This window comes from Trichomycterus rosablanca, chromosome 5, assembly GCF_030014385.1.
Source record: "Trichomycterus rosablanca isolate fTriRos1 chromosome 5, fTriRos1.hap1, whole genome shotgun sequence".
NCBI classification, from domain to species: domain Eukaryota; kingdom Metazoa; phylum Chordata; class Actinopteri; order Siluriformes; family Trichomycteridae; genus Trichomycterus; species Trichomycterus rosablanca.
In genome coordinates this window covers 20,836,658-21,117,321 of record NC_085992.1, presented here as the reverse complement: position 1 = coordinate 21,117,321, position 280,664 = coordinate 20,836,658, and the positions used below count along the sequence as shown (strand labels likewise).

Below are 280,664 nucleotides of genomic sequence, written 5' to 3'. Positions count from 1 at the left end.
GTCTATGATTATTTTAGTTCAAATATAATTTCATTTACACTTTTGTGTAGCCTACTGTATATTTTAAGTCTTATAATTTTCAGTTCAAGGCTTAGTATTCCAGTCTATATCGCTCATAGAAATAGCACCTAATATCTACTCATTTTACAATTTTATATTAATTTGTTTATTAATTTAATACATTTATTACAATTATTATTAAAAAGGCTGTTCAAGCTCCCACTGCTACTAACGAGTTAGGGACAGAATAAACACAAGAACATTTATTGAAGATTTAAAAGTTTATTGTACAGAGAAACAAATATGTATAGAAAAACAAATAATTGCACTATACAATGCAAATCGTACTCCACACTACCACTCGCGCTACGAAAGAGAGAGAAAAATACACATATATACAGTGCATTTAAGCAGCTAAATAAATCTATTACCAATTATAAAAACATAGATTTAATAGATTAGATTTAATAGACTAAATGCACTATGAATGTTGATAGATTTTAAGCTTTGATGTAATCCTTTTCTCTTGGTTTTTCTGCTGAGCTCGGTGTCCTTGCTGAGCTTATGAGAAGAAAAATGGCACAGAGACATACCAAAATCTTCTAAGTTTATTTGAGAACTAACAAGAATAAATAGTTAAGGGAAAGGGGGTGTTGACAGACAATGAAAGCTGGCAGCTGTTGTACAAAGGTGTGATTACTTTCAGGATGTGGAAGTAACAGAATGATTAAAGGGACAATATGAAGTTTGAGGGTAGGGTGAAAAGTGTGGCAACCAGGTTATGACTGACATTGAGTGAGGTGTCGAGCTCCAGCCAATGAGAATACAAGATATAGAATGAGGGGAAACCCAAGGGAGGAGTTGTATAAACAACAAGAAGTATGGCCACAGCAAAATATAGTTTCTAGCTACAAGCTTTACAAAATTTTATCATCCTCACCAAACCATAATACCTACGTTTTAATTGCCAAAACATTTATTTACCTTCAACTCTCTCTGCAGAACAGAACAGACACTGCTGGTCACATATCCAAATGCACCTCTTTACCCATATCCTTTTTTTCTTCCTTTCTTTAAATGTATTTTTATTTTAATTTTCATCTATTTTTTGCTGCATATCAGCACACAAACAACAGTGGGAGAGTTACGGACATGTTTAACTAAAATTTCTGCTTTAAATGTGGAACAGCTGAAAGCAGAAGGTCAATGGCTAGAGATTTGTAACTTTGAAGATTAGGCAGTTAAAGTTAATTTCTTGGTTTGTGATCTTAGCCAGGCAGCCATTTGTATGTGGATTTACAAAATGGAGTTAGATTTGCCACAAGATAGGTGTAAGCTAATGGGCAAAAGAAGTTTTCCCTTCATGTGTGAAACAGATGGGATAGGGATATGTGTAATAATTTAGAATTATATCACTATATTGCCTCAGAGAGAGCTTTTAGTTTTGGAAGTTGGATTTTTAGAAGTTGGATTTGGCTGGAGGTTACTGACGAGTACTAATTGATCCAAAACTAATTGCGTATCCAAGATGGCGGCGCGTTAACACGCAGCGGCCGCTCTGGGGTCGAAAAACTGTGTTTTTTTGTTGTTTTCAGGAAAAGTTTGTAAGTTTGTTTAGGACAGTTTTGTTTATAAACGTATGGAAACCACTTTTGACTTAGTTTACAACCGCCAGACACTGCTACAATTGAGAAAACAGTCAGAAACCAACCTGCAAGATGATCTGCTGCGAACTCTGCATGAACTCTGCCTACTTCGCGAACCAGGCCTGCAGTCCTCGGTGTTACCTGAAGCAGGTGACCGGGGGAGGGGGCGCCGCAAGCGGTGCTCGAGGAAGCAGAAGCGTGGAAAGCGAGCCGGGGTCCGTGCTAGGCTAAAAGCTAACCCAAGCCGGCCGGCTCTACCATCGTTATTCCTCGCAAATGCATGCTCTCTGGAGAATAAACTGGACTGTATCAGACTTCAGCGAACTACCCAATGTGAGTACAGGGACTGTTGTGTTTTAATTTTCACTGAAACATGGCTTAGCGACAACATTCCAGACAGTGCCATTCAGCTAGACGGGCTAGCATCGTATCGCGCCGATAGAAATGCAGCTCAGTCCGGTAAAACACGAGGAGGAGGCGTTTGTGTTTACATTAACACCGAATGGTGCAAGGACTCTGTGCTTGTTGTGGCGTACTGTTCTCCGATGGTGGAATTTGCTATTGTTAGATGCAGACCTTTTTATTTACCACGGGAATTCACCAGCGTGCTTATTGTCGCGGTGTATCTTCCGCCCAGCTCGAACGCAAAGGAAACATTGAGCGAACTTTACAGAGCCATCAGCGAACTGCAGAACATTCATCCAGACGGACTGTTTATTATCGCTGGGGATTTCAATCATGCAAATCTCAAGTCTGTTCTCCCTAAATTCCATCAGCATGTGGACTTTGCTACGAGAGGAGCGAACACGCTGGATAATGTTTACACGAACATTGCCGGGGCGTACCGGGCAAAGCCCAGCCCCCACCTCGGATACTCAGACCACATCTCTGTAATGCTAATCCCAGCATACAGAGCACTCGTCAGGCGCTCCAGACCTGTACAGAAACAGGTGAAAACCTGGCCAGAAGGATCCATCTCTGCTCTTCAGGACTGTTTTGAGTGCACTGACTGGGACATGTTTAGGGAGGCTGCAACATACGGCGATTACACTGATCTAGAGGAGTACACGACTTCAGTGACCTGCTACATCAGCAAATGCATTGAGGACGTCACTACCACTAGAACCATCACTTCCAGACCCAACCAGAAGCCGTGGATGACTCCAGAGGTGCGTGCACTGCTGAGGGCCCGAGACTCCGCTTTTAAAGCAGGTGACCAGCCGGCTCTGAGAACAGCGAGAGCCAGACTGTCCCGGGCAATCCGAGAAGCAAAGCGCGCACACGGCCAGAACATCCACAGCCACTTCCAGAACAGCGGTGACACACGGCGCTTGTGGCAGGGCATCCAGGCCATCACCAACTACAGGACGACTCCACCCATCTGTGACAGTGATGCCTCCCTTCCAGATGCGCTGAATGACTTCTACGCTCGATTCGAGGCGCAGAACAACATGTTGGCGAGGAAGATGATCCCACCTTGTGACGACCAGGTGCTTCGTCTCACCACAGCGGACGTGAGGAGAACTCTGCACAGAGTCAACCCACGGAAGGCTTCTGGACCAGACAACATTCCTGGCCGAGTGCTCAAAGGATGTGCAGACCAGCTGGCAGATGTATTCACTGACATCTTCAACATCTCCCTGAGCAGCGCCATCGTTCCAACATGCCTCAAGACGACCACCATCGTACCCGTGCCAAAGAAGTCATCTGTGTCATGCTTCAATGACTATCGTCCCGTAGCACTCACGCCTATCATCATGAAGTGCTTCGAGAAACTAGTCATGAGGCATATTAAGACCCTACTGCCTCCCACCATGGACCCACTGCAGTTTGCGTACCGTCCTAACCGCTCAACGGACGACGCCATATCCACTACACTTCACCTGGCTTCTACACACCTGGACAGAAAGAACACTTACATCAGGATGCTGTTCATAGACTTTAGCTCAGCATTCAACACCATCATTCCTCAGCATCTAATTGGAAAGCTGAGCACGCTGGGCCTGAACACCTCTCTCTGCAACTGGATCCTGGATTTCTTGACTGAGAGACTCAGTCCGTCCGGATCGGTAAGAACACCTCCACTGAGCACCGGCGCTCCCCAAGGCTGTGTGCTCAGTCCACTGCTGTTCACTCTGCTTACGCACGACTGTACAGCAATGCACAGCTCGAATTCCATCGTTAAGTTTGCAGACGACACAACTGTGGTGGGACTCATCAGCAACAACGATGAGTCAGCGTACAGAGAGGAGATACAACATCTAACGGACTGGTGCCAAGTCAACAACCTGTCTCTGAACGTGGATTAAACCAAAGAGATGGTCATTGACTTTAGAAAGACACTAAGGGACCACTCCCCACTGCACATCGACGGCTCATCTGTTGAGATCGTCAAGAGCACCAAATTTCTCGGTGTTCATCTGGAGGAGAATCTCACCTGGACCCTCAACACCAGTTCTATCACCAAGAAAGCCCAGCAGCGTCTCTACTTTTTAAGAAGACTGAGGAAAGCTCATCTGCCACCCCCCATTCTCACCACGTTCTACAGAGGAACAATCGAGAGCATCCTGAGCGGCTGCATCACTGTCTGGTTCGGAAATTGTACTGCGTCGGACCGCAGGACTCTCCAGCGAGTAGTGAGGACAGCTGAAAAGATCATCGGGGTCGCTCTTCCATCTCTCACGGACATTTTTAACACCCGCTGCATCTGCAAAGCTCTCAGCATTGTGGACGATCCAACCCATCCATCACATGGACTTTTTACTCTGCTCCCGTCTGGGAGACGATACCGCAGCATCCGGACTAACACAACCAGACTGTGTAACAGTTTTATCCCACAAGCAATCAGACTCCTCAACTCAGTACTATAACAATTTCCTCCGGAAATTTTCTGCTGCCACACACTGAACTGTATTGACTATGTTACTTGCATTTTTTGCACACCTCCTGGAACTGCACAAGTTTTTTTAATTTCTGCACCTTACTTGTATTTTTGCACCTTATTTACTTTTTAGGCACCTTATCTGCATTGCCAATTTTACGCTGCTAATGTACAACATGTCACTACCTCATGAACTATTGTACCATCTATTCACCATCATGTACTAACACTTGTCTTTAGTCCTGTCTTCTAATTACTTGTTTAGATTAGGGATAATTAGGAATATCTTTTTCCCACTGGGTCCGATTCGACCCAGTGGCGAAACCTACAGCAGGTTGTTGTCGCTGAACCGCTGGATGTCTAAATGGTGCTCAGAAAACTGCATTGATTTTGTAGATAACTGGTCCACCTTTGAGGGAAGGCCTGGTCTTTTGAAGCGGGATGGTGTCCACCCCACGTGGGAGGGTGCTGCTCGCATTTCTTGCAGCATAGGTGACAGGCTTTACCACCGCGTTAGTGTAGCGGCAGATAGTGTTAAATGACTATCCAGAGCCAAGACCAGGCAGCAGACTAACAGGCCTAACCGACTGTCTGCGAGTCGCCATCGGACGTCACCTGGAATCCTTAGGTCACAAACCATTGAGACTGTGTCTGTTTACCGTGGCAGGTGTAAGCCAAAACAAAATCAAAAAGTATGTCATAATAACTTAATTAAAATTAATCTAAATGAGCATCATGAAAACCCTAGTAAAGTTAAACTAAAGTTAGGACTTCTAAACATCAGGTCACTTGCATGCAAAACAGTAATTGTAAATGAAATAATTACAGATAATTGTCTTAGTGCCCTGTGTTTAACCGAGACCTGGGCTAGACCTGATGAGTATCTAGGTTTAAATGAAGCATCTCCTCCGGGTTACAGTTATGAACATAAGCCACGTCTTAGCGGTCGTGGTGGAGGAATAGCCGCAATTTATGATAAAGACATAGGTCTTACTGTAAAATCATCTCCCATAACAAACTCGTTTGAAGTTCTTATCTCTGACATAACCAATAAATGTTCATCTGATAAAAATAGTATGTTTAAACTGGTTACTGTTTATCGACCCCCTGGTCCTTACTCAGAATTTCTTAACGAATTTGCCGATTTTCTTTCTAAATTAGTTTTATCAACTAAGAAAGCTTTAATTGTTGGTGACTTTAATATTCATTATGAGGATAAGTGTAATCCACTCAAAATTGCGTTTGACTCTATTTTAGAATCCTTAGGCATCACCCAAAATGTAACAGGACCCACTCACCGCTGTAAACATACCTTAGATTTAATACTTACTTATGGTATAAACATAGACAACCTGGAAATTATACCACAGAATGACTTAATCTCTGATCACTCTCTACTAATTTATGAAGTGTCCCTGTCCAATAATATACAGCAACCAAATCGTTTTAAATATAAGCGCACTATTACATCTGCAACTGCAGCAGCGTTCATAAACTGCCTACCAGAATTACCAAATATATCAGCATCAGAACCTAAAGAACTAGATCAGGCAACTCAAAACCTAGAGACCGTACTGCGCACAACCTTAGATAACGTAGCCCCACTCAAAACTAAACTGATTAGGGAGAAAAAACTTGCTCCTTGGTACAATGACCACACATGCGCACTTAAACAAGCAGCACGAAAATTAGAACGCAAGTGGCGTCACACTACACTAGAAGTGTATAAGATTGCTTGGAAAGATGCTCTAACTGAGTATAAACATGCCCTTATAAAAGCTAAATCTTTATATTATTCATCCCTAATAGAGAAAAATAAAAACAATCCCAGATTCCTTTTTGAGACAGTGTCCAAATTAACTAAAAACGTTAATGAAACTGAATCTAATATACCGCCTGACTGTACCAGCGATGATTTTTTAAAATTCTTTAATGACAAGATAGAAAAAATACGACTTCAGAGTCAGAGTGTGTCACTTGCCAATGTTAAGTATGGACTCACTCCGAGCAGCATTGGTGATAACAGTGGTGATAATAGTAACGAGTTAATCCAACTAAATTCCTTTAATCCAATCTCCCAAAATGAACTAACTGTGTTGATTAAATCATCGAAGTCATCATCGTGTATACTCGATCCTGTTCCAACTCGTTTACTTAAAGATTTACTCCCAGCTATTGTAGAGCCCCTGCTTACATTAATCAATGCATCCCTTAGCCTTGGATATGTACCTAAATTGTTTAAAAGTGCTGTTATTAAACCCCTGATTAAAAAACCTAATCTTGATCCACATGTACTAGCTAATTATAGGCCAATTTCAAACCTTCCTTTTGTCTCAAAGATATTAGAAAAAGTCGTTTCCAAACAGTTATGTTCTTATTTGAATGAAAATTGTATTCATGAAAAATTTCAATCAGGATTTAGACCCAACCATAGTACCGAAACCGCATTAATTAGAGTAGTTAACGAGTTGTTAATGTCTTCTGATAATGGATGTGTCTCTTTTCTTGTTCTATTAGATCTTAGTGCAGCGTTTGATACGGTCGATCATAACATTTTACTGGAGAGGCTAGAAAATACAGTAGGTGTTAAAGGACTCGCACTCTCTTGGTTTAAATCATATCTGACTGACCGCTCTCAATTCGTTTATGTAAATAATAAATGCTCGGAAACTACAAAAGTAAAGTATGGTGTTCCACAGGGGTCGGTACTGGGACCGCTATTATTTACACTCTATATGCTTCCACTAGGTGAAATTATTCATAAACATGGCATAAACTTTCACTGCTATGCAGATGACACACAGCTGTATATATCAGCCAAACCAAATGATACTGACACAATCAGTAAGATAGAAGATTGTGTAAACGACATAAAAAACTGGATGTCGTGTAACTTTCTTTTACTTAATTCAGATAAAACAGAGGTTTTACTTGTTGGCTCTAAAGCTGCAAGAGACAAATTGTCTAACCTGGTGCTAAACTTAAACACGTTCTCTGTTACTCCCAGCCCAGATGTAAAAAACTTAGGTGTCACAATAGATTCAGATCTCTCATTTGATACACACGTTAATAATATTACTAGAGTTGCTTTCTATCATTTGCGTAACATTTCTAAAATAAGAAATATACTATCTGTTAATGACGCCGAAAAACTGATCCATGCGTTTATAACTTCTCGGTTAGATTATTGTAATGCTCTTCTAACTGGATGCTCTGGTAGATCCTTAAACAAACTCCAGTTAGTTCAAAATGCAGCAGCTCGAGTGCTAACTAGAACTAAAAAATTTGACCATATTACTCCTGTTCTATCATCTCTACACTGGCTGCCAGTTAAATTTCGCATTGATTACAAAATACTTTTACTAACTTATAAAGCGCTACATGGTCTGGCTCCACAGTATCTGAGTGAACTTATTAATCACTACAGCCCAGCGCGTCCACTTCGTTCACAAGATGCAGGGTTACTTATAGTTCCTAAAATTAAAAAGATCACGGCTGGTGGAAGAGCGTTTTCCTACAAAGCTCCACAACTCTGGAATAATCTTCCTGCCTCTATTCGGGATTCGGACACAGTCTCAATGTTTAAGTCTAGACTGAAAACATATTTATTTTCTCAGGCTTTTGATTAGTATAGACAAAGGCGCAGAGCTTGGGGGTTCTTGGTCATAGAAACTTGTGGTGATCAGGGATGTTGGGTTGCTGTCGTTCTGCCTCTCTTGTCCGATCACTCAGGTTTGGTGACGGTGGGGAGATGGGTGCTGATGTCCTGTGAAAACCTTCATGACCTTGTTACCTGCTTGCTCTCCCTTTTAGTTATGCTGTAATAATTAGGGCTGCCGGAGTCTAAAACTCTCTGTAAAACTGTTTGTCAACTAGCATTGTACATTATTAACTACATTCTCTGTTGTTTTACCCCGAGGGCATTCTGATGGAAACCTGTTTACCCGCCGAGGTTAAGGATTGAAGTCGAGACTGCCGGGACAACGATGCTGCTCCTGTCAGATGTGACGGGTCTGGAGTAATTGCAACGACAAGAAATCACTACAGACTTTATTGAAGACTAGAGTGGATAACAACTCTATTATTATTTAATTGTTTATTTATCTATTTATTACCAGTTATGACTTTTAGATCATTTAATTCTGTGTTTGTATGATTTGTGTAAATCGTGTATTTATTTAAAGTATCCTCCAGGCCACCCATGAAGGATGGGCCCTGCTGAGTCTGGTTCCTCTCAAGGTTTCTTCCTGTAATTTTCAGGGAGTTTTTCCTTGCCACAGTCGCCCTCGGCTTGCTCAACAGGGGTTTTTGTATCTGTTGGTCCTGGATTTTGTAAAGTTGCTTTGAGACAATGTCTATTGTAAAAAGCGCTATATAAATAAAGTTGACTTGACTTGACTTGACTTTTGTAGTTATTTATTATAGGATTTTTTGTATTTATTGTTGTACCTACACTGTTTTGTATTTACACTGTTTTTGTCTCGCACTTTTTGTACCGTGTTACACCGTGATCCTAGAGGAACGCTGTTTCGTTTCAATATGTACTTGTATGTAGCTGAAATGACAATAAAACCTCTCTGACTCTGACTGACTCTTTGCAAGTATTTTCCAATGTTTGATGGAATTAGTCTTAGCAGATTTTGTTTTTGGTTATTGTTTGATTATTGATTATTGTTTTTGATAAACACCTGGTCTAACTAGGGAGAGTGTTGAAGAAACTGTGCAAAGCTAATTGTTTGTCAATTGTTTGCAGACCAAGTGCAGTACCCAGGACATGTCATCACTGTGTACATGTGAGACCAAATGCTCAAGCTACTTAGGGTATTTAATTAAAATAATTTTGTTTGTTTTGTCCAAAAATGCCACCTAGGGAATTTCACCCCAGGAAATGTAATGCAAGTAAATTGCCACAAGATAGGTGTAAGCTAATGGGCAAAAAAGTTTTCCCTTCATGTGTGTTTCTTAAGATGGGATATGGATATGTGTAATAATTTAGTATTATATCACTATATTGCCTCAGAGAGAGTTTTTAGTTTTGGAAGTTGGATTCTTGGAAGTTGGATTTGGCTGGCGGTTACTGACAAGTACTATCTGATCCAAAACTAATTGATCCAAAATATGTTACATGCCAGAGGTTATTTCATTTTAATGTTCTCCTGTATGGACTCGGCAACTTACCAAGTACTTTCCAATGATTGATGGAATTAGTCTTAGCAGATTTTGTTTTTGATTATTGTTTGATTATTGTTGAAAGAACGGTGCCAAGCTAATTGTCAGTTGTTTGCAGACCAAGTGCAGTACCCAGGACATGTCATCAATGTGTACATGTGTGACCAAATGCTCAAGCTACTTAGGGTATTTAATTAAAATAATTTTGTTTGTTTTGTCAGAAAATGCCTAGGGAATTTCACACCGTGAAATGTAATGCAAGTAAACCCACAAATGTGGCCATCTTGCTTAGCTTAGGTAAGGTATTTAAATTAATTTGATTTGTTGACCAGACTATGCCACTTCAGGAAATTTAACCCTTTGATGCACAATCTGGGTCAAAAGTGACCCGACTGAGTTTTTATTTTCTATATTTTTGCAATAAATTAATTTAGCCATTCAAGCTTCCATGAATTCCTCAATTAACTTGTTTTTGATCATCACAAATCCTTATTTCAGTTTTATATTGTTTACTTTTTTAATAAAAATCATTTTTGTATCACTACCCTTCTAATGCACAACATGGGTCAAAATTGACCCGTATGTATTTACTATGGAATTTGGTAGGAACTACTGACATTTTTAGTGTTTGTAGTCAGAAACATATTTACTGATCTTTTGAAAGATAACCAAGGATTAGGCTCTTGAACTTCACTAGTTAGAGAAATATGTCCAATACTATTAGCTTGCTAGCTGTTAGCATATTCTATTGTAGATAGCTTTTATTAGCTATAAAAAGGACAGTAAATATATGAATAACTGACTAATGTGCATATGAAAATATTCTTTGCTTTTTAATAGCCTTTTTCAAAGTGTTAGGACAGCTGGTCTCTGATGCTGGTGACCTAGACTATGTGCCACAGGGCAAAGATGCAATTGAGGGTGTGTCTGTGAATCCATCTCGCCTAGATGAAGAAGACTTCTTTGATGACACAGAAGACTCATTTGAGTCCTCTGAAGAGGAAACTCAGACTCAGTCTAAAAAATTGAGTAAAATGTGTCTTACTGGAGCTAGCATCCCCCACTCAGGGCAAAACAAGAAGCTAAAACATCTTGAGGAAATGCCCAGGACCTGCATTTGGTTCAACAACGGTTTCACCAAAAGATATATTAATCAGTAACAACGTCATTTTGGATGTTATGAAGAGCAACAGCAGCAAAAGGAAATGAGTAAAGAAGTATTGTCAAAGAAGGATGTGTGGCTTTTATTGTCTTGACCCTGCTTGAATGGGTAGACAAGAGCTGGGATGTGAGTTTACAGAAACTCTTTCTGGATCCACTGCAAAATCCAATGTGCAAGGCCACCATGACAATATGATCATGGAGAGCTATGTGCGAAAGAAGGGAAAAGCTGTTGTCCTCTTGAGCACCCATCATGATGACACATCAGTGGATGTCAATAGTGTAAAGAAGAAACCAGAGGTCATCCAGTACCATACCTTCTGTGTTTTCCACTTCCAACATGCGAACCATCTGATTCATCCAGTACTATAACAAAACAAAAGGTGGACAGAATGGATCAGATGGTTCGCACCTTGTAAGCGGAGAACACGGAGGTGGCCCATGGGGCTCTGGTACAATATGTTGGATGCTGCCTCCCACAATGCCTTCATTATCTTCACTAACACTAACTAACACCCTGATTGCATGAGATCACTAGCTTGTGTTCCCAGTGCACCAATTTGTGCTGTATCTATTAGAGATGGAACGATCGATCGGCTATGAATCGGTATCGGCCGATTTTTAATCAAAATATGCGATCGGCCGATATTTCCTAAATGTAGCCGATCCGATCGTGTGATATATAAAAGATCACGTTAAGTTAACAGCTCAGTGGATTGATCCAGACTTAGAGCTACAAAGCACCAACCATCGCATCAAAATTCGTCAACAATCGTAGAGAAACCATCGTGAAAGCTCTTCATGACCTAAAATAACATCATTAACGTTGTGCATCATACATACGATGTAATTTTGCTGATTGAAATATTTACTTTAAAAAGATAATTCAACCCGGTCACATCTGAGTCGATTCTATCAGCACGTTATATAAACTCCTGGTTCACTTTGGTAAATCGTAAGTGGTTCTTGCTTGTGATGTACTGTAGATGAGAACAGAAAACGTTACAGAGCCAATCGGAGGCAAAAGTTTATTCATTACCAAATTCGTTAGTTCAGGATCATCTGCTGAACTTTTAGGATCATCAGAAAACTTTTAGCTCCTTAGACGGAACGAGTCTGACTCTGTGCCTAATAAAATTTGTGGTAAATATCTCGTGGTACAGAACAACCCCATATGAAGGGGTGTGAGAGCGTTAAATTCCTCAGCCTTAGGCACATCCTACTCTCCGTAACTGCTGCCCCCAGCTGTGCAGCTGCGCCCAGCTGCGCACACACACCCACCCCTAAAAATTTGGTAAAACCATAAACCAGCTAAAAGCCAGAAGAAAAAAAACCAGTTAGGACCGGTTAGTGACTAGGGGTACGTGTCACTTTGCGAGCAGAAGGTTTTGGCAAGGGGTATAAAAACTTTTTGCATGCACAGTACGGGGTCTGTGCTTCAACTTCCCACGAGGGGTGAAGACTCTGCAGCCTGAGGGCCTGGGGAGAGCTGATTTCTTGCAACTTTTTAATAAACCGCTTAATTTTAAAATGAGTGTGTTGACCTGATCAATGATCTAGAAAAGATTCATTAAATATGACAATTGGTAGCAGAGGATGGTTAGATATTGATCAGCAATCAACGAATTGGTATTTTTGATTTTTTCCTTTATTTGTTATTTTTCCGGATTTTTCACCCGTATTGAAGAGGAGTCAACAAAAGACTATGCCTGGTGAATAGAGAACCTTCTACACTCGCTTGGGTACATATCTGAAAGGTAAGGGCGCTTAGTCCTTTAATTAGCTGTTTTATTATTTAGTAGCGAGTGTGATTGGTCCGATATTCACCGTAAGTGCTCTTAAATTGATTATAGTAGAAATTCATTTGATGAATCAGCTCTCCTTTACTCTCATTTACTGTATATATTTTAAATGGTGTTTTGGTTGAATCTCACTTAGGGAAAGTTGGCCAACGACAGAGTGTATAATAGCCACCGGCGTGTGGTAAAGCGGAGCGGTATCTCCAGCTTGTGTGATTTTTGTAAGGACACACTCTGACCACCGGCGTGTGGTGAGTGGAGCGGTATCTCCACCTTGTTTAGTTAGTTTAGATTTATAAATCTGGTCCAACAAGGACGTGTGTTATGTTCAGGGTGGAAAATCCACGCCTGTAGAGACGAAAAGGTCTCTTTTGTGATCCTTGTTGTTGAATTCGCATAGGGCAGGATTGGCAAACGGGGAATGAGAAGAGAACGTGTCGGAACTTAGAGCAGTCGGTCCCGAAATCCTCCATAGTTCATATATGTAAAGCCAACTTCACGCTGGTACTGGAGGTAGCAGATCGCGCACCCTGTATAAATCCTCGTCCGGGTGAATAGTGAGGGTAATATAGTGATTCTTTGGTTGAAAAGTACGGTCAGTGATGCCTGAGAACTGCATTGTATTTTCTCGAACCCCGTAGGAACGATAGTTTGTGTGATAACATCGTTGCCTGCTATTGTGGAGTCCTTACCACGATTAGTACAGTACATCAAATTCCAAACTAAATAGGTTAGGAGTAAGATTCTGGGGAATATACTTTTTTGTGAAATCTATAGTGGTGTTACGTTAGAATAGTTGATTTTGCAATCTATGTATATACGTACTATTTACTTTGCTATTTCGTATTGTGCTGAATTTTGAGTTATATTAAGAAGTACTGTAAAAATCAATCAAAATGAGTAAACTAAATTCTGGCCCGTTGAAAAAAAAGATCCTTGATAGACTAGAAGAAACTACTCTGAAATCCAATCGGGCACAACATTTAAAACGCGCTGGTAAATTGTTTGATGAGTGGACAAAGTGTGGCTTATACCCAACCGATGGTGAATCCAGCCCAGATACCAGTGCACGTTTGAAATTGGTGAAAATTGCTAAACAAAACATGGAAAAGGTACAGATGGAATTTGATGCCGCCAATAAAATTAAAAGATTAACCCTAAAAGGTGCGCTGGAGAAATCTAATGATAAATTGTCTCTGACTAAATTGATTGTGCAACACATGACAAAGCTTTGTACCACGAGCGATTCTAACTCTCCTGATAGTACAACACACACTGAGCTGCAACACCGCCACCATATGCCCCTCCTCTCACAGGAAAAAAGGACAGCCCAAAAGGGAACAAGCTCTGCCCATCACACAATCTCCTCTCAACTGAACCAAGTGCGCCACCTTCTGCCCAAACAATACCAGTGCATCCAAAACCAAAACAAGAAGAAAGCAAAATATTGGTGGTAGAAAATGAGCCACACCCTTCATCAACACCCAACCCTGGCATAAATACCGAAATACAAATCCACGGTGGGACCTTAGTAGGGTTTTCCCCAGCTCAAGAATATTTAGAACAACAAATAACAATTTAAAATGACAAAGTACATAACCTCATCGACATACAAGCCCTGAGAGAAGAACAAGGATGTGCAAGTCAAAAGGAAGGTAGACAGACTACAGAACGTGAGGAAGAAAGAGACGCAAGTGAACAAGAAAGTCAAGATGAAGAGCAAAGACAAGCAGACTGGGAAATAGTGAGTGGAGCGAGAAAGAAGCTTGTCTTGAGAAGAAACAAAAAGACAGGAAAAGAGGGACGACGCCATCCTCCAGAAGATAGTAACAGAGAAAGAATACTGATTACTGGAGAAGACTTGGACTGGGAATGGCTCGACTCCAATGGAAGGAAAAAGGATATGGCACAAGAAAGAAAAGGAAAGGAGAAGAAGAGAGGAAAATACATGAGCAGCGTGGGCGGCCAATACACGCCTCAGTATCAATTCCTGAAGCAGCAGATAAGAGAGGTGGAAAGTCAAATTGATACCACATTGGACAGAGTGGCAGATGCAATGTCATTTGTAACATCCACAAGAAAACAAAACGTCCAAGAGACAGAAAGGGAACTGGTAAGTGAACATGAAGAGCAATTAGATGATGAAGAATATGACAGACAGGGGCATTCAGACACAGAAGAATGTGTAGCCAACAGAACAAGACAGAAGACCAGGACAACTGGACTCGGACTGGGACAGTTTCCCATCATCACCACTGCTACTAAACAAGACTATGTCCCTTGGTCACACCGGGATATGCAAGCCCTAGTTGATGCACTGCCACCACTATCAAAAGGTGCATCACCCTGGATTTCTGAATTTGAAAGACTAACTGCAGGAGACAAACTTGCCATGGGAGATTTGAGAGCAATAATGCACAGAAGCAATAGACACCTGGAAAAATGTCGAACAAATGGAAGACACTATTAGACTGCATGACTCGCATGCTTTTAATGCAGTGAGGAATTCCCTGTGGGTAAGGCTGAGAGAGAGATTTCCCACTCAAACCAACTTCCAGGCCTTGAAAGGACTGTCCAGAAGAGAGGATGAAGATCCCAGAGAGTACATTGAAAGAGCCAAATTAAAGTGGAGATCTTCTACTGGAATTAGACCAGACAACAATCCTGCAACTATTCAGACAAGGGGTGATAGAGAATCTACATGAATCAATACAACAGAAACTGGAAGACATAGTTGGGTTAGAGAGAATGATAGATGAAGACTGGGAGGATAACCTGGTCCACTTCATGACCAAGGCTGACAAAAAGAAAAAGGACAGCGACACCGCAGATAGAGCAGTGCGTCAAAAACTGAATAAACTGCAGCTACAGGATAGTATAAAGCCAAAGAAACAGATGGTTACTAATGAGCAATTTGAGACCACTGGTCAAGTAACACAACCAATGATGCGACCATCTGTTCCAATAACTCAACCTCCAAATCAACCTTCACCTGCATCCCAGCCACCTGTTATTATCTACCAACAAGCTCCGCACCAGGAGGCAGAGGACAGACCCATTGGACGAAGAACAAAAGACAAGGAGGTTCCCAACCCAGAAGTTTTCAGAACAACATGGGAAGAGGAAGGGGCCAAAACCCCAGGACTTTTGGAGGTCCAGGATTCGCTGGATGTTATAACTGTGGCCAACCAGGCCACTGGTTGAGACAATGTCCCTATCTGGCCGGCCAATCCTATCAGCCTGCTCCAATGCCAGCCCAACAACAAAACCCCCAACATGGATCACAAGCCCCAGCTGTGAATACTCCCCAAATCAACATCCCTGCACAATCGCACATCCCAACTCAATATCTGCCCAACCCTAATACTAACTCCTATCATTATCAGTGATGGTGCCCAGTTTCCAGTTCCTCTCCTGGTTGCACAGCTGAACCTATCTTGTCATTACAGGTTAAGGGAGAGGATACAGAATTTTTGGTAGATACAGGGGCCACCACCTCAGTTTTGACAAGTAACAGATGGTCCTCTTTTCTTACTGATCAAACTGTAATAACAACTGGATTCTCGGGAATTAAACAAGTGCAACCATACACAAGACCTTTACCTGTAAGGATTGGAGCTGAAACAGTCTATCACTCTTTCTTATTTTCCCCAAATTGCCCCATCAATTTACTTGGACGTGATCTATTATGCCACACCTCCTGCTCTCTATTTTGTACCACTGAAGGAAAAATCCAAGTCTACTTGCCTGACAAAAGCAATGAATTGGGACATAGAATATTGCTGTCACAAGTTCACCCCGAAATCCTGCCTAGACCTTGTGACATCTATTGGGCTAGGCTTACAGACCCCACCCAAAAGCAAGACCAGACTAACCATGGTTCTTATCCCTAGCTGCCTTAACTCCACCCGGGGACCCATTACACTGCACAATGTATTATACCAGAGAACAGAACGATACTTATGAGGATAACTGGTACTTGAATGCGGATGGACGAAAGACGACGATTCGAAGCAACTACATCTATATGGGCCCGGAAGGCGTGGCTGCAAGTGTACAATTGACCAAAGACCAAGAACTATTGTGGATTTCCTCCTCAGAAGACCCAGGAGCACCACATGTGTCGCTATTGCTGGCAGGAGGTCATGAAGCCAGACAATTGGGTCCAATGACCAAGACTGCTAAAAAGAAAATCTATCACCAAACCCAAATTCCAGGTCTCTGTAGATCTAATTGTGGTAAATATTGGAGGATCACATGCCAGTGTACAGATGATGCAATATATGAACATCAACTGCTATCAAGACATCATGGCAGGGAACTAACAAACCATTCAAGCACTGACGACATGCTTGCCACCATTCCTGAATGCTTATGGACAAAACACAAAGTGGATGTGGGACTGGTGAGCCATCACTTGGCTCCGATACGTCTGAAACAAAATGTGCTGCCTGTGAGCAAACCGCAATACCCATTGAAACAGGAATCAATAGATGGTATAACTTCTATGATACAAGACCTGCTAAATGTGGGGGTTCTTACACCCACTATCTCAAACTGGAACACACCCATTATGCCAGTGAAAAAGCCTGGTAGAGATGAATATAGATTGGTTCATGACCTTCGCCTGATTAACCAAACCACAGAAACTGAAAACATTCCTGTCCCTGACCCGTACAGAACTCTTCAGAATTTAACGCCTGAACACCAATTCTTCACAGTAATTGACCTAGCAAACGCTTTCTTCAGCATCCCAATCCCTAAAGAAATACAACCCATTTTTGCCTTCACATTCAAGGGACAGCAATACACCTACACCAGACTTCCACAAGGCTACAAAGATAGCCCAGGCATCTTTAATCAATGCCTGTTGGCAGATTTATCGGCTTTGAATGACAACAATCTGCTTTCTGACCAAACATTATTAATTCAGTATGTGGACGACCTATTGATTGCCTGCACCACGGCAGAAGTATGTCTGCAAGACACCCAGACCATTCTAATACATTTGGCCAATCTGGGTTACAAAGTAAACAAAACAAAGCTGCAGGTATGCAGACCAGTAGTTACTTTCTTCGGAAGAATTATATCTAACAAAGGACACACTTTGACAGCTAACACAAGATCCTCAATCTTGGCCTTCCCAAAACCAATCACCGTGAGCCACTTGCTGTCTTTCCTTGGGCTGACAGGTTATTCCAGAAACTACATACCAAATTACTCCGGACTTATTGCACCACTGAGAGCTGAAGTCACACGGCTGGGCCAAAGAAACCTAACAGGACAGATCCAATGGAACACCAACTTGAAACAAGCTTTCATTGCACTTAAGCAAGCCCTAGCCTCAGCTGCCGACCTGAGCACACCTGACTACACAAAGCCATTTTATTTGGATGTTTCTGAAAAAGACAGCATTGTTAATGCAGTCCTCTTTCAGAAAAGGGGGACAGAAGAGCTAGAAGAGATAAAATAAGCAGTATCCTTACACAGCCTCACATCACCTATGTTACCTCAGATAAGATTAACAACATGACAGAGAATTTGACTCAGCCCAATGATGCAGAACCTCATTGCTGTGAAAGAATAACCCAAAAACTCATGAAATGTAGGGAGGATCTGGAAGATGCACCCCTAGAAGATCCAGACATGAATTTGTTCTGTGACGGATGTTGTTACAAATCGGATGAGGGACTGAAAGCTTCCTATGCTGTGGTACAGGCAACTGATGAAGGATTTAAAGTGGTAGACGCAGGGGTAGTACCACAACCGGCTTCAGCACAACTACCTGAATTGGTTGCTCTCACCAAAGCACTAGAACTGGCTACCAATCAAACTGTGAACATATACACTGACTCAGCATATGCTCATTCAGCTGTCCATGTAGACGGACCACAGTGGCTGAGAAGGGGATTGACCACAGCACAAGGAACCCCAATCAAACACAGCAATCAAATACACCAATTACTGGAGGCTGTTCAACGGCCAAACAAAGTGGCTATTATCAAGTGTAAGGGACACTCTAAAGGACAAGATTTCATTACAATGGGAAATGAAAACGCAGATGAAGCTGCAAAGAAAGCTGGAGGATACACAGTGAATCAACTAGTGGTGCTAGGTAACCCAAAACTACCAGAACTGACGCAAGAACATGTAAAAGAGATGCAAAATCAAGCTGGAGCATATGAAAAGAATGCATGGATAGCAAAAGAAGCCACGAAGAGAGAAGATGACATATGGAGGAGTCCTGAAGGACTTGTAGTAGTGCCCAATCATTTATTGTCTTTGCTAATGAAAGAGGCCCATGGTCCTACACGTGGGAGAAGCAGTCATGTTGCATGATATAAAACTTAACTGGTGGCACCCCCATCTAAAAGAGACAATAAAACAATATGTAACAGAGTGCGATACCTGTCAAAGTTATAACTCAAAACCAGGATTCAGAATTAAAAGTGGCCAATTTCCCTTACCAGACGGACCATTCAAAGAAATCTGTATAGATTTCACTGATATGGGCATGGAAAACGGAGTCAACGGATACCGTTACTTACTGGTAATGGTTGACAGATTCACTCGGTGGGTGGAAGCCATACCTACTAAAAAAGAAGACGCAAAAACAGTGATCAAATGGTTGAAAACCGAATTGATTCCCAGATATGGAGTACCAACAACTATAAAATCAGATAATGGGGCACACTTTAACAATGAAAAATTGGCAGAAGTGGAACAAGCATTGGGGATTACCCACAAATTTGGTTCAGTGTACCATCCACAGTCCCAAGGACTGGTGGAAAGGATGAACCAAACCATCAAAACTAAATTGGCCAAGACCTGTCATAACTCAAAATTGAATTGGGTTGAAGCACTACCATTGGTGCTTATGTCAATAAGAGCATCCTCTAGGGGGGATTCCCATTATTCACCACACCAATTGTTGACTGGAAGACCAATGCCTGGACCACCTAGAGATAGGGCTGTAGGTCCACAAGAGAAAGTGGAATGAACCCAGGTGGACTGGTCCGTGGGAAGTGACAGAGGCTACTTCACATGCGATAAAGGTGAAAGGTAAGAAAGGCAATCCTTGGCACCACATTACACATTGTATTCCAGCAGATCCACCCACTAGAACTGGAGGAGAGACCAGAGAAGACCTAAAGAACCTGCTGCAACTTCGTAAGAAGGAACCCACGTGGTGGAAGGAGAGAGTGGGAGACGTTATTACTGAAGGAGGTAAGTGTATTGCCCATTGTATTGCAGCAGATCTCACCCTAGATGCAGGAGTGGCACAGCAGATCAGGGAACAGCTTGGAATCGAAGGACTGACAACAGCACCTGTGGGTAAATGCACAATACACCAGGGGAAAGGGGTGACTGTCTTTAATTTAGTGACAAAAGCAAAATCAAGTGGCAACCCAAGACTCAGCGATTTTATTAGTGCAGCACAACACTTGAATGACCTACTGACTGCACTTAGAATACCAACGTTGGGCATTTCATTATTGGGTTGTGGACTGGACGGACTGGACTGGAAAGTAGTAAAACCAATTCTAAAGACCTATTTAGCTAACACTGGAACAGTAGTTACTGTATTTCATAAGCCACACGACTAGTGAATAGACCTTGACTGATGATTGACAACAAGTTGAGAAAAAATTACATGTACAATCCCCATGAGGAACACCCAGCAGGGAAAACAGGAACTGTGATGGTACTTGCAGTGGGAATATTCAGTGGAATGTTGTTGATTGGAGTAATATGGGGATTTACTATGGGAATCCAATGTATAGCAAAGGAACTGGGCCCTAAAAGTATAGAGGTAAATGCAAAGGACATCCCATATGTGACAGGAAAGACTGAGGACATCACTTTGACCAGAACCAAACGTGCCTGGCAAACACCACTAATAAAGCAGGTGGGGGACAATAAGGTTGTATTGATTTCATATGAGAACTCTAGCACAGTAATTATCCCTGTGGTCGAGATCTTTGGTAAAAGGGGGATGGGGTATACAGGGTATCAATTTTATGCGTGTGCCCAATGGTACTTGGGAAAGGGCAAAATCTACCCTAACAATGTGCAACCACAATGTGATGATTGGTCACGGGTCTTTTCGCACACTCAACAAGGATATTGGGATTGCCAAACTTCATTTTATTCACCATGGGAGGGGAAGGAATTGTGTTAAGTGGAATTGAGTGTCTTAAAGGACAAAGTGGTTTGGCGATTCGACAATATGACTGCAGTAGGTTGGGACAAGTCCAGACAATATTGTTATACAGTGGGGATTGATGTGACCGGAAAGGATCCTATGGCGGTGTTATGTTTTGAAAATAAAGAAATGACAGGGACAGGGAGATTGTCTGAAGATAAGGAAAAGGTGATGGTAATAGTCAAATCAGAGTTAAACAAAGGACTCGATGTTTCAATCCCAAGTAGTTACAGTTGAGACCTTGCTAGGACCACCCAGTGATGTTACCCTACACGACACATCATCAGTTGTGTACCCCAGTATCTTTAGGTGTTTCGGCCATTAATCACAAGACACCCTCCTCTGTGGCAGGCCCACCACAGGCTGATCAGACCTGGGTGTGTGTCGCATAGGAACTGGGTGGTCACTTTGCCCCCCATGCCATTTCCTTTCTTCGCACCCACAGCCAGTGACTACTTCTCTCAGCTGTGGTGGCAAGCTCTTTGATGGTTCTCCTCTGAGCTTGCCCTCGGACACCCACCTCTTTCAGGAGCCTTATGGTGGAGTTAGCCACAAACCCCCTACAGCCCACCTCCACTGGACACACCAACACTGTCCATCCCCGTTCTTCTACCTGGGCTGCAAGGTCAGAATATCGCAACCTTTTCCTTTCATAAGCCTCATCAATGGCTTCCTCCCAGGGCACCGTGAGCTCGATGATATAAACACGGCGACAGGAGTTGGACCACAACACCAGGTCTGGGCGCAAGCTTGACACAGCAATGTTCGGTGGAAACACTAGGCTCTTGTCAAGGTCAGCCCGCAGTTGCCAGTCCCTGGCAGTACCTATAAGGCTTGAAATTATGGGAGGGGCTCTGGTTGGCTGTCTTTCACCCTCCCGAATAAAGGCTATTGACGTTTGGGCCTCTTGATACGCATTAAGTGGAGCAGCATTTGTGGCGGTTCTTTTCTCTTCTATGGCTGAGGCCAGACAACGCAGCACTTGATTGTGGCGCCAGGTGTATCTGCCTTGAGACAGGGAGGTCTTACAGCCCACAAGGATATGCTTGAGGCCTGCTGGGGCTGAGCACAAGGAACACGCCGGGTCCTCGCCAAACCACAGGTGTAAGTTTGTTGGCGTAGGCAGAATGTCATAAGTGGCCTTTATGATAAAGCTTAGCCTGTTAGACTCCATATTCCATAGCTCGCTCCAGGAGATTTTCTTTTTGGCAATTCCATCCCATCTCATCCACCGACCTTGCTGCGGCTGACTGACTGCTCTGACGCACCTAGATGCTTCCTCTTGCCTTCGAATCTCCTCCACCACCATTCGACGGCGCTCTGCTGGAGAAGCTTCCCCCCAGGTAGGAGCCGTTACTCCAAGGCCAAACCCCCCCCTGCCCTGTTGCACATGGCCAACTATGTCTCGCTGTCTGAGAGCCGCCCTTGCATCTGCCACTACTGTCTTTGTTGTCCACTTCTTGCCAGTTCTCAAGACCGGGGCAGCACAGCGTACCAAAGGGTCCCGAGACTCAGACAGGGTCATTTCCAGTCGTGCCTTAGCACACCTGTACTCTTCCATCAAGCTTGATATTGGCAAGGAAAGTGGCCCATCGACATACAGTCCTACGCTGCTCATGCATCTTGGTAGCCCAAGCCACCTCCTTACTTGAGCATTCACTAAACTTTCCAGTCGGCTGATATGAGAGATGACATGGAGGGACCAATTGGCTATAGAAACAGGTTATGATGACACAAACACCTGGCTGGAATGGGTCAGGTACTCAGTATTTTCAGTGAAGATAGATAACTGCTTTGTTTGCGCAGCAGCCAAACCAAATTTAGCCACTCATCCAGTGCAAGCTAATGACAATCAGAATTGGACATGCCTAATCAATCTATTCAATGATCCAAAAGGCAATTGTAGTGGAATGTCAAATGCACATTCAGTAACCTCACAACCCACACCTACTAATATTAGAGTATACAAGAGCAAATACACCTGTTTATCATCAAACTCTAGTGGTGGCATAGACAGAGGAACCTTTCCTGAGGGTTGGTGTCAGGAAACGTTAACCATAAATAATATTGAATTTAATAAGGATGACTTCATAAACCAATCGTATGCTAGAGCGGATTTATTATGGTTATGTGGAGATATGAAAATTAGGAGAATGCTAAAAGGGGGTGATTGGACAGGACAATGTACCTTGGTATATTTGATAATGCCTTTTCTACAAGCAAAGAGGTGTGAACAATCCTGCTGAAGTGATGGCAAACCATCGAATGACTAGAGAAGTGAAGCCTGGCGGTTCTTTTGATAAAAAAGTCTGGATTGATGGTATTGGCGTTCCTAGAGGAGTTCCAGACGAGTTTAAGGCCAGAAATCAAATTGCAGCAGGGTTTGAAAGTGTATTCTTTTGGTGGGCAACTATCAATAAGAATGTAGATTGGATAAATTATCTTTACTATAACCAACAACGTTTTGTAAACTTCACTGTTCAAGCAGTGGAAGGACTTAGGGATCAATTGGACAAAACCTCATTAATGACTATCCAAAATAGAATGGCATTGGATATGCTACTAGCAGACAAAGGAGGTGTCTGCCACATGATTGGGGCCACCTGTTGTACCTTTATACCTAACAACACTGCACCAGACGGAACTGTGTCCAGAGCCTTGGAGGGGTTAAAGGCCTTATCCAAGGAATGGAAGGAGAACTCTGGAATAGATAACCCATTCACAAAATGGATAGAACAATTCTTTGGGTCCTGGAAGGGTGCAATTACTCAATTGTCCATGGCAGTGTGTGTAGGATTGGCATTACTAGTAGTTTGTGGGTGTTGTGGTGTGCCATGTATCAAGGCACTGATGGTAAAATTCATAAATGCTGTGATTCAAAAAGGTGCAGGTGGGAAGGGAATGCTAAGGAAACCATCCTGTTTGTTCAGTCTGACAAAATTGGACCAAACAGTCCAGACGACAAGGAAGAAGATGAGAAGTACTGGGCGTAAATGTTGTATGTCTGTGTGTATCGTGTGTGTACTGTACTGTGTTATGATTGCAGGTGTAAGGAGGATTGATACCATCTAAAGGGGGACAAGGAACCATCAAATCCAAGAATGACTGAAATGATTGAATGTCTGAGCCAAACAATTTGTTGTGTATTATTTCCATACATTTAGCTTGCATAACAACGATACATATACATATAGGTCCACTTGATAGAATTATGATAAAATACAAATAATTACATACACATAGGCACATGTAGCATAGTTTAGTATGGTTTGGTTTAAGTTACACTGGAATGAATTTTATATTTATACTGCTGCAACAATGCTTCAAATAATGATTACAGGCCAGTAAAACTACCAGCAATATGATGCAGGGGTATCAGCAATATCCTTCATCCATCAATTTCCAGCTAGAGAGGACTGGTTAGCCAAAGACGGGTAAGATCCTGACAGAATCCAGGACAACCTAAGGCAGGCACAGTCGCATAAGCTGATGAAATTACTTCCAGGTGTTGCATCAATGGGGACCTAAGCCCAGGGTTGGAGAATCCTGGGAAGATGAAACCAGGATGGGCAGCCTGAAGAACATAACAACTAAAAAGAAGGACTGATTATCATAAACCTGCATCAGAGATATATAAAAAAAAAAATAATAATAAAAAAAAAAAAAATTAAAAAAAAAAGGAGGAAAACCGGAAACTGTGGCTTGTTTAATGATGAGGGGGATTGATATTTCACTATGAAGTCTCTCGCTATAATGTCTATTAAGAAAATGTTACCAACTCCATTCGAATTTAGGGATTTAGGGATATATTATTACATATAGGCCTATGATTGTGACTCGAACCTTGGCCTCAGGTGTTGCTTAGTGATTGTATAACATTTTGAGTTTTGGCTCTTCACCTAAAGCAATTGGTGTGGATGCAATAGATTGAATCCAAAGGGGGAATTGTGCCTAATAAAATTTGTGGTAAATAACTCGTGGTACAGAACAACCCCATATAAAGGGGTGTGAGAGCGTTAAATTCCTCAGCCTTAGGCACATCCTGCTCTCCGTAACTGCTGCCCCCAGCTGTGCAGCTGCGCCCAGCTGCGCACACACACCCACCCCTAAAAATTTGGTAAAACCATAAACCAGCTAAAAGCCAGAAAAAACCAGTTAGGACCGGTTGGTGACTAGGGGTACGTGTCACTTTGCGAGCAGAAGGTTTTGGCAAGGGGTATAAAAACTTTTTGCATGCACAGTACGGGGTCTGTGCTTCAACTTCCCACGAGGGGTGAAGACTCAGAACGCTGCAGCCCGAGAGCCTGGGGAGAGCTGATTTCTTTGCAACTTTTTAATAAACCGCTTAATTTTAAAATGAGTGTGTTGACCTGATCAATGATCTAGAAAAGATTCATTAAATATGACAACTCGGTTACAGATCTGTGGTAATAGCAGTTTAATTAAGCTTTTTAATTAAGCTTTTTAATGTAAGAGAGTCACACAAAATGTTCTGTATCAGTTGGTGTTTATTTAAAACCACGACATTAATTAATAACAGTAAACACGGAGAGATGACTGAGAAGAGAAACTTACGCTTCGCGGAAAATGAATCGACTCGTGAATCAGTTTAAGCGATACAGTGAACAGAACATTTCTCTTAAAGGCACAAACACACACACACGCACACGCACACGCGCTGCTCCGGTTTATCTTCACTGTAAGGCTCTTTTTAAGGTTTTTTCAGACTGAACTGGATAACATTAAACCTGCGTGTGTGTGTGTGGTCAGTTAGACTAATGAAATACAGTATGTCTCCTGTGGGTAAAAAAAATAATTGTTTGATGTACTTTATTTACTGCAAAATTTGCAACACAGCCCCCCCCAACCCCCACCCCAGCGTACATCTCTAGTATCTATATGATCTCATCAGTTTTATGTTCAGTCACATTCACCAATCTTCACTACAGTTCAATATCAGTGTTAATTTGAATAAATATATTATTACAGTGTGTTTTCATTTTATTTAATCACACTTGCAGACATGGGTAATTTTCGACCCATGTGTGTAAAGCTGATGTAATACAAAAACAATTTTTTGTTCATGAAGTAAATTAATAAAAATTAAAATAATGATTGAAGATAATCAAAAACAAGATGTGTGATAAACACTTGGAACAATAAATGGTGAAATAAATAGATTTCAAAATATATACCAAAAAGATACTCAGCAATACATGAAATAACATAGGAAATGAATATGGGTCATTTTCGACCCATGTTGTGCATTAGAAGGGGTTTGCTTAGCTTGTGCATCAAATTAAGGCAGGTAAAACCCACAAGCGGAAGACAATGGAGGACAATACATGTCAGTAACCGATAAAATTAATACACCAATTTAAAATCTATATGTATATTAAACACACGAATCAGGGCCTCATCCTCCAGATACTACTGAACAATAAAAAAGGAAAACAACAGACAGACAGTCAGGTATAATGGAACGCCACCTAGGCCAGCCATCTGACGACGCTCCAATGCAGGACCTTTAAGCTGAAGTTACCCTTAACAGCCAGAGTGAACATACTCTATAATCACATAGCCATCACTGTCTGGGGTAGTAGGTGACCATGCTCCATGCCAGAACCTTCCGACGCAGATTTCCAAACCCACTCATTACCAGGCAGGCCAACATACACCTTATTGCCAGTACTGCCCACAACAATACAGAATAGCACAGCACAGCGTACTAGGTACATGCTGGAGCTAATACCTAATAGTGTGGCGAACCGGATAAGGGAAGAAGAAACACCTGTATTCAGCAAATACCCCTTCAGACAACATGTCCCCAGCAACAAAGCCCTGGAGAACAAGCCCAGTAACAGTGGGAACACTAGCTCCAACACAGAGCGTGCTACCATACTTACTGTATATACACTGGTGCTAATGGCTAACACCTGGCATGCAGGGGAGAGGGGAGGGGCTGCTCCTCAGAACTATGGTGGCTGCCCAAGTCCCTAAATGATTAATGACAAAAGCAACAGGCATGCCTGTTACACATGGCCGGAGCCAGTCAATGTACAAGAGGTATGGAGTTTTGTTTGACTGGGCTCCTATTATCGCCACTTTGATTCGCTGCATAAGCTGACAAAGAAAGGTGTCATCTTATGAAGATTGACTTACAAAGATGGATTTCGAAATGTCAAACTGAAGGACAAGTTGCTAAGTGCACCTAAAAAATGTGGAAAGTGGATGAACAATTGACTTTTGAAGTTGTTGCTTATGCAAGTAGAGTCTTTTACAAGACAAGAGAGGACTTATGCAACAACAAAGAAGGAACTGTTGGCAGTTGTTCATTTTACTTTTTAGCACAACGTTGTCATTGACAAGTGTCGGGCGTGGTCCCTCATAATGCTGAACAGATTGAGAGATACAGATTCTAAAGAACAGAACAGACAAGTGTGGGCATCTGTCATAGCCCCAACAAGCTCCAAATTTCCAACTTCTCCACACAGGGTTACAAAACAATGTTTCAAAACAGTATCTAGTGTTAAGCTACCATGCAGTTCTCTTTAAAGGAGAAACTATTAGAATCTCCATTTGTTTTAGCACAACACTGCACCACATCTTATACCTGAATAATCAACTGTAGCTGTCATCAGCAGCACTTATTTACCTCCTGGACAACTTCCCATCATTTTACGATCCCAGGGCACATTCATAAAGGGGTGGTTTCCCAGACAGAGATTAAGCCTAGTTCTAGACTAAAACGGCCTTTTAACCTAGATTAACAGAAATCTGCTTTCTCAGTCGTGGCCTAAAATAGGCCTAGATTTTGCCTAATTCTGAGTTATCTAATTTGATTTCTTGAAGGAAGATTAGAGATATTGCAGGACTAAATTGAGGCTTAATTTAAACCTCACAGGAGGCAGGTTTAACTTCAGATTAATGTTGTTTGTCAAAGAAAACAAATGGATTACTTGCACTATGTCAATGAAGATCAGCGCGTACCACCAGCTAGACATGTTCTTGCTGACAAAAGTGACCCATTACTTAATTTTGATGACATTAGTTTTTGAGATCGTTTTAGAATGTACAACCCCAAATCAGAAAAGCTGGGACAGTATGGAAAATGCAAATAATAAAAACACAGAGTTTCTTACATTTACTTTGGTTTTATGTCAGACAGTATAAACCTGAGATATTTCATGTTTTGTCTGCTCAGCTTCATTTCATTTATTAATAAACATCCAGCATATGTTGCTCTAAGATCTCAATGTACATTTCTGCAATAATGCTGCCATCACAGAAGTGTAAATTATCTTTGCCAAGGGCACTGACACACCCCCATACCATGACAGACCCTGGCTTTCGGACTTGTAGCTGATAACAGTCTGGATGGTTCTTTTCCTTTTTGGTCCGGAGCACACGGCGTAAATTTTTTTCCAAAAAAAAGACCTGGAATGCTGATTCATCTCACCACAATACATGTTTTCACTGTGTGATGGTCCATCCTAGATGCCTCTGAGCCCAGAGAAGTTGACGCCACTTCTGGACATGGTTAACATAAGGCTTCTTTTTTGCACAGTAAAGTGGCATTTGTGCATGTAACTCTGTACTGTAGAGCTTGATAAAAGTTTGATAAAGTAATCCCTCACCCATGTGGTTATATCAGCTATTGTTGAGTGGTGGTTCTTGATGCAGTGTTGTCTGAGGGATGGAAGATCACAGGCGTTCAGCTTAAGCTTGCACCCTTGGCCTTTACGCACTGAAATTCCTTTCAGATTCCTTAAATTGTTTAATGATATTATGCACTGTAGAGGGAGAAATATGCAAATCCCTTCCAATCTTTCTTTGAGGTACATCAAAGACTCAGCCTTTCCTGGATGCTGCAAAAATCTGTTTACATCACCTCATTACTAGGCCTAAAGGGTGGCACGGTGGCTAAGTGGGTAGCACTGTCGCCTCACAGCAAGAAGGTCCTGGGTTCAATCGCAGTCCGGGTCCTTTCTGTGTGGAGTTTGCATGTTCTCCCCATGTCTGCGTGGGTTCTTTCTGAGTGCTCCGGTTTCCTTCCACAGTCCAAAGACATGTAAGTGAGGTGAATTGGAGACACTAAATTGTCCGTGACTGTGTTTGATATGACCTTGTAAACTGATGAACCTTGTGTAATGAGTACCTACAGTTCCTGTCATGAATGTAACCAAAGTGTAAAACATGACGTTAAAATCCTAATAAACAAACAAAATACTAGCCATAAATTGCCCCCATCCCTACTTTTTTGGAATGTGTTGCAGGCCTGAAATGCAGGAATGGAGGTATATTAAGAAATAAAATGAAGTTGAGCAGACAAAACATGAACTCAAAGTAAATGTAAGAAACTCTGTGTCTTTATTTTTGCATTTTCCATACTGTCCCAACTTTTTCTGAAGATTTTTGATCGCAGTCTCTTTTCTGCTGCCATGGTCATATTTGTATTTGCCTCTCCAGTTCAATCAATTTTAAGCGTTTTGTAGGCAGCTTTGCTTCACCTAATTCAGACTAGCACAGGTGGTTTTAAATTAAGGTAGTTTGGGACTCCATAGTCCAGGTGTTAGTAATCAGTAGTTAATCTGTGTTTCAGAAAGTCCTTTTTAAAGACATGATTTACTATTCCAGACTAAGGCCTACTCCTGGCTTAAGTTAAACCCTGTCTGGGAAACCACCCCAAAGAGTCTAAAATAAACACACTACAACAAAGAGAAATATGGATAACTCACTAAATAAGAATAAAATTAGGAGGCTAGTCATTACCACCCCTTTATTAAAAATAAAAACAATAGTCCCCATTAAATAAAGGTTTTCACTTTTAACAATATGATTTTTTATTTAAGAAACTTGACTAAAAGTAACATTGTGTATTATATAAAACTCACTTACTAAGCTTTGCCTTTTTTTGTGAATAATAACCAACCAGGGTTAAATGAAAAAGGAACAGGTTATCCAATGCCTTCAACTCCCAAAAGCTGAATCAGCTGCATCAACAGCAGCATTACTGATTAAAGAAACTGCAAACTTAACAAGATGAAGTTTCCCTTTACTTCCAAGCAGGCAGAACAGAAACAACTAGGGCTGTCGAAGTTAACGCGATAATAACGCATTAACGCGACCTCAATTATGCGATTAAAAAAATTAGTGCCATTAACGCAAATTCTAGTTCATGTTGACACTTGACTGGTAGAACAAACGTTTTAATGTCGGACTTGCCACCGTTTTTCATTTGCGGTTTGTTAACATAATGTAACCGATCGTGGTAGTGATGCACTTGCATAATAAAGAAATAAATACACGCTATATTCACAAGTTGTCGGGAGCAGAACACTTTATTACACTTAATTAACTTCTTCTTCTGTACCGAATACCGGAAAGCTGAGTCGAGCACGTTAGTTCATAAACTATGGAAGCCCCAAAGGGTCAAAACACACTCACTTCGTGTAGAAACGTCCATCAAACCATCGTCACGATACAACCACAGACAAGTCTGATACAATAACTACGCCTTATCCCACCTAAAGCACCGCTGATCTACAATGTTTGCTGATGGAGAAATTCTAACCTACAATCTGACATTTACTGCCTAGTATGTGAGTAAATAAAACTCCCTTACAGTTTTCTCTTGTCCCAGCAGTTTTTAACATCAGTACATTTAGCATAATATGTGTTCACCATTTTAATTGTAACATTTCACTTAAAAATCCTTGTTTTCTATAACATTTACACAGATTTTTTTTAATGCGATTAATCGCGATTAACTATATGAAATTCTGAGATTAATCGCGATTAAAAATTTTAATCGTTTGACAGCCCTAGAAACAACAAAAGGAGATTTAAAACAAATGCAGCAATCAGTTTCCACTTTAAGAAGGCTGCATGTATATATATATATATATATATATGTGTGTGTGTGTGTGTGTGTGTGTGTGTGTGTGTGTGAGCACAATTGTGTTAGTGTGTGTGTATGTACTGTATGTATGTATGTGTGTGTGTGTGTGTGTGTGTGTGTGTGTGTGTGTGTGTGTGTGTCCGAGTCCATCAGTTTAGACTTGAGTTCAGGAGTCTGATGGCTGACGTCCATGCATTTTTCAACAAGACAATGCAAAACCACATGTTACACACATTACAAAGGTATGGCTGAGGAAGTAGAGGGTATGGGTACTGGACTGGCCTGCCTGCAGTTCTGACCTGTCCCCAATAGAGAATGTGTGGACAATTTTTAAATGAAAAATGCGACAACGACGACCCCCATCTTAAGACGTGTTTGCAGGAAGAATGGGACATTATTATTTGCATTTTCCATGCTGTCCCAGGTTTTTGATTTGGGGTTGTAAAATCAATTATCGCTACCGTTTTTGTGTATTTAGCTCCAGACTGTAAGCTCCACACTATGTCACCAGTATGTGGACTGGTATCGTTGTTTGAGATAAACCGACCAGGATAGTGTCATCTGCAAAGTTAACAGAGATGCTGTTAGAACTGCAGTCACTGGTATACTGGAAGTAGAGCAGGGGAGAGAGCACATGGTTAAGCTTTGGGAGTTAACAGAATGTGAAAACTTGGATTCCCACAGAATATTTTGGGGAGAATAATCAAAAAGGTTTGGAGAGCAAGGGTACTCTGACCAGTTTTGGATGTTCTGTTGGCTGATTTATTAATTGCAGAGCTAAAAGAGTGGCCTGGAGAGGACAGTAGAGTACAAGAACAGTGAAAAGCAGATACCGAAGGGTCAAACAGGTTTGTGGAGGACTTAAAGCTAATATTAAAGTCACAAAAAGAAGGGTAGTAAATGAGAGAGGACTAGTAACATCAACCTTAATAGATAAAATTAATGTCTTCAGCTTTTTTCCCTAATAATTTCACATTTTAATCATTTGAACTGTACTAACCATTTGAACCATTGTACTAATTGTTGCAGTTTTGCAAGTGGAACAAACTATTCCTGCTTGATAAAAAACTGCTCAACAGTTCATGGTTGGCATTGTCTAAGTGTCCTTACATTTTCAATAGAAGACAAATCTGAACTGCAGGCAGGTCAGTCAAGTACTTGCACTCTGTGTCTACAATGCAACTCACACATAGAATAAGGCCTGGAATTATCTTGCTGAAATAACCATAAACTTCGGCCTTCGGCATGAAGAACTCTGTTGTCTATTTTTTTCCCTCAAAAACAAACTTAAACGTGGGATCATCTGATCTCAGTTGTGGACAATATACAATTGGATTGGGCCCAGCCCTCCTTATATAAAATAAAATCATTTATATTTAATGGTTAACTAGGGCAGCACAGTGGCTCATGGGTAGCACTGTTGCCTTGCAGCAAGAAAGTGCTGGGTTTGCTGGAGGCTATCCCAGCTTTTCAATGGGCGCAAGGCACACAATAACACCCTGAATGGGGCGCCAGTCCAATGCTGGGCAGACACACATACACACATACACACCCCTATTCACCTATAAGGCAATTCAGTGGGTGTGTTCAAAAACCTAGTGAGCTCTCTACATAGACAGCTAGGTCATCGTACGCATGATCCCGAGAAGTAGGCTGTTCGAATTCTTATGCCTAGATCACACTACAAGATTTTTGCCCTGATTTTCGCTCGGCGACTGGTTGGCGCTAGATTTGCTGGCTTGGGAGCAACTCGGCGTTTGCTCGGCATCAAAACTCTCAATCACAATGTGTGAACTACCCAACAACTCCATCCAAGACCGAACGAGAGTTCTAGCACGTCAGATAAACCTTATCGTTCTCTACGAAAAATAACACCAATGTTGCATTGCAAAAATATTTAACTCACTATAGAACAATCCATGCTGCTCGAGTAGCCAGATCCACTCATTCATTCATTTCATTTATTTTTTCTCCTTGATTTTACGCTGCACATCAGCGCACAAACTTTGATTGCTTGCTACTTGCTGATGTGCATTTTTGGACGTGGTATCATTAAACCCCTCGTCACTTCTCTCGTGTGTTTTTGTGACAAAACGTAGTTTGGGAGACCAGAGAAGCTCACCTGCAATTCCAGTTGGTGATAGATCGTGTAGTGTGAAACCCCCTATTGGTGAACTACACAACGACTTGAAAGACTCCCAAATACAAGCGATTTAGTTGTGTAGTGTAAACTGTACAGCGACCTGACGACTTGGAAAGTCAACAAGTAGCGAGCAATCATATTTGTGTGATGATGTGCAGTGTAAAATCAAGGAGAAAAAAGAATTGAATCTGATTGGATTTGCCTACGCGAACAGCATGGATTTTTCTATAGTGAGTTGGAGGTTAATAAATAATTTTTGCAATGCAACGTTGGTGTTATGTTTAGTAGAGAACGATAAGGTCAGAAATACTGTAAAACTTGTGTGTGTGCTGATGTATTCTGATTTAAACTATATTATGCCCCTGTCCCACCTTTTTACAACTCTTCCCCTGCGTTTTCCCTCACACCGTATCTTGCGTTCTTGTTGGCTGTTCGACATAGCACTCACTGCCAGTCGGGCAACTCAGATCCAGATATTTGACATGCTAGATAAATTCCTTCAGTCGCCTTGTTTCACATAGCGATTGAAAGCCGAGTTTTGATTGCCGAGCAAACACAGAGTTGCTCCCGAGCCGGCAAATCTAGCGCCGGCCAGTCGCTGAGTGAAAATCAGGGCAAAAATCGTGTAGTGTGAACTAGGCATTAGGCAGCTGCCTATGTAGGCAGTAAGACAGCAAGGCAGCTCACTAGATTTTCGAACACACCCAGGGTGTCAAATTAACGTAACTGGATGTTTCCCCTGCCTGGGGATCGAACCCAGGACCTTCTTGCTGTGAGGCGACAGTGCTACCCACCAAACCGCCCTATATACAAACATACAACCAAAAATATGATTTAACATCAAGACAAAAATAAACAATTTATAAACAACAAAAAAGGAAAAACAAAGCCAGAAGAATTGTAAATTGGTAAAGAATTCCAAGTAGCATAACATATAAAATAAAAAAGGAAAAAACATGAAACCTCTTTAGTAGAACCTCTTTTGTTCTCTTTATATAAAACTTTTTAAAATAGGTAATAATTGCTTGCTCAAAAAGGGAATTTGCCATCTGCAAATATATTTTGATGTCTAAAGAGCGTTTAGCTTTATGAATATATACCATTTAGCTAATATTACAGCTAGGTTAACAATAAAAAAAAAAACTCATTAGGCTGAAAAGGAGGGTTTTCAAAATTTTTTAAAAATATATTGGCTTTTAAGCAGAATGTCTTTACCAATTTTTATTTTCCTAAATACCAGAACACATCCACCGAGAAAAAGAATGCATAGAAACAATTAAAAAATGAATGATTAATAGACTTGCTAAAGCTTTTACAGAATACATACCTATTAGAGATGGTGCCACAAATCATTATGTGCGGTGATAAGAAGAAAGTGAGCAAATGTACATGCTCAGTGTGTCATTCAACAGTGTGTCAACCACTGAAATATTAGATTATTTAAAAGGCTGTTATTTTGGGACTATGTTACGACAGTTAACCTAATTTTAGAACAAACATGACTGATATATTAAGCTGTTAGCGACATTTTACCGTGTTATCTAGGAAAGGGGCGGGGCATTTAGCTGGACGGTAGATCTGTAGCTCTACCCCGATGGGCTAAAGGTTTTGCTAAAACAGTATTATGTTTAAAGGAATTATAAAGACCTTCAATTTTTGGGTACATGGATTATGGGAGTACATAATTCGTTGTTAAAGGTAAAGTTAAATGTTTATCCTTATGAATTTTCGGAATTCACTAGCCATGGCAAGCACGTTATGATGTGCTTTAGTTAGCGTTTGTTGTGTCTTGAATTGTCAATCCATTGTGACTAAATGGCATTTAAATCAACAAAATAAGCAAATCTGTTAGTAATGTGTCACAAATATACAAAAGCATTATAGTTATCCGAAAACATTGTTGTTAACCATATAGTATACATGTTAATTCACATTTTAGTGACGTTTAGAATATGATGCTCTTTATGTCTGTCATTGTAATTGTTTGACTCCTCGTTTTTACTTCAACGAACTCACGCGTGGTTATGAACATTTGCAAAATGTGCGAATTATACATTTACCATAAAACTGACTTATCACCACGAAGCTTTTTGTGGTAAACACACTAAAACTGAGTATGTACAGTTGTAGTAGGAGTCGTAGGTATACCGACAAGGATCGTCTTGAAAGAACAAAAGAATAGTAAGGTCACAGTGTTCCCGTTTTTCTAATTTAGAATTAGCGTGACAGTGCAGACGCTGGACTAATGGATTCAAACTCCGTACAAAGGTGTATTTGAAGCCTTTTTGATTTTGACCTGCAAGTTTAAAAACGATGTTTAGGGTAATATTTCGTCTATACGGGCATTCAATTGAATTCAGTCTCCCCGTTCCTATTTTTTTTAAATCCGTTAAGTAAAACAACAAAAGGAACAAACAAAAAGAAAAGGAAAAAAAGTTTAACCCTTTAATGTCCTCACCAAGAAAAAAGCAAAGGAAAAATTTTTAATTTTAATTTTTTATTTGTTTGGGGCATTAATAAAAACAATTGGTGTTTTTTTTTTAAATAGACCCCCCAGTTTTTAAAATATACACCTCTACCAAATGGTTGAGATGGCACTCAGTGGTAAAATCAGAACATGAACCAGAAATACAAAAAATATTAAAAACAAAGGGCAATGACATGCTAACTCTTTGTTTTCTTAACTTTTGTGACTTTTTAGACAAGTGGAATGTGTCCAAGGTTGTCATATAACATCTGGTTGTGAGGGCCTTGGGATGTAGTGTTTCTTCTGAGACATATTTGTAGTAAAATCAGAACATAACATCAACAACAATAATAATAATAAAACAATAATAAATAGTAACAACAACAATAAAAAGCAATAATAAAGTTCAATAACATGCTAACTTTGTTAACTTTTGTGACTTTTTTGAAATACTCATGTGTGATGTGCAACAGCACTAATGGTTTTTCAGCATTGGATCCAGTTTATTTCTTGTGGTATGCTATGAAGCATTGCTGGTTTGCATTAAGACACAAGAAAACATTGCATTTCTCACACTTCCATCTTGACACACCCTTTGGACAGAAGTTGCACCGCCCACGCTTGACACTGTGAAGCGGCATGTGTCCACAGTTGTCATAACGCACATCTGGTTGTGGTTGTGTGGGTCTTGGGACATATTGTTTCTTTTGAGACATTGGTGGTGGAGAAGAGAATGATAGTCGGCCAACCTTGGATGCTGTCTTGTTGACTTGCTTCAAAGTGTGGGCGACTACCAGGCGGAACCTTTTGAGAGGCATTGGTTTCTCATTCAGTAGGTCACAGTCTCTCTTGTAGACCAGCCAGGAGTGGATGCCTGGATGTGGATGCCCCTTGATAGAGCAGTAGATCATGGATGATTCCAGCCCTTGTGCCTTTATATGCCACCATCACCTCATCAATACTTTGTTTGTATGTAGATGAAATGAGGAGGAACTGCTCACGAAGCATCTCAAAAAGGGGGCGGATTTTAAGAAATCGGTCTGGAGTGCTATCCCACTGTTGATTGTCATTAAAATGAATGAACCGACGTAACAGCCTGAATCTTTTACGTGGCATGATATCAGCTATGACGCTGAATCGTGACTCATGGTGCCAGTAGTCTTCAATAGATGGGAAGCTGAAAACACCCATGAAGAGTAGTATTGCCAAAAACTCTTCAATCTCTTGTGGACTAGTTTTGATTGGATCCCCCAACTCTTGGGCAGAGTATAGATTGGTCTGTTGAGCAATATGTTCAATCATCTTGTCAGTGAAGAGTGTTTTGAAATACTGGAATGGTGTCTTTACAGCATCAGGGGGCTCAAATCTTGAATCAGGAACCTGGAATGTCCCAATGTCTTCATGTTTCCAGATTTTCTCCCTGCCTTTGTTTAGGCCTAGGGGTGAAGTAGGGTCACTGGTGTCCTCTGGCTCCTCTAAGGAAACTGTTTTCAGGGAGTTTTTGGTTTGCTCTTGATTATTTAAGTGAGTGTTACCACCATAGTGAGATCTAAAGAGCTCTCTGAGGCCTTCAGAAAGAAGGTTGTAGATGCATGTATTCTGGAAAGGGATTTAAAATGTAGGGATGCACCGATCCGATATTAAGATCGGATATCGGTCCCGATATTACCAAAATGAGATGGATCGGATATCGGATAATCAGGCCGATCCATGGGTCCGATACGTTCACTTTAGTTAGTTTGCGACGCATGCTAAGCCCATACAGGACACGCTGCTGACGTATGGCGTATAACACAAACAAAAAGAGCAACATGGAGCGAGCCAAAGAGTCAGCTGCATGGAGGTATTTCACGCTTGCTATGCTAACAAGTTCGATGGCAACATGTTTATTACTCATGTTTAGCTATATTTTATTTTGAATTACTGTTTGCACTAAATATCTACGGATAAGTTTATTTGAAAAAGTTATTTAAGCTACTACTGTTTTTCTCATTGTCAGCAGCCACATTTTGGGTGTGTTTCATTCACAAACCTAAGGAGCTGCCTTGCTGTCTTACTGTCTACATAAGAGGTAACACAGCGCTAACGCTAACGCTAACGTCAATATATCATTTCCCTTCATGTACCGATAACGGTTTTTCCTGACAAGCTCGAACTTGCAAATAAAAACACTCGGTACAAGTTTATACAAGTTAAAAATCAGTAATATTTTATTTACGTTTGATAATAACTCCATTCGTTTCTCCGCCCCGTCAGCTATGTTTATTTTTCTGTAAGAAAAGCGCACCTGACCCGCAATGAATGCTGGGATTGATTTGGCAGCGTCGGATGCTCACTCGTTGAGTGAAAATAACACTGAAATATTTATTATTTTATTGACAAATAAATAGCAGTTCAGTACATTCATATCTGTGTTAATTATATTTTGTTTTGCAAACTTAGTAATGTTTAAGTCAATCCTGATGCCTTAAGTCTTTCCCACATGATAAAGTATACGTTTTATTAATTCAACAATGGTATCGGATCGGTATCGGCCGATATGCAAAGTATATGTATCGGCTCGGTATCGGAACTGAAAAAGTTGGATCGGTGCATCCCTATTAAAAAGATCTCAAAACAATTAGAAATCAGCCATTCCACTGTCTGAAAAATAATTTACAAGTGGAGAACATTTAAAACAACTGCCAACATGGCCAGGTCAGGCCGTCCTTGCAAGTTTAGCCCAAGATCAGACTGCAAGATGTGTAAAGAAGTCTCCAATAATCCTACAGTGTCATCACAGGACCTACAGGTAGCTCTTGTCACAGCTCTTGTCACAACCCTTGCTGTCTAAAAAATCATCAGGGCAAGACTAAAGTTTCCCAGAGAACACCTAGACAAAGACCAGGACTTCTGGAACAATGTACTTTGGACAGATGAATTCAAAGCTGAATTATTTGGTCACAGTAACAGAAGACATGTTTGGTGCAAATTAAACACAGCATTAGAGCACATAAACCTTATACCAACTGTGAAGCATGGAGGTGGAAATGTCATGGGCAGTGGTAGCTCAGTGGTTAAGGTACTGGACTGGTAATCAGAAGGTTGCCGGTTCAAGCCCCACCACCACCAAGTTGCCACTGTTGGGGTCCTGAGCAAGGGCCTTAACCCTCAATTGCTCAAAAAATCATGTTCAGTCATAATTGTAAGTCGCTTTGGATAAAAGCGTCTGCTAAATGCTGAAAATGTAAATATAATGGTTTGAGGCAGCTTTGCTGCAGCAGGGCCTGGCAAGCTCTCCATTATAGAATCCATGATGAATTCTTCATTGTATCAGAGGGTGCTTGAGGAAAATGTAAGACCATCTGTCCAAAAACAGAAGCTGAAGCGGAGGTGGACCATGCAGCCTGACAATGACCCAAAACATTCCAGTAGATCCACCGAGGAATGGCTCAAAAGAAAGAAATGGAGAGTCAAAGCCCGGATCTTAATCCTATTAAGTTGCTGTGGGGTGATTTGAAACGGACTGTGCATGCAAGAAACCCCTCAAACCTCACACAGCTGAAGAAATTCTGCATAGAGGAGTGGGAAAAACTTTCTCCCAGTCGATGTCAGAGACTGGTAGATGGTTATAGGAAACGTCTAATTGAGGTTATTTCAGCCGAAGGGGAAAATACCAGCTATTAGGACATAGGGTGTCTTAACTTTTTCCTCACAATAAACTCCCATTTTTGTTTATTACGCTTACAACTTGTGTTTAAAAGTTTTTTTTTCAGTTTTATTTGTTTAGTTATATAAGCCCCATCTCTCAATACTGTTCAAATGAAGCTCAAATGTCCATATGTTTAAATATGTTCAAAAAGAAGTTTTTCATGCGGTGTCCTAATATATATAATAACTGAAACACCTGTCATTTTAGTGTGGGAGGTTTCATGGCTAAATTGGACCAGTCTGGTGGCCAATCTTCATTAATTGCACATTGCACCAGTAAGAGCAGAGTGTGAAGGTTCAATTAGCAGGGTAAGAGCACAGTTTTGCTCAAAATATTGCAATGCACACAACATTATGGGTGAGATACCAGAGTTCAAAAGAGGACAAACTGTTGGTGCACGTCTTGCTGGCGCATCTGTGACCAAGACAGCAAGTCTTTGTGATGTATCAAGAGCCACGGTATCCAGGGTAATGTCAGCATACCACCAAGAAGGACAAACCACATCCAACAGGATTAACTGTGGACGCAAGAGGAAGCTGTCTGAAAGGGATGTTCGGGTGCTAACCCGGATTGTATCCAAAAAACATAAAACCACGGCTGCCCAAATCACGGCAGAATTAAATGTGCACCTCAACTCTCCTGTTTCCACCAGAACTGTCCGTCGGGAGCTCCACAGGGTCAATATACACGGCCGGGCTGCTATAGCCAAACCTTTGGTCACTCGTGCCAATGCCAAACGTCGGTTTCAATGGTGCAAGGAGCGCAAATCTTGGGCTGTGGACAATGTGAAACATGTATTGTTCTCTGATGAGTCCACCTTTACTGTTTTCCCCACATCCGTTACGGTGTGGAGAAGCCCCAAAGAAGCGTACCACCCAGACTGTTGCATGCCCAGAGTGAAGCATGGGGGTGGATCAGTGATGGTTTGGGCTGCCATATCAGAAGCGAGTCAGGAAACGTTTTCCTCCACCAGCATCACGTAGTGACCTGGCCACTATCCTGCAAGAAGAATGGCTTAAAATCCCTCTGACCACTGTGCAGGACTTGTATATGTCATTTCCAAGACGAATTGACGCTGTATTGGCCGCAAAAGGAGGCCCTACACCATACTAATAAATTATTGTGGTCTAAAACCAGGTGTTTCAGTTATTTTGTCCAACCCCTGTATATATATATATATATATATATATATATATATATATATACAGGTTCTTCTAAAAAAATTAGCATATTGTGATAAAGTTCATTATTTTCCATAATGTAATGATAAAAATTAAACTTTCATATATTTTAGATTCATTGCACACCAACTGAAATATTTCAGGTCTTTTATTGTTTTAATACTGATGATTTTGGCATACAGCTCATGAAAACCCAAAATTCCTATCTCAAAAAATTAGCATATTTCATCCGACCAATAAAAGAAAAGTGTTTTTAATAAAAAAAAAAGTCAACCATTCAAATAATTATGTTCAGTTATGCACTCAATACTTGGTCGGGAATCCTTTTGCAGAAAGACTGCTTCAATGCGGCGTGGCATGGAGGCAATCAGCCTGTGGCACTGCTGAGGTGTTATGGAGGCCCAGGATGCTTCGATAGCGGCCTTAAGCTCATCCAGAGTGTTGGGTCTTGTGTCTCTCAACTTTCTCTTCACAATATCCCACAGATTCTCTATGGGGTTCAGGTCAGGAGAGTTGGCAGGCCAATTGAGCACAGTAATACCATGGTCAGTAAACCATTCACCAGTGGTTTTGGCACTGTGAGCAGGTGCCAGGTCGTGCTGAAAAATGAAATCTTCATCTCCATAAAGCTTTTCAGCAGATGGAAGCATGAAGTGCTCCAAAATCTCCTGATAGCTAGCTGCATTGACCCTGCCCTTGATAAAACACAGTGGACCAACACCAGCAGCTGACATGGCACCCCAGACCATCACTGACTGTGGGTACTTGACACTGGACTTCAGGCATTTTGGCATTTCCTTCTCCCCAGTCTTCCTCCAGACTCTGGCACCTTGATTTCCGAATGACATGCAAAATTTGCTTTCATCCGAAAACAGTACTTTGGACCACTGAGCAACAGTCCAGTGCTGCTTCTCTGTAGCCCAGGTCAGGCGCTTCTGCCGCTGTTTCTGGTTCAAAAGTGGCTTGACCTGGGGAATGCGGCACCTGTAGCCCATTTCCTGCACACGCCTGTGCACGGTGGCTCTGGATGTTTCTACTCCAGACTCAGTCCACTGCTTCCGCAGGTCCCCCAAGGTCTGGAATCGGCCCTTCTCCACAATCTTCCTCAGGGTCCGGTCACCTCTTCTCGTTGTGCAGTGTTTTCTGCCACACTTTTTCCTTCTAATAGCTCGTTTAGAGAACCTTTTCATGATATGCTAATTTTTTGAGATAGGAATTTTGGGTTTTCATGAGCTGTATGCCAAAATCATCAGTATTAAAACAATAAAAGACCTGAAATATTTCAGTTGGTGTGCAATGAATCTAAAATATATGAAAGTTTAATTTTTATCATTACATTATGGAAAATAATGAACTTTATCACAATATGCTAATTTTTTGAGAAGGACCTGTATATATATATATATACAGTGTATCACAAAAGTGAGTACACCCCTCACATTTCTGCAAATATTTTATTATATCTTTTCATGGGACAACACTATAGAAATAAAACTTGGATATAACTGTGGTCAGTGTACAACTTGTATAGCAGTGTAGATTTACTGTCTTCTGAAAATAACTCAACACACAGCCATTAATGTCTAAATGGCTGGCAACATAAGTGAGTACACCCCACAGTGAACATGTCCAAATTGTGCCCAAAGTGTCAATATTTTGTGTGACCACCATTATTATCCAGCACTGCCTTAACCCTCCTGGGCATGGAATTCACCGGAGCTGCACAGGTTGCTACTGGAATCCTCTTCCACTCCTCCATGATGACATCACGGAGCTGGTGGATGTTAGACACCTTGAACTCCTCCACCTTCCACTTGAGGATGCGCCACAGGTGCTCAATTGGGTTTAGTCCATCACCTTTACCTTCAGCTTCCTCAGGAAGGCAGTTGTCATCTTGGAGGTTGTGTTTGGGTTCGTTATCCTGTTGGAAAACTGCCATGAGGCCCAGTTTTCGAAGGGAGGGGATCATGCTCTGTTTCAGAATGTCACAGTACATGTTGGAATTCATGTTTCCCTCAATGAACCGCAGCTCCCCAGTGCCAGCAACACTCATGCAGCCCAAGACCATGATGCTACCACCACCATGCTTGACTGTAGGCAAGATACAGTTGTCTTGGTACTTCTCATCAGGGCGCCGCCACACATGCTGGACACCATCTGAGCCAAACAAGTTTATCTTGGTCTCGTCAGACCACAGGGCATTCCAGTAATCCATGTTCTTGGACTGCTTGTCTTCAGCAAACTGTTTGCGGGCTTTCTTGTGCGTCAGCTTCCTTCTGGGATGACGACCATGCAGACCGAGTTGATGCAGTGTGCGGCGTATGGTCTGAGCACTGACAGGCTGACCTCCCACGTCATTAACCTCTGCAGCAATGCTGGCAGCACTCATGTGTCTATTTTTTAAAGCCAACCTCTGGATATGACGCCGAACCCGTGGACTCAACTTCTTTGGTCGACCCTGGCGAAGCCTGTTCCGAGTGGAACCTGTCCTGGAAAACCGCTGTATGACCTTGGCCACCATGCTGTAGCTCAGTTTCAGGGTGTTAGCAATCTTCTTATAGCCCAGGCCATCTTTGTGGAGAGCAACAATTCTATTTCTCACATCCTCATAGAGTTCTTTGCCATGAGGTGCCATGTTGAATATCCAGTGGCCAGTATGAGAGAATTGTACCCAAAACACCAATTTTAACAGCCCTGCTCCCCATTTACACCTGGGACCTTGACACATGACACCAGGGAGGGACAACGACACATTTGGGCACAATTTGGACATGTTCACTGTGGGGTGTACTCACTTATGTTGCCAGCTATATAGACATTAATGGCTGTGTGTTGAGTTATTTTCAGAAGACAGTAAATCTACACTGCTATACAAGCTGTACACTGACTACTCTAAGTTATATCCAAGTTTCATGTCTATAGTGTTGTCCCATGAAAAGATATAATGAAATATTTGCAGAAATGTGAGGGGTGTACTCACTTTTGTGATACACTGTATATATATATATATATATATATATATATATATATATTAGGGCTGTCGAAGTTAACACGATAATAACGCATTAACGCGATCTCAATTTAACGCGATAAAAATAAATAGTGCTGTTAACGCAAATTCTATACAGGAAAAATTTACCTATACAGGCAGTGAGTGCCATGTACAATTACATCACGAAGACCCGCATTGTTATGTTTTGTACTTAACCACGAAATACAAATGACACTAGTTATGTGGAGAACGTGTTGTCTTGATTGCTTAATCCACAACTTGGAGCATCACACTTAAACATAACACGCCGTTACCCGCTGGTCACCTGATACACATATCAGCTCAGTGACGTACAGTGGTAACATGATACGCAGATCACGTAAATGATATACAGGGGTTAGACAAAATAACTGAAACACCTGTCATTTTAGTGTGGGAGGTTTCATGGCTAAATTGGACCAGTTTGGTGGCCAATCTTCATTAATTGCACATTGCACCAGTAAGAGCAGAGTGTGAAGGTTCAATTAGCAGGGTAAGAGCACAGTTTTGCTCAAAATATTGCAATGCACACAACATTATGGGTGACATACCAGAGTTCAAAAGAGGACAAATTGTTGGTGCACGTCTTGCTGGCGCATCTGTGACCAAGACAGCAAGTCTTTGTGATGTATCAAGAGCCACGGTATCCAGGGTAATGTCAGCATACCACCAAGAAGGACAAACCACATCCAACAGGATTAACTGTGGACGCAAGAGGAAGCTGTCTGAAAGGGATGTTCGGGTGCTAACCCGGATTGTATCCAAAAAACATAAAACCACGGCTGCCCAAATCACGGCAAAATTAAATGTGCACCTCAACTCTCCTGTTTCCACCAGAACTGTCCGTCGGGAGCTCCACAGGGTCAATATACACGGCCGAGCTGCTATAGCCAAACCTTTGGTCACTCGTGCCAATGCCAAACGTCGGTTTCAATGGTGCAAGGAGCGCAAATCTTGGGCTGTGGACAATGTGAAACATGTATTGTTCTCTGATGAGTCCACCTTTACTGTTTTCCCCACATCCGGGAGAGTTACGGTGTGGAGAAGCCCCAAAGAAGCGTACCACCCAGACTGTTGCATGCCCAGAGTGAAGCATGGGGGTGGATCAGTGATGGTTTGGGCTGCCATATCATGGCATTCCCTTGGCCCAATACTTGTGCTAGATGGGCGCGTCACTGCCAAGGACTACCGAACCATTCTGGAGGACCATGTGCATCCAATGGCGGTGCCATGTATCAGGATGACAATGCACCAATACACACAGCAAGACTGGTGAAAGATTGGTTTGATGAACATGAAAGTGAAGTTGAACATCTCCCATGGCCTGCACAGTCACCAGATCTAAATATTATTGAGCCACTTTGGGGTGTTTTGGAGAAGCGAGTCAGGAAACGTTTTCCTCCACCAGCATCACGTAGTGACCTGGCCACTATCCTGCAAGAAGAATGGCTTAAAATCCCTCTGACCACTGTGCAGGACTTGTATATGTCATTTCCAAGACGAATTGACGCTGTATTGGCCGCAAAAGGAGGCCCTACACCATACTAATAAATTATTGTGGTCTAAAACCAGGTGTTTCAGTTATTTTGTCCAACCCCTGTATATCACATGCATGATAATAATAAGCTTTTTTCTCTCTTAATATTCCCTGACAAGTGAAAAACCAAAAAATAGCAACCTTAATATTATGAGGAAGAATTTCAAAGATATTCCTTTGCAATACTTTATCATTTCATGAATATGATACAGACTGACCAACACTATTAAGCCAAATCAGCATTGAAAATGCTTTTAATAGCCTTCTACAATGCTGGTGCTTCTTAAAACTGAATATTTTCTTTTAAACAGAAGTGTTATTTAAATGCTATTAAATTGTTTTCCAACAAAATCTGCCCAATTTGGTGGATAACTGCCCAATCTGGCAACACTGGAACACGTTGTTATTATTATTGTGTTAACTTCGACAGTCCTAATAAAAACGTATTCTGATATCCAGTTAGCAGCGTAGGGTTTATATAGCAGCAGGTAGAATAAGGTGCAAAAACAATGCAATATTGTGCAAAGATGCAAGTAATATAGTCACAAGTATGAGTTGTTAGAACCCAGGGAACAAGACTCTGTTGATTGTGAATGGGTTTTTGTGTATGTTAGTGTATGTACACCGATCAGCCATAACATTAAAACCACTTAAAAAAAAAAAAGGCCATTAATCGCGATTAACTATATGAACTTCTGAGATTAATCGCGATTACATTTTTTAATCGTTTGACAGCCCTAATATGTATATATATATATATATATGTATATATATATATATATATATATATATATATATATATATATATATATATATATATATATATATATATACTGTATATATTTATATATATATACTGGTGCTGGTCATAAAATTAGAATATCATGAAAAAGTTTATTTATTTCAGTAATTCCATTCAGAAAGTGAAACTTGTATATTATATTCATTCATTACACACAGACTGATATATTTCAAATGTTTATTTCTTTTAATGTTGATTATTATAACTGACAACTAATGAAAACCCCAAATTCAGTATCTCAGAAAATTTGAATATTGTGACAAGGTACAATATTGAAGACACCTGGTGCCACACTCTAATCAGCTAATTAACTCAAAACACCTGCAAAGGCCTTTAAATTATCTCTCAGTCTAGTTCTGTAGGCTACACAATCATGGGGAAGACTGCTGACTTGACAGTTGTCCAAAAGACGATCATTGACACCTGGCACAAGGAGGGCAAGACACAAAAGGTCATTGCTAAAGAGGCTGGCTGTTCACAGAGCTCTGTGTCCAAGCATACTAATAGAGAGGCGAAGGGAAGGAAAAGATGTGGTAGAAAAAAGTGTACAAGCAATAGGGATAACCGCACCCTGGAGAGGATTGTGAAACAAAACCCATTCAAAAATGTGGGGGAGATTCACAAAGAGTGGACTGCAGCTGGAGTCAGTGCTTCAAGAACCACCACTCACAGACATGGGTTTCAGCTGCCGCATTCCTTGTGTCAAGCCACTCTTGAACAAGAGACAGCGTCAGAAGCGTCTCGCCTGGGCTAAAGACAAAAAGGACTGCTGAGTGGTCCAAATTTATGTTCTCTGATGAAAGTACATTTTGCATTACCTTTGTAAATCAAGGTCCCAGAGTCTGGAGGAAGAGAGGAGAGGCACAGAATCCACGTTGCTTGAGGTCCAGTGTAAAGTTTCCACAGTCAGTGATGGTTTGGAGTGCCATGTCATCTGCTGGTGTTGGTCCACTGTGTTTTCTGAGGTCCAAGGTCAACGCAGCCGTCTACCAGGAAGTTTTAGAGCACTTCATGCTTCCTGCTGCTGACCAACTTTCTGGAGATGCAGATTTCATTTTCCAACAGGACTTGGCACCTGCACACAGTGCCAAAGCTACCAGTACCTGGTTTAAGGACCATGGTATCCCTGTTCTTAATTGGCCAGCAAACTCGCCTGACCTTAACTCCATAGAAAATCTATGGGGTATTGTGAAGAAGAAGATGCGATACGCCAGACCCAACAATTCAGAAGAGCTGAAGGCCACTATCAGAGCAACCTGGGCTCTCATAACACCTGAGCAGTGCCACAGACTGATGGACTCCATGCCACGCCGCATTGCTGCAGTAATCCAGGCAAAAGGAGCCCCAACTAAGTATTGAGTGCTGTACATGCTCATACTTTTCATGTTCATACTTTTCAGTTGGCCAACATTTCTAAAAATCCTTTTTTTTGTATTGGTCTTAAGTAATATTCTAATTTTCTGAGATACTAAATTTGGGGTTTTCATTAGTTGTCAGTTATAATCATCAACATTAAAAGAAATAAATATTTGAAATATATCAGTCTGTGTGTAATGAATAAATATAATATACAAGTTTCACTTTTTGAATGGAATTACTGAAATAAATAAACTTTTTCATGATATTCTAATTTTATGACCAGCACCAGTATATAATTACTGACTGTAGTCCATTTATTTCTCTACATACCTTTTTAGCCTGCTTTCACCCTGTTCTTCAATGGTCCCCCACAGGACCATCACAGAGCAGGTATAATTTTGGTGGTGGATGATTCTCAGCACTGCACTGACAATGACATGGTGGTGATGTGTTCGTGTTTGTTGTGCTGGTATGAGTGGATCAGACACAGCAGCGCTGCTGGAGTTTTTATATACTCACTGTCCACTCTATTAGACACTCCTACCTAGTTGGTCCACCTTGCAGATGTAAAGTCAGAGATGATCGCTCATATATTGCTGCTGTTTGAGTTGGTCATCTTCTAGATCTTCATTAGTGGTCACAGGACGTTGCCCACGGGGCGCTGTTGGCTGAATGTTTTTGGTTGGTGGACTATTCTCAGTCCAGCAGTGACAGTGAGGTGTTTAATAACTCCATCAGCGCTGCTGTGTCTTATCCACTCATACCAGCACAACACACACTAACACACCACCACCATGTCAGTGTCACGGCAGTGCTGAGAATTACCCACCACCAAAATAATACCTACTCTGTAGTGGTCTTGTGGGGATCCTGACCATTGAAGAACAGTGTGAAAGCAGGCTAAAAAGTATGTAGAGAAATAGATTGACTACAGTCAGTAATTGTAGAACTACAGAGTGCTTCTATATGGTAAGTCGAGCTGATAAAATGGGCAGTGAGTGTAGAAACAAGGAGGTGGTTATAATGTTATGCTTGATTGGTGTATATATGCGAGAATAATATATGTGTGTGTACAGTATATATATATATTTATACAACAGGTAGTTCCGACCTTACAATCTGATTGGTTGAGAAAGCGTTCTAACTGTGCTGATATTCGTGATAACAGCACAGTCTTTTCACACCACAATGGTATTACTCCGCTGATGCGTTGCCAGTAACGACAAGCTTCATGCACACAAACGCGCATGCAGGCGACACAGCCTTTTTTTCCCGATCGCGTTTTAAATCCGTTATCTGATATACAATCTAGCGCACTGTGTAGGGAACATAACCAATTGTCTAATATATTGTCTAGTGCACTATGTAGTGAACATGAATGCTTTATCCGATACACACTCTAGTGCACTATGTAGGGAACATTAATGTGTTTGTAACGCGAACAGTTAGCTTAATAGCCCAGTTAGCAGCTCCTAAGAGTTCTGTTCTCACCAATATCCTTTGGTGTGTGCAAGATGTTTTTTGTGTTCTTACCTCCCTGAAATGAGTTTGGGATGTCTGCTTTGTAGTGTTAAACTTTATATTCGTTATGGAACTACTTTTTGGTGGAAGGTATTGTCAATATTAAAGCATATTTATTATGAAATTCAGGGTTTCTTTGATTTATTTTCTTTCTTTATTTTGTAAAAACTGTTGTATAAAAGCAATAGAGCACTTGAGGTTGTGTGTTATCGCGAATAACATCACGGCTGTGATGATCTACGACCGAATCACAGCCGTGATGTTATTCGCGATAACACACTCCCTCTCGTGTTCTATTGCTTAAATAACCTTTTACTTAAATGTATTTTACAATTTAGCCTGCAATGTAGTAAATGTTCTATTTATTTTCTATTTATCTGTTTACTTTACTATATCAACATGTATATTAACTGAGCATTAACTTCATTGTCACATTAACTTCACCTTAACTTTCACATTAACTTTGCATGCTTATCTAAAACTTAAAGAGTTATAAATGTAACACTAATGGATAATGGATAATGCAGTCAACATACCTTCATTAATGGGCGAAGTGGAAGGAGATGCAGGGTTGCTCAGTTCCAGCATTGCTGGATATGCAACAACTCTGAAAAACCTAGTATTCTGTGGTTCCAGTTGGGAATGAATGTTATCAGTTCAAATTCTTCATTTATTTTTGGTGGAAATGCACTGTTGGTTGAAATGGGTTACATATAAATCAGTTATTTCAGTATTTTTCTAAATAGGTAAAGTGCACAAATACAAGTTTCTTTTTATTTACCTTGGATGACATGGTCAAACAGAGAAAAGGCTACTTTACTCTTTTTTTATTAAAATAAAATGGTTTACTGAATACACAAACTTTGTGTATTTTTTTTTTAATTATCTATTTTTTCCCCACTTTTTCCCCCCAATTTTTATCCCTATTCTAGTCATGTCCAACTACCCTGATTGTGTCCTCTATACTGATTTGACCCTTTTGCCGCTGACTGAGGACGCCACTCAACTGACTTGCACCCCCTCCGGCACGCAGTCAGTACAGCCTGTATTTTTCACCTGCACGAGCCGAGTTCATACACCGAGAGACACTGCGCACGGAGGGTCACACCCCCCTCAATGTTATTCCTCAGCTCTGTGCAGGCGCTGTCAGTCAACCAGCAGGGGCCGCAGTCGCACCAGTTATGAGGACCTATGCTCCGACTCTACCCCTAACCCTGAACAACAGCCAAACGTTGTTCATACTGCCGCCCAACCCAGTTGGAAAGGCAGAGCTGAGTTTCGATACGATGTATCTAAAAACCCAACTCTGGTGCGCTAGCGTATTTTACTGCTGCGCCACCTGAGCGGCCCTGTGTATTTTTACATTAGAAAAATAACTATGTATATCATTAAATGTTTTTGAATGATAAGGAGTGGTACATGGTCTAAAAACTAAGAACCACTGCTTAATGAAATTTATTAGGGGTTCAAGCACTAAAGGGCTTATCATCATAAATCATCATCTCTTTGTCCTCCAATAAAACAAAACACACAGTCCAGAGTCATACAGACTTGTTCAACAGGTATAATTCCTCCCACAGCTTAGTTGCTCAAACTGATTACTTACATAGTAGGGCTCTGTCACAAATATTGATATATTTGATATTATTTTTTACTAGGGCTGTCAAACGATTAAAAATTTTAATCGCGATTAATCTCAGAATTTCATATAGTTAATCGCGATTAATCGCATTAAAAAAAATCTGTGTAAATGTTATAGAAAACAAGGATTTTTAAGTGAAATGTTACAATTAAAATGGTGAACACATTTTATGCTAAATGTACTTATGTTAAAAACTGCTGGGACAAGAGAAAACTGTAAGGGAGTTTTATTCACTCACATACTAGGCAGTAATACTATCCAATGATTTGATGGACGTTTCTACACGAAGTGAGTGTGTTTTGACCCTTTGGGGCTTCCATAGTTCATGGACAACGTGCTTGACTCAGCTTTCCGGTATTCTTTACCGTAACAGAATAAGTTAATAAAGTGTTCTGCTCCCGACAACTTGTGAATATAGCGTGTATTTATTTCTTTATTATGCAAGTGCAGATGCTACGACGCTCTTTTACATTTTGTTAACAAACCGCAAATGAAAAACGGTGACATGTCCGACATTAAAACGTTTGTTCTACCAGTCAAGTCTCAACATGAACTAGAATTTGCGTTAATGGCACTATTTATCTTAATCGCGTTAAATTGAGATTGCGTTAATGCGTTATTATCGCGTTAACTTCGACAGCCCTATTTTTTACACAACATTGAAAATGACCATATTCGTTATATCAGTTATGCCTCGGATACCCATGTTACCATCTGAGTACGCTTGAAACAGCTCAAAAGAACTGTGTAACTCACTCGCTCTCTCTCTCGCATGCGTGTGATTCTGTGTATGCTGCTGTAGCAATGTTTGTTCATCATGCGCACTTAAATCTACCTTACTCATTCATGGTGTCTCTCACTGCCACAGCCTTTTTCTTCACATGTGGCTCAACATTTTCACTGTGCTGCCACTATCTTTCCCAGAAGACCCGAGCACAATGTTTAGAAATAAATAACTGATAACTCATAAGTCAATGAAGGAAAACAAAACCAGTAGCGAATATCTAATTAAAAAATTACCCCGCTTTGTGTGGAAAAGGTTTGCACAGGGATGATGCGCAACAAGTTTTGTGCAAATTATGTGGTAAAAACGTTGCAACTAAAAGTAGCAGCATGACAAATTCATTTCATCATCTCAATCATCATCCAGTGCAGTTTGCTGAGTCAGTGAAATACTGTGAAAAGAAACAGAAGGGTAAAAGCTCTCCCTCTGTTCTTACATCTTTTTTTTATACTGCACACTGTTTTTGTTATCTCTTGTTATAATTTTTTTATTTTTACAAAAACTACTTAGTATATCCCTAATGGAACAACACACCAATATCGATTTGGTAGAAGAAGATAAGCTCAGGTAAGCAGTGGTTATGATTTTATGCTGCTGTGTGGTTGATCTGGGTCGTGATGCTGCTGTTTACCGTGCGCTTTCATTTTGCAATGATAGCAAAGCATTATCAAATATTGAACTTTTTCAGAATTTATTTGATGCTCCTAATTAGCATAAATGTGATTGTGAGATTTTGTTGGTTTGTTTGATATTAATGTTGTCAATATTAATACAAATACAACCTAGTAAAAAAACAAAATATAAACCCTGTAATTTGTCATAATTTTTCAGAACTACATTGTTTTGTGTTTTTTAAGATAACTTATAAACAAAATAAGTTAATATTTACATTGACATTGCTAAAAAGTAGACATTTTAAGCTTTCAAATGGTACCGTATTTACCAGCAAGTGATATGTTGACGATGTAAAACTTACAGATATTAATTCTTGTTAATTCCTGTGGTCTGCCATGGGGTTAACATCATACTTTATCATATCCTATCGTATATTGCCACTTCTCTAAAGCATATCAAGATAGGAGCTGTCATATTGCCCAGCCCTATTATTTAGCCCCAACCACTTAGATTTTGAGCTAATTTGCATATGACATTTTGGAGCGCGAACTAGTCTATGGATATTCACCACACATACACAAATCTTGTCTCAAAGGAACCCTAAGAACTTTTATACTTTTTATACAGTCTTGTTGCCAGATAAGGCAATCAAAAACATGGTTCGAACAAGCCAAGCACAATGCACACATATACTGCTATAACTCAGAAAGCATTTCACATATTGTCATGAAACTTCAAAGGCACATAAAGCATAGGGGGTTTGTAGGCTAAAGCAGAAATATGGTGTAATTGCAGTGCAAGATGTACGCTTCCTGTCATCTTAACTTATTTTCTGTTTCATATATTAGTGCAGCTTTTTGTATATCAGTCCCTGCTCTGCATAGCCGGCCTTTAACCAAAACCTATGTAGGCTCTTGTGCTGTAAATGGACAAATGCTGGATAAGTTGGGCACCATAAATGTGACTTTTAGGCTGGGGTCAGTGATGTGGCAGCAAGTGTTCCATGCTCTGAGGGAATCCACTCAGGCAGTCCTGTTGGGCCTGGATTTTCTGATGAGGAATCATGCCTGGCTGGACTTGGACATGGGGGTTCTAAAAATGTGGGACACAGTTTGTGGAGAGCAGAAATGGTTCCTGATTGCTGTAATGTCTCTCTGGCCCTCACAGTGACTGTACCTTATGCCTCTAACACTTCTGATATCAAATCTGTCACCTTAGAGGTTTACTTAGAGCCCAACGATACTACTGGGGTAGTTATTGCTTGAGCCACTTTACCAACCAGCGGAGGCTGATATGCTGATTTCACCATCAAGAGCTGCATCCCCTGGGCCTCTGGTAGTTCTTGTAAAGAAGAAAGGGGGCCAGTGGAGATTTTGCATTGATTACAGACAACAAGTCCGTCACTAACAGAGATTCACATTCTTAGCCCTGGGTGGACGACAGTCTTAATGCCCTTGCTGACTCCACCTGGTTTAGTACACTTGACTTCTCCAATGGCTACTGGCAGGTGGAAGTGGCCGAGGAGGACAGAGAGAAAACAGCCTTTATTACAGGGCGGGATTTATTTATGGAGTTGATCCCCAGGGGGCTACCATGGCACATATGTATGGTATACATGGATGGCATTGATTTATAGCCATACATTCGAGGAAATACATTCTAGGAAATGTTACCTTGCGACAAGATTATGTGGCATTCTTAGGCCATGTAGCCTATAGTCATGGTCTTTAACCTGACTTTAAGAACACAGAGAAGGTAAATTCCTGGCCCACTCCTTGCTGCCTTTCTGAAGTCATGGCCTTTGTATGATTGTGCTCATATTACCGATGTTTTTTAAAGAACTTTGCCAAGCATGCAGCGCCATTGCCATCTGGCAGGGAAAAAGGTGCAATTTGAATGAACTGAGGAGTGTGCTGCTGCATTTGACTACCTTAAAGGGGTGCTCATTTCTGCTCCTCTTTTAAAATTTACACAGATGCTTCTAAGGAATCTATGGGGGAGGTGTTAGCACAAGACATCAATGGGAAAGAATATGTTGTGGCCTACAACATATGTTGCTCAAAAATAGTAATGTTCTTTACTGCATTAATGTTACCATCACAGAAGTGTAAACTACATTTGCCAACCCAGTATGATTACCGTCAAGACCTCACTGCTGTTTTTAAACCATTGTCTATTGTCTTTTTTTTAAAATAATTATAGTTTTAGTCTTTATTCTTTATATTTAAGATTTTTTAGGAACACATACTGTACATGTGTGTATTGTGTATTGTGTAGTGTATGTACTTGTTCCTATGTTTACTTATTGTATGTGTAAGCACCGTTGACTTGCTGCTCAATTCTGTTGTGCACTGTGTAATGACAATAAAGGCATCTTTTCTTATCTTTCGGACTTGTTGCAAATAACAGTCTGGATGGCCTTTATAATTTTCTGTCACGAGCACATGGTGTCCTTTTCTTCCAAAAAAAAAAACAAAAAAAAAATTAGGAATACTGATTCATCTGATCACAACACATGTTTCCACTGTGTTACTGTCCATTTCTTCAGAGCCCAGAAAACCCAAATTCTGAACATGGTTAACATAAGGCTTCTTTTTTGCACAATATAACCACATATTCAAGGGATTACTGTGGTAAACCTTTGTTAAGCACTACAAAACTGAGATCACAAATGCCACTTAACTTTTTAAGTGGCATTTTTGATCTCAGTTTTGTAGCGCTTGAAAAAGGTTTACCACAGTAATCCCTTGAATATGTGGTTATATTAGCTATTGTGAATGACTGTTCTTGCTTGACTGTCATCTGAGGGCTCTGAGATCATGCAGTATATCATCAAACTCACACAACCCACAAAGCCCCACCCACAGAGTAGTATTCTCTTTACCACAACTCTCACCACATAAGATTATCCTGGGTTGTGTGACACTGCAGTATCTCCAGAAATTAGAAAATAGATAATTTGGCAAGAAAAGCCCCAAACTCACGATTAATAGAATGATAACTGGATATAACTGGATACAAACCCCCTGATAACCCCCCTGATAAAGAACTTATGGCGAACACAATAGGATAATCAGACCAAAAACAAACTACATAAAATATGCCCCACAATACACACCCAAATTAGGAGACGACCAAAAAAGCAAGTCGATCAAGTACTTCTATCCAGATGCTGCATCGGCCATACAAGACTAACACATCCGCACCTAATGAAAGGTAAACCCCCTTCCCAAAGTGAGACATGCCACACCCCTGTTTATCAAACATCTTAAGTGTCCCAGATACAAACACAAATGACAAATACTTAAAATATCAGAGTCCATGAAAGTAACATTTAAACAAAAAAAGCCCAAAAAAAGTGTTCAGGTTACAAACACAGGATGAAAGGATGCACAGGTTGAAAACACATATCTAAAATTTTAAGTTAAGGACATCTCAGAATGTACTCAACAATAATGTATGCTGCCATTAATATAATCTCAGTGTAACCATGGCATTAACCCCCCCCCCCCCCCCCCCCCCCACAAAAAAAATGTCCAAACCATTTCAACCTTTTCTCCTTAACTTTGTCTCCAAAGTATCCTACCTACGCTGTTCGTCTAATAAACTTGTTCCTAATTATGTCCATCCAGCTTCCAAGCCATTTAACAAAGCGGGTTTCAGTATTACCTTGTAAGTCTTCTCTCTGTGTGTACAGTGTACTTTGTACACTCAACCCCAGGTATTTAAACTTGTCCACTTTCATCATCTTAACTCCTTGCAACTTCTACCCTAACCTTTTTAACCCTCTCCCTCTCATTCTTACTCCATGAAGAGGCGTCACATTAAAATCATAAACAATTAAACCATGTGCTCCTGGAGACTTGAGGCGTTACACATTCACTTAACACATGAGTTCTGGAAGCACAGAGAGGCTGGATTCATGACACTATCACTTTATTACATGGCTTAACTAGAGATGGGACGATCGATCGGCTACGAATCGGTATCGGCCGATTTTTAATCAAAATATGCTATCGGCGATCGGCGATATTTCCTAAAAGTAGCCGATCCGATCGTGTGATATATAAAGACCATGTTAAGTTAACAGCTCAGTGGATTGATCCAGACTTTGAGCTACGAAGCACCAACCATCACATCACCATTCATCAACAATCGTACAGAAACCATCGTGAAAGCTCTTACGATGTAATTTTGCTGATTGTAATATTTACTTTAAAAAGATAATTCAACCCGGTCACATCTGAGTCGATTCTATCAGCACGTTATATAAACTCCTGGTTCACTTTGGTAAATCGTAAGCGGTTCTTACTTGTGATGTAGATGAGAACAGAAAACGTTACAGAGCCAATCCGAGGCAAAAGTTTATTCATTACCAAATTCGTTAGTTCAGGATCATCTGCTGAACTTTTAGAAAACTTTTAGCTCCTTAGACGGAACGAGTCTGACTCGGTTACAGATCTGTGGTAATAGCAGTTTAATTAAGCTTTTTAATTAAGCTTTTTAATGTAAGAGAGTCACACAAAATGTTCTGTAGTAGCTGGTGTTTATTTAAAACCACGACATTTAATTAATAACAGTAAACACGGAGAGATAACTGAGAAGAGAAACTTACGCTTCACATAAAAACGAATCAACTCATGAATCAATGAATCACTTATAGCGATACTGTGAACAAAGCGTATCTTCTAAAGGTGCGTGCGCGCGCTGCTCCGGTTTATCTTTACTGTGAGGCTCTTTTTAAGTTTATTTACTGCTATTTACCCCCCCCCCCCGATCGGAATCGGCTATCGGCCGATGTCCCTGAAAGGAGATCGGAATCGGTGCCAAAAACCCCGATCGGTCCATCTCTAGGCTTAACCAATAATGGATTCTAAGGTTCATTGGTTTAGTGGGTGGAAGATGTTTTTTTGCATTAACCCTAAACTCCACGGTTTACCATACGAACATTTTGGTTAGGAACGAGCTTTTTCAACTTAACGTACGAACAAATTTCGGATTATGAACCGAAATTCGCAAAACACTTGACGTCACGAACAAGTTGACTTTGACTGTTTATCTCTCTATATATACAGTGAGCGGAGAGCGGACGATGTTTTTTCTCTGTTTTCTTTATATTTTGTAAAATTCTTTATTAAAATGTCCCCAAAGAATGTGCAGAGGAAGCATAGTGTTGAGAAAATGAATCTATTACATTTGTTGTTGTATAATTACTCCTGCCAGTAGCTGTCACTGTGTATCAGACAGAGGGGACAGTGAGTGAGAGAGAAGAAGGAATTCGGCTCAGTAAAGTATTCTTTCTTTCGTGCGATTACACCTACAAAATACAACACTATTGAAATAAAGAAGGAAATAATAGAGAAATATGAGCGTTATTTTTGTTTCTGGTAGATACATTTTATAGAAAAAGGAAATGTATTATGGTGTATGGTACAGCACACGTACTGTACTGAAATGTGATGTGTGTACAGTACAGCACTACTGTGTATTGTTGTTTATTATTGTTTATTACAGGAATGTCTATTCTATAATTTAAGATTTAAGCGACAATATACTTGTATTTATAACAAAAAAAGACTATTTAAGACTTTAGAAAGGTTAGGTAAGGGGGTGTTTTGGGGGGTCTGGCACGGATTAATTCTAGGGCTGGGTATCGCCACTAATTTCCTGGATCGATTCGATTCACAAGGTCCCGATTCGATTCGATTTCGATTCAACTCAGTTAGGCATATTTGAGTTACATTAACAGGTTTTGTAAAGATGTTCAGAGAACAAATGTGATAATTGTATAAAGAACACTCATTATTAAAAATATTTGTGTATTTTGTTTACCTAAATAATTAATCCAAAACAGAAAACAGTAACATTCATTTTTTATTATTATTTTTTATGTCTGACACGCTACAACATTGTAAATGTAATGTAAACATACACCTGGCTTTTAGGGGTGTAACGATACACTCTGCTCACGATTCGATTCGATTCACGATACTGAGCTCACGATTCGATTTTCTCACGATTTGTTTTTTTAAGTGTAAACAGTGCAAAACAATGCACATTTTCTTGAACATTCTTGAACAATTTCCCTTGCAATTAAAGGTAATTACCAAGAACAGAGTACTTTACTGTAACCTAACAGGTTTACCAAATGTAAGTTACTTATTGCCATCTTAAATTTAAAATCAAAGTAATGAAACAAGCTCATTGAGCTTAGCTGAGTCTTTAAACAAATTTTCTTTGTTGCTTGAACTAATGTATTAACAAATTACATGTAAAATGAATTACTAATGTAAAAAAAAAACATTGTATCAAATGTTTATTATTTAAATGGCTTTATTTATATACTCAACATGGAACAGAGTGCTACAACAATAAATTATAAAATACAAAAACAAAGATCCATCTCAATTAGACCAAAAGGTCTGATTGTGTATATTACTTGTAAATTTGCATCTAGAGTGAAAGAACACATCAACAAAGCATTACTCAACAAAATATAAATGAAAATGTGCAAAAGAAAAAGCAGCATCCAGTATTTGTAAGTATTTAGTGAAGATTGGCATTCAGAAAAACCGAGCTCATCTTTGAGGGGTTGATCCTGTTTCTCCTTTCTGTTATGATCTGCCCTGTTTGGAAAAGATTCTCTCTGAGGGGGCAGATGTTGCTACAATACACAGTGACATGTATAAGATGTGGGTCTGAACTTCTCTGTTAAAGTGGTTCCTCGTGTCCAAACATTACTGTTTCCTGTCACTCATTTTCCTCACCTTTCCAGCGTGTAATGTCTGGTTACGTAAAGCGCAATGTAAAACTTCATCAAGTGCTCTCTCTCTCTCTTTCTCTCTCTCTCACTCCCTCCTGTTCATGTGCACGCTGTCCGTGTGTGTGTGTGTATGTGTGTATGTAACCCCGCCCCTCCTGCTCAGTGTAAACACACAAACGTCACCACGCATCTTGACCAATCACGTGCGGCTTTAACGAAAAAAAAAACCCGGAAAAAAACGAATCGGCTCCGGATACTGCAGTTCATTTTAAAGAGCCGACTCTTAGAGCCGGTTTGTTCGCGACCGACCCATCACTAATAAATTACAGAACGCACGTGCACTCGTACAATCGCGCAGATGTCCATGATGCACACCGCTACATTTTTGCATCGCATCATGAAACGATGTATCGTTACACCCCTACTGGCTGTTGAACAGCTTATGCCAAGTTTACACTACACGACACTCTGATTAACACCTGGTCGCTGTAATGTTCACACTACACGACTGATCGGCGATGGGGGGTTTTACACTACACCATCTATCACCAGGGGGAATCACAGGCGAGCTTCTCTGGTCTCCAAAACTACGTTTTGTCACGAAAACACACGTGAGAAGTGATAAAAGGTTTAATGATACCACGTCCAAACATGCACATCAACAAGTAGCGAGAGATCAAAGTTTGTGCGCTGATGAAATAAATGAATCTGAGTGGATTTGGCAACACGAGCAGCATGGCTTGTTCTATAGTGAGTTGGAGGTTAATAAATATTTTGTTTTGTAGAGAACGATCAGGTCAGAAATACTGTAAAACTCGCGTGTGCTGATGTATTCTGATAGAAACTATATTGCGCTCCACCACCTGTTTAAAACCTCTCCCCTGTGTTTCCCCTCGCTGTTTCTCACATTGATTGAGAGCCGAGTTCCTCCCGAATCTAGCACCGACCCGTCGCCGAGCGAAAATCAGTGCAAAAAGTTGTGTAGTGGTCATAACTTGAGCTTCTGCCATGCTAAACTGATGTGCAGGTCAGATCTCGTTGCATGAAAAAACACTGGCTGGTCACGCGAAATTAAAGGGGGTAACAGATTTCCGTGTGCACCGTAAAAAGGGGTGTATTTAAAAGATTGATCTTGCGTTTATATGAATCGATATCGGATCGTTCAAATAAAGATCGATTCGAATCGAAAAATCGATTTTATAAACCCACCCCTAATTAATTCTGTTTACATTATTTCTTATGGGAAAATTAGGTTTGACTAACGAACATTTTGACTTAAGAACAGCCCTTCGGAACCAATTAAATTCATAAGTCATGGGTCTACTGTACTTGTCTAACAGATAGTAAAATGCATTTTTAATTTGTAACCATTTTATGATTTTATAATTATTGATAGTAAACGTTGGAATAAAAGGACAAATGTAAATAAAAACAGCAATAATTAGCAAATTCTTTAAATCTATATTTAAGTAAAATACAAAGCCAAGATACAAAATGCTAAACAATTTTTGCTGTGGTTTATTGAACACACTTTATGATTTTATGTATTATGTAGTGTAAATTAGCATGATGATTATACACCGATTAGGCGTTATGACCACCTTCCTAATATTGTGTTGGTCCCCCATTTGCTGCCAAAACACCTTGCTGTGGTAGCTGGCACTAAGATGTTAGCAGCAGATCCTTTAACCCCTGTAAGTTACAAGGTGGGGCCTCCATGGATCAGACTTGTTTGTCCAGCACATCCCACAGAAGCTCGATTGGATTGAGATCTGACGAATTTGGAGGCCAAGTCAACACCTCAAACTCATTGTTGTGCTCCTCAAACCATTCCTGAACCATTTTTTCTTCGTGGCAGGGCACATTATCCTGCTGAAAGAGACCACAGCCATCAGGGAATACCGTTTCCATGAAAGGGTGTACATGGTCTGTGCTGATTTTTTGTTCTTTTATCCAGGAAAGAAGGACGAATACTAATTAGTTAAGAATGACGATTTATTAAGAATTCAAACACAAATTGGTAAAAGTAATTACTGAGCTCAGGACACACAAGCACACAGACAGCTGCATGCGGAAGTGTGCCTATCTATGGCATGTGTAGCCTTTTTATTAAGAAAAAGAGGAAGTGAGTGGTGTCTTCTTCTTGACCACTCAAAGTCATATCTTGATGCCGTTGGCTTCACAGTTCATAAAGAGGAACAGGGAAACATCTGTGCTGTGGTTACTGCATCTTGGTGTTCCTCAACTGTCAACTGCTATCTGGAACACAACACTTGCATGCAAAACCATTTCAAAACCCTCTTCACCTATACATTCAGTTTCTCTAAGCTCAGAGGATCGGGCAGCAGAAATGTAAGGCTAGTGATTTCCTGTTCAACTGTCTCTCACACACTCTGCATAGCCAGAGCAGGAAACACCTGGATGTACTTCCTTATTTTCCAGCTCATTTCTCAGAAGATTAGGTTGCTTAAAGTTCAGTTCCTTTTTAACACACACATACTATGTCCTGCTTCCCTCAAAGAGCCTTTATCAATTTGATTGTCATACTTTATGATCAAAAGTATACACATACAGATTATGATCAAGAATAACAATGATAGTGATAATGAAATACCCAACCATCCCCCCTTAATTGTCCTTTAGGACAATTACAAATCAAACAAATAAACAGAATCACTCATTTCCTAATACAGTATAAAAATCAAAAGATTAAGCTAAATAAAAAATGCTGTCAGCTCCCCGTTATACGGAGACCGGGCTGAGAAGCACCTAGTGACTATGAAACAAAAGCCCGAATAAAAACAACCTAAGCTAAAATAGCATATGTTGATAATTATAAGAATGAAACATAAGATAGAACGGGAGAAGGAAGAGCATTAGCCAACTGTGGAGTAGTCAGGTCCTCGCAACCCGAGCTCACTACTTGGCTCATACCGCTTTTTCACCATCTGTGGGAGCTAAATCAAAAGTACACTAAACACAGTTCATGTGTTAGTAATTTATATGCTTTCTCTTGTCTTAGTTTTTCAATTAAACATAAAAGACATAACAGACATAAAATACATAAAAGACAACCTCACTTTAAACCACTTCCGATTCAACCTCCAGTTCCAGATGTCAATGAGACCCAAACAAAGGGGTCTTCTGCCCTTGGTAGTACTATAACTTTGGATCACCCCCCTTGGTCAAGGTAATCTCAATAAACCCGGTGAGCAAAGTCATTTTGCAAGCCACACAACAGCAACAACCACATACCAGGGCACAGCAAAACACTCAATTGCACTGTTTTCAGCCAATTCATAGCTTAGTGATATTAATCCCTCTAAAACCTTGGTAATTGTTCCGTCAGGAGCACTCATCTGGGACCCCCCTGGGCACTTCTATAGTATCTTTATTAACATGAAGATCAAATAAGCCAAAAACGCCTGAGACGGCACATTTAGTGTGGCTGTGTGACTGGAGTTTCCCCTTCCCGACTCCCCACCGATAGGAAGCACATACGACTGCACACCCCGGGCGCTTGGTTCTCATGATCTTAGGAGCACACACTCACAAGACATCTGTCCTTCCTACCATCTGATTGCTGAACCACTCAGAATTAAACCTGTCGGTGTTTTTGTCTACGTCCACAGTGTCTCCACACCATGTCAGTTGACCCACGTCAATGGTTCCTGAGGTTCTGGCAAAACAGATGTAGTTACCTTTGTAAGGCACGCATGCCAGGGGTGTGACCCATTACCTCACCCTAGGGAACAGGTAATGCACGGTGGCAGTGCCTCCATCACCTGGGGAGACACTGAATAGGGAAACAACACATTTCAGGCCAACTAAATCATTTCATCAATTTAATTGGAACGGATCAGTGCCCAGATCAGGCCCAACAGAAGAGCAAGCGTAACAGCTAGATCTGTTAGTGGCCCTAGCAGTATACAACATCCAATTAAGCCACTGGTTCTCATCCTCAAAACCTGCTTTTACTGAAAAAGTGTCCTTCAGGCTAGTAATATCTATTGTTTTAATTAACTCAGAGATTACTATAATAGTTAGTGTGATACTGGTCACATTTGACTTAATAATAACAGGCTTAGGAGTGGGCTTGGGTACTACATTCAATCTGTACAACCACACCCAAATTGTCTGAGCCTAACTGATATATTCCTAATATTAGATATCTGTTTTCACCTACCCTCTGGCAGGTCAGAGTTAAAACTAAGGGGTTACAATCCCCTTTACCACAGGAATTATACACTTTCTGTCTTCTTTTAAATAGGCCGGATCCGAGTCTGCTGGACACAAACTTTTGTCCTGCCACTCTAGGAGTAATTTTTTAGCCTTTTTTAATTTTAAACTTTTTAACTTTAACAATACTGGTAGTTTCAATTCTACTAAAAATACGCACTTTCAGTTTTCCAGCAGTACCTACTTCCTTTTCAGTACACTCAGACATGTTTTTTAATTTGGACGTACATTCAGATAAAACAATACACATACAATTTACTACCACGCCGTCCATACAAGGAACCCAAGTTCCTCTTTGTCAGACCTTAATTTGTTGTCCAAACGGACAAAGTTCCACAACAGATATGTCAGACAATCATTGAAATTCGAATGGTCAGAACAAAAAGATCCTTCTATTACCTTTACAATACTATACCAACCTTATATTCCTAATTTTCTGGCCAGTTTTATTAACCCTTCTGTATCATTAGACACAGAAATACCAGACAACATATATATATTCTAAATACATTCATAAGAAATTCCCACTAACAAAAACATCAATGTAATAATAGTAATTACAGTAATTCACATTCTAATTGATTAAATAAACTAAACCAGACAGATAAAAACAAAACTTAAATATATTCCTACATGACAAACTCACAGATATCAATGACAATCTTTCATTTAGTCCCAACATAATCCACAAGATCGGATTTCAAATTACAAATAATAAGATTTTTATTTATTTATTTTTTTACGGCATAAATCAATGCTCCACTGCCACTAATACGAATCAATTTTTTACTGCCTTATATACAAATACCAAAGACATACAAATAACAAGCCAGAAATCAATCCTGTACCACCACTTGGGAAGAGTCAATCCTCGATTCCTTTACATATAAATAACAAATACATACAAATGACAAACCAGGAGTCAATCCTCTACCGGCACTTGGGAAGAGTCAATCCTCGATTCCCTTACATACAAACAACACGAAATATTAAGGCACGAGTCAATCCTCTAGTGCCACTTGGGAAGAGTCAATCCTCAATTCTCTTATAATACTTTTACCAATTTCTATAGGACAATTTTCTAGTTAAAATGATACGCAATAATTTAAAGACACTTACTGGATAAGAGGAATTCACACAGTCACAACTAACATGTCCTATCTAATCCTATGCAGAAATTCAATTTTAATAGGTTTTCTGCTTACCTTTTTAATTGACCGGTCTGTGACTGTGAGAATTCGTCTCCTCTCCACGGTCCAAGAACCCTTCTTGGCTCCTTTCTTCCCAGATCACGTCGGGGTCACCAAAATTGCTGATTTTTTGTTCTTTTATCCAGGAAAGAAGGACGAATACTAATTAGTTAAGAATGACGATTTATTAAGAATTCAAACACAAATTGGTAAAAGTAATTACTGAGCTCAGGACACACAAGCACACAGACAGCTGCATGCGGAAGTGTGCCTATCTATGGCATGTGTAGCCTTTTTATTAAGAAAAAGAGGAAGTGAGTGGTGTCTTCTTCTTGACCACTCAAAGTCATATCTTGATGCCGTTGGCTTCACAGTTCATAAAGAGGAACAGGGAAACATCTGTGCTGTGGTTACTCCATCTTGGTGTTCCTCAACTGTCAACTGCTATCTGGAACACAACACTTGCATGCAAAACCATTTCAAAACCCTCTTCACCTATACATTCAGTTTCTCTAAGCTCAGAGGATCGGGCAGCAGAAATGTAAGGCTAGTGATTTCCTGTTCAACTGTCTCTCACACACTCTGCATAGCCAGAGCAGGAAACACCTGGATGTACTTCCTTATTTTCCAGCTCATTTCTCAGAAGATTAGGTTGCTTAAAGTTCAGTTCCTTTTTAACACACACATACTATGTCCTGCTTCCCTCAAAGAGCCTTTATCAATTTGATTGTCATACTTTATGATCAAAAGTATACACATACAGATTATGATCAAGAATAACAATGATAGTGATAATCAAATACCCAACATCTGCAACAGTGCTTAGGTAGGTGGTAAGTGTCAAAGTAACATCCACATGGATGGCAGGACCCAAGGTTTCCCAGCAGAACATTGCCCAAAGCATTACCTTGTGCCATGTGATTCCCCAGGTAAGCGTTGCACACGCACCTGGCCATCCTTGTGATGTAAAAGAAAACGGGATTCATCAGTCCAGGCCACCCTCTTCCATTGCTTCGTGGTCCAGTTCCCGATTCTCACGTGCCCATTGTTGGTGCTTTCGACGGTGGACAGGGGTCAGCATGGGCACCTTGAGTGGTCTGCGGCTATGCAGCCCCATAGGCAACAAACTGCGATGCACTGTTTGTTACTCACCTTAACATCATCAACCTTTGTAAGCATGTGTGTAATGCCATTGAGATTTACATTTGTTGCAAAAATTCAAACTACAAAATACTTTATTAATTAATAGATGATTATAATTCAGTAATGCAAAAATGTAAATACACTTTAGAAAACATGCATTAAATAACAGTATTCAAAAAACAGCCTTTGAACTTTACACTTATACATTTAATTGTATCTTCATCTTGCAAATTATTGTCTAGTTTGGGTTACCAGATATAAGCCACTTTAAAACCATACAATTAATATAACCTTTTAGTCTATAACATAGGCCTGACTTAGCAGCCCTCTGGCTTTTTAATGTAAAATACAACCACTGTTGGGCCCTCAACTGTCTCTGCTCCAGGAGTATCATACAATGGCTGTCACTGTGCACTTCCAAAGAAGCTGGGATATGCAACTAAAGCATTTTATTATACTGCCATGCATTCACTGTTGGGCCCTTGAGCAAGGCCCTTTACCCTTTCTGCTCCAGGGCCGCTCTATTTATTTATAAATTTGCATTTCCATACTGTCCCAACTTATATAAATATATGTATATACGTGTGTAAATATATACGTATGTATATATATATATACACATACACACACACACAACCCCAAACCGAAAAAGTTGGGACAGTATGGAAATACAGATAAATATAAACCTCCATTCCTGCATTTCAGGTCTGCAACACATTCCAAAAAAAGTTGGGACAGGGGCAATTTAGAGCTAGTAACGAGGTGAAAAAACTAAATAATGATGTGATTCCAAACAGGTGATATCAACAGGTGATTGTAATCATGGTTTGGTACAAAAGCAGCATTTAGGAAATGTTTTTGATGAGCAAAGATGATCTGAGGATCTCCAGTTTGTCAACAAATGTGTGAGAAAATTATTGAAATGTTTAAAAACAAGTACCTTAAAGAAAGATTGGAAGGGATTTGCATATTTCTCCCTCTACAGTGCATAAAATCATTAAAAGATTCAAAGAATCTGGAGGAATTTCAGTGCGTAAAGGCCAAGGGTGCCAGCTTAAGCTGAACGCCTGTGATTTTCAATCCCTCTTGACTGCATCAAGAACCACCACTTAACAATAGCTGATATAACCACATGGAAAAGGGATTACTTTGGCAAACCTTTGTCAAGCACCACAATACAGAGTTACATGCACAAATGCCACTTACACCTTTACTGTGCAAAAAAGAAGCCATGTCCAGAAGTGGCGTCGACTTCTCTGGGCTCGGACACATCTAGGATGAACCATCACACAGTGGAAACATGTATTGTGGTCAGATGAATCAGCATTCCAGGTCTTTTTTGGAAAAAAATCGACACCGTGTGCTCCGGACCAAAGACGTAAAGGACCATCCAGACTGTTATCAGCAACAAGTCCAAAAGCCAAGGTCTGTCATGGTATGGGGCTGTGTCAGTGCCCCTGGCAAAGGTCATTTACACCTCTGTGATGGCAGCATTAATGCAGAAAAGTACATTGAGATCTTAGAGCAACATATGCTGACTTCAAGACGTAGTCTTTTCCAGGGACATTCATGCATTTTTCAACAAGACAACGCAAAACCACATGCTGCACACATTACAAAGGCATGGCTGCAAAATAAGAATGTACGGGTACTGGACGGGCCTGCCTGCAGTCCTGACCTGTCCCCAACAGAGAATTTTGAAACGAAAAATGCGACAACGACGCATTTTTGCACATCTTAAGACGTGTTTGCAGGAAGAATGGGACAAAATAAAACCTAAATCACTTGCTCTCCTTGGTGACAAAACATATTTTAAGTGTGGTGTAAAGAAATGGCAACATTACAAAGTGGTAAATGTTTTACTGTCCCAATTTTTTGGAATAAGTTGCATGCCTGAAATGCAGGAATGGATGTTTATTAATAAATGAAGTTGAGCAGACAAAACATGAAATATCTCAGGTACATACTGTGTTCCATCACCGTTTTGACTTTTTATGGTTTGAGAACTAAATTTTTGTCTATATATGTCTGAAACTTCAGCTGCTCAACAGTTCATGGCCACCATTGTCCAATTCTCCTCTTTATGATACTCCATACATTTTCAATAGAAGACAGATCTGGACTACAGGCAGGCCAGTCAAGCACATGCAGTCTGTGTCTATGGGTGTAGTGCTTACAGAATAAAGCCTGAGCCTTGAGGTTTTGCTGAAATAACCATGGACATGAGAAAAGACCTTGTCTTAATGTCAGCATGTGTCTCAATATATAACAATATACACCTCAGTGTAAATGGTACCTTCACACAAAGGCAAGTCGCTCATGCCATGGGCACTGATGCATCCCCATACCATGACAGATGTTGGCTTTCTCTGATAACAGTGTGGATGGTCCTTTTAATCTTGGGCATAGAAAAATTGATACCTGTTTTCCTGAAAACAAGCTGAATCATGGACTCTTCTGACCACTGTCTTTTGGACCATCTGAAGTCCAGATTTCCTGTATCATTTCAGATTTCCTGTATCATTTCACACTATTGTTAAAAGAGATTGTAAAGTGGCAGCATTATGGTTTGGGCTGTTTTTCATGCTGGAGCTGGGTCTTAAGTCAAGGTGGAGCGAATTTTTCACAAGACTGAATGCGGTCATTAAATTACAAGGTGCTTCAAAAGTATGTTAGTTTAAGGGTGTGCATATTTATGCAGCCACACTACTGTAATAATAAAAGTTTTTTTATTCCAACCTCGTGGAATAAAAAATTTTATTTCCTCGTGCAGGTGAAAAGATGCAGTCGGCAACTGCACACGTGTTGGATGAGACGTGTGACAGTCTCGCTCTCCTCAATCATAACTCAATTGGGTAAAAATTGGACACGCTAAAATCGGGAGAAAAAGGGAGAAAATGCATTTATGAAAAAGAAATGCAAACAGCACAGAGAGGGTTATAACCTAAATAAAATTGCTCATTTCTTTAGAAAAATGCAAATCCTCTTTAGTAATTGTTCTTTATCACACAAGCTCTGTGTACAGTATTGTTTCATTCTGTTCTCTCATACTCTTAAATAAACAAAATTCACACTTGCACTGATGTTATGATAATGTTATCCAGTTCAGTCTGAAGAAAGGACCGTTGGCTAGCAAAACTTAAAAATAGGGCTAACTGAAGATAACTGAAGATGTTTTCGGTAACAAAAACAATGACTGCTGTCGGACGTGTGTGTGTGTGTCTTTAAGAGAGGTGTATAGTGGGAGATCTGCTTTGTTCACAGTATCGCTATAGGTGAGTCAGGAGTCGATTCGTAAGCAGCAAAGCGTGTGTACGTTCCGAGTTTCTCTTCTCAGTCATCTCTTCATTTTTACAGTTTTTAATGAATGCTGTGGTTTCAAATAAACATCAGGTAACAATTTGTAGTAACAAAACATTTTGTGGGACTCGCTTTTCTTACAGAGGAAGGCTTAATAAAACTGGCTATTACCACAGAGACTTGTCAGACTTGTTCTGCCTGTGGAGCTAAAACTTAGCCCCCCTGAGTTTTCTGTCAGTCAAAGCAGAGTATCCTGAACTAGCATTGATGTACTTTTGCTTTTATTTGGCTCTGTGAAGTAACGTTTTCAGCACACTGAAGGGGTCGCAGGTTGAAAACCCCTGATTTAGAGCATGTATTTGCTGAAAATGACAGCTCAGTGTTTTTGGACCTTTAATTATGTAAAGACAATAAGTTTATATACATTACACAATACAATGTTTTTAATTTATTGAGAAAGCAATATTTGTTGGGCTTTGATGGCTTGTGACAGACATTCCAGAGGTTTTAATGGGTTTAAATCTGGAGATTGACAGGGTATATTTACCTCTTGTTTCTACCTTTTAAAAAAAATTATGTTTCTGTATAATAACTTTCTTTTGTGTGCTGCTGAAATTTATGACTTTTCTGCTGGGATTAATAACTTTGTTTGTCCGTCCATCTTCTTGTCTGTTCGTTCATCCACCCACTCATCCATCCCTAAACACTATATGGACAAAAGTATTGGGACACCTCTTTTAGTAATTGAATTCATGTTTTTTCAGTGGAAGTTTAAGCAAGGTTCTTTTCTATGACTGTGCCCCTGTACTCAAAGATTGTTCTTAAAGAAAAACTTGGTTTAAAGAAACTCCAGTGGCCTGTACATTAACTGGAACAATAATTTAGGCTTTCTTGACAAACATCAGTGCCAAGCCATACAAATGCTCTTTTGGCTAAATGGGTGCCATTTCACACATACCTAAAAGTCTTGTGAGAAGCCTTCTTAGAAGAGTGGCTGTTGTTATAGCTGAAAAGATTGCATAGATGTCACTTTAGTTTCATTTGTCTTTAAAATGGCATGTCCTACAAGCTCATGATCTGGTGTTCTAATAGTTTTGACCATATAGTGTATATTGTGAAGCATATCAACGCTACTGCTAACTTTTGACATGGGCCACACTTAGAAATAATTTTAACAATGCCTTCTTAAATGTCTCCTATGCAGTACACACTATTAATTCACGACTGCATTATACCAGTATTAAGTTCATTGTGATAATCTACAGTCATTGATCACTGGTGCAGATGAAAAGGCACACAGGAGTAAAGTGACCTGGTGTCTACATTCAGGGAAAGTTTGTTGTCATGACATGACCAATGATAATAACATTCTCTTAAAATGTAAAATTTCTAAATTCATTAGGAATTTACACAAGTTGAATAGTGGGTCTGTAAAGTTTTACATTGTGCAGTTGTATTAGGTAATTAAAAAGTTAATTTTAGCTAAATATATAAAATTGATCTTGTATTGCTTGTATCTCAGCTTTGGGGCATACAGAAACCCCATTAATTAATGTCTATTCATCTCTTTATCTTTTGCAGATTCAGCTCCACCATCAATTGTGTCACAATAGTGCTGTAAAAAAGAAGAGCTTCCTCACTGCCCATTACCTGGATATTAGACCCAAATGTTGTACGTCTCACTGAACTTGCCATTCTTCACGAAATATGGATTCATGCTGAAGCTTGACTTGAATGATATAAAATATGATATAGCATAATGTAATTGAAAGTGGAGCTGTGTTCATACTTTTACCACCACCCTTAAGGAGTGTGTTAGCACAAGGCAAAAAATACAGATATATAATTCTTAGTCACTAGAGGGCTTACGGGCTCTTCTTAAGCCATGCAATCTGCAGAAGAGCTGTACAACAAAAAAATAAAGTTTGTTAATGTGAAAATAGGAGCACCAGCTGCCATTACACAGGAAAAGATTGATGTAGGTGGAAAACCCAATGCCACACATGACATGCCTAAAGTTGGTATGCGTGATAGCATATCAGACTGGCCCCCCAAAAAGGAGAGCTGGCAGAGTCACAGCAAATCAAATTGTGAGCCTGTTGCTGCAACCTTTGACAATGGAATGTCAGACCAAGGCACAGAAATTACTTCAGTGGGTGAAGAACCCTTTAAAAATCACTCAAATTCAAAATATTCATTAAGTGAAGTTTTAAGTCAACCTCCTTTAAAGGGTATTAATCTTATTAGACAGCGTAGTAACAGTGATGTGACCATCAGTGATATAGATGCTGAGGACATTTTGTACCAGAATGCTGTCAACCCAAACACTGGTGCCTCATTGCATCGAGAATATGGTAGCGCATCATCTATTGATCAACAGATTATAAGTGAGGGTGGAATTTTTACACTGTTGAAGGAGTACAGAGTAGATCCTCTGGCAAATCAAAATATGCATCCAGTTGGTTTTCCTGAGCTTCTACATTGTAAAAATGTTCTTTCACCTAGCTTGCAAACAGCTGCTCAGATAGCACGAGGAGAGATTGTTTGCTTTTCGGGTTACGACTATGTGGACAATTCTTTTATTTACAGTACCGAGCGAGAGAAGGGCTATTATTACCTCAAGTCAAACTCATCTGAAACATCTTTGTTTCAAAGGCTGAGGACTATTAAGAATGAATATGTTGGTCTCCGGCTATCAACAGAGCATGATGACCGTCGGCCGCACAGCGTCCCTATGTGTTTTGCTCACTATGATGTCCAAAGTATACTCTTTAATGTTAATGAGGCAGTGGCAAATCAAGACAATTTTTGTCAAAGGAAAAACACTACTACTGGTGCTTCAGCTGCCTCACAGTACAAAGTTCCAGGAGGTATTACATTATGTGGAAATAATAGTGGCCCTGCACCAACATTTGACTCTATCCTTGGCAACCATGAAGACTTAAACCTTAAACAGAACCTGGAATTAGATGAGGGTGATGGAAAGAGCAATGAGCTAGTGCTAAGTTGCCCACATTTTCGGAATGAGATTGGTGGTGAGGGTGAAAGGAGGCTCTCTCTGTCCAGGACCAGTGGTGCTTACTGTTATAGTGTGGGAGAAAATTCTTTTGAGTCCTCATTAAGCTCTCACTGCACCAAAGCTGGTGTTTCAGTGCTTGAGGTCCCACGGGAAAACCAGCCAGTCCATCGTGAAAAAGTGAAGAGATACATCATTGAACACATTGACTTGGGAGCTTATTATTACCATAAATATTTTTATGCAAAAGGTAAGCTTTGAGTGTTTGTATATACTGTACAAGTTTATAAGTGAATCGTTGTCATTTAATCACATTGTCAATTATGTTTAATCCTAATGCACAAATTGGTTTAGTAAGTTTTGCCACCAAATTTTAAAAAGTATGTTTTTTAAAAGTGTCTTTAAAATGGTTGTGCAAGACAGAAGCCCATCTTTGTGTTTTTTTTCAGCTGAGGAATTTTGTGAGTGTATGCTCTCACCCCCATACACCGCCCCCCCACCCCCACCACCACCCCCACCACCACCCCAATTCACTTTTTTTTTAAATAATTTATAAGACCCTAAACAACAAGGGTTTGGTCCTCATTAGCTTCTATAAACAAACATATTTTCAAGTGACAGCAAAAATGTTTTTAATGTGTAGACATTTATTTTTAACAAGTAAAGTAACATAATAACCAAGTATGGAGAAAATGTACTTGCTATTTAGTAGTAAATCTGTAAGGGTTCATCAGTCCCCCATAATTAAAATATTGGTCAGTTCTATTTTATTATATTACTTCTGTTTATTGATTTCTGAGGGCATTTAGGCAACACATTTTGTCCAGTTCCTCCTGCTTCCTTGCTATGGTGTATTTTGTTTTATTATATTTTCTATACTGCTGTTTTTATGTGTAAGACTTTACGAATCATGCAGTCTAGATTTTAAAAAGTGTAGAAGAAAATAAGCAGTTTTGCCATGTTAAAATGTATATAATGCACTTTTACTGTTAGAAGACATCTCAACCGTTTGGTAGAGGTTATTAAAAATACTACTAGTAACTAGTAAACAAAATATTGTTTGTTGGTATAGTCCTAAGAAACCAAGAAATGCAAAGAAAAATTTTTTTAAACATTATTTTCTTGGTGAGACCATTAAAGGGTTAAATACGTGCCTTTTACTCAACACCATGAATCTTTCCTTTGCCGGTGTATTACAAAAGTTATCTAAAGAAATATTAGTTGGCAGGTGAGTTTTTGAAAGTTGTGTTCAAGAGTTTTGCACTAAATTAATTCCATCAAAATTTAGTGGAACGTTATATCTGTGGTTTGAATGTAACCAAAAATGTTAGCTAGATATCTGAACCATCTTAATGCTAATTATTAGAAATATAAAACTATGATGCTGTGGATTTACTTTGTTAATCATTTTTAACTTACATCAATGTCGATATTTCCGTATCTTTGGGTAAGCATAAGAGGCATTTCAACCAATACAAACAATTTATCACTCCGATTGCTTTTAGTGTACTTGTTTGCACTTGTGCATTAATGTGCCCAACACATTAATTCGCCACACCTGCTTGCTTTGTAGTAATGAGTGACGAATTTGCATTGGGCATTTTTTTTTGGAAATGTAGTGGAGTAAAAGTAAGAAATGCCGAAAATTTACAGTGCCGATACTACAAAAATACTTAAGTACTGTGAGAAAGTTTTATTGCTTCGTTACATTACACCACTGTGTGTGAGTTAGGTGGAGATACAAAATAGTTTGTGATGGTGTTTGACAATGAGCTTGAACTGATAAATCATGTGTAACCCAGCTACCCGTGCTGTCATAAATGCAACCATGGTAAAAAAAAAAATGTTTAACTCCTGATAAATAACATTACCTTGTCCTTAGACTGATGTCTCTCTCTCTCTCTCTACACACACTCACACACACACACACACACACACACACACATTAAAACCACCTCCATTTTTTCAGCTCCACTTACCATATAGAAGCACTTTGTAGTTCTACAATTACTGACTGTAGTCCATATGTTTCTCTACATACCATTTTAGCCTGCTTTTACCCTGTTCTTCAATTGTCAGGACCCCCAGAGGACCCCGGCAGAGTAGGTATTATTTAGGTGGTGGATCATTCTCAGCACTGTGATAATGACATGGTGGTGGTGTGTTAGTGTGTGTTGTGCTGGTATGAGTGGATCAGACAAAGCAGCCCTGCTGGAGTTTTTAAATACCGTGTCCACTCACTGTCCACTCTATTAGACACTCCCACCTAGTTGGTCCACCTTGTAGATGTAAAATCAGAGACGATTGCTCAGCTGTTGCTGCTGTTTGAGTTGGTCATCTTCTAGACCTTCATCCATGGTCACAGGATGCTGCCCATTGGGCGCTGTTGGCTGGATATATTTTTGGTTAGTGGACTATTCTCAGTCCAGCAGTGACAGTGAGGTGTTTAAAAACTCCAGCAGCGCTGCTTTGTGTTATACACTCATACCAGCACAACACACACTAACACCCCACCACTGTGTCAGTGCTGAGAATTACCCACCACCTAAATGATACCTACTCTGTAGTGGGCCTGGGAGAGTCCTGACCATTGAAAAACAGCATGAAAGGGGGCTAACAAAGCATGCAGAAAAACAGATGGACTACAGTTAGTAATTGTAGAACTACAAAATGCTTCTGTATGGTAAGTGGAGCTGATAACATGTACAGTGTGTGTAGAAACAAGGAGGTGGTATGTATATATATTTACTGTCTTCTGAAAATAACTCAACACACAGCCATTAATGTCTAAATAGCTGGCAACATAAGTGAGTACACCCCACAGTGAACATGTCCAAATTGTGCCCAAATGTGTCGTCGTCCCTCCCTGGTGTCATGTGTCAAGGTCCCAGGTGTAAATGGGGAGCATGGCTGTTAAATTTGGTGTTTTGGGTACAATTCTCTCATACTGGCCACTGGATATTCAACATGGCACCTCATGGCAAAGAACTCTCTGAGGATGTGAGAAATAGAATTGTTGCTCTCCACAAAGATGGCCTGGGCTATAAGAAGATTGCTAACACCCTGAAACTGAGCTACAGCATGGTGGCCAAGGTCATACAGCGGTTTTCCAGGACAGGTTCCACTCGGAACAGGCTTCGCCAGGGTCGACCAAAGAAGTTGAGTCCACGTGTTCGGCGTCATATCCAGAGGTTGGCTTTAAAAAATAGACACATGAGTGCTGCCAGCATTGCTGCAGAGGTTGAAGACGTTGGAGGTCAGCCTGTCAGTGCTCAGACCATACGCCACACACTGCATCAACTCGGTCTGCATGGTCGTCATCCCAGAAGGAAGCTGACGCACAAGAAAGCCCGCAAACAGTTTGCTGAAGACAAGCAGTCCAAGAACATGGATTACTGGAATGCCCTGTGGTCTGACGAGACCAAGATAAACTTGTTTGGCTCAGATGGTGTCCAGCATGTGTGGCGGCGCCCTGGTGAGAAGTACCAAGACAACTGTATCTTGCCTACAGTCAAGCATGGTGGTGGTAGCATCATGGTCTTGGGCTGCATGAGTGTTGCTGGCACTAGGGAGCTGCAGTTCATTGAGGGAAACATGAATTCCAACATGTACTGTGACATTCTGAAACAGAGCATGATCCCCTCCCTCGAAAACTGGGCCTCATGGCAGTTTTCCAACAGGATAACGACCCCAAACACAACCTCCAAGATGACAACTGCCTTGCTGAGGAAGCTGAAGGTAAAGGTGATGGACTAAACCCAATTGAGCACCTGTGGCGCATCCTCAAGTGGAAGGTGGAGGAGTTCAAGGTGTCTAACATCCACCAGCTCCGTGATGTCATCATGGAGGAGTGGAAGAGGATTCCAGTAGCAACCTGTGCAGCTCTGGTGAATTCCATGCCCAGGAGGGTTAAGGCAGTGCTGGATAATAATGGTGGTCACACAAAATATTGACACTTTGGGCACAATTTGGACATGTTCACTGTGGGGTGTACTCACTTATGTTGCCAGCCATTTAGACATTAATGGCTGTGTGTTGAGTTATTTTCAGAAGACAGTAAATCTACACTGCTATACAAGCTGTACACTGACTACTCTAAGTTATATCCAAGTTTCATGTCTATAGTGTTGTCCCATGAAAAGATATAATAAAATATTTGCAGAAATGTGAGGGGTGTACTCACTTTTGTGATACACTGTATATATGTATACAGTGGGGGAAATAAGTATTTGATCCCCGGCTGATTTTACCCCCTTACAAAGACTTGAACAGTCTATAATTTTTATGGAAGGTTTATTTTAACAGAGAGAGACAGAATATCAACAAAAAATCCAGAAAAAAAACATTACATAAAAGTTATAAATTAATTTGTATTTAATTAAGGGAAATAAGTATTTGATCCCCTACCAACCAGCAAGAATTCTGACCCCCACAGACAATATGTGCCCATGAGGCACACAAATTAGTCCTGTCCCTGTATAAAAGACTCCTGTCACAGAATCAGTTTCTTCCGTTCAAATCTCTCGACCACCATGGGCAAGACCAAAGAGCTATCAAAGGACGTCAGAGACAAGATTGTAGAACTGCACAAGGCTGGAATGGGCTACAAGACCATCAGCAAGAAGCTTGGTGAGATAGAGACCACTGTTGGTGCGATAATTCGAAAATGGAAGAAATACAAGATCACAATCAATCACCCTCACTCTGGAGCTCCGTGCAAGATCTCACCTCGTGGGGTAAGAATGATTCTGAGAAAGGTGAGGGCAGCCCAGAATTACACGGGAGGAGCTTGTCAATGATCTCAAGGGAGCTGGGAGCAGAGAAATGCTGGATATGACCCCAAGAACACCATCCCCACCGTGCATTTCTTTGCCTCCAAACACGGCGAGTGGAGTTGATGCCAAAGAGCTAAATTTTGGTCTCATCTGACCATATCACATTCTCCCAAGCTTTCTCTGAATCATTCAGGTGTTCATTGGCAAACTTCAGACGGGCCTGCACATGAGCCTTCTTGAGCAAAGGGATTTTGCGGGCACTGCAGGATCTCAATCCATTACGGCGAAGTGTGTTACTAATGGTTTTCTTGGTGACTGTGCTCCCAGCTCCCTTGAGATCATTGACAAGCTCCTCCTGTGTAATTCTGGACTGACCTCACCTTTCTCAGAATCATTCTTACCCCACCAGGTGAGATCTTGCATGGAGCTCCAGAGTGAGGGTGATTGTGATCTTGTATTTCTTCCATTTTCGAATTATCGCACCAACAGTGGTCTCTATCTCACCAAGCTTCTTGCTGATGGTCTTGTAGACCATTCCAGCCTTGTGCAGGTCTACAATCTTGTCCCTGACGTCCTTTGATAGCTCTTTGGTCTTGCCCATGGTGGTCGAGAGATTTGAACGGAAGAAACTGATTCTGTGACAGGAGTCTTTTATACAGGGACAGGACTAATTTGTGTGCCTCATGGGCACATAACCGGTCTGTGGGGGTCAGAATTCTTGCTGGTTGGTATGGGATCAAATACTTATTTCCCTTAATTAAATACAAATTAATTTATAACTTTTATGTAATGTTTTTTTTCTGGATTTTTTGTTGATATTCTGTCTCTCTCTGTTAAAATAAACCTTCCATAAAAATTATAGACTGTTCAAGTCTTTGTAAGGGGGTAAACTTAAAAAAACAGCAGGGGATCAAATACTTATTTTCCCCACTGTATACATATACAGTGTATCACAAAAGTGAGTACACCCCTCACATTTCTGCAGATATTTAAGTATATCTTTTCATGGGACAACACTGACAAAATGACACTTTGACACAATGAAAAGTAGTCTGTGTGCAGCTTATATAACAGTGTAAATTTATTCTTCCCTCAAAATAACTCAATATACAGCCATTAATGTCTAAACCACCGGCAACAAAAGTGAGTACACCCCTTAGTGAAAGTTCCTGAAGTGTCAATATTTTGTGTGGCCACCATTATTTCCCAGAACTGCCTTAACTCTCCTGGGCATGGAGTTTACCAGAGCTTCACAGCTTGCCACTGGAATGCTTTTCCACTCCTCCATGACGACATCACGGAGCTGGCGGATATTCGAGACTTTGCGCTCCTCCACCTTCCGCTTGAGGATGCCCCAAAGATGTTCTATTGGGTTTAGGTCTGGAGACATGCTTGGCCAGTCCATCACCTTTACCCTCAGCCTCTTCAATAAAGCAGTGGTCATCTTAGAGGTGTGTTTGGGGTCATTATCATGCTGGAACACTGCCCTGCGACCCAGTTTCCGGAGGGAGGGGATCATGCTCTGCTTAGTATTTCACAGTACATATTGGAGTTCATGTGTCCCTCAATGAAATGTAACTCCCCAACACCTGCCGCACTCATGCAGCCCCAGACCATGGCATTCCCACCACCATGCTTGACTGTAGGCATGACACACTTATCTTTGTACTCCTCACCTGATTGCCGCCACACATGCTTGAGACCATCTGAACCAAACAAATTAATCTTGGTCTCATCAGACCATAGGACATGGTTCCAGTAATCCATGTCCTTTGTTGACATGTCTTCAGCAAACTGTTTGCGGGCTTTCTTGTGTAGAGACTTCAGAAGAGGCTTCCTTCTGGGGTGACAGCCATGCAGACCAATTTGATGTAGTGTGCGGCGTATGGTCTGAGCACTGACAGGCTGACCCCCTACCTTTTCAATCTCTGCAGCAATGCTGACAGCACTCCTGCGCCTATCTTTCAAAGACAGCAGTTGGATGTGACGCTGAGCACGTGCACTCAGCTTCTTTGGACGACCAACGCGAGGTCTGTTCTGAGTGGACCCTGCTCTTTTAAAATGCTGGATGATCTTAGCCACTGTGCTGCAGCTCAGTTTCAGGGTGTTGGCAATCTTCTTGTAGCCTTGGCCATCTTCATGTAGCGCAACAATTCGTCTTTTAAGATCCTCAGAGAGTTCTTTGCCATGAGGTGCCATGTTGGAACTTTCAGTGACCAGTATGAGAGAGTGTGAGAGCTGTACTACTAAATTAAACACACCTGCTCCCTATGCACACCTGAGACCTAGTAACACTAACAAATCACATGACATTTTGGAGGGAAAATGACAAGCAGTGCTCAATTTGGACATTTAGGGGTGTAGTCTCTTAGGGGTGTACTCACTTTTGTTGCCGGTGGTTTAGACATTAATGGCTGTATATTGAGTTATTTTGAGGGAAGAATAAATTTACACTGTTATATAAGCTGCACACAGACTACTTTTCATTGTGTCAAAGTGTCATTTTGTCAGTGTTGTCCCATGAAAAGATATACTTAAATATCTGCAGAAATGTGAGGGGTGTACTCACTTTTGTGATACACTGTATATACGTATATACTGTATATATATATATATATATATACACAGGGTGGGCCATTTATATGGATACACCTAAATAAAATGGGAATGGTTGGTGATATTAACTTCCTGTTTGTGGCACATTAGTATATGGGAGGGGGAAAACTTTTCAAGATGGGTGGTGACCATGGCGGCCATTTTGGATCCAACTTTAGTTTTTTCAATGGGAAGAGGGTCATGTGACACATTAAACTTATTGAGAATTTCACAAGAAAAACAATGGTGTGCTTGGTTTTAACGTAACTTTATTCTTTCATGAGTTATTTACAAGTTTCTGACCACTTATAAAATGTGTTCAAAGTGCTGCCCATTGTGTTGGATTGTCAATGCAACCCTCTTCTCCCACTCTTCACACACTGATAGCAACACCACAGAAGAAATGCTAGCACAGGCTTCCAGTATCCGTAGTTTCAGGTGCTGCACATCTCGTATCTTCACAGCATAGACAATTGCCTTCAGATGACCCCAAAGATAAAAGTCTAAGGGGGTCAGATCGGGAGACCTTGGGGGCCATTCAACTGGCCCACGACGACCAATCCACTTTCCAGGAAACTGTTCATCTAGGAATGCTCGGACCTGACACCCATAATGTGGTGGTGCACCATCTTGCTGGAAAAACTCAGGGAACGTGCCAGCTTCAGTGCATAAAGAGGGAAACACATCATCATGTAGCAATTTCAAATATCCAGTGGCCTTGAGGTTTCCATTGATGAAGAATGGCCCCACTATCTTTGTACCCCATATACCACACCATACCATCAATTTTTGTGTTCCAACAGTCTTGGAGGGATCTATCCAATGTGGGTTCGTGTCAGACCAATAGCGGTGGTTTTGTTTGTTAACTTCACCATTCACATAAAAGTTTGCCTCATCACTGAACAAAATGTTCTGTGTAAACTGAGGGTCCTGTTCCAATTTTTGTTTTGCCCATTCTGCAAATTCAGTGCGCCGATCTGGGTCATCCTCGTTGAGATGCTGCAGCAGCTGGAGTTTGTAAGGGTGCCATTTGTGAGTAGCTAATATCCGCCGAAGGGATGTTCGACTGATGCCACTCTCCAGTGACATGCGGCGAGTGCTACGCTGTGGGCTCTTGCTGAATGAAGCTAGGACAGCCACTGATGTTTCTTCATTAGTGACAGTTTTCATGGGTCCACATTTTGGCAAATTCAACACTGAACCAGTTTCACGAAACTTGGCAAGCAGTTTGCTAACTGTAGCATGGGAGATGGGTGGTCTCGTAGGGTGTCTTGCATTGAAATCTGCTGCAATGACCCGGGTACTGCGTTCACCAGACATCAACACAATTTCTATCCGCTCCTCACGTGTTAACCTCTGCGACATGTCAATGGCTGTAAACAAAGAGAAGCTTGTAAATAACTCATGAAAGAATAAAGTTACGTTAAAACCAAGCACACCATTGTTTTTCTTGTGAAATTCTCAATAAGTTTAATGTGTCACATGACCCTCTTCCCATTGAAAAAACTAAAGTTGGATCCAAAATGGCCGACTTCAAAATGGCCGCCATGGTCACCACCCATCTTGAAAAGTTTTCCCCCTCCCATATACTAATGTGCCACAAACAGGAAGTTAATATCACCAACCATTCCCATTTTATTTAGGTGTATCCATAAATGGCCCACCCTGTGTATATATATATATACTGTATATATATACACATACAGTATATTAGGGCTGTCGAAGTTAACGCAAATTCTATACAGGAAAAATGTACCTATACAGGCAGTGACCCGCATTGTTATGTTTTGTACTTTTGTACGAAATACAAATGACACTAGTTATGTGGAGAACGAGTTGTCTTTATTGCTTAATCCACAACTTGGAGCATCACACTCAAACATAACACGCCGTTACCCGCTGGTCACCTGATACACATATCAGCTCAGTGACGTACAGTGGTAACGTGATACGCAGATCACGTAAATGATATATATCACACACATGATAATAATAAGCTTTTTTCTCTCTTAATTTTCCCTGACAAGTGAAAAACCAAAATATAGCAACCTTAACATTATGAGGAAGAATTTCAAAGATATTCCTTTGCAATACTTTATCATTTCAAGAATATGATACAGACTGACCAACACTATTAAGCCAAATCAGCATTGGACGCTGAGCTTCTGCAAGATGATTGGAGGATCAGTGGAAAGGCTGAATCCCGTTTTCATTGATTTTCATTCATTCATTCTCAAACTCAAACTCAAAAGAAGCTTTATTGGCATGACAAATAGGGACATTCGTATTGCCAAAGCAATACACTTCATTAGTCACTTCATCACTAGGAGCTTCAGTCCCATCGCGGATTTTGCGAGTGAAGTCGAAAGACAAACTGCAACCCATTTCAGGCCATTTTCTTGTAAAAGGAACAGAGGGCAGAATTTATGTGTAAATAAATTGACAAATTTTATGATGTAAGCCGACAATGAGCTTCCCCTCTTTGAAAGACCAGCAGCTGCCACTGATATATACAGTGCCTTGCAAAAGTATTCAGCCCCCTTGAACTTTTCAACCTTTTGCCACATTTCAGGCTTCAAACATAACGATATGAAATTGTAATTTTTTGTGAAGAATCAACAACAAGTGGGACACAATCGTGAAGTGGAACGAAATTTATTGGATATTTTAAACTTTTTTTAGAAATAAAAAACTGAAAAGTGGGGCGTGCAATATTATTCAGCCCCCTTGCGTTAATACTTTGTAGCGCCACCTTTTGCTGCGATTACAGCTGCAAGTCGCTTGGGGTATGTCTCTATCAGTTTTGCACATCGAGAGACAGAAATTTTTGCCCATTCTTCCTTGCAAAACAGCTCGAGCTCAGTGAGGTTGGATGGAGAGCGTTTGTGAACAGCAGTTTTCAGCTCTTTCCGCAGATTCTCGATGGGATTCAGGTCTGGACTTTGACTTGGCCATTCTAACACCTGGATACGTTTATTTGTGAACCATTCCATTGTAGATTTTGCTTTATGTTTTAGATCATTGTCTTGTTGGAATATAAATCTCCGTCCCAGTCTCAGGTCTTTTGCAGACTGCAACAGGTTTTCTTCCAGAATGGTCCTGTATTTGGCTCCATCCAACTTCCCATCAATTTTAACCATCTTCCCTGTCCCTGCTGAAGAAAAGCAGGCCCAAACCATGATGCTGCCACCACCATGTTTGACAGTGGGGATGGTGTGTTCAGGGTGATGAGCTGTGTTGCTTTTACGCCAAACATAACGTTTTGCATTGTGGCCAAAAAGTTTGATTTTGGTTTCATCTGACCAGAGCACCTTCTTCCACATGTTTGGTGTGTCTCCCAGGTGACTTTTTATAGATATCTTTGAGAAATGGCTTTCTTCTTGCCACTCTTCCATAAAGGCCAGATTTGTGCAGTGTACGACTGATTGTGTCCTATGGACAGAGTCTCCCACCTCAGCTGTAGATCTCTGCAGTTCATTCAGAGTGATCATGGGCCTCTTGGCTGCATCTCTGATCAGTCTCCTCCTTGTTTGAGCTGAAAGTTTAGAGGGACGGCCGGGTCTTGGTAGATTTGCAGTGGTCTGATACTCCCTTCATTTCAATATAATCGCTTGCACAGTGCTCCTTAAGATGTTTAAAGCTTGGGAAATCTTTTTGTATCCAAATCCGGCTTTAAACTTCTCCACAACAGTATCTCGGACCTGCCTGGTGTGTTCCTTGGTCTTCATGATGCTCTCTGCGCTTTAAACAGAACTCTGAGACTATCACAGAGCAGGTGCATTTATACGGAGACTTGATTACACACAGGTGGATTCTATTTATCACCATCAGTCATTTAGGTCAACATTGGATCATTCAGAGATCCTCACTGAACTTCTGGAGTGAGTTTGCTGCACTGAAAGTAAAGGGGCTGAATAATATTGCACGCCCCACTTTTTAGTTTTTTATTTCTAAAAAAAGTTTAAAATATCCAATAAATTTCGTTCTACTTCACGATTGTGTCCCACTTGTTGTTGATTCTTCATAAAAAATTACAATTTCATATCGTTATGTTTGAAGCCTGAAATGTGGCAAAAGGTTGAAAAGTTCAAGGGGGCTGAATACTTTTGCAAGGCACTGTATATATATATATATATATATATATATATATACTGGTGCTGGTCATAAAATTAGAATATCATTAAAAAGTAGATTTATTTAAGTAATTCTATTTAAAAAGTGAAACTTGTATATTATATTCATTCATTACACACAGACTGATATATTTCAAATGTTTATTTCTTTTAATGTTGATTATTATAACTGACAACTAATGAAAACCCCAAATTCAGTATCTCAGAAAATTTGAATATTGTGACAAGGTACAATATTGAAGACACCTGGTGCCACACTCTAATCAGCTAATTAACTCAAAACACTTGCAAAGGCCTTTAAATGGTCTCTCAGTCTAGTTCTGTAGGCTACACAATCATGGGGAAGACTGCTGACTTGACAGTTGTCCAAAAGACGACCATTGACACCTTGCACAAGGAGGGCAAGACACAAAAGGTCATTGCTAAAGAGGCTGGCTGTTCACAGAGCTCTGTGTCCAAGCACATTAATAGAGAGGCGAAGGGAAGGAAAAGATGTGGTAGAAAAAAGTGTACAAGCAATAGGGATAACCGCACCCTGGAGAGGATTGTGAAACAAAACCCATTCAAAAATGTGGGGGAGATTCACAAAGAGTGGACTGCAGCTGGAGTCAGTGCTTCAAGAACCACCACGCACAGACATATGCAAGACATGGGTTTCAGCTGTCGCATTCCTTGTGTCAAGCCACTCTTGAAAAAGAGACAGCGTCAGAAGCGTCTCGCCTGGGCTAAAGACAAAAAGGACTGCTGAGTGGTCCAAAGTTATGTTCTCTGATGAAAGTAAATTTTGCATTACCTTTGTAAATCAAGGTTCCAGAGTCTGGAGGAAGAGAGGAGAGGCACAGAATCCACGTTGCTTGAGGTCCAGTGTAAAGTTTCCACAGTCAGTGATGGTTTGGAGTGCCATGTCATCTGCTGGTGTTGGTCCACTGTGTTTTCTGAGGTCCAAGGTCAACGCAGCCGTCTACCAGGAAGTTTTAGAGCACTATATGCATCCTGCTGCTGGCCAACTTTATGGAGATGCAGATTTCATTTTCCAACAGGACTTGGCACCTGCACACAGTGCCAAAGCTACCAGTACCTGGTTTAAGGACCATGGTATCCCTGTTCTTAATTGGCCAGCAAACTCGCCTGACCTTAACCCCATAGAAAATCTATGGGGTATTGTAAAGAGGAAGATGCGATACGCCAGACCCAACAATTCAGAAGAGCTGAAGGCCACTATCAGAGCAACCTGGGCTCTCATAACACCTGAGCAGTGCCACAGATTGATGGACTCAATGCCACGCCGCATTGCTGCAGTAATCCAGGCAAAAGGAGCCCCAACTAAGTATTGAGTGCTGTACATGCTCATACTTTTCATGTTCATACTTTTCAGTTGGCCAACATTTCTAAAAATCTTTTTTTTGTATTGGTCTTAAGTGATATTCTAATTTTCTGAGATACTAAATTTGGGGTTTTCATTAGTTGTCAGTTATAATCATCAACATTAAAAGAAATAAACATTTGAAATATATCAGTCTGTGTGTAATGAATGAATAATATTCAAGTTTCACTTTTTGAATGGATATATAATACAATATAGACATTTATGTGAAAAAGTTAAGCATTTGACATTTGAGCTTCAATTGAACAGTTTTGAGAGATGGAGCTTATGTAACTAAACAAATAAAATGGAAAAAAATACTTTTAAACACAAGTTGTAAAATGTAATGAACAAAAAAAATTTAACAGTTTTGAGAGATGGAGCTTATGTAACTAAACAAATAAAATGGAAAAAAATACTTTTAAACACAAGTTGTAAAATGTAATGAACAAAATTGAACAGTTTTGAGAGATGGAGCTTATGTAACTAAACAAATAAAATGGAAAAAAATACTTTTAAACACAAGTTGTAAAATGTAATGAACAAAATTGAACAGTTTTGAGAGATGGAGCTTATGTAACTAAACAAATAAAATGGAAAAAAATACTTTTAAACACAAGTTGTAAAATGTAATGAACAAAAATGGAAATTTATTGTGAGGAAAAGTTAAGACACCCTGTAACCTTATTTCCCCCTTTGGCTAAAATAACCTCAATTAGACGTTTCCTATAACCATCTACCAGTCTCTGACATTGACTGGGAGAAAGTTTTTCCTACTCCTCCATGCAGAATTTATTCAGCTTTGTCGGGTATTAGGGTATTCTTGCATGCATAGCCCGTTTCAAATCACCCCACAGCATCTCAATAGGATTAAGATCCTGGCTTTGACTTGGCCATTTCAGAACTCTTCATTTCTGAATTTACTAGAATGTTTTGGGTCGTTTTCATGTTGCATGGTCCCCCTCCGCTTTAGCTTCAGTTTTTGGACAGATGATCTTACGTTTTCCTCTGATACAGTGAAGAATTCATTGTGGATTTTATAATGGAGAGCTTGCCAGGCCCTGCTGCTGCAAAGCAGCCCCAAACCATGACAATTCCATTCCATTATTCACAGTTGGTATGAGGTTTTTGTGCTCAAATGCTGTGTTTGGTTTGCACCAAACATGTCTTCTGTTATCCAAATAATTCAACTTTGGATTTATCTGTCCAAAGCACATTGTTCCAGAAGTCCTGGTCTTTGTCTAGGCGTTCTCTGGCAAACTTTAGTACCAAAGTTTTTTTTTGACAGCAAGGGTTTCCTCCTTGCACAACTCCCATGAAAATCAAACTTGTGCAGTCTCTTTCTGATGGTAGATGCATGTACCTTGCTATTAACTGTGGCAAGAGCTAGCTGTAGGTCCCGTGATGACATTGTAGGATTATTGAAAACTTCTTTATCCTGTGGTCTGCTCTTGGGCTGAACTTGTTAGGACGGCCTGACCTGGCCATGTTAACAGTTGTTTTAAATGTTCTCCACTTGAAAATTATTTTCCAGACAGTGGAATGGCTGATTTCTAATTGTTTTGAGATCTTTTTAAATCCCTTCCCAGACTCTAATGCATCTACAACTTTCTTTCTGAAGGCCTCAGAGAGCTCTTTAGATCACTTCACTCACTTCAACAATCAAGAGCAAACCAAACTAATGTCTGAGGTTTAAATAAATCCCCAATGTCCTCTAATGATGGTCTAATCATTGCAGCTGATGTGGTGGACTGAATTCTAATTTTAGACATTTTAAGTAGTAATAAATGTGGGGGAGCATCCCAAAGATGCTCGATTGGATTGAGATCTGGGGAAATTGGAGGCCAACACCTCAAATTCAACACCATAAACTCGTTGTTGTGCTCCTCAAACCATTCCTGAACCATTTTTGCTTCGTGGCAGGGCGCATTATCCTGCTGAAAGAGGCCACAGCCATCAGGGAATACCGTTTCCATGAAAGGGTGTACGTGGTTAGGTAGATGGTACATGTCAAAGTTACATACACATGGATGGCAGGACCCAGGGTTCCCAGCAGAACATTGCCCAAAGCATCACACCGACACCGCCGGCTTGCCTTCTTCCCATAGTGCATCCTGGTGCCATGTGTTTTTTAGGTAAGCGACTCGCAAGCACCCGGCCATCCATGTAATGTAAAAGAAAACGTGATTCATCAGACCAGGCCACCAGGGGTCAGCATGAGCACCCTGACTAGTCTGCGGCTATGCAGCCCCATACGCAGCAAAGAGCAATGCACTGTGTTTTCTGACACCTTTCTATCAGAACCAGCATTTACTTCTTCAGCAATTTGAGCTACAGTAGCTCGTCTGTTGGAATCGAACCACACAGGCCAGCCTTCACTCCCCACGTGCATCAGTGAGCCTTGGCCACCCATGACCCTGTCGCCGGTTTCCACTGTTTCTTCCTTGGACCACTTTTGATAGATACTGACCACTGGGAACACCCCACAAGAGCTGCAGTTTTGGAGATGCTCTGACAGTCATCTAGCCATCACAATTTCTCCCTTGTCAAACTTGTCTTCATAAATGCCTTATAAAAAGACATTGCCCTGATGGCAGCATGTGTCTTATTTAAGATCCCAATATACACCTCCACATCAGTAGTATTTTCCCCATATGCAAGTCGCTCATGCCAGTGGACACCCCATACCATGACAGATGATGGCTTTTGCATCTTTTACTAAATGGTCCATTGTATCTTTGGCAAAAATAATTTGATGAAGCTACAGCTTCAAAACTGCCATAAAAAGCCAGGTTACAGTTTGCAACCTCACATGGGGACATTAAAAGAGTTCTGCCCACTAAAAATGAATTCCATGTTTTTCATCAGTGTGGGATCATGTGTTTTTCTGAGAGTGATCTCTTGTTCCATATAAGGTTTTAACCTTTATGGATTTCTATGGACGTCATAGCTGCCTTAGATCACTGGATGGAGGTTGTTTAGCAGCCAAGAGTCCACCTGTCATTTAACCAAACTATTGGTTTCAACAGTTCTCATTAAACCAATCTTGGATGTTTTTTTTTCTTTGGGTTGCTACTTATGATAGGGTGTTCTAAATGGAGAAGCTGCTTCTATACAGTCCCAGCTGCTGCTGACGTGCATATCTGATTAGGGACTTTATTTAAACCTGTCCTTGTCACTATACACTTACAACACCTTGTGTGTGGCCACAAGAAGTCTTGGTGACTGGTAAAATATAGATGAAAACAAAGATGACAACAAAGTCTCCTTAGAAACATTCATAAAAGGTGTGCTCATCTCACATGTGCGTTGACTGACTGAGCACAATTAAAAAAAAACAGACTCGCAGCTATTCATAAAACATACCATTGTAGAAAAAGGGTCTACCTCTTATTATGGGCAGTTTGTTTGTTTGTTTGTTTATTGGGATTTTAACGTCTTGTTTTACACTTTGGTTACATTCACGACAGGAACGGTACTCATTACACAAGATTCTTCAGTTCACAAGGTTATATCAAACGCAGGCCTGGACAATTTTGTATCTCCAATTCACCTTACTTGCATGTCTTTGGACTTTGGGAGGAAACCGGAGCACCCGGAGGAAACCCATGCAGACACAGGGAGAACATGCAAACTCCACACAGAAAGGACCCGGACCACCCCACCTGGGAATCGAACCCATTACCTTCTTGCTGTGAGGCGACAGTGCTACCTATTATGGGCAGCGTTACAAGCAGTCAAGCCGCAAAGTCTGCACACCCCTTTCACTGTCACCATGTTTTATTACGTTACAGACTCATTCTATAATAGATTGAGCTCTTTTTTTGCCTCAAACATCTACACACAATCGCCAATAATTACGAAGTGTACACACCCTTAGCCTAATATTTGGTTGATGCACCTTTGGCAGCAATTACAGCTTTAAGGCGTCTTGGGAAAGAAGCTACGAGCTTGGCACACTTGTTTCTGGACATTTTTGCCTATTTTCTCATGGCATATCCTTGCAAGCTCCATCAGGTTGGATGGGGAGTGTTGGTACACAGCCATTTTTAGCTCCTTCCACAGATGTTTGATTGGATTTAGGTCTGGGCTCTGGCAGGGCCACTCAAGGACATTCACAGACTTTCTCCGTAGCCACTCCTTTGTTTTTCTGGCTGTGTGCTTCGGATCATTGTCATGTTGGAAGGTAAACCTTCGCCCCAGTCTGAGGTCCAGAGCGCTCTGGAGCAGGTTTTAAGGATCTTGGTGTACTTAGCTGCATTCTTTCCCTCTATCAGGACTAGTTGCCCCAGTCCCACTGCTGAAAAACATCCCCACATCATAATGCTGCCACCGCCATGCTTTACTGTAGGGATGGCATTAGCCAGGTGATGAGCGATGCCTTGTTTCCTTCAGACGTGACGCTTGGTATTCAGGACAGAAAGTTCAATTTTGGTTTCATCAGACCCAGAGAATCTTGTTTCTCATGGTTTGAGAGTCCTCTAGGTGCCTTTTGGCAAACTCCAAGCGTGCTGTCATGTGCCACCTGGCCACTCTACCATAAAGGCGTGATTTGTGAAGTGCTTCCTGGATGGTTGATCTTCTGATAGGTTCTCCCATCTCCACAAGGACATGCTGAAGTTCTGTCAGAGTGACCCTTGGGTTCCTGCTCACCTCCCAGACCAAAGCCCATCTTCCCTAATCGCTCAGTTTGGCAGAGTGGCCAGGTCTAGAAAGACTTTTGGTGGTTCCAAAGTTCGTACATTTACGAATGATGATGGTCACTGTGCTCTTTGGGACCTGTAACGCTGCAGCAATTTTTCTGTACCCTTCTCCAGATCTATGCCTTGATACAATCCTGTTTCTGAGGTCTGCAGATAATTCCTTTGACCCCATGGCTTGGAGTTTGCTCTGATATGCACTGTGGGACCTTATATAGGCAGGTGTTGGCAATCCCCCAACAATTACCACAGGTGGACTCCAATTAAATTGTAGAAACATCTCAAGCAGTATCAGTGAAAATAAAATGCTCCTCAGCTCACTTTTGGGTGTGAACACTTATGTACATATGATATTTTACATTTTGATTTTTAATAAATTAGCACAAATGTCTAAAAACGTGCTTTCACTTTGTTATTGTGGGCTATAATGAGTCTGCTCTACCTACTACATTAATAGGTACATTTATGACATCTAGCAGACTCTTTTATTCAAAGCAACTTATTCTTGTTAGTGAATACATTAAAAGCAGTTGAGGGTTAAAGGCCTTGCTCAGGAATGCCTTGCCCAATGGTGGTGGGACTTGATTACTAGTCCAGTGCCTTAACTATTACCACTGTCCCAATTCCACAACAACTGGACAATTTAACTGTCCAATTTTACAACAACCATTCTGGCAAACCAATCTGTCAATATGTAGTGACATGAACAAATTGCGCAACCCTAAATCAGAAAAAGTTGTTACAGTATGGACAATGCAAATAAAAAATGCAGTGTTTCCTACATTTACCTTTACAGACAGTGTGAACCCAGTATATTTCATATTTTGGTCAACTTCATTTTATTTGTTAATATACATCCGTTCCTGCATTTCAGGCTTGTAACAGGTTCTGAAAACATTTGGGATTGTAAAGCATTTAACAGTTTGTAATGTTTCCATTTCTTCTTACAACACTTAAAAGATGTTTTGGCACCAAGGATACCAGACTATAAAGTGTTATTTTGTCACATTTGTCCTGTAAACATGGCTTAAGGTGTGCAATAGTAAAGAGTTGTTGCATTTTTTTTATTTTAAAATTCTTCAGACATTCTCTATTGGAGAGGCATATGTTGTCTTGAAGACACCATATGTTGTACTAAAATCTTAATGAACTTAATGGTCATTTTTGTCATTTCTTTAACAAAAAGATCTGGAATACTGATTTATCTGACAATTCATGTTTTCATTGTGTGATAGTCCATCCCAGATGCCTTAGAGCCCAGATAATTTTACAACGCTTATTTTGTGCTTCTTTTTTGCACAGTAAAGTTTTAAGTGGCATCTGTAAATGTAACTCTGTATTGTAATGCTTGACAAAGATTTGCCAACGTAATTCCTTACCCATTACATTAGCTATGATGAGCTTTGATGAATAAAGGTTCTTGATGCAGTGTCATCTGAGGGATTGGAGATAACGAGTGTTTAGCTTAGGCTTGTACCCTTGCACTGAAATTCCTCCATATTCCTTAAATCGTTTGATATCTTGTACTGTGGAGAAATATGCAAATCCCTTACAATCTTTCATTGAGAAACATTGTTCACAATCACCTGTTGACATCACATGTTTGAAATTACATCATTATTTTACCTCAATATTAGCTTTAAATTGCCCATGTCCCAACTTTATTGGAATTTGTTCTAGGCGTGAAATACATAAATGGATGGTATATTAACAAGCTGACCAGACAAAACATAAAATATCTTGGGCTCATACTGTCTGCAATGAAATAAAAGTCAAATTAAATGTAGAAAACACTTTTGGAATTGTACATGCAACATAATGTTAGCACCTGATTGTGTGTTTAAAAATGTATAGTGTAAGTATGTACGTAGCAATAGTTGAAAATGTGTGCAACCAAGGCATGTAGAATTAATTTACTCATATTTAAACTGAAGTTATTCTCAGCTTTTGTCTTATCTTTCAAAAATGTATTAAATAGTTATTAAATAAAATGCCTAGCAAGAAAGTTCAAGTTCCACTTAGGAGAGTTTTTCAAGTAAACAAAAAAGGCTTTTGCAATAACACTATGTGAGAGAATAGTTCGACCTATATAATTTTAATGCAAAAATCATTGCAAAATGTTTTTAAACCCTAAGTATTTTGTGGTGCTCTATGCCGATTTTTTTTTTTGTTTTATTTACATAGTAACTAAATTCATAAATATGATTACTAATTTAAAGCTCTTATTTGAGATGTTAATTTTGGTAGTAAATGACTAATGTACAACTACAAGAAGGCACAAGAAGACATCAGTGTTTTATAACTTTTTTTCTTACTCAATGTTGTATGAATTTCCTCTCCTAGGAAATATGCTTTCTTTAAGCTGGCTTCTTTTTTCCTCTAGGTAAAAGTAAATTAGTGATATACACACTCCACACACTACATGTTTCTTTACATGTATAATTATTTTCATACTGAAATAAGGAATGTTGAATGGAACTTGAAACACTATAACAATACAAAATGTAATCAGAAATAGCACAAAATATAATGGTTTCCAAAATCAGTGTTATCCTTTAATTCTTTTAACCCATTGTCTCGTTGTTAAAGACAGATTTTTATGCAGCTCTGATAACTGTGTAATTTGTAATGTGTAATTTGTCATTTATCTCTACTTTTCTGATGACCCTTAGATCACCAGAACTACTTTGGTATAGATGAGAACCTTGGCCCAGTGGCCATCAGTGTGCGGCGTGAAAAGCTAGAAGATTGTAAGGAGAAGGAAAGGTCATCATATAATTATCGTATTGTCCTCAGAACCAGCCAGGTAAGAAAGTAAGAATTACTTTGACTTGTTCATTCTAATGTTAAACTGAATAATTGAAGAAATAATTAACTACTAATGTCAACCTCAGAAATCATTGAAAATCATACAGGACACAGAATCTTTTTCTTTGGAAATGGCATGAACCAAAGAGCAATAAAAAATTATTAAATGGAGTAAAATCTTTCATCACCCGTGTGCAAGTCTGATCAACCTTTTTGAAAAAGTTTACTACTGCTAAAGGTTTAACGCTGCATTTTAATGTCAATTTTAAATAGGAGTTAAAGTGCAATGCAAGCTGCAAATTGAATTTAGCTTTATTTAATATAAAATAAAATATAGATATAGATATACTGTCCTACTTGAAATAGTTTGTATTATTCACCTTGTTTTTTTCAAGTATTAATTGAATTTTCTCAAATGGTTGATACAAAGCTGTGTCTTTGATGAGCAAAAGAGAGATGAAAAGAGAAAATGTGATGAGAGTACTCAACAAAATGTGGTATAATGTGAGAAAGAAACCAAGTACAACATTTAAAGAACTTCGGACTGAGTTGGAGTCTGGAGCAATGGTTTCAATCCATATCATACACTACACAAAACAAGGCTTTATGGGCAAAGGCCAGTTAGGAAAGGCATAAAATGAGCTACTGAACTGAGACAAACCGCAGTCCTTCTGGAAAAATGTTATATGGACAGATGAAACCAGTGCATGACAATGCAAGATAATGCATAACAGCATTGACAAAATGAAGTGTAGAAAGAAAAGTGCATCTTGCCTACAGTGAATGGTACAAGATCAAATGGACTGGATAAAATTGGCTGGATTAAAATAGGCTGATTTAAACTGTCTATCAATGAGTCCTCATCTCAATCCAATTGAAACATTTGGGGAGAACTGGAAGTTGCTATTGGGAAAAGGAACCCTGCAAATTGTTAAGAGCTTCAGCTAGTTGTGATGGAAGAGTAGAAGAAACTACCATCAGAATGGTGCAAGAAGCTTACAGATGTTTAAAAAAATTGTTTGAAGGCTGTTGTTGTTGCCGAAGATTGTTTAACCAAGTACTAGAGCACATTCAGATGAGAAGTGGCAAAATGCCTTTTACTTTGGCTGTGCCATTGTTTCTAATGGATTGGGGCTGTGTCGCTTAGTTTGCCACTGCGCTTCCCTAAGTGGCTCACATTTGCCGTGTTAGCTTGTGATTTTAGTGCTTGCCACAGCGCTTAAAGTTTAATCTGATTGTTTTACCCAGTTTGCCGCTGACCTCTTCAAAGCGCTTTAATGATATAAACTGTTTCAAATTACAGTAAAAAAACACAAACATTTTTTTGTTGAATATATTCAAAGTTGGTACATCCAGTTATTTATGATTATATTGTTTTTATACTAAACAATCAATGGTTCCAAAATGTTGACTGTAGTTAATAAGTTAAAAGTTGTTTGTTTTCACATTTGTTTTTCACATTTGTGAATGATCAATATGTTCAGTACATTGTTTGTGTCCACAATAGTCGCAATGGCCACAATTACTTAAATATACTGTACTGTGCTATAAAAATAGTATTTGCCCCCACTCAGTTTCTTCTGTTTTATATATTTTCTATTTCTGCTTATAATGCTAACTTTACATGCTTTAAGGAATTTGGGGTTGTTTTAATTTCAGCTGCATTGAAAAGTCAAGCATTAACTCCCCGTCTAAGGTTTTGTCACAGCAAGCCACCTCACTTGACTTGGGATTCAGGTCAAGACTTTGACTAGGCCACCCCAAATTCTTAAATTAGTTTTTATTGAGCCTTTCAGAGGTGCCATTCTTGCTTGTGTGCTTTAGATTATTGTCCTGCTGTATAACTCAGCTAGGCTTGAGTCTTTAGTCACAAACTAATAGATGGACATTTTCCTTCATAATTTTGTTATAGATCAATTCATAATAATTACCTTTCAATGATTTGGTTTCACATTTGTATTTGAATCTCTTCAGAACATTATGTCATGTTCTGCTTTTTTGAGACCTTCTAGCTTGCTGCCAAACAGGTTCTATTTGAATAAAAAAATTTTTTCAACAGTTCTGGCAGTGATCATGCCTTTGCCTGGGCCTGTGGTAGCCTAGTGGGTAGGGCTTTGGGCTATCAACCGGAAGATTGGCGGTTCAAATCCAGGCTCTGCTATGTAGCCACTGTTGGGTCCTTGAGCAAGGCCCTTAACCCTGTCTGCTCCAGGGGCGCCGTAAGTTGGCTGACCCTGCGCTCTGACCCCAGCTTCCAACACCAGCTGGGATATGCGAAGAAAGAATTTCATTGTACTGTACATCTGTATATGTATATATGACAAATAAAGGATTTCTTTCTTTCTTGTTTGGCTAGTGAAATTGAACCCAATTGTCCATTGAATCTGGTTAACTGGTTGATTAAATAGTTAAGGACTATTTTAAACAGCATTGTTCCTTCAAAAAAAATCCTCATTTATAAAACAAAAAAACATTTTGTGTTGACCTGGTTTATCTTGTCTAATATTAAAAGTAGTTAATCCAATAATTTGGGCGGCACGGTGGCTAAGTGGGTAGCACTGTCGCCTCACAGCAAGAAGTTCCTGGGTTTGAACCCCAGGTGGGGCGGTCTGGGTCCTTTCTGTGTGGAGTTTGCATGTTCTCCCCGTGCCTGTGTGGGTTTCCTCTGGGTGCTCCGGTTTCCTCCCATAGTTCAAAGACATGCAAGTGAGGTGAATTGGAGATACTAAATTGTCCATGACTGTGTTTGATATAACCTTGTGAACTGATGAACCTTGTGTAATGAGTGACTACCGTTTCCTGTCATGAATGTAACCAAAGTGTAAAACATGACATTAAAATCCTAATAAACAAATAAACAATCCGATAATTCGAAACGTGTAACAATTATGCAAAAATAGAAGAAAATGGGGGCAGATACTTTTTAATCACACATACAATACGTGATTGTGAGGTCCATTCCTACACAGTTCTGGGTTAAACATGACTAAAATTCCATTAATATCCTATACACTGTGTGTGTTTCCCATAAATAATATTTCTTCCAAAACATTTTCTTTATTATTGCTTATGTAAACTTTGCTTACATTTTTATATATTTTCTGATGACTGTGAACTTATCTATATAGTTATAAATAGCTAGAATTTCTTACTTATGTAGAATAACTTAGTTTGAGATTACTACATGCATCAAGGTTCAAACAAGGCTCAAATAATAGGTGTTGCTTTTAGATATTGATAATGAAAATGTAATAACCTTTTCTTAAATACTGGTTACGAACAAAAGGCAAGAATGCAATGGTTTTAATAAGCTGGTTGCTATAATTTTTCATATATATTACCAATAAGTCAAACTAATGAAACAAAATCTTACCCTTGACCCTGACCCTGATTCTATAATGTGTTGCAAGACATCTTTGTTTTTAAAATGTTTTAAATTTATTTTTAATATGTATTTTCTATGTCCCTGTTTAGCTGACTACACTTAGAGGGGCAGTTTTGGAGGACGCAGTGCCCTCCACAGCAAGACATGGCACAGCACGTGGCCTCCCACTCAAGGAGGTGCTGGAGTATTTGGTTCCTGAGCTCAGCATCCAGTGCCTTCGACTGGCCCTTAACTCCCCCAAAGTCCCTGAACATCTTCTCAAATTAGATGAGCAGGGCGTGAGTATCCCATGACTTTTCGCCTTGCATCACAGTGTTTATTTTGTAAAAAAAAAAAAAAGATTTAAATTTGGTCTGTGTACTTTTAGTTATTTGATTTTTATTTAAAAATCCATTATTGAAAAATTGGAAAATGGGCTGTTTCTTGTTTTTGGTTCTGTTATTGTAGGTGGGAAAAAAAATAAATTCATTTTACAGTTTCACAAACTGATCATAAAATCGAATATCAGAAATAGAATACAGAATCATAACTTATTTAACCAAATGAAAAATTTCCTCTAATACTAACCAGAAATAAATGTGCATCATGCATGTTTGGTCTTATCTAAATATATAGAGGGTGAGGGTGAGGGTGAGGGTGAAAATACATTCTTGACAAGCACCAACATTAATTAACACACACACACACACACATATATATATATATGTGTGTATGTGTGTGTGTGTGTGTTAATTAATGTTGGTGCTTGTCAAGAATGTATTTTCACCCTCACGTCCCATTACAAATCCACTGACATCACACATACATCAATTCAGTCACACACACACATACACAAAAGTATTCACACCCCCACCAAATACATGTTTGTATGAGCACACACAGAGATTATACATCACATACTTGCATACACCCTAGCAACCACCTAGGATACCTTGGCAACCATACACAATAACCTGTCTGATCAAAAATATTTACACCCCCACCAACTACATTCTTGCATACACACAATAACATATCTGAGCAAAAGTATTTACACCCCTTCCCCCATGTACATACTTACATACACCCTAACAACCACCCACCAGGACCCTAGCAGCCACCTGAAACACCTTACCAATCACCTAGCACTAGCTTAGTATCCCCAGTACACCTTGGCAACCACCTAGTTAAACTTTAGCAGTCACACAACTACACCTTAGCAGTGAACCCAATATCATAACAACCAACCTGAACCACAGCAACCATCCCTTACATCCATCTTCCCTCCTAGCAACACTTTAGGAATCACCTTGTAACACTTCAGCAACCATACGATACACCTTGGCAACTGCCTAGCAACACCTTAATAACCACCTAGTTACAACTTGGCAACCTTGGTAAACTTGACAACTGCGTAGCAAATTCTTAGCAACTACCAGAACTTGTTATCAATTAAACCACTGCTATAGCAACCACCTAGCAACACCTTAGCAGCCACTTTTAATCATCTTAGTGAAAATTCTTTACACCCCCACCAACTGTGTGCTTACACACACATGGGCACCTGCCTCCTCCACAAAGTATTTACACCCCTTCTTGCCACATACATACTTGCATACACCCTAGCAACCACCTAGAACACAATAGCAACCACCCAACAGCACCTAGCAACCACCTGAAACAGCTTAGCAACTACTTAGTAACCCTAGTACATCTGGGCTACCACCTAGCTTCACCTTAGCAACCGCAAAACTACACCTTAAGAATAAACCCCTTACTATAGCTATTGCCTAAAAACACCTAAGCAACCATCCATATATCCTACTACTCCCCTATCAACACCTTAGGAACCACATAGCAACACTTAACCATGCAATATGCCTTGACAACTGCATAGCAACCAATTAACAACCACCTAGCAACAGATTTGCAACCTCTGTACACCTTGGAAACTGCCCAGCAACACTTAGCATGTTAGCAGTTTAACCAGTACCATAGCAACCACCTCGCAACAACATTTGCTGAGCATGCTAACACTGGTCTGAGCATAAGTATTCACCCCCACCAAAACATGCTTGCACACACACAATCTTCTATCTGAGCAAAATTATTCATTCCCTATCAAATACATGCTAGCAGAGACAATATACAGTATAAATAAAAATATTCTACCTCTACATACTCTACCACCACTGAGCTGCAATCACACTCACATTTCCTTTAGGAAATGCACCTCTCTAGTCATTATTATTATTATTATTATTATTATTATTATTATTATTATTATTATTATTATTCCACTACCACAAATTCCAAGTAATTTTGTTTAAAGTAACCTGGCACCTTGTGAACAAAGTAAACATGCTGGTTGTAGTGCTGAATAAGTTCACTCAAATACTATGGCGCCAGGCCACGTAGCGCTTTATAATTTAGTAAAATTATTTTGTAATTAATGCAGAATTTAATTGTTGGTGAGTACAGAGATTATAGAAAAGTGCTAATATGATCAAGCCTTCTAGTTCTAGTTAGCACTCCGCTGCATTTTGAACCAACTGGAGTTTGTAATAGTTTCAGAGCATTTACTATTTAAAAAATGAAATTAGTAGTTTCAGAGCATTTATTATTCAAAAAAATTTAATTAATAATAAATAATAATAATACATTTTATTTATATAGCGCTTTTCAAGATACTCAAAGACGCTTAGTACTTTCAGAGCATTTATTTTTTTTAATGAAATTCCTTTGCATAATATATACTTAATATAAATACAATATAAATTAGCTGGTTGAAATTCTAAAATTATAAGCCACTTTAGACAGGTCCATGTCTTCCAAATACATTTAAATATTTACGGTTTTAAGTAATTAATTTTATTGTTTTTTATAAAGAGGTTTATTTGATGCCTGACATGTTCCAAAAAGTTGGGGCAGAGGCATTTGGTCATAATTTCTTTTCTATTTATATTATTAATAAGTTCTTTCAATTTAAGCACTGGCGACTATATGAATCAGGTCAGTCAGACACATGCACTCTGTGTCTGCAAAGCCATGCTGTTATAGCAAGTGCCTGCCATTGTGTTGAATGAGTAACACGATAGTTATCATGCAATGTCATCTGAGGGCTCAAAGTTCATGCACAATCAACTGTGGTTTTCTCTGAATTCCCTGAATTCCAATATTATGTATAGTAATTGGTATAAGACCTAACACATTTACAATCTTGCCTTAAAAAATGTCCTGTTTGAATGTACTGCCAATTCTCTTACAAAGTTTGGCACAAAGTGTTAAGCAATGACCCATCTTTGTTTGCAAAGACTGAGCCTTTGTTGAATCCTCCTTTTATGCCCAGTCATGATACCCTTGTTTTTTTTTTGCATATTGAGGAATGTGACTTGAATATACTTTGATTTTTTTGTTCTTGTAGTCTTTTGAATATGTTACATACATTAATGTCAAAATTTGTTTATATTTACAAAATATCAAAGCTGGTCAGCCAAAACATTAAAAGTAATTTATGTGTAATTTGGTCAGTTAAACACTTTTGAAGAGCCTAATCATGTAGCTTGTTTGCTAAGTGTCAAACATCGGTCCATTCTTGGTCACAAACAACTGAGCTTTAATGTGTTTTCCTAATCATGATAGCATGAAATTTTGAATGTTCTGAAACAATCTTATGTTGGCCCTGTTCTATTTAAAATGTGTTGCGGGCATTGAATTAGGAATTTGTTTAAGTAAAAACATATCTAAAACAAGATCTCTTTTTTGTGCTGTTTTTAACTAAATACTTGTAAAATACAGTTTACAAATTAATGCTTTGTTTTATTGCATTTTACTTACTTTCTCAACTTTTTTGAAATTGGGATGTAAAAAAATCTTATCTATGTACAGATGTACAATTAATTTAGGGCACGTGAATTATTAATTAATTTAAGTGCAAACATGCTCATTGAAGTGTTGTGAGAGGGTTTGCAGTGTAAAGCAGCAGCTATTATACAATGCTGCAAAATAACACACACACACATACGTGTTGCAGTTGTTATTTTGCTTCTTTCTGCTTGCAAACAGATCTTAAGGTGTGCAACAGTACAGGATTGTCATTGTTGTGTTTTTCCACACATTCTCCACACATTCTGCACACATTCTGCAGGCAGGCCAAACCGCTCTTTTTTTCTTCCACAGCCATGCCTTTGTAAAGTGTGCAGCATGTGGATTTGCATTGCATGGGCGCCCATTTTATATGATGGCATTAAAAATGTTATCATTAGAATGTTATCATATTGCAGCAATTTTGTAATTACTTGAAAAAATTTTTATACATTTTGGATGTTTGTTATGTAGGCATAACATGTATTTCTACTACTGTAGCTGTGCATGAAAAATAGTCAATACAACAGATAACCTAGTAAGTATAATTGTGAAGTGCTGTAAAGCAGTGAAGGTGTAATAATTTAAAGATTACAAAAAATGTCATCAGGCATGCCTTAGTTTTGCAAGGGACTGTATATGACACTTATTTTGAGCTTGTGTTGTTTTTTCTCCTTTTTTGAGCCATTGTTAGCTATAAATAACAGTGTTTACTTACATTAATAAAGTCATATAGACAGCTTTGGGAAAACTCTTATGCTGCAATAAAATCTGTGGTAAGAAAAAACATTGTTAAGGTAATAATAAAGTAATTCTGATTCTAAAACATGGCTAATTTCCAAATAACGATGTTTGGAAGTAGATTACTTTTATGTAAAGATTTTTTTGTAAATAAAAGTCTGTGCATCTGTTTTTGTGTTTTTTGCAGCTAAGTTTTCAGCAAAAGGTGGGCGTGTTGTACTGTAAATCAGATCAGAGTACAGAAGAAGAGATGTACAATAATGAGAGTGCAGGGCCTGCACTGGATGAATTCTTGGACCTACTGGGACAAAGAGTGCGACTAAAGGGCTTTACCAAGTACAGAGCACAGCTGGATACTAAGAGTATGCACACAACACCAGCACTACTGGCTTGAAATACACTACATGTGTATTTTTTAGTGACATTAATACATGTAGTCAAGCATTGGCTGAAAAATATGATCTTTAGGAAATTAGGAAGATGTGAGAGCTATTTAGGGCTTTTATGGTCAGTACTTAAAATAGCAAACAGTCAGGGCAAACTAAATAAAACCAAGGTAATACGGTCAGACTTTCTTCTTCTAGTAAATACTTGGTTCTTGATAAAGTTAAAGCATGATAAGGTGTTGTTTCTTACTGTAGCCTTTGGATTTACAAAGATTATTTAAACTTAAGGATAATGTTAGTAATCTTAACTTGGGCAGATTTACCTTAAATAGGTACTGCATTTGAGAAAAATATTTTTTTACTCATATCTTTAGCACAGACGTTACTGTGTAACTGTGTTGCTACAGTAGACCTGGCTAATCAGACTGTGTGTGTATTGTTAATATGACAGGTAAAGTCAAAATTGTGGGTACGAATTACATATACCAAGGACTTTATAAATACAGCAAGAACAAGGGCTCAAAAACAAAATGCTGTGGGATGCCATATTGCACTTTTTGGCTCTAACAAACATGTTTTAAGCCATTCCAGTAAAATGTCATGGTCATAAGTGTCAAATGCAGTGGTTATTTAATATTAGTCTATAACTGGTTACATAGCTTTTTATAAGCTTTGTGACCTCAGCAAACCACAGTGATGGCCTATATCTCCTAATGAAGACAACTTGTTACAGTGGGGAGAAAAACACTGTCAACCAATAAGAACATAGAGATCTCGTATTTGCCAAATGATCAAGTGCCACCTTAATGACCTCCAATGCTTTTGGGATAATGTTCTGTGGACTGATGAGTCAAAAGTGGAACTTAGAAAAAACAACACTCATCTGACATCTAGTGTAAAGCTAAGAAAGTATTCTATAAGAAAATCATACCAGCTGTTAAACCTGGTGGTGGAAGTGTGATGTAAGTGTTGGAATGATTTGCTGCTTTAGAGCGTGGGTCATTTGCCATAAAGGACTGACACATGAATTCTGCTCTCTGCCAGAAAATTGAATAGGACAATGTTCTGTTCATCCTGTAGAGCTTAAGTCAAGTCAAGTTTATTTATAAAGCGCCTTCAAAGACATCAAGCGTCATCCAAGTCGCTGTACAATAAAATCAGAACAATAATAAAACAAATCAGTGACATAAAATAAAGACATATAGCAAAATAAGTATCAATGAAAATTAAACACCTAGCACAGAAGAAGCCATGCTTAAAACCCAAAAGCCTGTGAAAATAAATAGGTCTTCAAGTTGGATTTAAAACAATCAGTTGTGGAGGACGCTTTATAAAAGTGGCAAGCTGTTCCGTATCTTCGAAGCGGCCACAGAGAAAGCCTGGTCACTTTTGGACCTCGTCCGAGAGTGTGGGAAAGTTAAAAGCAAGTGGTCAGAAGATCTTAAAATTCTGAAAGTAGACTGGGGGCAGATGAATATATAAGATGGAGCTTTACTGTGGAGAGCCTCAAATACAAATAGGAGTGAGTAGGGCCAACCACCGACTGGCACAAATTAAATCAATAAGAAGTCCCCTAAGAAAATGCTGTAAGAAGTCCCCAGCAAGAGTTGTTGTGAGCAACAAACATGAATGTTAAAATCACCTACAATTAAGACTTTCTCAGAGCTAGATACTGAGGTTGATAAAAAGTCATAGAACTCATTAGTAAAATCAGTAATAATTTTTGGAGGCCTGTAGACAAGTGCAACAGAGAACAGGGCTAGGTGTATTTACACATTAATACTTGAAAACTGGTGGGAATATTAAGGAATCTGCAGTCACTGGGGCAGAGTTCAGCAAATGGACTTGAGTCGCCTAAGGTCTCGGTCACAAATAGAAAATCAAAGGTGTGGGAAACAAAAAAGTGATTGAGAATAAAAGTTTTATTTACTAGTGATTGAGCATTTATTAAGGCTATTTTAAGTGAAAAGGGATTTCGGTTTTGTTGAGACAGATGAGCCAAGGATCCTACTAGGTGGTGAATATTCCACATAATGTAGATTATAGATGTTGATTCCCCAGCTTTGTCAATGCACTTTTGTTGAACAACGACGAATTGCAGACCAGATCGTGTGACCATCCTCATCAGAACTTGTTGACCGGCACAGATTTTTACTAGAACCACGGTAAACATAAAGAGGATGCCTGGTAATTCCTAAAGCGACGCAACGCAACGCTTATAAATATCTGGAGGCAGTCGTCACTTAGTGTTCAAGTACAAAAGTTCAGCTCTGAAATAGAAAGCCATGTTGAGGTTAACTATTAAGTATAACCCCAAATCAGAAAAAGTTGGGACAGCATGGAAAATGCAAATAATAATAAAAAAAAAACACAGAGTTTCATACATTTACTTTGACTTTTATTTCAATGCAGACAGTATGAACCTGAGATATTTCATGTTGTGTCTGGTCAACTTCATTTCATTTAGTAATAAACATCCATTCCTGCATTTCAGGCCTGCATTACATTCCAAAAAATGTTGGGACAATAAAGCATTTACCACTTTGTAATGTTGCTATTCCTTTTCACCACACTTAAAAGACATTTTGGCACCGAGGATACCAAGCCATTTTAAAATTCTCCAGACATTCTCTATTGGGGACAGGTCAGGACTGCAGACAGGCCAGTCCAGTACCCGTAACCTCTTTTTTCGCAGCCATGTCTTTGTAATGTCTGCAGCATGTGGTTTTGCATTGTCTTGTTGAAAAATGCATGGACGTCCCTGGAAAAGATTATGTCTTTTGGACTTGTTGCTGATAACAGTCTGGATAGTCCCTTCTGTCTTTGGTCCGAAGCACACAATGTCCATTTTTTTCCAAAAAAGACATGGAATGCTGATTCATCTGACCACAATACCTATCCACTGTGTGATGGTCCATCCTAGATGCCTCTGAGCCCAGAGAAGTCGACGCCACTTCTGGACATGGTTAACATAAGGCTTCTTTTTTGCACAGTAAATTTTTAAGTGGCATTTGTGCATGTAACTCTGTATTGTAATGCTTGACAAAGGTTTGCCAAAGTAATCCTCTGCCCATGTGGTTATATTAGCTATTGTTGAGTGGCAGTTCTTGATGCAGTGCCGTCTGTCCAAGTAAATGTAAGGAACACTGCATTTTTATTTAATTTTATTTAATTTTATTTTTCATTTTCCATACTGTCCTAACTTTTTTTTGTATTTAAGATTGGTCCTGTATTACAACAGCACAGAGATGCATCTGGTGAAAACAGAGATAAACAGAATAATTAAATGGTGCATCCTGATGACGCCATTAGAACACACCGCCAAGTTAGAAAAACCATGTTAGCCTGCAGACCCCAAAACCACCTAACTGGCAAAAAAGCAGTTTAAATTGCTTTTTCTTAATTTATCTTTTGAGTGAACACTGAGAACTTGACAAAGTGGAGACTTACTAAGAAGAAGCCGGCAGAACACTGGGTGCAACAGGGCAGCGAAAGCTCAAGTTAGACAGGTGACAGAGGCAGACAGAATTAGATAGAGGCTAGATCCAAATACACAGACCACTCCTGCTATATTAATCTAGCACAGAACGGGTTCAACACATCAAACGCAAAGTATATCCTAAGAATGAATAACTTATAAAACTAACATGAAAATGGACACAAAACACACTATTAAACACATCAACACATAATAACTATTATAAGTAAAAACAGTTCAGTCTGATTTACAGGGGTTGGACAATGAAACTGAAACACCTGTCATTTTAGTGTGGGAGGTTTCATGGCTAAATTGGACCAGTCTGGTGGCCAATCTTCATTAATTGCACATTGCACCAGTAAGAGCAGAGTGTGAAGGTTCAATTAGCAGGGTAAGAGCACAGTTTTGCTCAAAATATTGCAATGCACACAACATTATGGGTGACATACCAGAGTTCAAAAGAGGACAAATTGTTGGTGCACGTCTTGCTGGCGCATCTGTGACCAAGACAGCAAGTCTTTGTGATGTATCAAGAGCCACGGTATCCAGGGTAATGTCAGCATACCACCAAGAAGGACAAACCACATCCAACAGGATTAACTGTGGACGCAAGAGGAAGCTGTCTGAAAGGGATGTTCGGGTGCTAACCCGGATTGTATCCAAAAAACATAAAACCACGGCTGCCCAAATCACGGCAGAATTAAATGTGCACCTCAACTCTCCTGTTTCCACCAGAACTGTCCGTCGGGAGCTCCACAGGGTCAATATACACGGCCGGGCTGCTATAGCCAAACCTTTGGTCACTCGTGCCAATGCCAAACGTCGGTTTCAATGGTGCAAGGAGCGCAAATCTTGGGCTGTGGACAATGTGAAACATGTATTGTTCTCTGATGAGTCCACCTTTACTGTTTTCCCCACATCCGGGAGAGTTACGGTGTGGAGAAGCCCCAAAGAAGCGTACCACCCAGACTGTTGCATGCCCAGAGTGAAGCATGGGGGTGGATCAGTGATGGTTTGGGCTGCCATATCATGGCATTCCCTTGGCCCAATACTTGTGCTAGATGGGCGCGTCACTGCCAAGGACTACCGAACCATTCTGGAGGACCATGTGCATCCAATGGCGGTGCCGTGTATCAGGATGACAATGCACCAATACACACAGCAAGACTGGTGAAAGATTGGTTTGATGAACATGAAAGTGAAGTTGAACATCTCCCATGGCCTGCACAGTCACCAGATCTAAATATTATTGAGCCACTTTTGGGTGTTTTGGAGAAGCGAGTCAGGAAACGTTTTCCTCCACCAGCATCACGTAGTGACCTGGCCACTATCCTGCAAGAAGAATGGCTTAAAATCCCTCTGACCACTGTGCATGACTTGTATATGTCATTTCCAAGACGCTGTATTGGCCGCAAAAGGAGGCCCTACACCATACTAATAAATTATTGTGGTCTAAAACCAGGTGTTTCAGTTATTTTGTCCAACCCCTGTAGGTGAGCCTCAGGTTGCTTTCACCCTTAAAATTTTTGTCAGGGATTAATAAGAACAATCAAGAAAACAAGAACAAAAAGAAAATAAACTGGAGACACAATATGGCAGTGGTCATAACTATAATTATAGAATTATTTGAAATAACTGTTGTTTTTTTATTATTTTATTAAAATTAAAATTTTAATTTTTTTTAGGGCTACTAATGAGGTGAAAAAACTAAATAATGATGTGATTTCAAACTGGTGACGTCAACAGGTGATTGTAATTATGGTTTGATACAAAAGCAGCATCCAAGAAAGACTGAGTCTTTGATGAGCAAAGGTGACCAGAGGATCTACAGTTTGTCTATAAATGTGTGAAAAAATTATTGAAATGTTTAAAAACAATGTACCCCAAAGAAAGATTGGAAGGAATTAGCATATTTCTCCATCTACAGTGCATAATATCAATCAACAATTCAAGGAATCAGGAGGAATTTTATTGCGTAAAGGCCAAGGGTGTAAGGTTAAGCTGAACACCTGTGATCTTTTATCCCTCAGATGGCAATGCATCAAGAACCGCCACTCAACGATAGCTGATATAACCACATGGGCAAGGGATTACTTTGGCAAACCTTTGTCAAGCATTACAATACAGAGTTACATGTACAAATGCCACTTAAAACTTTACTGTGCAAAAAAGAAGCCTTATGTTTGCCATGTCCAAAAGTGGCATCTCTGGGCTCAGAGGCATCTAGGATGGACCATCACACAGTGAACACGTGTGTTGTGGTCAAATGAATCAGCATTCCAGGTCTTTTTTGGAAAAAATGGACGTTGTGTGCTTTGGACCAAAGACGAAAAGGACCATCCAGACTGTTATCAGCAACAAGTCCAAAAGGCAGGGTCTGTCATGGTATGGGGTTGTGTCAGTGCCCATGGCAAAGGTAATTTACACTTCTGTGATAGCAGCATTAATGCAGAAAGTACATTGAGATCTTAGAGCAACATATGCTGCCTTCAAGATGTCATCTTTTCCAGGGATGTCCTTGGTGCAAAATCGTCTTTTAAGTGTGGTGAAAAGGAATGACAGCGTTACAAAGTGGTAAATGTTTTACTGTCCCAACGTTTTTGGAATGTGTTGCAGGCCTGAAATGCAGGAATGGATGTTTATTAATAAATGAAATTAAGTTGACCAGACAAAACATGAAATATCTCAGGTTCATACTGTCTGCAATGAAATAAAAGTCAAAGTAAATGTAAGGAATTCTGTGTTTTTTATTATGTGCATTTTCCATACTGTCCCAACTGATTTGGGGTTGAATATTTTGTCTTTTTTTGGCTTTTTTACTAATGTGACCCAGCATTCACAAAAGCATTTCACTGCGAGTTGTACTATGTATGACTATATACACAGATCAGCCATAACATTAAAACATTGTTTCTATACTCACTGTCCATTTTATCAGCTCCACTTTGTAGTGGAGAAGCACTTTGTAGTTTTACAATTACTGACTGTAGTCCATCTGTTTCTCTGCATGCCTTTCATGCTGTTTTTCATGGTCTGGACTCTCCCAGGACCACTACAGAGTAGATATTATTTGGGTGGTGGGTCATTCTCAGCACTGCAGTGACAATGACATGGTGGTGATGTGTTAGTGTGTGTTGTGCTGGTATGAGTGGATAAGACACAGCAATGCTGATGGAGTTTTTAAACACCTCACTGTCACTGCTGGACTGAGAATAGTCCAGCCAACAGCACCCTGTGGGCTGCGTTCTGTGACCACTGATGAAGATCTAGAAGATGACCAACTCAAACAGCAGCAAAAGATGACTGATTGTCTTTGACTTTACATCTACAAGGTGGACCAACTAGGTAGGAGTGTCTAATAGAGTGGACAGTGGGTGGACATGGTATTTTAAAACTGTACACCTATACCTGTAATAATCCAATAATATCCATAATACCTGCTCTATAGTCTCTATATATAGATGATATTGCAGGCTAAAGTCTGCAATTTGAGGCCAATGTAGTAAGTTAAACATGTGGATAGTAGAGCTGCTGGAATTTATGGAATTGCCTTGCAAGGCCGTGTTTTATTTTATTTTTTTACACATCTCAGCTACGGTTCAATAGACAGATAGAGGGACCACTGGTATAGCTTTTTGAGTGTGTTTTATGTGTCTGTGGGGTGGGGGTGGGGGGGGGGGGGGGGCGGGCTGCCAACTAAGTGATCAATATTTTTTTCTGCAGAATTGTTTTTATTTAACCACATTGTATGGCTTTCAAACATTAACTGCCTATTTAAGGCTATACCACATCATCTCAGTTGTGTTCAAGTCAGGACATTGACTGGGTTTTATTGTATTTAGAACCATTCAGAGATTTACTTGCTCTTGTGCCTTTACATGTTTTCATGTTGCAAAACCAAATTTTGTTACAGACTGATGACTGGACATTATTTGGTAATTATGGAAGGTCACACAGGCCCTGAAACAGCAAAGATTTGTTAAAAAAAAAAAAAAAAAAAAAATTTGTTAAATGACAAAATATATACCAGCAAGGATCTGGATTTTGAATTGGTTAGCCCAGACTAATAATTTACTTGATCATAAAAAATAAACGTTTAATATAAATTTTTTATTTACTCTAATTAAGTTGTATGTAAATTGTAGTTTTATCTTAGTACAAACAGACACACATACTGTGTGTAAAAAAGGTATGAGGACACCTCTCCATAATTTTGAGTGCAGGTGTTCGGCCTGACATTCACCCCTCACCTTTGGGAAGTATAAGAATGTCATTTTGTCATTATCTTAAATCAATATAGAATAACTGAAAAAAATATAATAAAAATAACACATTTTAACACAAAACATGCACTTATTGAGCACAGAAAGACTTGATTTCAGCATATCCTAAAGAATAGAAATCTCACTTATTTTAAACAAGCCAACAGCCGTTTTAAAGTTCCTGAAGAAAAAAAGATTTTAAAAACATAATCTGGAAAAGGTTACAAAGCTATTTCTGTGCTCTAAGAATCCACTGAAAGAGCTATTATCTCAAAATAAAGAAAACTTAAAAGTTGTTCATGGCCAGCCTTCTGTAATTTTTGTAATTATGACTATGTAAAAAATTAATTTATGGGTACCAAGGAAGATACTACTGATTGTGACCTTCTGGACATCATTGTGAAGAATACATTTACATTTTCAGCATTTAGCAGACGCTTTTATCCAAAGCGACTTACACACAATGAGCCGAACACGATGAGCAATTGAGGGTTAAGGGCCTTGCTCAGGGACCCAACAGTGGCAACTTGGTGGTGGCGGGGCTTGAACCGGCAACCTTCTGTTTACTAGTCCAGTACCTTAACCACTGAGCTATCACTCATCACTAAATCCTCTTCATCTGATGATACTGCCTGACTTGCTCCACCCAAGCCTTTGCCATCTGGTTAAGGTGTTGCCTAACATAGACCAGTCAGATTCAATGACTAACACACAACAACACATAGTAAATATTTTTGACAATTAAGCTTTGATTACTCTGACAAGTGTTCATCATAATGCAAAAATCTTGAGTAGTAAGAATCATTATTGTACATATGACATTGTAGAAAGAACTGGGATTAATAATAAACAACTGATTACATTATGATATTAAAACATGAAATCATACCTGATTTTATTAAATTAACTTGCTCAGTCCAGATGGTCTTGATGTATAAAGCCTTTACCACAGGCTTTATCGCAGTGCAGTACTTGGTCAGAATTACAATTTCAGCTGGAGTCAACCTGTATGACATAAAGCAAATCTTTACAAATTTTTGCAAATTTAAAAACAAAAAGGAAAAAAAAAATACAGTATAAGAAGGAAGCTTCATGCCTTGGTTTTAATTTTTGTTATTTAGATTTTATGTACAATTTGTACACAGAAATAAGAATGTAAACTCACATTTTTACTTTGAATTTTTTTTACAGACATTCCTGATAACTTCCCTACCTTGATCCATATGATTCTTTCCACAGTCATGTATGTTGAGTTCCACCAAGTCTGATTTGGCTGGATGAGCTGGAGCTAGCACTTATTTTCCACATTTTTAGCTACCATGTATGACTGACATGACTTGTTTCAGATTGCTTGCCATTTCTCAAAGGCTGCGCTTGATAGACTTGTTCCAGGATGCTGTGGCCAGGTAGTCAGCTTTGGGCTCTTTTTGGTATGACTTTGATTCTGCTTCTTCAGGCTGGCTTTGCTCACCAAACACACTGAATGCTTTAATGAAGTTTAAGCCACTGTTTGTTGTGGTTCTTACCACTTCCCCCCTAATTCTGTATTGACAGTGAATGTCATCTAGGGCACCTTGTTTCCTTCCAAAGTTTATCCAGTTCTGTCCCCTGTGCTGTTCAACAATTCATAATGGTGGCAACCATTGTCTGGAGAGTGGGTCTGGAAATGACCTTGCATTAAGGATTTAGTCAATAAAAGTTCTTTAAAAGCAGGTTGTTCAACCACAGAAAATGGATAAAAGCCCTCACAAATAAAGTTAATCATAAGCTTTTTCACCTTCACCTGTGGTACGTGTCTGTTGCCACCCACTGCCATTACATCAGTAAAGGCCCTCCGCTTTGATGGCTGTTTCCTCTGTTATATCCTTCAGAAATAAGCCTTGCTGGTTGCTTTGTAGTTGGCCCTGTGTTCAGCGAAGTATTTTCTCTGGTTCTGTCCCTGTACCATGCTGTTGGATGTTGTAAAATTTACCATGTACAGTGCATCACTCAATTTGATAATATGATAATTAAATTTGGTGTTGGGTATTTAATGCTATCTTTTTTTTTATATCACAGCAGCTAAGAGAGCATTAGAAAAATTAATAACTAGTTACCAGCAGGTTGCTAGAGCCAACCAACTTTATCAAAGTTGTGCTAATTTAAGTTAAGCCTTTTACTAAACACTAAAAACTTCTTTTTAGTTACCAATGCCGTGATGCAGGTTTTATTTAGCTTACCTCTACATGTTTGCATAGGTGTAATGTTGAGTTTTTGTAAGCTGCTATTTCGGTCTAAATATGGCCAGGCGTTCACTTCATTTCCTTTGAGAACAGAATTTGGGTTTGCACGACTGGTATCTGACTTGTCATCCCCATTTTTTTCTTTTGCTCCAGTTTGCTTTCCTGCCCATAATTCACTGCAGTTGTCTTCAGGCCACTATTTTGTGTTTTAATTTAGTTTTTTTACTCAATAACAGATGTGATTTGTGATGTAGCGAGGTTCAATACTTCAAACAAAACATACTTGAGTGAAATTACAGATTTCTAAAGCTACTTCAGGAAGTACAACTACACAAAAATACTACTGAATTACAGTGACATGAATAAATGTAATAAATGTAGTTACTTTCCACCTCTGCTTGTACATTGCTAAAGGAATGTAAATGTAAATCTGCTTACTGTGTTCTTTGTCAAAGCGGACTCAACAGGAACTCACTCCCTTTACACAACCTACAAAGACTATGAGTTAATGTTTCATGTGTCTACTCTCCTACCTTACACTCCAAACAACATACAACAGGTCAGTAACCATATATAAATAATATTGATTCATTGTCTTGTTGTGTTTTTATTATTTAATATTAATATTGATATGCTATTTAATGTTTGATGTTTGGTCCAGGAAGAAAAGGAGAGGGGAAGGAATGTTCTGCAACAGGGAGTGACACAGGGGTAGGAAGGTGAATGTGAGGGTTGGAACATCTGAAAGTGGGCACTGTGATAAAGGGAGAGAGATAGCTAATATGCTAAAGAGGAGAAGGCTTGACAGAGTCATGAGTGTAAAGTTGGAAACTGATGGAGTGCTGATGAATGTCATCAGTGCATATACCCCACAATTTGGCTATGAGACAAATGAGAAAAAGATATCTGGAATAAGTTAGATGAAGTGGTAAAGAGGGTACCCAAACTGCTTATTAACAGAGATGAAGAGGAGTTATTGCGTATTGCGTGTTGACAAAAATAGAAAAGGGCAGATAGTGATAGATTTTGCAAAAAAGGATGGAAATGGCTGTAGTAAACACACATTTTAAGAAGAAGAAGGAACACAGAAAGTCATAAGAGCAGGGAATGTGCACATAGACTATAGGTAGACTATATCCTATGCTGTATATGTAACCTAAAAAAGACATTGAGACTGTAAGGTGGTGGCAGAGGATAGTGTAGTAGACAGCGTTGGATGGTATTCTGTACGATGGTTTGTAGGTAAAGAGGTACTGGGTGTGACATATGTACAGCAAAAGAAAGAAAAGGTGACTAGTGATGGAACGAGGACGTGCAGAAAATTCCACAAGTAAGAGGTTGGCAGAAAAAAACTGGGGTCTCCAAAGAGATGAAAAATACAAGAAGATAAAGTGTAAAGCAAAGAGAACAGCAAAAGCTAAGGAAAATAGCTAAGGCAAGCTGTATGAAAAGTTGGACAATAAGGAAGGAGAACAGTGCTTGTATCAATTGGCCAGACAGAGGAACAAAGCTGGATTGGCTATACAGCAGGTTAGGATGATAAAGGAGCAGATTGGAATGTCCTGAAAATGAGGTGAGTGTATTAAGAAGGTGCAAAAAGTACTTTGAGGAACTGATGAATAATAAAAAGAGTCTCAGATTAGCAAGAAGGAAGTGAGGGCAGCTAAATAAGAGATTGACAGGCAGGCAGTTGGCCCAGATGGCATATCAGTGGAGGCATAGAAATGTTTAGAAGAGATGGCAGTGGAGTTTTTAGTAATAATAATAATAAATAACAACAATAATAGTAATAATTTTGATTTATATAGCACCTTTCACATACCCAAGGGTGGTGTACATTCAGAGGCAAAACAGCAATGGGGAGAGGAAAACAACAAAACCAAGACATGAAGAAAGTTGTAAAAAAAATTTTTTTGGGCGCCCAGGTGGCGAGGCGGAATACTCCGCTAGCACACCAGTGCCGAGATTCTGAACTTCTTGGTTTGAAACTCGCTATTTCCACAGGTCGACTGGGCTCCATCTGGCGGGCATAATTGGCAGTGCCTGCAGCAGAAACTAATTGACCACCGTATGTGCAGGGTGGGGAACGGACTATGTGTGGGTGGGTGTGTCTTCATACGCTGTGTAAGGACCCTGACCGACAGAAGAGATGCCTTTGCAGAATGCAGGGACGAGAAGAGGAGGGCTGTGCACGTGTCGGAAGAGGCGTGTACAGTGACGTGCTCTCCTCAGATGCAATCGGGTACTCCTCAGAAGCGGAAGACAAATTGATTGTTCTAAATCAGGAGGAAAATGGGGAAAAATGCATATTACAAAAAAAAGTTTTTAAATAAGCTTTAGATAAAGAGATGGTAAAGCAGTCACAAAGATATTGTGGGATAGCGTTCCAAAGTTTGGGAGCTGTAGAACTGAACGACCTGCCACCCCTTGATGTGAGTCACCGCCTGCCAGAAGTCCTGTGCCAGAAAAGCTAAGAGAGCAAGAGGCAAGACCATAAAGGGCTTATTGTATGCAGAGCGCGTAAAAGTGAGGACTGTGGTTGTGTGTTTAACAGGGAAACCATTAAAAGGAGATTGCAATAAAAGTGGGAGAAAATGAAAGAATTTACCAGCATTTTGGCACCATTATCATTGTTGAGCAAAGGGCAGAGGCATGCAATATTGCTTATTTGATAAAAATGCAGTCTTACTAATGTGGTGTAAAGCTGAATTTCATTTGTGTATCCCTGAAAACCATGATTATGGTTGATCTGGCCTAGGGGAGAGAGATTTAGTATAAAAGGGATGGGTCAAAGGACAGAACCTTGGGGTACTCCCTGAACAACTGGGGCAATGGATGTTTGGGAATACCTCTAGAGAAAATCTGTTCATGAGATATGACCAGAACCAATCAAGAGCTAAATCTGAAATACCAAAGGATGATAGGAATGTATGTCACTGTATGTCATGTTTTACAGTGTCAAAAGCTACAGTGAGGTCCAAAAGGATGAGTATATTATATCAGTAGGAGATAATCCTCAGTTTTTAACAGAGTAGTCTAAGTACTGTAAAGGTTATGGCACCAGACCGAAAGGGTGTTTATAGAGAATAGGGAAAGGGTACTAAGAGAATCCTGAATCTGTGAGGCTCACCTTAGTGATGAAAGAGAGGATGGAAATGCGTCTGTAGTTGGATAGTAGTGAAGTATCTAACCCAAGTTTCTTAGGGCACATTCACATGAGAAGCGGCAAAACTGCTTTTGCACTTGCTGTACCATTGTTTCTTATGGAGTGTGGCTTTTCGCTGCGCTTCCCTGAGCGGCGCACGCCATGTACTTTTGCCGCACTGGGCTTGCAATATTTGCACTTGCGGCAGTGCTCAAAGTTTACCGGTTTGAATTTTGACCCAGTTTGCCGCTGACCTTTTCAAAGTGCCTCCAATTAAACAAATTGATATGACATGGTAAAAGCAACTCGGGCAGTACAAACAACGCTTAACATGAACAAAGCTTAACGTGACTTATTGTACTAAAACTAAGGAATTTCATTTGTGGAGAGAACTTATGAGCAGTAATAATTAAGAGAACTTTAGTGTTTCCATGTTATCTTTTAGCCACGTTAACCTTTTTTCATGATAAGCATTTTAGACTGTTTCGGATTTTCACCATTTCTCAGCACTCTGAGCTATAACACAAGTTTAAAAGTAAAAATACCACACAGCAAGGACAATACGGCTAAACATGGACATATGTTGATGCTTTCAAAGTGGATTTGACATTTCACACTTTGATGAATGCATGGCTCAAGCCAAGACTGGTGAGCAAAGCGCAAATCACTTCTCATGTAAATGCGCACCTAAGGATGGGTGTAACTGCAGCCATTTCAAGAGAGGTTAGGACAGAACTTGAGGAGAAACACTAAATAATCAAATGAGCTTAAGGAGAATAAGCAGACACACAGGATTAAAGAATTGCAGTAATGAGCAGGGTCAAGTAGACAAGAAAAGAAAGACAAATTTAAAATGACCTTAAGAGAATGTAGTTAAATTAACAAGGATGAAAGCAGAAAAATTGTTAACAATCTAAAATAGAGAATGAGGTAAAATAACACACCCACAAATTAAACCTTGATAAAGCAGTCTCCTTTTTTCAACTTATATTTTCTATTTGCACTTGCTTGGTTTGGTTTTTAGTTAAGAAATTTAACTGCATATTCAACATGTAACAAAACTTTATCTTGTTTGTCTTACGCCTTACTAAATCTTAAACCTCCATGTCTAATTAAAAAAAACTTCTCTAGTTTACCAGTAACCTTTTCTTTCTTTGTACTTACAGCTACTAAGAAAGAGACACATTGGAAATGATATTGTCACTGTTGTGTTTCAAGAACCAGGATCCCTGCCTTTCACACCTAAAAATATTCGTTCCCACTTTCAGCATGTTTTTATCATTGTTAAAGTCCAGAATCCATGCACTGAAAACGTCTGCTACAGGTATGCTATACATAAGCACCCTTTAACCAGTAGAATATTGCTGATCACTTTTGCAGGTGTCACAAAAATTACTTTATTAACATAAGTTACCTATATTTTGCTGTAACTCTGATTTTACCTTCAGTGCAGTGTGTAAATATATATATACACATATATACTGCTCAAAAAATTAAGGGAACACTTAATCATCATAAAAATTGAAAGTGACAACAGGTGCACCGGAGAGGCAATGGCAAGACAACCCCGAAAAAGGAAATGGTTTTGCAGGTGGTGGCCACAGACAAATACTCTCTCCTTATCCTTCCTGACTGATTATTTTCTAGTTTTACGTTTTGCTAGTGTCCTTGTCACTACTGGTAGCATGAGACGGTACCTTTCAGGTTGAAATCCTCAGAGCCATTGACAGACCGTATGCTGGTGCAGTGGGCCCTGGGTTCCTCCTGGTGGAGGACAATGCCCGGCCTCATGTGGCCGAAGTGTGTAGGCAGTTCCTGGATGATAAAGACATTGATGCCATTGACTGGCCCTCATGTTCCCCAGACCTGAATCCAACTGAGAACCTCTGGGACTTTATGTATCAGTGCATTCGATGCCACCAAGTCATGCCACCAATTCACGCCACAATCTGTCCAGGAGCACACTGATGCCCTGATCCAGGTCTGAAAAGACATCCTCCAGGACACAATCTGCCATCTCACCAGGAGCATGCCCAGACGTTGCTGGGAGTGCATACAGGCATGTGGGGGCCATACACAACACTGAGTAACGTTGTGAGTTGTCGTGATGAAATTCACAGAAATTGGATGAGCCTATGATTTAAATTTTTTACTCTGATTTTCATGTACCCTCCATGGGTTGATGATTTTGGTTTCCATTGACTGTTGTTGTGTAATTTTCAGTAAAGATTTTCAACTTGAATCTTTTGTTCATTGAGATTCGATGTGTGATTTAAGTGTTCCCTTGATTTATATATATATATATATATATATATATATATATATATATATATATATATATATATATATATATATATATATATATATATATATATATATATATATATATATATATATATACAGTATATATGTATATTATATACTGGTGCAGGTCATAAAATTAGAATATCATGAAAAAGTTGATTTATTTCAGTAATTCCATTCAAAAAGTGAAACTTGTATATTATATTCATTCATTACACACAGACTGATATATTTCAAATGTTTATTTCTTTTAATGTTGATGATTATAACTGACAACTAATGAAAACCCCAAATTCAGTATCTCAGAAAATTTGAATATTGTGACAAGGTACAATATTGAAGACACCTGGTGCCACACTCTAATCAGCTAATTAACTCAAAACATCTGCAAAGGCCTTTAAATGGTCTCTCAGTCTAGTTCTGTAGGATACACAATCATGGGGAAGACTGCTGACTTGACAGTTGTCCAAAAGACGACCATTGACACCTTGCACAAAGAGGGCAAGACACAAAAGGTCATTGCTAAAGAGGCTGGCTGTTCACAGAGCTCTGTGTCCAAGCACATTAATAGAGAGGCGAATGGAAGGAAAAGATGTGGTAGAAAAAAGTGTACAAGCAATAGGGATAACCGCACCCTGGAGAGGATTGTGAAACAAAAACCATTCAAAAATGTGGGGGAGATTCACAAAGAGTGGACTGCAGCTGGAGTCAGTGCTTCAAGAACCACCACTCACAGACGTATGCAAGACATGGGTTTCAGCTGCCGCATTCCTTGTGTCAAGCCACTCTTGAACAAGAGACAGCGTCAGAAGCGTCTCGCCTGGGCTAAAGACAAAAAGGACTGCTGAGTGGTCCAAAGTTATGTTCTCTGATGAAAGTAAATTTTGCATTACCTTTGTAAATCAAGGTCCCAGAGTCTGGAGGAAGAGAGGAGAGGCACAGAATCCACGTTGCTTGAGGTCCAGTGTAAAGTTTCCACAGTCAGTGATGGTTTGGAGTGCCATGTCATCTGCTGGTGTTGGTCCACTGTGTTTTCTGAGGTCCAAGGTCAACGCAGCCGTCTACCAGGAAGTTTTGAAGCACTTCATGCTTCCTGCTGCTGACCAACTTTCTGGAGATGCAGATTTCATTTTCCAACAGGACTTGGCACCTGCACACAGTGCCAAAGCTACCAGTACCTGGTTTAAGGACCATGGTATCCCTGTTCTTAATTGGCCAGCAAACTCGCCTGACCTTAACCCCATAGAAAATCTATGGGGTATTGTGAAGAGGAAGATGTGATATGCCAGACCCAAGAATTCAGAAGAGCTGAAGGCCACTATCAGAGCAACCTGGGCTCTCATAACACCTGAGCAGTGCCACAGACTGATGGACTCCATGCCACGCAGCATTGCTGCAGTAATCCAGGCAAAAGGAGCCCCAACTAAGTATTGAGTGCTGTACATGCTCATACTTTTCATGTTCATACTTTTCAGTTGGCCAACATTTCTAAAAATCCTTTTTTTGTATTGGTCTTAAGTAATATTCTAATTTTCTGAGATACTGAATTTGGGGTTTTCATTAGTTGTAAGTTCTAATCATCAACATTAAAAGAAATAAACATTTGAAATATATCAGTCTGTGTGTTTCACTTTTTGAATGGAATTACTGAAATAAATCAACTTTTTCATGATATTCTAATTTTATGAGCAGCACCAGTATATATATACAGTGGGGTCAAAAAGTATTTAGTCAGCCACTGATTGTGCAGGTTCTCTTACTTAGAAAGATGAGAGAGGTCTGTAATTTTCATCATAGGTACACTTCAACTATGAGAGACAAAATGAGAAAAAAAAATCCAGGAAATCACATTGTAGGATTTTTAAAGAATTTATTTGTATATTATGGTGGAAAATAAGTATTTGGTCAATAACAAACAAGCAAGATTTCTGGCTCTCACAGACCTGTAACCTCTTCTTTAAAAAGCTCTTCTGTCCTCCACTCGTTACCTGTATTAATGGCACCTTTTTGACCTCGTTATCTGTATAAAAGACACCTGTCCACAGCCTCAAACAGTCAGACTCCAAACTCAACCATGGCCAAGACCAAAGAGCTGTCGAAGGACACCAGGAAGAAAACTGTAGACCTGCACCAGGCTGGGAAGAGTGAATCTACAATAGGCAAGCAGGTTGGTGTGAATAAATTAACTGTGGAAGCAATTGTAAGAAAATGGAAGACATACAAGACCATTGATAATCTCCCTTGGGGTCAAGATCTCATCCCGTGGGGTCAAAATGATCATGAGAACAGTGAGCAAAAATCCCAGAACTACACGGAGGGACCCGATGAATGACCTGCAGAGAGCTGGGACCAAAGTAACAAAGGCTACCATCAGTAACACACTACGCCGAGAGGGACTCAAATCCTGCAGTGCCAGGCATGTCCCCCTGCTTAAGCCAATACATGTCCAGGCTCGTCTGAAGTTTGTCAGAGAGCATATGGATGATCCAGAAGAGGATTGGGAGAATATCATGTGGTCAGATGAAACCAAAATGGAACTTTTTGGTAAAAACTCAACTCGTCGTGTTTGGAGGAAGAAGAAGAACCCAAGATTACCATACCTACTGTGAAGCATGGGGGTGGAAACATCATGCTTTGGGGCTGTTTTTCTGCAAAAGGGACAGGAAGACTGATCCGTGTTAAGGGAAGAATGAACGGGGCCATGTATCGTGAGATTTTAAGCCAAAACCTCCTTCCATCAGTGAGAGCATTGAAGATGGAACGTGGCTGGGTCTTCCAGCATGACAATGATCCCAAACACACTGCTCGGGCATTGAAGGAGTGGCTCCGTAAAAAGCATTTCAAGTTCCTGGAGTGGCCTAGCCAGTCTCCAGACCTCAACCCCATAGAAAATTTGTGGAGTCCGTGTTGCCCAGCGACAGCCCCAAAACATCACTGCTCTAGAGGAGATCTGCATGGAGGAATGGGCCAAAATACCAGCTACAGTGTGTGCAAACCTGGTGAAGACTTACAGGAAACGTTTCACCTCTGTCATCGCCAACAAAGGTTATGTTACAAAGTATTGAGTTTAACTTTTGTTATTGACCAAATACTTATTTTCCACCATAATTTACAAATAAATTCATTAAAAATAATTTTTTTTCTCATTTTGTCTCTCATAGTTGAAGTGTACCTATGATGAAAATTACAGACCTCTCTCATCTTTCTAAGTAGGAGACCCTACACAATCAGTGGCTGACTAAATACTTTTTGGCCCCACTGTACATATATGTACGTATATACACAGGGTGAAAGCAGGCTTAAAAAGTATGTAGAGAAATAGATGGACTACAGTCAGTAATTGTAGAGCTACAAAGTGCTTCTATATGGTAAGTGGAGCTGATAAAATGGACAGTGAGTTTAGAAACAAGGAGGTAGTCATAATGTTATGCCTGTATATATATATACAGTGTATCACAAAAGTGAGTACACCCCTCACATTTCTGCAAATATTTCATTATATCTTTTCATGGGACAACACTATAGACATTAAACTTGGATATAACTTAGAGTAGTCAGTGTACAGCTTGTATAGCAGTGTAGATTTACTGTCTTCTGAAAATAACTCAACACACAGCCATTAATGTCTAAATGGCTGGCAACATAAGTGAGTACACCCCACAGTGAACATGTCCAAATTGTGCCCAAATGTGTTGTTGTCCCTCCCTGGTGTCATGTGTCAAGGTCCCAGGTGTAAATGGGGAGCAGGGCTGTTAAATTTGGTGTTTTGGGTACAATTCTCTCATACTGGGCACTGGATATTCAACATGGCACCTCATGGCAAAGAACTCTCTGAGGATGTGAGAAATAGAATTGTTGCTCTCCACAAAGATGGCCTGGGCTATAAGAAGATTGCTAACACCCTGAAACTGAGCTACAGCATGGTGGCCAAGGTCATACAGCGGTTTTCCAGGACAGGTTCCACTCGGAACAGGCTTCGCCAGGGTCGACCAAAGAAGTCGAGTCCACGTGTTCGGCGTCATATCCAGAGGTTGGCTTTAAAAAATAGACACATGAGTGCTGCCAGCATTGCTGCAGAGGTTGAAGACGTGGGAGGTCAGCCTGTCAGTGCTCAGACCATACGCCGCACACTGCATCAACTCGGTCTGCATGGTCGTCATCCCAGAAGGAAGCTGATGCACAAGAAAGCCCGCAAACAGTTTGCTGAAGACAAGCAGTCCAAGAACATGGATTACTGGAATGCCCTGTGGTCTGACGAGACCAAGATAAACTTGTTTGGCTCAGATGGTGTCCAGCATGTGTGGCGGCGCCCTGGTGAGAAGTACCAAGACAACTGTATCTTGCCTACAGTCAAGCATGGTGGTGGTAGCATCATGGTCTTGGGCTGCATGAGTGTTGCTGGCACTGGGGAGCTGCAGTTCATTGAGGGAAACATGAATTCCAACATGTACTGTGACATTCTGAAACAGAGCATGATCCCCTCCCTTCGAAAACTGGGCCTCATGGCAGTTTTCCAACAGGATAACGACCCCAAACACAACCTCCAAGATGACAACTGCCTTGCTGAGGAAGCTGAAGGTAAAGGTGATGGACTAAACCCAATTGAGCACCTGTGGCGCATCCTCAAGTGGAAGGTGGAGGAGTTCAAGGTGTCTAACATCCACCAGCTCCGTGATGTCATCATGGAGGAGTGGAAGAGGATTCCAGTAGCAACCTGTGCAGCTCTGGTGAATTCCATGCCCAGGAGGGTTAAGGCAGTGCTGGATAATAATGGTGGTCACACAAAATATTGACACTTTGGGCACAATTTGGACATGTTCACTGTGGGGTGTACTCACTTATGTTGCCAGCCGTTTAGACATTAATGGCTGTGTGTTGAGTTATTTTCAGAAGACAGTAAATCTACACTGCTATACAAGTTGTACACTGACTACTCTAAGTTATATCCAAGTTTTATTTCTATAGTGTTGTCCCATGAAAAGATATAATAAAATATTTGCAGAAATGTGAGGGGTGTACTCACTTTTGTGATACACTGTATATACACTGTAGATAAGATTGTGGGGTTTAAAGTTTCCTTTTGTTTACCGTGAATCAGGAAAATTTTCTTTAATTCTGATCTACACTTCTGTTTCACTTGTAGTGTGGCTGTATCAAGATCTAAAGACGTGCCTCCATTTGGCCCTCCCATTCCTAAAGGTGTGACTTTCCCAAAGTCATCTGTAGTCAGGGACTTTCTGCTTGCCAAGGTCATAAATGGTGAGAATGCTGCTCACAAGTCAGAAAAGTTTCGTGCCATGGCAACTCGAACACGTCAAGAGTACCTTAAAGACTTAGCTGAGAACTTTGTGAGCGCAGGTACTGTGGATTCTACTTTAAAGTTTAGTTTCATCACTCTGGGAGCCAAGAAAAAAGAGCGACTTAAACCGCGTAAGAATGCACACATACACAGCGTTGGCGCCATCGTGTGGAGTGTGGTGGCATGGGACTTTGGCCAGTCATTAGATGTTCAGGGCTTGCTTGCCATTTCCAACGAGTTTATTGTACTAATCGAGTCAGCGTCCAAAAATGTTGTTTTTAACTGCTCCTGTCGGGATGTGATTGGCTGGACTTCCACAACCAAGAGCATTAAAATCTTCTACGAGCGTGGTGAATGTGTGATGTTCTCAGCCCAGGACGGCTGTAGGGAGGACATCATGGAAATCATTCAGCGGCTTGAGGTAAGCACTCCACTGCTTTTTTACCCTCTCAGTAGAAAAAAGTATTGGCACCTATTTTGGGTACAGAACATTTCTTTGCATCTTTCTTGCAACTAAGCAAACTCAAAAGCTGGGGCAGCAGGTAGCCTAATATGCAAATAAAAACTAAAAACTTTTGTAGATATTTACTTACACAGTGCAATAGAGAGTTACTGTTTTACCTCATCAACGTTTTTTTTTTTTTAGCAAATTCCTAACATAGCTGGAACATTGTGTTTTTAACCAAGATTTGTTATGTTTGCACAATTACTTTACATTACCAGCATTCGCTGTTATAAACTGTATGCCGAAATTTGCTCTCGGCAGACTTATCTACAGTACTGTGCAAATGTTTTAGGCAGGTGGAAAAAATGCTGCAAAGTAAGAATGCTTTCAAAAATTGCATTCGGCTGAGAGGTTGTTCCAGAAATCTTGGAGAACTAACCACAGATCTTCTTGCTCAAATCACTTCCAGGACTCTTTGTTCTTCTTTACGCTGAAGATAGTTCTTAATGACATTGGCTGTATGTTTGAGGTTGTTGTCCTGCATCTTGTAACTTTGTCCCTCCATATAACTATTGTAAAGTGGTCAGTATGACTGAATCAGCTTTCTAGCACATAATCCATCTCTTAGATGTGATCATTTGATTAAAAAAAGCAACTGGCGCCAAAAAAATCTGAAACAGGTATCATAAGGTATTATGATTCAGTCACATAGTTTCACCCCCAAAAAGCAGAAAAACCACTCAGGAATTGCACTGTGCCGTTACTGGTGTTTTTTTTTCTTCTTCTTCTTTTTTTGGTTTAAATAAAAACATATGCACTGTAAAGTTATGTAGATGGTTGCTTATTAGTGTGATTAAAAACAAAACTCAAAAAGTATACACCACTGAAATTACTTAAAAGCAAATTGGCAAGAGCAGTAAAACTGTTCAAAGCATCTTCACTTAATACTTTTGACTGATGATTATTTAAACAAAATCTTTTCTAATGCAACTTGATGGCTTGAATGGGTATGTCTGGCTTGGTGCTATAATATCATACTGTAGTTTTACTTATATAGCAGGCGTAGAGGCTAAAATTGTGTACACTGCCTTTTCTCAGCTGCCAATGCCTTTATTTTAAATGAAAACCTATAGGAAGCAGCTGCACAACAGAACACAACAGCTACTCTAAAAAGGTGGAGCAGCACTAGATTTTCATAAAAAAACTCATATGTAGGGCCTTCCTCTGTAACTAGTTTTGCAAATTGTAGATAGGGGAAGATGACTTGGCCTGAAAAAAAAGATGCTGCTGATCATTTAAAAGCTGTGTTTATTTATGTCGCCTTTATATTATCTTAACAATAATGTTAAAACAGACTTTGTCTCAACAGTCTGGTACTGTAATGATGTAGGTGATGGAGACTCACAGACTGTCATTGGATCCGTTTGTTAGCTGCTTTTTGTCTGGTCCTCAACAATGAAATCATAAAACCTACCAACTATATGACTATTATGTTAAAAATAGTAGCAGCTGATGCCAATTTCCATGAATACAACTGAGTTTGTAAACAGAAGAGCTTAGTTTTATTCATTTAGTTTTTTTTTAACACCATTTGACAGAACCTCGGCTGCCATATAGCTGCTTATAGTGACAATAAAGTTCTACTACTACTACTACTACTACTACTACTACTACTATTACTACTACTATCAGTCTCACATTGTGCATTAATCGTGTAAAATCTCCCAAAATGTAATTATTTGGTTAGATCTGTTTGGTTATATCTTGGTATGGTAAAATTGTATAATACATTAAAAGAACTTCAGAAAAACCCACTGTGGAACGAGTGCCATTGTTAAGCTTTTGTCTTTCCCTTACTTCATAAGCTCTGTGTTATTGTTCATTGACCACTTTCTCTTTAACCAATATTAAGTTGCTCTCAACAATACTGCTGTGTGTCATACACTTAAACCAGTGACAAATACATTACCATGATCCTACAGTGTTATTATTGTCATCAGGTGAGCAAAGAAATAAGAAGTAAATAAAACAGAAGAGGAAATGCAACAAAACATTCATATTTGACCCCTGACATTTATTTTATTTTGAAATGCTGTGTTAGCGTAACACTGTATGTACATAACATGGCAGTGGTAAAAGGTTGTGGGCAAAGATTTTGAGACTGGTTTTTACAAAGTTTCACAAAGTTTTTTTAGATATTTTTGTCAGATGTTTATTTTATACAAAAGTACAATTATATACATTTTTTTTTTTTTTACTTTTATTGACAAATACATTAAGTTTATGCAAAGACTCAATATTTACAGTGTTGACCCAACGCTTTGTTCACTGAGCCACTTTTTTTGCCTTGTGACATGGTGCTCTATATGCTGGAAAAAGAATTGTTCATCTAAATTGTTCCTAGATTGTTGACCAGTGTTCTTAGGCAAAATTGTGCATGAGCCCACTTCCCTGGATGAGAAGCAACCCCACTCATGAATGGTCTCAGGATTCTTTACTGTTGGCATTATTAGGAAGCCTGTAGTAGCTGGTGAACGTGCCCCGGGTTCCCAGCGAAACAGGTCTTACAGAGCTCAGAAAACAAAGGCTTCTTATAGTAAGCCTCCCAATTAGGGCTGATCACCCGCAGCTGGGGGCTGGCCTACTTAAGCCAGCTCCACTCAGCAGCGGGTGTCGTACCTTTTGTTTGTTTTCTCTCTCGTTGTGGCAGCTCGTCCACGCTTCGTTTGTAGCCATAGGTGGTACCCCTGGTGGCTTTAGGTCACTCGGGTGTGTAAAACCGCAAGGTTGAGGTAGTTAGGGTTTTCTTTCCTACCTTCTTAGAACCAGCGTGGTGTGACGCCGTGCAGTCCTCGAACTGCCGTTTATTTATGCGCTTGGCATTTCGCTTTAGCGGTCTCATTCAGCGCCGTCATTCAGCGCTGGTAGTAGCTTCGGCGTTAGAGCCTTTAGTCAAGCTGATCATTGGATTCCGCAACCACTGGGTGGCGACGCCGTAGAGTACACGGTTATCTCGCCAACTTCCCAGGTTCGAATCCGCATATCTGTATCTGTCTAACCTTACTTGTTTTTGCTCTTTTGTTTCAGATCGGCGTACCTCAACCTAAGGCTAAGGGCAGCCGATCGAAACCCTCGCTAGCCTACCGCAGTATCGGGGCTAGCGTTCAGTGAAAGTTTTCTCCCGCACTCATTCACCGGAGCGCTTAAGGCGCGCTCGCGCTTTTGCTTCTCCAGCGCTACGTTAGCGCAGTGGTAACGCTCCCGGCTGTCACGGCGTAGACCCGGGTTCGCGTCCCGCTTTCTTCGTTTATTCCCTTTTTGCATTTTTTCATTTAGCTGCGTCATCAGCTTCCGTCGGAGTTTCCGATCGGTTTTTTTTGTTCTATTTTTGTTAACTGTTTACCTTTCCGTTGTACTTATTTAAATAAAATAAAATATTCTTTATTTTTACTTCTGCATTTGTGTCCCTTTCTTCCCACGTGACAGGCATGACTCAGGACTCATGGTAGCTCTCATCTTTACTTCTATATTTATTTCCCAGACAGTATGAACGGGGCTTTATCAGAGAAAATAACTTTACCCCAGTCTTGTGTAGTCTAATCCCTGTACTTACTGCAGAATGTAAATCTGTTTTTAATGTTTTTCTTGGAGAGAAGTGGCTTCTTTGCCACGCTTCTTGACACCAGGTCATCCTCATCACTGTGCATGCAGATGCACTTACACCTTCTTGCTGCCATTCCTGAGCAAGCATTGCACTGGTGGTGACCTGATCTCATAGCTGAATCCTCTTAAGGAGAAAGTGACAGCAGTTGGACAAGCAGCAATGTCCTTGCCTGTAAAGCCCTTTTGATGCAAGGCAATGATGACTGCACATGTTTCTTTGGCGGTAACCATGGTTAACAGAAGAAGACAATAATTCAAAGCCCCCATTCAAAGCAACCAGTCTGCTTTTCTAATTTAATCAGCATGACAGATGGATATCAGCTGCCTTGTCTTTGTTAACACTTTCTCCTGAGCTAACAAGAAGATCACTGAAATTGTATTAGCAGGTCATTTTGTGGTAGGGCTGAAATGCAGTGAAAATTGGGTTTTTGTGATTAAGTTAAGTTTTATGGCAAGAAATGACTTTGCTATTAAGGTCAGTTCATCTGATTACTCTTCATAACAATCCAGAGTTAATGCAATTTGCCATCATAAAAACTGAGGCAACAAACTTTGTGAAAACCAAAATTTGTATCAGTCTCAAAACATTTGGCCATGACTGTAGACTAGTAAAGTTGCCACTGTTGAGTCTGTGAGCAAGGCCCTTAACCCTCCATTGCTCAAATTGCATTTGGTCACAAGTCACTCCAAATTAAAGTGTCTGTTAAATGTTGTAACAATGTTTCAAAAGTTCCTTTTTTTGACTTTACTGGTCAAAAAGGCTGGAGGCTGACGAACACCTCCAAGTTTGCAGTGGATTTATACAGAAAACTTACATGCATGAAGGAACACCCTGGGCTGTCTGTATTTCATTAGCCTCTGCTTCTCAGCTTTGTCGTTACCCTGTCCTCTTTGAGTGAGAAGTATCCAGTGAGTTTGGACAGTTTTCATTGTTATCTGAAACAGCATCACATCATTATACGTTTATACTAGAGAGTGTTTAAACAGTCTTTGTTTTTCTTTGTAGACATTCAAACCTTTGTTTTGCAACATCAGTGTTGGCTGGTAGTGCTGATTTTGCTTACTTATCCAGGCACTTTCTTTTAAAATAGGATATAGTCATATTGAACATATATTTTGTACGACTTTCATTTATTGGGGTTTTTTCTTCTTTCTCATGTAGTATGCCTAATGTACTCCACCTTCTACAATGCATGAGGCTTTTTTGACATTTAAATATACCTGAACCAATGTGCATGCTGCCGTTCAAAAATTCTTATAGCTGCAAAAAGAAAAGTTTCTTTACTTCTTGATCCCACCTTTTATTCATGTTCATGAAGCCCTGACTTCTAGAGTCTACTGTATGTTTCTCTAGTCATGTAGCAAGCTAAAGTTTTTATTGTTTCACAGTGGCTTCAGTTTCAGATGACAATGTAAGCAGCAAATGCACAGGTGTGTGGAAAGATGTTTTATGTATGGGGGAGCTGTCAACTGAATGTAAAAGTGTAAAACAACACAATGTAGCTGATATTACTTTTCAGTTAATTTAAATAATGTGTTCTACCTGCTTTTACAGGTGCTAAATAATGAAACCACTCTTATTGCATGGCAGCAGTACAATCAATAATGCCATGTTCTATTTAGCATTGTTGTGTTCTGCTGTATTGCTAATACAGCTCCAATGGCAATTAAATCACAACTAGGTATTACAACTATGTAAACAGTGCATTATTTATAAAAAATGCATATAGAAATGTTTCTTCATTTATTAATCCCACCTATGTATATGTCGGTGGGGGCATGTGATAGTCTACAGCTCACTTTTGTTGGGACATTGGTTGTCCAGCTCTAGAGGTAGTTAAAATTAAATTGAACACAATTTTATAGATGAAAAGGGTAAAAAAAATACAAAATATGTATTAATCCTCAGTTTAAGGACTGTTTTGAGCTGACACTGCTTTAGACACTGCTTTGGTTTCCTGCTCTACAATCTGTGATGCATTTCAAATCTGTTTAATATTAATATTCTCAGTTTTTCTTACTCTCTCTATTTATTCAGGTTTTAGGGGACTGAAAATCATCATCAAAATGAATAACTGATTTTGTTCATGACTACAGGATTTTAACAATTAAGTGATATACAAAAAATTAGCCAGTTCATTGTATAGCGTAGGATACAGTTAGTAGCTTTCGCTGTCTTGGAAATGCAGCTTCTAGATTTAATTATTTTATTTTTATTTATTTATATTCTAATGACTTTGCATCCACCATATTTTTAAATAAAAAGGATTGAAGTGAATGGGTTATAGTGAATATGTATTTCTATATTTCTATATTTCTCTCTTTCTCTCTCTCTCTCTCTCTCTCTCGCTCTCGCTCTCGCTCTCTTTCTCACTTAACGTTGAACTTAAACTACTAAAGTCACAAATTTTTAATCAAAGAATGTTTTCAGAATTTTAGTCAGGCATCACCTTGTATACCTTGATGTGTTTACAAGACCACCCATGTGTACTTTTTATTATTACTAGATTTTTAATGATTATGATTATAAGAAGAAAAAAAAATGTATGATGGGGGGGGATTGGCCTAGGCTTTGCAATGGATTGGTGTTCAGTCCTGGGTGCATTACTGCATTTGCACCCAGTGATTGTGGAGAATCCAGACCCTGAGCAGGATAAAGAGGTTGGGTAAAAACATAAATAAGAAATGAAACAAAAACATAAGAGGGAGTGTATTACCAGAAATAACATAATGGTCAAAAAGTCAAAAATGATTTTGGATCATGATATAAATTGTTATGCACAATGGAGCACCACCTCAAATGTAGCTTCTATAACAGTTCTGCAATTTGAAAAAAAAAGAATATGGTAAGAATATTGAGTTTTTTACACTCCAGGGGGGCTGTCATTTGCCTTTTACTTAAGGAGGTCTCCATCTTGCCACTTTGTTATAAAGGCCTATTTATGGAATACTACAGAGATAGTTGTCTATCCAACAAGGACCATTTCTCAACAGGACTTTGGAGCTCTTTGAGAGTGACAATTTGGGTTTGTTTTTACCCCCCTAACCATAGCTCTTCTTGCCCAGATGTGCTTTTGGGCTGAATGACCAAGGTTTGAGGTTTTTCCGAGCTTCTTCCATTCCAGAATTATTGAGGCCTCTTTAGACCTGAAAACACTTAAAGCCTTAAATATAGTTTTATATCCTTTTCCTGATTTATGCCTTGCCACAATTTTAATATGGAGATCCACAGACATTTTCCTAGATTTCATGAGCTGTTTTTTGTTCTGACCATACAATTTAAATTGTCAGCCCCTACAGACCCAGGTGTGACATAGTTTGAACATCGAGAATCAATTCATATTGCAGTAAGTGGCAATATGAGTTCTACACACATGTTGAGAATAATTAAATCAAACAGAAAGCACATAATTTGGAGGACCACAGCAAGAAATCTAAAAGCTTTTGTGAATAACAGATTTCAGTTTTCAAATAGTAATTTTTCAAAAAGCTCTGAAAACATATTTTTACTTTATGAGTGTTCAGGTGTAGATTGATGGGTAAAAATGACAATATCCATTCAAAATCAAATCAACAACAGAAAGTGTGTAACAAGCCAAGAAGTCTAAACACTTTATGAATTCACTGAATCTACAAAGTGCAGTGGGTGTACATAAGATTCTCTCAGAGTTTGTAGATGCTAAATTTCTTATGATTCCGATATGTGTATGTTGTCAGGTCACCACCCGGGGCTGTAAGACCACAGAGATGACATTACTCCGAAATGGTCTGGGACAGCTGGGGTTTCATGTAAACTTTGAAGGCATAGTGGCTGATGTCGAGGCTTTTGGTTTTGCATGGAAAGCAGGCCTACGCCAGGGTAGCCGACTGGTGGAGATTTGCAATGTGGCTGTGGCAACACTTACCCATGAGCAAATGATTGAACTGCTGCGCACTTCTGTCACAGTCAAGGTGGTGATCATTCAGCCTCATGAGGATGGTGCTCCGAGAAGGTAATCTTTATTTCCCTCATTTACATTTACAGTAAATGCTTATTTCTATGTTGAGCTAATACATTTTATACATGAGATGGTATCCCATCATCCCTCGTTCCTCCCATTCATTTTTGTCCCTATTTTAAACACTATCTTTTCTTTACCTGACAGCCACCAAAATATATGTACGCCTTCAGTGTCATCAAGCTCTAATCTACAAGTAAAGCGCATGTATTCAAACCTCTCAAACCACTTATGTACTTACACAGAATCACCTGTTTGAGCAAAAGAATAAAGGAGAATGCCTTTATTTGTCATATATACAGTACATATACATGTGTACATGACAATGAAATTCTTTTTCTGCATATCCCAGCTTGTTGGGAAGCTGGAGTCAGAGTGCAGTGTCAGCCACATAGAACATCTTAGCAACAGTCTGAGCAACTACATAGTAACCCTGGTACACTTTGGCAACCATCTAGCTACACCTTAGCACCTTAGTTTAAGCAAAACTTTGCCTTAGCAATCAACCATTTACCACAGCAACTGCCTAAAAACACCTTAGCAACCATTCCCTATATCCTACTACCACCCTAGCATGCTTGCACAGACAATATCACAAAGTATTTAACCCCACACATTCACTACGACTTCAGGTAATGTATCTCTGTAGTTATTCATTATGATTATTATTATTATTACACCTATTTTTTGTCTGCCTTTCCTCTTGTCTGCTTTTTGTCCCATTTAAAGGGCATTTTGAACTGCTGTACTTCTGCTCAACTGATAGCTTGCACACACTGTCTGAGCAAATGATTTGCACCACTATGTGCTTGCAGACACACACACAGTTACCTGTTTAAACAAAAGTATTCGCACGCACACCAACTGCGTGCTTGCACATATATAGTCACCAGCCTTGGCAACAGTATTCACACCCAGACACACAATGACCTGTCTGAGCAAAAGTATTCACACTTCCACAAACTGCAAGGGTGGCACGCTGGCTAGATGGGTAGCACTGTCTCCTCACAGCAAGAAGGTCCTGGGTTCGATCCCCAGGCGTGGAGTTTGCATGTTCTCCCCGTGTCTGCATGGGTTTACTCTGGGTGCTCTGGTTTCCTCCCACAGTCCAAAGACATGCAAGTGAGGTAAATTGGAGATACTAAATTGTCCATGACTGTGTTCGATATAACCTTGTGAACTGATAAACCTAGTTCCTGTCATGAATGTAACCAAAAGTGTAAAACATGACGTTAAAATCCTAATAAACAAACAATCCACAAACTGTGTGCTTACATGCACAATCACCCATCAAATCAATCTAAGCTAAACTTTTTTGACCTCCACTGACTGTATGCTTGCACATACACACACACACACACACAGTCACCTGCCTGAGAAAAAGTATTTACACCTTACACCCACCAGCTATGTCACCTGTTCACACACAAACACAATCACCTGTCATAAGCATTCACATCCCCACCAACTGCATGCTTACACACACAGTAACCTGTCTGGGCAAAAGTATTTACTCTTCTGCAAAGTACATGCTACTCTTCCCTTCACATGGGCGGCACGGTGGCTATGTGGGTAGCGCTGTCGCCTCACAGCAAGAAGGTCCTGGGTTCGATCCCCAGGTGACGCGGTCCGGCTCCTTTCTGTGTGGAGTTTGCATGTTCTCCCCGTGTCCGCGTGGGTTTTCCCCGGGTGCTCCGGTTTCCTCCCACAGTCCAAAGAAATGCAAGTGAGGTGAATTGGAGACACTAAATTGTTCAATACTGTGTTTGATATAACCTTTGAACTGATGAACCGTGTAATGAGTAAATACCGTTCCTGAATATAAACAAAAGTGTAAAACATGACGTTAAAATCCTAATAAACAAACAAATATCCTCACGTACGTACTTGCAAACATTATAGCAACTTCCCACCAGCACCCTAACAACTTAGCAGCCACCTAGCAACAACTTAGTAAACCTAGACACCTTTTCGAATATACTATCTCAGGGCAGGCCCACCACCACAAGTTAAAAGTTGTTTTGACATGCACTTGTTTATTTTAGCTTCTTTTTCTCATTCCTTCTTCCTCCCATTCATTCCCATTAATTTATACCCCTACTAAAATACTATATTTTCTTCACTCAGCAACCACCAAAATTCAAGTACATCTCCAGTGCAGGTCATCAAGCTCTAATCTACAAATTTATTGACCGACTTTCCTCAATTTCTGCTTATTTCCATCCCTCCTTCCTCCCTTTCCCTCCCGTTTATCACAAACCCACTGGCATTACACATACTGTACATTCATTCAGTCACCTGTCTGCACTAAAGTATTCACATTTCCACCAAATATTTACTTTTACACACTCACACACACACACACACTTGCCTCTGAAGTATGTGCACCCCTCCAGCTGCTTAGCAACATCTTAGCAACCACTTGGCATTATCTTACTAACTTCCTAGCAACTTTCTAACGTGTTACCATTGCAACCATCTAGCTATACCTTTCCAACAACCTAACTAAACTTAAACAACCAACAAATACAACTTGTCAACCACCTAGCAACACATTAGCATCTGCCAAGCAATACCATAGCAACCATTTTGCACAAACACAATCATTTATTTTAGTAAAATTATTCATCCCCACCCCTCACACACATACACACACTCACATCTCTCACCAAATGCATCTTTCACCAGCCCAACAAATACTCTACCACTGCTGAGCTGCAATCACTCACATTTTCTTCAGGAAATGCACTTCTCTAATTGCCCTCCTTAATTTAATAATTACATATTTGCAGCCAAATGGTTCTGATAACTAAGTCCCTAAGTAACTAAGTTGCTTCTTTAGATTTTGCAGAATATGACCACATTGGATGAGTTTGGGGTATAAACTGCCTTGTTGTCCTTCACATAATAACAGGGTCCCAATTTTTTTACAGATTTGCACTAAACAGTATCCTAAAAGGCTTGATATGTGGTATGGATGTTTTACAGTTAATTTAGTCTTATATTCAGCTTAAGAAAGATCATTTTGATCAAGTAAAGCGAAAAAAAAAATTTTTTGCAATTATGGCAGGTTGACCAGACCTTGAAACAGCAACTGATGGAACCATGAGCTCTGCTCTCCATCAGAAATTTCTGAAAGAGAATGTCCGCTTGTCAGTTTGTGACCTAAAGCTTTACGCTCAGCTGGGTTATGCAGGAGGATGATGATCCAAAGCACAACAGCTAGTCCACCTCTAAATGGCTTCAAACTAAATTCAGGTTTTTAAGTGGTTGACTCCCATTGGTGAACTCCCAATTACTAAATCACATGGTTAATTAAGATTGTTAATTAATCTTTATCTTCAATGTAATAAACATTTGAAAGCTACATCTTGTGTTTACTCATAATTTTAAAATTAGTTAGAAAATGCGACAGAATTCAGTGTGACAAATTTAACATGGGTTACAATAGACTGGTTTAGTCTATTTTAATGCTATCATTAATGAAACATACTTTGTTGATTGAGTATGTAAGGAATAGTTTTTTTCAGGACCAATTAGATAGCTTTTTCTACTTAATTTTATGTAGTAAAATTATTTTAAAGCTAAATATTAAGTTTGCTTGTTTGTCTTTTTTTTTTATTTTGATTAAAAATCTAAAACAAGTGGGCCAAATCAGGAATGGAATTTCTTTTGTGGCAATTTAGATTCTCTGCACATTAAATGATATTGATAATTGTCTTTGAAAAAATAGTTTATAGAAGCCAAAATCTAGCTAAATTATCTAATTTGTTTACAGGGGTTGTTCTGAGCTGTACCGCATCCCCATGGTGGAATACAAACTAAATAGTGAAGGCATACCCTGCGAGTACAAGACCCCATTTAGGAGCAACACAACTTGGTACCGGGTGCCCATTACCCCATTGGTTCAGCCTCTGCCTCGAAGCTCATCCACTCAGGGCACCAAACAATTGCAATCTCGACCAAGACTTCAACACAGCCAGAAATCCACGCAATACTGCACTTCATTTGACAACAAACTGCCAGACATCTCCAGGTATACCCATCTATTTTACCCAAGTTTGTGTACTTTAAGCATATAACTGATATTTGCCTGCTTTAAATGGGAAAATGTTATATAGTTGCACTTATTAATAATTTGACACAACACTGTGTAAGCTCATATTTTAAAAGCATTTTACACTGCTATTAAAACAACAAACGGGTAAATAAGAAAACCATAGTGTCACCACTACCATCGTAATTATTGGCAAATTAGGTTAAAATTTGTTTTCAAACTTTATGGAACTTTTAATAGTTGCCAGTTTATATTTAAAACTTTCTGTATTTGATCTGATTTACAAAATGTATAAATAATTGTTATTATACAGCATTCAAGAGCTAATTGTACAGGATCATCAAATTGTTGAGATTCCTTGGAATATATAAATAGCATAATCTCTTGATCACGGGGTAGTCTAACATTGTATAAATGTGAACAAACTTTAAAATATCACACCGGAATTTAAGTTTAGGTCCTAAAAATTAAGAGCAGTGATATACTGTAGATGGGTAGACATGATGAAGTATTGTTTGGAGTCTGCCCTTCCTCCTGAGTCCCTCCTCCAACATCTTAATGTGTAATTCCTTCTCCCCATGTCTCAGTACCATTACAGGTGGATGACTTTTGCTGACTTAAAAGGCAAATGAGGTCAACCTCTTTTAATATGCTTGATAGTGGGCCATCCATGCACTCTCTTACCCATCCTTTACCCTTTGATGATGCTACTCCCCAGATAAGATAAGATTCCTTTATTGATCCCCATGGGGGAAATTCGAGTGTTACAGCAGCTTCATTACAGTGTAAGTACAGTAAATAGAGTAAATAAAATAGAGCAGAATAAAATTAAAAATAAGGAAATTATAGAAATAATTAGCTATGCTATGCAATTACTATTATACAACAGTATGGTAATTACAACAATATAATAAAAACACTATATATACTATATGTAGATATATACATATGTGTGTATAATGAAATGTTGAGTCCAGTGATGGGAAAAAGGGTGGGGAGATCTTGAGTTATTGTGGGGGGGGCTGGCTCATCAGTGTGAGGACAGCCTGTGTATTCTGCTATTGTTATTCAGTCTGATGGCAGTTGGCACAAAAGAATGTCTGAAGCCGTCTTGCTCTTTGGTGGAATTAGTCTATGACTGAAAGAACTGCCCAGCCGCCATAGTTCCTCATTGAGAGGGTGAGAAGGATTATCCAGGATGACCCTGATTTTGTCCTTAGTTCTCCTCTCACATACTACCTCCAGACTGTCCAGCTGTAGACCCACAACAGAACTGGCTTTCCTGACCAGCTTATTTAGTTTGTTGGTATCTCCAGCCTTGATGCCACCACCCCAGCACACCACAGCAAAAAAGAGGGCGCTGGCAACCACAGACTGATAAAAAGCTTTCAGCAGTCTGTTACACACATTGAAAGACCTCAGCCTCCTCAGAATAAACAGTCTACTTTGTCCTTTCCTATAGATGGCATCAGTGTTATGTGTCCAGTCCAGCTTGTTGTTTATATGTACCCCAAGGTACTTGTAGGAGTCCACCCTCTCCACCTCCTTTCCATGGATGAAAACCGGAACAGGGGTGCTTCTGTTCCTCTGGTAATCTACCACAATCTCTTTAATCTTGCTGATGTTGAGCTTCAGGTGATTTTCGCTGCACCATGTAGTGAAGCTCTCGATCAGGCCTCTGTACTCCTCCTCGTTGTCTCTGGTGATACATCCAACAATGGAGGAGTCATCTGAAAACTTCTCGAGGTGGCAGGAACCAGAGTTAAATTGGAAATCCGAGGTGTATACCGTGAAGAGGAATGGTGCTAGTACAGTTCCTTGGGGCACTAGAGAAGTCAAAGAACATAATTCTCACAGTGCTTCCCTGCTTGTCCAAGTGAGAGAGGGCCTTGTGTGTCATATAGATGATCGCATCATCCACCCCGATGCGTGGCCGGTATGCAAACTGCAGTGGGTCCAGGAAATCTGTCAGCTGAGATCTCAGGTGCCGTAGTCTCTCAAAAGTCTTCATGACGTGTGATGTCAGAGCCACAGGTCTGTAGTCATTGAGATCGCTGGGACGAGATGCTGCCACCCTTTTCTTCCCCCACAAACCTGTTCATCCCAGCTGACCAAGTGAGGAGGAACCTGATTAAACTTAATCTATGGAAAATAGTAGGTCATGATGGTGGTACTGAAAGCCTTTGCAGATTAGCTTTGTGAAGTTTTATTTGTATCTATAATCTCAGCGAAGGACTTGAAAGGTTCCCAATTCTTCAATTCTTTAAATGACTACAGACCTGTAGCTTTTGAATCACATCTAATGAAGTCCCTTAAAAGGCTTGTCCTATGCCATTTTTATGCCATTTGGGTGAAATACTGAACCCCTATATTAACTTGCAGGATTCAACCTCGAGTGGGTAAACAGGTTTCCATCAGAACCACCTCGGGCTAAAACAACAGAAAATGTAGTTAAAATGTGAAATAGTTAAAAGTAAGATGTCTGTTTTGCAGAGAGTAGCTTTAGACTCCGGCACCCCTAATTATTACAACATAACTAAAAGTAAGAGTGAGCAGGTAAGTCATGAAGGCTTTCACAGGACATCAGCGCCCACCTCTCCCACCGTCATCAAACCTGAGTGATCGGACAAGAGAGGCAGAACAACAGCAACCCAACATCCCTGATCACCACAAGTTTCTATGACCTAGATCCCCAAAGCTCTGCACCTTTGTCTATACTCAGGGTGGGCAGCTTCAGTCCTAGGAGAGCACCAGACTCCCCAGACCCCCAGGACCGGAGTCACACACCCCTAGTTTGGAAAGACTAATCAAAAGCCTGAGTAAATAAATATGTTTTTAATCTAGACTTGAACATTGAGACTGTCTGAATCCCGAACAGCGGCAGGAAGATTATTCCAAAGTTGTGAAGCTTTGTAAGAAAATGCTCTTTCACCAGCTGTGATCTTTTTAATTTTAGGAACTATAAGTAACCCTGCAAATTCTGAACAAAGTAAATGTGCTGGGTTGTAGTGCTCAATAAGTTCACTCAGATACTGTGGAGCCAGACCATGTAGCGCTTTATAGGTTAGTAAAGTATTATTAATTAATTAATGTGGAATTTAATTGGCAGCCAGTGTAAAGATGATAGAACAGCACTAATATGATCAAACTTTCTAGTTCTAGTTAGCACTCGAGCTGCAGCATTTTGAACCAACTGGAGTTTGTTTATGGATCTACCAGAGCATCCAGTGAGAAGAACATTACAGTAATCTAACCGAGAAGTTATAAACGCATGGATCAGTTTTTCAGCGTCACTAACAGATAAAACAGTATATTTCTTATTTTAGAAATACTACGCAAATAAAAGAATGCAACTAGTAATATTATTAATATGTGCATCAAAGGAGAGAGCTAAATCTATTGTGACACCCAAGTTTTTAACATCTGAGCTGGGAGTTACAGAGAAAGTGTTAAGGATTAGCACCAGGTTAGACAGCTTGTCTCTCACAGCCTTAGATCCAACAAGTAAAAGTATAAGAAAGTTATATGACATCCAGTCTTTTATGTCATTTACTCAGTTTTCAGTCTTATTGATTAAACATTAATAGTAGTTTGATTTAAAACATTAGTGTGACAAATATGTAAAATAGAAGGCACTGGGAAAGAGCAAATGCTTTTTCACAGCACTGTATGGCTCTGAGGAATGCAATATGCAAAGGTTTTCAGATAATATTGCTATCATAGGTTCTATCAGTGAGGGGAATGAGATAAAACACAGAAGCATGACTAACAGCTTTGTGGAGTGATGTAAAAGCAACAAACCCCAACTGAATATCATCAAGGCAAAGGAGATTGTGGTGGATTTCTGTAGGAAGAAATCCCCTCCCTTTTCATTCACTACCCAGGAAGACCATATTGAGGTGATTAATACCACCTAATACCACCACCTTGTTCACCTGAATAACAGGCTGAGATGGAAAGTTAATGTGGCCAGAGCAATCTTTACTAATCTTTTACTATTTTATATGGGTTTTTCGACCCTTTATACACATAATTGTCATTTCTGTTTAGTTCTTCTTATTATTTCATGTTTTTTGTCCATTTATATTTTAGTTTTCATTTTTGTTAGTGCCAGGAAGTTTAGGATTGCTTTTGTGTTTTCTTCAGTGAGGGTTTCTGGATGTGTAGTTTTTGTCTCATTTTCACTTATTCCACTATGTCCCGATACCCAACGCAGTTTTATGTTGTCATTTATCTCCCTAAGTCTATGGATGGTACTTTGTATATTGTTGTTGATGGGGTGGTCTGCTTTACATGCTTCAAGTGCTTAAAGACATGAATTTAAGTCAGTACATATTTATTTCTAATGCATCTCTTCTGCAAATTTGAATGCCATGATTATGCCGTGGGCTTCTGCAGTGTATATGGAGCTTGCTTTGGGTAGTTTTTCTGTTCTTGAGTACTGGTTTAGGGTTATTGCAGGAATTTATCTAGGTATACTTTTGTGTGTATTACTTTTTCTTTCCGCCTGCAAGGTCAAATATGATGATGGGTTTCTTGATTTCCCAAGAGGGCATGTGTTAGTAAGGGGTTTTGGGGTATTATGTTTGCGTTAAGCTTTATTTTATCTATGTGTAGTTTCATTCAGGCTCCTATTGGCTGTATTATGTTTTGCCTATTGTTTCGAATAGGAGGACATGGCATAACAATTTTGTATACTGGATTTCTTTGATTCCCATTGGTTCCGATTGTGTATTGTACTGCCAGTTTTAGTCGTCTGAGTTTGAGTGATGGTTCTTGCGGTATGCCCCTAAGCCCATTCTAATGCCCAGATGGTGAACTGTATCTAGACTGGAATTGTTTGTCATTTGAATTATGTTGTGTTTGTCATATCATATAACATTTGTAGCCTCTGGTTGGGTTGGGGAAGTAGAGTTCTACCTCTATCCTTTGGTAGCCTATCATCAGCTTGTTGGGAGGTTTTGTTAAAAGTTATGATATATATGTTAGTTTTTTTATGATTTCATCATGTCTTTTGATTGTAATTATTTTTCTGCTTTTTACTTCTTGGGGAGCCAGTTCTTTTGCGATGTTCTCCTTTTCCATGTCATCTAAATCGCGAGAGCCGATGACTTCCTTACTGCTGTTCAGTGTTAAATGCAGAAACATCTTCACTTTAATGTTTATAAAGATCTTTGTATTAGTAGCTTGTCTGCTTGTATTTTTTGAAATTCCTTTCTGTATTGCAAAAGGTGACAGCTTTGTTATTATCATGTCAGTTAGGAAGGATTTTATCACCACTTATGTGGGAGGTTATCTGCGGTTATATTCGGGTTCATACCAGTTACTACTTGGAGGTCATTCTCATAGTCTACAAGTTTTCGTTTCACCATTGGGGTATGCAGAACTGCAGCCTTCCAGCGTTGTGTTGGGGAAATGGTAACTCTCACTCCCCTTAAATAGTCAAGCCGGAAAGTCTGCACACCCCTTTCACCTTCTCCACGTTTTATTACATTACAGACTTATTCTACAGTAGATTGAGTTCATTTTTTTTGTCACAAAATTCTACACAAAATAGCCCACAATGACAAAGTGAAGGCAGGTTTTTAGACATTTGTGCTAATTTATTAAAAATCAAAATGATTTTGATCCTTTGATATGACACCCAAAAGTGAGCTGAGGTGCATTTTGTTTTCACTGATACTGCTTGAGATGTTTCTACAATTTAATTGGAGTCCACTTGTGGTAAATTCAATGATTGGGGATTGCCAACACCTGTCTATATAAGGTCCCACAGTTTACAGTGCATATCAAAGCAAACTCCAAGCCATGGGGTCAAAGGAATTATCTGCAGACCTCAGAAACAGGATTGTGTCAAGGCATAGATCTGGAGAAGGGTACAGAAAAATTGCTGCAGCTTTACAGGTCCCAAAGAGCATAGTGGCCACCATCATTCGTAAAGATGGAAATGCAAGTACCTGTCCAGGGGGGCTCGACATCACGAGATTTTTTTTTACTTCTAAAACTAAAGCAATTAATTTTTTACCCACAAGAGACATATTTTGTCTCGCTGACCACGCACACGTGCACGTTTAATGTTATTCAGCTCAGTCTGGAAAAAAGGACCATTGGCTAGCAAAATTTTAAAATAGTGCTATCAGTAAAGATAAATCGGTGACAAAAACAATGACTAATGTTAGCACGACATGGGTGTGTGTAACTCTAAGAGAGGTGTATAGTGGGAGATGCTCTCTTCACAGTAGTGGTGATAAATTTGGTTCATTTTATGGACTCATATTATGGTTAATCTGAGTCACTCAGTAATGTGATCCGGTTCACTTGAGTCACTTAAGCTGACAAATGAGGATCCACAGACACATTATTAGGTTACAGATGTTTATTTTAAATTTTAATTTTAATTTCACACACCAAAAAACAATCACAACTTAAACACAAATAACAACAAATGGAACAAAATTTAAAATTTTGCAATTCAATTATAAGATAACCATAATTAAAATATGTTAAATGTAGAACAACAACCAAATAGAAATAAATGATAAAAAATGTGCAAAAGGTATATAAGTTGAATCTATAGGAATAAAATACAATATATAAATAGCAAAAAAATGCAGTGTGCCAATTAGAATATAGACTAAGAATTACATATTTTAAATAGCTATATAAACAACCAAGCTGAAAAAAGGCAAAATATGCAAAAAAGTTTATAACTATATACATAAATATAGACAAAAAACATGCATAAATGTGTTAATGCATAAGTGCTTCCACCTACATGTTGGCATTTAAAAATACCAACTCACGCACTTTGGATGTGCTGAGGCTGCTCCTCCTGTTAGTTATGATTTGCCCAGTTTTAGAAAAAAACACGCTCAGAAGGCACAGAGGTCTCCACAATGCAGAGCCTGCTTTTCGTCGCTGTGGACAAGTTTTTATAGACTGGTGCTCTATTCCTCCACCAGTCTATAGGGTCAGCCATACGGGGTACAAGGGTCCAGAGCTTGGGTAAACGTTCTGAAGCCCTTGTCTTCAACAATGGAAAATGGGTGGAAGTCCATTGCACTCATTTTGACAAGAGCTTCATCAACTCTGCTCTGCTGTAGAGTCTGAATTGGTCTCCTAACAAATGTCTGCATCGATGACTGCCTGGGCTGCCTTATTTGTTGTGGTGCTGCTGCTGCTGCTGTTGTTGTACTGGTTGACACCCCTGGATCTGTGCTTGCAGGTGCAGATGTCGTTCCTGCTGCTGTTTCATATCTGTCTGGCAAAAGCACCATAGGGTGCTTACCTTTTAAATGCCTTCTCATGTTCGACATGCTTCCCCCATGAATAGATATCAGTTTTTTGCAGTACTGACATCTTGATTGTGATTGATTTACTGCAAGAAAATGCATCAAAATATCACTTGTCGTCCGTGCACTCATCTATAAATAAATCCTTCTCTCTTAATTCTCTTGGCACCTCACACTTCTCTTGTCTAAATGGAATCTTGATCATGGAGGATATGAACAGGGAGGGGGGAGAGGGGGGAGAGGGGGGTGGACTCACCAACCAATCAGATGAAGAGAATAAGAAGAACCATTATTGTCATTATACTTGAGGAAGCTGAGCTTGTTTTAGCTTTCTCAGGAAATACAGTCTTTGATGTGCTCTCATGTTCAGGTACGAGGTGTTCTGTGTCCATGTTAGATTGTATGTGGACCCCAAGGAATTTTACACTATCCATACGTTCCACTACTTCTCCGGAGATGTGAAGGGGGTGATGTTCTGAACTCTTTGTTCTCCTGAAGTCCACGATGATCTCCTTTGTCTTGGAGGTGTTAAGTACTAGGTCATTGACTTTGCACCATTCACCCAGACATTTCACCTCGTCCCTGTAGGCACATTCATCACCATCTGTTATTAGGCCAACAATTGTGGTGTCATCAGCAAATTTTATTATTGTGTTGGAAATGTGGATTGGGGTGCAGTCGTGCGTGAACAGGGTGAAGAGCATGGGGCTCAGCACGCAGCCCTGCGGGGTACCGGTGTTCAGGATCAGAGTGGAGGAGGTGTGATGTCCTATATTAATGGGTCAAAGGTTCAAGGGGGGTGGTAACAACAAATTACCATGGTAACTTGACCTAGTCAGGCAGCTACAGTGGCACCGAAACAAACAGTCAATAAATTACCATAGGGTAATATTTTAGGCAAAACAACATGCATGAAGAACATCATGTAACATTTTTTCTCAATAGTGCAAACAAAATTTTTACATAATCCATCTTCACACGGGCATGTACTCTCTTTCAGAATTCTTTAAACGTGAAAAACAGCAATTTCACTTTAAAAAAAAAAAAAAAACAGACCTGTGTCACGCGGGGGCTAAGGACGAGCTAAGGGGCAGACACACACGCAGAGATTAAACTGAACAAAGGATTTATTAACAAGAACTATAACAAAAAGCTAGCATAACATGAGCTAGAAACATGACTTAGTAGCAAGTGCTAGAAACATGGCTAGTAACAAGAGTTAGGAACATGGTTAGTAACAAGAGCTAGGAACATGGCTAGTAACAAGAGCTAGGAACATGGCTAGTAACAAGAGCTAGAAACATGACTTAGTAACATGAACTAGAAACATGGCTAGTAACAATAGCTAGGAACATGGCTAGTAATAAGAGCTAGGAACATGGCTAGTAACAAGAGCTAGGAACATGGCTAGTAACAAGAGCTAGGAACATGGCTAGTAACAAGAGCTAGAAACATGACTTAACATGACTTAACCTGACTTAACCTGACTTAACCTGACTTAACATGAGCCAAACAAGAGCCAAACAAGAGCCAAACAAGAGCCAAACAAGAGCCAAACAAGAGCCAAACTAAGAGCGTACACTAACCAAACCAAACCAGTTCAAAATAGGTCTCTGTCTTCCAGCCTTCCCCTTTTATAGAGGGCAGCTGGAGCTAATCAGTCCAAATCCACCAATCAGTGAAGGGGTGTGGCAGGAGACAGAGTGTGCTCACGGAGAGCGGGGTGTGGCACACAGGAGCTCACAGAGGGTTCAAGTGTGACAACCTGGTATTATAAAAAATGCTGAACATTTCTCACACTTTTCCATAAATATTTGGGTTTTTTTTTTTGTCTTGTTTAGTTTATGTATTACAGTGGGCACTGTCTGGAATAAACTCAACTGTGTGGCATCTTTTGTTGGCATGTTACTTTTTTGTATTATATTTTGTTAGAATTTCATATCACATGTACACTGTCAATTTGAGTAATTTTAGGGTAATTTTTGCTGTAGTTCAGCTTCTTCCAGTGTGGATGTCTCAGTCTAATCTGCAGCATTTCTCTCCCATTGATATGTTCAATACGGAACACAATCTTTAGTTTTCAGATAAGGAACGATTCCGTATTTTACGGGACGGTTGGCAACCCTATACAGTCCTAAAGTAGCCTGTAATCATTTGCATTTTAATAATAATATAACTATATTTGCCTTGCCTTGTGCCTTGCCTTGTGTACTTATGCCTAGTTTACACGACACGTTTTTTGCCCTGATTTTCGCTCGCCGACTGGTCGTCGCTGGATGTGGCAGCTCGGGAGCAACTCGGCAATCACTCGGCGATCTAAACTCGGCTCTTAATCACTTTGTGGGAACTACTCAACAACTCGATCCGAGTGGCTCGCCGAGCACTCTGCAACTGAGGAGAGATATCTAGCATGTTGAATATCTGGATCAGTCGGTTGCGACTGGCATTGAGTGTGGTGATTTGTGAACGTATCGTACTTGCCAAACCATAATACCAACACTGCATTACAAAATTATTTTTTATAAAATATATATTTATAAGTAAAATATTTATTAACCTCCAACTCCCTACAGAAAAAAATAATCCCTGCTGGTCGTGTTGCCAAATCCACTCTGATTCATTTATTTTTCTCTTTGATTTTACGCTGCACATCAGCGCACAAACAACTTTGATCGCTCGCTACTTGTTGACGTGCATTTTTGTACGTGGTGTCATTAAACTCCTCGTCACTTCTCACGTTTGTTTTCATGACAAAACCAGAGACCAGAGAAGCTCGCCTGCGATTCCAGTTAGTGATAGATCGTGTAGTGTGAAACCCTCTATCGTCGATCAGTCATATAGTGTGAAAGCCACACCAACTTGAAAGACTCCCGATTACAATAGATCCAGTTGTGTAGTGTGAACTGTACAGCGACCTGACAACTTGGAAAGTCGTGAAGTGTGAAGTTGGCATTAGCAGCAGCCAGTCAGAGGACTCAAAGGATCCGGGTTAATTGAGACTTCGGACTCAGGATTCCTGATTCAGTACGAAGATTTGAATCATTAACCTGGGTGATTCATGAACCGCCCAGCTTTAGTTCACAGTATCACTATAAGTGATTCAGGAGTCGAGTGAATTGTAAGTTTCTCTTCTTAGTCAGCTTTCTGTTTTTACTGTTATTAATTAATGCTGCGGTTTCAAATGAACACTAGCTACTGAAACATTTTGTATGACTCGCTTTCCTTATTGATCGGAGGCTTAATTAAACTGCTAGTACCACAGAGCGGTTGCCAAATCAGACTCGTTCTGTCCGTGAAGCTAAAAGTATCTTGAACTAGCAAACTTAGCAACTGATGTACTTTTGCCTCTACTTGGCTTTGTGTAATAACGTTTTCTGCTTTCATCTACATCAAAAGCGAGTTACACTTACTATTTACGATATTCAGCTGTTACTGATATTACAGCTGATATTAAACCACAAATTTCTGTATTATCTTTCTGAATTAAATACAACCCCGAATCAGAAAAAGTTGGGACAGTATGGAAAATGCAAATAAACTAAAAATGTGTGTTCCTTACATTTTCTTTAACTTTTATTTCATTGCAGGTTCATTGAACCTGAGATATTTCATGTTTTGTCTGGTTAACTTCTTCTTCTTCCTCGGCCTTTGTCCGGTTCGGTTGCGGGGTTGGCTCTCGGCAGATCATGATCTGCACTGATTTGGCACAATTTTTACGCCAGATGCCCTTTCTGACACAACCCTCCCTATTTTATCCGGGCTTTGGATCGGCACTACAATGCACTGGTTTGTGCATCGAGCGGCTAGGTATCTATATTACAATTCAGTGTTTCCAATTAGCCTGGTGGCATGTTTTTGGACTGTGGGAGGAAACCGGAGCACCAGGAGGAAACCCACGCAGACACGGGGAGAACATGCAAACTCCACACAGAAAGGACCAGGACCGCCCCACCTGGGGATCGAACCCAGGACCTTCTTGCTGTGAGGAGACTTGAATTTCTTAGAAAAAAAACAGAGTGGTTGATTCCTTCTTTGCCTTCTTGTAATAGAACAGCACCTGCACCAATGCAGTTTTCTGACATATTTAGCAGCACCCAAGTAGTCCTCCATGGCAAAGGGTAAAAATCAGAGATTGCAACTGCATTAAACCTGTGGTAGTCAGTGCAAACTCTTGGACTGCCATCAGCTTTTATCTTCAAAAGACATGGTGAGTCCATGCACTAAAACTGGGTACTGCCAAACCATCTTTACGTAAATGATTAATCTCCTGTTTCATAAAAGCATGCTTAATAAGGTTTACACAATGTTGTTTGATAGGTTTAGTATCTTTGATAACAATATCATGTTGCACCATATAGGTCTAGTATGGGAATCTCTAGAAACTTTGATAGATTTAGTATCTTTGATAACAATGTCATGTTGCACCATAAAGAATCTGGCTTGGGACATCTTTAAAAAGTGAAGGAAATTTAAGGAAACAATGTCTTCACCCTGTATTGTGCTAAGGTGTTTTAAGTGAGTGGGTAGAACTGTTAACATCTTAAAGTTAGAAAGACGAATGCTGGGAAGGGACTGAGGATGTACTACCAAGCCATCTTGGTCAGGATCAGCTGAAAAACAGAAGATACTGTAGCTACAGACTTGTCAGGATTATTTGGTTGCTTGGCATCAGCACGAAAGGTGAAACAATTTCAACATATTAATGTGACATACCATACTTTTGTGTTTTGTCTGGTGTCTTTATGATGTAATTAGTTTCACTAAGCATATCTTTTACTGAGTAAGACCCACAGAACCAAGCTAACTATGAAGAACAAGGCACTGGCAACAATATCAGGACCACATCACCAGCCTTAAAAAGGTGAGGCACTGGCTTTTGTCACATAGCTCAGATGCCACTATACAGATGCTTCAAAACTTCTCAAGAATGCATTCTGCAAACTAAAAACACAAAATAGTAACATCATTGATTTTTAAGTTCATATTGTATTTACAGGTAAGTCGCTTTTTACCTTTACAGTGAAAGCTCCCCATAACTGAATCCAGTGCAGAAAGGTTTTGATTGTACATGGGCTTGGAACATCTCTCCTCTTTAAATTTAACAAACAACATGTATGCAATATGAAAGACAGGAAACAGTAAGGGTTTGCATACTCCCAGGCATCTCTGATGCTTTCATGTTTTTCTTTCAACTCTCCTAAAAGCTTATGATACTGCATGGAGGTATGGCATCCTGAAAGACCTATACCATGCTGGATTCAGAGGCCGCCTACCGAACTTCATAGCTGACTTTCTAACAGACAGACACTTTAGAGTCAGGGTCAATAACTGTCAATCAAACACCCATATACAGCAAATGGGTGTCCCACAGGGGTGCATTCTTTTAGTCACTCTCTTCAATCTTAAAATAAACAGTGTCTCAAAAAAGATACCTTCAAACCAGTGGCGATTTCTCTAAGACTGCAAGGGAATGGTCAAATATGCGTTAGAACACGTTCATCTCGAAGACGAGTTTGTTCAGAATCAGCTACTTATCACAAATCGACTGACTCGATTTTGTTAACTTCTCATAGATTCCCGTAGCGTCAATGCATTTGCCCGTAGAAGCTGAGCGTCTATTCACTTGAACAGGACTGCATGGAACGGTTTTTTTTATTGCTTCGAAACTCGCCGGTCATTGGATAAATGCCACGATTTTGTCCCGCCCCCGGACACTGAGCGTCTCTGGGGGTGAATGGAGCTGTGGGCGGGTCTGGACACGGAGCTTCTGCAAGATGATTGGAGGATCAGTCGAAAGGCTGAATACCGTTTTGATTGACAGCTATTTTGAGATCTACACCGTCACTTAATCACTGGGAGCTTCAGTCCCATCGCGGATTTTGCGAGTGAAGTCGAAAGACAAACTGCAACCCATTTCTTGGTATTTGCTTGGTGAAATTACTTGACCATTTTCATTGTTCATTGTGTAAATAAAACACACTAATAGTATTTGTTTCAGTTTCACATAATTTCAACATTTCCTTGGTCGAGTTCAGGCCATTTTCTTGAAAAGGAACGGAGGGCAGAATTTATGTATAAATAAATTGACAGATTTTAGGATGTAAGCCGACAATGAGCTCTTTGAAAGACCAGCAGCCACCACTGCTTCAAACACTTTCTGCAGTTTGTATGTTGATAACTTATGCATTGGATATCAAGGGAAATACATGAATAACATAGAACGACAACTCCAACTAACCATCAACCGAAAGCGGTCAGTCTCCAATGGATTTAAACTCTTAAAAAACAAAACCACATGTATCCATTTTTGTCAGACACGAGCACTACACCCTGAACCGGAAACTACCTTAAAGGAAATCCTATAAAAGTGGTGGAATCAACTAAATTCCTAGGCCTGACCCTAGACAAAAAACTTTTATTCCACACATTACAACACTAAAAAAGGAGTGCACCAAAAAGATGAACATGATTAAGATACTGGCCAGCACCAAGTGGGGAGCAGATTTTACATCACTTATCCATATCTACAGATCCTTGATAAGACCAAAACTAGACTATGGATGTATAATTTATGGATCAGCAAGAAAATCATACTTGAACAGCCTAAATACCATCCACCATCAGGGTATCAGAATGGCTTTGGGTGCATTCCGAACCTTCCCTGTGCAGAGCTTGTATGTGGAGGCCCAGGAACCCTCACTCGAACATAGACGCATAAAATTAGCCCTCTCAAGTATGCAGTCAAGCTAAAAAGCAACCTGCGAAACCCAAACTATGTTTCAACCTTTGAACCTTTTTACCCTACTTTATATAACAGCAAACCAAACTCCATCCCACCTTTTGGCACTCGCATGTAACCTCACCTAAAGGCACTAAACCTGGATCTGAGTAATATAGCCCAAACACACATCAGTGACACCCCACCCTGGAAGATCACAAGACCGAACGTCATACTGGATATTGCCCACAACAAAAAACCCAACACCCATCCGATCACATATCTAAAAGAATTCATCTGCATCTGAGAAAAATTCCCAGCTCACCTGCTCATATACACTGACGGCTCCAAAACGACAGACAGAGTGTCAGCAGCGATAACAGCCGGCCAATATGCAAAAAAAAGTAAACCTTCCACAACAGAGCTCAATCTTTACAGCTGAGGCCTATGCCTTGCTAATGGCTCTAAAGTTTATAGACATGATACAACAAGGAAAAGCCTTGATATGTACTGACTCAAAGTCCTGTCTGCAAGCACTTACAACCTGCTCACTTCATCACCTGGTCCATATTAATCTTCTGGAAAGAAACCACAAGCTCACAGAACACAATTTCGATATAAAATTCTGCTGGATCCCAGGCCACTGTGGAATTCCAGGAAATGAGAAAGCAGATCAGTTGGCAAGAATAGAAACAGGAGAACAGATCATCAACCTCAAACTTCCAACAACAGACACCATACCTCTAGTGCAGGGGTCACCAACCTTTTCGAGACCGAGAGCTACTTCAAGGCTACTGAATAATGCGAAGGGCTACTTGGTGATACAAATTTCCTGAATAACATAAAGTTGCACGGTTCACCTTTAATGATATTATTATTATTATTTTTATTATTATTATCAATATTCATATATATGAAGAGACTGTCTGATATGTTAATGATTCCTCAGGATAATTATTAACAACGATTTACCATGGTAGGAAACATATATTTCAACATGTAACATTATTTATCTCTATTAATCTAAATGTCAGAGCTATCACATTTTTGATATTTTTGTAAAATCTGTCTTGACAGTTTTGTATGAATGAGCACATATGTAGCATTTTGATCAATATCACACAATTTTTTTTTTTTTTTTTACAAATGATCACACATTATGGATTTACTGATCTTTATTATATTTTAATATAAAATAAATATAAAAGGATTTTTAATAAAACAATGTTTGTAGGAAGTAAGGGACGTTAATTTTGTATATAAAAATAGTTTGACATTAATTCATGAAATTATACAAGATTTTAATTTATTTGATTTATTTATTTGCACAATAAGCTAGCTTATTATAAAATAAATATAAAAATAATTTAAAAACAAGGTTTGTAGTAGGTGAGGAAGATTGATTGTATATAAAAATGCTTAAAAAATTGAGATCTTTATAGATTTATTCATCTCCATTATAAATTTTTGACAATTTTTTTCATACTTTATTGATACTTTAAAATTAATGGAAAATAAATACAAACGTTATTTTTGAAAAAATATGGTTTGTAGTATTTAATGTGTTTGTATAAAAGTAGTTTGACATTAATCCATCAAATCATTACAAGACTTTAATGGATTTATTTGTCTGTAATAAGTGCAGAGTAAACGTCTCCTACGTTTTTCTGTTCAGCGGTTTCATTATAACCTTTCTGTAAATAAATACATGTAATATTAAAATTGCCGTAAAATAGTTTTTGTAGTATGTTGCCTACTTTTATCTGTGTAAGAAATCATAAATAAAGTGAGTGTTAGGTGTTTTTTCAACCATTTATAAAGATCGAAATGATCGAATGTCATACTGCCCTGTTTGTACTTATCACCTTTACAACATTTTAGAACAAATCATGTTTATTATCAGTTATGTACGATTAAAAAAAAAATCTGCGATGTACAGGGAAGTTTTTGTAACACGTACTGAAGTGTCTCTCCACATTCCTCCCAATCATTGTGAAAATATTAAGTTTTTTTTTTTTTCGCTTTTCTTGTGTTTTTTATTATTATTTTTTCATGGTAAAACCCGCATCTTGCTCCGTATCGTAGCTGCGCATGCGTAGCTCGCTTGTCTCAGCATTATGCGCACGTTTAAAAACTCCGCACCCAGACAAGATCAGAGCTCAAATAAACATCAAACAGTTTTGTTTTTTAAATGTTATATTCAGTATTTTGTCATTTTCAAATCTACATCAATGCAAGTGTTATTGATTCAAAAAGAACAGCAACACACATACATTTTTTAGACGGAGCTCCATAGTCACTAGTGCTATTTTGGAACATGCCCTGCGGGCGACTCACGTTGTCCCTGCGGGCGACCAGGTGCCCGCGGGCACCGTGTTGGTGACCCCTGCTCTAGTGAAACAATATGTATATAGCAAATGGCAGACAGAATGGAACACATTAACACAGAACAAGCTTTATGAAATATGCCCTGACTTAAAAATCCACCATAAATCATACCCAGATAAACGTAAAGATCAAGTTATCTACTCCAGATGTCGCATTGGACACACCAGACTCACACACTCCCACTTGATAAAGGGGGAGGATGCCCCACAATGTGAATCCTGCCAATTACGCATCACAATTAAACACATACTAACTGAGTGCCCTAAATACCAAAGGGAAAGACAAAAATTCTCCATAACCGGAACAATGAAAGACATTTTTAACCTTGAAAAAAACAGAAAAAACTATTAAACTTCATTACAAACACTAAATTAGGAATACACATATAATATCAGAGATTACGTAACAGATACAAAGCACCCACATAAACCTTTCATGCCGTGAATATAACTCACAAGAGTAAACACGGCGTTAAAAGATAGCTAGATAGTATATTCTAATCATTTCAAAAAACTTGATTTTATCTGCATGGACATTGACAGCTGGATACACTGATGAATATGTGAAAGCAATGTTTAATGCAAAAACATTTTATGATGAGCCTTTGTTTTAACATTAGTAAAAACCCATGTTTAGTTCATTAAACATTTAACCAGGCCAGTTTACTCTTAATCTTTCTATTTAGATTATGTTAACATAATGATAATGATGATGTTTTCACGACACGTCACTTCAGAAGAAGCCACCTCATGTGTTGTAATTGGCCACGTGTTAGTTTGATTAGATTGACGCTTGCTCTTCCTCAGTACCACCGATGTGTCCTGACCTGTGCCTGAATTTCTGAATCAGATTTTTTTTTACCTGAATTTATTTACATGAATACCTGAACCTGAATATATGATCTGAACCTGATTTTTTACCTGAACCTATATTTGCAGTGAAAAAGTTTGTAAACATAAGTTGGCTTGGCAACAGTAGTTTTGTTCTTATGTTATTTATTACTAGAGAGTTTCCTTTGAAGGTATTTATGATGAGTGCTTTTGGCTGTGAGGTATTTGTGGTGGTTGCTAGGTTGCTAGATAGTAGTTGTTATTGTGTTGCTGTAGTGTTGCTAGCTGGTTTCTGTTGTATTGCACGTGGTTGCTATCATATTTTAGGTTTTGAATATAAATGGTTCAAGGACATTTGGCTGTGTGAAAATTTATGTTTAATGGACACTTCGCTGAATACATATCTATGGTTGTGGTTATATTTATAAGTAATAGTGAATGAGGTAAGCAACATTTGTGGAATATGAGACTCTCTGAGAGTAAAGTTGCCCTTGTTCACTTCTTTTACAATCTTGGTCCATTACATTGTTTTATTTTTGAGCATTTTTACTGGAAGGGTATGATGTGGATAAAGGTCATTTGCCTATACTGGTAATTACCACAGTAGCATTTGCTTGTGGAGGGTAGGTGCTTTATTTGATGTAGACAGGTAGGTGGTGGCTATGGTATCCCAGGTGGTTGCTTAAGTTTGAAATTTAAATTGTAAATTTTACTGGTGGAATTATATTGGGTACTCATATGAGGAGTATTAAGCAGTTTGAAGTATTTATGGTTGTGGTTTAGGGGCTTATGTGGTCGTCGTCATGTTCTTAAAATAGCGCTTAAAATAGTGACCGTGGAGCTCCATCTAAAAATTATATTTGTGTTGCTGTTCTTTTTGAATGATTAACACTTGCATTGATGTAGATTTGAAAATGACAATACTAAATATGACATTTTAAATAAAAAATGTTTTATGTATATTTATGAGCTCTGATTTTGTCTGTCCAATATCGTGCGCAAAACAAATGTCCATCTGACTTTTTGCTGAAACAAGCAAGCATGCGCAGCTACTTTAAGAATAAGAAAGCCTTTTCGGGAAGGGGGGGGGGAAGGGGGGGAAGGGGGGGTCCCAAGGAGCAATGATGATAATAGCTGCATCCGAAATTGCATACTTACAGAGTGCGTACTAGATTCGAGGAAGTACGCACCGCTCGGCTGGTAAAGAAGTACTCGCTTTCAGTACAGAAGTATGCAGTATACACGCAACACCCCTACTATGTCCACCATCTTACCAACGTCAAGTGATGACATGATGACGTAATATCACCATAGTTACAGACCGCGTGCTCATTACAAGCCCCACTCGCCAAAATTTTGGATATTTATCGTCTTTTTGCGCTAATCATAACGTTATTTAGGGTTGTACGCAATAATAACATTTTTTTTGGTTTATCTTACTTAGACTTGATTGGTACAAATGAGACATGATTTGAAGTTAATGATTTTCTTTTTAAAAAAAAGTTACAGGTGTGATTTTAAACAAAATGTGCTCATTCGTATAAAACTGGCACGAGGATATTTACAAAAATATCAGAGATTTTTTTTTTAACTCTGTTAAGCAGATTAACAGAAATAAAGAATGTTACATATTTAAATATATCTTTTTATATTTCTGTTTCTACCACGGTAAATCATTGCTAATAATTATTTTGTGGAATAATTAACATGTGATCAGACAGTCTCTTGACATATATTAATATTTATTCTACATATTAATAATAATATTATCATTAAAGGTGAGCCATGCAACTTTGTTATTCAGGAAGTTTGTATCAAACAAGTAGCCGTTCGTATTACTCTGTACCCTTGAAGTAGCTCTCAGGTTGGTGACCCCTGCTCTATGGAATACTCATGGTGGAGGAGCATTTGTTTGTTGTCAGAATGTACAATTTGGTCTTCCTCTGCTTCTGAGTCCTTCTATAAGTCCTATCATAACATTACCTGCAGTGTTGTCATGTGGGTGCCTTATCACCTGCCCAAAGTAATGTATCTTGCATGAGTGATTCAGAAGTTGCTTTTCTGTTATGGCAATCTTGTAAACTTGCTCAGTGGTCATTAGCTTCCTCTATGAGATTTCAGCAGTTCTCTGATGCAGTTTGTTCTAAAAAGCCTAAATGTGTCATTTTTCCTCTTTTGTTAGTGTCCAGGCTTTACATCCATATTTGGTTTGGTGATGGTGCAAACTAACTTACCTTTTTTCCCAAAGGGAAATTGCAGTGTTACAGCAGCAATTTACAATTATCACAGGCATCACACAACAACATGACAATGTAGTGCAGTAGGGGGTAAGCCTAAAAGGTGCAGTTATAGACATTATGTGTTCAATTTAAGCTGTGCAAATAAAACAGTACCATGTGCAAATTTGGGTACTATAGGCTCTGCGTCCTCCTCTTGCACCAGTGAGAGTCATTGTAGATTGCCACCGCAGTGGGCAGAAATGACTTCCTGTAGCGTTCTTTATTGCAGCGGAGTTTGTGGAACCTTCCACTGAAAGCACTTTGCTGTTTAATTAGCAGATTGTGCAACAGGTGTGTGGTGTTGTCCACTATATTGAGCAGCTTGTGCAAGATTTTCTGCTCAACCACTAGCTCTAGGGGCTCCTCCAGAGCAAAACCCAACACAAAGAGCCAGCCTTCCTTATAGGCTTGTTCAGCTTCTTGGAGTCTTTGGCTCTGATGCTGCTTTCCCAGCAAATAGCTGCATAGAAAATTGCACAATTCTGCAACAGACTGCTTTAAAAAAAAGTAGCATCTTGCTGCATACATTGAAGGACCTGAGCCTCCTTAAAAATACAGTCTGCTCTGGCCCTTTCTGTAGACACTTCCAGTCCAGTCTGTTATCAAGATGAACACCAATGTATTTGTAGCCCTCCACCAGCTCCACCTCTTCCACCAGATAAAGAAGGCTTTTGAAGCAGCCCTGGTCCTCCTGAAGTCCATAAAGTTTCATAATGTGAGATGTTGAGGCAATCAGTCTGTAGTCGTTGAGGGCAGAGGGAGAAGACTTATTTGGTACTGGAACGAGGCACAATGTCTTCCACAGCACTGGAAGCTTCATGAGACTAAGGCTCAGATTGAAAATGTGCTGCAGAACCCCATATAGCTGGTCCACGCAGGTTCTCAGGACTCTGGGGCTTGCCATCTGGACCAGGAGCTTTGTTCCAACAAAGTCTTTCCAACTGTCTCTTCACCTGGCTGCTGGAGACAGACAGACAGGAGGGGGAGGTACTGAAAGGCTCAGTTGTGTGAGACGTGGAGGGGGTTAATGAAAGAGAATCCAGTGTCCAATGTTCGAGTGGAGGGTTGGGTGGAGATGTTCAAATTGTTGCTAGTAATGGCTGGAGAGGTGTGATAGGAACCCAGAGGTCAGGGGTCTATGTGGTTGAGGGAGGATGTAAAGGCTGAAGGATCAGTGCTGAACCTGTTAAAGAAAATGTTCAGCTCATTAGCTAATTCCGACACCCTTAGTCTGATTCATCTTCGCCTTGAATCCCGTGATTGTCCTCATACCTGACCACACGTCCCTCACATTATGTTGAAGCTTTTTTTGAGCTTCCGTCTGTACGCCTCCTTGTTCTCTCTCAGCCTCACTTTCAGCTTCTTCTGTACTCTCTTCAGTAATTCAACGCCACCGTCTCTGAAGGCTCTTTACTTCCTGTTTAACAGCTCCTTTAGATCAATGGTGATCCAGGGCTTGTTACTGGGAAAGCATGACCCTGTCTTGGCGGCATGGCTGGATTACTGACCGGGCCAGTGGGGCCAGCGCCCAGGGGCCCAAAACATTTTGCGATGCCTATCAACATTTATGATACAATATATTTTTATTTCCGAGGGCCCTCCATTTTAAGGATCCTCTGACTATTAGGGACTTTGACCCCAGGGCCTCTTGGGGGCCCTAGCCATGCTTTTGGGGCCCCTAGCCACTCTTTGCCCAGACTATCCTTAATCCGTCCTTGCTTGGCGGGTACGATGTTATCCACACAGAAGCTGATGTACCCTGTTATACAGTCAGTCAAGGCATTGATGTCATCACCATAAGGCTCACAGAGTGCATCCCAGTTAGTGGCCTCAAAACAATCCAGAGTATCGTCTGCTTCCTGTGTCCACCTCCTGTCCCTGTGTCCACCTCCATCTCCACATATAAGGGTGGAAATTAAATGTCTTGTCAAATAAAAGACAAGTAATAGAATTGTATGACAAGCTAAATAAACATTTTATGTTATAAATGCATATACACCACCATGCCAACATTTAAGAAGGTTGGTAAAGAAGCTTTAGTTGTTTTGCTGTAGGTTGATGATTTATGTCCTCAGATGATGTGTCCTCAGTTGTGGTGGTTTGTCCCAAGATAACACTGACTATTCACCTCTTGCATCATTAGGGATTGACATTGGCAAGAATCTGCTTGTCCCAGAATAATGGTTAAAGTCTTATGACTCAGGTGCACTGATTCTATTGCACAAAAGTTTAGTTTAGTGTTGTCATGGTGATGGTGAACGCTGGCGCATTTGGCTGCCGCTACCGTTGCCGTATTTTATTTTATTTTATTTTATTGTATTTTATTTTTATCGTAATTTTCTTTCATTTTCATCTTTTCGCACACTCCTGTGGTCACTAGCCATTCGTGCATTTTTGGGTCGTGAGAGTTACGCTGGTGTGTTTGGATGCCGCTTCTCCCCCAGTGAAACTGTTTGAACGAAAACATTGCACGAAACATTTTACTGGATTTTATGCATTGGATTTGCGATCTTTTTTACTGTGCTTGTGTTGCTGATGCTTCTATGATGTGGAGCGGTGTATCCGGAGCAGTGAGAGTTAGCGGATAACTCCTTTCTCTGTCAATGTGAATTGTTTTGAATTGCTCCTTTGGCTGCTGGGATTGGATGGCTTGGAGTCTCTGCAACTTTTCTGGTCTAGACAACGTCTGCGGTCTCATCATGACGATGGAGTGCTCTTTCAGTGAACTCTATGCTCTGGGACATTCACGGTATAAACCTCCAACATCTTTACTGCTCCACCGCGACCTTGGTATTTTGCAAAGGCCTAAATATTCCCACCGAGCCTCAGTTCGGACTTTTGTTTACCAACAGCATGCTAACAGCAACATTCCCTCACTCTGGTCACTGCAACGCCGTGAGGTTGTCAAGGTGATGCTAGGCTCCTCCCACCAGAAGTACGGAAATCTCATCTGCAGCAGTGTTCAAAACCCTCAAAACATCTTTTCCAGCTGACTCAGAACTGTGCCACATGTTTGGTGTTTCCTATGTTTGTAAATGTGTATTTTATTTATTTTTGCTTAGTAAATGTGTATTTTATTTATTTTGCTTAGCTTTTCTATATTTTTATTGTACAGTGTCCTTGGGTGTCATGAAAGGCGCTTTTCAAATAAAATTTTTATTATTTATTATTATTAAAAGTTTAGCCATGCTGGTATTCATGTTGGCCTGGGTTTCTGTGGGATCAGTTTTTCTGGTAATTCCGGGTAGTCTTACAAACTCAGTTTGCACACTGCTTGTCAGTGGGGATGGCACTGAAAATTTCTCCTTGGTGTCCCCTTTCTGTGATGGTGCAGAGTGAGAGTGGGAGATCAGCCAGACTTAAGCTGCTGGAGGTCCAGGTTAATGGAGGTTAAGTTGAGCTCACACCAAAGTCTTAGTATTCACTCTTGGTCATCTTGTGATGGCAAAGACTGTCTAAGATTGACACTGAATCAGCCAGAGGTTGTTTTTGCTTGGGTGTTCCAAATTATTGCTGAGTTATAGTACTTATTTGCTCTGCTATCCCAGGTGGTTTCTAGAGAGTTGCTAGGAGGTTGCTGTAGTGTTGCTAAGCAGTTTTATTTCCCTGCCTGTTTTTGAGATCTGTCTTAGTCCAGATTAAAACATGCTTATTTACGCACACCGTTAACAAACCTGAGTGATCATATTTGTGAGGAAGACACCCGAACAGCTTGGATTATTCTTGTTTCTCTCTCCTCACACCTGCCAACATGAGGTCAGTTTGTTAATTGCAAAACAAGAGAGAACAGAACTCTGGACCTTCTGTATGCTAATGTTAAAGAGGCATACAGCTCGACAGCCCTTCCACTTCTGGGAAAATCCGATCACAACCTTATACATCTCATCCCCCAGTATAAGCCTGTAGTGCAATGCCAACCAGTGACCACAAGGTCCGTGAGTATGTGGACTTCTGAGGCCATTGAATCACTTATAGGTTGCTTCTCATGGAAATGACATCGATGGAATAACGTCATGCATTACGGACTACATTAATTTCTGTGTGGACTCAGTATTGCCAACCAAGACTGTTTGATGTTGTGCAAATAACAAACGGTGAATTAGCAGTGATCTGAAATCATTTCTTAACCAAATGATGAGAGCCTTCAGGATGGGGAAGAGGGAAGAAATAAAGAGGGTCCGAAAGGAGCGTGGAGGTATTAGGCGTGGAAATGTATGAAAGACATCACTGTCTATTAGCAACGGCCCATTCCATCTGAAGGGACTCGTGCAAATGTGCTGAATTGTTTTTATTCAAAGTTTGACAATGGCCCACTTATTGTAGCCTTGAAAAAGCCTGGAAAAAGTCCCCACTATGTGGAAAATCTTATGTGGTTCCAGTTCCAAAGAAAGGTCAACCTAAAGTCCTTAATGACTTTAGACCAGTGACCCTGACATCCTACATATTGAAGACACTAGAAAGACTGGTATTAGCTCATCTTCGACCCTTGGTCAGAGCACCCACAGACCCGCCTACCAGGATAGACTTGGAGTGGATGATGCAGTAATCTATCTCCTGAACAGAGCATACTCACATCTGGACAGCATGGACAATACTGTGAGGATTATGTTTTTCTCCAGTGCGTTCAATACCATTCAGCCAGCGCTGTTTGGTGAAAAGCTTTAGGTAATGGGGTTGAAGAAAGACATCATCTCATGGATCATGGTCTACCTGACTGAAAAACCACAGTTCGTGAGACTTCAGGTCTGTGTGTCGGACATGGCTGTGTGCAATACAGGAACTCTTCAAGGAACTGTGCTGGCTCCCTTCCTATTCAACCTGTACACCTCAGACTTTGCCTACAGCTGTGGCTCTTGTCATCTGCAGAAATTCTCAGATGACACGGCCATTGTGGGGTAAATCAAAGGTGGACATAAGGAGGAGTACAGGGCTCTGTTAAAGGACTTTGCTGAGTGGTGTAAGAGTAACCAGCTACAGCTCAACATCGGCAAGACCAAAGGAATGGTGGTAGATTTCAGAAGGTCCAAGTTTCATTTGCTACTGGTTTCCATCGATGGTATGAATGTTAAAGTAGTGAGGAGCTGCAAATACCTGGGAGTGCACTGGATGACAGGCTGGAGTGGACTGCTAACACAGACGGTGTATACAAGAAGCGCCAGAGTCATCTTTATTTTCTGAGTAAACTTCGGTCCTTTGGTGTGTGCAAGCCCCTGCTCTGGACTTTCTACCAGTCGGTTGTAGCCAGTGCTCTGTTCGACGCTGTTGTCTGCGGGGGCAATGGCATCACAATCAGCACCTCAAAGAAACTCAATAAACTAATCAGGAAGGCTGGCTCTGTCATTGGAGTTAAGCTGGATTACCTGGAAACTGTTGTGGAACATAGGACACTTTATAAACTTTTAACAATCTTGGACAATGCCGCACACCCCCTCCACTCAACAGTGAAGGCACAGAAAAGTGTGTTTAGCAACCGGCTAAAACAGTTACGCTGTGCCAAAGAGCGGCATGTGAGGCCTTTTTTACCGTCTGCCACCAGACTCTACAATAAGTCTCTTTACAGTAGAGGCAGCCAGAGCTAATGTCGTTGGGCTGATCAGGGTTGTTTTTTCTAGAACTTACACCACTTGATGTCACTTTATTTTCTAAACTCCTAATTTGTTGTTGCGTGTTATTATTATTATTATTATTATTATTATTATTATTATTATTATTACTTTCTCCATATTTGTATATAGCAGTCCCCCTGTGTATCCCCTCCCTTTTTGTATGATTGTACAATATGTGTAGAGTTCTGTGTTTTTGCTGCTGTAATGAAACAATTTCCCTCGTGATTAATATCTATCTTTCTATCTATCTATCTGTCTGTCTGTCTGTCTATCTGTCTGTCTGTCTGTCTGTCTGTCAGTCCGTCCATCCATCCATCCATCCATCCATGTCCAGTGAGTACCCCCATGGCTGTGGTACTTCATAGTTCTCCTTCATAGCTAGTAATGCTGTAATAATTAAAAATACTGCAGTCTCATGCTATACTCACATCTGGTAACTTAATAATAATGATTTTGTTCATATTATTTTTACTATGTCTAATGTTTTTTTTTTTTACCTCTAGTTGGTTCCGATGGGAACCTTTTCACTGACCTGAGGCTAAAGCATGCAGGTTAGATGCTGCCATGCCAGCAATGCTATTTCTGCTGGATTGTTGGATGTGAAGTGAATGTGTACTGTACTCACAATGTCCAGAAACTCACTATCAGACTTTATTTTACCACAGACTGAAATGAAGAATGATAAACTCTAATTACTTTGTGACTTTATAACTTTTATTTGTTATAACTATTTACAACCCCAAATCAGAAAAAGTTGGGACAGTATGGAAAATGCAAATAAAATAAAAATGTAATGTTTCTTACATTTACTTTGATTTTTTTTTATTGCAGACAGTTTAACCCCAAGATACTTCATGTTTTACTTCACTCAACTTCATTTCAATTGTTGATATACCTCCATTCCTGCATTTCAGGTCTGCAACACATTCTAAAAAAAGTTGGGACAGGGGCAATTTAGAGCTAGTAATGAGGTGAAAAAACTAATAAGGATGTGATTCCAAACAGGTGATGTCAACAGGTGATTGTAATCATGGTTTGGTACAAAAGCAGCATCCAGGAAAGGCTGAGTCTTTGATGAGCAAAGATGGCCAGAGGATCTAAAGTTGGTCAACAAATGCGTGAGAAAATGATTGAAATGTTTAAAAACAATGAACCTTAAAGAAAAATTGGAAGGGATTTGCATATGTCTCCCTCCACAGTGCATAATATCATTAAAAGATTCAAGGAATCGGGAGGAATTTCAGTGCGTTAAAGGCCAAGGGCGCTGGCTTAAGCTGAATGCCTGTGATCTATCCCTCAGGCGGCACTGCATCAAGAACTGCCACTCAACAATAGCTACATGGGCAAGGGATTACTTGGGCAAACCTTTGTCAAGCACTACCATATGGAGTTACATGCACAAATGTCACCTAAAACTTTACTGTGCAAAAAGAAGCCTTATGTTAATCATGTCCAGAAGTGGTGTTGACTTCTCTGGGCTCTGAGGCATCTAGGATGGACCATCACACAGTGGAAACGTGTATTGTGGTCAGATGAATCAGCATTCCAGGTTTTTTTTTGGAAAAAATGGACGCTGTGTGCTCCGGACCAAAGACTGTTATCAGCAATAAGTCCAAAAGCCAGGGTCTGTCATGGTATGGGGCTGTGTCAGTGCCCTTGGCAAAAGTAAATACACTTCTGTGATGGCAGCATTAATGCAGAAAAGTACATTGAGATCTTAGAGCAACATATGCTGCCTTCAAGATTTTTTCCAGGGATGTCAATGCACTCTTCAACAAGACAATGCAAAATCACATGCTGCACACATTACAAAGGCATGGCTGCGGAAGATGAGGGTACGGGTACTGGACTGGCCTGCCTGCAGTCCTGACCTGTCCCCAATAGTAAATGTGTGGAGAATTTTGAAATGAAAATGCGACAACGATGACCTCATACTGTTGCACATCTTAATACGTGTTTGCAGGATGAATGGGACCAAATAAAACCTGAAACATTGAATCGCTTGGTATCCTCAGTACCAGATCTTTTTAGATAGATAGATAGATAGATAGATAGATAGATAGATAGATAGATAGATAGATAGATAGATAGATAGATAGATAGATAGATAGATAGATACTTTATTGATCTTGAAGGAAATTAGAGAAAAATACACTATATAACAGAAAAAAGTGAAGTTTAAGTGTGGTGAAAAGGAATGGCAACATTACAAAGTGGTAAATGCTTTACTGTCCCAACTTTTTTGAAATGTGTTGCAGGCCTGAAATTTAGGAATGGATGTTTTTTTAATAAATAAAATGAAGTTGCCCAGACAAAACATGAAATATTTCAGGTTCATACTGTCTGACATGAAATAAAAGTCAAAGTAAATGTAAGAATGTAAGAAATATTTTATTATCATTTTCCATGCTGTTCCAACTTTTTCTCATTTGGGGTTGTATTTTATTTATTCATTGTATCTGTGTATTTGCTTGTTTTTTTTTTTACTTTTGTTATAATTATTTTATTTATCTAGTATCTGTTTAAATCTTATTTCTTATCTTATTTAAATTCTTTCAGATACTCTGGACAACCCAAGACATATGGGTCCCTTTTGAGTCTTGTTTCTTTCAAGTTCTGTAATGTTGCTTTGAGTTGCTTTTCTAGGATATTCATCTTGGAAACTGTAAAGTTGATTTGAGACAACGTCAATTTTAAGGAGTGCTATACAAATAAAATTGAAATAAATTAATGCTAGCCGCACTATCTTGTTCTACTCAGTTGTTAAGGTGTTGCTACATTGTTTCTTGGAGCTTAAGCAGCATTTGCTGTGAAATGTATTTATGGTTGGAGACTTTGTCTGTGGGATATGTATTGTGGCTGGTGTTTGATTGTCTAGTAACTGGTATGATGTTTCATTTGGTTACTAGTGCAATAAGTGATTGCTTTGGTGTTCCAGGTGGTTGTTTGGTTATTGATATGTGTTTGCTAAGGTACTGTAGGTTGTTGCTAGGGTGTTGCTATGCACCAACTAAGGTATTTCATTTGTATGCATAAATTTGATTGTCACTTTTTTTTTGGCAGTTTAGGAAGTTGTTAGAGTGTTGGTATATGGTTTCTAAGGTATTTCTGGTGGTTGGTAAAGTATCAGTATCTGTTATGACGGGTTAGTGTTCCAGCTTGAAAGGACAACACTATTTGGAACAGTATTTTGGCTCTGTCAGGCAAACTAAATAAGAATTTACTGATGTTTCAACAGAACACATGATTTGAAAAACCCACAGATGTCCTGTAATAAATCAGAGACCAGTCATCACTACCGTAGCTCACCCAGTAACCAGTCGTCATCCAGTAACCAGTCGTCATCCAGTGACCCAGGCACATGCAGTAGACCAATCTGGAGCCAGCAGCAAAGCTGTCATGGGTATAACGTGCTCACATATACACAAACACATTGTTGCCTAACCATGAGAATTTATTTACAGTGCACATAGCCAAACCAGAAAAGCTTCTCTAACTTAGTTGAAACCTTAGAAGATACCTTGTTATAAGTTTTATTATATGTATTACTATGTAGGCAAGACTGTGAGAGCAAATATTATGATTCTACTAAATTCTGTTTATATTAAAAAACAAATAAAAATAATTTTTGTAATAATCTCTCACCTTGTCATTTGATGGTGTCTGAACTCTTAGAGTGTGTCTATTGTTTACAGTTTATCTAAAAGTTGATTAACAAATAATACATGCGTAATACATTTAAATACATTTACATTTAGATTTTTTGTTATTTAGTTGGCTGTTCATTTGTATGCATAGATTTGATAATATTTTTTATGGCAGTTTAGGAAGTTTTTAGAGTGTTGTCCAAAATGACTAGCAATTATGACCGAATACATATTAAACAACTGAAGTTTGAGCCTTGCTCAAGGGCCCAACAATTGCAAGCTGGCATTGTTGGGACTTCAACCAGAGACTTTCTGATTACTATATTATGTAAATTGACTGACTATATTATGTGCTTCATGCACATAATACCTGGTTGGATAATACCATTAACAATTGGTGTTGGCTAGTAACAAAAAAATCTTTGTTTCTCTTGCAGGTGTCATTCACCCACACAGCATGAGCAACCCTCTAATTTTCCTCTCCAGGCAATGGGAGACTTTGATTGCTTAAGTGAGAGGGAGCCAGTGCCAGACAAAGCATCCTCTGCAGGTGAGCTGCACTGGGACCATTAAAAGGAATTTTTTTGTTGTACCTTTATACTCCACTGAACTGGTGTACAGTTTTAATTTTTTTTTGTAAATATTGTACTATTTCATAAAATGTGGCAATATGTTTACACACTGCACATCCCATGCCTTTTATTCCGGCCCTGTAGAACTTTTATTAATTAATGGGTTTTTTGTTATACCCCTTACAGAAGTGAAGTGGTACCTCCCCTCAAAAAAGATGCTTGATTCTTCTAGAGAGAAAGGCATAGAGTTACCTTCCAAACTGTGTGAGGTGAGTTTGTCTTTGACAGGGATTCTAAAGTATTTACAATACTGTGAATTAAATGTCCCCTATTGAATAAGTGGGATAGGGCCAAGCAGTTTTCTGTGATGCTGGACTAAACCTAAGAGATGCTGCTCGGCTAAATCTTTAACTTTGTTGTTCAATGACAGAGAATCAGTAAAAATCTTACAATACTGTTACCACTTTAACTTTAACTTTAAAGATGAAAGGTGAATTTGATAGTCAATCAAGTTAATTGTTTTGAGACAGACATAAAATTTGTTATCCTTATGCAAAAACATTTTAATAAAGTAAAATGTTAACAATAGTTATTGTAATAAAAAAACAATTTGTACACTGCTCAAAAATTAAGTGAACACTTATTCAATTTAATGTCAGGGATATCAAGCATATGCGATTGTGAATCAATTTCACATGTTTTGGTACAAATGAATTTGACAACAGGTGCACTAAAGAGGCAACGACAAGACAACCCTGGAAAAGGTGATGGTTTGCAGGTTGTAGCCACAATTACTTTCTCCTTATCCTTCCTAGCTGATTCTTTTTTTGTGTGTTTTGCTAGTGTCCTTGTCACTACTAGTAGCACGAGGTGGTTCCTGCTGTCCATTCAGGTTGGACAGGTAGTCCAGCTCCTCCAAAATGGCACATCCATACATGCCATCTCCAGCACAGTCTCAAGGAGAGCTGGATAGGGCTGTAGTAGTGGGGTCAACCTGACTGCAGGACCGGTATCAGCTCCTTTATGTAAGAAAGAACTGGAGGAGCACTGCCAGAGAACTACAAAATGACATCCAGCAGGCTACTAGTGTGCATGTTTCTGATCAAACTGTCAGAAACAGACTCTATGAGGGTGGCATGAGGGCCTGACTACCTCTTTTAAGACCTGTGCTTACAGACCAGCGCTGTGCAGCTTGATTGGCATTCACAAGGGAACACCAGAAATGGCAGGTTCTCCTTTGACACCCCATTTGTTTTACAGATGAGAGCTGGTTTACACTAAGCCCATTAATATCAGTAATGATGTTCAACTTAATTATTTTGTCCATCAAGATACTATTTGTGCTCTAAGTGTTCCCCTATTTTTTATGCAGTGTTTAAAAACATAAAATTTTTATGGTGGCACAGTGGCACTGCTGGTAGAGTGGGTACCGCACAGCAACAAGTTTCCTAAAAACCTTAATTTTATCTTTGCTTCTTGTTGTTGTTCATTTTTACCATGTCTTAATAGGTTTTCTCCAGATATATACAGGTCCTTCTCAAAAAATTAGCATATTGTGATAAAGTTCATTATTTTCCATAATGTAATGATAAAAATTAAACTTTCATATATTTTAGATTCATTGCACACCAACTGAAATATTTCAGGTCTTTTATTGTTTTAATACTGATGATTTTGGCATACAGCTCATGAAAACCCAAAATTCCTATCTCAAAAAATTAGCATATTTCATCCGACCAATAAAAGAAAAGTGTTTTTAATACAAAAAAAGTCAACCTTCAAATAATTATGTTCAGTTATGCACTCAATACTTGGGAATCCTTTTGCAGAAATGACTGCTTCAATGCGGCGTGGCATGGAGGCAATCAGCCTGTGGCACTGCTGAGGTGTTATGGAGGCCCAGGATGCTTCGATAGCGGCCTTAAGCTCATCCAGAGTGTTGGGTCTTGTGTCTCTCAACTTTCTCTTCACAATATCCCACAGATTCTCTATGGGGTTCAGGTCAGGAGAGTTGGCAGGCCAATTGAGCACAGTAATACCATGGTCAGTAAACCATTCACCAGTGGTTTTGGCACTGTGAGCAGGTGCCAGGTCGTGCTGAAAAATGAAATCTTCATCTCCATAAAGCTTTTCAGCAGATGGAAGCATGAAGTGCTCCAAAATCTCCTGATAGCTAGCTGCATTGACCCTGCCCTTGATAAAACACAGTGGACCAACACCAGCAGCTGACATGGCACCCCAGACCATCACTGACTGTGGGTACTTGACACTGGACTTCAGGCATTTTGGCATTTCCTTCTCCCCAGTCTTCCTCCAGACTCTGGCACCTTGATTTCCGAATGACATGCAAAATTTGCTTTCATCCGAAAACAGTACTTTGGACCACTGAGCAACAGTCCAGTGCTGCTGTTTCTGGTTCAAAAGTGGCTTGACCTGGGGAATGCGGCACCTGTAGCCCATTTCCTGCACACGCCTGTGCACGGTGGCTCTGGATGTTTCTACTCCAGACTCAGTCCACTGCTTCCGCAGGTCCCCCAAGGTCTGGAATCGGCCCTTCTCCACAATCTTCCTCAGGGTCCGGTCACCTCTTCTCGTTGTGCAGCGTTTTCTGCCACACTTTTTCCTTCCCACAGACTTCCCACTGAGGTGCCTTGATACAGCACTCTGGGAACAGCCTATTCGTTCAGAAATTTCTTTCTGTGTCTTACCCTCTTGCTTGAGGGTGTCAATGATGGCCTTCTGGACAGCAGTCAGGTCGGCAGTCTTACCCATGATTGCAGTTTTGAGTAATGAACCAGGCTGGGAGTTTTTAAAAGCCTCAGGAATCTTTTGCAGGTGTTTAGAGTTAATTCGTTGATTCAGATGATTAGGTTAATAGCTCGTTTAGAGAACCTTTTCATGATATGCAAATTTTTTGAGATAGGAATTTTGGGTTTTCATGAGCTGTATGCCAAAATCATCAGTATTAAAACAATAAAAGACCTGAAATATTTCAGTTGGTGTGCAATGAATCTAAAATATATGAAAGTTTAATTTTTATCATTACATTATGGAAAATAATGAACTTTATCACAATATGCTAATTTTTTGAGAAGGACCTGTAAGTCCCATCCCACCTCCAAAAGCACACAGAAGGTTAATTGGCTGCATTAAATTGCCCTAGGTGTTAATATATTAGTGAATGTAAGTGTGTTTTTATGCAATAGACTGGTGCCCTGTCAAGGGTGTGTTCCTACCTTGCACCCACTGTGACCTAGACCAGGATTAAACAGTAAGTTAAATAAGGAAAAAATTAATTCATAAATGTGTATGCAAATCATAGACGTCTGACTTTTAAACTTTGCTTTATAACTAAAATTGTGTGTGTGTGTGTGTGTGCTTTTTATCAGGATGGAGATAAAAACTCCAGTTGCTCAAGCAGCAATACTTTGTCCAGCAGCACTTTTAGCAGTAATGGTGATGCCAAAAACCTTGGTTTTGGTGACTTGATGGACCTAGATGTACTGGATCTCACATATATTAAAGGAGTTTCTACAGACAGTGGCACTGACACAACACTCTGCTGTGTGCCTTCTGCATCAATGGGGGTGCCTGTTGTTGCCGAGGCACAGATGGTACTACAAGGCTGGAAGGCAGTTGATCATGGGCGGGCCTGGACCCAGGAGTATCTACAAAACAGAGACAAAGATAAAAACTGCAGAAAACTGTACATGCCTCAGGGTTGCACTACGACCAGAAACAATGTCATGGACAGCTGCATAAGAAGCCAGAGCAAGAACTTGTCTCACTTAAGGTGATCGAGACAGATATTGCAGGCAAATATACATACATTAGCTTAACTTTCAGTAGGGCCAAGGATTGCACAAGTGGATGACGATTAGGGTTTGATGCCTGGTGGAGCTTCTATAGCGATGCAGATGATCCGCCTGTAACTAAATGCAAAATATACTGCTTAAGTTTCAGTCATCCTTTGTAGAACAAATACATATGAACAATAGGCATAACATGTTAATTATAAACAACATACTTTTCATTAATTCTTTGTCTGTTTTACCACCACTTTATTCTATTAAGGGTCGCGGTAGGTCCGAAAAACAGGAAATCATACCTAGTGGGACTTTTTACTATCTACAATTAGCCTGACTGCATGTACATGGAGAGAACATGCAAACTCCACACAGAAAGGACCAGGACTGCTCCACCTGGGAATTAAACCCTGGACCTTCGTACCATGTTGGTGATATGGCCTAACAGGTTCCCCCTAACCCCACAGCTTGTGTCTAAAATTGGATTACCATCTGCCAAACTGTTTTTATTTTATATGGGTGTTTTATTACTTTTGAGACACACTGTATAATGTAGTACATTTAAATGATTATTAGTTATTCATGTCAATTTTTTACTAATATAAAGCCATTTTTTGTGTTAACAGAGTCAAATGTGATTTTCTGAGACACATGTGGAACAGGAAGGGTGCTTTATAAAGCCATTTAAAGAAAATATGTTTAAAGAGTTTAATGTAAAAAGATAAATACACTTAAAAATTAAATGTTTTAATTTGGTTATTATCTAAGGTGACCATATTTTGGCTTCAAAAAAGAGGACGCTGGGGCAGAGGCCAGCACAAGGTAGAGTGACTAGAATATTTACAAATACCTTTACAAATGCCTATATGGCCAGTTTATTTTCTAAACGTTTACCACATTTTACATTTATTTTCATAGCGATAAAATAATGACTTGTCAGTTGTTCTGATGTGCCCTGGTATACTTTCTACAGATCTTATCTTTTTTATTGGTCTTTCATTTTTTAAACAATTATGCATAAAAAACTTGCAAGAATTTTATTGTATGACCAAAAGCCCTGAAGTAACTCAACATACAAGCCATTACTTACCTTTGTCCAATGGCTTTGCATTAGTAAAAAAAATCTCTTTACATTTGCAGTTTGACCAGTGGTTGGGGTTATACATAATCCATACCTGTCAAGTTTTGGATTTAAAAATAAGGGAAATTTTCCGCCGCGCACTTCGAGCCGTCCCACCAGCCCAACCGAGGTTCAGTATCCCTTACATTTTAAGACAAGTTTACAAGAAATCTAAAATAACTTACAAACTACAATTAGATTATCAGAATCTGATAGGCCTACCTTTGTTGACACTGAAATGCTGTGGACATTCCTACATATGTAATCCTTATAATACAGCCTAAATGAAAACACAAAAGGGAATTGAAGCACATTTATTTATTGTTCATATTTTCAGCATATATACACATTGCTTGTCTTAAAGTGACATCGCTCCTTCCCCAATGAGAGACACTAAAATCGCAGTTACAAACCTTACAGAATGCATAACTCTGCCCCATCCTGCTCCTCTTTAGAAAGGTAAATTCGATATCCCATTTCTCTAGATATTTACATGCAGTCTTTACTTTTTTGGCAGAAATGCCCTCTCTCTCCTTGCATCCATCCATCTCTCCCTGTTCCAGGTTTGTTCCCGCTGTCCGCACTAACCTGCCTGGGTGGCAGTTCTCACGAGGTTAGTGACATTTCAGTTTGGAGAGGCACAGGAATGTTTTTTAAAATTATAATATAATACGGGAAATTTACAGGAAAATACTAATACGGGAGGACGGCGGGAAAGAGGGGTAAAATACGGTAGTTTCCCGGCCAAAACGGGAGACTTGACAGGTATGCATAATCAGTGATAGGGCATGTACAGGTTCAATTAATTGTGACGTGAAAAAAGGCAGGACATACAGAGAAGGATAAATACATACAAGAACATATAAACCATGTACGGTAACGTATTAAGCACATGTCAACATGAAAGCAAACAAAAGTCTTGGCCATTTTTTGCAGTTTATGAATACAGTTTGAATACATTTATCTCCCATTCTGTCCATACACATAAATCATTGTTTAATGTGAAACACAGTTCATGTGCACTAGTCCAGTCATTATAACTACGCATATATTTACTTGTAAGTTAATAATGGGTCCTGGTAAATATTTTAAAATATAATAATGTCTGCCTTATAAAGTTTTAACAATATATTAAAATAATTTCTTGATATAATAATAATGCATTATATATACGGTAAGAATTAAGATCCCATGGCTTTTTGCACACTTTATTATGTTTTACACTGACATTTACACTTTTCATGAAAGCAACATACAATGCAAGCAATTGAGGGTTAAGGGCCTTGCTCAGGGGCCCAATAGTCTTCTGATTACTAGTCCAGTGCCTTAAACACTGACCTACCACTGCCCTTTTTAGTTGCTTTTGAGTGGATACAATTGCTATTTTTACCCATCAATCTACATGTAATCCCCCATGACAAAATGAGTTTTTCAAAAATTAAATAATAAAGTTATATATAGAATAAAAGAAGTATTATTGAATATAAAGTTATATTTATAAAGTTTGATTTATATAATTGAATATTCACAAAAAATAAGATCCTTTATTTAATACTTTATAGAAGCCCATTTGCCAGTTATTATAGCTGCAGGTCTTCTTGGATACATCTCTATTAGCTTTACACACCTTGATTATCCAGTTTATTCTATTTTTCATGACAGATCCTCTCAAACTATGAGATTAGACAGCAAGTGTCTGCTTTTTTAGGGTGACAGTTGGGTTCTTTCTTACTTCCCTGACCAACATCCTTGCAAACTTAACAATTAAACAAACTGGATGCACCTGACAACGATTTGAAAAGCCACAGCAAATGTTTTGAATATTTTTTATTTGAATTTTAATTTTTTTAAACTATAAAAGCATATTTTTCCTTTGTCAGTATGTGTAACTGAGTGTAGTTGTGTAAAATGGTAATTACATCTACTCATAATGTAAGTAATACAACCCCAAATCAGAAAAAGTTGAGACAGTATGGAAAATGCAAATTAAATAAAAATGCAGTGTTCCTTATATTTACTTTGACTTTTTTTTTACTGCAGACAGTCTAAACCCAAGATATTTTATGTTTTGTCTGCTCAACGTCATTTCATGTTGTTAATATACCTCCATCCCTGCATTAAAGGTCTGCAGCACATTCCAAAAAAAGTTGGGACGAGGGCAATTTAGGGCTAGTAATGAAGTGAAAAAACTAAAAAATTATGTGATATCAACAGGTGATTGTAATTATGGTTTGGTACAAAAGCAGCATCCAGGAAAGGCTGAGTTTTTGATAAGCAAAGATGGCCAGAGGATCTCCAGTTTGTCAACAAATGCGTGAGAAAATTATTGAAATGTTTAAAAACAATGTACCTCAAAAAGGGTGCAAGCTTAAGCTGAACGCCCCTGATCTTTGATCCCTCAGACGGCACTGCATCAAGAACAGCCACTCAACAATAGCTGATATGAAGTACATGTGCAATGAATTACTTTGTCAAACCTTTGTCAAGCACTACAATACGGAGATACATGCACAAACGCCACTTAAAACTTTACTGTGCAAAAAAGAAGCCTTATGTTAACCATGTCCAGAAGCGGCGCTGTTTTCTATGAGCTCTGAGGCATCTAGTATGGACCATCACACAGTGAAAACGTCAGATGAATCAGCGTTCTAGGTCTTTTGGACGCTGTGTGCTCCGGACCAAAGACATAAAGGACCATCCAGACAGTTATCAGCAACAAGTCCAAAAGTCAGGGTCTGTCATGGTATGGGGCTGTGTCAGTGCCCTTGGCAAAGGTAGTTTACACTTTTCTTAATGCAGAAAAGTATATTGAGATCTTAGAGCAACATATGCTGCCCTCAAGAAGTCATCTTTTCCAGGGACGTCCATGCATTCTTCAACAAGACAATGCAAAACCACATGCTGCACACATTCCAATGGCATGACTGTGGAAGAAGAAAGTACAGACCAGACAAAACATGAAATATCTCAAGTTCATACTGTCTGCAATGAAATAAAAGTCAAAGTAAATGTAAGAAACTCTGTGTTTTTTAATTATTTGCATTTTCCATGCTGTGCCAACTTGTTTCTGATTTGGAGTTGTAATAACAGTATTAATACAAATAACAGGTATTATTCACTGTTATAACATTTCAAACAATTCAATTCAATACTCAACCGATTAACTGAATTTAATAATAGGGTTCAAACACACTAGACACATCCATGCTTGATTAAAGTCAGTCTTGTGGAATCTAAACATCATTAAATAGAACCTTTCCAGCAATGTGAAATAAGATAAAGTGTGGCTATATTAAACATTTCTGCAAAAAAAGTGTTCCAAAAATCCCTTGTGTGTTGTTAAAGTGTGTTTAAAAGCTCTTCAGTTAACGAAAGCTTTTGGTCGCAGTTGTTGCTGCTAAAGTGGTATAACCAGCAATTACGTTTAGGGAGCAGTTACTAATTGATGATATAAACATTGCATAACCTTTGTCCTTTGATAAATTAAATGATCATTTACACACTGTTCTTTCTCGTTTGTTCCATGTCTTATTTTACCTATTGCATAATGTAAAAAAAAACACACATTATTGATAATAATAATAAAAGTAACCTAAATGTAATTACTTTTGTCATATTTTTTTATTTGTTATAACTTCTGCTGTAATTGGTTTTCTTTTTACCCATTTAGTACCTGTTTGTGTAGTCTGATTTTAATTTGTCTAAATATCCTTTAGTCCACTCAAAGAAGATGGGTCATTGTTAAGTCTGGTTTCTCACAAGGTCTTTTGTTCATAATATTTAGGAAGCTTTTCTTTAACAATGTTAGCAGTATATATCCTACACTAACTGTCAAAATATGATTTATGACCCCTGATTTATGACCCCTGATTTATGACCCCCTCTGTGTATGACAGACTAGTTTTGATTGACAGATCATTTTGACCGACAGGCCATGGTTCCTCACAGCCCTCTCCCTCCCACCCCATACACACCCCATTCTACTCACACCCACCCCAACCACAGACCCCCACCAGCCCCACACATCTCTCCCTACCCCACCTCACAATCCTTGAATGGCAGGTAATGTTGACTGACAGAACAAGGGCCTTTTAACAGAACAATGTTTTTTAACATCAAAAGTTTTTTATGGAGCCCCAATGCTGTAACAATGTCTGTATGTAGTGTTTAAGCATTCGCATACTGATGAATTTCTAGGTAAAAAAACTTCAAAATGTGTATCGTATGTGTAAATCAGACACTTTTTAGATATTCAACAGGTACACCATCTGTAGTTCTAGTGTTTGTGATACCAATTTGGTTTTGTACCAAGGAGAAAAAGATAGACAAAGCATTTGACGGTAGGCTTAGCAAGTATTTTAAGGAAAGTTAAAATAAAACAATTTGATTCTCTGGCTTACGATGTTTGTAGGGGCTGTATAATGAGTGTCATGGCATGCCTTATTTTGTCTGTTAAAAGAAACATCAAACACATACACCTACACATCGCTCCACACTACTCATACACAATAGTGGTTTAAGTTAGTGTTTTAAAGTATGCATCGTTGATTAATGCTAACTAAATATAAAAGTGTATTTTAAATTAAATGTTTAATAAACAAATACATTAGAAACTTTTAGTTTTCTTCACAGGCCAACACAACATCATAAACATATCCACACACCCCAACACCTCAAGGGCTCATCTGGCTAGGTCACCTCATAGTTTCTAACATCAAAAGTCAATTAGGTGTGATGTCTCTATATATGTTAATGTTTAAGGTTTAGGTTTAAGGCTAGGGGTTATCTTTACTACAAAGGATTTGCAGATGTACACCCCCACCCCACAAATGGTGGGCACAAACACATTTCCAAAGGTTTACGAAACCCCATATCACACAGACTGCTAAATCTTTTTAGATATTTTACAGTTACACCGATTGTTAGTTCTTGTGTTCGTGAAACCAAACTGGTTTTTGCACCAAGGAGAAAAAGATAGACAAAGCATTTGACTATAGGCTTAGCAAGTATTTTAAGGAAAGTTAAAATAAACCAATTTTATTCTCTGGCTTACGATGTTTGTAGGGACAGTATAATGAGTGTCATGGCATGCCTTATTTTGTCTGTTAAAAGAAACATCAAACACGTACACCTACACATCACTCCACCACTACTCATACACAATAGTGGTTTAAGTTAGTGTCTTAAAGCCAACATCATGATTAATGCAGTCTAAATATAAATTTATATTTTAAAATAAATGTATTTATGAAACAAATAAACGTGAAACTTTTTCTTCACAGGACAATACACAGACACACACACACTCACACACCTATTGTTAATCTGGTTAGGGCTCAACTAGATCTCTACATTAAATGGTTAATAGGAACAGTGTGACTATATGTTAATGTTTCATTTGTATTTATAACAATGTCAGGATGGCAGCCAGGTATGGTGTGTCTTTACTTCAAAGGGGTTCCAGACGCGTATTCTCAACCCACCCCAACAAGTGGGGGGTCACAAACAAGACCCAAGGTTTATGACACATAGTCCATATAGATAGGCCAATCGACCACAAAATATTTAAATATGTAAATGTTAAGAGGTGTGTTCCAGGTAAAACAGTATGTATAGCCGTTGTTTCATAGCTAGTTCACAATCGGTCGTTCAAGACGCTAAGACACCAAGATGCCATTTGGAAAATCTGCAATGGACTCTAGCATTCTTGGTAAGTGTGTTGCTGGTACAACCTTTCTACTTATTTCTGTTGTTATTTCTGTTGTAAGAATTTCGGGGGTGTTATAATGTTTTTCTTACTTAACAGGTTTTTTTTATTGTGTAGGCACATCTGAGCTTGAAACAATCCAGGCTATTAGAAGCATTGAAGGAATATCTCAGCTTTTTGAAGGTCTGTTTTCTGTGTTTGTAACATTTAATTGTTGTTGATGTTTATTTGTTATTCAAACATAATATTTCATACATTTCTACAGAAACAGCTGACATATCCTGTTATGTACAACCACTTGGTGAGTTATGATTCATGCTGTAAATTGTTTGTATGTTAATGTGTGATGCTAATTATATGTTCTGTAGCAGGGCTAACGCGACTGGTTGAGTCTACGGGGTTGTTAACACCCCTCGGTTTTGCTGCCGTAATTGACACGCCCCCGTTGGCAGTATCGCGGGACACTGCATGCGGTAACCACGGACACACGTCAGACAATTTTAACCCCTGTTCGACTAGCAGCCCTGAGGGGTCACAGAGGTTCCAAAACCCGCAACGGCTCGACGGTGAATCGACTCTGCGTGGAAAACGCGTTTGTTCCGGTATCGTCGATGTGCATGAACAAAATCCAAACAGAAAACGTCTTAGATGGCTAGACGGTTGCGAACGAGATGGTAAGAAAATACATACGAATTACTATTTGTAGTTAGCAACTTAAGGTATGTGTGTAAAGTATATTAATATGTAATTGTTTTTAGATTTGAACGACGAACCACTGCTGGTGCAAGCCCCCCGCGTTGACACAGACCAGAACAACTTTGAATGGACTGATGGACTGTTGAAAACGTGGAACGATAATAGTTTTACGGACTTTGATTCTACGGTCGTACGGAGTTTGCATCCAGATGTGCAGCACGGAGTAAGAGACCCCGCCGAGGATGATTTAAAGCCTAACCAAAACCACGAGAGGCTACACCAGGTTAGCGCCGTTAATTCTACAAAGTTTAAGGAGTTGAGTCTGGTACAGAATGTTTCTAAAATAGCCATCGAGCAACGTAGACAAGCCGCGCTAAAACGTAAAACAGACAATACTTTTCGAAAAGAAATTGCCGACTTAAAATCTACGATTTCTAATTTAGGTCACGTAATTGGAGATATGCAACAAACCAGCCCCGGTTCTGGACTGCTTTGCTTGGGGGGGCAGTAAAACCTAATGAGGGGGCATGTTGATAGTCATGTTTTTGAAGCCAGAAATATATTCAAGGCTTGATTTGTGCATGAATGATGACAGCCAAGCTATTGATACTGGCTTAAAGTGATGTATGAGGTAAAGAAATAAAAATGCATGTTTTCGAACTTAAACTTAAAACCCAATGATTAAAAAATACATGTTGATTATGTAAATGGAGAAAAAAGATTATCTAATTGTATTTCATTTTAATACGCCCCCTTAATTAAATTGCCATTACTAATAGAACAACTCTATTTCTTGAAAGGCTTTAATACAAATTTAAGTCAAAGCTGACAAATGTACCTACACACAGACTGAGAATATTCAAATGTGGAAATAGGAATGAGTGAGAATATTTATATTATTGGGAAATTAAAATATAAAGAAAACAAAAGAATACTAATTCTGTAAAAAAAAAAGTGTTTACCAGTATACCTGCCTCTCGCTCACACTAACAGAACATATACTGCCGAACTGAACTGTTTGGGGCAGTCTGCCGATTTTTATATGACTCAAAGAGCCAATCAGGAATAAGCAAGGAAATATCTTCACACTGTAAAACAAAATGCATTTTTGTGATTGGTTCAGAGATAATTTTAAAAATAGCCGTTGCTTGCATTGTGCTTGGGGGGGCAAAGACACAATTTGGGGGGGCAATGCCCCCCTCAGCCCCTCCCTAGCGCCGGCCCTGCAACAAACTATTTCAAATTTATTTGTAGAAAATCAAAAATTACGGAAGGAACAGGCTTCACACAATAGCAACGTGTACAATACATTGTACAATTTAAACCGTTTTTTACAACTAAAAGTATCATCGTTAATACCCATAGCAGGTACATCTGGTTCTAAATAATTGTTGTCGTTAGTTATTGTTGTTGTTGTTGTAGTGTTAACTGTTGTTGTTTAAAGGTTTTAAATAAATCAGGCTCAAACAATACGTATCAACATTATTTTGTTATAAATAAAATGGCGTCTAAAAGGTTTTTGGGGTCAGACAACGACACATGCGATGACCCCGCTTTTAAAATTTTCCAGCAAATGTCTCACGACGAGCAAGCAGCTTGTCTAAACCATCAGTATACAAATGCTATAAATGTTATACAAAATATTGCACAAAACAGTGTTAATAATGCCGATAGTAACACCCGTGTTTTTTTGCAAAATACATTGGATACGTGGTTAACAAACAGTAGTGGTCAAACTTCACAAGAAACATCCGCAAAACGCTATAGATTGGCTAGTAGTTGCGAGCAAACGATAGATTTAACATGTAATGATACATTTTTTGAGACCTTCCAACATATGTCTTATGACGAGCAAGCTGCGTGTCTAAACAATGAGTATAATTTGTCTATAGCCGAACTAGAAAGTAATCTGCAAAATAATACACAACACATAAACATAGAACAGACAGGAGGCGGGGCTCAGTCATATGGACACACGCCCCTCGATACAACAGTTCCTAACTACGGTCTGTCGGAAAGCGATATAGCTACGTTGGTGACAAATGGCGGCGTAGTGGGTGATTATACCGTAGTGCCCCAGGGTCTGTTTAACAGTGTTGTACTACACAGATCATTGAGTTTACGTGATGCGCCAACCACTGATATGGCGTCATACACTTCATATATACACAATACACTATCAGAAATTGTATCGTTATCCAGGTTGCTAGCTGGTGATGGTGGTGTTATTGACATTACTCTAAGAGGTGGTAGTTTAACATCTGATGTTAACACGGTGTTGTCTTCAAGAGACGGTTACAGTGTAGATAGGTTTTCAGATGCTATTAAAAGAGTTATGCAGAGCAATCGTTGTATTAGAACAGACGATAGTTTGGTTTTGATTGTCTCGATAGCCATGTGTAAAAATGGTTGTGTTCGTCGTAAGGTTCGTGACCTAGCACATAACCAGGTGATTGAAAAAAACAGGTTGAATCTTTTCTGTCCAACAAATGTCTCAAATAACTTGTGCTTTGCAATTTGTATTGCATCATTTCTAAACCCAAACGCCACATATAACACGTTAGAAACTATAGCCAAACAACTGCAGACAAATGCTGGTTTTTCTCAAGATCATAGAGTCGGGTTTAATGACGTTGGTCGTTTTGAATGTATGTATGGTGTTAAGATAGTTGTTTTTCACAAGGGTGTTTCGGGTGATTTAGAGAAGTATCAAACTAGCGACAGACCACAAAACAAGACGGTGTTTTTGTACCTCCATGATGGTCATTACTACATGATAAAAAATTTGAAAGCGTTCATGGGTGTGCCGTATGTTTGTACGTTTTGTTATAGGGGTTACACAAACGCCCAAGATCATAGCTGTAAATTTCGCTGCGATGTGTGTCAAGACGCATTGTGTCACACACACCGCAAAGTTGTCAAATACTGTGACAGTTGCTCTCGCTACTGTAAATCTCTATACTGTTATGAACAGCATAAAAAAAAAAAACCGCAGCCCCACGTAGGTGTAATGGCTTCTTCATGCGATCTCACAAAGTATTGTAAAAAATGTGGTCGTCGTTACCATGTTAGTTTGACAAAGCCCAAACGCCATAGGTGTTTGTCTGACCGCTGTATTCATTGTGGTGAAGATTTAATTTCAGACACCAAGCATGAGTGTTACATACAGCCACTCAAATTAAAAGAACCCAGCGATTCGTACATCTTTTTCGACTTTGAGACACGATTTGAAAACGGTAAGCATGAAGCTAATTTTGTCTGTGCTATTACATTTGACGGTGACGAATTCACGGCTGAGGGTTCTGACTGTATAGAGAGACTTGTCAAAAAGTTTAGACAGCCCAAATATCAGGGCTACACATGGTTAGCACACAACGCCGCTGGTTTTGACAACTTCCTGTTATTGGAATATTTTTCAAAAGTGGGGATTGCGTTAAAAATCACAATGATGGGGTGTAGACTGATTGCGATGTACGACGAAACGTATAAACAGCGTTACATAGACTCGTACTCATTCATCCCTATGCGTCTGGCTAAAACAACATCGGCCCTAAATCTGACCTGTGATGAGAAAGGGTATTTTCCACACAAATTTAATTTAAAGTGTAATGAGGACTATGTAGGGTCGTACCCTGAGAAAAGTTATTATGGATATGACACAATGAATGACAAAGACAAACATGAGTTTGACGAATGGTACAACACTGTCTCTGGTGGTGTGTTTGACTTTAAAAAGGAATTGCATGTTTATGGACGGAATGATGTCGTTTTACTGCGTGAAGCTTGTATCAAGTATCGTGACGAGTTTATTCAATGTACAAAGCTTGACCCATTCAATTATACGACGTTAGCATCCTGTTGCATGGCTGTGTACAAGACACATTTTCTCCCGAAAGACACGATAGCACTGACACACAACAATGCGTACATTACTCAACACAAGACATTCTCGAATGTTTCGATCGAGTGGCTTGAATACATTAAGCACACACGAGACGTCGATATACATCATGCCCTAACTCATGGTGAAATGAAGTTTGGGGCATATTATGTGGATGGTTATTATGAAAAAGACGGAAAACGAAAGGTCTTAGAATTTAACGGATGTATGCACCATGGTCACGAATGCCGTTACAGACCGAATCAGGCACATCCGATGTCAAAAGTGTTGTATGGTGAATTGCGAAAACAGTTTGACTCCAAGGTTGAGATACTTGTTAGGGCGTATGGTTTGGATGTTGAAGTTATGTGGGAATGTCAGTGGGTAAAAGTCAAGAGGTGTAATTCTAATGTCGCAGCATTTATGTCTAATTACACAGCCCCTGAACGACTCAAACCAAGAGATGCTCTCTTTGGCGGTCGAACAAATGCTTACAAATTGTACTACAAAGCAAAAAATGGTGAGAAAATCAGGTATGTAGACTTCACCAGCTTGTACCCCGCCTGTCAGGCCAAGAAAATATACCCGACAGGCCACCCTCAGATAATATTTAAAGATTTCCGCCCTCTTGATGAATATTACGGTCTAGTCAAAGCAACTGTACAAACACCAAGAAAACTCTTACACCCTGTTTTGCCATACCGATGTAATGGCAAATTAATGTTTCCGTTGTGTCGTACTTGTGCTGAGATGGAAAACCAGACACATACATGTGTGCATAGCGATGTTGATCGATCCATCACGGGTACTTGGGTCAGTATTGAATTGTTGAAGGCTATTGAGAAAGGATATGTGGTGACAAAAATCCATGAGGTTTGGCATTTTCCAGAACGTTCAGAGACATTATTCTGTGAGTATGTAAAGACGTTCTTACAGTACAAACAGGAGGCTAGTGGTTATCCGGCGCATGCTGTCACAGAGGAAGATAGGGCCGAATACATCAGGGACTATTTTGAAAAAGAAAATATTCAACTGAATCCAGACAAAATATGTCTTAACCAGGCTCGTCGATCTATTAATAAATTGTTATTGAATAGTCTGTGGGGTCGGTTTTCAATGAGGGAAAACTTGCCGGTCTCTGAACTGTTGGCAGATCCTGAACGATTTTCACAGCATATCTTTGGTGATGGTTATGATGTCAAACACTTTTCATTTGTGTCTGACACCACAGCGTTGATACAGTGGTGCTACTCAGATGGAGACAGTTGTCCAACACGTGACATTAATGTGTTTCTTGGTGCGTTCACAACCGCGCACGCCCGTTTAGAATTGTACAATTTAATGGATAGATTAGGTGACAGATTGTTGTATAGTGACACTGACAGCGTTATTTTTGTTTCTCGTGAAGGTGATTGGGACCCGCCACTGGGTCCATACTTAGGTGATTTGACAGATGAGATTGGTGGTGGCGATCACATTACTGAGTTTTGTTCAGGCGGACCTAAGAACTATGGTTACCTTACAGCCGGCGGTAAAACTTGTATGAAGGCTAAAGGAATCACACTTAATACTGAAAACTCAAAAGTCATCAGACTCGACACACTCATTGATCTTGTTGATCATTATTTGACAAATCGCGATAGTAGTCGACACATACTCGCTCGGGCAGACGGTATAGTGCGTAATAAAAAGAACCTCACACTGAAAAATAAGTCAGTAGTGAAGCGTTTCAAAGTCGTGTACAACAAACGTGTCCTGTTGTCTGATTTTTCAACGCTTCCCTATGGATACTAAAGACGTTCATGGCTATCGCGGTGTTATAGAGGTTGATGGTTTTGATTTCAGATTACAGCATCCGTTTTCATGTGTAATAAGCGGGCCATCAAATTCCGGAAATTTTTTTTTTGTTAAACAGTTGATTGAGCGTACTGATGAGTTGATTTCAAAGAAAATAGAGAACATTGTATATATTTATGACTGTTGGCAGCCTCTTTATGATGAAAATGTTAAAAATAAGAAATATTAATTTTGTTCAAGGAATACCGACATCACTAAATGATGACACACTTCTACCGCTTAACAGGAATAATTTGTTAATAATTGACGATGTTATGAAAGATGCTAGCAATAATACAGAGGTGGAAAAGGTTTTTACACAGTATGTACACCATAGAAATTTAAGCGCCGTTTACCTAATGCAAAATTTGTTTTTTCAAAGAAAATCTAGCAGGACAATTAGTTTGAACACAAACTATCTCATATTATTTAAAAATCCTAGAGACAACAATCAGATTTGTGTATTAGGTAGACAGATGTACCCCGGCAATACCAAATTTTTCATGGAGTGTTTTCAAAATGCTGTAAGTAAACCGTTCGGCCACCTTTTGATTGATTATAAAGCAAAGACTCCTGAAAACTTTCGTCTCAGAACAGATCTGCTTTCAAACACACCTGTTGTTTACATCCAGAAAAAACTTCGCTAGACCAACATGTCGGACAGACTATATAAAAACCTACCGCTTCTTAAACTTTTATTTAAAGCTAAACCGGCGCAGAGACGTGTTATTTTACAAACAGCATCTAATGAGCTCATCTTAACTCTGTGTGAAGTAGCTCTTAACGTTCTTAACGGTACCATACCTCTCACGCACAAACAATATCGTACGTTAAAAAAGAAAAAGACTGACATTAAATTTTTTGCTGATAAAAAAGTTTGCGTTTCACGGAAAAAGAAAGTAATTAATCAGAAAGGAGGTTTTCTTCTACCATTGTTAAGCGTTGCTTTACCATTTATAACAAGTTTGATAACATCCAAACTGTAAAGATGGAGTTTGCTGAAAAATTGTTTCTGGTACCGCAACACCAGCTGGATACGTTAAAGAACGATGACAACCGAGGTGTTATCAGTAAATTTGTGGAAAATGACTTGGACGCGTCGATTAGAAATATTTTGGCTAGGAGTGATCTCGACCCCCATGAGAAGGCCAAGTTTTATACGGCTGTCTTGCAGAGATATTTAGCTGTTGCTAAACACCGTGATATGGAGACCAAGACTTTAACACTGGCGTTACCGCTCGTGGATAATGTTAATAAGGAAACAAATGTTATTGACCAGACCGGTGATGAAAATTCTGTAATCAGCGATGTTCTTAGAAATGTACCAGCTCGAAGTAGGCGGAATGTTCAGTATGTTTTAGATAAAATGTCTAAGTCAAAAGATGTGTCTTCCTGGAATGATTCGGGAGAGTTTGTCTTAAATGGACGTACGATCCCTGGGTCACATATACTGGACCTGGTAAAAAGCATCACTGCCCCACACAGGGTTAGTGATGATCGTAGACCACAGGGTTGGGGTGAGTTTCTAGAGGCTTTTGCTGTTTTAAACATACCTCTTTCTACAATACCAAACAAACATGTCAGACAAAAAATTTATTTGTTAAAAAATAAAACGCCTGCTGATTATGCGACGCCGTTGAGCGACGTATCACCTGTTAAGACTGTCGAAACCCCCAGATTATTTGTCTCACCCGCTCTAGATGGCAGTAATTGGTTAAACTTTTAATTTTCTTTTTAAATGTTGTATATTATTTGCTGTGTATATTGTTTACATGTTTATGTAAATATTCTTTTTCACAATGTTTGAAAAACAATAATTTGTTGTTTACTGTTGTTACATTATATATATTTGTAAATAAATGAGTCTGAGTTAATAATAATCTTTGTTTGTTTGTTTTTTATTTAACAACTTTTACATTACACACAGAGAATATGTTATACAATAAACATCTCTCCTTTTTTAACATGTTGCACACAATTAAACAATCTGTTTTTACAAATACATGGATACATGTGTTTCACAAAAGTTGACACCATTTTGTCATTTTTTTACTAAATCAAAACCATATTTGGACATCACTTCTTCATAACTGTACCCTTTAGCCATGTGATATAGAAAAAACACACAGTGTTGACCGCATGTGTTTGATGTAATGGCTTGTACTTGTCTGTTAGAATAATATTGTGTTATGCACGAGGTTTTAAGAAAATCACTAATCAGTTTAGAAAACATTTCATAGTCTGGAGCGTTTCCAAAACTGTCAAAAAAACACCCAACACGATCTTCGTTTATGTATACGGCTAACCAGTGTTCGCCAGGAAGATCAGATGTGTGTGTATTAATAATCGTCATTGTTGGTAATTTCCTTATGACATTTGTAGGTAATTGGTCGCATGCTAACACACCGAGAAAATATGTATTGACGGCCACTTTATCCATGACAGCTATCAGTTCTAAAGTATTCATCAGTAAAAATCCACCAAAACTTGTCTTCGGTTAGACACTTCGATGATACTATCAAAAACGGCATACACAATCAAATTTACGGTATGTGGTACTGGTTGTCTGAAACGGGCCTCCAATCTAATATTACCCGATTTGACCAAGGACACATGTTGACCGCATTCTTCATCAGGTGTGAGATTAAACGCGTACAGTGTGTAGCCCTGTAAGAATTCCTGTCTATTAATAGACAGAGCTTGGTTTTTCAAATGTCTTCCTGACGCAAGGGCTAACTGGAAGAACTCTCGCACTGCCGAGCCGGTTTGGAAATCGGGTTGATGTGGTTTAGATGGAAATTGTTGTCCGTCTAAATAGACGGCTAGAAACTGCAAATCATAATGTTTAAATGCAAATGGGTTCCTATTATAAACACCCGTAAAAGCCTGGTTTTCCACCATACACAAAATGATCGACTTTGGTAACGTTCCTAAAAATAAATTTTCATGATTAGAGACGCGTGTCCCAGCAGGTATTGAAAAATGTTTTACACACACTCTATCAATAGGGTATTTAGCGGTTGTCGACAACAAGGCCTGTGCATGACCCAGCCTTACACCCGGTGACACAGACACTTTTTTAACAAATAATGATGCTGAGAGAATATTGACTTTGTATGCTAACGCATCATTCCGCATTAGGCAAAATTCATCCTTACAGCGTGTCATTCGAATTTTTATATCAACACCATTAAGCATCAATTTCTCCTGAAAAAATATGTCGCTATGAATTGGGGTCAACAGTTCCACTACATTGCTACCATCTGTAAATGCTGCCCTCGTTGTCAAGCCTAGGTTGTTCCCTGCAGGGTTTGTTTCGTCCATATGCCCCGCCGTGTCCTGATAAAATAGCCCCGCAGAAAAAAACAGTTTCTAGGGTATCTTTCCCATAGTTGGCGAGACATTCTATTATGCTACGGTATGGGTATGTACTTGAACTCTGCGATATCAGCCTGTCGCCTAGTGACACATCGACCTGTGAAAATATCGTAGCACCTGGATAGTTTATCAACCCCACAGCTGCACCATCATCGATGTCGGTTCCATCAGGTCTTGTGATTTTAAGACGCAGGTACAAGAGTGTGTTATTTAGATCCGTATAATCTTCGCCATGTCCGGCTATGAAAAACTCCAATGGAGCTGTGTCGGATATTGCTGACAACGGCGGGATTTCGACATAGGTACTTTTCTCTATAGCTGTTTGTGTTAAAGGTACTGTAAACAAGTCCAGTTCTGATTTAATACACTCTTCAGACATACGATGAAGTAGAGCCATGATTAGAATATGGTATTCAAAGTCTTTCTGCTGAATGGGGCCCGCGTCTGTTTACCCTTTCTCTTCCTTTTTGACACTATGTGTTTTTTTGTCGTACGCTTGGTTTTCTTAGCAGGACAGCCCTTTCTCTTCCTTTTTGACACTATGTGTTTTTTTGTCGTACGCTTGGTTTTCTTAGCAGGACAGCCACGCCTCTTACCAGGTGGTCGTTTTACAGATTTTCGTGCCATCACCAACATGCCCGAACCATCTTGATTGTGTTTGTGTTCTGTCATACGCGACAGACCATTGCTGACAACGTCGCTTACAATGTTTTTAGCTGCTGTTTTTAGATGTGGTTTGGCTATACTAAATCCTCTCTTGAACAGCGGTATAGCCATTCTAAATAAATTTCTAAAAATCCCACCAAAGCCGGCGCCATACATTGCCGGACTACCTGTATAGCCCGGCATGAGGCCACCAGCCTGATTTTGATAGTAAGAAATGTAACGTTCGGGGTCCATAGCTTGTCTGTTGAAAGTATCCATTTTCAAAACCTAATTGTTTGTTTTACAGGTCTAAAATGTAGCTTTACAACCACTTTCCCGTAGCAAAAATGTACGTGTTGGTTCTGGTCAGTTTTCACTTCTATGGCGATATCGTTTATCTGTGTCTTTGCTATCGATACGTAGTGTGGATTGTTGTATCTAATAGTGACAGTATCATGGTTGTCCCCCGTTATATGTACACATCTTAACAAGGGTACAAAACTGTCACCTACCATCTGGTAATCAATGATGTCTGTGTAAACAAACAACGCATAGAAACCACCATAGATGTCGGCCGGGTGTGGCGCGTACTGTTTCTGTTCGACATCTGAATCTTTCGTTTTAACACCACACTCTAGTAAGACCCCAGATGTAAAAGCTAAAATGATGGCTAGTTTACCATAAAATTTCAGCCCTATATCATACCGCGTCTTAATAAAAACCTTGTGTCTTATTTGGTCATAACCAAGAACTATCGAATGTTCTGCTATATGAATGTTAATCTCGTCAACCAGTGTTTGTATTTTGTTATAATACCCCGTGGGTATCATTATTTTTGTTGTTTTACCCAATTTTTTGTCATTTACTCTAAATGTGGCATCTGTCTCGCAAAATGTCTTCCATGTTCGTGGGTACTGAAACTCTAACACACCTACTTCCCAGTCACCTTTTAAATCGAGGGGTTTAGTTAGTTTTGTTCTATAATTAGAAATTTGGTTGTCAGGGTACACAGACCTAGACGAGTTGCACGGCAAAGTGACACAAAAACTGTTGTCATCCATGTTGTCCAAGCATGTAAATGAATTATTTTGCGTAGTTACACATCTTTTAAGGCCTTTCTATGTCCACTACATCATTTTCAGAAACCCAACTGTTAAATTTTGATGGCCATCCTAACCATTTCACTAATACCATTGTTTTTTTACCCTGTTTCTTTTTATCTAAAATTTTTTCAACTTTAAACGCTTTATCCCTAGACATGTGGATTTTTTGCAACTCTTCTTCATAGAAACTACCTTGTATAATATCACCGTCATAATCTTCCAATCTATATACGGGCGGATGTCGTTGAATACATTCTGATATGGTGAAATACTCCTGTGTATAGTTCTCTTCATAGCCCTTTGTAAATGGACCCCTGACTTTAGAAATACGCACGACATCACCAACCTTGTACCTCAAGGCGGTTTTCTTGTCTAGTTTGTTTTGTTCACCATACAATGTTTCAAACACAATAGATTCATTTTCTTTTGTCACTTCGACAGGCTTCATTTTGATACTACGGTGGTAACTATCGTTGTAACCACGCATTATATCTTGTAAAACATCAATGTACCTTTTGGAATTTATAGCCGTTAGATATCGCCACATACGACTTTTTAATGTTCTGTTAAAACGTTCTATGACGCTGGCTTTTAGCTCGCTACCTGTGGCAAAATGTGTAATTTTGTTTTTTGCTACTAATTTTTCAAAATGTTTGTTGAAAAACTCTTTACCCCTGTCAGTCTGTAACTTTTGAGGAACTCTTGTTATGATGTGAGGCTTTAGGACCCAAAGATGCAGAGAAAAATTATATTTATTTACAATAAATAATAATTCTTTACAACACAAATGATAATAATTAAACAAAAACGGAAACTGGCAAAACAGAAAACGATTCGGGAAAGCCCGAACGGAGCCGCTGGCTTGCTGGCAACTGAAAAAAGAGAAAAAGAACAGAACAAAACACAAATGAAACAGTCTGCCTATGCGAGGCGCGAACCCGGGTCGCTCGCTCGCAAAGCGAATGCGTATCTCACCACACTACACCGTGGCTGAGACAAACGCTGCCCCTATGCCTTATAAGGAGCGTTTAAGAAAAGCGAAACCCCGGACACTGTCCGAGGAAATCGCGCAGAAAAAGGTAAACGCCTTTTAAAGCGTGAATAATCGGCTGTGTCACCAGCAAGGCGCTGGGAAGGAGCCGATCTACATGAAGGAAAGAAAAGGGGGGAGGCGCGGATTCGAACCGGGGTTGTGCCGTTGGTAATGCGGCGTTCAAACCGCTGAGCCAAACTGGCGCAGACGAACCCAGAATCCGCTTAGTGCCTTAAAGGGCCGCGGTAGTTGGAGCGAAGCGTCTAGCGTTAGCCCGATGCTACTCACGTTAGCCGGGCGCCTAGCAACGCTGAAAACAAACCGCAGCTCGCGGGCTGCACCAATCGCACCGTCTTTCCCTATAAAGAGAAATAAAACCCTCAATACCTCGACCTTGCGATCTACACACCCTTGCGCCCTTTTAGCGCCTGGGGTAACCGAACTGGCCCTGAAAAGGGTACGGGCTGGTGCAGTGCAGCATAGCCCAAAGAACAAAGAACAAAAGGTGCGACGCCTGCAGTCTGGCGACGCCCCCTTAAATAGGGAGCTCGCAGCTGCAGGTCGTTCGCCCTAATCAGCTGGCCTCCTATTTGAGGCCATGCTGTTCCTTGTTCTGTAACGCCTGCAACGCTGGGAACTGGTGTTACGTTCACCAGGCGTCGCAGGCACCCTAACAACTCTACCTTCTTTTTCTAGCACAGATGCAAATGCCTTTGAGACTTCCAAACCTGACTTATTTTTTAACAAACGGGTCCATGCGTATTTGCTAAATACGTCAATACACGTCAACATATATTTATAATCATCATTTTCCCTAGAATATGCACTCATATCAACAAGATCGGCTTGGAATTGAGAGTCAATTCCGTTTACTATAACCCTGTTTCTTTTGTAATTATGTCGTATGGGTTTGTGAAGTGTGTACGCATCCTCACCAGCGAGCCAATCTGAAACCTGTTGATCAGACAGACACACGCCTGTATTCTCTAAAACACCCCGTTTCAAACGATTTTTACCGCCTAATGAACCTGAATTAGCCGGTGTGTAATAAACAGTTCTTAAAAGATTTGCCATGTTGATAGATGACATTGCAGAAAATAATGACCCCAGATTTGTTTGTTTGACTGTTTTATTCAAAAATCACAATGTATCGATGAAATCTAGAAATTTTACACACACATCTACATTTCTCTCTACTAGATGTTCAACAAGTGTTTCAACCACTTTACAAACATTAATCGGCTTCATTGTTGAAAGTTTTATCACACAAATGTCTAATATGTATGCGCATAGGCAAAGCACATGACTGATTTTCACTGTATTGTCACTCGTAGACATAAGAGACAGAATTTTACTAACAGTCACATGGGCTGCATCGTTAGAATCTATACATAACTGTGTCAAATAACACCAATCATCTGACGTCGATTTAACAATATTTAATTGGTTCTTGAAATTTTGTAAACGTTTAGCATCAACAACATACATGCTATTAAACAATCTAAAATCATCCTCGCTATCGACAATACATTTATACAACAAACTTCTCAAATCATTGCTTACTCGATGTTTTAACAAGTGGTCTGCCAACCCCTGGAAGCCGCAAACATTCCCCATCGTGACTTAAACAGCGCTGCAAGTCTTTAAACCAGTTTTCCAACCGTCAACTGCGTCGGCTACAAACTGTTCGGATGTGTGATCAACCAGCTTTTCTCTTATTTCCTCTAGCTTTTCCACAATGTATGGCTCGCACTGTAATTCACAGACAACTGTTTCGGCACAACCTTGAATTTTTAGAAGTGGTAAACGTATTCCAACATGCTTTAGAAGTTCTGCTATGACATGTTTTAACCCCGGTGTGAACAGAGACTCTGTTATATCTTTATAGTATTTTTCAAAAAAGAAAATATCCGGCTCAAACAGACACGAATGTCGAAGTTGACTGGGGTGATTCACTTCACAACCGAGACATGTTTCCTTTAGTTTGTTGTCTATTATGTGTTGCAGGATTACAACAACGGCGGTCTTTATTAGTTTGAATGCTGTGCTGCATACTTGTCCATCCACATCATCGTTTGGCTCAGCTATAGCTTTCGCTTCAAGAGTGTCAACTATTGTTTCACTATCTTCATTACCATCTGGTAACTTCTGACGTCTAGATGCCGACCCCACCAATGGATCTGGTGAAAAAGCCGACGTCGATAGGTACGTCATATTCATATTTCCAAGATGGATGCCAAATTGATCCAGTGAGCAGTCGTCTGACAAGTTGTTGAACACCGCTGATTCATCATAGCTGTAGTTCACGGCTCCACGGCTCATGTCGATCGGCGCGTATTCAAGGCCCGGCCTTTGATATTTTCCGCACCATTCGGACCCATGGTTGTCGGGATGGTCTGCTGGAAGAAAATCCTCAAACATGTCGTCCTGCGTGATGACTCCGTCTTGATGTTCTACTCTGTGAATGTGGTTGATGTTTCTTTTAACAGCCGCTGTGGGTAGGCAATGATACTGTTTGCCCAACCCACAAACGTCATAAGCCCGAGAATCAAATAGGTTTATTTTAACTTCCTTAAAGTTTTCGCGATGCCTACTGTCATATGCATTGACATATCTTTTTCTCCTTGGTGCAAAAACCAAAATGTTTTCACGCTCGCTAGAACTAACAGTTGGTGTAGACATTTTAAAGCTTTTCTCTTAGAAATCCAACAGTGTGTGAATGCTTAAATACTATATACATCGTCACAGCATGGGTTTGTCATAAAACCATTGTTGTTGTGTGTGTGTGTGTGTGTGTGTTTGTGTGTGTGTGTGGGGTTGGGTGGGATAGGGTGTTTTGGGAGAGGTGGGCGTTCCATGTCTATGTCAGTCAACATAACCTGTCAATCAAACTAGACTGTCACTCACAGAGGTGGGGGGCAGAGGGGGTCATAAATCAAGGGTCATAAATCATATTTTGACAGGTAGTGTAGGATATATACTACTAATGTTGCCCTCAGCGTACTCATTAGACGTTTTCGGACCCTGAATATATACAGCTGCTTTGTGTGTGTTTGTGTGTGTGTGTGTGTGTGTGTGTGTGTGTGTGTGTGTGTGTGTGTGTGTGTGTGTGTGTGTGTGTGTGTGAACTGAGAGAAAAAGCTCGCAAGGCCTTCTACGCCATAAAACGTCAAACATTCGTGGAAATTCCAGTTCGAATCTGGCTTAAAATTTTTGAATCAATAATTGAACCGATTGCTCTATATGGCAGTGAAGTTTGGGGTTCGCTTACACACCATCAATTCCGTAATTGGGACAAACATCCATTAGAGACCCTGCACACAGAGTTCTGTAAAAGCATCCTAAAGGTGCACAGACACACCACGAACAATGCGTGCAGGGCAGAATTAGGCCGATTTCCACTAATTATCAACATACAGAGAAGAGCAATCAACTTCTGGAACCATCTAAATGAGAGCGACCCCCAATCTTATCATTATAAAGCCCTGAAACACCAAGAGCTGAGCAAACATACCAGTCCCCTCATCCAACTGGTCCTGAATCACTGCACCCATACACCACTAACACACACAGATACACCACTAACACACACCGATACACCACTAACACACACTGACACACTAATAACACACACAGACACACTAACACACACAGATACACCACTAACACACACAGACACCCTAATAACACACACAAACACATTACTAACACACGCCGACACACCACTAACACACACTAAAACAATAAAGACTCAGGAACAGGAGAAATCTGCAAACCCAATTAGAATAAACCAAATTACACAAAAACTCAGAACTAAATATCTGAATTTTTGGGAAACTGAAACCAAAACTCAAAGTAAAATGCAGTGTTATTTGGCCCTAAACAGACACTACAGTGCAGCAGATTATCTGAGCACAGTATCCGACCCTAAATTTAGAAACACCCTGACGAGGTACAGACTGAGCACACACGACCTGGCCGTGGAGACGGGGCGACACACCCGGTCCTGGCTGCCCCGGGAAGAGAGGTTGTGCCAGCACTGCACTCTCAGTACAGTAGAGACAGAGCTGCACTTCCTCACCCGGTGTACCAAGTACCACCACGTCCGCTCCCAATTCTTCCCTAAATTTAATAACATCATCCCCAACTTTACCTCCCTCCCAGACCCCGACAAACTGCCCCACCTACTGGGGGAGCACAGAGAGAGCTGCACACTAGCAGCACTCTATACACACACCTGTCACCAGGTGAGGGACAGTGGGTGACCATGTCTCATACACACACACACACACACACACAAACTGATTGTTTTTCTACCTCATTAATGTAAATATTATACTTTTTATTGTTATTATTTTGCACTGTTTTTATTAATATTTTATTCTATTCTATATTTTTTGCACATGTAACTGTTCTGTATATTTTTGTTCTTTCTTATTTTTATTGTTAATATTTCTCTGTAACTTGCTTTGGCAATACGAATGTCCTTATTTGTCATGCCAATAAAGCTTCTTTTGAGTTTGAGTTGAGTTGAGTTGAGTTGAGTGTGTGTGTGTGTGTGTGTGTGTGTGTGTGTGTGTGTGTGTGTGTGTGTGTGTGTGTGTGTAGGCAACTACAAAAAAAATCACTTCCTTTGAACTTTTTCTACTAAACAATAAGTGCAAAGCCGGCTCTTCTTGACACTTTTATTAATACATTGTGACATTTAAAATGTAGTAGTTTGTATTTTTTTTTTATAAATATGTTGCTACTATATGCTTAAAAATAATATATAGAAAAATAGTGTACATTTTACTGTAGCTGAAGCACTCATTAATGACAATTACAATTCTTTTAATTGATACTTTAGCTTCTTTATTAATATGCTGTAGTATTTCTTAGTTAGAATGGCAGTACAGAGCACCATATGTTATTATAATAAATTATGAGAGTAATGTTCCAGGTATTGTAGAAACATCCGTATAAGGTATTATTGAAGATTACAAAGTATGTGCATCTCAAGAGTATGTGCATCTTAAGTTCCCCTTAAACTTTGCCCCTTAATGCTCCTAAAACCATTTGTTGTGAGAAATATGCATTACCAAAGGGAATCTGAAAGGTGGACATAACTTTTTGCTACAGCGCTTCGTTTGTGCACTTGCCATTAAATGTCAGGGTAGTTAAATTGGGTTCTTTAATATTTAATCACTTTTAATCACGGAACATTTTGTTTTGTTCTCGTTACAAATAAAAATGACAGGAATGTAAATCGTGTGTGTATTGCTCAAGTCTTTACTACTTTTAGAAAATGTTGTATGTAACATTTTTTTTTATCTCTACTGAAATTGTTCAAATCTGTGATAGCCAAAGCATTTACACAATTTCTAATGTGTATTTGATTCTTATCATTATGATTGCTAATAAGTGTGTAAAATCACACATTCAACTCTGCAATAGCTATAGGGGAACATCTATAACAAAAAGCTTAATATCTATATTAATATGAAAACATGCTTCAACTAGGGCTGGGAGATATGACTAAAAAATTTATTGTCTTAATATGCTTAAAAGAAGTGGCGATATACGATACAATATGATGGAAACCTTAACAATGTATAATGTTAAAGTATTAGTATTTATTTGTAACACAAAAACGAGCATGTTGTATTATAACTGTACCTATCAAACTGTATATACAGTGTATCACAAAAGTGAGTACACCCCTCACATTTCTGCAAATATTTTATTATATCTTTTCATGGGACAACACTATAGAAATAAAACTTGGATATAACTTAGAGTAGTCAGTGTACAACTTGTATAGCAGTGTAGATTTACTGTCTTCTGAAAATAACTTAACACACAGCCATTAATGTCTAAATGGCTGGCAACATAAGTGAGTACACCCCACAGTGAACATGTCCAAATTGTGCCCAAAGTGTCAATATTTTGTGTGACCACCATTATTATCCAGCACTGCCTTAACCCTCCTGGGCATGGAATTCACCAGAGCTGCACAGGTTGCTACTGGAATCCTCTTCCACTCCTCCATGATGACATCACGGAGCTGATTGATGTTAGACACCTTGAACTCCTCCACCTTCCACTTGAGGATGCGCCACAGGTGCTCAATTGGGTTTAGTCCATCACCTTTAGCTTCAGCTACCTCAGCAAGGCAGTTGTCATCTTGTAGGTTGTGTTTGGGGTCGTTATCCTGTTGGAAAACTGCCATGAGGCCCAGTTTTCGAAGGGAGGGGATCATGCTCTGTTTCAGAATGTCACAGTACATGTTGGAATTCATGTTTCCCTCAATGAACTGCAGCTCCCCAGTGCCAGCAACACTCATGCAGCCCAAGACCATGATGCTACCACCACCATGCTTGACTGTAGGCAAGATACAGTTGTCTTGGTACTTCTCACCAGGGCGCCGCCACACATGCTGGACACCATCTGAGCCAAACAAGTTTATCTTGGTCTCGTCAGACTACAGGGCATTCCAGTAATCCATGTTCTTGGACTGCTTGTCTTCAGCAAACTGTTTGCGGGCTTTCTTGTGCGTCAGCTTCCTTCTGGGATGACGACCATGCAGACCGAGTTGATGCAGTGTGCGGCGTATGGTCTGAGCACTGACAGGCTGACCTCCCACGTCTTCAACCTCTGCAGCAATGCTGGCAGCACTCATGTGTCTATTTTTTAAAGCCAACCTCTGGATATGACGCCGAACACGTGGACTCAACTTCTTTGGTCGACCCTGGCGAAGCCTGTTCCGAGTGGAACCTGTCCTGGAAAACCGCTGTATGACCTTGGCCACCATGCTGTAGCTCAGTTTCAGGGTGTTAGCAATCTTCTTATAGCCCAGGCCATCTTTGTGGAGAGCAACAATTCTATTTCTCACATCCTCAGATAGTTCTTTGCCATGAGGTGCCATGTTGAATATCCAGTGGCCAGTATGAGAGAATTGTACCCAAAACACCAAATTTAACAGCCCTGCTCCCCATTTACACCTGGGACCTTGACACATGACACCAGGGAGGGACAACGACACATTTGGGCACAATTTGGACATGTTCACTGTGGGGTGTACTCACTTATGTTGCCAGCTATTTAGACATTAATGGCTGTGTGTTGAGTTATTTTCAGAAGACAGTAAATCTACACTGCTATACAAGCTGTACACTGACTACTCTAAGTTATATCCAAGTTTCATGTCTATAGTGTTGTCCCATGAAAAGATATAATGAAATATTTGCAGAAATGTGAGGGGTGTACTCACTTTTGTGATACACTGTAGGTATATCTACATTATATTTACAATAACAGTAATTAACATAAGACAATTGCACACCTAGCATACGGCTTGTAACTTAAGTAAAGTTGGTTGCTTCAAACATAAAAACAAGTGTAGGCCCTGCCTTAATAAAAGTAGTTTTTGTATATAAAGTTGCATTGTTTTCACCACATAATTTGCACAAAATATTACTATGTTGCGCATCATCGCTGCAGAAACCAATCCATGTCTACACAACCGAGCCATGCACAGTCTTTTTCTCATTAGATCTTTGCTACTAGTTGACTGACTGACACAGTGTGAGAGCACACTGCACAGTTTTTTGAGCTGTTTAAACATACTTCGATGGTAACCTATGTATCCAAAGCATATTCGATATAACGAATATGGTCATTTTCAATATTGTGTAAAAATACTATCAAATATATGGATATTTGCAATATACCGCCAGCCCTAGCTTCAACTATCATTTGTTATTCAGGTCAGTTGCCTTTAACTCATAGCTGCCTTAACTGTTTTTACAGTTCTTACAGCTACTAAGCTTTCAAATTTTTATTTCATTTTATTTACAGGTAGCTGTACTTGTTGGAGGAAGCATTTTGTATGCATGAAGGGAAAATAAAGAGTAAGGGCAATAACCAGCCGGACATGTTAAAAGAGGAGTATTTGAAGTTAAGGCTACCTGTCAGCCCACCCCAATACCAGGGCCACAGGAAGGTAAGCTGTTTGTTGGGATTTCAACTAACATACTGTAGGTTTTATAGTTATTTATAAAACCTTGGACAGGTACAGTGGGGCCAAAAAGTATTTAGTCAGCCACTGATTGTGCAAGTTCTCCTACTTAGAAAGATGAGAGAGGTCTGTAATTTTCTTCATAGGTACACTTCAACTATGAGAGACAAAATGAGAGAAAAAAATCCAGGAAATCACATTGTAGGATTTTTAAAGAATTTATTTGTATATTATGGTGGAAAATAAGTATTTGGTCAATAACAAACAAGCAAGATTTCTGGCTCTCACAGACTCTTCTTTCTGGCTCTTCTGTCCTCCACTCTTTACCTGTATTAATGGCACCTGTTTGACCTCGTTATCTGTATAAAAGACACCTGTCCACAGCCTCAAACAGTCAGACTCCAAACTCAACCATGGCCAAGACCAAAGAGCTGTAGAAGGACACCAGGAAGAAAACTGTAGACCTGCACCAGGCTGGGAAGAGTGAATCTACAATAGGCAAGCAGGTTGGTGTGAATAAATCAACTGTGGGAGCAATTGTAAGAAAATGGAAGACATACAAGACCATTGATAATCTCCCTCGATCTGGGGCAAGATCTCATCCCGTGGGGTCAAAATGATCATGAGAACAGTGAGCAAAAATCCCAGAACTACACGGAGGGACCTGATGAATGACCTGCAGAGAGCTGGGACCAAAGTAACAAAGGCTGGGATCAGTACACACTACGCCGAGAGGGACTCAAATCCTGCAGTGCCAGGCGTGTCCCCCTGCTTAAGCCAGTACATGTCCAGGCCCATCTGAAGTTTGCCAGAGAGCATATGGATGATCCAGAAGAGGATTGGGAGAATATCATGTGGTCAGATGAAACCAAAATGTGAACTTTTTGGTAAAAACTCAACTGTGAAGCATGGGGGTGGAAACATCATGCTTTGGGGCTGTTTTTCTGCAAAGGGGACAGGACGACTGATCCGTGTTAAGGGAAGAATGAACGGGGCCATGTATCGGGAGATTTTAAGGCAAAACCTCCTTCCATCAGTGAGAGCATTGAAGATGGAACGTGGCTGAGTCTTCCAGCATGACAATGATCTCAAACACAACGCTCAGGCAACGAAGGAGTGGCTCCGTAAAAAGCATTTCAAGGTCCTGGAGTGGCCTAGCCAGTCTCCAGACCTCAAGCCCATCGAAAATTTGTGGAGGGAGTTGAAAGTCCGTGTTGCCCAGCGACAGCCCCAAAACATCACTGCTCTAGAGGAGATCTGCATGGAGGAATGGGCCAAAATACCAGCTACAGTGTGTGCAAACCTGGTGAAGACTTACAGGAAACGTTTGACCTCTGTCTTTGCCAACAAAGGTTATGTTACAAAGTATTGAGTTGAACTTTTGTTATTGACCAAATACTTATTTTCCACCATAATTTACAAATAAATTCTTTAAAAATCCTACAATGTGATTTCCTGGATTTTTTTTTTCTCATTTTGTCTCTCATAGTTAAAGTGTACCTATGATGAAAATTACAGACCTCTCTCATCTTTCTAAGTAGGAGAACTTGCACAATCAGTGGCTGACTAAATACTTTTTGGCCCCACTGTAATTATTGGTTACACAAGACTTTAATGCTCAAGTCTTTGATGTCAAACACAGTCATGGACAATTTTGTATCTCCAGTTCAGCTCATTTGCATGTCTTTGGACTGTGGGAGGAAACCGGAGCACCCGGAGGAAACCCACGCAGACACAGGGAAAACATGCAAACTTCACACAGAAAGGACCCGGACCGCTCCACCTGGGAATCGAACTCAGGACCTTCTTGTTTGACCCTTCTTGCTTGACTTTAAAAAGCACTCACACCCTTGACTTTTTTTGCATATTGGTGTTGTGGATTTGATTTTGAAATTATATATTGCCAGTTTTACCCATCAATGAAAAAGTAAAAAGTGTTTTAGAGTTTGAAATCTGTAAACTGAAATCTGTAATTCACAAACATGTTAATAAAGTATTATAAAAAATTATTACTGTAGCCCCCTATTTTCTCTAAAAGTAGTCTTTTCCAATTCTCTTCATTTAAATCCCTCTCAGGTTTGTGGAAGGGGAGACGCAGACCATCACATGCCCTTCCACCAAGCATGCAGTTGCCAGCTGCTGCTTTTTACCTGCCAGCAGTGGACTCTCACTGAGAGCTTTATTGCTTAAGGAGAGTCATGATGTGAATTATCCACCACCTTAAGGGGTTGCATTTTTGCAATTGCAAGAAAAAAAACAATTGACAATTCTCACTCAGGCACAGCTAGAGCTCCCTGGGACATAATCAGAATCAGAATCAATAATCAGAATAATTTGAAAGAACTGGATTTACACAAACCATACTTACACAAATTTAATTTGAACTAAAATTTATAAGTGGTAATTTGAGTTCTTCATTATTCAGTCTAGTCTGTGATGAAGTCAGTAGTGCGTTTTCAGTGCAAACACAGCATATCTAGCAGGAGCAGCATTGTTGGAACAGCAGTCTCAACTTGCAGTCTTCAACATTAGATGGGTAAACAGGTTTCAGGGTAAATAACAAAATATGTAGTTAAAATGTGATATAAATCATTAAGAGTAAAATGTCAGTTTTGCAGAGAACAGCATGAGACTCCGGCACCCATAATTATGACAGCATAGTTAAAAGGGAGAACTAGGAGGTAACACAGTCATGAGGGCGTTCACAGGACATCAGCACCCACCTCCTCTACCGTCTACAAACCTGAGTGATTGGACAAGAGAGGCAGAATGACAGCAACACAACATCCTCAATCACCACAAATTTCTATAATCTAGAACACCCAAGCTTAGTGTTTTTGTCTATAGTTGGGTTGACAAAACATGAGAGCACCAGACTACCCAGATCCCAGACCCCCAGGATCAGAGCCACACTTTTCTCGTTTGAAAAGACTGTCAAAAGCCTCAGTAAATATATATTTTTTTAATCTAACCAATAAGTTAAAAACGCATGGATCAGCGTCATAAACAGAAATTATATTTCTGATTTTAGAGATATTGCACAGATGAAAGAATGCTGTGATGTTCACTGCTATGATCATTTCAGTGGTGCAGGTGTAGAAGTTACGCAGCACCTTGGAGGGTAATTTAAAGTCCCTTAAGCGTCTAAGGTGATATAGACACTGACGGGCCTTCTTTGCCAGCATGGTGGTGTGGCTGGGCCATGACAGGTCCTTCGAGATGTGAACTACAAGGTACTTGAAATGGTAACTCCTTTCCTGCTTTATGCTGTAGTCCACTATTAGCTCCTTGGTCTTGCTGACGAAGAAGGAGATTGTTATCCTGGCACCAGTCCTCCAGGTGTTTTATCTCCCAGGTAGGCCCTCTAATTGTTGTTGGAGATTAGGCCCACCACAACAGTGTCATCAGCAAACTTGACAATGGTGGTACAGCTGGAAGTGGCCACACAGTCATAAGTGTACAGTGAGTACAGCAGGGGGCTCAGGACACAGCCCTGGGGGGCACCAATGCTAAGGGTGAGGGTGGGTGAGACATGTTTGCCTACCCATACTGCTTGAAGTTGGAGATGCACTGACACAGTGATGAATGAAGTCCTAGGTTCTCCAGTTTGGTAGTTGGTTTAGAGGGGATAATAGTGTTAAATGTTTAGCTGTAACCAACAAACAGCATTTTAACATAATTACCCCTCTTGGCGTCCAGGTGAGTTAATGTTGTATGGAGCAGATATGTAATGGCATATTCTGTAGAGCGATTATGGCGGTATGCAAATTGTAAAGGGTCCATAAAGTCAGGAAGTGAGGCAGTAAGTCTCTGTTGAGCTTTTCAAAGCACTTCATCACAACTGATGTTAGAGCTACTAGGCAAAAGTCATTAAGGCATGTTGGCTGGGACTTCTTTGGAACAGGAACAATGACAGATTGTTTAAAGCAAAGCACTGGAACAGGGAGAGGTTGAAAATGTCTGTGAACACCAGTGTAAGCTGGTCAGCGCAGATGTTGAGAACTTGGCCGGCGATACCATCTGGTCCTGCTGCTTTCCTGGTGTTCACTCTACTGAAAGCTTTCAGTACATCGCTCTCCATGATAGTGAAAGCTCTCTGCGCTTTGGTGGGTTCAGTGTGTATGCTGCGTTTTTCAGTGTGTATGCTACACGGTTCTCCCTGTGTAGTGGCGGCGCGCAGCAGTGCAGCGGCTTCTCTAGCTCTCGGTGTTAGTGTAAAAATAGTATGACTACTGCAAATAGAACAGCAATAAAGTATAGCTCAACAGCATTAATGGCACTAAACAACAGTGTCCATATTCAATTACCTTTGGATCTAAAAGCAGCACTCTGTAGTAGACGGAGCTGGCTCGGGGCCAAAAAGGAGGCGGTGTACAAGAAAGCAGAAGAGGGGTAAAAGAGCCAGTCTGCTATCCAAGCTAAGAGCTAATGCTAACAGACCCGCCATTTCATTGCTCTTTTTATCCAATGTCCGGGCTTTGGATAATAAAGTGGATTTGCGACACAGACTGTGGCATCGGGAGATGCAAAGCTACAGTGTCTTTGTTCTAACAGAGACGTGGCTTAATAACAACATGCCGGACTATGTCTTCGAGCTTGCCGGACGGCTACTTTTTCGCTCGAACAGAGACTCGCAGCTCTCCGGTAAAACCAGAGAAGGAGGACTCCGCATCTATATCAACAAAGGTTGATGCACGAACTGTTCCGTAGTGGGCAGAAGTGGTGAAATATCTGATACTAAAATGCCGTCCCCACTATCTGCCACGGGAATTTACAGCAGTGTTCATAGTTGCGGTTTATGTCCCTCGCAAGCTACCGCTAATGTAGCGCTTAAGGAGCTGCAAGACAGCATCGGCTCGCTACAAAATAAACACCCAGAAGCGTTGTATGTAGTGGCAGGGGACTTTAACCATGTGAATCTGCAGGATATTTCAACCACATTTCATCAGCACGTTAACTTTGCGATTCGGGGCAAAAACACTTTAGACAAAGTGTTTACAAACAGACGAGGAGCGTACAGAGCAGTGCCCCACCCCCACCTCGGCGCCTCGGATCACATCTCTCTCCTGCTCGCTCCTGCATACTGCCCAGTGTCGAGGAGCAAAAACTTTGACACAAGCTCCCAGCCATCAGCGTAACAATAGCAGAGGTGAGAAGAACACTGCAGAAAGTCAACCCCCGAAAGGCCCCCGGCCCTGATGGAATTCCAGGTAGAATCAGAATCAGAATCACTTTATTTCGCCAGGTATGTTACACATATGAGGAATTTGCTTTGGTGATACACACAGTAATACACACAATAGTCCACATAGTAGTACAAACAATACACATAATAGTACAGATAATTACACATGTATGACATGTAACATAGAACATATTTAACAGACCCGATAGCACACAGACTGTTAACCAGTATTTACCAACATTTGCCCAAGAGAACAACTTTGGTTAAAAAGTGTTACAGCTCTGGGGAAAAAGCTGTTAGCGTGTCTGGATGTGTTAGTTTTTATTGTCCTGAGTCTTCTGCCAGATGGAAGAGTTTAAAAAAAGTGATATCCAGGATGAGAGGGGTCTGCTGTAATTTTGCCGGCACGCTTCAGCACTCTGCTGTTGTAGATGTCCTGAAGCGTTGGCAGACTAGAGTTCTGAGGGACTGTGCATATCAACTGTCTGAGGTCCTGACGGATATATTTAACATCTCACCGCCCCAGGCCAGAGTTTCAGTATGTTTCAAGACATCCACGATTATCCCTGTACCAAAGTCCTCTTTAGCAACGTGTCTCAACGATTACCGACCTATTGCACTCACTCCTGTCACCATGAAGTGCTTCGAGAAGTTGGTGATGAGGCACCTGAAACAGACCATCAACGTAGCAGAGTTTGCATATAGGCAGAACCGGTCCACAGCTGACGCCATCATCATACCCTGACCCACCAGGCCTTCACCCACCTGGAAAACAAGGACTCCTACGTGAGGCTGTTGTTTCTGGACTTCAGTTCTGCATTTAATACCATCATCCCGCAGAAACTGGTGTCCAAGCTGAAATCACTGGGAACCTCTTCTTCCCTGTGTAACTGGGTCCTGGATTTCCTGACCTGCAGGCCTCAAAATGTCAGGATAAACAACATCACATCCTTCACCATCATCCTGAACACTGGCTCCCCCCAGGGTTGTGTGCTCAGCCCACTACTGTACACACTGATGACCTACGACTGCAGAGCTCACTACAAGAACAACCTCATGGTCAAGTTCGCGGATGACACAGTGGTGGTCGGACTCATCACCCATGGAGAGGAAGGGTGGAGGACCTAATATGGTGGTGCAGAGACAACAACCTCATCCTCAATGTTCAGAAGACCAAGGAGATGGTTGTGGATTTCCGCAGGACTGGTACAACCCCTCCTCCTCTACTCATTGATGGAGTAGCTGTGGAGATGGTCCCCTCCATCAAGTACCTCGGGGTACACCTGACTGACATGCTCACCTGGCGTACCAACACCACGGCTGTCATAAAGAAGGCCAACCAACGCCTTTATTTCCTGAGGAAGCTGAGGAGGGCAGGTCTTCACACAGACATCCTCAGTTCATTCTACAGCTGTGTGGTGGAGAGCACCATGACCACCTGCCTCACTGTGTGGTATGCTGGCTGCACGCAAAAACAACAAGACTAAAAAACAGCTTCTTTCCACTTGCAGTCAGACTGCTAAATTGCTCCACCCCTCATATACTAACTATGCACCAATCACTTTAAACACCTGTGACCTGGTGCTGCCATTTTCTGCTGCTATACACTTTGAGCTGCTGCTATATTTTGAAATCATGCAAATCATGCACTTTAGATCCACATAAAGCTGCTGTAGTTCTTGTGCAATACTTGTGAATGTAAATGTAAATATTTAAAATACCTTATCTTAGTTATTTCTTCCAGTTTTTTCTTAAGTTTTGTTTTATACTTAACATAGTTATTTGTTCTTCATATTTCATTATGTTACACACACCGAGACCTAAGTAACTGCATTTCGTTCTAATCATGTACATGGTTTGAATGACAAAAAAGCTGAATCTGAGTTTTATTTTGTCCCATTTTCCCTGCAAACACATCTTGAGATGTGCAACAGTATGGGGTCGTCACTGTCGCATTTTTCATTTTAAAATTCTCTATTGGGGACAGATCAGGACTGCAGGAAGGCCAGTCCAGTACCTGTACACTCTTCTTCCACAGCCATGCCATTGGAATGTGTGCAGCATGTGGTTTTGCATTGTCTTGTGAAAGAATGTATGGACATCCCTGGAAAAGATGACGTCTTGAAGGCAGCATATGTTGCTCTAAGATCTCAATGTACTTTTCTGCATTAATGCTGCCATCTCAGAAGTGTAAATTACCTTTGCCAAGGGCACTGACACAGACCCATACCATGACAGACCCTGGCTTTTGGACTTGTTGCTGATAACAGTCTGGATGGTCCTTTTCGTGTTTGATACGGAGCACACTGCGTCCATTTTTTCCAAAAAAGACCTGGAATGCTGATTCATCTGACCACAATGCGTGTTTCCATTGTGTGATGGTCCATCCTAGATGCCTCTGAGCCCAGAGAAGTCAATGCCGCTTCTGGATATGGTTTACATAAGTCTTTTTTATTTGCACAGTAAAGTTTTAAGTTACATTTGTGCATGTAACTCCATATTGTAGTGCTTGACAAAGGTTTGCCAAAGTAATCCCTTGCCCATGTGGTTATATCAGCTATTGTTGAGTGGCGGTTCTTGATGCAGTGCTGTCTGAGGGATCAAAGATCACGGGCGTTCAGCTTAAACTTGCGCCCTTGGCCTTAACGCATTAAAATTTTACCAGATTCCTTGAATCTTTCTTTGAGGTACATTGTTTTTGAACATTTCAATAATTTTCTCATGCATTTGTTGACAAACTGGAGATCCTCTGGCCATCTTTGCTCAGCCTCAGCCTTGCCTGGATGCTGCTTTTGTACCAAACCATGAATACAATCACCTGTTGCCATCACCTGCTTGAAATCACATTATTTATTGATTTTTTCACCTCATTACTAGCCCTAAATTGCCCCATCCCAACTTTTTTGGGTGCATGTGTTGCAGGAATGGCGGTATATTAACAAATGAAATGAAGTTGAGCAAAGAAAACATGAAGTATCTTGGGTTCAAACTGTCTGCAATCAAAGAAAAGTCAAAATAAATGTAAGAAACACTGCATTTTTATTTTATTAGCATTTTTCACACTGTCCCAACTTTTTCTAATTTGGGGTTTTATATATAATACACAAAGTGGGCTGGTGAAGTTTGTGAAGTTTGTAATAGATGTAACTGTAATAGATATCAAAATGGATTTTTGTTAAAATTCATTAAATAAATGAATGAATGAATTTAAGTTACATAAATTGTGTTATGTAAAATCTATGTTACTTAAAAGTTAAATAAACCGCATTCATTATTTATGCATTTAAGGTCTGTGAGTAAACAGTCATTCCCAACTAAGATGTGAGTCTCAAATTATGGCTACCACTCTCGGGTGAGAGCTAACACAGAAAACTACAAATGTATTATCAGTGCATCGGAAAATTTTTTTGGCCAGGTAGTGTATCTATTTTAATATAGTGTATAGACAATAGATATACTGTGACACTGCCTGGCCAAAAAAAAAGGTCACACACTCTAATATTTCGTTGGACCGCCTTTAGCTTTGATTACGGCACGCATTCGCTGTGGCATCGTTTCTACAAGCTTTTGCAATGTCACATTTATTTCTGTCCAGAGTTGCATTAATTTTTCCCCAAGATCTTGTATTGATGATGGGAGATTTGGACCACTGCACAAAGTCTTCCATGTGTAAAAATGATGTCTCATGCTCCCTGAACCTCTCTTTCACAATTTGAGCCCGATGAATCCTGGCATTGACATCTTGGAATATGCCCGTGCCATCAGGGAAGAAAAAATCCATTGATGGAATAACCTGGTCGTTCAGTATATTCAGGTAGTCAGCTGACCTCATTCTTTGGGCACATAACGTTGCTGAACCTAGACCTGACCAACTGCAGCAACCCCAGATCATAGCACTGCCCCCACAGGCTTGTACGGTAGGCACTAGGCATGATGGATGCATCACTTCAGCCGCCTCTCTTCTTACCCTGATGCGCCTATCACTCTGGAACAGGGTAAATCTGGACTCATCAAACCACATGTCCTTCTTCCATTGCTCCAGAGTCCAATCTTTATGCTCCCTAGCAAATTGAAGCCGTTTTAGCCGGTTAGCCTCACTGACAAGTGGTTTTCTTAAGGCTACACAGCTGTTTAGTCCCAATCCCTTGAGTTCCCTTCGCATTGCGTATGTGGAAATGCTCTTACTTTTACTATTAAACATATCCCTGAGTTCTACTGTAGTTTTTCTACGATTTGATTTCACCAAACGTTTAAGTGAATCATTCAAGATTTTTTTCCGACCACATTCCTTCCTTTTTAATAATGCGTTGGACATTTCTTAACCAGATTTTAGTAGTTTCAGCAATCTCCTTTGATGTTTTCTCTGCTTGATGCATGCCAATAATTTGACCCTTCTGAAACAGATTAACATCTTTTCCACAACCACAGGATGTGTCTTTCGACGTGGTTGTTTAACAAATGAGAAATTTGAGGGTTAAATAACTTGTTGCCAGCTGAAACATAATCACCCATGCAGTAATTATCCAATGGGAGGCTCTTACCTATTTGCTTAGTTAAATCCAGGTGGTGACCTTTTTTTTGGCCAGGCAGTGTATGAATCCTTATACTTATTTGGAACTTATTTGGAATTTTCTTGCAGTCATATGCAATTGATTCAGAAAATATTCACACCCTGTTGACTTTTTAAACCCAAGATACTGGATTTTATTTTAAAATGTTAAAAATTTAACTTTCTTATTCACAAAAATATTCAAACCCTTAAAACTTTGTAAAAGCCCATTCGGAAGCAATAACAGCTGCAACATTTTTTTTATTGAAGAGTAATACAAAATACAAGGTCATAAAGGCAAACTGAAGACATCAGGGCATACAACAACTCACATAATAATAAAAAAGAAAACATAGTCAATACACAAAGGTGGTCTTGTCCATTTCCACAAAAATAAAATACATCGTCTTGCTAGTAGGAATGTAATAGCTAGAATATCCGTTTGGACTTTTGCTTATCAATTTTACTTATTTTTCTGTTGCAACATTGCTGAATAAACAAAATTTTTTATCCTGTTCCCAGGCATTTGTTAAGAGAATGTACGTCTAAAGCCATAACATGTGAATATATTTTGGAAATTTTTGGAAACCCCCCTTTCTGGGGAAGGTCTAAGGTCAGCAGGTCGTCCCATGGCTGATTAGTGTGAAGGCAGGTGTGGTCTGAGAAATGAGAAGATACAAAATATCTTCTTTAAAAATATCTAAACAAAAAAAATATTATGAAAGAGAGAGGGAAATATAGTGTGAGTAATATAAATTCCCAAGTATCCTGAATTCGGTTGGAGCAAATTTGAAAGGTATGGATGATTGAGTAAGTTACATTGCTGATGGATTGATTGGATAACATTCACTTTTCCGCAGGTTCACTTTATATCCTAGCCAAACCTCAGTCAGTCACATACAACAGTAAATCGTCAGCATATAAAGATAATTTAAGTTCGATACCCAAGCGAGAAATTCCCTGAAATGATTTGAAAGATTTTAATGCAATGAAAAGATTTAATAGCAAAAACAAAGTGGAGAGGATACAAAAGACATCCTTGTCTAATCCCATGGGACAAAGAGAAGTAGTCTGAACAGACACAATTAGTGCAAATGCATTCGCATGCAAAAAGATTCAAAAACCCCAACCAACAGTGACTCGTCAAAAACTGTAATAAGAAGAGTCATCAACTTTCTTGAAAAATTCAACAGGAAATCCATCTGGCCAGGTGCCTTGTTAGTTTGCATAGCTTTAAAAGCTGTGGTAATTTCTTCCAAGTTCAAAGTTAAATTCAGCTACTGCATAGGGTTCAAGTCCACAACCAGAAACACTAGCTCACAGAGAAAAGCTGACAGCTCAGCCTCATCAGAAGAGAATTCTTTCTGATATCAATCTCAATAAAAGGATTTGAAGACTTCATGCCCAATATCAAGGAACAGTCAAAGATTCATTCCAAAACCACTGCAGTGTTGTTTTGTCTGTTAAAGGGAGTTTGCTTGCACATTGCTTGCATGCTCAACAATTCCTGGTCACCATTGTCTGGTTCTGCTCTTCTCAGTATGTCAAAATCTTTTTAATAGGAGACAGAATTGGACTGCAGGCAGGCCAGTTGAGCACATGAATTTTGCGTCTACAAAGCAATGTAGAATGCAGAATGATGCCATGTTACCACCAAAGAAGTCACCTTGATGGCAATATACGTCTCTCTAAAATCCCATTATACATTTCCATAGCAATGGTACCTTTACACATATGCAAGTCACCCATGCCAAAGACATATTCAACAGTTGTTCCTGGCCTTGCCATATATAGACTGAAAGTTCTTCATTCCCCATTGCTATTTTTTCTTTTACAAATTATGTGTGGTAGATGGTAAAAATGTAAATTATGTATTTACACTGAAAAACATCTTTTTATTTTTTTTAATGCATTTTTCTCCCGATTTAGCGCATCCAAGCACTGAAGACTCCAGATTTGCATCCAAGGAGAGCACGCCGCTGCCCACTCCTTCTCTACATGTGTACAGCCCTCCTCTTCTTGTCCGTGCATCCCGCACGGGCGTCTCTTCTGCCAATCAGGGTCCTTACACAGCGTATGAAGACCCACCCACCCACATATAGTTCGGTCCCCACCCTGCAGATACGGTGGCCAATTAGTATCTGCTGCAGGCACTGCCAATTATGTGGCAACACGGAGCCTCAAACCCGGGAGTTCAGAAACTCTGCTGGTGCGTCAGCGGAATATCCCGCTGCACCACCTGGGTGCCCGAGAAACATCTTTTTGAAGTGATGAAAGTTTTATCACAAAAGTTTGTCACAAAATGCTGAGCCACAACCTGTTTTTGCTTGCAAAGACTAATTGTTCTAATTGTACTATATCTAATTGTTTTATATTGTTTTTATTGTTATTCAAACATTAAATGCAGGTACTTAACCTATGACAATTTAAGAGTTCAAAGGACTCTAACCTCATGTAAAGTGGCCTTTTAAGCATTAAATCCATTATTCATTGGTCGTTGAGTCTAGTTCTCTCCTGTTACTTTTTTTTTATTTCTTTTTTTATTTCTCCTATTCGTTTTTTTAAATAATTGTGTGTGTAAGGCAAGGCAAGGCAAGGCAAGGCAAGGCAAGTTTATTTGTATAGCACCTTTCATACACAGTGGCAATTCAAAGTGCTTTACATAAGGAAAAAAAAATTAATTAAAAGCATTAAAACATTCCTGAGATCTAAAACCTCAGAAAGACTTCTTGCAAACATTTAGTTACAATTAGGAACATGAAATTCAAACAAGAGAGATAAAAAAAATTAAGGACATGAAAAATTAAAAGAAAATATTGTAAAGTATAACCTACAATTTAGGGAATATGAAATTAAAACAAGAGAGATAAAAAATTAAGAACATGAAAACTAAAAGAAAATATAGTAAAATATACACTACAATTTAGAAGAGCATGAAAAACTAAAAGAAATATGGTAAAATGAGGTTAATAGCAAAAATTTCGAGCTCAATCATAGGCACAAGAAAAAAGAAATGTTTTTAACCTGGATTTAAAGATTTCTACATTTGAGGAACATCTAATATCTCCTGGCAGTCTGTTCCAGTTATATGCAGCCCAACAGCTAAATGCTGCTTCACCATGTTTAGTTTGGACTCTGGGCTCAACTAGCTGACCTGAGTCCATGGATCTAAGAGATCTACTGGGTTTATATTCTCTAAACATTTCTGAGATGTATTCTGGGCCGAACCAATTCAGTGATTTATAGACCAGTAGCAGCACTTGAAATTCTATTCTGTAACTAACTGGAAGCCAGTGTAGAGATTTTAGAACTGGAGTGATGTGCTCAGTTCTCTTCGTCTTAGTTAAAACTCTAGCAGCAGCGTTCTGAACGAGCTGTAACTGTTTAATGGCCTTTTTGGGAAGTCCAGTTAAGAGACCATTACAATAGTCCACCCTACTGGAGATAAAAGCATGGATCAGCTTCTCTAGGTCTTGTTGGCACACTAGACCCTTGATTTTGGCTATATTTCTAAGATGGTAGAAGGCTGTTTTGGTGATGGTTTTTATAAGGCTGGTGAATGTGAGATCTGAATCTATTAGAACGCCAAGATTTCGGACTTGGTCTTTGGTTTTTAGAGCCCGGGAACTGAGGTGTTCACTGACACTGGTCCTCTTTTCTTTGCTACCAAACACAACAATCTCTGTTTTGTCCTTATTTAACTGTAAAAAATTCTGGCTCATCCAGTTATTGATGTCCTCCAGACACTGACACAGTGAATCTATTGGGCTGTAATCATCTGGTGAGAGAGCCAGATACAGTGTATCACAAAAGTGAGTACACCCCTCACATTTCTGCAGATATTTAAGTATATCTTTTCATGGGACAACACTGACAAAATGACACTTTGACACAATGAAAAGTACTCTGTGTGCAGCTTATATAACAGTGTAAATTTATTCTTCCCTCAAAATAACTCAATATACAGCCATTAATGTCTAAACCACCGGCAACAAAAGTGAGTACACCCCTAAGAGACTACACCCCTAAATGTCCAAATTGAGCACTGCTTGTCATTTTCCCTCCAAAATGTCATGTGATTTGTTAGTGTTACTAGGTCTCAGGTGTGCATAGGGAGCAGGTGTGTTCAATTTAGTAGTACAGCTCTCACACTCTCTCATACTGGTCACTGAAAGTTCCAACATGGCACCTCATGGCAAAGAACTCTCTAAGGATCTTAAAAGACGAATTGTTGCGCTACATGAAGATGGCCAAGGCTACAAGAAGATTGCCAACACCCTGAAACTGAGCTGCAGCACAGTGGCCAAGATCATCCAGCATTTTAAAAGAGCAGGGTCCACTCAGAACAGACCTCGCATTGGTCGTCCAAAGAAGCTGAGTGCACGTGCTCAGCGTCACATCCAACTGCTGTCTTTGAAAGATAGGCGCAGGAGTGCTGTCAGCATTGCTGCAGAGATTGAAAAGGTAGGGGGTCAGCCTGTCAGTGCTCAGACCATACGCCGCACACTACATCAAATTGGTCTGCATGGCTGTCACCCCAGAAGGAAGCCTCTTCTGAAGTCTCTACACAAGAAAGCCTGCAAACAGTTTGCTGAAGACATGTCAACAAAGGACATGGATTACTGGAACCATGTCCTATGGTCTGATGAGACCAAGATTCATTTGTTTGGTTCAGATGGTCTCAAGCATGTGTGGCGGCAATCAGGTGAGGAGTACAAAGATAAGTGTGTCATGCCTACAGTCAAGCATGGTGGTGGGAATGCCATGGTCTGGGGCTGCATGAGTGCAGCAGGTGTTGGGGAGTTACATTTCATTGAGGGACACATGAACTCCAATATGCACTGTGAAATACTGAAGCAGAGCATGATCCCCTCCCTCTGGAAACTGGGTCGCAGGGCAGTGTTCCAGCATGATAATGACCCCAAACACACCTCTAACACGACCACTGCTTTATTGAAGAGGCTGAGGGTAAAGGTGATGGACTGGCCAAGCATGTCTCCAGACCTAAACCCAATAGAACATCTTTGGGGCATCCTCAAGCGGAAGGTGGAGGAGCGCAAAGTCTCGAATATCCGCCAGCTCCGTGATGTCGTCATGGAGGAGTGGAAAAGCATTCCAGTGGCAACCTGTGAAGCTCTGGTAAACTCCATGCCCAGGAGAGTTAAGGAAGTTCTGGGAAATAATGGTGGCCACACAAAATATTGACACTTCAGGAACTTTCACTAAGGGGTGTACTCACTTTTGTTGCCGGTGGTTTAGACATTAATGGCTGTATATTGAGTTATTTTGAGGGAAGAATAAATTTACACTGTTATATAAGCTGCACACAGACTACTTTTCATTGTGTCAAAGTGTCATTTTGTCAGTGTTGTCCCATGAAAAGATATACTTAAATATTTGCAGAAATGTGAGGGGTGTACTCACTTTTGTGATACACTGTATATCTGTGTGTCATCTGCATAACTATGGTAATCAATGTTGTTAGCCTGTAGCATTTGGCCTAATGGCAGCATATAAAGATTGAACAGAAGAGGTCCGAGAACTGATCCCTGGGGGATTCCACATGTCATAGCCACCCTGTCGGATTCACAGCTGCCAATAGTGACGAAGTAACTCCGGTCTTCTAAATAAGACCTGAACCAATTAAGGACTGTTCCGGAAAGTCCAACCCAGTTTTCCAACCTATCCAGCAATATTCTATGATCTACAGTGTCAAAGGCAGCACTAAGATCCAGTAAAACCAGAACTGATATTTTACCCGAGTCAGTATTCAGCCGTAGATCATTTAACACTTTTATGAGAGCCGTTTCAGTGCTGTGGTGAGCTCGAAAGCCTGACTGAAATTTGTCAAAATAACCACTGGAATTCAAAAAACTGCTGACTTGATTGTAAACAACTTTCTCAATGATCTTGGCTATGAAAGGAAGATTGAGATCGGCCTGTAGTTGTTTAACACAGACGCATCCAGAGTTCTCTTTTTTAGGAATGGCTTAATGGCAGCTGTTTTCAGTGACTTTGGGAAAACGCCTGATTCTAGTGAGCCATTAACTATTTGTTGCAAATCAGTTTTTACAGAGTTAAAAATAGTTTTAAAAAATTCAGATGGCAGTATGTCGAGACAACATATCGATGATTTAAGATGCTGAACTGTTTTCTCCAGTGTTTTTTGGTCTATTGTATTAAATTGTGACATAATAGTCATGTTATTTCTAAGTGTCTGTAGGGGCAGCATAGTTTCATCGTTTGACTGAGTGGCGTTGATGGTCAGTCTAATAGTTTGGATTTTTTCACAGAAGAAATGAGCAAATTCATTACATTTCTCTGTGGACAGAAGTTCTGGTGTGATCCGTTTTGGAGGATTTGTAAGCTTGTCGACCACGTTGAATAGAGTGCGGGTGTTGTTGATGTTCCTGTTAATGATCTTAGAGAAGTGCAGCTGTCTAGCCCTGCATAACTCCGAGTTAAAACTACAAAGGCTTTGCTTATAGAGATCATAGTGGATTTGAAGTTTAGTTTTCCTCCACTTACGTTCAGCTCTCCTGCATTCTCTTTTCAGAGCTATTACCATCATTGTGTTACGCCATGGTGCTTTCTGTTTGCTCAACGTTTTCATGACTTTCACAGGGGCAACCACATCCATGACAGTCAATATTTTCATGTTAAAGTTATCCAGGAGTTCATCAACTGACTCTGCAATTAAAGTTGGTGATATAGCTATGGCCTCCATAAACTGAGAACTAGTGCTTTCATTTATGCACCTTTTGTTAACAGAAACAGAGCTAGTTTGAGCATCTGGAGTGATCAGCATTTCAAAGAAGACACAAAAATGATCAGAGAGGGCCAAGTCCTTGACCATAACAGAAGAAATGTTAAGACCTTTAGAAATAACTAGATCCAGAGTGTGCCCTCGAGTATGTGTAGGCCCTTTCACATGTTGCAATAGACCAAATGTGTCAAAAAGTCCAAAAAGTTCTTTGGTGTTATTGTCCTTGTTATTATCTAAGTGGATGTTAAAATCCCCAGTTATGATGAAGAAGCTGTACTCAGTGGAGATAACTGACAGTAGTTCAGTAAATTCATCTATAAAATGTGCAGAGTATCTTGGAGGTTTATAAATGGTTAAAAATAAAATTTTGGGAGTACTCTTCAAAAATAAAACAGAGGTATTCAAAAGACTTGCCAAGTACAGTCTCTTTGCACTGGAATACATCTTTAAATAAGGCAGCTACTCCTCCACCTTTTCTACCACTTCGACACACATTCATAAAACTGAAGTTTGCTGGTGCTGTTTCATTAAGAACAGTGGCACTGCTGCCTTCTGCTAACCATGTTTCAGTTAGAAACAGAAAATCTAAACTGTAGGATAGAATTATGTCATTCACTAAAAATGATTTATTGGCTAGAGATCTAATATTAAGCAGAGCTAGCTTTAAAGGAACCACAGGAGCCCCTGGGACAGCCCGAGGTTGTCGTGGTACAGGTACAAGGTTAGACTGGTTGACTTGATATGCTGAATGCGTTCTATTCTTTCTATTTCTAATCAACACAGGAATAGAAAACATTTCAGACATACTGGGTCCAAGCTTACTCTCCAAACTGTTGTCAGAATACAAAACAATGATAACTCGTTGTGATGTGTTCAGGGTCCTTATGTCTTATATCTGCTATAGCAAGGACCCTGAACACATCACAACGAGTTATCATTGTTTTGTATTCTGCAGCCGCTATCAGTAGCACTCGCTGAACATTCTGAACTCTGTACAGCCAGAGGAGATGAAGTACAAGGCTGCTGCTGACGGTGTTGAAGTGGCCTCAGAGAACGGGGAGGGGGCTGTGGACAGGGGGGAAGGGGTGCCCTGCGCTTTTTGGGTGAAACCTGTGGACTGGCTGAGATGGAGTGTGAGAATTTAGTCCCAACACACACCAGCTTCTCCATTTTCTCTGTGAAATCCATATGTGGAGGTGATGTTGAGAGAGAGAAGTTGGAGGATGATTGTGATGTCTCTGCTGTTGACTGCTGTGTCACTGCCTGATGATGAAGGTCATAATAGCTTTCGTCAAGAGTCAGAAACTCAGCCTGAGCTGTGTTCTCCAGTGATGGGGATTTTATGTTTGATGGTCCTTCATGGTTGAAAGCAGGTGAGGGAGGTTGAGGATGCACGTATTGTGTCGAGTCAGTCCAAGAAGCAGATGGCGAAGAGCAAAATGGAGGTTGTCCTTTAGTGCCTTCACTCCAGTCTTGCTTAGGTGGGTGTCATCTGGGTAAAAAAATTCTCTGCGCCCCCAGAATACATTAAAATTGTCAATATAACCCATACCTTTCAAACTGCAGGTTCTGCTTAGCCACGTGTTGAGGTTGAGTAGCCGTGAAAACATATTAGATCCTCGGGCTGGGAGAGGCCCACTGATGAACTTCTGAGCAGTCAGCTTCTCAAGTGTATTAAACAGTTCAGTGAAGTTGTTCTTTAAGATTTCTGACTCCTCTCTGCGAATGTCACTTCTGCCCACGTGCAGAATAATTCGGTCGATCGCTCCATGCTGGGAGAGAATGTTGGGAAGTTCAATATATATTTATATATAGTGACAAAACATAACATTATGACCACTGACAAGTGAAGCAAATAACACTGATTATCTCACGGCACCTGTTACTGGGTGGGATATATTAGGTAGCAAATGAACATTTTATCCTCAAAGTTGATGTGTTAAAAGCAGGAAAAATTGTCAAGTGTAAGGAACTGAGCGAGTTTGACAAGGGCCAAATTGTGATGGCTAGACAGCTGGGTCAGGGCATCTACAAAGCTGCAGCTGTTGCGGGGTGTTCCCAGTCTGCAGTGGTCAGTATCTATCAAAAGTGGTCCTGCAATCTGCAATTTGATCATTCTCTTGATGTTTTGCTGATCAACTTGATACAGTGGTGTATTAGAGCCACTGATTCCCAGCTTTTTGAGTGTTGCAGGCATCAAATTCTAAATTTGTTTATATTTACATTTTTCAATGAAATGAAGGTTTACTAGACTGAACAAATTACAAATGTCCCAACTTCTCTGAAAGTGGGGTTGGTACATTACACAAACAGTCCTAATTTGTTATGACTGAAATTCACAGCTAATTATGTGAAGCTTTGTAACGATCTTTTCCCAGTTTAACTGAAATGAAAGCATATGCCCAAATGCGAGTGAACTTTAATGTAAAGCAATAGTAAACTCAAATATAGTCTAATATGTCCCACATATCATGATGCCACACTGATTAGGTAAGAGTAAACCCTTTTCTCACACACTTCCACTCTGATTTCCTACTGATACTTTGAAACATTTGGTCCTTCGCATGTGCTAAGACTTCATAAGAAAAAGAGTTTTAAGTCAAGTCTTTATGTATGTGTCCTTAGATGACATCTGGTTCTCTGACAGCTCCCTGTCAGAGAGGTTAATGTTTAGTGATCCAGGGCTCATGCCTCTACCAGACACTGCCACAGGCTTGGAATGGTTCCACCTTGTCAGTGCTGCGCAAGCCTTTGAAGGTAGGTGGGATTTCCTTCTAGAATATTTTGCTAATAATTAGGGGTGGGAGATATAATATCATTCACGATAATACCGGTACAGTTGTAAACTCGATATGATTTTTGCCATATCGAGATATTGTTAGCAAACGTGTATCACTCACTCTCAAGCGCGTAACAGTGAAATAATGGCAACCAATGCAGAGAGTAGTACCGGAGTTAGCACTGAGGATGAACTAGTCCCTAAAAGGGGAGCTACATCACTAGTGTGGAAGGTTTTCGAATACAGAAGGTCAGACTCCAAACAAACGACTGTAATTTACAAAACGTGCAAAAATACTGACAACAAACGGTGGCAACATCACATTTATTTCAGCACCTAAAGCAAAAGCACTGGCGTGAATACGAGAATGATGTGAGAACAAGTAAACAAACAGAATACACAGGTTACCACACAGGTTACCATCTGAGAACGTTTAAAACCCAAAAGCGCTAAGCGGAACGCTTTCCTTCGCGTATGAGCATGGAAACTGAATCACTGAGTCAATGAGTCAGAAATGACTCTTTTCAGACAAATTCATTGGATTCGAATAAAAAAACTGTGCTCTTATCTGTGGTAAAGATTCATTTGTATTGCTGACTGGGCAAACAACTACGATTTAAAAGATTCAGATGTATGAACCAAACAGAGCTTCGAATTTAGATTTTGGGCGGAATTTCAAGCTCTCTCTTCATTGGTTGTTGTATAATTGACAGACACGCTTTCATTATGCAGTGATAGCAAATCATGATCAAATATTAAATGTTTTCTGGATTTTATATAAATGTTGTTAATATTAATACAAAGTCAGAATTGATCAGAACTACAAAGTTTTGTGTTTTTAAGAGAACTTAAACAATATAAGGTAAAATACGGGCGGTGGCCTGCCATTGTACTTTAAGTTTACATTATATCATATCGTATATCACCACTTCTCAAAAGCATATCGAGATATGAGGTTTTTTTTGCAATATTGCCCAGCCCTACTGGAAGTGATGCTTAATTTAATGTACATTTAGTAACATTTGTACCTTAGATTTCCTGAGTGTCTACAAAACAAAGGTGTTTTTAAAATAAACTTTTTAAAAAAGTGTTCTTATATATCGCGTGTGAATATCGTATTCGCAAAAATATCCCAAAATATCGTGATATTATTTAAAGGCCATATTGCCCACCCCTACTAATAATCTGCAATTTATATACACCAATCAGCCATAACATTAAAACCACCTCCTGGTTTCTACACACACTGTCCATTTTATCAGTTCCACTTACCATATACAGTGGTGTTCAAAAAAATAGCAGTGATTTTAAAAAAGTGAATAAAGCACAAAATCATTATAATAACTTTTATTTCCATAAATCCAAATGCACTGAAAATACTACACTTTCAATTCTAAATCAAAACATTAACAAAATGTAGCCAGTTTGTGTCAATCCTTTACAGAAAGTTAAAAAAAGTTAATATTAGGCTGTTCAAAAAAATAGCAGTGCCAGCATTTTTCTTTAAAAACTCAAAAAAATTATCTATAACATGAAAAAATGTTTGAGGTTTCACTTTACTTTAAATTACTGAACTAATATTTAGTGGCATAACAATTGTTTCCGAGATCTGTGTTGCATGGAGTCGACCAACTTCTGGCACCTCTGAACAGGTATTCCTGTACAGGATGATTAGACTACATTCCACAGTTCTTCTGCAATTTTGGGTTTTGCCTCAAAAAAAGTGTTTCAGATATCAGCCCACAAGTTCTCTATGGGATTGAAGTCAGGGGATTGGGCTGGCCACTCTATTACCTCAATCCTGTTTGTCTGTAACCAGGACGGTTTGGGTCATTGTCATATTGAAACACCCATTTTAAGGACATTTCTTCTTCGACATAGGCCAACATGATCTCCTAAAAGTATTCTGATATATTCAAACTGATCCATGATCCCTCGTATGTGATAAATAGACGTAACACCATGGTATGAAAAACATCCCCATATCATCATTTTGTACCACCATGCTTTACTGTCTTCACAGTGAACTTTGGCTTGAATTTAGTGCTCGAGGGTCGTCTGACATACTGTCTACGGCCACTAGACCCAAAAAGAACGATTTTGCTTTCATCAGTCCACAAATGTTGAGCCATTTCGCTTTGGACCAGTCAATGTGTTCCTTGGCAAATTTGAACCCATTCAGGACACGTCTTTATCTTAACAACGGGACTTTGCAGGAGTTCTTGCTGGTAAATTGGCTTCACTTAATCATCTTCTGTACTTACTGGTAACTCCAGATGTTCCTTGATCTTTCTGGTGGTGATCATTGGCTGAGCCTTTGCCATTCTGGCTATTCTCTGATCCATTCGAACAGTAGTTCCACGCTACCTTCTGCGTCTTTCAGGTTTTGGTTGTCACTTTAAGGCATTTTAGATGAGCAGCCAATAATTTGCTGCACTTCACTGTATGTTTTTTCCCTCTACAATCAACTTTTTAATCAAAGTACGCTGTTCATCAGAACAATGTCTGGAACAACCCATTTTACCCAATATTTCAAAAGGAAATGAGCTATGACCAACCTGTGCAACATTTGCCACCCTCCTACATTAAATAAGGGCCAAAATTGACACCCGTTCTTCTGCAGAATGAATGACTTCACCAATTGAACTCCTCACTGCTATTATTTTGAACAACCCCCTTTCAATCAATGCTTCAATTACTCAGAATGAGTGGGATGCATGTCCTAATTGTTGGGTTTGTTTTGTTTTCATTACTCTACTACACTTTCAAGTGAATTTTTTGCTATGTAGAAATATCACTTCTACTAAAAACAGTGATTTATCAAGTTAATGGTGTTGGACTGCTATTTTTTTGAACACCACTGTATATATACAGTGAGGAAAATAAGTATTTGATCCCCTGCTGATTTTGTAAGTTTACCCCCTTACAAAGACTTGAACGGTCTATAATTTATATTATAAATATATGACAGAATGACAGAATATCAACAAAAAATCCAGAAAAAAAACATTAAATAAAAGTTATAAATTAATTTGTATTTAATTAAGGGAAATAAGTATTTGATCCCCTACCAACCAGTAAGAATTCTGACCCCCACAGACCGGTTATGTGCACAAAAGGCACACAAATTAGTCCTGTCCCTGTATAAAAGACACCTGCAACAGAATCAGTTTCTTCCGTTCAAATATCTCGACCACCATGGGCAAGACCAAAGAGCTATCAAAGGACGTCAGGGACAAGATTGTAGACCTGCACAAGGCTGGAATGGGCAACAAGACCATCAGCAAGATGCTTGGTGAGAAAGAGACCACTGTTGGCACGATAATTCGAAAATGGAAGAAATACAAGATCACAGTCAATTGCCCTCGCTCTGGAGCTCCATGCAGGATCTCACCTCGTGGGGTAAGAAAGATTCTGAGAGAGGTGAGGTCAGCCCAGAATTACACGGGAGGAGCTTGTCAATGATCTCAAGGGAGCTGGGAGCAGAGAAATGCTGGATATGACCCCAAGAACACCATCCCCACTGGGCATTTCTCTGCCTCCAAACACGGCGAGTGGAGTTGATGCCAAAGAGCTCAATTTTGGTCTCATCGGACCATATCACATTCTCCCAAGCTTTCTCTGAATCATTCAGGTGTTTATTGGCAAACTTCAGACGGGCCTCTACATGAGCCTTCTTGAGCAGAGGGACTTTGCGAGCACTGCAGGATCTCAATCCATTACGGCGAAGTGCGTTACTAAAGCAATAAGCCACGAGAGACCGTGCGTTACTGTGATTTTAGCACGGGGATGACGTTTTTCCCCGTGCTAAAATCATAACATTAACGCACGGTCTCGAGTGGCTTATTGCTTTTATAAAACGGCGGTCAACATAAAATATAATAAATACAACAATGTTTAATTCATAAATGTATTTATTGTGTATAAACTTACAATAAAGCATTCTTCCGCGACGCAAGGTAGTTCAATTAATAGTGTTGCTAGGCAACATGAGGGCGAAAATAACATTCACTTGTTCTTTTCAGTGGCGTATTAATATGGAATGATGTGAGGTGGTCGTAGGTGTGCATTTATTGGGGATTTTACAACGGCTTCGAACGCGGCTCAGCCAATCAGATTTTAGGACCGGAACTATCCGTTTTATAATAATGGTTTTCTTGATGACTGTGCCCCCAGCTCCCTTGAGATCATTGACAAGCTCCTCCCGTGTAATTCTGGGCTGACCTCACCTTTCCCAGAATCATTCTTACCCTACGAGGTGAGATCTTGCGTGGAGCTCCAGAGCAAGGGCGATTGACTGTGATCTTGTATTTCTTCCATTTTCGAATTATTGCACCAACAGTGGTCTCCTTCTCACCAAGCTTCTTGCTGCTGGTCTTGTAGCCCATTCCAGCCTTGTGCAGGTCTACAATCTTGTCCCTGACGTCCTTTGATAGCTCTTCGGTCTTGCCCATGGTGGTCGAGAGATTTGAATGGAAGAAACTGATTCTGTTGCAGGTGTCTTTTATACAGGGACTTCAGTAAACTTCAGTTGTAAACCATTCGTTTCTAAATTACCTAAATTAAATCTAAATTACCCCATACACATCACAAAAATTACAACAATCTAAAATCACACAAGTTAATACACACATATATATACACAAATTATTATATACATAAAAATCCACCACACAGCACTGCAGTGACAATGACATGGTGGTGGTGTCTTAGTGTTTGTTGTGCTGGTATGAGTGGATCAAACACAGCAGCGCTGCTGGAGTTTTTAAATACCGTATCCAGTCACTGTCCACTCTATTAGAAAGTAATCCTACCTAGTTGGTCCACCTTGTAGATGTAGTCAGAGATGATAGCTCATCTATTGCTGTTGTTTGAGTTGGTCATCTTCTAGACCTTTAACAGTGGTCACAAGACGCTGCCCACAGGGTGCTGTTGGCTGGATATATTTGATTGGTGGACTATTCTCAGTCCAGCAGTGACAATGAGGTGTTTAAAAACTCCATCAGCACTGCTATACCAGCTCACACTAACACACCACCACCATGGCAGTGTCACTGCAGTGCTAAGAATGACCCACCATCCAAATAATACCTACTCTGTAGTGGCCTTGGGAGACCTGACCATTAAAGAACAGCAAGAAAGAGGGCTAACAAAACATGCAGAGAAACAGATGGACAACAGTCAGTAATTGTAGAACTACAAAGTGCTTCTATATGGTAAGTGGATAAGTGGAGCTGATAAAATGGACAGTAAGTGTAGAAACAAGGAGGTGGTTTTAATGTTATGGCTGATCAATGATATATATATACGTATATACTGTGTATATATATATACAGTGTATCACAAAAGTGAGTACACCCCTCACATTTCTGCAAATATTTTATTATATCTTTTCATGGGAAAACACTATAGAAATAAAACTTGGATATAACTTAGAGTAGTCAGTGTACAACTTGTATAGCAGTGTAGATTTACTGTCTTCTGAAAATAACTCAACACACAGCCATTAATGTCTAAATGGCTGGCAACATAAGTGAGTACACCCCACAGTGAACATGTCCAAATTGTGCCCAAAGTGTCAATATTTTGTGTGACCACCATTATTATCCAGCACTGCCTTAACCCTCCTGGGCATGGAATTCACCAGAGCTGCACAGGTTGCTACTGGAATCCTCTTCCACTCCTCCATGATGACATCACGGAGCTGGTGGATGTTAGACACCTTGAACTCCTCCACCTTCCACTTGAGGATGTGCCACAGGTGCTCAATTGGGTTTAGTCCATCACCTTTACCTTCAGCTTCCTCAGCAAGGCAGTTGTCATCTTGGAGGTTGTGTTTGGGGTCGTTATCCTGTTGGAAAACTGCCATGAGGCTCAGTTTTCGAAGGGAGGGGATAATGCTCTGTTTCAGAATGTCACAGTACATGTTGGAATTCATGTTTCCCTCAACAAACTGCAGCTCCCCAGTGCCTGCAGCACTCATGCAGCCCAAGACCATGATGCTACCACCACCATGCTTGACTGTAGGCAAGATACAGTTGTCTGGTACTTCTCACCAGGGCGCCGCCACACATGCTGGACACCATCTGAGCCAAACAAGTTTATCTTGGTCTCGTCAGACCACAGGGCATTCCAGTAATCCATGTTCTTGGACTGCTTGTCTTCAGCAAACTGTTTGCGGGCTTTCTTGTGCGTCAGCTTCCTTCTGGGATGACGACCATGCAGACCGAGTTGATGCAGTGTGCGGCGTATGGTCTGAGCACTGACAGGCTGACCTCCCACGTCTTCAACCTCTGCAGCAATGCTGGCAGCACTCATGTGTCTATTTTTTAAAGCCAACCTCTGGATATGATGCCGAACACGTGGACTCAACTTCTTTGGTCGACCCTGGCGAAGCCTGTTCCGAGTGGAACCTGTCCTGGAAAACCGCTGTATGACCTTGGCCACCATGCTGTAGCTCAGTTTCAGGGTGTTAGCAATCTTCTTATAGCCCAGGCCATCTTTGTGGAGAGCAACAATTCTATTTCTCACATCCTCAGAGAGTTCTTTGCCATGAGGTGCCATGTTGAATATCCAGTGGCCAGTATGAGAGAATTGTACCCAAAACACCAAATTTAACAGCCCTGCTCCCCATTTACACCTGGGACCTTGACACATGACACCAGGGAGGGACAACGACACATTTGGGCACAATTTGGACATGTTCACTGTGGGGTGTACTCACTTATGTTGCCAGCTATTTAGACATTAATGGCTGTGTGTTGAGTTATTTTCAGAAGACAGTAAATCTACACTGCTATACAAGCTGTACACTGACTACTCTAAATTATATCTAAGTTTCATGTCTATAGTGTTGTCCCATGAAAAGATATAATGAAATATTTGCAAAAATGTGAGGGGTGTACTCACTTTTGTGATACACTGTATATATACAGTATATACACATACACATACAATAAATGATTGTAATTTGCAACACGTGCAAAAATACTGATGACAAACGGTGGCAACAACACATTAATTTTACCACCTAAAGCAAAAGCACCCGCGTGAGAACGAGGAGTGTTGGTCACTGCGTGAGTCAGAGAATGATGTGAGAACAAAAACTGTCAGTGAACGAACATAGAATACACAGGTTACCACACAAGTTACTATCTGAGAACGTTTAAAACCCAAAAGAACTAAGCGGAATGCTTTCCTTCACGTATGAGCATGGAAACTGAATCACTGAGTCAATGAGTCAGAAACGACTCTCTTCAGATGAATTATTCTTCGGAATCGAATCAGAAAACTGTGCTCTTATCTGTGGTATAGATTCATTCGTGTTGCTGACTGTGGGCAAACAACTACGATTCAAGAGATTCAGATGTATGAACCAATCAGAGCTTCGAATTTAGACTTTGGGTGGAATTTCAAGCTCTCTCTTCATTGGTTGTTGTATAACTGACAAACACACTTTCATTATATTATTTATATTATATTATTTCATTATATTATTTCAATATAAACACTGTAATTAGTCAGAATTGATCAGAACTACAATGTTTTGTGTTTTTAAGAGAACTTATAAATAATATAAGGTAAAATATGGGCGGTTGCCTGCCATTGTACTTTAAGTTTACATTATATCGTAACGTATATCACCACTTCTCAAAAGCATATGGAGATATGAGTTTTTTTAGCCATATCGCCCAGCCCTAAGTGATGCTTAATTTAATTTACATTTAGTAACATTTGTACCTTAAAGTTCCTGAGTGTCTGCAAAACAAGGGTTTTGCAAAACAAAACAAACGGCTTCAGTTTGCTAGGGAGCATAAAGATTGGACTCTGGAGCAATGGAAGAAGGACATGTGGTCTGATGAGTCCAGATTTACCCTGTTCCAGAGTGATGGGCGCATCAGGGTAAGAAGAGAGGTGGCTGAAGTGATGCACCCATCATGTCTAGTGACTACCATACAAGCCTGTGGGAGCAGTGCTATGATCTGGGGTTGCTGCAGTTGGTCAGGTCTAGGTTCAGCAACGTTATGTGCCCAATGAATGAGGTCAGCTGACTACCTGAATATACTGAACGACCAGGTTATTCCATCACTAGATTTTTTCTTCCCTGATGGCACGGGCATATTCCAAAATGACAATTGCCAGGATTCATCGGGCTCAAATTGTGAAAGAGTGGATCAGGGAGCATGAGACATCATTTTCATTTTCATGAGACATCATTTTTGAGAAAAATTTATGCAACTCTGGACAGAAATAAATGTTGTGACATTGCAGAAGCTTGTGGAAACAATGCCACAGCGAATGCATGCCGTAATCAAAGCTAAAGGCGGTCCAACGAAATATTAGAGTGTGTGACCTTTTTTTTGGCCAGGCAGTGTATATCTTATTTTAATGGTGTCAGAAGTGAGAATGACTGTTTGATAGACTAATCCAGAAGATCTGGATCTGGGCTCTGTGTGCTAGGTGGAGGGGTGCATCATTCATCCCCTTAATTTGCTGCAGTCAATACAACTTTCAAATGCATAGTTGCCCTTTGCAGCATCCTTGCCCAATGCTGTCAACGCTTCGGATTTAAATCCACCACTGTTAAGTGCTCTTGTAAAACCAGAGCCAACCTGCCAAATATATGGCGATATTAGAGATGGAAGGATCGATCGGCTATGTATCGAAATCGGCCGATTTTTTATCAAAATATGCGATCGGTCGATATTTCCTAAATTCAGCAGATCCGATCGCGTGATATATAAAGATCACCTCCTTGTTAAGCTTAACAGCTCAGTGGATTGATCCAGACTTTGAGCTACAAAGCGCCAACCATCGCATCACCATTCGTCAACCATCGCATTTCACAACCTAAAATAACATAATTAACGTTGTGCATCATACATACGATGCAATTTTGCTGATTGAAATATTTCCTTTAAAAGATAATTCAACCTGATCCCATCTGAGTCGATTCTATGAGCACATTATATAAATTCGTGGTTCACTTTGGTAAATCGTAAGCGGTTCTTGCTTTTGATGTAGATGAGAACAGAAAACGTTACAGAGCCAATCAGAGGCAAAAGTTTATTAATTACTAAATTCGTTAGTTCAGGATCATCTGCTCTGACTGACAGAAAACTTTTAGCTCCTCGGTTACTGCTCTGTGGTAATAGCAGTTTAATTAAGCTTTTTAATTAAGCTTTTTAATATAAGATAGTCACACAAAATGTTCTGTATAGCTGGTGTTTATTTAAAACCACGACATTAATTAATAACAGTAAACACGGAGAGATAACTGAGAAGAGAAACTTACGCTTCGCATAAAATGAATCAACTCCTGAATCACTTATATCGATACTGTGAACAGAGCGTCTCTCTTAAAGACACACACACGCCGTTGCTTTTGTCACCGTTTTATCTTCACTGTGAGCCCTATTTTTAAGGTTTTTTCAGACTGAACTGGATAACATTAAACCTGCGTGTGTGTGTGTGTGTGTGTGGGGTCAGTTAGACCAGCCTTTCTCAACCAGGGTGCCGTCTGGCTTCGTCAGGGGTGCCGTCAAAAATATTCTAATAGTGATGAGTCGTTCGCGAACGATCCGATTCTATTGAACGGCTCTTTAAAATGAACAAAAGGAACCGAGTCGCGCCTTTGGAAGCCGCTATACTGTGGGGAAAATAAGTATTTGATCCCCTGCTGATTTTGTAAGTTTACCCCCTTACAAAGACTTGAACAGTCTATAATTTTTATTGAAGGTTTATTTTAACAGAGAGAGACAGAATATCAACAAAAAATCCAGAAAAAAACATTAAATAAAAGTTTCAGCAAGAATTCTTGCCAATCAGCAAGAATTCTGACCCCCACAGACCGGTTATGTGCACAAAAGGCACACAAATTAGTCCTGTCCCTGTATAAAAGACTCCTGTAACAGAATCAGTTTCTTCCATTCAAATCTCTCGACCATCAGGGACAAGATTGTAGACCTGCACAAGGCTGGAATGGGCTACAAGACCATCAGCAAGATGCTTGGTGAGAAAGAGACCACTGTTGGTGCGATAATTCGAAAATGGAAGAAATACAAGATCACAGTCAATCGCCCTCGCTCTGGAGCTCCATGCAAGATCTCACCTCGTGGGGTAAGAATGATTCTGGGAAAGGTGAGGTCAGCCCAGAATTACACGGGAGGAGCTTGTCAATGATCTCAAGGGAGCTGGGAGCACAGTCACCAAGAAAACCATTAGTAACGCACTTCGCCGTAATGGATTGAGATCCTGCAGTGCCCGCAAAGTCCCTTTGCTCAAGAAGGCTCATGTAGAGGCCCGTCTGAAGTTTGCCAATGAACACCTGAATGATTCCGAGAAAGCTTGGGAGAATGTGATATGGTCAGATGAGACCAAAATTGAGCTCTTTGGCATCAACTCCACTCGCCGTGTTTGGAGGCAGAGAAATGCCCAGTGGGGATGGTGTTCTTGGGGTCATATCCAGCATTTCTCTGCTCCCAGCTCCCTTGAGATCATTGACAAGCTCCTCCCGTGTAATTCTGGGCTGACCTCACCTTTCTCAGAATCTTTCTTACCCCACGAGGTGAGATCTTGCATGGAGTTGCAGAGCGAGGGCGATTGACTGTGATTCGAATTATCGCACCAACAGTGGTCTCTTTCTCACAAAGCTTCTTGCTGATGGTCTTGTAACCCATTCCAGCCTTGTGCAGGTCTACAATCTTGTCCCTGACATCCTTTGATAGCTCTTCGGTCTTGCCCATGGTGGTCGAGAGATTTGAACGGAAGAAACTGATTCTGTGACAGGAGTCTTTTATACAGGGACAGGACATAACCGGTCTGTGGGGGTCAGAATTCTTGCTGGTTGGTAGGGGATTAAATACAAATTAATTTATAACTTTTATTTAATGTTTTTTTCTGGATTTTTTTGTTGATATTCTGTCTCTCTCTGTTAAAATAAACCTTCCATAAAAATTATAGACTGTTCAAGTCTTTGTAAGGGGGTAAACTTACAAAATCAGCAGGGGATCAAATACTTATTTTCCTCACTGTATATGTATATCTTTTTATTTCTGCGCAATTCTTATCGACTGTAATTAACTTATTCCGCTTCCATCAGTGAAGGATAATTAATCAGTGATGATAGGAGCTGTTTATTGTCGAAATTCAAATTCGAAAACGGAAAGCGGAGAGCGAGCAAGACACACATACACACACAAACACACACACACACACACAAACTCAAAAGAAGCTTTATTGGCATGACAAATAAGGACATTCGTATTAATAAATAAAAAAAACAAAATATTAACAATAAAAATTATAATATTTACATTAATGAGGTAGTAATAACGATCAGTTAATGTGCGCACACACACAGAGAGAGAGACTGATCGTTGTAAACTGATTACTGTAAATATTATAATTTTGTTATTATTTTGCAGTTTTTATTAATATAATAATTTTTTTGCACTTGTAACTGTTTTAGTAAGTAAGTAATTTATTTATAAAGCACATTTACATTCAAAGTGCTGTTTTGTATATATTTGTTCTTTCTTACTGTTATTTTTATTATTTCTCTGTAACTTGCTTTGGCAATATGAATGTCTTTATTTGTCATGCCAATAAAGCTTCTTTTGAGTTTGAGTTGAGAGAGCCGTAACCGAGCTACAGAGAGAAGATGCAGAAAAACAGTGCTCTTATAATGACAAATAATTGAGAAATAAACTATAAACTTGTTTAATTATGATAAATCTGATTTGTTCATGGCGCGAACTGAGCTTTTCGAGCGTAACTTACATCAAGAACAAGTACAGGGAGCGACTGAGGGCTATGGACCAGGAGCTCCGTGTCTGCCTCTCATCCATCCCTGCCTATTAGAATAGGGTGAATGTGTGCATCAGGTTTCCCATTAAAAGTAAGTCACGTTTACCCCTCCCTCCCTAAATGACACCTTATGGTGTGCGTGTGTGTTAGCAGTCCGAGGGATGCAGAGTGTAAGTTTTTTTAATACATTTTAGACTGGGGTGACTTGAGATTTTGCATACTTTTAAAGGGTGCCGTGACTGAAAAAAGGTTGAGAAACACTGAGTTAGACTAATGAAATATGTCTCCTGTGGGTGAAAAAAATGAATTGCTTTAGTTTTAGAAGTAAAAAAAAAATCTCGCAATGCCGCGCCCCCCCAGACAAGGACTCGCCCAACCTTCCCTTTCCCCCCGGGAGGTGCACCCCACAGGTTGAAAACCCCTAGTCATCATTACAGTATTGGCTGTATTTGTTTGATTTACTTTGTTTATTTACTGCTAATTTTGCGCTAAAAATTGCAAAATTGCAAAACAAGCATTGAACCGCACCCCTAACCTGGATCTTGCAAGTGGTGGGTCCACTCAATCTTTTCATGTTGCCTCATTGACCTGAGTTCATGGACTGAGTTCATGTGGTGCTTCTAGTTCAGGCCACAAGATGGTCATTGTCGAACACAGTCCCAGGAGCAGGTCTCGGTAACCTGGACAGGATACACACAATTCTATTTTGTGTTAATAAGAGTGATTATGGATCGTGTTTGTCTGGATCTTCACTCCAGGCCTGTTTGTCTTGGGAGACCATACTGGGAGCTCAATGCTCCTGACGACATAGCCCTGGAGGTCATTTTGCATAACAATACTACTCACCAATAATGGAAAATCAGTGGGAACCCTGATCTTTTTTAGCTGCAACAAGATGCTCCCACCTAGGGGTAATAAGAGACAATAACACCTGAAGTGTGTTCCTTATGTCCAGTCTACTCTGTAACTTTTTTGGTTGCCGTCATTGCAGAAAATCCCGCTTCACAAAGATAGGATGTTGGTTATGAAAGCAGTGTTTTCATCGCTTTTGTAGCGATCTCTGCATATTTTGCCTTGATTTTAATCCAAAATGCAGGCAGGTTTGAAGTTGACTGAAACATACTTTTAAGGCCACCGTCATTTGCAATCTCCAGCAGTTGATTCTCTTCTTACAAATGGGTCGCGGCTCCATTACTTCACATTTAGTGGATCATTTGTAGTTTAATGATGTGCAGGCCTTCAAAAATGGTTTCTGTCCTTCTAGTTCAGCTTTTTCACATCTAGTTCAGGATTTTAACATCATGTTTTACACTTTGGTTACATTCATGACAGGACAGGTAGTTAGGTTTGTATCTCCAATTAACATAACTTACGTCTTTGGACTGCTCCCAGAGGAAACCCACACAGACACGAAACGCACATTCTGCACCTGCTACAACAGCATGGCATTGTAGACACAGAGTACATGTGCTTTACTGACCTGCCTGCAGTCAATTTGTTTGGTCCTTCGCATGTGCTAAGACTTCATAAGAAAAAGATGTGGCTGGTGGTTTCATTTGTTTTGAAGTGTGTGTCAACCTGCCACAGATACAGTTTTAAGTCAAGTCTTTATGTATGTGTCCTTAGATGACTTCTGGTTGTCTGTTTGTTTTTTTTATGTATGGTGATGAAGATGAGAATCATACAATGGCAACCACAGACTGTTTAATTCAATTCAATTTGAAAACCATCAACGATTAGCATAATTACTTCCTAAATAGTTCTGTACATGCACATCTGAAAACAGCCTAAAAATAGCATACAAAAGGCTAGAGACATTGAAAGACATGACAGCCAGTTTTAAGCTCTCAACGCAAAAGGGTTGGTAAGTGAATAAAAGTAAAAAAAAATAAAAGTGAAGAATTTGTATGTGCATTCTTTAATACCTACTTCAACCTTGAACAATTACAATAAAAATGTCGTGTTGTTTAAGATGTACATTTTTTATCTAAATGTAATTTTTTTGTTTGCAAAATACTGTGCTTTTAGATCAGCATGTGCTTTTTAGACCCCTCTTTGCATTATGACTGACATGCAAAGAACAGAAGATGGTCAGGTATCACTAGAGCCCACAAGAAAGGTGGCTGCAACTTTGGGAGCTGTAACACAGACTATGTGAGTGCTACACTTAAATTAATGAATGATGGTTTTAGGGTAATAGCCTGTTTAGACAAGCCCTTTTTGTTGAAATGGTAAATACTTAACCTTCTTAAGAGTGTACTCATCTGACATCACCTTTTGGATGTTGTGTTATTTTTTTTCAATTTGCAATAAATAATAAAAAAAGAAAATGTATATACATTTCCAGTGTTTTTAGCTAAATAATTAATTTATTTGTAGTTTTTTGGGATGCTTACATATGGGTTGCAGTAAACATTTTGTAATTGTAAAATGTACTATTGCAAATGTAGTTTTCATTCAAAATAGTAGCCATTTTTTAAAATTCTTTATAAGTGTGTTTTTATTAATCTGACTGGCTCATTAAGCCCTAGCAAGGGATAAAATATTTGTACACAAGTGTAAGGTTAAATTAAATATGAATTCTGTCATTCTTTAGCTCGTCTGCCACTTTGACTGGCAAAGTCAACCAACTAGATATCCTCCTTAGGCAGCTCCAGCATGACTTAAGAAAGGTAAACCATCTATCCAACCATCTATTTGTCCTCTTTCTTGATCCACAACCCCCATGGTTTAAAGACTACATAGTTTTACTGCATCCTTAGTCTAAGGACTGATCTCTGTCTAGCAGAAAAGCGTGAAAATGTGTGCTTGTCTGAGCAAAAGTATTCACACCCCCACTAACTACGTGGTTAGACACAGTCAGCTGCCATAGCAAAATTATTCGGCCCGCTCCAATCAAACGGCTGGTCAGGATGTGCCCTCGGTTGTATCCCTAGTGAGATCCCTAGAAAGCGCTGGCTTAGGGTCAATCGAGTGCCGATACCATCCGGAAGCTCGAGTATTATCACCTCTGTATCCTTGGTGTGCAGCCGCTGGAGTTCCGTGGCTCTGTACATCCCCTTGTTGGGCTCCAAGGTGGGTGGGGAGCACGGGTAATGAAAATGAAACCTTTTAAACATGGCTGCTAAACACACCCCAAAACGAAAATTGATGGATTACGATAACAACCTAGACCCGGACACCGGGTCCAACCCTGTTATGACTAACGATAACTGGCCTAAGTTCATATTAATGGAAGCTATGCAAGCTGATGTTATTCTAACCAAACTATCCCTATTTGCTATTTAAAAAGAAATCATGGACATAGCATGAACTGTAAAAGATTGTAAAAAAAACCTTGATCAGGACAATTTTGATAGAATGTCAGAAAAAAATACAGGCAGACAACCTTCTCAGTATTAAAACATTTGCCAACATCAATGTAAAAACAAAAGGAGTTATTCGCTGCAAAGAATTAGAAGATATGGATGAGGAGGAGATAACCAAAGAGCTGACATCTCAAGATGTGAAAAATGTCAAGTGTATTGTAATCAGAAGGCAAGAAAGAGCCATAAAAACAAATACATACTTCATAACTTTCAACGGAGCCAATCCCCCGGCAAAACTCATAATTTGATATGAAAGAGTGGACGTTGAACTCTACATCCCAAATCCAATTACATTTGGATGTCAAAAATACGGCCATGGGTCAGCTGCATGTAAAAATACTACAACTTGCTGTAACTGCGGAGAGGAGGGTCATGGTATGCCCTGTCTAACGACTCCTAAATGTAGGAACTGCGGGGGCCCGCATTCGGCATCAGACAAAACTTGCCCACTGTGGATGAAAGAAAAGGAAATCCAAGTGACATCAAAATGCAAAAGAAATTAGATAACCCTCAACAACTCCATAAAACAAACCAAAGCCAAGGTTCAAAGAAAACAGACACCCACAAAGATGTGGAAATGAGAGAGAATGAACTAGCCCAGAATCAGAGTAAATCTCTTAGAAGCAGAAGTGAATCTCGCTCAACCTCAAGGAAATCCAAATGACAATAGATCCAATCCTACAGTGGAACTACCGTGGCCTTCAAGCCAACTACAATGAACTTCAGTGACTAGCCATATTGCTAAACCCATCTGCAATTTTATTCCAAGAGACACTAACAACACCAGGCATCAATATAATCCTGAAAGACTTTGTCGGCTATCACACCTGTGGTCCAAAAATAAACAGACCATCAGGAGGAACATCCATCTACATAAGACATACCATCCAACACAGCCAAATTTATCTCAATACCACACTTCAGGCAACAGCAATTCAAGCCACAAATATCATTGTAAGAACCATCACAATATGCTCCATCTAGATTCCCCCCAGCATATCTCTCGATCCAGCAAGCCTAGATAGGTTAACAGAACAACTTCCTTCTCCATACATACTACTGGGGAACTTCAACAGCCACAGTACAATATGGGGGAGTCAAAACACTAATACTAGAGGAAAAATAGTAGGAAGCTTAATCAGTAACACCAGCCCCTACATACATACATCCGGGACATGGTACATACACCACAATAGATTTAACACTGTGCAGTCCAGAACACCCTAAAAGGAAAAACTGAGGAGACAATACCAAGAACTTCCCTGAAACCAGAAAAGACGCAATCCCTGGTACAACGATGAATGCGAGCAGGCCATCAAGATATGCAAGCATGCAGAAAGGACTTTCAACAAACATCCCACCTTAGAAAACCTAAACAATCTAAGAGTCACCAGAGCTAGAGCCTGAAGGACAATTAATGCAGCAAAGCAGAGCTGAAAAGTATTTGTTAACAGTATCATAATAAACACCCCATCCAGAAAAATTTGGAACCTTCTACAAAAGATGAAATGTAAAGAAAGCCTACCACGAGTCCAATATCTCTTATCGGTAGACAGGTTAGCTACCAGTATAAAAGAAATTGCAGAACTACTAGCAGAGACGTTTGAAAGGGACAGCAACTCCACCCCAGAATTTGCAGTTATATGGGCACGAATAGAAAGTAATAAAATCAACTTCTACTCTGATAACAGAGGCATACAATCAAGACACCCAAGAAGAACTACAACTTGCCTTACAGAGAGTCCATAACACAGCTACTGGTCAAGATGACATCAATATCAAATGTTGAAACATCTACCCCCAGACTCTATGACACTGCTCTTGAAAGTTTTCAACCAATGTTTCAATATGTTATTCAGAGAAAACAATACCTGCATGGAAAGAAGCTGTGGTAATTCCTATCCCCAAACTGGGGAAAGACCACAAAATTCCTGAAACCTACCGGCCTATAGCACTGACTAGTTGTATCTGCAAAACCATGGAAAGAATGGTCAACAACCACTTAACGTGGCAACTGGAACGGGACAATATACTAAACCAGGGCTCTAGAGTGCGACCAATTTTCCCGTTCGAGGGAAAAAAGTGTCCGCGACTCTGAAAGTCTCCCTGCGGTTCAACAACAGACACACATTAGGCCAATATCATGGTCTAAACCAATCAGAGATAGTGAAGGGCGAGACAATATTGCAGCGGCGATATGTGAGCGACATTCAGCTCAGCCAATCAGAATGCAGCACCCAGTTTATACATGTGCGTTCGGACGTTCTGCAGTAAGTTTAGTTTTGTATATGAGACGGATGGCCGCAGAATTGAAGTTCGGGTTCTGGAGCTAGGCAGTCTAAAGTGTTGTAATGCTCATTGAAGTCCTGACTAAACAGTTCAAGTGACTCTACCTTGTCATGTGCTTTTATCCCCACACCCTTACCACCGCACGCAGCAAAAGACCCGTAACATCCCCACCGGACAGCGGCTAGGTGAGACGACCCTCTAGTAGCAAGTGGCTAATGCTAGCGGTAAAGTGCGGCGATAGCGAAAGTAAAAACACGACAATATTTTCGTTAAGTAAAATATAAAAATAAATAAAAGACCATGAAATATTAGAATTCATGTAATCACAATACACAGTGAGTGCACCGCAAGCGATTTTGGGAATCTGTGTAAAAGATACAGTAAAGTATGGAGCTCAAACGCTGCCATAAGTATTTGAATCTGAATTTTATAAATTTGAAATATTTCAATCTGAATTTTATAAATTTGAAATATTTAATGGCGTAATTTATAAATTTGAATTTTAACAATGCTTTTTTGTGATTTGAACTTGTGAGGTGGTGAAATTTGCTGTTGAAAAAATTTCATTTCAAAATTACAACTTGCAATTTTCAGATTTTAAAAATTCAGATTTTAAAAATTCAGATCTCACAGATTCAAATCTCAGAAATACGAATTCAAGCTTGAGGTGAAACATCCGGGTATCCCAGGAAAAGTAAACTTTCCAGAGCGATCGAACGCAGCATTTAACCAATCACAGCGCTGCCTCACCTGCGTTCATGTCTGTGGAGGAGAAATGAATCCCAATGAGGTAAGTGCATCCAAAGTTCTTCAGATCCACACAGTCAGCTAATTATTTATAGTTCTGGTAAATACTCAACGCTCTTTACGGCAAGTTTTATATTTTGCGTTATGTAACACTGGTGGCGTGATAACGCGCGGGGTAAGGTTAGTTAGCGTTAGCTAGCTTGTTGGTAGTGGTTAGCTAAGAGTTTTGCTTGGCATGAGCTGGTCTGAGTTTAGGAAGGCATGGATATTCCGTTGCTTGCACGTATTAAAACGGGGAGTTCAGAAATGTTGTGAAACTTCTTTCCTGGTGTGCCGTATAGCACTTCAGAGTTCAGTCTTTACCTCATTTACCTAACACACCTGGTTCGACTCATCTGGTCAGCTGAGGTTGACACTCATCTCTACAGAGCTGTGGTCTGCTAGGAACTGTTTAAATGTAAGATTTGACTTTCATTCGAGAGTCGACTGTTAGGAATTACTGTGTTTAAATGACATGGTAATTAAAACTGGTTTGTTCTTGTTTTCTGTTTAGCAACTAACCTTACTTTTGGATCATATTTGGGGGAGGCTTCGCTCGCGTCTGGAGCGTGTCCTTGACAGGATGCCTTTGGATTTAGACTATATGGAATTTGTCTGTGCTCAAGAACTAGTTTTCCTCACTGCCATCTGCCCTCAGATCAACATACCCCATAACATATTGGAAGCTTTAACGGAGCTAAATACTGCAATTAACATGGCAAAGCAACAGAATGAGACGCACATGGTGGTTGCACAGCTGGAACAAGGGTGTCTTGGACGACCAAAAGTAGTCATCAGTCAAGAATACCTGACCAGTTTACTTGACATGAATTTGCCTATCTCATGCGTTGCTGGTCTGTTAGGAGTGTCAGAAAGGACTGTTCATAGGCGTATGACAGAGTACAATCTCTCAGTTAGGGCACACTACAGTACTCTCTCGGATGAAGAGCTGGACACACTGGTGTCTGATATTACATCCAGAATGCCACACTCTGGCTATCCACGATTTTCCTGGCAACACTATGGGGGCTGCCATGACACCTCCCTATTTCCGTTTGCCGGTTTTTCGTTTCCGGTTGCATTAGAGTTGCTGTAGTACTAACTACAACATTATTAAACTACTTTTGGTAGTTGCATGGTTCAAATATGCGCTCGGGCTCGACGTGTGCCGCTCTCGGGTGCCACAACAACTGAAAGAAATTGAAGCTGTTATTGGAAGGTTCGTGCTTTGAACACCAGCGGATTTGTAAACACTGTCCGTGCCCTGCGCCTTATGCGTTACAGTCCATAATAATATAATAATAATCATATTAATTATGTTAATAATATAATAATATTTATTAATTAAATAATAATAAAAAATTTATAATATCGTATAATGCAGTTTCACTTTGTATAGAAATAGGACAAATAACAATCAAATCCGGACACCCAGACAGTCCAAGTGAATCCTGAACGGGTGTAAATACCGTTTGTTGTTCCCAGTTTATTGTTTTAGTAAATTAAACAACGAAACGCATTTTATTCTGTCCCTTCAGCTCCCCTTTCCTGCTTTACATCCACTCATGAACCAAGTACAGTTATACACTGTTGTAGAAGTAAAAAAAAAAAAAAAAAAATTAGTCGTTATACATCGTTTATTATTTCCAGTGTTTCACAGCAGTTAGAATGTTCCTCGGCTCATCCATACCATAACCCTGCAATGCACGAGCAACCCACCGTCTCCACTACTCCACTTTCCCTCAGCATTACCCACGCCTGATGTTTACCTTCAGCAATTCCCATGCATATATGCCTCTGTGCTTTTATACTTCTGTAGCTCCTCACCGTATACAGCTTCGGAAGACGAAATGGTTCATTATTATCAACATAGCTAACCTCATGTCATCTACCCACTCTGTAAGCGTGGAAGGGTGGGACACTGTCAGAACACGGTCACCACAGCTTCCTAAAACATCCTTACTGTCAAGTGCTAGGAATTAAGAAAGGACTCAGTTTTAACTAAAACAAAACTGCTTTATTGTTCGGAGCATCAGCTTGCAGAGACGCAGAACATGCGAGTGAGCAGAGTGCGTTCCAACAACACACCGAGAGGAGGGAATAAGGGTACACACTTCAAAAGTGCACTCGTCTAACAAAATGCATACATAAACAGTTGCTCTACACTTACTATTCAACCACATAGCGTTTTTGGCCATGTTTGTTAAAAAAAAAAAAGTTACGAATGACCACTACTTCTGTCGTTCAGAACGTAAACACTGTAACCGGAAGTCAAAAACCGGCTTCAGCTACGAATCACGGGAAAGGTCAAAGTTCAGGAAAATCGTGGATAGGATGGTGAAGGGCATCTTGGCGGCTGAAGGGCACAGAGTACAGTATGACCGTGTTAGAGCATCGCTTCATCGCGTTGACACACTCGGAGTCTTGTCCAGGATGACAGAGATGGGTTGCGTTGTCCGAAGAAGATATTCAGTTCCAGGCCCCAAGTCAATGATGCACATTGATACTAATCATAAACTAATTAGGTATGTGTCATTCTATGTTCCTATTAAAATTATTTATGTTACCTATTAAACAGTTTTTGTCTCATATTAGGTTCAACATTGTCGTGTTTGGTGGAGTGGATGGCTTCTCAAGAAAGGTGATTTTATGAATAATTGTTTCTTGAATTGCAGTACCTTTTAAATCTTGCAGTTTTTATTTCTTTCTCTTTTTGGTTGGTGAAAAGTAGCATCAACGCCTTGTCGTAATGTGATACCTATGTATTTTGTAAAATGTTTTAAATTATTTTATTGCAATTGTTTTGTTTGCTATATCATACTGTTAAGAAACCTGGACTTCTTTTTTATATTATATAGATAATGTACCTGGGAGCTGCCACGAACAACCTCTCCTCAACTGCACTGACCTTCTTCCAGGAGTCAGTGGACAGATTTGGATTCCCTCTTAGGTATTTTACAATACTCTATAAAATGTGCACATAATGACTTCGGTTAATTACATTGTGATAAGCTTTTTCATTTTGTTCCAATAACTGTTGAGCATATTGTAATAATATTTTACATATTTTTTTAAAACACACTTTTAATTATAAATCAGCTTAAAGTATTAAACATACATTAATTTTTTCATCATTTCAGCCAAACTCATGATTTTGCCATTGCTAGTGCTTTGCTTAGTAGCTACAGGAATATGTAGTATTAAGTTAATAATTGTAACATTCACAAATTGTAATATATTCTGCAACATTCTAGAGTAAGGGCGGATCAGGGAGTTGAGAATGTCCAGATAGCACGCTTCATGTTCACAGTCCGTGGAACTGGGAGGAGCAGTTTCATTTCTGGAAAAAGTGTCCACAACCAGCGGTGCGTAACCCAGTTGTCACTATGGCCCCAGGGGGCTGATGTCCAACATACTTTGATGATTGTCCTGCTCTTAATGCAACAATTAATTATTTTAGTTGATTAACAAATGACATGCTTTTACCTGCGTTTTGGCCCTAACCCAACTTTTTATGTTTATTCAGGAATTATAACATGCTTTCTGTAAATAATTATTTCAAAACAAGACCATTTCATATAGTAAATAGAATCTGCTACAGCAGTCCTTACTGTCATGTGATAAAGTCTGATGTGTAGTACTTTTACTTTTAAGTATCGAGAGATTATGGCGAGATGTATGGACTGCAGTGACCAGCGTGTACTATGATGTCCTCCACTATCTTGAGGAAGGCAACTATCTTGACATTGCAGACCAAACACATCTTTTCTGTTGCCATTACACCTTTGTACCAAGACTTCAAGATGACCTGGACATTTTTCGAGATGGCTGGGACAACCACCCCTTAAGAACAGAAGGCAACATGACTCCGAACCAGCTGTGGGCAATAGGACATGTTTATCAGCCAGTTCAGGAGCCCCAAAATGAGGAGGTACCAACTGTTTCAACTTTAAATGGTTGTATTATTTTGTGTGTGTATGTAACAGCCTGCAAACAAATTAGTAAGGTATTTTTAGACAGTTTAATAGCTGTTTATTCAAATTTTAGCTAATGATTTATAAATGAGCAACACTATTTTAATTGATGTTAATTAAAGATTTAAGATAATGGGTTTGTCATCCAGAGCCTTTGACCTAGGTATGTTACCCATCACATATCCTTATTTACTCTAATCCACTTGGAAGTTTTGGTCACAGTGTTTCAACACTGACCCTGGATTACCCGGCCCTGTATTTTTTTATTTTGTGTATTTTTTTCCTCTAACGCACCTCTTTCACCTAAGGGAGGGTTTGTTAATGAACTTATTTGGTGGTTTGGGTGTACTGGGAGCAGGGAAAACACTAACATGCAGGGCATGGGGTACTCCAGGACCAGGGTTTGGAACCCCTGGTTTAAGCCACAAGTACCATAAGAAATTTCAAACTGTTGGTTGGTACGATGCATTTCCTTGATAAGTGAACTTTTGCGCTTTTTTTAAATCTAGGTGTTGGACATCCCAGAGATTGATTGGGAGAGCAGTGGGTTACCTCACATTAGAAATGCTGGAATTCATGTTCCTACAACAGGCTGTCCACTTACAGCAGAGCAGTTTACAGCACTCAGAGACTTAATTGACCCCAGAGCAACATCACAGTCACGTGGTGTTGATATCTATATGGCTGCCATGCAGTTCTGCCAGGCTCTTTTGGAGTGAAGTTTCTGAATGCATTTTGGAGGATGATGGGGTGATAGCAAGAAAACTGCCACAGTGGATTGTTTTCCAATGGAAAACAGTGGAAATGTTAAGACACTATTTCCTTAAACATTTAAGTTTGTTTTATCAATGTCTGCTAAAACTAGTACAGTTTGCTTATAGGGAGTACAAATATGTCCCCATAAAAAAAGGCATTCATAATTCTGTAGACATAAAATTTTATTTCTAACTCACAATTTTAAGTAGAACACTTACAAATAAAAGATTTTACATCCTTCCAAAATTGTCACTCGTGTCCAATGTTTTGTTAAATGAAAGTAAGTGTGTATGGTTACAAAAAGGGTTTTTGCATGACAGTATTGATAACCATCTTAAAAGAAAAATACTTCTCTGCAGTATAAGAATGCGAACAAACTTTTAAAGACATGCATAGTTGTAACGATGTTTGCACACCCACTACGTTCATACCGAATTAGCTGTGTAAAAATGTGTATAACCATGGTGAAAGAACATTTTTGTCCACTTAGAAAAATCAATGAACACATCCACTACAGACACCCAGCCTCTGTATGTTTTAATGCAACTGTATATTTACTGAATTTAACATACGGGGGGAAGGGTACAGAAAGGCCACTGCACATTTAAGGTTTTTTTTTTCTCCCCATTATTCAGTAAATAAACTGTACTTAAATGTGCAGAAAAACATGCAATATTATTGTTTCCTGTAGAGAATGTGTTTACTTTTCACTTTTACACTAAATTGTTAGTTGCACAATACTTGTGCAGAAAAATCCATTGAACAGGAATGTAATTACATTTTCAAAAAAAGTAATGTTGGTTAAATGTTAACTTTGAACTGTAAATTGTTGCAGGTATACCTAACTTAATTTTTCAAACAACGTGTATACATTTTGCTGAACTTGCTTTTCAAGCTGTAGAGGCTTGCCTATGCTAAACTACACCATGTATCTAAATAATCCCAAAACCAAAATCGGAGGTGCCAATACACATCAACAGGTCTTCCTGGAAGTGGCTGTAACTGGTGTAGTGACCTGGTAAGCGTAGTGTGCAGAAGCAGGTGGAAGACTTTGGCAGAAGGCCATTGATGATTTCCACTACCATGTCGCTGCCTGGCACTTCCCATCCTATCCAAAACTTCACCAACTCCTTAAGGTGAGAGCTGGATGCTAGAAATAGTACACACACAACATATTGACATAAATGCAAAGAGAATACACTTTGTTAATGTCGGGTAGCAAGTGGATAAAATGTATGTGAAGTCAAAAAATAAACCTCTAATTGATATGTTGGCAATGTTACTGAAAACATGAACGGCAGAATTATTTTTAGCAGAGGTAGTCCAGGGAGTTTTCATAAAGCTGAACTGTAGCAACATGGATAGTTTTATGTCTGTAGAGAATCACCAGGTCTACCACTGTACATTTTTTTCTATTTAGATAAGGCTTATTCCTGGTCCAAATGGTACAAAATGTTGGCAAAATGGCAGGAATACAGTACATTCAGAGCACAATCACCATTAAAATAATGTAAAGAAATGCATACCAGTCTCAATGAACTGCCGAAAATATCCAGAGATGCGACACTTGTTTTCCAGTGGACAGTCATCATCATCTTCATCTGCACTGCTTTCAGTGGGCCAGCGAATGTATGGGAGCAGTATCTTAAAAAATAAAAGCATTCTTATAAATTAATGCTGTTTGTATATGACTAGGTCATGTACACCACATAAGTCTCTGTGTTATAAAAAAATGTTTTCTTGATATATATATATAAACATACTTGTGGCGTAAGTAAATATTCGCTCTCCTTTGGAAAAATCTGCACATCTTTCCTTTCAATCAACAGTGACCACACCTTGGTTTCCTTTAGTCCTTTCCGAATTTGTTTCAACTGACGTAATCTTCTACCAATGACCTGCAGATTTGGCAAAAATCACAATACTGCTTAACTTAATGTATTGGTTACTCAAAAACTAAACAGCCACACTAAGGCAGCAGTGTTAAAATGGGATCAATGTGTAGATAATGCATGTTACCGCATGTGACAAAAGGCGTTCAAAGAGCCACCTTCTGTTTGTATTGGTTGGGCCAGGTAGATCCCAAGAAAGACACAGGTCAAGGACAGCCTGGCGTTCATCATCACTGAGTTCAGCATCTCCATCAAGCTGGAAACAAAATAGTAGAATATAAACAATATACATAAATGGCTGTAACTCAACTTTCTTTTTCAATAAAAAAAAAAATTACAACACATTATGTACATACCAATTTGATGATTTCTCTTATGTCATGGTCAGGACAATCTTCTATCTGCACTGTGGCTGTCTCAGGTGAATCTCCTAGAAGTATATGGACAATTGCTCTGCTGAGTCCAGGCAGCCGAGGTCCCCCATGTAAGAACGAATGTCCCAGCATCCGTCCAGCTACTAGAAACAGGTCACCCTCAGTGAGGAATTGGGATGATGAAGGGACCAGATGATCAGGCTCACCTTCAAATAGGCAAGTCCTTTCAGTATTTCCTGTAATTAAAAGACATGCATGTCAACATTTCTGATTCCAAGAAAAGGTAATAAACATTTGTAACAATGATTATCATACCTAGGTTAATACTGAAGCCAGCTTTAAGTCTTTGAATAACTGCTGAAAAGAAGTATCTTGTCACTCCTTCACCAACAGCAACATCTCCTAATATGGAAAACACAAATTAAAATATAACACACTGAAATAACAAAAAAATCCTCTCAATCGATATACAACAGGAATATTAATTTCCAGTCCAGTGACTTTGGTGATTCTTCTGCCCAAACAAACAGAATGAACCTGACAATTAACAAGTTGAATAAGGTGTGCTGGACTAATGCCCTCCAAGATCAGAAATTGAATTAGGGTCATTCTATATCATCCACAATAAAGATCTTGGCTCAAAGTGCTGGGGTTAAAAGCATTAACCATTACCTAATATATATGCTACAAACTCTATATTTTTGGAGCATTGTCCACTTCTATTAGACATTTCCTATTGTTTATTGAATTCATATAACAGGTTTTACAATTCTTGATTTGAAAAGGTCCAGAAACATTTATCCTAACACCTGCAGCCTAAATCTTGCAAGCTTGTTTTTCCCTACAAGACATGATTTTGGAGATTCAATTAAAAATAGTTGAGCTTAGTACTTTTTAGACCACATCAATGAACAAACTATGGGGTAGTTATTTAGGTGATGATGAAAAAAGGACTGATTTGAAATTTCACTGTTAATGGCTGCACTTAATGCTGCAAATGAATCAGAAGTTATTTCTGTATAACTGTTGAAACATGATCAGGAAGGTGCACTGAAGGCACTTTATGAAGGTAAAATGTTTTCTCTACAGAGTTCAGATTCAGCTGTATGTTAATCCAATTGCGTTGAGCATTACTTGGTCTATGCCAATAAGTGAAACAGAAATAACAGCAATGTCAGACTAGAAATATCCACTGTGTAAATGTGCACAATTTACACTGGTATATACAGTCACCTTGAAGTTTACATGTCACTGGACATGCCCATTCCACACTTGGCTGCTTGTACAGTGCAAGGAGTTCTCGGTCTTGATCCTCCTTTCTCATTGTCAAATCCATGTTCATGAAAAGGGGCTTCCCAGTCTCATGTAAGTGAAGAATCCCCTTACTATAAAGGGTTGCTGCTCTTTCAGGATCTGGATGAGTTTTCCAGTCTGATATACAAACAAAATTTTAATATTTTTGAAACTGTGATCAAATATCAGTACTGTAACTTATACTTGATGCTTCTGAACAGCTCAATTTAAAAATTAAATATATATAAAAAAAATTTAGGCCGTACCACATACCATAATCATTAATGCATGTGTCTTGAGTTGCATTTGAAGGTTCAGCATTACATGCAAGTGGGGTGACATTTCCTGGAGAAGTGTGGGGTGTGCATGGTCCTTCCTGAGACAAGCTCATGTCTACAGGTGGTATCCTTAAACACATACGTATAAATAACAGGTGAACTTTATGATAACATTTTAGGAGCCAAGTCAGCACCAATGACATACTCTAAACATAAAATCCAATAGTTGTGAACTTACACAAAGGGCAATCAATATAAACACTAAATACATCTCAGAGCCACTAAACAGTGTGGAGTTTCTGTGATTAGGGATGTTTTACAGACTAAGTCCATTTCTCCTACCTTTCTTTGCACGAACTTGCGTGTATTTCCAGAATATCAAGTGGCATTTCCTCCTGACATATGGGACAGGTTGCCTAAAATAAGTAAAACACAATCTGTCCCAGTGCAACATGATAGTATGTGCATAACATCTATTACATACAGTTAAAAGATTTACTGTTTAGATCAGATTTGTTGAGTAATAACTTTTAGATGCTAATTTTAAAAGGGTGCAGAGACATCAGGATTCATTATGTGGTCTAGAAACAAACCACTGGATTTTATTTATTCATATTTTCCATTCCCATCCAATGAACTATTCCACAAAGTACCACACAATCAATGTAACTTTTCAGTGTTTGAATAAGAAGTTATTTACTTTTTCAATCTGATCATCCTCTAGATTGATGACCTCACAGGACTTTATATGGGCAGTTAGGATGACAAGCGGGTAAAAGACACCACATTTCTGGCACTTCTCTTTTGGCATGCCACTGAAGCTTTCCGAGGTTGGTGGCAGAGGAGAGGTATCAAGTTCCATCTGAAGAGGAGCTATATACAGAACTCCTTTACCACTCTGACTTGCAGTTTTCAAAAGGTTGCTGCAGTATCCACCATCATCAGGTGTTACAAGAGTGAGCTTTCGGGTACCCCACCCTCCTTAAAACAAAAACAACAGTAATGAGCACAGTGTTTGCTGGCAATGTACTGGGTTACCGCTCTTTTAACATGTTTCAGACATCTTACAAGTTTGTTCCCATATAAAGCTTATGAAATGTACTAAAATTACATGACCCAAATGTAAAGCTATACCAAATCCAAAATGTATGATTTCAATTCAATACACTATTTGTAAAATTCAGCAAATGTTTCCTACAGGTTTGCTCGCTCTCCGCTGTTTTCACGTTGGAAAAAAGTCCAGTGTTCACCCTCAGCCCTGACAGATATACCCGTCAACAGCCTCCCCCTCCATTTTTCTGTTAATTACTTTGTCATTATAGAGTACCCAGACTTCCCCAAATTAAATACTTTTGCAAGAAACCTGTTGTAAAGCATCATCAGAAACATCCCTATATGTACCTGAGGCTTTGTAGATAAGCCAACCACCTGTCAGCTCCTTTAATTTTGGATACAGTTCCTTTAGTCGTGCACATATCTAAAAGTGATATGGAGAGGAAAAAAACACCAAAAATGCAGAAAATGTTAAGGGCTTCTCATAAATTTGGCAGATGATACCGATTTTCTTTTCTTAACAGGACTAAAACAATTACCTTGACTACAGATTTAATTTTAAGAGTTGGGTTTTGATAGGCACCGTATCAACCATGTTCTGTTGAGAATAGTAGATCTAGATTTTTTTTTAAATGACATCAAACAAACATACCTCATCGTATGTAGCATTTTCATCAATGTATGCCATCCTACGCCCCAACCCAGCTTGCGTGTGCAACAACTGGTCTTCTTCCTTAGGTGTCCGATCATATTGGCGAGGTAGGAGGTAAAAGATAAATGGCATTACTTTAGCTGGTTTGCAGAGGACAGGTGTAGCAGCAGAAAAGCGTTTTTTCCCCCGTCCTTTGGTAAAAAACCCAGGGAAGGACCTGTCAGGAAATTACAATTACAAAAATAATGACAATGAAAGTATAAAAAGGTCAATTTGTTATAGAGTATATCTTTACTTAACAGTACATAATCAAAATAGGTAGTAAAACCTGGCCATCTCAGTCTGAACAGCTGCTCTCTCACCCTGAACTGAACTGAACTGCTGCCTAAAGGACCTAAAACCATGAAAAGCATTAAGATATTCACAATTAGACCACAATTTATTATTTGTATTGTAGCAGACAGTGCTCTTGTAACACTGTTAAGACAAAATATTTAGCTCACTACATTAAAATATATAAGAGACCTGGCATTTTCTTGACTAGGGCCAGCTGCACTTCCTGACTGTGAGGTCAACAAGGACAACAGGTGCCTTACTGACCTGACAACATCAGCATTTCCCTATAAATACAAGGAAAACATAATTATTATTTGTACCCTTCCTTGCATCCCATGTATTCCCTCCATGATGCCAATCGTAGAAAGTAAAATAAAACGGTTTAACAAGAATGAATGAGAAAACTATAAAAATGGTGGCATGAACTTCTTCTGGAACACTCTGTTAGACACTTATTTAGCTAGTTAGTCTAATGCATTTAAAAAATATTAACTAACTGCCAATAGCATACCAGTAACTACGACACGTATTGCCTGTTTTACAACCTGTAGTTAGCTCTGATAACTAGAACTAGCAAGATCCTGATAGTCTTTATGCCTCAAAATTAATTCTTTTCAACCATTGACAAGTTGACATCAAAATGTCAGGGAAACACATACACATAACCATAATGTTAACCAATACACTTCCTAAACTCAGACCAGCTCATGCCAAGCAAAACTCTTAGCTAACCACTACCAACAAGCTAGCTAGTTGGTAGTGGTTAACAGGCTAAACAACAGAAACAGAAATGAACAAGCAACTCGTCACATAAGTGATAAAATATTATAAACTGAAATCTTTATCAATGAATAATGAATAAAAAAAAATATTCAAGTTAAATCAAGCAAAGTAAGGTGTGACTCATTTGAGAGTTGTTGCCCCACCCTGCCAGGTGTGAATTGGGGTTAAACTGACTAGGAGGGACATGCTTTATGGGTGGCTGACCAATTGGTGTGAAGTCCCTGGGATAAAGCAGGTTGTGACTAATGGGGTATGTTGATCTGAGGGCAGATGGCAGTGAGGAAAACTAGTTCTTGAGCACAGACAAATTCCATATAGTCTAAATCCAAAGGCATCCTGTCAAGGACACGCTCCAGACGCGAGCGAAGCCTCCCCCAAATATGATCCAAAAGTAAGGTTAGTTGCTAAACAGAAAACAAGAACAAACAAGTTTTAATTACCATGTCATTTAAACACAGTAATTCCTAACAGTCGACTCTCGAATGAAAGTCAAATCTTACATTTAAATAGTTCCTAGCAGACCACAGCTCTGTAGAGATGAGTGTCAACCTCAGCTGACCAGATGAGTCGAACCAGGTGTGTTAGGTAAATGAGGTAAAGACTGAACTCTGAAGTGCTATACGGCACACCAGGAAAGAAGTTTCACAACATTTCTGAACTCCCCGTTTTAATACGTGCAAGCAACGGAATATCCATGCCTTCCTAAACTCAGACCAGCTTATGCCAAGCAAAACTCTTAGCTAACCACTACCAACAAGCTAGCTAACGCTAACTAACCTTACCCCGCGCGTTATCACGCCACCAGTGTTACATAACGCAAAATATAAAACTTGCCGTAAAGAGCGTTGAGTATTTACCAGAACTATAAATAATTAGCTGACTGTGTGGATCTGAAGAACTTTGGATGCACTTACCTCATTGGGATTCATTTCTCCTCCACAGACATGAACGCAGGTGAGGCAGCGCTGTGATTGGTTAAATGCTGCGTTCGATCGCTCTGGAAAGTTTACTTTTCCTGGGATACCCGGATGTTTCACCTCAAGCTTGAATTCGTATTTCTGAGATTTGAATCTGTGAGATCTGAATTTTTAAAATCTGAATTTTTAAAATCTGAAAATTGCAAGTTGTAATTTTGAAATGAAATTTTTTCAACAGCAAATTTCACCACCTCACAAGTTCAAATCACAAAAAAGCATTGTTAAAATTCAAATTTATAAATTACGCCATTAAATATTTCAAATTTATAAAATTCAGATTGAAATATTTCAAATTTATAAAATTCAGATTCAAATACTTATGGCAGCGTTTGAGCTCCATAGTAAAGCGGATAATATAATGCACTGCATTTAAGATTACACTCTAACACTCTAGAGCCCCCCCCCCCCCACACACACACACACAAATATATATATATATAAATTAGGGCTGTCGAAGTTAACGCGATAATAACGCATTAACGCGACCTCAATTTAACGCGATTAAAAAAATTAGTGCCATTAACGCAAATTCTAGTTCATGTTGACACTTGACTGGTAGAACAAACGTTTTAATGTCGGACTTGCCACCGTTTTTCATTTGCGGTTTGTTAACATAATGTAACCAATCGTCGTAGTGATGTACTTGCATAATAAAGAAATAAATACACGCTATATTCACAAGTTGTCGGGAGCAGAACACTTTATTACACTTAATTAACTTCTTCTTCTGTACCGAATACCGGAAAGCTGAGTCGAGCACGTTAGTTCATGAACTATGGAAGCCCCAAAGGGTCAAAACACACTCACTTCGTGTAGAAACGTCCATCAAACCATCGTCACGATACAACCACAGACAAGTCTGTTACAATAACTACGCCTTATCCCACCTAAAGCACCGCTGATCTACAATGTTTGCTGATGGAGAAATTCTAACCTACAATCTGACATTTACTGCCTAGTATGTGAGTGAATAAAACTCCCTTACAGTTTTCTCTTGTCCCAGCAGTTTTTAACATAAGTACATTTAGCATAAAATGTGTTCACCATTTTAATTGTAACATTTCACTTAAAAATCCTTGTTTTCTATAACATTTACACAGATTTTTTTTAATGCGATTAATCGCGATTAACTATATGAAATTCTGAGATTAATCGCGATTAAAAATTTTAATCGTTTGACAGCCCTAATATAAATATAATTTTAAATATACACACATATATAAATAGATATCCGCACATACATACACACATTTACTCTATTATTATTTTTATAATTGTAATTATAAGTGTGGGAAGACCATGGCCAGCAATAGTGTATTTGTGACTAGTTCTAATACATTTCGAATTGAAAGGCTGAAAAAGCACAATGCATCTATAAAACACATTACATGCCACGATAAATGCACTGTCCAAGTGTCCCCTCTCCCCACTGCCTTTCAGCGGCAGGCAGCAGCAAACAGATAATCAGACGAGGCCATGTTCACCAGATTGTTAGTTAATCATTTACATGTCAATATTGCCTATATGGACAGCGATAAAAAAAAAAAAAGTGAACCTGTAAAACTGCGGTGTTAAATGCAATGCGGTTGAAAATTTGGGTGCACCTAACTTTTGTGCTGGTGCACCAGTGCAACCAGTGCAAAAAGTTAGTCTAGAGCCCTGTAAACGAAGCCCAAAGTGGGTTTCGAAAAGGCAGAAGTACAACAGACAACTTGATTAGACTAGAGATGCTTTTTGTAGAAAAGAACACGCAGTAGTCGTATTTTTTGATTTAGAAAAAGCTTATGATACTGCATGGAGGTATGGCATCCTGAAAGACCTATACCATGCTGGATTCAGAGGCCGAACTTTATAGCTGACTTTCTAACAGATAGACACTTTAGAGTCAGGATCAATAACTTTCAATCAACTATCCATATACAGCAAATGGGTGTCCCACAGGGGTGCATTCTTTCAGTCACCCTCTTCAATCTTAAAATAAACAGTGTCACAAAGAAGATACCTTCAAACACTTTCTGCAGTTTGTATGTTGATGACTTATGCATTGGATATCGAGGGAAATACATGAATAACAGACAACTCAAACTAACCATCAACCGAATCTTTAAGTGGTCAGTCTCCAATGGATTTAAACTCTCAAATAACAAAACTACATGTATCTATTTTTGTCAGAAACAAGCACTACAACATGAACCAGAAAACTACCTTAAAGGAAATTCTATAAAAATCTATAAAAACATTACAACACTAAAAAAGGAGTGCACCAAAAAGATGATCATAATTATGATAATGGCCAGCACCAAGTGGGGAGCAGATTTTACATCACATCATACTGGATATTGCCCACAACAAAAAAATTTACACCCACCCGATCACATATCTAAAAGAATTTATCTGCATCCGAGAATAATTCCCAGCTCTCCTGCCCATATACACTGACGGCTCTAAAACTACAGACAGAGTGTCAGCAGCGAAAACAACCGGCCAATATGCAAAAAAATAAACCTGCCACAACACAGCTCAATCTTTACAGCTGAGGCCTATGTCTTGCTAATGGCTCTACATTTTATAGACATGATACAACAAGAAAAGGCCATGATATGAACTGACTCAAAGTCCTGTCTGCAAGCATTATCAACCTACCACAACACAGCTCAATCTTTACAGCTGAGGCCCATGTCTTGCTAATGGCTCTAAATTTTATAGACATGATACAACAAGAAAAGACCTTGATGTGTACTGACTGAAAGTCCTGTCTGCAAGCACTTTCAACCTGCTCACTTCACCACCCAATCCTTATTGAACTTCTGGAAAGAAACCACAAGCTCGCTGAATAGCAAAATCTTAGCAACCACCTAGCAAATGATTAGCAACCACTTGGCATCATTTTAGTATCTGCCCAACAAAACTTTAATAACATGTTTTTTATAGGAACCATCTAACTATACCTTAGCAACCACCTCAGAAAATCTTAACACAGGGCTCTAGACTAACTTTTTGCACTGGTTGCACTGGTGCACCTAACTTTTTTTCTTAGGTGCACCAGCACAAAAGTTAGGTGCACCCAAAATTTCAACCGCATCGCATTTAACACCGCAGTTTTCCAGGTTCACTGTCCATGTAGGCAATATTGACATGTAAATGATTAACTAACAATCTGGTGAACATGGCCTCGTCTGATGATCTGTTTGCTGCTGCCTGCCGCTGAAAGGCAGTGGGGAGAGGGGACACTTGGACAGTGCATTTATCGCGGCGTGTAATGTGTTTTATAGATGCATTGTGCTTTTTCAGCCTTTCAATTCGAAATGTATTAGAACTAGTCACAAATACACTATTGCTGGCCATGGTCTTCCCACACTATTATAAAATTAATAATAGAGTAAATGTGTGTATGTATGTGCGGATATCTATTTATATATGTGTGTATATTTAAAATTATATTTATATATATATATATATATATACAGTGTATCACAAAAGTGAGTACACCCCTCACATTTCTGCAGATATTTAAGTATATCTTTTCATGGGACAACACTGACAAAATGACACTTTGACACAATGAAAAGTAGTCTGTGTGCAGCTTATATAACAGTGTAAATTTATTCTTCCCTCAAAATAACTCAATATACAGCCATTAATGTCTAAACCACCGGCAACAAAAGTGAGTACACCCCTAAGAGACTACACCCCTAAATGTCCAAATTGAGCACTGCTTGTCATTTTCCCTCCAAAATGTCATGTGATTTGTTAGTGTTACTAGGTCTCAGGTGTGCATAGGGAGCAGGTGTGTTCAATTTAGTAGTACAGCTCTCACACTCTCTCATACTGGTCACTGAAAGTTCCAACATGGCACCTCATGGCAAAGAACTCTCTGAGGATCTTAAAAGACGAATTGTTGCGCTACATGAAGATGGCCAAGGCTACAAGAAGATTGCCAACACCCTGAAACTGAGCTGCAGCACAGTGGCCAAGATCATCCAGCGTTTTAAAAGAGCAGGGTCCACTCAGAACAGACCTCGCGTTGGTCGTCCAAAGAAGCTGAGTGCACGTGCTCAGCGTCACATCCAACTGCTGTCTTTGAAAGATAGGCGCAGGAGTGCTGTCAGCATTGCTGCAGAGATTGAAAAGGTGGGGGGTCAGCCTGTCAGTGCTCAGACCATACGCCGCACACTACATAAAATTGGTCTGCATGGCTGTCACCCCAGAAGGAAGCCTCTTCTGAAGTCTCTACACAAGAAAGCCCGCAAACAGTTTGCTGAAGACATGTCAACAAAGGACATGGATTACTGGAACCATGTCCTATGGTCTGATGAGACCAAGATTAATTTGTTTGGTTCAGATGGTCTCAAGCATGTGTGGCGGCAATCAGGTGAGGAGTACAAAGATAAGTGTGTCATGCCTACAGTCAAGCATGGTGGTGGGAATGCCATGGTCTGGGGCTGCATGAGTGCAGCAGGTGTTGGGGAGTTACATTTCATTGAGGGACACATGAACTCCAATATGTACTGTGAAATACTGAGCAGAGCATGATCCCCTCCCTCCGGAAACTGGGTCGCAGGGCAGTGTTCCAGCATGATAATGACCCCAAACACACCTCTAAGACGACCACTGCTTTATTGAAGAGGCTGAGGGTAAAGGTGATGGACTGGCCAAGCATGTCTCCAGACCTAAACCCAATCGAACATCTTTGGGGCATCCTCAAGCGGAAGGTGGAGGAGTGCAAAGTCTCGAATATCCGCCAGCTCCGTGATGTCGTCATGGAGGAGTGGAAAAGCATTCCAGTGGCAACCTGTGAAGCTCTGGTAAACTCCATGCCCAGGAGAGTTAAGGCAGTTCTGGGAAATAATGGTGGCCACACAAAATATTGACACTTCAGGAACTTTCATTAAGGGGTGTACTCACTTTTGTTGCCGGTGGTTTAGACATTAATGGCTGTATATTGAGTTATTTTGAGGGAAGAATAAATTTACACTGTTATATAAGCTGCACACAGACTACTTTTCATTGTGTCAAAGTGTCATTTTGTCAGTGTTGTCCCATGAAAAGATATACTTAAATATCTGCAGAAATGTGAGGGGTGTACTCACTTTTGTGATACACTGTATATATATATATATATATATATATATTTGTGTGTGTGTGTGGGGAGGGGCTCTAGAGTGTTAGAGTGTAATCTTAAATGCAGTGCATTATATTATCGGCTTTACTGTATCTTTTACACAGATTCCCAAAATCGCTTGCGGTGCACTCACTGTGTATTGTGATTACATGAATTCTAATATTTCATGGTCTTTTAGTTATTTTTATATTTTACTTAACGAAAATATTGTCGTGTTTTTACTTTCGCTATCGCCGCACTTTACCGCTAGCATTAGCCACTTGCTACTAGAGGGTCGTCTCACCTAGCCGCTGTCCGGTGGGGATGTTACGGGTCTTTTGCTGCGTGCGGTGGTAAGGGTGTGGGGATAAAAGCACACGACAAGGTAGAGTCACTTGAACTGTTTAGTCAGGACTTCAATGAGCGTTACAACACTTTAGACTGCCTAGCTCCAGAACCCAAACTTCAATTCTGCGGCCATCCGTCTCATATACAAAACTAAACTTACTGCAGAACGTCCGAACGCACATGTATAAACCGGGTGCTGCATTCTGATTGGCGGAGCTGAATGTCGCTCACATATCGCCGCTGCAATATTGTCCCGCCCTTCACTATCTCTGATTGGTTTAGACCAGGGGTGTCAAACTCATTTTCACAGAGGGCCACATCAGCATTATTGTGGACCTCACAGGGCCGATTGTAATGTATTCTGCTGTGATTGCAGTCTGTTGTTTTTCTTGGAGGCTAAATTCTACATTTATATTGTCCTCCTTTACCACAGACACAGCCTCATAACACAAGAGACACACCATTTTCCCTTCCTGAAGCACAAACTTGTTTTCATTTTCATTAAATTTCCTCCTTCTGCTTAATTTTCTTACTTATCTACTTGTACATTTTGGGATTATGTGTAAATATTTTTTAACATCATCTACTGTGTCACTTTGCAGGTCACAAAATCAGCATGCATTTTGAGAGATGCAGTTAATGTAGGCTTTTACAGTGTATTTTAAGACAATTGTTCTGCCTTCACTAATAGTTTATCCCCCTTGCTCAGCTAGACAGACAGACAGACAGCTGTCTTCAGAATACAGTCGGTTTTATTTGCTTCCTAGCTGTGTGATACACTGTGTGCACCAGAATGAAGTAAAAATACAAACAATAAAAACAATAAAGAACTTAATACAGTACAAGCACACAGCTGTAGTCAAGTGTTACATGGTACAATATGAGATTTAACCAAACGTAAAATAGCGCTAACGAGTTAGCATTTTGTGTAAAGATACTAATTGCTATAGTAACGGTAACAATTGTATTTAATTACGGTAAATTTGTAACTAAAACGCTGTGATATACTCACTAAACATTTACAAACAACTGAGAATATAAACGCCACTACTTACAGACGATGCTTTGGTATTATACTGCAAGATAATTATTTATATTTATTATTATTGTTTACATTACTACCCGCGTTCTTTTGCCGTAAAAGTCACATGGCTTCTCAGCGAAGGTCAAAGTTGCCATGACTACGATGTCACCGGTTGGCGTTTAAAGGCGCAGGTGTCCCATTAAATTATAAGCGCGTCTCTGTAACGACTCGAACCATCACAACAATCGTCTCGCGGGCCACATAAAATGACGTGGCGGGCCGGATCTGGCCCACGGGCCGTGAGTTTGACACCCCTGGTTTAGACCATGATATTGGCCTAATGTGTGTCTGTTGTTGAACCGCAGGGAGACTTTCAGAGTCACGAACACTTTTTTTCCCTCGAACGGCTGGTCGCACCGGTGCGACCTCAGATTTTTTTTAGTCGCACCATTGAGAAATTAGGTCGCATCTCTAGAGCCCTGTTAACAACTACTGAGTCCATCACGGCAACCACCTAGCAACACATTACAATTTGCCAAGCATTTTTGTGTGCTCGCATACACACAATTGCCTGTCTGAGCAAAAGTATTTATACCCCTACCGAATACATACTTGCATACACAAATCACAAGTGCACCTTTTTAGCTATGTATAATACTTCAGGCACTTGAGTAGTGGTATTTAAAACACAATACACCTGGTGTGAAAAGGTAATTGCCCCCTCTCAAAAAGTTCCTGTTATTGCATATTTTTCAGACTAAATGATTGTACATTAATAAACAACCCACAAACATTTATAACACACAATTTTCTTTTATTTAAGGTTTCCAATTTTTCCAAACACATCTTACACCTTGGTGCTACCTGGAAAAATGCTCTATAATTCTTGTATAATCCTTATTACAGATCAATTTTACCAGTTCAGCTATTTTAATGTACTAACAGTCAGCTCCATTAGAATATAAACCTAAAGTAAAGCTTTTATTTTCAACAGATATATTTGTTATAAAAAAACACTTTGACAGAGATACAACACCATTTTAAAACTTTAGTACCTAAACACAGTTCTAAAAAAAAGAAAACTTGAATCTGTAAACCTGACCTGGAATTGGTCAGCCTGCCGAAATTTCTTCAAGGACAACATCTGTGAGGTCACAAAGGATCTCAGAAAAATGTCAAGAAATAACTCCCCAGTTAAGATCAGGGTTCATGATTCTATAATGTAAATGACTAAACAAAAATGGTATTAACAGGAAGATACAATGAAAGATACCACTGTTAACCAAGAGACTGATTAATATAGGACTGACATTTGTAAAAAAAAAAAAAAAAAAAGTACCTGAATGAAAACCTCTGGATGGATGTGTCATAGAGAGAGAAGTACTGTATATATTTTTAAACGAGAGTTTTACAAGATGTTTGTCAATAGTACTTCATATAAAAAAAAACAGACCAACAGCCACACTTGGTGGTAATGGGGTCACACTGCTGCATTAGGATGTGGACATCCAGAGAAGGATGATTTTTTTCTTTTACTAGAAAATTCTTAAAAGTCATCAGTAAAACATCTGAAGCTAGGTTATACAACAGGAGAATGATCCAAAACACAAAATTGACATGGCTTAACAATAAATAAATTGTTTGTTTATTAGGATTTTAACGTCATGTTTTACACTTTTGGTTACATTCATGACAGTTACTCATTACACAATGTTAATCAGTTCACAAGGTTATATCGAACACAGTCATGGACAATTTTGTATCTCCAATTTACCTCACTTGCATGTCTTTGGACTGTGGGAGGAAACCGGAGCACCCGGAGTAAACCCAAGCAGACACAGGGAGAACATGCGAACTCCACAGAAAGGACCCGGACCACCCCACCTGGGGATCAAACCCAGGACCTTCTTGCTGTGAGGCGACAGTGCTACCCATGCCGCCCTAAAAATAAATAAATAAAGAATAAAGAGAAGACACTGTGTCTTTTTATCATGCGCTCTGTGCATAATTTTGTTTAGTCTGATGTCTTGAAAACAACATTTTTACTTAAAAAAAGTAGTAAAACCATAAAAGAGAAAAATAGACAATTAATGTACAGTGGGGTCAAAAAGTATTTAGTCAGCCACTGATTGTGCAAGTTCTCCTACTTAGAAAGATGAGCGAGGTCTGTAATTTTCATCATAGGTACACTTCAACTATGAGACAAAATGAGAAAAAAAAAATCCAGGAAATCACATTGTAGGATTTTTAAAGAATTTATTCGTAAATTATGGTGGAAAATAAGTATTTGGTCAATAACAAACAAGCAAGATTTCTGGCTCTCACAGACCTGTAACTTCTTCTTTAAGAAGCTCTTCTGTCCTCCACTCGTTACCTGTATTGATGGCACCTGTTTGACCTCGTTATCTGTATAAAAGACACCTGTCCACAGCCTCAAACAGTCAGACTCCAAACTCAACCATGGCCAAGACCAAAGAGCTGTCGAAGGACACCAGGAAGAAAATTGTAGACCTGCACCAGGCTGGGAAGAGTGAATCTACAATAGGCAAGCAGGTTGGTGTGAATAAATCAACTGTGGGAACAACTGTAAGAAAATGGAAGACATACAAGACCATTGATAATCTCCCTTGGGGTCAAGATCTCATCCCGTGGGGTCAAAATGATCATGAGAACGGTGAGCAAAAATCCCAGAACTACACGGAGGGACCTGATGAATGACCTGCAGAGAGCTGGGACCAAAGTAACAAAGGCTACCATCAGTATACACACTACGCCGAGAGGGACTCAAATCCTGCAGTGCCAGGTGTGTCCCCCTGCTTAAGCCAGTACATGTCCAGGCCCGTCTGAAGTTTGCCAGAGAGCATATGGATGATCCAGAAGAGGATTGGGAGAATATCGTGTGGTCAGATGAAACCAAAATGGAACTTTTTGGTAAAAACTCAACTCGTCGTGTTTGGAGGAAGAAGAAAAACCCAACAACACTATACCTACTGTGAAGCATGGGGGTGGAAACATCATGCTTTGGGGCTGTTTTTCTGCAAAGGGGACAGGACGACTGATCCGTGTTAAGGGAAGAATGAACGGGGCCATGTATCGTGAGATTTTAAGCCAAAACCTCCTTCTATCAGTGAGAGCATTGAAGATGGAACGTGGCTGGGTCTTCCAGCATGACAATGATCCCAAACACACCGCTCGGGCAACGAAGGAGTGGCTCCGTAAAAAGCATTTCAAGGTCCTGGAGTGGCCTAGCCAGTCTCCAGACCTCAGCCCCATAGAGAATTTGTGGAGTCCGTGTTGCCCAGCGACAGCCCCAAAACATCACTGCTCTAGAGGAGATCTGCATGGAGGAATGGGCCAAAATACCAGCTACAGTGTGTGCAAACCTGGTGAAGACTTACAGGAAACGTTTGACCTCTGTCTTTGCCAACAAAGGTTATGTTACAAAGTATTGAGTTGAACTTTTGTTATTGACCAAATACTTATTTTCCACCATAATTTACAAATAAATTCTTACAATCCTACAATGTGATTTCCTGGATTTTTTTTTTCTCATTTTGTCTCTCATAGTTGAAGTGTACCTATGATGAAAATTACAGACCTCTCTCATCTTTCTAAGTAGGAGAACCTGCACAATCAGTGGCTGACTAAATACTTTTTGGCCCCACTGTACATTATAAAATTATATGTTTTTTTATTTGGATTTTAACGTCATGTTTTACACTCTTTAGTTACATTCATGACAGACACGGTAGTTACTCGTTACACAATGTTCATCACTTCTCAAGGTTATATCGAACACAGTCATGGACAATTTTGTATCTCCAAATCACCTCACTCCAAATCTCCAAATCAACTCACTTGCATGTCTTTGTGGGAGGAAACCGGAGCACCCGGGGGAAAACCACGCAGACACGGGGAGAACATGCAAACTCCACACAGAAAGGACCCGGGCCGCCCCACCTGGGGATCGAACCCAGGACCTTCTTGCTGTGAGACGACAGTGCTACCCACTTAGCCCTATAAAGTTATATGTGGTATTGTATGTGTTGTTGGTGTGCAAGCACAACCATCTTAACCATCATTTACCAGCTACCATTTTAATGTTCATTTCTTCTTTACTGACAATGATTAGGAGAAAGAGGATAAAGTCATCCTGCAGGTGGAGGTGCAACATCTTCGAGAAGACAATATCCGTCTACACGAGGAAAGTCAAACTGCTGCAGCCCAGCTTAGGAAATTTACTGAATGGCTTTTAAATAAAACTGACAAAAAATCTTAAAATGTAGGACATTTACCCATATAGACTATTGATTAGATGAAACATATTCTCCAGTTTTGTTGAGAAAATGAACCCTAATGGGGTTATAGATCCGGTGGAAGATGACCCCTCCCAACTTAGGAAATGTACTGAATGGCTTTTTAATACAACTGACAAAAAAACTTAAAATGAAGGACATTTACCCATATAGGCTATTAGTCAGATAAAACATATTCTCCAGGTTTGCTGAGAAAAAAATCCAAAGGAGGGGGGCGGTTATAGATCCAGTGGAATACAGATGATCCCAGAATGTTAACTGCTCTTTCATACAATCAATTTAAAGGCCACTAAGCTAAGTGAGCTAAGTAGTGTATTTAGTCCTTTAAAAGTTAAATAGTGCTGCTTTGGAATAAAATAAATCTGCAAAAGAATAGTTTGACACATGTACCATATTAAATGCGGTAAATTTTACCTTAGCCCATCCATCTCATTGTTCCCTGATGGACCAACCATTAGGAATACCCCAAAAATTGTTATGCCTGTTTCATAATAATCATGCATGTCATAGTCAGAAACATATAGAATGCTGGGCTGATTGTAGTTACTCACTGTACACTAATTGAATGCAGCAGGTATGGGCAGTTGTAAAGATTTGACTGACTATGACAAGAGCCAGATCAATATGGCCAGAACACTGGGCTAATAAATCGCCGAAAGAGCAGAGCATGCTTGCAGGCAGCCATGGTGATTAATCATTGACAGTGGTCTCAAAAGGGACAAACCACAGACAGGGAACCCAGAGAACAATGGCTATAGAGAAGAATGCACAGTGCATCCAACCCTTCTGTCTATTACGCTGTTCAGCCTCAGACCAGTCAAAGTGGTCATACTAACTACTGTCCACTTAGGCATCATAACTGGGGATTGAATCAATAAAATAAAATTAACTCGTATGACAAATCCTGATGTCTCCAAGATCATGTGGACAACTGAGCATGTGGGCATTGTTTACCTGTGGAAAAGCTGGCATCAGGAGTGTAGACTTGTCTCATTACATACAGAAGTTGAAGGACCTGCTAGTAATGTCCTGGTCTGGTGACCACATGTTTTAGCTAGGCAAATCTGTTTTGAAAGTATATTAGATGGGTGGTCCTAAAGTTTCATCAGTATATTTATAAGTGTTATGCAGTGCCTTAAAAGGAAACTTGGCTCACAACCCTAATTTACATTCATTGGAATTTGATTGAGAACTTAATTGTTTTAAATAGACACTTGTTTGTACTTGTTGGTTAGTGTATTAAATATATTTAATAAGTGGATTAATTGATTAGCAATTCTTACCCTTTATTTCTTTTTGTAATTCATTAGATTTTGCCAGGATAAATATAAAGCAGTAGTGCAAAGTAATATTGAGGTCTTGTCACACACTCCACTGTTCAGTGGAATTAAGAGCAGGACTCTGACATCAAATCTTTTATTTTTTTTGCCAGTGTGTTTTAAACATACCCCTAAGTTTAATATTTTTGGCTGTTTAAAGGAAAGACTTTAAATTTTCTTACAATTCAATAAAAGTTGATACATAATTACACAAAAACATGTTTAAAGCCACTGCTTTCTACTAACCTGAAAATACAAGGTTTTAAAGTGCAATTGAGATGGTCTTGTATCCCTCCATAGATCTGTTTTCTCGTTTACAATGTACAAACTTACAACTTTGTACAACTTCATATTAACGCCCATGGTTTTTAAATTGGATCTTTAATACACTTATTTCTACATACTTTTGGACACACACTCCCTATTCTACTTGTCATATTTTGTAACAAAGTATTTATATCTCCCTACTCTTTAACAACTCTAAATACTAAATACTTTCTCAACTATAAATACATCTTCTCTACAGGGAGCCTAACATACACTATCTTTGGTATTGTAATTATTTGTATGCAACACTTGCAAAACTTTATTTAAAATGTGTAATCTACAAACCCAAATCAGAAAATGATTGGGACAGAATGAAAAATGCAAATAAAATAAAAATGCAGTGTTACTTTGACTTTTATTTGCTTGCAGTCAGGTTGAACCCAAGATATTTCATGTTTCGTCTACTAACCTTCATTTTATTTGTTAATATACCTCTATTCCTGCATTTCAGGCAGCAAAACATTCCAAAGAAAGTTTGGACGGGGCAATTAAGGGCTAGTAATGAGGTGAAAAAACTAAATAATGATGTGATTCCAAACAGATGATGTCAACAGGTGATTGTAATCATGGTTTGGTACAAAAGCAGTATCCAGGAAAGGCTGAGTCTTTGATGAGCAAATATGGCCAGAGGATCTACAGTTTCAGGATGGCCGAGCGGTCTAAGGCCCCAGACTCAAGGTTCAATAACCTTCCAGTTTAATGGAGTGGGACAGTGGTAGCCTATTTGGTAGGGCTTTGGGCTATCAACTGAAAAGTTGAGAGTTCGAATCCCAGCTCTGCCATGCAGCCACTGTTGGGCCCTTGAGCAAGCCCTTAACCCTCTCTGCTCCAGGGGCACCGTACAATGGCTGACCCAGCTTCCTAACAAGCTGGGATATGCGAAGAAAGAATTTAATTGTACTGTACACCTGTATATGTATATGACAATTAAAGCAGGGCTCTAGACTAACTTTATGCACTGGTTGCAGGTGCACCTTACTTTTTTTTCTTAGGTGCACCAGCACAAAAGTTAGGTGCACCCAAATTTTCAACCGCATCACATTTAACACCGCAGTTTTACAGGTTCACTTTTTTTTTTTTTTTTTTTTTTATCGCTGTCCATGTAGGCAATATTGACATGTAAATGATTAACTAACAATCTGGGGAACATGGCCTCGTCTGATGATCTGTTTGCTGCTGCCTGCCGCTGAAAGGCAGTGGGGAGAGGGGACACTTGGACAGTGCATTTATCGCGGCATGTAATGTGTTTTATAGATGCATTGTGCTTTTTCAGCCTTTCAATTCGAAATGTATTAGAACTAGTCACAAATACACTATTGCCGGCCATGGTCTTCCCACACTAGTATAAAAATTATAAAAATAATAATAGAGAAAATGTGTGTATGTATGTGCAGATATCTATTTATATATGTGTGTATATTTAAAATTATATTTATATATACATATATATATATATATTAGGGCTGTCGAAGTTAACGCGATAATAACGCATTAACGCGACCTCAATTTAACGCGATTAAAAAAATTAGTGCCATTAACGCAAATTCTAGTTCATGTTGACACTTGACTGGTAGAACAAACGTTTTAATGTCGGACTTGCCACCGTTTTTCATTTGCGGTTTGTTAACATAATGTAACCAATCGTCGTAGTGATGTACTTGCATAATAAAGAAATAAATACACGCTATATTCACAAGTTGTCGGGAGCAGAACACTTTATTACACTTAATTAACTTCTTCTTCTGTACCGAATACCGGAAAGCTGAGTCGAGCACGTTAGTTCATGAACTATGGAAGCCCCAAAGGGTCAAAACACACTCACTTCGTGTAGAAACGTCCATCAAACCATCGTCACGATACAACCACAGACAAGTCTGTTACAATAACTACGCCTTATCCCACCTAAAGCACCGCTGATCTACAATGTTTGCTGATGGAGAAATTCTAACCTACAATCTGACATTTACTGCCTAGTATGTGAGTGAATAAAACTCCCTTACAGTTTTCTCTTGTCCCAGCAGTTTTTAACATAAGTACATTTAGCATAAAATGTGTTCACCATTTTAATTGTAACATTTCACTTAAAAATCCTTGTTTTCTATAACATTTACACAGATTTTTTTTAATGCGATTAATCGCGATTAACTATATGAAATTCTGAGATTAATCGCGATTAAAAATTTTAATCGTTTGACAGCCCTAATATATATATATATATATATATATATATATATATATATATATATATATATATATATATATATATATATATATATATATATATTTATATATATATATATATATATATATATATATATATATATATATATATATATATATATATATACAGTATATATACAGTGTATCACAAAAGTGAGTACAACCCTCACATTTCTGCAGATATTTAAGTATATCTTTTCATGGGACAACACTGACAAAATGACACTTTGACACAATGAAAAGTAGTCTGTGTGCACTGCTTGTCATTTTTCCTCCAAAATGTCATGTGATTTGTTAGTGTTACTAGGTCTCAGGTGTGCATAGGGAGCAGGTGTGTTCAATTTAGTAGTACAGCTTTTACACTCTCTCATACTGGTCACTGAAAGTTCCAACATGGCACCTCATGGCAAAGAACTCTCTGAGGATCTTAAAAGACGAATTGTTGCGCTACATGAAGATGGCCAAGGCTACAAGAAGATTGCCAACACCCTGAAACTGAGCTGCAGCACAGTGGCCAAGATCATCCAGCGTTTTAAAAGAGCAGGGTCCACTCAGAACAGACCTCGCGTTGGTCGTCCAAAGAAGCTGAGTGCACGTGCTCAGCGTCACATCCAACTGCTGTCTTTGAAAGATAGGCGCAGGAGTGCTGTCAGCGTTGCTGCAGAGATTGAAAAGGTGGGGGGTCAGCCTGTCAGTGCTCAGACCATACACCGCACACTACATCAAATTGGTCTGCATGGCTGTCACCCCAGAAGGAAGCCTTTTCTGAAGTCTCTACACAAAAAAGCCCGCAAACAGTTTGCTGAAGACATGTCAACAAAGGACATGGATTACTGGAACCATGTCCTATGGTCTGATGAGACCAAGATTAATTTGTTTGGTTCAGATGGTCTCAAGCATGTGTGGCGGCAATCAGGTGAGGAGTACAAAGATAAGTGTGTCATGCCTACAGTCAAGCATGGTGGTGGGAATGCCATGGTCTGGGGCTGCATGAGTGCAGCAGGTGTTGGGGAGTTACATTTCATTGAGGGACACATGAACTCCAATATGTACTGTGAAATACTGAAGCAGAGCATGATCCCCTCCCTCCGGAAACTGGGTCGCAGGGCAGTGTTCCAGCATGATAATGACCCCAAACACACCTCTAAGACGACCACTGCTTTATTGAAGAGGCTGAGGGTAAAGGTGATGGACTGGCCAAGCATGTCTCCAGACCTAAACCCAATAGAACATCTTTGGGGCATCCTCAAGCGGAAGGTGGAGGAGCGCAAAGTCTCGAATATCCGCCAGCTCCGTGATGTCGTCATGGAGGAGTGGAAAAGCATTCCAGTGGCAACCTGTGAAGCTCTGGTAAACTCCATGCCCAGGAGAGTTAAGGCAGTTCTGGGAAATAATGGTGGCCACCAAAAATATTGACACTTCAGGAACTTTCAAGGGGTGTACTCACTTTTGTTGCTGGTGGTTTAGACATTAATGGCTGTATATTGAGTTATTTTGAGGGAAGAATAAATTTACACTGTTATATAAGCTGCACACAGACTACTTTTCATTGTGTCAAAGTGTCATTTTGTCAGTGTTGTCCCATGAAAAGATATACTTAAATATCTGCAGAAATGTGAGGGGTGTACTCACTTTTGTGATACACTGTATATATATATATATATATATATATATATATATATATATATATTTGTGTGTGTGTGTGTGTGTATGAGGCTCTAGAGTGTTAGAGTGTAATCTTAAATGCAGTGCATTATATTATCGGCTTTACTGTATCTTTTACACAGATTCCCAAAATCACTTGCAGTGCACTCACTGTGTATTGTGATTACATGAATTCTAATATTTCATGGTCTTTTAGTTATTTTTATATTTTACTTAACGAAAATATTGTCGTGTTTTTACTTTCGCTATCGCCGCACTTTACCGCTAGCATTAGCCACTTGCTACTAGAGGGTTGTCTCACCTAGCCGCTGTCCGGTGGGGATGTTACGGGTCTTTTGCTGCGTGCGGTGGTAAGGGTGTGGGGATAAAAGCACACGACAAGGTAGAGTCACTTGAACTGTTTAGTCAGGACTTCAATAAGCGTTACAACACTTTAGACTGCCTAGCTCCAGAACCCGAACTTCAATTCTGCGGCCATCCGTCTCATATACAAAACTAAACTTACTGCAGAATAGTGATGGGTCGGTCGCGAACGATCCGGCTCTAAGAGCCGGCTCTTTAAAGTGAACGACGGGATCCGGCTCCTGATTGGGAGCCGATTCGTTTTTTTCCAGGGTTTTTTTCTCTGTCAAAACCACACGTGATTGGTCAAGATACGTGGTGGCGTTTGTGTGTTTACACTGAGCAGGAGGGGAGGAGTTACACACACACACACACAGCGAGCACACGAACAGGAGGGAGGGAGGGAGAGAGAGAGAGAGAGAGAGAGAGAGAGAGAGAGAGAGTGAAGACATGTATAAGATGAGCTCCTGATTTTATTTAGTATTTTTGTTTCTGGAGTGAGATAAATTAGTAAAACAGTTAATATCTACAATAATCTTAAATGTAATATTAAAGATAAGTCTTTTTTTTTTTTTTTTTTTTTAAATAACTTGATTAGGCAAAACCTGATAAAATAATAACATATCTGGACAGAATCTTACCAAAAACAAGGCAACTTCAAAAGAAAAGAAGAAGAAGGAGAAAAGATAACACAAAGAAGAAGAAAATAAGGTACAGAGGATTTAACATGTATTAGGAAGAGGAGGAAAAAGAAAAGTAGAAACAAAGGCATATAAACAGGAATAAGGACAGCATTTCCACAAAACCTGGACAAATCTGCTCTGCTTCTGCACACTGAGGGTAGGAAATCTAAGCACACAGTCCTAAACTGCACACCCACATACCCTCTACAAAAAAGGATTAGAAAACGGAAGATAAGACAGCTATAATTTATTTTCTAAAGGCTTACTGTGCTAATTGTTTATTAAATTGCTATTGTTTTGCTGAATGTGACAGTTAATGACAGTTAAACTGCCAGTATCATTCAAATATTGATACCTTTTAAAATGGCCAATGAGGAGACAGTAACAGTAGCAGCAGTAGCAGTGAAGCCCCGCCTCTTTGAGTTTCCTCAGGAGGTTCAGACAGAGAATAGCAGACAGCAGTACAAGATCAAAACTCAGAAAGAAAACCCAGATACTCTGTTTAAAGACTGTGGTCTAAATAAAGGGAAAAACACCACCAACAACCTACTCTTCTACACAAACCACACCGAAGACTGGCACTCTGCCATCTGTTCTCATTTTAAACATGTCACTAAACGTGGTATCTGTAAGGGACGTCAAATTTATGTATTTGAAGACTGTGATAAAAATGCAGAACACAGATTTTTAACTATAAACCTGTACCAGACAGGTACTATCATGATTCAAGGTAGTGAACATGCACTGGGAAAATTCGCAGATGTTTTTCCATCAATCAGAAGCTTGTGTCTCAGGGACAGTCTGAACCCCTCCTCTGAATTACATACCACTGAGAGAGACACAGAGTCAGGTAAAAAACCCTGCACCATCCCTCCACCGAGCCCACACCTCAGCACCACTGTGACCCAACTCAGAGACAATCTAGCTCTGTTAGAGACCGAGCTGATAGAACTCAAAGAACACTTTTTTAATCACAACATCCCCAACCCAGACACCGAGCTCAGAGACCAGATCAACCAAATTAAAAACCAGCTAAAAGTGACTGTACAGGATCTGAAAGGAGAGATTAAGAACCTACACCAGGACAGGGAAAAACTACAAAATGAGCTGAAGGAATATAAAGAGAAAGCAGAAAAAGAACAAATAAATATTAAAGCAGAGCTGTCCAGAGAGATCTCGAACCTCAGACAGGAGCTGCACAACAGAGACTCCATTAAAAGGACTTCCCCTGGGCCTTTGTCACAATCTATCCTCGGACCCTCATCGCAGTCCGCCCCTGAGCCCTCACCTCAGCCCACTCCTGGGCCCTCAACACTGCCCAATGCCAAGACCTCATCTCAGCCCACCCACTGGCCCTTATCACAGCCCAACCCTGGGCCTTCAACGATGCCCATCGGCAAGCCCTCATCTCAGTCTACCCCTAGGCCCCTAATGCCGTCCACCCAACCCTCATCACAGCCCACCCCCGGGCCCTTATCACAGCCCACCCCTGGGCCCTCAACGCTACCCACCGCCAAGCCCTCATCCGTGCCCACCCCCGGACACTCACAAGAAATGCCCACATCCCCACAACACCAGCAGAATATCCAGCCAGGAACTCACACAAACACAGAAGTCGTCATACTAATTGATTCAAATGGCAAATTCTTACAGGAGAAAAAGCTCTTCCCAGGATACACAACATCAAAAATTTGGTGTCCAAGAATAAAAGATGTACACCAAATCTTCCACAAAAATGCCCTAATTCAGCCCAGTTATATAATCATTCACACAGGCACAAACAATTTAAGAATAGAACAGGAACGTGTTGGAGCCTTGATGTGCAGAGCTGCAGAAAGAGCTGCAGAGACCTTCCCCAACACTAAAATCATCATATCAACCCTCCTACCACGCAAAGACTTCCACCCTGACACCATACAGAAAGTAAATTCCTACATCTCCAGAGGATGTGCTCTCATTCCTAATGTACACCTCGCTCATCACACCAATATTACACCCCATCACCTATACGACCATGTGCACCTGAACAAAAACAGTGTTAAAGAATTCGCCAGAACACTAAAGGATGCAGCACTGGGCAGACACACACCTACTCACACAGCGGACCAACAGAGAGGACAACTCCCAAAGCTACAACGACAAACCTACAGCTACAGCATACCCATCAGACGACCACCAACACAACCGCTTTTTAAAAAAACTCAAATGGGACACAACTTAAAAAAACAAAGCATACCTCAACCTACTCAGCGCTCTCACCTGACCAGACCGGCACCAGGCAAATTACCATCACTTCAGCCTGGACTACTGACAACTCCACCAGCTCACCGGCACCAACCAAAGCATTCAGAACCAGCAACACCACTCCACCTCACCCGGACTGAACAAACACATCTCAGCTATGCTCAAGCACTCATAGGACCACAACACACTGACGAAATGGGTGAGATCAAACAATTACTGCAGTACATTTGCAACAAACTGGTTTAAAAAAAAAACTGCCCTTTATGTATATATGATTGTTTGACTGATTTGTCTCATTCTGAAATGAAATAATTATAAATGACTTCACTCACCATCACCACGTGGAATATCCAGGGGCTAAATTCCTCAGCCTTTGGTATAAAAAGTTTACACCCTGAATTACACAAACAGATAAAACACCTTGACATCATCATTCTACAAGAGACATGGTGTAGGGCTGATACGGTCACTTACTGTCCTCAAAACTACAGGGAAATTCTAATACCCTCCCAAAAACTGAGCACAGTGCACCAGGGCAGAGACTCTGGGGGGCTCATCATCTGGTATAAATCAAACCTACATAATTTCATAGACACAATAAAACAAGCAAAATACCACATCTGGCTTAAATTAAACAAATCTATATTATCATCACAGAGGGACTTATTCCTTTGTGCCATTTACATCCCTCCTTCAGAGTCTCCATACTACTCAAATGATATATTTACAGAACTAGAGAGAGAGACGAGCCATTTCCAGGCCCAGGGAAATGTGCTCATCTGTGGAGACCTGAATGCAAGAACAGGAACACAATCAGACACTTTAAAAACACACGGAGATCACTTTATTAAGAATAATATGTTCCTTAATAATCATTCCTCTTCCATTTACAGGAATAACTATGACATTGGGATAAACAAAAACGGAAAAGACCTCCTGCAGCTCTGTCGAAGTCTGGGTCTGTACATTGTCAATGGTAGGATACGAGGGGACTCTTTAGGAAGATACACGTATTGCTCATCTCTTGGGAACAGTACAGTAGATTATATGGTAACAGATTTAGACCCTTTCTCTCTCAGTGCATTCACTGTCAAACCACTAACCCCTCTGTCTGATCACAGCCAAATTACTGTGTTCATTAAAAAGACAGAAACTAACCCCACCACACACACACGGCCCAGTAAGCTGTACAACATCCCCAGATCCTACAGATGGGCCGAGAACAGCGCAGAAGAGTTCCAGAAAGCAATCATCAGCCACCAAACTCAAACACTCTTAGATAGCTTTCTGGACACTGCGTACACTCACAGTAAAGAAGGAGTAAATCAGGCAGTCCAAAAAATTAACCTAATCTTTAGAAGAACAGCAGAGAAGGCAAAACTAAAACTTAGATCTACACTAAAACCCAAATTAACAAAAGATGACAGCTGGTTTGATAAAGACTGTCAACATTTACGAACAGAACTCAGAACATTATCAAATCAAAAACACAGAGACCCAAACAACACTAACATACGACTTCTTTACTGTGAAAAGCTTCGACAATATAAACGTACACTCAGAACCAAAAAAGCACAACACACAAACAAACAACTGACACTAATTGAGGAGTCAATCAACACACATCAATTTTGGGACAACTGGAACAAACTAAATAAAAGAGAATTAGAAGAATTAGCCATTCAGGATGGGGATATATGGACAACCCATTTCCAATCACTATTTAAAAACATAAAATTCAACACAAATTCAGAACAAAATGACATCAATAGAAGACTTATAGAACTTGAATTGGCTATTAAAGATAATCAAAACCCTTTAGACTCCTCCATTACTGAGCAGGAACTCCTTAATAAAATAAATAAATTAAAACCAAAGAAATCATCAGGACCTGATGGAATCCTGAATGAAATGATTAAACACAGCTGTTCCAAATTTCGATTGGCCATTTTAAAACTCTTTAACCTGGTTCTGAGTGTAGGTTCCTTCCCTGAAATCTGGAATCAAGGTCTCATAACACCAATTTACAAAAGTGGAGATAAATTCGACCCTAATAATTACCGGGGCATCTGTGTGAACAGTAATCTGGGGAAGTTATTCTGTAGTATAATTAACTCAAGGTTTTCAAGCTTCCTTATTGAGCACAATGTCCTGAGTAAAAGTCAAATTGGATTTTTACCAAATTACCGCACAACTGATCATATTTACACCCTACACACCCTCATTGAAAAATATGTAGTTCAAAACCATGTAAAAATATTTGCCTGCTTTATTGACTTTAAAAAGGCTTTTGACTCAATTTGGCATCAAGGATTGTTTTACAAACTATTAGAAAGTGGTGTAGGGGGTAAAACATATGATCTTATCAAATCTATGTACACAGAAAACCAGTGCGGAATAAGAATTGGCAATAAACAAACAAATTTTATCTCTCAGGAGCGTGGAGTGAGACAGGGCTGCTGTCTGAGCCCAACTCTATTTAACATCTATATTAATGAATTGGCCTCCACGTTAGAGCACTCGCCCGGTCTCACTCTACACGACTCAGAGATTAAACTCCTGCTATATGCAGATGATCTGGTCCTGCTGTCCCCCAGCGCTCAGGGTCTCCAGCACAAACTGGACCTGCTGCAGCAGTACTGTCAGACCTGGGCCCTGACAGTCAACCTCAAAAAGACTAAAATTATGACCTTCCAGAAAAGATCCAGATCTCAGGGAACCAAACACACATTTAAATTAGGACATCATGAAATTGAACACTCTAAAAACTATACCTACCTTGGACTAAACATTAGTTCATCAGGAAACTACAACCTGGCAGTGAATGAACTGAGAGAAAAAGCACGCAGAGCCTTCTATGCCATAAAAAAACAAACTTCTGTAGAAATCCCAATCAAAATTTGGCTCAAAATATTTGGCGCAATAATTGAACCAATTGCCCTGTATGGCAGTGAAGTGTGGGGCCCGCTTACACACCAACAATTTAACAAATGGGAACAACATCCAATTGAGACCCTGCACACAGAATTTTGTAAAACAATATTAAAGGTGCACAGACACACCACCAACAATGTGTGCAGGGCAGAATTAGGCCGATACCCACTTATTATTAATATACAAAAAAGGGCAATAAAATTCTGGAATCATCTAAAAGAGAGCGACCCACACTCGTATCATTACAAAGCTCTGCAATACCAAGAGCTGAGCAAAGATACCAGCCCCCTCATCCAACTGGTCCTGAGTCACTGCACCAACACACCATTAACACATATTAACACACCACTAACACAGACTAACACTATTAAGACTCAAGACCAGAACCTAATCAGAACTGATCAAATTACACATGAATTAAAGATAAACTATTTGGCCTATTGGGAAACACAAACTAAACTCCAAAGTAAACTACAATGTTATTTGGCTCTAAATAGACAGTATAGTGTGGCAGATTATCTCAGCACTATAACTGATCCAAAACTCAGAAACACCTTGACAAGGTACAGACTCAGCGAACACAGCCTGGCCATCGAGACGGGACGACACAGACAGTCCTGGATGCCCAGAGAGGAGAGAGTGTGTCAACACTGCTCTTCAAACCAGATAGAGACAGAGCTGCACTTCCTCACTGAATGTACAAAATACACACACATTCGAAAACAATATTTTACCAAAATCAACAAAATTATCCCCAATTTTAATTCTCTCTCAAACCCTGACAAGCTGCCCTACCTATTGGGGGAGCACAGAGCGAGCTGCACACTCGCAGCTCTCTACCTACACACCTGCCACCAGGTGAGGGACAGTGAGTGACCTTATACTGTATCCCATACACACTCACACATACTCGCACACACACACACCATCATACACACACACCATCATACACACACACACAAACACACACACACTTACAAATACTTTTTCCACACATACATATACACACTTTATATACTTGTTCTAATTTGTTTCTGTTATTTTTTAAGGCTAATTACTAATGTTATTGAACATTCTTTAAATTAATATAAATGTTTATGTATGCAATTTTTTTTTTTTTTTCTTCATTTATTATCTAGTTTGTAAATGCGCTTTGGCAATACAAATGTGAATATTTGTCATGCTAATAAAGCACTTTTGAATTGAATTGAATTGAATTGAGAGAGAGAGAGAGAGAGAGAACTCAGCGCTTTACATAGGCAGACATTACACGCTGGAAAGGTGAGGAAAATGAGTGAGAGGAAACATAGTAAAGTTTGGACACGAGAAGCCCCTTTTACAGAGAAGTTCAGACCAACTGAGCTGGTGGGAAACCAAGTGTTCAGTCTACCCACATCTTATACATGTGATGGCACATAGACTGTGTATCTGTCCCCTCAGAGAGAATATTTTTTAACAGGGCAGATCATAACAGAAAGGAGAAACAGGATCAACCCACCAAAGATTGGTTTTTCTGAATGCTAATCTTCACTAAATACTTACAAATACTGTCACCTGGATGCTTTCACCTGAATTTTCTTTTTGTTTTGCACATTTTCATTTATATTTTGTTGAGTGTGAGTGATGCTTGTTTATTTTGTTTTGTTTATTAGGATTTTAACGTCACGTTTTACACTTTGGTTACAGTCATGACAGGAACATTCACCTCACTTGCATGTCTTTGGACTGTGGGAGGAAACCGGAGCACCCGGAGGAAACCCACGCAGACACGGGAAAGACATGCAAACTCCACACAGAAAGGACCCGGGATCTTCACCTGGGGATCGAACCCAGGACCTTCTTGCCATGAGGCGACAGTGCTACCCACTTAGCCACCATGCCGTCCCACTCTAGATGCAAATGTACAAATAATATACACAATCAGATCTTTTTGTCTAATTGAGATGGGTCTTAGTTTTTGTATTTTATAATTTATTGTTGGAGCACTCTGTTCCATGTTGAGTATATAAATAAAGCAATTTAAATAATAAACATTTGATACAATGTTTTTTTTACATTAGTAATTCATTTTACATGTAATTTGGTAATAAATTAATTTAAGCAACAAAAAAATCTAAGTAGCCACTTGGGAGCCGAAAGAGCCGGCTCTTTTTAGTAAGCAGTGCCAAAGGAACCGGCTCTCTAAAAGGAGCCGAAATTCCCATCACTACTGCAGAACATCCGAACGCACATGTATAAACCGGGTGCTGCATTCTGATTGGCTGAGCTGAATGTTGCTCACATATCGCCGCTGCAATATTGTCCCGCCCTTCACTATCTCTGATTGATTTAGACCATGATATTGGCCTAATGTGTGTCTGTTGTTGAACCGCAGGGAGACTTTCAGAGTCGCGGACACTTTTTTCCCTCGAACGGCTGGTCGCACCGGTGCGACCTCTGATTTTTTTTAGTCGCACCATTGAGAAATTAGGTCGCATGTGCGACCAAATTGGTCGCACTCTAGAGCCCTGAAATAAAGGCATTTAATTAAATTCCAGTGTGAGAAAATTATTGAAATGTTTAAAAACAATGAACCTTGAAGAAAGTTTGTTTGTTAGGATTTTAACGTCATGTTTTAAACTTTTGGTTACATTCATGTAGGGCTAAAATTTATATCACGATATAACTCCTAATTTCGGTCGATACGATATAATTCCGATATCGATATCAATAATACAAATGTCAGAAAAACTGCCAGGAACACCAACATTGAAAGGTTGTACCTGCGAACCTCTGAAAAATTTATTTGCAAAGTCTACGAAATCTCACCCTTTACAACTACATAATATTTTAGAAATAATAATAATAATAATAATAATAATACAAATAAATTAGCTTTCACCTTTTACTTGTATTCAGCATTTGTATACAGACAAAAACACGACATCATTCTCAGATAAACATAAGCTTTGACAATACATAATATATTAACATATGTCTTAACCAGAGGTGGAAAGAGTACTAAAATATTGTACTCAAGTAAAAGTACTATTACTTTAATGAATTTTTACTTAAGTACGACTAAAGTTACTAGTCTAAGAATCTACTTAAGTAAAAGGTAACTCATTTAAAATGTACTCAGAGTAAACGTTACTTAGTTACTTTATTAACAGCGGGGGGGGGGGGGGGTCTCTTCTGTGTAATGCAAACAGGACAAGTGGATATAAATCTCACAATAGTTGTTTTTAATTCAAATATAATAGAAGAAACATGTTGATACAACATGTAAAACATTTAGGGGTGTGTAATGTGTCATTTTATTCCCATAAAACTTTTTAAAACTGTATAACCACTAGTGATGTGTTATAGAATTATTTGAATCTATTGAACGGCCCTTTAAACTGAAATAAAGGAATCGATTCGCACTTCTGGGAGTCGTTATGTATACAGTGTATCACAAAAGTGAGTACACCCCTCACATTTCTGCAGATATTTAAGTATATCTTTTCATGGGACAACACTGACAAAATGACACTTTGACACAATGAAAAGTAGTCTGTGTGCAGCTTATATAACAGTGTAAATTTATTCTTCCCTCAAAATAACTCAATATACAGCCATTATTGTCTAAACCACCGGCAACAAAAGTGAGTACACCCCTTAGTGAAAGTTCCTGAAGTGTCAATATTTTGTGTGGCCACCATTATTTCCCAGAACTGCCTTAACTCTCCTGGGCATGGAGTTTACCAGAGCTTCACAGGTTGCCACTGGAATGCTTTTCCACTCCTCCATGACGACATCACGGAGCTGGCGGATATTCGAGACTTTGCGCTCCTCCACCTTCCGCTTGAGGATGCCCCAAAGATGTTCTATTGGGTTTAGGTCTGGAGATATGCTTGGCCAGTCCATCACCTTTACCCTCAGCCTCTTCAATAAAGCAGTGGTCGTCTTAGAGGTGTGTTTGGGGTCATTATCATGCTGGAACACTGCCCTGCGACCCAGTTTCCGGAGGGAGGGGATCATGCTCTGCTTCAGTATTTCACAGTACATATTGGAGTTCATGTGTCCCTCAATGAAATGTAACTCCCCAACACCTGCTGCACTCATGCAGCCCCAGACCATGGCATTCCCACCACCATGCTTGACTGTAGGCATGACACACTTATCTTTGTACTCCTCACCTGATTGCCGCCACACATGCTTGAGACCATCTGAACCAAACAAATTAATCTTGGTCTCATCAGACCATAGGACATGGTTCCAGTAATCCATGTCCTTTGTTGACATGTCTTCAGCAAACTGTTTGCGGGCTTTCTTGTGTAGAGACTTCAGAAGAGGCTTCCTTCTGGGGTGACAGCCATGCAGACCAATTTGATGTAGTGTGCGGCGTATGGTCTGAGCACTGACAGGCTGACCCCCCACCTTTTCAATCTCTGCAGCAATGCTGACAGCACTCCTGCGCCTATCTTTCAAAGACAGCAGTTGGATGTGACGCTGAGCACGTGCACTCAGCTTCTTTGGACGACCAACGCGAGGTCTGTTCTGAGTGGACCCTGCTCTTTTAAAACGCTGGATGATCTTGGCCACTGTGCTGCAGCTCAGTTTCAGGGTGTTGGCAATCTTCTTGTAGCCTTGGCCATCTTCATGTAGCGCAACAATTCGTCTTTTAAGATCCTCAGAGAGTTCTTTGCCATGAGGTGCCATGTTGGAACTTTCAGTGACCAGTATGAGAGAGTGTGAGAGCTGTACTACTAAATTGAACACACCTGCTCCCTATGCACACCTGAGACCTAGTAACAATAACGAGTCACATTACATTTTGGAGGGAAAATGACAAGCAGTGCTCAATTTGAACATTTAGGGGTGTAGTCTCTTAGGGGTGTACTCACTTTTGTTGCCGGTGGTTTAGACATTAATGGCTGTATATTGAGTTATTTTGAGGGAAGAATAAATTTACACTGTTATATAAGCTGCACACAGACTACTTTTCATTGTGTCAAAGTGTCATTTTGTCAGTGTTGTCCCATGAAAAGATATACTTAAATATCTGCAGAAATGTGAGGGGTGTACTCACTTTTGTGATACACTGTATATAAGGCTCTTTAAAAGGAACCGAGACAAAAGATCCCACTCCCCGTCGCAGAATTCACTGCAGCAGTTTCTCAGACGTGATTTCTTTAGCGTTTATTATTTTACTCAGTAACGGATGTTATTTAAAATGTAGCGAATTACAATTCTTAATACAAAACATACTTAAGTAAAAGTAAAATTACAGGCTGTGAAATCTACTTTAAAAAGTATAAGTACTCAAAAAACAAAAAGTACACTCAATTACAGTAACGCGAGTAAATGTAATTCCTTACTTTCCACCTCTGGTCTTAACTAACTTTAATCCAAAACATGGACTGATTATTATTTGTATGTAAACATTTTCGAACAAAAGTGCTCAACCAGGATAAAAAATATAAAAAGTGCTTTAGAGTTGCTGCAGAATTTGCTACAGCAGGTGTTGTGCTTAAAGAATACAGAAAAAAAGAGTCTAGTTTTCCCTCTCTTATCAACTATTTCTACTGCTTCTTTTTTAACTGTGGATGCTCGTTCACTCACAGCTGTTGAACTCATTTAGTCGAGTTTAATAAGAGCGGTAACGCTGAGCACTAGCTTCGTGCCTGTGCAGTACGTCAGGGGTTTTCAACCTGTGGGTACTTGTCTTGCTTTAGTTTTTACTTCTAAAACTAAAGCAATTCATTTTTCACCCACGGGAGACATATTTCTGACCACGCTCACACGCACGTTTAATGTTATTTAGTTCCGTCTGAAAAAAACCTTCAAAATAGGGCTCACAGCGAAGATAACCGGTGTCAAAAGCAACGGTGGCTGTTATAGGACGTGTTTGTGTCTTTAAGAGAGACGCTCTGTTCACAGTATCGATTATAAGTGACTCGGGAGTCAATTCATTTTAAGCGCAGCGTAAGTTTCTTTTCTCAGTCATCTCTCCGTGTTTACTGTTATAATGAATGTTGCGGTTGTAACTAAACACCAACTACTACAGAACATTTTGTGTGACTCGCTTACCTTAAAAAGCTCAGGCTTAATTATACTGAGTATTACCACAGTCAGAGTCGTTCTGCCTGTGGAGCTAAACGTTTTCAGTCAGAGCAGATGATCCCGAACTAACCAACTTAGTAATTGATGAACTTTTGTCTATGCTCTGTGAAGTAACGTTTTCTGCTCTCATCTACATCAAAAAGCAAGAACCACTTATGATTTACCAAAGTGAACCACGAATTTGTATAATGTGCTGATAGAATCGGCTCAGATGGGGTCGGACTGTATTATCTTTTTTAAATAATATTTTCAATCAGCAAAATTATATAATGTGCACAACATTAATTACGTTCTTTTAGCTTGTCAGAAGCTTTCTCAATGAGCAAGTTCACGGTTGGCACACGAAGGGGGGGCGCATGTCCAAAAAGGTTGAAAACCCCTGGATTATACGGCAGCGATTCAACGGGTGGCGCTCCAAGCATGAGGGGAGTGATTGGCGCATCAATAGAGAGATGAGAGACCGCAGCCAGTGAACAGTTAAGTGGGATTTCGTTATGAAAATCCTCGTGTCCTGTGTTAATTTCATTAAAGCTAATGCTCTTAACTACAGGCAGTTTCAGGAATTCTTGTCTGAGCTGAAGATGTGCTTTACTGAGATCCGTTGGCTGCGTCGGGGCGAGTTTTGAAATGTTTTAATGACCTGCTCCCGGAGATCAACGCATTTATGCATCCAAAATCAAAACTCAAGCACATTGTTTAATTTTTATGCTTCTCTTTCCATTAAGAGCTCCCTGAGCTCAATAAAACATGCACTCAAAGTAACTACCGTTTTCGGGAGCATCTGCATCTGTGAGCAGACTTTTTCGAAGTTGAAACACCTTAAATCTCCAACCGGATGCAGTCAGACTGCTAAATTGCTCCACCCCTCATGTACTGTCTATTCACCAGTTACCTTAAACACCTGTGACCTGGTGCTGCCTTTTTCTGCTGATATAGTTCGAATCATGCACTTTAGATCCACATAAAGCTGCTGTAGTTCCTGTGCAATACTTGAATGTAAATGTGAATATTTAAAATACCTATCTTAGTTATTTCTTCTAGTCTTTTTAAGTCCTAAGTTTTATTTTTACTTAACTTGGTTTTCTTGCTATTTATATTTTATATAGTATTATGTTTACACACACCGAGACCTGAGTAAGTGCATTTCGTTCTAATCATGTACATGGTTTTGAATGACAATAAAGCTGAGTCTGAGTCTGAGTCAGATCCAGACTCACTGATCAACATTTATTAGCTATTATGACTGGCAGTAACAAATATGGAACCTGATGCTTACGCTCGTCAGGCAAAAGTAGGCTAAAAGTAGGTAAAAAGTGAAGTAAAAAAGGAGCTACACGAACATTCTAAATAGCTAAATGACACCTTCTGCTAAATTGATCATAACTTTTGAATAGAAGATGATAGATTCAAAATTATTTTCTTGACAAATGGCTCACAAAATTGCAAACATTTCATATATTATTAGCTTGATTTTGGAGGATTTTTGTATAGATTTGGTTATATTACACTTAAATAACCATACTGAGTTTTATATCATTTAAAAGAACTGATTCTTCTGGTTATAATGGTGTGTATATATAGTCTATGCTATGTATGGTATTTACACAATAAGGTTTTTTCTATGACTATGTTACATAGTGTCCGAAAATGGAATGTTCCACTCAGACATGAAAGGGTTAAGGAATATCAACCGCCTACGCCCGTTCCTCAGTCAAACAAGTACTGCCATTCTCGTCCATGCGCTGGTAACATCACGAATTGACTACTGTAATTCAATCCTATTCAGCTTACCTTATAAATCATTACAAAAACTCCAACTAGCCCAAAACTCCGCTGCACGGATTATCTCTAGCTCACCCTCAACTAATCACATCACTCCAGTTCTCAGACAGCTTCCCTGGCTCCCCATAAATTATCGCATACACTTTAAGATCTTGTTATTCACATTCAAAGCTCTACATGGTCTAGCACCCTCTTACATCTCCGATTTACTCCAATTCTACAATCCCACCCGCACTCTTAGGTCTTCCTCAGCCTTCCAGCTTTCTATTCCTTCTGTCCGCCTGTTGACTATGGGTGCGAGGGCTTTTAGCCACTCTGCCCCTTCTCTCTGGAACACGCTCCCAATCCATATTCGTACTATCAATTGTTTCTCTACTTTTAAATCCCAACTTAAAACTCACCTCTTCAAGCTAGCCTACTACTAATTTTTCAAACTTGATTTTAAGCATTGAGCGAACTTTACAGAGCCATCAGCGAACTGCAGAACACTCATCCAGACGGACAGTTTATTATCGCTGGGGATTTTAATCATGCAAATCTCAAGTCTGTTCTCCCTAAATTCCATCAGCATGTGGACTTTGCTACGAGAGGAGCGAACACGCTGGATAATGTTTACACGAACATTGCCGGTGCGTACCGGGCGGAGCCCCGCCCCCACCTCGGATACTCAGACCACATCTCTGTAATGCTAATTCCAGCATACAGAGCACTTGTCAGGCGCTCCAGACCTGTACAGAAACAGGTGAAAACCTGGCCAGAAGGATCCATCTCTGCTCTTCAGGACTGTTTTGAGTGCACTGACTGGGACATGTTTAGGGAGGCTGCAACATACGGCGATTACACTGATCTAGAGGAGTACACGACTTCAGTGACCTGCTACATCAGCAAATGCATTGAGGACGTCACTACCACTAGAACCATCACTTCCAGACCCAACCAGAAGCCGTGGATGACTCCAGAGGTGCGTGCACTGCTGAGGGCCCGAGACTCCGCTTTTAAAGCAGGTGACCAGCCGGCTCTGAGAACAGCGAGAGCCAGACTGTCCCGGGCAATCCGAGAAGCAAAGCGCGCACATGGCCAGAACATCCACAGCCACTTCCAGAACAGCGGTGACACACGGCGCTTCGGCAGGGCATCCAGGCCATCACCAACTACAGGACGACTCCACCTGTCTGTGACAGTGATGCCTCCCTTCCAGATGCGCTGAATGACTTCTACGCTCGGTTCGAGGCGCAGAACAACATGTTGGCGAGGAAGATGATCCCACCTTGTGACGAGCAGGTGCTTCGTCTCACCACATAGGACGTGAGGAGAACTCTGCACAGAGTCAACCCACGGAAAGCTTCTGGACCAGACAACATTCCTGGCCGAGTGCTCAAAGGATGTGCAGAACAGCTGGCAGATGTATTCACTGACATCTTCAACATCTCCCTGAGCAGCGCCATCGTTCCAACGTGCCTCAAGACGACCACCATCGTACCCGTGCCAAAGAAGTCATCTGTGTCATGCTTCAATGACTATCGTCCCGTAGCACTCACGCCTATCATCATGAAGTGCTTCGAGAAACTAGTCATGAGGCATATTAAGACCCTACTGCCTCCCACCATGGACCCACTGCAGTTTGCGTACCGTCCTAACCGCTCAACGGACGACGCCATATCCACTACACTTCACCTGGCTTCTACACACCTGGACAGAAAGAACACTTACGTCAGGATGCTGTTCATAGACTTTAGCTCAGCATTCAACACCATCATTCCTCAGCATCTAATTGGAAAGCTGAGCACGCTGGGCCTGAACACCTCTCTCTGCAACTGGATCCTGGATTTCTTGACTGAGAGACCTCAGTCCGTCCGGATCGGTAAGAACACCTCCAGCACCACCACACTGAGCACCGGCGCTCCCCAAGGCTGTGTGCTCAGTCCACTGCTGTTTACTCTGCTTACGCACGACTGTACAGCAATTGCACAGCTCGAATTCCATGGTTAAGTTTGCAGACGACACAACTGTGGTGGGACTCATCAGCAACAACGATGAGTCAGCGTACAGAGAGGAGATACAACATCTAACGGACTGGTGCCAAGTCAACAACCTGTCTCTGAACGTGGATAAAACCAAAGAGATGGTCATTGACTTTAGAAAGACACTAAGGGACCACTCCCCACTGCACATCGACGGCTCATCTGTTGAGATCGTCAAGAGCACCAAATTTCTCGGTGTTCATCTGGAGGAGAATCTCACCTGGACCCTCAACACCAGTTCTATCACCAAGAAAGCCCAGCAGCGTCTCTACTTTTTGAGAAGACTGAGGAAAGCTCATCTGCCACCCCCCATTCTCACCACGTTCTACAGAGGAACAATCGAGAGCATCCTGAGCGGCTGCATCACTGTCTGGTTCGGAAATTGTACTGCGTCGGACCGCAGGACTCTCCAGCGAGTAGTGAGGACAGCTGAAAAGATCATCGGGGTCGCTCTTCCATCTCTCACGGACATTTTTAACACCCGCTGCATCCGCAAAGCTCTAAGCATTGTGGACGATCCAACCCATCCATCACATGGACTTTTTACTCTGCTCCCGTCTGGGAGACGATACCGCAGCATCCGGACTAACACAACCAGACTGTGTAACAGTTTTATCCCTCAGGCAATCAGACTCCTCAATTCAGTACCATAACAATTTCCTCTGGAAATTTTCTGCTGCCACACACTGAACTGTATTGACTATGTTACTTGCATTTTTTGCACACCTCCTGGAACTGCACAAGTAATTTCTGCACCTTATTTACTTTTTAGGCACCTTATCGGCATTGCCAATTTTACGCTGCTAATGTACAACATGTCACTACCTCATGAACCATTGTACCATCTATTCACCATCATGTACTAACACTTGTCTTTAGTCCTGTCTTCTAATTACTTGTTTAGATTAGGGATAATTATGAATATCTTTTGTAGTTATTTATTATAGGATTTTTTGTATTTATTGTTGTATTTACAGTGTTTTGTATTGTCTTGCACTTTTTGTACCGTGTTACACCGTGATCCTAGAGGAACGCTGTTTCGTTTCAATATGTACTTGTATGTAGCTGAAATGACAATAAAACCTCTCTGACTCTGACTACTACCCCAATATTTGTTTAATAGTGATTACATTTGACTGTTTAAAGATTGTATTGATTTTATTGTATTTATCTTTATTGATTTTTCTATTAGATTTTAATGGTTTATTGATGTCTGTTACATTCTTGCTTTTGTAAGGTGTCCTTGAGTGTTTTGAAAGGCGCCATAAATAAAATGTATTATTATTATTATTACAGTCATGGACAATTTTGGATCTCCAATTCACCTCACTTGCATGTTTTTGGACTGTGGGAGGAAACCGGAGCAACCAGAGGAAACCCACGCACACATGGTGTGCAAACTCCACACAGAAAGGAAACCCAGGACCTTCTTGCTGTGAGGCCACAGTGCTACCCACTTAGCCACCGTGCCGCCACCTCAAAGAAAGATTGGAAGGGATTTGCATGTTTCTCCCTAAAGTGCCTAATATCATTAAATGATTTAAGGAATCGGGGAAATTTTTAGTGGGTATAGGCAAGCTTAAGCCAAATGCCCGTGATCTTCAATCCCTCAGACGGCACTGCATCAAGAACCGCCACTCAACAATAGCTGATATAACCACATGGGCAAGGGATTACTTTGGCAAACCTTTATTAAGCACTATAATACAGAGTTACATGCACAAATGCCACTTAAAACTTTACTGTGCAAAAAAGAGGCCTTATGTTAACCATGTCCAGAAGCGGCGTCAACTTCTCTGGGCTCAGAGCCATCTAGGATGGACCATCACACAGTGGAAACATGTATTGTGGTCAGATGAATCATCATTACAGGTCTTTTTTGGAAAAAATGGACGCTGTGTGCTTCAGACCAAGGAAGAAAAGGACCGTTCAGACTGTTATCAGCAACAAGTCCAAAAGCCAGGGTCTGTCATGATATGGGGCTGTCAGTGCTCTTGGCAAAGGTCATTTACACTTCTGTGATGGCAGCATCAATGCAGCAAAGTACATTGAGATCTTAGACATATGCTGCCTTCAAGACGTCATTCTTTTCCAGGGACGTCCATGCATTCTTCAACAAGACAATGCAATACCACATGCTGCACACATTACAAAGGCATGGCTGCGGAAGAAGAGTGTACAGGTATTGGACTGGTCTGCCTGCAGTCCTGACCTGTCCTCAATAGAGAATGTGTGGAGAATTTTGAAACGAAAAATGCGACAATGACGACCACATACTGTTGCACATCATAAAACCTGAAACACTAAATTGCTTTGTATCCTTGGTGCCAAAATGTCTTTTAAGTGTGGTGGAAAGGAATAACAACATTACAAAGTGGTAAATGCTTTACTGTCCCAACTTTTCATGAAATGGGTTGCAGGCCTGAAATGCAGGAATGGATGTTTGTTAATAAATGAAATAAAGCTGACCAGACAAAACATGAAATATCTCAGGTTCATATTGTCTGCAATTAAATAAAAGTCAAAATGTAAGAAACTCTGTGTTTTTTTATTATTTGCATTTTCCATGCTGTCCCAACTTTTTTCTGATTTGGGGTTGTAAGATAATAAAATACATAAAATTGTGGTTAATTTAAAGTATTGTATATAAGACTATTTTTTCAATGTGCTGTAGCAGTGCCTTTTTTTTGCTCACCATGTTTTTGTATTTATTTATGTTTTGAATTTAGAGATGTTTTTTATAGTTGTCATCAGCCACAGTCATGGTGTTTTATAGATTACAATGTAGTAGCATATAAATGCAAAAAAAGCAAATACTTTAAGGTGCAGTTTACTGTATTTTCTATGCTTAATAATAAATAAATAAAAATTCACTGTGTTCGCTGTTTTTTGTTTTTTTATGTTCCCCTTGTCTTCAACCATTTATCTTAACCCTTTAGTGACAAACATACATAATAGTATTCAAATGAGTCAAACTTATAAATCATAGCATGATTAAAAATATTTTATTTATATTCTAAAACTGCAAGTTAAGACAGCCCTTTCCTCTAACTTCCCGTAGTTTTGGATATCATACCTGATTAGACCATTCCTAAAATTTGTAGTTACTGTACCCATGCTTTACATTCTTGGTTTTGATTATTTTGTAGACTTTTTTATGTTAAGCCAAAATATTTTGTTTATATGGAGAGGAATCAGTGACAATTTAAAATGCAGTTATTACAGTGGAAAATTAGAAACACAACACATGCATGTCGTTGCTTTTCCGCAGTGACATGCGGTAAAGGTGACAAAATGAAAAGCAATACTTTACATTTTCCGCATTTATCAGACACTTTTATCCACAGACACTTTTATCCACAGTGACTTACAATTGTGAAAGTATACAATCTAAGCAATTGAGGGTTAAGGGTCTTGCTCAAGGACCCAGCAGTAGCAACCTGGCAGTGGTGGGGCTTCAACCGGCAACCTTCTAATTACTAGTACAGTACCCTAACCACTAAGCTACAAATACCTCTATTACATTTACTGCATTTAGCAGACGCTTTTATCCAAAGTAAAGTAAAGTATCCTTGTGACAGTATATAGTCTAAGCAATTCAGGGTTAAGGGCCTCGCTCAAGGGCCCCACAGTGGCAACCTAGGGTTTGAACCTACCGGCAACCTTCAGATGGCTGGTCCAGTACCTTAACCACTAGGCTACAGCTGCCCTTTTACACATCGCGTGTCTTGCGGCGCATCATCTAAGAGTAACAAATAGTACAAGTGGGATTATATCGGACTAATGTTACATTGATATATGCTGAAAACTACCAACGATGTGAAAGAACTCAGTGAATGTCCAGAAACGCAGCAAAATCCGCCAGAAAACGATTTTAGCTCGTTCATTTTCACATAGCTAATCATGAGCAATACAACACAGTGTAAATATGTCATAAACCTGTTGTATGTCCATAACATCACGTTTGTTTCCATATAACATTCATTAGATTCCTGCATGTCAGGCAAATGTCCCATATAAAACTAACTTTGCCACGGTAGCAAACTGTCAAAGATTGCAGTGAACGTGACGTTCTGACGTTTACGTGATGACGTTGCATGGCATTCTGAATGAAGGGATTTAACCAATTAAATTTCCCTTAGACGATTTCACGTGATTAGTGTGTAGGAAATGCCAATGCTTAGATACGGAAGCGTATTGCTGCCACACAGTTAAAAAAAAAATACCGTCAGTATGTCGTTATAACGAGAAAGGATGTCGTTATAACGAGAAAAGGATGTCGTTATAACGAGAAAAGGATGTCGTTAAAACGAGAAAAGGATGTCGTTATAACGAGAAAAGTTCATTACCTCAAATGCTGCACAGCTGATGGAGCGTATCTGCTGATGGAGAGACAGTTTGCACACATGCATGATGCTGTAACTTGTGTAACCTTACAGCTTGTGGTGCCGATCAAGATTCTCCTTTAGAATCTAAACTTGGTTTAATATTCAACATTTGTCTGACATTCGGCATTCCGATCTAAATAAGTGCTTCAAAAAACACCTAAGACCTTCTTATTTGATGATTTCTTACACAAATGAAAATAGTCAACATACTACAAAAACAAGTTTATGTTCAATTTAAGATTACGTCTATTTATCTAAAGAAAGGTTATAATGAAACCGTTTATCCAGCTCCCACTTCATGTAACGAGTTAGGGACCGTCATAAAACTAACTGAGAAACGTAGGAAACATGCACTTATCCACACTAATAAATCCATTTAAATCTGGTATGATTTGATGAATTAATGTCAAACAGTTTTTACAAAAACACATCAATGTTTCTCACCTACTACAAAAACCTTATTTTTTGAAATAACATGGTATTTATTTTACATTACATTTAAATAAAGATAAATAAATCTGTAATAAATTTATATTTCAAATATACAAATTATATTTCCAAAAATACAAATCATACCAGATTTAAATGGATTTATTAGTGTGGATAAGTGCAGAGTAAATGTTTCCTACGTTTCTCAGTTA

The 280,664-nt window shown here is 39.7% G+C and overlaps 3 protein-coding genes across 4 annotated transcripts; 2 read left to right on the top strand and 1 right to left on the bottom strand.

The window, feature by feature from the left end:
• Positions 1-69,985: 69,985 nt before the first annotated feature.
• LOC134314748 (signal-induced proliferation-associated 1-like protein 2) lies at positions 69,986-253,974 on the top strand. Its single transcript, XM_062995441.1, has 26 exons — positions 69,986-71,437; positions 91,426-91,559; positions 95,036-95,224; positions 99,718-99,892; positions 110,334-110,437; positions 114,190-114,347; positions 120,471-121,047; positions 128,452-128,726; positions 132,511-132,768; positions 161,141-161,305; positions 161,987-162,099; positions 162,308-162,390; positions 165,511-165,914; positions 166,554-166,594; positions 172,872-172,937; positions 173,123-173,428; positions 173,513-173,830; positions 193,206-193,309; positions 196,598-196,679; positions 198,941-199,202; positions 199,322-199,595; positions 199,679-199,886; positions 212,450-212,581; positions 212,732-212,852; positions 227,008-227,083; positions 253,828-253,974. Exons 1-26 carry the CDS (start codon positions 70,057-70,059, stop codon positions 253,972-253,974), a joined length of 6,153 nt encoding a protein of 2,050 aa, XP_062851511.1. The 5' UTR covers positions 69,986-70,056.
• LOC134314975 (uncharacterized) lies at positions 230,819-235,821 on the top strand. Of its 2 annotated transcripts, XM_062995831.1 has the most exons (7): positions 232,811-232,960; positions 233,103-233,379; positions 233,450-233,495; positions 233,713-233,804; positions 234,109-234,219; positions 234,509-234,785; positions 235,338-235,821. In XM_062995831.1, exons 1-7 carry the CDS (start codon positions 232,909-232,911, stop codon positions 235,545-235,547), a joined length of 1,065 nt encoding a protein of 354 aa, XP_062851901.1. In that variant the 5' UTR covers positions 232,811-232,908; the 3' UTR covers positions 235,548-235,821. The 2 variants fall into 2 exon arrangements, with proteins under 2 accessions (XP_062851902.1, XP_062851901.1); XM_062995832.1 differs by lacking the exons at positions 232,811-232,960; positions 233,103-233,379 and adding an exon at positions 230,819-230,858.
• Positions 235,756-243,196, bottom strand: LOC134314974 (uncharacterized). Its single transcript, XM_062995830.1, has 15 exons — positions 243,160-243,196; positions 241,652-241,746; positions 241,455-241,520; positions 241,127-241,343; positions 240,823-240,898; positions 240,122-240,402; positions 239,764-239,837; positions 239,417-239,550; positions 239,084-239,281; positions 238,166-238,252; positions 237,833-238,086; positions 237,604-237,732; positions 237,348-237,482; positions 237,111-237,228; positions 235,756-236,734 (listed from the first exon to the last, which is right to left on the bottom strand). The coding sequence occupies exons 1-15, from the start codon at positions 243,172-243,174 to the stop codon at positions 236,517-236,519; spliced, it is 2,097 nt and encodes a 698-aa protein (XP_062851900.1). The 5' UTR covers positions 243,175-243,196; the 3' UTR covers positions 235,756-236,516.
• Positions 253,975-280,664: the final 26,690 nt, after the last annotated feature.

Bases quoted from the DNA above. Each gene is read 5' to 3' on its own strand.
- LOC134314748 (XM_062995441.1), top strand. From the start codon at position 70,057: ATGCAATCTGCAGAAGAGCTGTACAACAAAAAAATAAAGTTTGTTAAT. The intron at 99,893-110,333 runs GTATGCACACAA...TCTTTGTCAAAG, and splicing joins AGCACAGCTGGATACTAAGA to CGGACTCAACAGGAACTCAC. The intron at 172,938-173,122 runs GTCTGTTTTCTG...TATGTTCTGTAG, and splicing joins AATATCTCAGCTTTTTGAAG to CAGGGCTAACGCGACTGGTT.
- LOC134314975 (XM_062995831.1), top strand. From the start codon at position 232,909: ATGCGAGTGAGCAGAGTGCGTTCCAACAACACACCGAGAGGAGGGAAT. The intron at 233,496-233,712 runs GTGATTTTATGA...TATATTATATAG, and splicing joins TGGATGGCTTCTCAAGAAAG to ATAATGTACCTGGGAGCTGC. The intron at 234,786-235,337 runs GTACCAACTGTT...TTTTAAATCTAG, and splicing joins AGGAGCCCCAAAATGAGGAG to GTGTTGGACATCCCAGAGAT.
- LOC134314974 (XM_062995830.1), bottom strand. The intron at 238,087-238,165 runs GTATGATAATCA...TTTTAATTACAG, and splicing joins TGGCTTCAGTATTAACCTAG to GAAATACTGAAAGGACTTGC. The intron at 237,483-237,603 runs GTAACATGCATT...CCAAATCTGCAG, and splicing joins AACGCCTTTTGTCACATGCG to GTCATTGGTAGAAGATTACG.